The sequence below is a fragment of the Clavelina lepadiformis genome, chromosome 7, assembly GCF_947623445.1.
Source record: "Clavelina lepadiformis chromosome 7, kaClaLepa1.1, whole genome shotgun sequence".
Lineage (NCBI taxonomy): Eukaryota > Metazoa > Chordata > Ascidiacea > Aplousobranchia > Clavelinidae > Clavelina > Clavelina lepadiformis.
In genome coordinates, this window is record NC_135246.1 from 13,772,806 (window position 1) to 13,976,746 (window position 203,941).

A 203,941-nucleotide genomic window follows, 5' to 3' on the forward strand; every position below is an offset into this window, starting at 1 on the left:
GTTTGATTTTGACTGCCGACAGGGACGAAGAATGAAATACATTTTGTTGTTTTATACTGGAGTATGACATCCAAATAATTCAGCAGTGCGAGTCGTAACACATAGGAACCTAGCATGGAGCCTGCACGAGGTGCTTTGGGTTAATGTTTTAATTCGTATATAATGGATAAATATTGCTGGTCCCGACTTGGCCATTATATGTGTACTGTATTTTGCTTAAAATTGCCTTAATGAATCAGATCTCATTGCATAAGAAAAGAGAGGTTTTATATTTTATTTGAAAAACCTAGAGACCAACTTGGAGCAAAACCATGGCTCGAAACTACATAAAGATTCCTATAATTTGGTGCAGCTGCCATGCTTTCCACTGTGGTTCGTCGCCAGCTGATCTTGTGACTGCGAAACAGCACAACTTGTACATATTCCTTCAATTGTATGGTGCTGCCATAACATAAATTGTTGTCTTTACAATGAGTTACTTTGGTACATTCACTAAATTTAAATTGATGCTTTTCCCTTTCATATAATGATGCTTTATAAATTTGGTTTGAAGCTTAGTGACAAAAAGTGTTTGAGTCGTGCAAACAAGAATTTCTTCTGTTTGTCTTCAATTTAAATAAATTGCATGGAAAATAATTATTTGAAATAATTTTCATTATCTTATTTATTGCTCATTGTACAACAAGAGCTAATGATATTACAAATTGACCGCTATATACGAAGTTATTTAAAGGCATCGAACTAAAAGATAGTTTTATTTATAGCTGGCATAAGCAAACATGATGTTAACATGCTGGCAACAAATTTATTCTTGTGAAAAAAGAGATGAGTTTCATTGTGGAACATAATTATACTAGACATTGTATTTTTGACCACAGAGAATTTTCTACTAGTTTACTCGGCAAGTAAATTGTTAAACGATGGCATCTGAGAAAGACACATTAAACTTCTTGTAATGACCTGGACAAGTTGTGAACTTAAAGTTAGTTGTTAAGTTCTTCCATGTTTAAAGCAAGAAGGCAATGTATATGTTTTAGATTTAATGCTTTATCTCAAGCATCCTAATTCAACCAGCCCTGTGACCCGTTTTGAATGGTAGTCGAAGTGCTAGTTAGATGGTACCCTTATAACCAGCAGACTGAGATTAAGTGAACCTGGTTAGTCTTTATACAAATATTATCACCTAATAAACCATAGACCATTACAAGTTATCTGCAGGAAATGGTTAATTGTGTAGAATAGATATAGCCAAGTACCTACCGGTACAATGCCTTGTCTAAGCTGCCTGTATGGTGTTCCTAAAACAGAACCGCCAAGCCAATTTTCTTGGAACTACGTTGCTATACTTACAACTTAATTATATTCAGCAATAACTTAACAGTAGAGGTTATTTCTAATAACTGCGACGACCTAAACTAAGTACTGTGTACGATTTAATTATTTGATACGAACCTTCAATTAAGATACAGATACGGTACCTAAGCCTTAACCACAACTAATGAACTACCTATTGTGGTATTTGTCTTCGGTTAAACGTACATGTTGTTAATATTGAATTACTTACAAATGTCATACAAATAGATTATGGCCAACTATCGATATTTTTCAGTCTGCCAGAACAACAACGAGCTAAGCTAAAACTCCATTCAAGCAACAAACCGGTCACCAACTCAAGGCAGAAAATAAAGTAATAACGTTGCTTAGCAACCCCTGAAGTGATGCTTAAAGGAAAACGTCCAAAGTACTAAAATAAATTTAAAGAAAACATCATATCAAATCTTAAAATTTAGATCGTTGCAAATTAAAAGAAAGCAGAAAGTATCGTTAAAAAAAGAAAAACTATGATTTCGAATGAATAACAAATTAAGTTAAACAATCCTTAAAAGATTTTAAAATGACAATCTATTTGATGAATTTTCGTAAAGATGAAGAAAAATCAAACCTGTTCTTGACCTTACTTGACAGCAATAATCACTGACAAACTATCAAAACTTACGAACTTAGTACTTCATATTATAAATTTTATATCATTTTATAAAATGTAAAATTTTGCATTCTGTATAATCCCATATGTCACATGTCAAATTAGTCCTACCTTTGGCATCAAATGTTAGCCTGTATATACAATGTATTGATCATTGCTTCTACAAAAGTTATGCCAACTCTCTGACATATCTGTCGGTTCTGGTGCATGATACATTTGTTTACAAACGCGTGGCCAAAAAAAAGAAATTTTTTAAACTTACAAACGTTTCTTCTTAACAAAAACTCTATTTTTTCTGTGTAGCTTGACTTTAGATATGAATTGACTTGACTAAAGTCTTATTTGCCAAGTGATTCGACTTGACTTGCGTCTCGAATTTGATGGCTTAGTTACCATTCTGCTTACTAAGCGATTGTGGCAATTTGTGGAATATTGTTTAATATTATTTCCAAAACTAACCCTAACTTTTTCGTGAGGCAAGGGCCTAAAATATAAAAATTATTGACACATCTTGTTTCTTGCGACGTTTTTTTGTGTCTAGTGGTAAGATACAACCACAACCTCCTCTTTACGGCAAGCTATAATCTCTACCATCATCTGTAAAGTTTTTAAATAGAAATGGATAATGAACGATATGAAGATTTACTGGAGAAAATCGGCGGGTTAGGAAATTTTCAACAAACAGAGATATTTCTTTTGTGACTTGGTTGTGGGTTTTCTCGTACCTTCCGGTTTTCATTTACTTCACCCCCCAGCATCGTTGTATGATAACAGAAATTGACCAAGTGATGTGCACTTATAGCCTGTGACAAACTGATAAAATAACATTGTAATAACAGGAAAAAGTATAGTTGACGACTTGTAATAATTTATCACAAGTCATATTTTATTATAGAATCCAAGTCTTGACATCGAAAAAAAAATCAGTTTTGTTAAAAGACTATCTTCCGCTGGTAGAGACGAGCGGGGGCCATGAATGGGTGGAATGCAAAAGGCTTGGCCGAACATGAAAGGATTTTAAGACAACCAGATGTAACAATCACGGTTGGGGCGATTACGACTACCTTAGTATGAAGTAATCTGAGTATAGTCGAGTAATCGTTAATAGCGTTTTATTTGATCTTTCAGAACCATTGTTACCATCAAACCGAATAGTAACCTACCCCACATTTTCTTGCATTATTCCAAAAACTAATCGTCTTTACCAAGTTTGCCTTCAATTAATTTGAATAACTTGTGTTACAGATTAAATCAATACATCAATAGTAGTAAGCATTTAAATTTTTCAAAGGTTAGCAGGAGCTTTCCAAACCTCGAGAAAGAAGTTGTAAATTTCTTAGATTAACATAGCTATTTGAATGAAGTAATTTCTTTGGCCAGTTAGCAATGTTGTAGTCGTATGTAACATTGCCTATCATTTGTGTGTATTGAAGTCATCACGACTTTTACTAACTTATATGCACTGTGCAAAGTTGTTAACGATTAATTCTCTTTTATCTTAGGTAAAATTATTGATGGAAACGACAAAAAATCGACTTAAACCGACTAAATAGTAAATTTTTGACTATAAAATCGACTTTTAATACAGTCGAATCCGCTTAATTCGGACACCGGATAACCCGGACAACCGCTTTATTCGGCCAAAATGCTCGGGAACGGAACAAAAGTAAAAATTGAACGTAAAAAACTCCTGTTAATTCGGACAATTCTCCGCTTAATTCGGACACAGGTTCGCAATTCCATCGTTAGGTTATGACACAATAAACAGTACTTCGTTCGTTTTACCACAAAATGCAATTGCATTATGAGTGATTATGGTGAAACAATCACGATTCATGCTGTAACAATCGACAATGAACTCATATAACGCCGTGCCAGTTTTATAGTCGCTTTTACTTCGGTACAATTGCGTCCATCTTGTAGGACAAAATTGTACAGAAAAGTTTAGCACAAAAAGTGAAATTGCTCACTAAAGTAAACGAAGACGTTTTATGCGATCAGTGCCAGTTACTGCAGTATAGCGCAGCTGCAATTCATTTATTACGCAACAGTACAGTATTTTAAATGCGTTTTTTGCCTTTATGCATGACCATGAAACGAACAATTGATTTTCCGCTTAATTCGGACAAAGCCGTTTCTCCGCTTAATTCGGCCAAAAGTGAGCGGAACCAAAGTGTCCGAATTAAGCGGAGTCGACTGTAGTTGAAAAAAATAAAATATCCAGATCTGCTTTGTTATTGGTTTCATGTTTTTGCCTTTAGCTTGGTAAGGTTGCTGGCACAGTTTACTCGATGTTTGTATACGTGAATTTTCTTCTACCTGAAGTTATTGGTATTGAGGTATAATTGAACTATTTCTCAACATAGCAAGAAAGACAATAGTCTCTCAATTACCTTCGGTTGTTCTGACAGTTTTTAAATAAAGGATTGGTAATGGTTTATGGCGGCTGATGGGCGGAGCTACTTCTGTCTTTTTTCCGTACAAATGGTACGTTCCCATGCATTTGGTTTAATTAAAATTATAATTAATTATGGAACATATTATAGTAAACTAACCTGCAGTACACGTAACATTTGAAGTTTTACCTTTAGGTCCCGAATCACCTCGATGGTTGATAAAAGAAGAGAAGATTTTGCAGGCAGTAAAGCTTTTGCAAAACATAATTGAATGCAACAATGTTGAGACGTCAGTGACTCAGTGGTAATCGAAGGAAATGCAAACAGGCAATCCCCGCTTCGGACACAACTTCTTTTAAAACATTTAGAAAAGGAACCAGTGCTTTTGGAGAATGGGTCACAAAAGTAGGAGTTTGTACTTGGGTAATGGGTATAGTCTATAGTGCTAGCGAAAAATGAATTAAGAATGTTTATGTATAAGGAACTGGAGAAAACACTTTCCTGGAAAAAATGTGTTTTGGCTGGGTACAATGTTGAGACGATCGTACGTATATACTTGCAGTGGTACGTTCAGTGTTAAAGCTCTTGTTTGGTGTTAGCCAGTAGCGGCTCGTCTGTTTTATAAGTGCAAGGGTTGCAGCTTAGCGAGCCACTTTCAAACCTCATAGTATTTGTCCATTTTAGACAGTACTGGCTACAATAGACCCTTCCCGAGTTGATGTCTGACTGGCAAGACATTTTCGATCGCCTAAACCAGTGGTTCTCAAACTGTGGTACGCGAGACCTTTTTAAGTGGTACCGCGTACCGCTGAACATGATTTTCGATGTGCTGTGAGTAATGTGTTGCCCCGGATAGACAAGCTTGTGCAGAAGAAACAATTGCTTCTATCAAATTAAATTGTGTTTTCTTGCTATTCATTGGTGTTATGGTATAGTAATAACGGTAATAACTAATAAATACCGGTACATTTGAGTAAAATAAGTCATTCAGGAGCCAGGTGGTACGCAGTGTAGCAAAAAAAACGAATGAGTGGTACGCGATCGCAAATAGTTTGAGAAACACTGGCCTAAACTTAACAAAGGAAATTGTCCACCCACTTTGATGCTTTATTAAATTGCAAGCATTTTAGGTATCGGATTGTAAATGTTTCACTCAGGTAAATAGCATTTGAATTCTATTACACGGTAAAGGAAAAATATTGAAAATATGTTTCCTAGTTTTTATTTTGCAGCGGTTTCAATCCTACGCGCCGAACTTGTTCGATGTGACGTCTAGTTACGTGTTCAGCATACATCATCGACGTTTTTCACTACCGGAACAACTTCGATGATGTATTCAATGACTGGCGATTTCTACCGGACTCAGCTACGAGCTATAGGAGTGGGTTTAGCGTCGGCTGTAAGCAGGGTGCCGAGCACTATCGCACCGTTTCTATCTGTATTTTGTTCGGTTCTTTTATATTAACAGCTTACTTCGAATACTGAGTATTAGGTAGGTGACTGAACAGACGCTTTACCAGTTAAGACAGGTAGTCGGTACACTCCGTACTATGTAATGTGCGCATTGGCTATAATATCGGCTTGATTGTCCCTCCTTTTACCACAGACGCAATATGTCCGACTTCCTGACATTTTGGAGGAAGCTACGAAACTGAAACGGAATAAGATAAGAAGAATTTGTTGCCCGAAATTGCTTCATCCGCACAGAGAAAGCTTTGTCTGTTGGTGGCACGATAATCTCACACGCACCGCGCATGTCGTTATACGATAAATCATGGCCAAAATCAACCCATGTTGAAAATTGTAATGATTGTGTAGCGTACACAAAGTGGAGATTTTCATACATACAATGGATTTGTTTGCTTGCTTTGGAATGTCATTCAATCCTCTCCGGTCAGACTCCCGGACAACTACTGGGTACGGCGTCTAGCGGGTTCGTGTCTGATACTGTTCCACTCACTTTAACATTCGTCATAAATTCTTATTTTCGTTGAAACATATACGTAAACGGTTTTGTAAACGCGGTGATGTTGCTTCTTTAAACAGGCGTTACGTAAGATCCTGCTGTGGAAAATAATCTAAATAAACTAAATATTTCTTTTGGTTTATTTAGACTTTAGAGCTTTAGTACGAAAATTACGGTTTGCTAATATTTTTTTTGCATATACAAGCAGTCAAAATGAAATATAACCATGCAATTTCATTTCAGGAGCCTATGTACACAAATTTTGCAATCAAAAAAGAAAAAAAGAGTTCTAAACATTTCAAAATATGTTCATAAAATGATTAAAATAAATTAAATAAAGTTGGTAAAACAATTAATCTCAAAGTCGTTTGAATGAAGCGCAGATAATGATTTACTCAAATGCAACTTCTGTTTCCAATTTTGGTCGGGGTTACTTCAGTGCCAAGCTGATGACCGAGCACCATGTACTTGCTACGGACGTCTTCCACGTTAACGTAGGTGGACTAAATAAACAGAATACAATAATCGTTCGGTAATCGAATGTCTATTTTGAACTACGGTTAGTGAAGATAAAAAGCTTCTATGAGTTGCTTGATCTGAACACATTTTTTGTATTACTCTACGGCTTAAAGAAGGCACGTAACAAACGAATAGAAGCGTGCCTTTGCGTGAGAACGCAAGCATCTGTGGCCTGACGATCATTTTCCAGTAGGCTACTCTATGAGTTGGTGCATTGCCAAATTTAAAAGGTGTTTCAAAAAGCGGTGGTCTCATGCGACACCACTTTGCAACTTAAATCTTCCTACCTGCAAAAGCCTAATTCCACCATTTGGTACAAAAGCTTCCCTGCCATGGGCCACGCGCCGATTATTGAACACAAGCAAGTCACCTGGTCGCATGCGATGAGTGAACTAAAAAACATGTTTCAATAAATATTGAGAACGCAGCGTGTAACCTTGAGTTGGAAGATTCCGCATAACATTGGCTAAGGTATCAACCCTGTTTAACTTTATATTCTGTAGCAAAGATCGTTTCAAAACAAAGCAAGTGATACCCTCAGTTCCGGCCGGGTTATGATCTTCCACAGCTTTTTGTGAGCTCTGTAGTAATTTTCGATCAAGTCCTCACGAACTCTAACCGTGCTGTCCAAACCAGTGTTGAAGTGGACAGCAACAACCTAATAAAATCTCCACCATAAATAACCGCATTGAAGCGGATGTAACAATTCTAACGTAACCTTTCCTGTGGGAAAGCCATAACCGTAACATGACGTAATGAATTTTGCATGAATCGTTGTAATTGGTTGCAAAACGATTGCGAACAACTTAGCACAAATTAAAGCAAAAAAACTGTGAAGAACAAACCTGATCGTCACAATCTACTTCAATGACAGTTTTTCGTGTTTCGTAATAAGCAGGATTCTTACGGTTGTAATCGATGGTGGCAAACGTGCAGGGCACCTTGGTAAGCACCCTGAAGTCATTTGGCGATTCCTTACGTAGTATTTCAGCAGCCTGAAACATGTCAGCTATGATGGACTCCCCACCTTCGACTTCTTCGTCAAATCTTCACCAGAAAAAGAAAACATAATATCAACAATGACGGCTAGAGTGCGCAACTGTTTGTATACGGTACGTAGTGGCGATTACATCTTATCTGAGGTCGTTGTAAAGAAAAGCCACCATTAAAGCAATATCATATTTACTATACTATTGCACTTCTATATTATTAATAAAAATTGACTCAACATCGCTGTTATTTTTAGGATTATTACTAAATACTATAACTTTAAAGGTTTGAATGAATTCATACATTTCGAAGCATTCATGAAATCAATTCATACTGAAATTGTACTTTTGATACTAATAAGCAGGAGCCCATGTTGATTTCATCAAAAGAATAAGATTAATACAGGGGCAAAACAAAAAACTGGAATAAGACTGTCATCGGATAAAATAAGACTAAAATCATGTTTATTTAATTTAGTTATTTATTGGACCCAGGGCCGTATGCAGTTAGTTAGTTTATTTATTTAAAGAAAATGCTTTGAAGGAATTATTCAGGCCATTTTGAACTTTTTATTACTATTTTAATTTATTTTGTTACTGTATTACTATTTGAACTATTCTTGGTATAAACATTCATTGCCAATTAATCCTAGTGATTCTGAGTATACTTCATTTATGCATTCTATTACCACCAACCTAAGACAGTGAAAAAACTGTACACCTAGTTCAGATTCATAATGAGCCTGATCAGTGTGAAAAGTAAGAAATTCTCGGGTGTCAGTAATGCTATCTGTACTTCCAAGGTCTTGTATCTTGAAGTACTACAACATAATAACAACAACTTGTATTTATAACCAATAGAATACAACAAAAAAGACAGGAGGTGTTCAGCAACAACAATAATTATGGAGTATAGAAGTAGGTATGACCTTATACTTCTAACTAACATAATATGTCATGTAATTTCTTACTTTTCCATATGTCGAATCCACCAGTGGTCCTATGCTTTCAGCAAACTACAAAAGTAAAACCAAAGCATATCACACCTACCTTGATGCAAAATTGGGCTATTACTACATCACGGCATATTTACATCAAGCAAAAATTGTTCTTTCACTGGGACTCCTTTCACATAACAAATTCCATCTTCCATAACTCGTTGCAGTACCCTAGTAAATGTCATATGGATTGCAATAACCAATACTCGCCCAGTACAACAAAACTTACTGTACCTGAACAAGCCTTCTTTGCTATCCTTAATGCTATCATAATGAAGGGGTCGGAGTCCATCCTTAGATGGAAGTGCAAATTTCATTTGTCTCTCTTCTATCATGTTACTGAGACACCGATCACAATAACAGTGGTTACGGAGCCATTCAAGAGGCAAAATCGTTTCATGATCGGTGAATACTTCTCCTTTGTAGTTTAGATGTATTTCGGCTATAAATCAAGATGTACACGAATGGGATGTACTTACATAAAGAACTGAGAAATAAAATATGGAAACCAAAGGCAATTCATTACTAAAACTTAAGTACCTTTCTCTTCATCTTCATGAACATGCAAAATTGGAAACTCATCAGGAAAAAGGCTGCAGTTTATTCTTTGCTGGCCAACAATCACACGGAAGCACTTAGGGCAATGACAATTAAACCTCATCCAATGGTTATGATACCTGTGAGATTTACTAATCATGTGGTGCTCCAATTAAACATTCCTTATACGCTTTATATACAAAAAATAAATTAGTGTTCATATATTGCATTGTTTCCATGTAGACATACCCATACAGCATTAGCCTGCAAAATATTTAAGTTGGAAACTAGTGGAAGCTCACTAACTCGACTATGCTTATGATTTCGGATAGTACTAAGTAACCTCGTAGTCATGGTGACTAATTAACTAATTTAACCAACAGCGAATAACATAAAGAAACTAAATCGATCCCTTGCATTTCAAGTTAACAAACATCCACTGTATATGAGTAAAAACAAAAGTTTGCTATGAAAATACTACAAATTTAGTTAAGTTAGTCACTCAGTGCATAACTATTCTAAAACAGTGTTTTCCAAATGTAGAATCTCCAGTTCTATTCTGAAATACAGTGGAAGCACATTAAGTTCAATCCACCAATTTACTTATAATTTCCAAACTTGGATAAATTGAAGCAAAACATCTGTGCAAATGAAGTTAGTCACTGCGCTGACATTTTGTATAAAAGTATCATTGCACCAATCAAACTTTAAAATCTATTTGTATGCACAAAAAGATGGCTGTAGGTACTTTGTTATGACAAAAGTAATTTTTTTGGACTGATTTCGAGATAACAAGCATTGTTAATACCATCAAACACACTTTTAAAATAACCAAAATTTGAGTTAAATACATTTTGAGCTTTGAGTTAGCATAAGTTAATTACATTTATAATTTGAAGGAAATTTGTCAAGACCAGTTTAAAAGTTAATTTGAGTTATTCAAAATTTGAGTTAAGTAAATGTGAGTTAAAGAGCTTTCACTGAAGTTTCAAATTTAAAATAAAATTTCAGCTTTAAGTACAGAACTATGCCAATAAAACTACTATTTGCTGATATTGGTAACATGACAGTTTATGTAACCAAAATTCATAACTAATGCAAATCTAGCAATACTGCATTAATCTTGAGTTTAGCTGCATGTGAGGCTTAAAAAAATGGCTGTACCTAAATCATAATGCATTTCAAAAACCAAACTGCTAATTTTGTGTAGTATGTGAAGAATACCATGTTACTTTTTCCAGTATAATACAATGGATAGGCGTGCAATGTACATATTTTGTGTGCACTTTACACATTCAACAGTACATGTGTTAAGTTTCACAAAAACAACTGGTCTATGAATAGTAACAACACACATACATTAACTTTACCTATAAGCAATATGCAACAATACCTGCTCGAATGGTCATCTTTCCACTTTATTTCAATGAAATTTCTTGCAAAACTTGTTTCAATGTTTGATATCTTGAACATATTCTGTAATTGCAGGAACATAAAAAGGTTGATTGAAAAAAATGAACCTTTTCGATTGCCTAAATACGGTTAAAAGTGACAAGTTAATTGTATTCAGAAGTTAATCAACAATCAAGTCAACAGTCATCAGCCTGCGGATATAAGCAGCTAACTTTTCAGCCTGTAATTAGCACTGCGGTCAGCATCGTGGCACCATTTATCTTGTTTGATCTTGTTATGTAATGCAAACACCGGGTCTAGTGTACAAATGCAAACAGTCTTTGCCCAAACATAAAGTGTTAACAAACTCTTTGACATCATCTAGCGATTAGGTTATTTAGCACAAGAAGTTCGATTATCACACTTGTAGAAAACAATCTTTTGCTCAGATTAATATCGTGCGTGAGTCATCTCGCAAGATAATACTACAAAATCGGTAATAAAAGATTAAGGTCGGCGTCGACAATTACGATGTAAATCATTCAACCGCACCGAGCCCACCAAGCATTTTAAACAACCAATGACAACTTTGCCAAATCTTTAAACGTTCAAAACGATTTTCTCCATATTTACCATCAAACGCGCAGTCGACGGACCAAGATGCTTAATTTATTTCTATAGCCAACTCAAATGAATAATGCGCTAAAACAACAGCGAGAGAAAAACATGAATAAATAAAGCGAAAAAAAGATACATTTTAACAAGATATGAGTTGCACAAATATCAATGAAAAAATTTGCGGGCAAAACGGAAACAAAAAGCGCACACTTATGAATTAAATGCTCTTGAGTTTACAAATTACCAAATTGCTAAAAACGTATAGACCAGTTCTTTTAATAAAACTGATATTTGTGTTCGCCAGTGAAAATGTCAAAATTTGACACTAACTTTAGAAATTTCACACATTAACAAGTTAAATCCGTTTCAGCCTTATAGTCTTTCTTAACAGTATGAGGATTATTGTTAAACCCAAAAATGTTGACCTATATATAGCACTTCATGAGATAAACTGGCGTTCGACACACCAAACACAGCAAAAGTAAACTATGACACACCTTTTCTTGTCATCATTGACGTCACAGTGGAAGATGTTCGATTTTCTTTCGACAAGTCCGTATTAATTATGCAAGATGGACATAACATAAGCAGTGTAAACTATAAACATTCATTATTTGCAGGTTAAGCAAAAGAATAGTTTTTACAAGTAGGCTAACCTACTTCTTGCCTTCAGGCCCAGCGCACGACGACCAAAACTTGCTCTGTACAAATCTGCCCTCGATTTACACAGTGTTGAAGTTCGTGTATGTTCAGGCATTTTTTGGAACCTTGAAACTTGTAAATTGTGTAAATGACTGAATAAAAAACTAGCCAAGGAGGTCTATTTTGTGAGAGTGGCAACAGGAAGTATTCTTCATAGAATCTGGTACAAAGAAAGTAAAGGAAGTGCGCCAAAAAGTTCCGCTTTTGATTAAACTATTTTATAACGTTTAGTATTCTGTACAGGTCCAGAACAATTGCTGGAGCTATGGAACTTGTAAGTAACGACAGTATATAATTCTAAGATCAATTTATATACCTTAATAACAATGCGTTTGGTGCAGATAGATAACCTTTAAATGGGTTTTGTTATATTATCAGTCTTTTCACATTACTGTAACTAGCAAGACGTAAATGTCGGTGGCAAAGTGTTATGATCACTGACAAACTAATCCCTTTCAAAACTGACAGCATCGGTTAATATGACAACATAAAATATTTACACCTATATACAGTACATAGGCTCTGTCCAAAAGTAGCATTTTAAAAGATCAACAAGAGTGAGTTTTCAGGTTCGATTATGTCACTGATGAAAGCACGGGTTGAAATGTCAAAACGATTATAAGTAATCACGAGAAATAAAATCAAGTTTTGACATGCGACAGATGTTGTCTGAAAACTTTCATAATCACTTGCCTGTAGGAAAGGTTACGCTTAAAGGTCGCCTATCACATCACATCACAATATTTTCTAAGTTAGAAATTTGCAAAACACTCGTAAAATGCAGACCTACAAATGAATTTCATTGATAATGTTCCTACAATGATAGCAAGATAGCCAATGTTCCTATAGCGTTTAAAACCTAAACACAGTATGATTACAAGATAAAAACTTTCAATGTTAGACAAGTTCATGACCAAAAGCAGAGTATAAATGAGAGCGAGAGCGAAAGTAGGCCTATATTTTTTGCATTGTAGAGAAAATGTTCAGTCTGTTTGTTTTGGTGGTATAACAAGATTATGTTAACTAGACGAGGGTGGCGATAACCTTTGCAAGCAAATATATTCGTTGGTTGATTAACTTAAATTACACGGAGAGGCTTCATGGTATATATTGACACGAGCTGAGTAGTTCTTCTGGAAGGTGTTCATTAAACCGCATTAATATTTCATAAAAAGTTGGTGCAAGGTAGTAGTTTGCAAAGCTTTTTAAAACAAGACCGTCATTTTTGCTTTTATTTTAGTCTTTGCGTTGACAGCGGTCGATGAATAGATCTTATAAACAAAAATCACGCACTGCATCTTCCTGATTATATTTCTGTGGTAACCGTGTTAGAATTTTTTGACCCTTCAAATCGATACTGCATGATTACTTTATTATACTGCAAGTGGGATGACCAAATAACTGGTCCAGGCATTTGGAATTTGAAAGTGACAAGATCACTCTGAGTGCAAAGCAAAACATTCCTCATTAAATGGATATGGGTCTGCATAACAAATCTTTTTTCACCATTAGACGAATCTCTTTGCAAACGATGTGATACTTTTTTCGAAAAAGCATCGATTAAATTAAAAGGAAACCGATCGCAAAACCGGACAAAATAAACAAGCAACATAATCTCTAAGTTAATCACCGCTTCTGCAACCTAACGTTGCACCGAGAACTTCATAGTATAAAAACAATGTTTGACGATATCGTAAGTCTGATAAGCATCTCTTACAAAACAGTGCCGTAATCGTAACAGATACACAATGTAATTTTTTGTAATATCTCCTAGCTAGAGAATGTTGCGCAAAGTTTTGGTTAACATTTTCTGCGCACATTCGCCTCTGGCGCATTTGTTTTTCTCCTGCTTAAAAGAAATCTTGTTTTCCTGCGGTAAGACATCCGTACTAAGGATTAAGCAGCAGGTCCCAGACAAAAAGTTCTGTTATCACCACAAATTTCGAAGACGTCGTACTTTATGCTGAAGGTATTAATACCTGGCACCTTGTTAGCTTAACTATAAGATAATTATTAAAGCGGGTTTAACATATCAAGCGATTGTTGTTATTACTATAAAGTTGAACCGAAATCTCGTTGATCTTATGAAAGAAATTTCCCGCCAGAGTAAAAAACGGCACTTTGGAATGCATTAGCCAAGAGTTGCTTTAAATGATCTGTATTCTCTCCATTGGTCACTTCGTTCACGATCGGCAAACTATCAATCGGTAATATCGATTACTATCGATCGGCAAGATTTCAATTGAAAACTTTCAAACGATCTTTCTCTTGCTCTTAGTTACGTATGTAGTGGAGTATTTGTACACGGTTATCTAAACTTGTATATGCTCGTTAAAAAGCGCTTAGATCATGCACGTAACTTATGTATGCTAATAGCTGCATGGGTCATCAATTTAAAATATGTTTACATGCGTTTCCGGTCTAAAACATACCAGTGGGTTGTTTTCCTTTCAAGTTTTTCGCTTTTGCTCCAAGCCTAAAGCGTAGTAAAAGCCCCTGTGATGAATCATATTAATTTCAGGTTAATTCTGACTTTTCTATAAATAACCACTTCCATGTTAAACCACAAGCCCACTCTAAACGGGCCCTAAAACATAAATGTTGGCGTATTACGTTAAGCAGATTAAGTAAATTTTTTTAAATATTTACACGCGTGGTCCACGAAATTCTGATTACCTATTCGGAATGTCCAAATTGTACCCCGCCAACAAATGGCAGCAAATATATTGAGTAAATTCTCGAGCCAAGTCACATTCATTTCAGTTATGTTGTTCACAAATCCTGCACCGAACCTCATACTGACCATAACTTTTCACGTCACTCCACTAACATCATACCGGAAAACACATGCAAACCGTGACAAATTTAAAAAAGGAATTTTGTAGAAAACTGCGAAAATATTTATGCTGCTTTTAAGGAATGAAGTCATTCCAGTGAATGAGATAGTATTGATGATGATGATCGCTACAGGCCTAAAAAACTGTGGTTGAGCAAAACGTTTAAACCAAAAATTGCCTAAAATTTCTAAATTAAGTAATCGCCTGTTTCAAACCTCCTTTAAGGGAACGCCGACTCATATTTGTATATGTTTTCCTCCTTTGTATATGGAGAAAGGGATAGCGCGTAAAAGAGTGAGCAATTAATGCAGCCGATTAGCTTTTAAGATATCTCTATCCATCAATTAGAGGTGCCATTGGGCCAAGATACGTACTATAAATAGGTCGCGTTCGCCTTTTAATATGACGCTTGTATATATACAGTCGAATATTAATAATAAGAATCATGCCTATATGCGCCAAGCAACCAGGCCACGGGTTACTTGCACGACTAGAACAAGGAGACTCATCTCCATAATTCATCGAAGAAGTTAGCTGCTGGCTTAAAGGGTTATCTCATCTCATCTCAGGCCCAGTTTTATCATCATGTTATCAGGATCACTTGTGTAAACATATAAAAATAACACAAGCAACTGAGAGTTTCTCTACGACCGCTCATTCTATTTTTAGGAACTAAAATGCGTTGTAAACGGTGGCGCTCGTTACACCAGTATATTGCCAATGGTTCACATTTTGTAAATTGTTTTAAAGGGGCTTTCGGAAAACGTGAAACTGTTGCGTGAATGCGTCCCAGGAGTAAATTATCTTTTGTCTTTAAAATAAGGTCGAAAATAGATGAGATCATGACATAAAACTATATTTTCTGGCCGATTCACAGCATATTCTCTCCGTAACCAAGTATTTTGTTGTGTCACATTTGTTTAGTTGGCAATTGTGGTGTCTATAGGGGGCTCTTCAGATATAAATGCTCCTTATTTAGGCCCAAAATGTGGAGGATTTGTAAAAATTGACAATTTGTATAAATTTAGGACTTGAAACTTTGGAAACTCTGGAAAAGTTTCAAGATGCTCTAAAAACAGTATTTTCCTCAAACTATTAAAACGTGTTCATTTGAAAAACGGTTGAACTGAAAAAGTTTTATTACCATTAAAAACTTATTTAGCCTGTACAAAAAGTTTTCTTTTGATCAAAAATATGTTAAATATTTTGAGAAATTGTCGCCCTAGTTTCGGGAAACTAATTTACCAAAGAGGTCTTTTGCTCAAGTTTGGTAAATTTAGGCTTATTGCTTAAAATACCGAATATTTTGGGCTTTTAAACAGAGCTTTAAATGTTTCTAAGTTTAAATATTTCTTGGACTTTATTTCCCCAAATGATGTCTTCTATCGTAAATTGTAATGTGCAAAAGTATAAAATTCTGTATCTTTGTGCTAACTCAAAAATTCAAGAAATTTTATAACTTGAAGAAAAAAATGTAAAAATAAGAAAAAAGTCTTTGAAATAAATTTCTGGAAAATCATATTACAAAAAAGGTAACACTTCGCTCAATTTGAAATTTGCATTCAAATGATTTAATGAGAAAAAATTATTTATATTTTTAACTCTAGCGTTGCGCCCTTATATTGTGGTTTCCATCAAAGGCTTTTCGCGAAAAGTAGAAGCAACAATATCGGATTCGAGGCTTACGAGGTCAAAGTAGAAAATTATTTAGATATTATTAGATATAAACCTATGATTATGAAACTTCATTTTTTTTCCGAAAACAAATCAACAGGTTTTGAATCTCGCAAAAGTCAAACTAAAAATTTTCGGAAAACGCTAAATCCAACGCTAGCTACGGACCACAAGATTCCGGGATAAATAACGTCATCAAACTAAAACAAGGAAAGGTTTTCAAGATAATCGCTTATGACCTGCAAGCGACAGACGACGATAAGTAAACGTGTTTGGAGAATGTTCAAAATTAACTCCATATTTGTGATAATAACAATTTAATGGTATAAGATAAGTCAGACGTGATGGTTGTAGATGTCAGTTTGGGAAATTTTGTAAGCAAGGCGCCATTTTTTCGCTCATCTGTGCATCATCTCGTGATATGAATATGACTGTCATATCTTGGCTTATATGACAGACCGTTGAAAGCCTTTGATAGATTAATGTCTGCTAACCTTATCGGAATAATAACGATATGAAATGCTTGAGTGTGCCGCTTATTCTGTTTCATTGGATTTCTGATGAAGCCATCGACTGGAACAAGTATATCATGAAATTGGCTTGAAAACGTTTACCTGATCAGTTAGGCCTGTACGTATTTGGCGATCTTGCTTGCGAAAACAAATCATAATAGATCAAAACAAATTAACGCAACATGACTAAACGACATAACATTCGAAACATTCAGATTCTTTTGTACGTATTTGCGCATAAATGTCAGATTCCGATAAACCATGACTTGATCTTGCTTAGAATATGTATTTATAAGGATGCATATAAGATAGTCTGGCGTGGAAAAGAAAATTCAAGAGCTAAAGTAGAAATACCGATATCTTTAATATTCCAAAACTATTAAACCAACGCAACCTCAGAAATGATTATTAAACAACCTGCACTCGAACAACCCTTCGCCGATCATGTCAACGTACGATGGTATTTTCACGAGACTGTAATAAGAACCACATCACCGAAAAGGAATTTTATTATTATTATTAGGCGCCATTGCAACGGAAAGCATACGGGCTTTAGGCTTACTACTATGGCGCCTTGTGGAAACATGCTACCTGACCGCCTTTGAAAGAGCGTGTCTTTTATTAATGACGTAAAACTCGCATTGGTATCGGTACACAAGTCGATACACAATGTTGTCAACCTTATTTCAACATGGGACAACAATTATCCCAATAATGAGCTATATTAAAATAAACAGAAGCGGTTATTAAGACTTAACGCGCATCCTAAACGCGACAAGCTTCATTACGCAAAATGGACCCGCGAAAACCCCTGGGGTTAGCTTACAAAAGTCAATCGGACCTCCGACCAAATATGTCAATACCCCCGTGACATGACCACTCAAGCACAGTTGTAGTGTTTGTAATTATGAAGTGCTGATGTGTTTACAGAGAATGTATCCGAGATCTAAGATGCTACAAAGCTAGACATCTGTCTTCTTAGCATAATAGTTTAACAAGGTTTGGTGATACGGATATTTATTCAGAAGCCTATATAGCTGTTTGCTGTAATCACGCATTTATAGTATCTCTGAATGAGACAGCTTGAATACAAGACACATAAATGATGCAGAGCTGAAAGTCATCTAACATGAGTCAAGTTATTTGCCATAGCATACGTCAGTAGTAGAAGTTAACGCTATTTATAGCCTCTCTTAATTTGACCGCTATCAAGGCAAGGGAGAAGTGTATACGTGAGTGGGGTATGGTTTTTGTCAACAGCCGATAAAAACGACACTTTTGCGGGTGTAAGTGAGTGTGATGGAAAACGTTACAACGTGCACAAGTGTTTTACATATAGACGTTGTGAGGATAAGGGTAATAAGTTTCAAACCATTCTTGGCGTTTACCGAAGCGATGAGATAGTGATGGCATGTTTGTGACGACTAATGTGGTCACGTGATATTTTTCAGTAAGAAGGCAATGACGTTTTTCTCTGCCAGGCTAAAATGAATATGCGATTGCGGCGAAGTCTACTTCAAACCTAGGTAATCGCCCAAAGTGAGTCACTTATACCGCAATTGTGGAAAAGTTTTTTATCTTTAATAAAGCAATTGAAGCACTTGCATACCGAGGTATTTTATGATCCGCGTGTGTTTAACAGATTTCCGGTATAATCGGTTTTGGATCGATTACTATATTCTAAAGTAGAATGCATTATGCGTTAATCTAAATTGCCCTCTTTTCTGCACACGCTTCTTTTGACGGGACGATACGGAAGTTAAAAATTATTTTCCTTTCAAAACCTTCTACGTCAATCATGTACCGTAAACGAAAAATTCCTGAAATCTGCCCAGTAGGCCGCGTATTGCTATAGGTCTAAGTTGTTTTTGGGAATTGTTATTGTGCACGGTTGTTATTATTAAAACGAGTGATTCGGAAAATTATTGATTTCCTAAAGTCTTAATGCATTTCACTATAACAACAAATATATTTTGTCACTCGACCACACAGAGAGAAAACAAATCACATGTCCGATGTTATTTAAATCAGTGTGTTAGTTACAAGAAGTCATTGCAATGAAATTACCACTTTGGGAAAGTAGAAGCGAAAAGTTAAGGGCAGAAGAACTTTACAGTATACTGACTGTACTTAGACACGAACGCCGTTTAGATAAAAAGTTTTTGAAAAAAATATAGCTTGTACCAGTACCAAAGCCATAAGAAATAGCCACTAGCCTATGAAAGTGTTTGAATTATTTGCTTGAAAATTTCAAAGAAAATTACTAAGTTGATTTGAAAAAGTTTGAATTATATTATTTAAACTCAGCCGAGCAAATTATTTGGAGAATAAGGGTTAAAGCCATATCGACGGTATCTAAGAAATTAAAGTGAAAAATAAAAAATATTTCAAAGCTTGCCATGAAATTGATTTGTAATTGATTAACTATGAAACGCTATAAAATGCCTTCAAAGTGATTTAGAAAGGTACGGTTCGATTTGTTCATTAAAATTTCTTTTACAAAAATTAAGTACGACATACAGTATACAGCCGTACTATACATAGTATCATTATCGACCAATAAAGTAATCCAAATGTGGGAACACACACCAATGATTCAGCATGCAGAAGATTCAACGCAGAAATGAACTTTGTGTCGTCGTGATAGCCACGTACCCAGCAATAACAAACGGTCCAAACTTGTTTCGTGGAAAAGACCGACTGTTCCAAGGTAAAAGCCAGAATCACTTCCTAGGTAGATCATAGCGAGGATCGTGGGATAAGTTGTATAAGCAGATGCGCGTCGTGCACCATGGTTTGAGCGGTCAGAGATCGTGAGTGTTAAGTTCGAAGTATAGCGCCGCGGTTTACAAAAATACTTCCACTAATATAAACAATGATAAGGAAAAGTTGTTTTGCCGGAGTAAGTTACAAGAAAACGCCAAAGAAAGGACAAATTGTAGGATAAACGTTTATTGCTCATAAATGTTAAGAGAGCTATTAATGCCTGGCAAACCCTTTTTTAGAAGCGCAAAAGAATTTTTTTCTGTAAAAAGGTAGTGATTTTAAAATATAGTTTATTAATTTTCGAAGCAAAAGTTTAATCCAGAATTAAGCATGGCTGAACAAGCTAAAGACTAGAAGCGAAAAACATCCGCCTCGTTGGCATCATGTGATTTTGGAACATCAAATCCCGATGTGGTTGTTATGCTTAACGTCGTTGGTAAGCGGATAAATTTTAAAGAAATACAATGGAGAGGGCAGGCGATAAATACCGTCGGTGAAATTTCTCCTCAAAACGTGCTAAAGAACCGCCCAGTTAAGATTTACACTAGGCAAGTTACAAACAATCTTTTAACGAGAAGAACTTATTTGGTTGTCAGATTTGGAACGTAACTCCCTGCAATCGCATTGTGACACGTTTTATGAAAGCTTTCCGAAAAACAGGTGTTTTTCCAAGTGAACCGGGAGACAAATTTACAACTATCAAAATGCGACCACTACACCTAAACATCACCATTTTAGGACGGCGACGAATGCATAAAATCTTAACTTTTCAAACGTTAGCAAAATTTAGTGGCTTAATTGTTGCCTTCGCATTCTACAACAGGGCTTAACATCGTTCGAAGCCTGACAATTAAAGCCATCTCATCTGAAGTTGTTTACCGTGTAATAAAGACGGTAATAACATACAGTAATTTGTGTGCACAACAAATTATCCGGAGGACGCAATTTAGTCTCGTAAAATCCATTTTCTGAAACAGTTGTCTCTTTTTGTACTAGAGGATAAATACCAGCACACAACCGAAGTCCGATTACAAGGGTTCACAAAAGTCGTTTGCAGAGGTTTTGTTGATGGTTTTTGCGATTATGTTTTAAGCTTGTAGAAAAGAACCATTGTTTTTTCGGGAAAAGGATAACTTTCACTTTAAAATTGAAGAATTTCACGTATAAACGTTTATCAGTTAAAAACTGAACGTTGGGTATAAAAAGATAAGAAATGGTGGGTGGAAAATTGAAATGTCACGCAACATTAACTTATACCAAATCGGAAACTTGAATCGAGTGTGAAGGGTATTAAGGGTTTAGTCTCTTGATTTCATCAAAGTCAAAAGCTCACTGTTTCAATGGCTGAAAGTACTTCGATTCTAGCCAAACACAGAACACATACAATTAGTCGATTAAAGTTTTTCTTGAAAAAGAAATGCTGAGGAAATTTGAAGATTTCTTCCAACTTTTCGAACAAAAAACTATTCTTGAAAAGTTGCCCAACTGTGACTTTATAATAACGTAAATAATTGCACGTTGACATAGAAACAATTGGCTGGTTAATACGTTTTCAAAGAGCGTTACTATAGCTGACAAAGTTAAACCGCTTGGGAAAACTTATTTTCTGGAGAGTAAAATACTTTTATGTGATATTAAAATTGAACTGTACTATTAAATTCGCACTTGTTTCTTTACAAATACCAAAAATATACATAAAACCTTCATTGTTTCAGTCCACAAAAGGTCGACCATTCTACTCTAAAAATGTTTGTCTCGTTTCTCCCATGTAGAGGTAAAAATGGCCCACTTAACCATGGCGAAGTGATTTCTCCCAACGACTTTCCATATTTTACAGAAAAATAACATATTGCTTTACCGCTGAAATTTATAACGGGCGTATGAATTTGTATAAGTTACAACTTAAAAGCGCAATTCACTTAGATATATTTTGGCCCCATTTTTTTCTCGTTTAAGTCCGAGAAAAAAGCATCGAACAGACATATGGCAGCTTGAAAACCACAAGATTTAAAACCTTTGTGGTGTAAGGCGCATATCGTGACTGTATAAGGCTACTACGGCCAGTTAAGCCGTTTACATACATGCACTTTTAACCGCGTATTTGATGCAAGTGTTCGATAGTGTAGCCTTGAGCAGTTCTTTAGAATTCAAACCCAGCTTATGGAAGGCTTAATCAGATGTGTGATTAGGAAGAGCTAGTGGCTGTATACGACAGTGACAACGACAAAAATCGTTTTCTGCGGTTGGAAGTTTATACCTACTCAGTTTGGTTGTCTTTTTATAAGAATATAAAAAGCCGTAAACTATAAAAACTTTCTATCGCCCATACCATGTTGCCCTTCGTTATAGATGAGATACCGTGTAAATAATATGGAAACGAGAAGACATCCGACAAAAATTGTATCGCGTGACCAGTGTTCCCTCTAAGAAAATTTTACGCTGAGCAAATATTTGATTTAGTGAGCATGAGCATTTTAATGCTGAGCAGAATGAGCGATAAGCGCAGAAGCGTTCTGTTCAAAAATAATGTTGAAGATCATTTTACTTTTAAATTTGGAAATTGCAAGTGCGCAAGAATGAGATTTTACTGCGCAAATAGTCTGGTGGTACTGCGCATTTGCTCAGTTGCGCACCTTAGAGGGAACACTGCGCGTGACATTCAGTGGGTCGTTCAGGAAATAGCGAATTTTTAGGGATCGAATTCTGCGACTTGAGCGGTTTCAAGTTTCAAACTGGTTTGCTGGCACGACACTTTGTAATACCAAACTGTAAATGCCAAAAGCATTCAGGATTTAGAGAAATTATACGAGCTCGTGTTCTTAAAGTTACAACTTTCTTCTCAAACAGCGTTAAGTAATTCAAAAGGAAGTCGATTTTTTAATAGTCACAAGAGATCGATCGTCTTCCTAGGTCCCATCACATTGGTTACAACAGGAGATAGACAGATAGATAATTAATCGAGTAGCATGTAATGTGTAATAGCCAACGGCTCTACAGTCGAGTCGAAACAAGGCGTTAATTTTAGTGCAGACCCGAGGGATATGTTTTTTAACACAAGACGAGCGCCTTGCACAGTGTTTGCTGTCCACAAAATATCGAGCCTGCCTTTTTTTGATTCCAGACGTTTAGTCATGCATGGATGACCATGATCCGTGTTTAAAAGCCGGTTAGTCCCGTCAAAACCGAATATAATCGCTGCGCAAGGCTGGAAAGTCGAGACTGAAATGTCGTGAAGTATCTGTGAAAGTAAAACTGCTAACTCTGGTTTATTGTTCCGCAGGTTTTCGTTGCAAGTGTATTTGTACATGTCATAGGCGATTTCAATTTATTACGCTCAGTTGATTGTAGTGAGAACTAGATGGTATAAGCTAAGTTAGTTTTCCGGAGAATTTCTAACGAAAAGCCATAAAACTTACTCGAAATCAAGACACAGTGATATGTTCGACAACATTCTCTTCTTATGGACGACTGCTGCTTTGACAGCTCTGTCAGTGGCAAAACCAACAGATTCTTCTCCAACGACAACAGCAGATAATTCTTTCGAGGTGATTGAATGGTGAAAATAGGTTTATCGAAAAGCTTAACTACGTTAAAAGAAGTTGTAACGAGTTAAATGTACTTAAGATGGGTTGTTTAAGTGTAGCCAATTTGAGTTGTCGGCGATTTATTCAAACAATGTATGACACATTTGTACACGAGACCTACTTTTTAGAACTGGTGTGCTGTGGACAAAAGCGGCGAGATCTGCCCCCACTTGCACTCGAAATGTTGCTGCGAAAAAACGGCCATCAATAACGGTAAGTTGTTTATGAAAAGTCACTCGACCGACTCGACACTATATAGAATTTGGTGCGACAAAAAGTTCGTAATAAAAAGTTATGACATTTATTTTGGACCACTTCAAGCTATCTGATAGTAAAAATTTAATTGTAAAAAATTAATCTGGATCTTGGCGATTCCACGGCGAGATATTCTAAGAACCAAATTAATTTCCGGGGGCGTTTCACGCCAAATTAATCGACTTAGTTTATTACCTTAAAAGGTTAATGCAGCTTATACGCCGCGTCAAACGTTGTTGAGCTAAGAAGTCTTTGTTTTGATTTTAAACAGAGCTGGTCGTGAAATGCATGGATATTGAAAAAATTCCACCCTTTCCTGCAGGAACTCATCAATTGTAAGTGAAATTTGCGGTTATACGTCATATATTCATGTCTTCAGCAATCATGTTTTTTTATCACGTGGTTGTTAGAAATACGTTCATATTTTGTCATACAGTTATAGACTTCAATATGGCCAAATGCAGCGACTATAATAAATGGGGATTTTTGTAAACCTTTTCGCGTCTTTGATAACTGCACGGTACTGGATGGTAATAGCACTTGGTAAAACGGGCAAAAAATTCGTCAAGAACAGATTTCGAAAAAGCTGAAAACTTACGGGCACTAAATCAAACAGATCTAAGTTGAAATTAAAAGATTTCCATCAAAAATTGACATCAAAGTAGATCAACGCTTAGCAACCACAAACTTATAAATAACGGTGATTTGCCACTGACAATCAGCTATATGAAAGGCAAGATTATATATTGGGCGGCCTGACATTACCGTTTCTTTTACCTCAACTTAGGTCTAAAAATAGTTCCGCTCTACTTTGTCAACTATCAATTTCTATCTTATAACGTATTGTATTTTCAGAAAATTACATGATAACATGCCATCAATAAATTTATCATTTTCAAAAATGGTACATTTATTTTTAACACGATTTAAAACAAAATGCCCATTTATTATCCGACATGATACTTGATACTAATCGTGTCAATGTCGTTTTACGGCAAAAGTTGTGTATACACTGTTATAGCTTGTGAGTGCCAATGAAGTTATTTGTTTGCAAACTTAACTATCGACGCTTTATCATATAACTTCTCAAAGTCGGTCTTGTCACCAAAGATGATAGCGAGATCAAAGTAGCAATGCCACTAACATCTCACACTGCAGGTGTATCGATTTTTGGGGAACGATAAAGGGTGTTTGTCAATCAATTGACAATCATTGTTTAACAACGTTTGTCAAATTAAAAGATTTAAATGTTTACAATTAGCGTGTTTCAGTGGGCCAAAATTGGATTTAAGCATACACCGGAATACGTTGTTAAAACCCTTCAAGCATTCGGATGTTGCGTGTTGTCAATTAATGAAAAGCTATAGTAAGGAGCCCTGCTACCATGTGTACAAATTCATTTCGTGAGAAATGTTCAACGAACCAATGAATCTTTTGCAAAGGTTATCAAAGAATCGTTTTCAAACGTATTGATTTGAAACTTTATCTTAATCTTTGTCAGGTTAGGTGTTAACCTAGCTTACATGCACGATTTAAGCAAGCACCCAGGCGTATTCACCCAATTCAAACACAGCTTCAAAACAGCTTATCCTGCGATTTAGGCACGAAACATATAACCAAGTATACGCTGCGCGAGTGCGTCAGGAATGCACGGTTACTTGCACATGCGTAATCATAAGAGAATTCGTGGTCTTTCGGTCACCGAAAAGTGATCAGAACTTTCCGTGCCTCCTATAATCCTTGAAAGTGAAACAAACAACAAAAGTATCATTTTCCAATCCTGAACGAGCACTGCATTGCAACACGAACAAAGGCTGGAGTCTTGTGGAAGATCAATACTAACGATCGCCAATCGCAGCTAAACGTCTTTGAGTCAACAGCGACCCTTCATTACTTGAAAATTTATTATACCCTTTATGCCAAAACGATACCAAATCTAATGCTTTTTATGAACCAAATAAACAAGAGTTCGTCGGCGATCTTTATCCTACTAATCATACCGGTTTTGTCCGGTACACGTTGGTAATCATAAAGTAATTCGATTAAGGTATGGCAAAGCAACGGAGTATCTGATCCTTTCAATAAACCTATAATACCAGAATGATTCAAACTAACGTCATAATAGTAAGTTATTTACGTATTGTGTTGTACCGAACCGTGCCACACCATCCCTTCAACGTATAAATTATTATAAGTATTTGACGGGACACGGGCAAATCTGTTGTTTTTGACTGAGTCAACGGTTTTCGACAGAAAAAAAACAGAGTACAAGCTAATATAGACAAATTATGCAAAACATTTTCCTAAAATGTTACGTTTTTGTGTTTCACTAAAACGGACACCAACACAGTCACCTAGTATTGCGTGCAATTAACCGGTAAAAACCAATAACGCAGAGGTAATTTTGCTCCCATAATTGTTTCAGATGGCACGTATGCAATTTTAAAACACACTCTTTACATCAACGCGCAGAAGGAAAACATAACCAACAAGGGGCCAAAACGTTGTGGTTTCCACAGTCGTCTGCTGCACTTTCTCCGTCTTTATTAATGAGTTATATCAGGTTTTAATGAACTCTCATCAGGCTTACATTATTCTATAACACTGCAATTACAGCCCTACGAAGGAAATAGGAGTGCGCATATCGCAGTTGTACTCGTGCCACGAACGTGTTTTTTCGTGTTGTAAAGTTACCGCAGAACTTGAAAACAACTATTAACATTGGAAACACAATTAAACACTTTGCGGAGCCGATTATTAAACAACATAAATGCAAAAAATAATGGAAGAAAACCTTAAAGACCTTTTATTTTAATGCTATTTTTCACTTTAATTACAGGAGGGAAATTTCAGTCTTGAGTTTAATCTTAAAATATATATTAAAGAGAATGGTATAATGAACCATAGTTGCTTGGGATATCCGTGGATGAGCGGTGATTTAGTTTGATATTATTACTTTCACAAAGTTCAAAATCTAAACTTTAACACATTTTGATAATTGCTTTGCAGAGTATTAGAAAAAACAAAGCTTAAAACGCTACGTCAGACCTCATTCAACAAGACGATGTTGTCCACTTCCCTGAAAGCTTTGTAAGTATATTGCCATGTTTTTCTAAAAATCTAAATTACATCCTATGGAATTTTTTCCTTGCGTGTCCTAGAATAGAGGACAATCGGCAAAAAATCGATTCGGGATTTTTTTATAAAATTTTCCATGCATTGTGCGGCGTCTTTTTTAATTGCGAATTATGATTAACGAGATTGCGACAGTTATTTTGTACGACGCGAGAAATCAAACCGGTCAATGGCTATACTTATAGATCCTTACCTTAATCTCAAACGTGCATCTTAATTATGGAATCAAGAAACGCGGCTATTAACGATCAAGTGGATAAAGACTTTTATGGAGCCACGGTGCTTGGATCACGCGTGAATTTATTAATGCGATTTGAGGAGAATGTTGTGTGGTACTTTTTGCTCATCTCACGGTACAAAGATCAAAAAGTCGTTGGCAAAATTCTGTCGCGGTTATCACCTTTGAAAGCTTCAGAGTTAATTATACGAATATTCGGAAAGCAGCAAAGTGTATCGCAAAAGTCTTTATTGTTTAACGACTGAGATGCGAAGCAAGCAATTAACCACGAGATATGTTAAGCGAATGAAAAGCAACTCACATCTAATCCAACTTATTAAAGGCTGTAGCGAGTGAAACAACAAGTTATGAAATGTTAAATTATGCTCTTTTATGTCGCGTAAATCGCCCGCAGGTGCTCTGTAATACGGCCAAGTTTGGTTAGACTGAACATTCTGGCAAACGGCGAGCCAGAACGTGCTGGTTAGGAAAGATTCTATATGCGATAACAACACGGAATGCGATATGTGCTAAAGTATATTTCTCCTTACTATTGAGGTACTGATGTGAAGTTATCGTGGAATTTTTGTAAAGAAATCCTTCTCATTCCGGTATAAAGTCCTCAAGTATAAAGTGCGATGGTATACTTACAATTCATATTCATGAATTCATGAAGCTCGTTGAAATGCGATCACTCACCATCTTTATTGGCGTGTTTTGTTTTCTATTTCTGTTATTGTTTTTCTAAAATCAACAGGAATGAGATTAAAAAAAACAAACGATTTCAAAGAAAGCCCTCTTTATAGCACAAAGCGTTTTGCAAGAAGCGGCGAAGATATGCGGTTTTCGAAGAATTGCTAGCAAGGTTAATTGTTGCATTTGAACTCACAGAAATTAGGCACCTTTCATCGTGCTAACTGACACATTTCCAGCATAAGTGATCTATTTAATTAGCGGGTGCTCGCATTTTGACGAAAACGATGTAAGTAAATCAAAAACACTCCTAATAACAATAGCCAAACATTTCATTGAGATTCAGAAATTTCTGAAGATTGAAGGCGACTTACGTCGGCTTTTAACGATAATAATCGGATCTGGGTTGAAACGTGAATCAGTTAAAAAGTGCGAAAACAGATTAAAGCAATTCTATCATGTCAATTTCTTATATCGTTCATCGGATTTCTTTTTGTAAGTTTAAAATCAGCATCAACTTAGCGCCGCAGAAGCTCCAAAGCGGTCACGTTTCTGCTCCCTTTCTGCGATTTGTTTACGCACTGACATTGTAAGGTCGTAGTTAACAGGACTCGCGATTAGACATTTCTCGACGTATTATCGCAGAAAACAGTATGTATGATGAGAATATATCGTCTCTTTAAGGTGCTTGCATTACATCACTGGATGCTGCGGTTACATGACACCGTACCCGGCCTGGCTAATCTTTTTCGCTCCTGTTATATATTTGGTTCATTGCTACCCGCCCTTTTCATGGCGTAAACATAAATTCGTCTTTCCACGCGTTAAGCTTATTTTTGACGTAGGCCATACATGCAGTTACTTATAGGCTACAAGATGTTTCTAACTGTCACTATTTCTATTCAGGATAATAAGAGACAACAAAGACTTGGAAAACATAATGGCGAGAACGTTTTCCGGATTGCACAGGCTAAACCACATGTAAGTGATATTTTTCTTTATGTACTGTTGGGGTAACTGTGTGGGCAAAACGTGTGCGGCTATTTCTAAAAGAACACTTGCTGTATGGAGGACAATAGGCGAAGCATTTGAATTCTAACTTAAACACGTGCATGTTTGCTATATCGGTAGGCGCAGAGGATGGGCGTAAGTAAACTGCAGCAGATTTTTTGATAAGGGCTAAAAACAGAGAACTCGTGTTCCGGAACCACTGATATGCGATCTACTTGTATTAAAACGTGTTTATAGCTAAATAAACCGACGTTCAACGCCCTTGTATGAATGCACATCCCCAAACGCCACTCATGCTGTCTAGGATTAAGGTCCAGATTGCTTCGCTTACACACACCACGGCGCGCAGCCAAATAAATCTTAAATGGTTTTCTGATGTGGCTGTATTTAAAGCAGCGTGTTGGGTTACAACGTGGATTGATTAACGCGGTTTTCGACCAACTTTGGCAAATAAGATCCTTTCGGTTATTACCAAAAACAAAAGCGACGTGCGCCTTCGCAGGGTACCTGCGGAATAGTCGAAACTTCAGTCTGTGTGTGGTTTCCCACGTATTTATACCTCACCAATTCAAGCCCCACAAGCAATAAATCAAGTACGAAAAACAAAAACACTTTTTTGTTTGATAGGGTCTCCATTTCATTCCTGTTACAAGAGTCTATGCGTGTGTAAAAGTGTTTTTATCAAAAATTGTTGCTTTATGTATTTTTTTCTGTTTGAAACTTCAAAAAAGGTCTCACAAACAAGCTTGAGCGCCGATTTGTTTTCATACAAAGTATTTTTAGCGTAATTTAGCGTTCAATAATTTAGAAGCGCACGTGCGTCTTCGATGTTCAGGATTTAATTTTACTCAACTTTTCAAACGTACTCGCGTCAATATGCTCCTAATTTGTCCTGTGATGGATATTGGTTTCATGACCAACAACTTGGCAATGTGCAATTGTGCATCGCTTTAAACAGCAATTCCGGTAGCGGTTACCACTGCGTTTGTTCGATATTGTTTGTCAACGGAATTGGTTGAATAAATCCTTCTCATGGGATTACAATTTTATGAATTGATCCATGACTTAAAGTACATGGGCGTACTTGCTAATTAGGCACATTGCTACTTCGTATCTTTCAGCTTGTTCTAACATGAACAGCTGAGCAAGCTCGGTGGAGTATTGACATACGATCGCTCGGGACGGCCGCGGCCGTTTTGCCTTCCAAGGTACATCCAAACTCGGGCAATGGGAGGAAAATATCCGATTCGTGAATCGGGACATCTTTGCGGTTGTAAACTTCAGTATTCAGTGCCGATATATGGAACACTGATACCGCGATGCACATTTCCCTGTTTTTTTTAAAATAGCAGATTGGACTATTTTACGGTATGAAAGGCGTAGTAAAACTCTATTTTGCGCAATATTATTTTTTTCGTAGTGTTTCCAAAAACTTTTCAGGGATGGGTTATTTTTCGATTGTCGTACAATGCAGTTGACTTGATTTTGGGTTCCGATGCCGACTGTATAAACAAGCTTACCGTAATGACGTCAGAAGGAGAACAGTATATCAACAAAATTGTCGCTTTAAAAAACACCAAAAAGTCTTTAATTATACCAAAGCTTAATTCATGGACGTTTTATCCTCAGACCGCATGAATGGCAATCTGAGTTTCTGGAACATTTTTTATTCAAGTGCATGCAAAATCTTGCCTAAACATAAAAATCGGACGCTGTTAGGTCTCAAATATCAATGGAAACATCACGCTTGTTCAGTAACCTACACGTTTGACGTCAGGAAGTGAAATTAGAAGCTAAATTTGCCATTTAATATCTGTTAATTTCCGAATGAACGAAATCTGCGGAGTGATTCGTGGTTAAATTACCAAGATATTACCGAAGTGTCCGCGACAATAGCTAAAATGACTCCATCAGGTTGATATGTTGGGTAATTCCCGGATTCTGCAAACGTGAACAACGGACAATAGAAGATTAGTGAATTTTGGAAGAAATTTCGATAAGCTGGTGTTTTAATTTATTTACAGTGCATACTCGGCGACAACCACGCTTCGTAATATGAGTTCTCTTGTAACCTTTATGCTATGGCGCAAGTGAATTACAAGTTTACTTGTTGATCGGTTTTCAAACGGATCTGAGTACGATCTCTATTCAGAAAGATCACAATTGAAAGCTCAGGCGTTCAATTCTGTATAGTGAAAAAAATAAAAACTTAAAAAATATAATCTGTGCAACAGGTGTGAAAGCTCGCAATCGAAATTTTCTTGCAAAATCTTTCTCAAATCACTTTGCCATTATCTGATAGCGGCGTCGAGTTAAGTCAAGTGTGTCGTTGTGTATACAAACGGTAGCCTGGGTGTGAATTTTGTAAACCGGACACCTGCTGAATGTCACCAGCCTGAAATATCGCAGTACGACCTTATCAATACATGGGAAGAAACCTTGAATGGGTAAAACTAACTTTTTTTGTAAACTCTATTGCCAGTGGGATGGGATTGTCACATGAAACTACAAAAAAGTTGGCATTTTTACTAGCTGTGTTTAATATCTTATCCAATAAACGTCTAACTGGTGCAAAATCTATTCTCAGAACCATAGAAAGAAACGTGAATCTTGGATTTATCGACGTGACAGCTTTTTCCGATTTACCGAAGTTATCGCAGCTGTAAGTTTGTCAAATATCTTTGTATGTTGATTTATGATGTCCACACATCCAATTTCTAGTAACGACTCCACTCCACAAAACTTCAACAGACCGAAATATTTTTAAACAGAAAAATAAAGAATACCGCTTTGGTTGACGTAGAAGGTTTCACAAATCTTGAAACTTCGAGTGATCATACGCTTACCATGTAAGTTTGACGAATGGTAATATATAAGTGAGTATTTACTAGTTAGCTAGGAAGCTTTTTCACTCATTTCATTATCGGTTGTGCTTCATTTCTTTTAGACAAATGTCTGAAAACGATCAGCTTAGGACCATCCGATCACACGCTTTTGCAAATATGACCAGTAAAGTTCTTGAAGTGTAAGTTTTTTAATAAAATATTATTTTTCATGACATCCCATTTGAAAAAGGAAAAAGAATTTTTAAAAATTCTCACGGCACAATAACGACGTTTCCATTTTTTAGAAAAATTACATGGAATCCCAACTTAGAGTTAATAGAAGATTACGCATTCATGGGAAGCGGAGTAAAGAAATTGTGAGTGCAATAAAGTCCAACAAAGTGTTTGTTTCTTTCACGCCCGTATAGTAATAAATAAAACAAATTGACTTTGTTATGCCAGTTATCAGTAAACGATGAAATATCAAAACAAGTATGACCTGAGGCTTTGCTTTCATGGTTACTAATCAGTAAGACTATGTACTTAAACCGCGTCATATATATGGCAGATTAAAGATGTTTGATTTACTTTGCAGGATTCTGAATAACAATCCATCTCTAAGAGACATTTCTTCTGCGGCATTTTCAGGCATGCAAAGCCTGGAAGCTCTGTAAGTTTATCACTATATCTCACAAGGATATCATAAATATTAAGTAAGTTGATGTTATTTCTGAATTGCAGTACTTTATATGTGGCCCGTTTGGTTTCAACTTTATAGGTATCTCGACAACACACCATTAAAAAATCTGCCTGGAGCGGACTTGAAAAAGCTGAAGATTTTATCGGTCAAAAACACCCCTAACCTGGTTCGAATCCCAGAATCGTCACTATTACCCGAGCTCAGAGAAGCAAACTTGAACTATGCATTTCACTGTTGCGCGCTAATTGATTACGGCTTTCAAACGGTCTATGAAAACGTCGAAGATAATCGAGAAAAGCTCGATTGTGAAACCGGCCTGCCCTTACAAGAAGAAGGTTGGGGTGATGTGCCGATATCCGATGAAGTACACGACGAGAGCGATGACCAATACAACGCTGATGGATTGTTCTACCGTAGGTTACTAAAACTTAGCTTTGGGTCGAGCCAACGCACAATTAGCATTGCGCTTTTGAAAGCACTAACATCACCTTTAAATGCTCAATAGACTTGGAATTATGATTATGTCTTTTGGAAAACGTAATTCATGTTTTTTTAGCAATAGAATATACAGAAGGATTTTACGACTTTGATCCAACAGCAAATTCATCTTCAGGCGATTACTATCAGCAGGAGCCAGAATCGCTGTTAAATTTTCCGCAGTAAGTATGCGAAAATATTTCACCCATAAGCCCGACATCAATATTAGTTAGCCTTTATTTTTTTGGGCTAAGAGTTTGCAGAAACAACGAAAAATGTCTCACATTTCTTTATGGTTATACAGGGGCTGGTTTAGCGTTTTCCCAAAAACTAACTCAAATTCAAGCATTAACTACGGAGGCGTTTATGATTCTCCTGGGATTATATCAGAATCACAACCAAGCGAGATAGTGCAACAGCATATTTGCTACAGACACAGAAATGGCAGTTTGCTGCCATTCGTTCCAATCAGAATAGCCAAGTGTGATCAGAAGCCAGACAATTTTTCACCTTGCGAAAACTTACTCGGAACAACTGCGCTGGTCATCGCGTCGTGGGTAGTGTCCTGGCTTGCTGTATTTGGAAATCTTTTCATCGTTTTCATGCTGTTGGCTATCACAGTGGAACGGAGCCGGTCTCATCAGAGGCATCTTTCCGCGCCCAAATTTCTAATATTAAACTTGGCCATCGCCGACTTCTGTATGGGAATGTATATATTGGCTTTGACGGTGATGGATGGAAAAAGCGCGGGCCGATATTACGTGTTTGCTCCGGAGTGGCAAATGTTCGGAGGGTGCGACGTATTCGGCTTCTTTTCCATTTTTGCTTCTCAACTTTCTATATATACTCTGAGCGTCATATCGCTAGAAAGATGGTGAGTCGATAAAGTTGGATACTTTAAGTCTAGAACGAGAAAAGTTTTTAAAATGATGTTTGTATATTTCCGTGGCCAAATTGTCGGAACACTATGATGATATTATTTCAACGTTTTGCAGGTATGCGATTCGTTTTGCTATCCAGCTGGACAAGAGAATGACACCGAAGTGCGCGCGCATTGTAATGGCAGTCGGCTGGGTTGCTTGCCTCATACTAGCCACTTTACCGTTAGTCGGTGTTAACAGCTACAAGAAAAATGCCATGTGCTTGCCAATGGACGTTGAGAGTGCTTCAGGTATGACTACAAGCTTGTGGACTTAACATAAAAACTTAGTGATTTTGTCCAACCTTGTCAGTATAAAAGGTCGGCAATGCTTTTGGTGGCATTTATTACCCAAATACCTGATTTTTACGTCAGCAACCTGTATGTCACAGGAAAGGGTTACGCCGCCGCCATTCTTATTTTGGACGTGATGGCTTTCTTGGTTGTCGTCGGAAGTTATCTTTCGATGTACGCCACTGTGCGTTCGGCAAACGGACGCCAAAAAACATTGCCAGAAGTGTTTAGGCTGCATCAAAAAAGAAAAGGAGAAGAAAAGCGGGTGAAAGTGAAGAAAAGGTAAATAGAAGTTGCTCTCAATATACAAACAAATGCGATTACTTTAACATTGTATGATAATCGCATCGGATTTGTAGAGCAAATACGACTTCCTTTTTATACGGTAAGTCGGTATTTTATTTCGTTTTACTAAATTGCAGCGAACGTGGATTTGGTGTAATTGACAGCCGAACTGCTGATGCAAGGGTGGCTAAGAGAATGGCGGTCCTGGTTTTCATCGACTTTGCCTGCTTTTTCCCTATATCATTCTTTTCCCTGTTTGCTCTGGCTGGGTTACCGCTGCTTACCATTTCAACGGCAAAGATATTACTGGTTGTTTTTTATCCTCTTAACGCTTGCTGGAATCCTTTTTTGTACGCAATCCTGACGAAGTAAGTGTCCATGTGTTGAAAGTAGCCCTATACTATAGGATTGTTTAAAAAATTCAGCGGAATTAATGACACGGATGGTGACGTAACTAGTGTTTGTCTTTTACGTAGATCTTTCCGCCAAGACGTCAAAACTTTTATCAAGTCACAAAAGCATGCCTGCTTGTACGGGGATGACCGTCCGAAAGCGTCAAGCTGTAAAAACAGCGACCGTTTTCAAGTTGAAAAGCGTTCGGAGGGAGGCAGCATCAGACAAGAGGAGCGTCGAAAAACGATTCAGGTTTACGTTGAGGGCGATGCAGAAAAGTCTAATGCTGAAGGTGGTGCGTTACCGGCGGAAATCAAAACTACTCGTTTGGGAAAAAGGCCATTCAGCAAAACGAAACAAGGAATAAATCCAGCGTATAGCTTCTCAAACAGCAAGTCTGATTCGACGGTGAGAGCTAGTAACAAAGTCAAGTCTAACTATAACAATAACAACAACGCAAAGGGAGCAAATCCGAGGGGATCAATCAAGAGCAATTTTTCGAGCCGTACAGCGTCGGAGGAGACCTTGGCTGGCCGCTTTAGCCTCTTCAACGCTCTCGCTCAATTTGGAATTTCAATTTTTAAGCGAAAAAGAAATCCATCCGACACAGCAAACGTTCCAGCTGAATCGGGACGCCACAGCTTCGAAACGCAAGTAACAGGAAACGGGGCGACCTCAGTCTACGACAAACATGAAACCGACGGTGCCGATATAGATCTGATGGCCAACAAAATGGTTGATACTGTAATCGTTGGTATCGCGTCGCCAGATAGCGACCAGCACTGTGAAGCTTTCATTTAAAGGACGATGAGCTGTCTATTTATCTGCATTTATATCCAATATTTATTGTTATCGATATCTCTGTGCAGAAATCAGGTGTGCGCTGTCATAAAGTTCGTATTTATTATGGCACTGCCGCATGAAAAACTTTTATTGCTAACATTGTTATCATGATTTGTTTGTCGGTAGAAATGAAGTCGAGCTGATTTTTTATGTTGATATTTTTTTGTTTAGCGCTCTTAGGCGTTATTTCGTAAAGCTATATTAACCACTATGACTCTAAGAAAAACTTTAGCTATAATCTTACATGTGCGCTGTTAATCGATATTCGTGTTTGTTATTGTTTCGAAGCTTCTCGGAAAAGCTGTTACTCCTTGCCCTTTTTCCACGTCACCTCAATCAACCGAAAGTATACGAACCATTCCCGCGTTATCAAACAATTAACATAACTTAAAACGTAGCTAATGTTAAGATATGCGCTCAAAGTTGTTCACGGTTCTCAGAAATTAAGGTGTTGTCGTTTCTATGTTATTGAACAAATTGGTATTTTTCCATTTGGTTGAAATTTTTTATTGCTTTTATCCACACAAAACAATAAAAATGTTCATGATACAATAGGCCAAGTGCTGTGCTTTGTATTTACATTTACGAATGTATGAGGTTTCTCAAGTAGTCCTGAACCTGTATAGGCTATAAGCTATAAACACGGTTTAAAAAGTTTACGGTATAACGACTTGCAGAAATATACAGAATTAGAAAAACATATCGAAAATCTACCGATAATTCGAAAGTTCGCAGGTCGTTTTAAATAGTATAAAGACTTACATATACCGTCGAAAACTCACAAAGTTTTAAAAGTATGTATTTATTTACTTTAAATGCGTAAAAACTGTAGTTGTGTAAAACTTATACAATCAGAAGCCACTTTTTACGTCGAAAAGTATTCAAAGAGTCATGGCTGACTTTCCAGGAAGAAAATAAAATCAACAGGTGATAACGCTTTCAAACACGCAGCAACAACAATTTAAGTACCTAGTTAAGAACTCATGTACAAACCAAAGTTCATTCATAGCAGAACTAAGCTCTTAAAATGTGAGTGATAAAGGCATGTGGTTTAGTGATATGTCATGTATATGGCAAGTCTCACCACAATTGCCTTATTGTGTCAGTTTACAAAGCCGATAAGCTTAGCTGGAGAATACAAAACTGTTGCTCTGTAAAAAGATAATTAGGGGTGTATAATGAACAGTTGTTTATACACAGACGAAGATGTTCAGAAATCTGTTGCTGCCGCTTAGTCCCACGTATTCATTTTGACTTAGATACGCTTTAATATGAAAATCATTGCTAAGTAAACACTTTGCTAAACCTATAATGATATTTTCGTTACAATATCAACATTTGTTTATGATAACCATCAGGCTCGCAGTTAGTTGCACGGTGCGGTGTCACAATCTTTATACTCGGACTGAGGAAAGTTTTTATAAAACTTAAACTCAGCGATGATTGCTCATCACACGAGCCAGGTAATTAAGCTTGTCTTGTGCAGGTATTTTATTTTACGTTTACATGCCGAAAATGATCTACTCCATATACCTAACTAACTGATAACCTTCAAATGACAATTCCCCAAATTTAACCATTCAAATAATGTCTCGAAGAGAAACAAGTGCGGGTATAATTAGGATATGCCGACTGAACATAATCACGTCAAACATTTTTGCATGTAATAAAGAAATCCAAGAAAGGTCTTTGAACTAATCAAAAACGGAGTATCCGTGCAAACGATGCAGAATGAAGTAAAAAGAAAATAAAAGCTCCCTGGCGTCTTCTAGCGTAAGAAATGTTATCTTTTACACAGTTTCCAATGCCATTAAATGAGAAAATGGTTTTACATTTTACGTCAATGGCGTGAGGATTAATGCAAGGATCAATTATTCCTACTTGGAACTGATGAGAATATGCAGCAAAGCCCTTCGAAAATTAGAAATTTACAGGAGTGTTAGGCAACGACACATCGCTTGTTCTAATATCATGAACAATTCCTACAGTCAAACGTCCTCGAAACCCAAAACATACATTTTCGTAATAAAACGTTCTACGTAGAAGAATGGGCTTAAAAACACAAAAAGCAGGACATTCCAATACATAAATCAGCTTGGTCAAACCAGTTGTGGTGTAAAAATGGTGGCAAGTGGACACCTAAAATACTTCTGAACAAATTGTAATTGCTTACATAATTTGCTGTAATCGCATGGCCAATTACAAGCAACCGACATTACAGGTAAAAGATAAATATTGAACAAAACAACATCGCCAGGCAAACATGAATTATGCATTCGACTAATACTGGCAAGCAATATAAAGTAAACGCAATATTTAACTGCACGTCGAAGAGAACAATTTTCCAATCTCCTATCGGTTAAGAAAGCGTTCGTGCAAAAGAATCTGCACTCAACAGGTCCATCCCGCCATTTTACTAAAGGGTTACATATGTACTAAAGCATTATGTTTCATGACTGAGCATCATGACTTGGCACGTTTTAATTTAACCGTTATGTAACGTAAATCGACTGCATTCTTTAATACAACGTTCAATCTTGTGAAATCAAGGAAAATCGATGGTGTTACTTTGAACTTCTACCGCTATCTTACGAAACCAGCCTGACCAACAAGAATTAATTTTTTTTAAGTCCCTAGAGTGCCATTTATGGTGTTAATTATACGTAGCACAAGTTAATGAAGAGAAGTCAGTTAATGCGATAATATCTAAAATAAAACAGAGCGCAGTCAAAGCAGTCATTTTCGAAAACAAGTTCTATTGAATAAAAAAACAAGAACGAATATCGACTGATCATACAGAAGATTTTGTCATTTTAGCGACCTAACATCTTATTTGCCAAACTTAGCTCTTTAACCAGCGGACTGGTACAAAAGAGACGAAGCGAAAATGCTAGCAGCAACTCATAAAATACGCCTGCCTCCATGTAATTGTACCAGACTGTTCTTTATCTTGCGGAAAAGCAACACCATTCTCTTGGGATCAACCGCAGTTCTGTCAAAAAGCAGAACAGTTTTGTATCTTTCTTAAGCGAGGATGAAAATCTTAAAAACAGGACCCATTTAATAGGAGGTAATCGATTAGTTTTCCATTTAGCATTAAGAACTTTAATTAAGTGTTGATATAACTCAACGCGGATGTTTGAGGCTTCGTCTTCGCATCAGGCATCTTACGTAATTAGCGGTTCGACAGTGAAGAAATAAAATGAAAACGAGGTTACTCAAGTTCAACGGGCTAAAACAGATCATCAAATACATGCCATTTGTCAACAGGTTTATATGTGAAACGACCTTGTTAGTATAGCATGTACTTGGTATAAAAGCAGAGGTAAACTTGGAAACACTCAGATGAGGCTAGACTGGCAAGTGAACCAATTTATTTTGAACAGGTTCAAAGCGCAAAACTATTAGAACACTTTACATACTTCCTGATAAAGTATTGAACAGAAGTTGAATTGGCCACGCAGTCGCACTGATATCGTTGAAACATGTCTAAAGCCTTTTTAAATTTCCATACAGTGGTAAGTTACTGGGAGTTGAGCAGTGAAGGTGCGACAATAGTAATGGCTGTTAGTTGGACCGCAAGCGTACGATATCAGCTACTAACTGGCATGTTAAGTACATTGCTCATATGTTCAACAAAAAGAATGGACGCTACCAACGTTACAAACAACAAAGGTAGAGTAATTCTTAAATGTCGGAAATACTTGGCTGTATTTATAACTTCAGCGTACACTAAGACAAATCTTATCAAATGTTTTGTAATTCATGCGTAACGGAATTTTACAGTATATTGTAAAGCAATTTGTTGCGTGGTGTTTATAATATAGGAAAGTATATTTTCCTTGGCAAAGCGATCACAAGACTTTTGTCAATGAAATATTTATTAGCCTTCCAAGCAAAAAACTCTATAGCCAAAGGGTGATACTTTATGAGTCTATGTGCATGTTTATCACTCGTACCGCAAGCACTTTGATAAGATGATTAGGGGTGCTGCTTATATTTATACGTTATACAGAATATCAAACTTCTCTTACACAATCTATTTCGAATCCAGAATTTCGAATTCTATATTTTAGAATAATTGAAATGTCAAAAATTTAACCACTTCCATTGCACCGAATCTAATATAAAGTCATTAATGGACCTTCAATAGTTTACGTAAGATGAGAGTTGTCCATTTAACTTGATACTGTTTAATTTATGACGACAAAAATGTTCGCAGGGCATGGTTTTATGACGTAAAATTAATTTCGATAAAATTAGTAAAAAATGAAGAAAGACGGTTCCTACAGGATTGTATACGGCCTTTCAAAATTGTACGACAAAACGTGCCAGCCACCCCTATCTATAAAGATGACATTACGTTTGAGACGTTTTAAGCGGCTTGTGAGGTCTAAAAAAACAAAATTTGGAGCTCCGCCCGTTCTGGCTGGGGTAGCAGACGCGGAGATTTTTGACCCAACTGTCTAAAAACTTTGCCCCCCGATCCAATCCGAAGTGTGCCACTGTAACAAAGCAAGGGTATAGCCCGACTCACATATCTCATAAAGTCTGAGTTCATAGCTGACGAGAGGAGAATCCCTACCACAATGTGTGGTTTTCTTCTATCTCATTTAAAAAAATTTTTTACTTTAAGTTTTCGTAATCGTAATTTTATCAACAAAAAGCGTTGAACAAATTTTAACAATTGAGAAAAGTCTTTAGGTTAACAGTATTGTTTGATAGTATGTTGTCATAAATAAGCGCTATGTATCAAGGAGATAAATAAGCCATCGATAGTTCGCCAAAACAATGTGATTATTTCCACAGGATACGATGCAACAGTTTCCACACGCACATTTTGTGGATGGTCAGTGTCGGTTTTTTCGATTGTTTCCGCATTTCCGAAACACTGCGGGTCGAGTAGGACAATCTACGGATACGAAGTAACATGCGAAAAAGACATGAAGTCACTACCCACTACTTTACCTTGCCCAACGGTATCGCTTACGTACACGAATAGTTGGATAAAAGGAGACACTTTGAACAAGGGAGATGTTGCTGCATTTTTGAACGTAACTCAACTTATTTTAGACAATAATCGCATAAGATTCATTGCAAGGGATGTGTTTGAGATAATGCCATATCTCAAAAGACTGTCTTTAAATCACAATCCAATAGCCGTAAAAGAGAACATTGGAGTATTCAGCATGTTACCACAAAGACTGCTTGAACTCAACTTGGAAAACATCACCATGAAGCACGAGCAAACGGCAACGTTTTGGTTGTTATTTGAGGACATTCCACTTTTCATCGCCGCAGATGAAGTTTCAAACTTGCAAAATTCTTCCGCTTTCGAAACGCAACGTCCACAAATCACATTTGCTGCTTTAAATGAAATTCAGCTACGCAATAATCGCCTGGATTACATTGACATGCCGGTTTTAAAAAGGGCAGGACTGCTAAAGTCATTGAAAAGAATCGATTTATCCAATAACTGGTTAAAACATCAAGCATTGCAAAACTTGCTGGAGTCATTCATTGACGATCATAAAAGGAAAAGAGCCGCTACAACTGAACCAGAAAAATCTGTTCGCTACATTGAGCCAACAGCCGTCAAATTGCATATCGATTTGTCGAGTAATAGAATTCGTTTAATTAATGAGACAACCGTTAAGAAGTTTACAAAGCTTCTTCAAATAATAAACCAAAGCGCAACTGCTAAACTGAATGCAAGGACAAAGGAAAGAGATCAACTTCAATTGAGTTTATCCTTAAAAGGTAACCCCTTTGATTGCTACTGCGAGATCAAGCCGTTTGTTCGATTTCTTTTTGATGACCATGGGAAGACCTTGCTCAAAAATGAACAGGAATTAACTTGTTCGTATCCACCACTTCTCAAAGGTAAGAGTTTACTGAATGCAGTTGTTCTTAAAATCTTCATATCACGAATATTGCATGGATTAGTTCTTTGCGTTTACAGTATAAAACACTTCATGCATCAAGGCAAAATGACGACACGATCTAGGGCAACTCAAGACTATGCAGCATTAATTCCAAATTTTACATTGACAGGCGTATCGTTCAAAGAACTGCGTGATCAACAGTATTTAGTTTGCAAGGAAAAATTGAATGCTGATCTTTCAGTCATGCAACGTATTTTAACCGTCATTTTTAGTGTTGTTTTTTGTATTGTAAGCCTTGCTGTTTGTTACCTCAATCAACACAAAATCTTCCAGTATTGGAAGGTTGTACGAAACTGTGGTGAGGACGAAGACATGGATTCGGCGGTAAAGTAAGCAATTTATACCGTAGCCAAATAAATCGGCAAAATAATAACAAGAAAGTTTTCTAACGGGTACGATTATGAATTAAAATAAAGTTTACGTTGTTTTTTTGACAGATGGCGAAACAACTTGAATAAGTATGCAATTCCAAGCGATTACAAAGGAATAGGCCATCAAGGATATCATGCAGAAGACGAATTAATATTTGATAAGACTAATAACGAAAATAGTACATAGAACCATCATAGCGCGTCAGTCGGTTCAAACGTCAATTGTTGGTACAAATACATTCCTCCAATACGTACAAAAGCGCCTTAAAGAGCGCGACAACTCAAGTTTTGAAGGAAAACCGATAAATTGGCCCAAACAGTAAAATCTATTGAGAATTACAGTAGTCTTTTATTCAAGTAAGCCTACACCTACTGCAATTTATAAAATCTACGAAATTTCATTAAATTAATGGCTCCCTTCGGATGCACAGAAAAACTGAAACGTAAAGCCACTGAAACTTTGTTTCGTATTGCAAACGGGACACCTTCACATTCATTTATGTGCTTTCTCATTCTTGCATATGTGTTGACAACAAACTAAAGTTTCAAAAATTATTTTTAAATATATTAACTGGTTCGCTGTGTGCAATGTTCAAATTATTAACAGCTCAGTCACGTTACAAGGACTAAATGGAAGGAAGTAGGTCAAAGTAGAGAACTCTGATGGTCTGTTACCTACAAAAACGATCCTTACCTCAAATTAACTATAAATCAAAATGAAATATAAATGCTACAGAAGTACTTGCGTGATGTTTGTCTTTCGTGATACTTGTTAAACTGCACTACACCCCCACCCCAGTATCACAACCACTAAAACGCTGTACGGAATATCTTTTACAGAGTGACTATGTCACCGTAATTAGGTCACGCAATCCATAGTTAAAGATAGGCGGTTGCGTTAGGAGAATGGGTAAGCAAAAAGTCGATTTTGACTGCTTGTAATTCAAGTTAGATTTAGATTAGAAGGTAGATTTAGGTTACTATGTCATAAAATTTAAGTTAGAGTAACCAGAAATTATGAACAATACCTGTGAACGTTCCATTTTTTCAGGTGAAATAGTGGCATCCTATCTTTTATCGCAACAAACAACATTCTTTTTCACTAACGTCACCACTTCGGTATCCAAAACACGATCGCCATGTAGCTGGCACAAAACTATTAATTGAACGTTGCCTAACATGACCATTAGTCTATTACTGTATTTTGTAAAAATCCGCATAAGGTTAACATTGCGATTGCTAACTCACTAATTAATTGCAGCTACAATGTTAGCAGATAGGACTAGTAGCTATAGACTACCGGTTAACGCATGGAATGCACATGCTGTGAATGTATATACTCTATGAAAGGGCTTCTTCTATCTTTACGCAAAGGTCCAGTTTCAAAAGTCAAAATTTTTCGAGGTCCGGTCACTCTCATGAAAATATAACACGTCTTGGATTTTTCCAACAAAAAAATGAAATGAGAATATAATACAGATATATCACTAAACCAGGGGTCGGCAACCTACGGCCCGCGGGCCGGATCCGGCCCGCCATGCGAAATCGTCCGGCCCGAGACATATTAATTAGTTATCACAAGAATACGGCCCGCCGTGTCTTATTGAGTTTCAAACTGTAGTGTTAGCATTTAGCAATTATAGTATTAATGAAAATTCCGGCCCGCCAAAGAGTTGTACGCTCGACATTTGGCCCGTGACTAGCAAAAGGTTGCCGACCCCTGATTTAAGGGTAAGATATTCGCGTTTCAGAAAAGCTGTCCCGGCAGTTACGGCCCGCCAGTATATTTTATTTTATCAAATTGGCCCGCGGCTCAAAAAGGTTGCCGACCCCTGCACTAAACCAACTACTTTGAATTTCGCTGTTGTTACATAGCTTCATCGACATTACGTATAGCCTTGGTTCTGTTGTTTTACCAGGATACACATTGTAATGACAAGCGATTGTTAAACAATTATAACGAACAAGGTCGCTAGGGCAAGTCATGTGTGCGCTGCAATACAGCTGAACAACAGCTTGATGAATATTTATACAGTTGACTAGAAGTTAATGCTTCAGGGGTACCGAAAAAATCTCTAGATTTTGGGATGAAAACTTTTGTGTAGAATACTCCTGTGAGAGACTGACGAGATGCTGCCTTAACCACCCAAGCAGGACCGGATTAAGCTTTTTATGGGCCTGGGGCTCTATGATAGTCAGAGGCCTATTTTTTATTCTATTCGTTGTACTAAAAACTAACCACAATTAAAACGAAAAACAAATATTAATACATAAACAAAGTATATATTTACTTTGTATGCACACATTCAAATGACGCATTTTCTGGATTTAGACAATGCAAAGCTCTTAATAATGTCATCGGTGTCTATTTTTTGCAAAATGTCGTTTTCGATGCAGAGTATAGCTAAGGAATTCAACCTTTTCTGCCTCATAGACGAACGCAAATGATTTTTTACTCTTTTTAGTGCTGAAAATGAGCGCTCGCCAGAGCAATTAGAAATCATCAGACAAAGATAAAGCTTGAAAACAACCGATACATTAGGAAATGCATGCGCGAATTCATTTTCATTTATGAACTTAAACATCTGAATTTCTTTGCATTCACTGTTGAAATGGTGTTGTTTTATCAGTGTAGAAAAATGAATCATCTCCTCGGGCAATGACTCCTCCAGATCATCTGGATAATATTGAAGTAACGATTTCGCACTTGCTTCAATTTTGCAGTTAGACATGGTGTTCAATTCTATCAGAAACGAAAACTTTCTTTGGAGACCGTCGTAAGCTTCTAGTCGGGTTTTCATAGACGAAAGAATTTGGTCAATGATCGGCAGATATGAGTCTACTTTGAATCTGCTCGATGGATCAAGTGATGTGTCTTCAGATTCACCTTCGCTATCCAACCCTACTTTTCTTCTTTTCTTTCTTGAAATTTCTTCAGTGTAATGATGACAGCCACTTAATGCTTGACCTCTTCCTTCAAATGTTTGAAATTGGGGTCTGAGAAGTTGAATAAAGTTCTGTAGACCCTGAAGCAAATTTGTTGCCTTATTCAAAGTCATGTTGCTGTCCTGCAGAGCCTGACTCGTCTTATGGAACCGTTCCATTATGCACGACCATACCTCGACTAAAATACCAGTTTCAAGCTTTTTCATCGATGAAACAAAACCCCTGGCTGTTTCTTTAGTTTGATATGTTTCATCATTGTCATCAGATATTGCCGTCAAGACTTGAAGAACCGCTTGGTAACCTTTTCTTAGTGCATGTAGCGCATCATATCGCGCCTCCCAACGTGTATCAGACAAAGGCTTAATTGTTGGACATTTAAGTGGTTTCAGTGCATCAACAAGAAGATTCCACCTGTGTGTTGAAGCTGAAAAGAATACATAGAGTCCTTGAACAAACATGAAAAAACGAACCGCGGATTGGCAACACTCAGCAGCACATTTTCCCACAAGATTCAAGGAATGTGCTACGCAAGGAATATATTCTGCTTGGTGGTTGCGTTCTTTTATTATAGCTTGCATACCTTTATATTTTCCGCTCATGTTAGCAGCGTTGTCATAAGATTGTCCTCGGAGATCTTTCAAACTGATCCCATTGTATTCTATAAACTCCAAAAGTATATCAGCCAATTGGCGACCAGTGTGTCCACGGGTGGGCATAAATTTGACAAATCGTTCCACGGGACCATCAGGTAAAACATACCGAAAAATTATTGTTAACTGGTCAACATTTGCAATGTCAGGTGTTGAGTCCACGGACACTGAATAATACTTTGCTTGTTTTATTTCGGAAATAATAATATGTAATACTTTTGTTGCAATTGCGTCAATGAATTCCTCACATACAGTCGATGAGAAATACGAAACGTATCCCTTGCCTTTGTTCACTCTCTTTTGAATATGCTCAGCAAGGAAAGTATCGTATTCTGCCAACAACTCCAAAATTCCAAGGAAGTTACCGTTTTGTGGAGAACCAACCCTCTCACTACTTCCGCGGAAGGCCAGCCCTCTGGATGATAGGAATTTTATCACGCTTAAAACTCGAGCTAATACTTTGCACCAATATTTTCTGTCAGATTCTTTTTGCTCTTCCAAATCTTTGCAAATGCTTCCTTTTTTTGCTCTTCGAAAGAAATATGTTGAAAGATAACTTAAGTGTTTGTTAGAAGATTCGTGCCTGGCCAGGTCGCGTGGTGCATGTTTCCAGTCGCCATAACCAACTGATGCCAGCTGCAGCATGATTTTCTCAGAATCAGACGCAAAAAGTTTGCAAAAAAAGCAGTAAAGTTTCTTGGTTGAAGGCGAATAGCACAACCATTCGCGTTTCACTATTTCGCCGTTCAATTGTTCTCGCCAAAATAGCGATTTAGAACAACGCCGTTTAAAAATAATCGCCAGTAATACGTGTCTCTGAAGTTGAAAAATCTGCATCAAGATGTTGAAATTCTAAACTTCCTATTTGGCAGCAGTAATCTCTCAGCTGGTCAGAAATTCCTCCCCAGCATCCAACATCCATGTCGTGTTGAATAGTTTCTTTTACCCCATGTGTTTCATCCTCAGCAACATTAGATGACTTGGTTTTTAAATTTGGTTCCGATGAAACAATATTTATATGTGGCTCTGCAATACAGTCACTCGAAGTAGATGGTCGCAAAGCAGTTGCATTAGGCCTACAGGACGTCGTTTCTGCAATGTTGCTTTTCGGTTCGCTTACACAACATCAAAAAAATCAGTCACTTTTTTTGAACCTGCTACAACTTTTTTCAATTTAGCTTCTGTTTCTCTTCTAGATTTCTCCTTTTCCCAACCGCTTTTATACTTCTTCATTTTTATTTTTAAATTAATTTAGCCAAGCTAAAAACAAAACAACTAAAAACAATATGTTGCTATACTCTAGCCTAGACTATAGCAACAGCTACTCTAGCTACGCCTAGAGTCTCTAGGCGAGCTAGATTTAGATGACCCTATAGTGGTCTTTCGCTACTGCCTGCATGCGCAATATTGTTATGTGCGTTATTGCGAAATAAACTTGACTTGACTTGGCTACTAACAATCCTGCCTAACAGCCGAGAAAAAGCGATTGTTGCGTCATAGTGACCAGGTTGGGTTTTACAGTGCATGGACTGTGTTTTCAATAATAGCTGGGAGATTTGTATTAGCCTAGGCTACCTTAGTTGTTTCATTGACTTAGTGCAGTGGTGGGCCTATATTTGGGTGTGGACCTGGGGCTGCAGCCCCATCAGCCCCCGCCTTAATCCGGCCCTGCACCCAAGGTCCGGATTCAGATCGCGGTCCGCCATTTGAGTAGCCCTGCGCTACGATGTGACAACTTCTTACCTTTCCGCACTTCCAGTGTGGTAGGAAAAGGACAAAAACGATAAGGAAAATAACTTTCAATCAAGAAAAAAATCGTGCTTACAGGGCCAAGTTAAACGTTGACCGTTGCCTTGAAACAAGCGTTCATTAAAGACTCTCTTAGTCAACATAGTGGTACCGGTAAGTGATGATTAATCGCGGATAGCATTTATTACGTGTTACGCAACAACACGTTTCTCGAACTGAACGCTTATTAATTCCTGTAAACAGCAGCAGCATTGCAGTAATACGTGCTATCACTCAACTTAAGATCTTGTGTATAATTATGACGTCATTTTTGGTGTGAACCTCGCTAATGCTACTTATCCACTGTAACAACCTTTTTCAATGTGGCTCGTTATGACATACCGCTAACTAGCCTAGGGTCTAGTACAGGGCTTCCTAAACTGGGGGTCGCGACCCCGCAAGGGGTCGCGTAACGAACTTCAGGGGTCGCAGAGCGTATACCAATTTTACACGAAGTACAAAATACAATCAAAACAAAATATACTTCCAGCCTAATAAACATAGAAACCGCCTTGAGACCAGCATTAACAGATATTGAGCCACGGCTGGACTTGCTTTGTAGCAGAAAGCAGTCGGACCAATCACACTGAATAAATGTGTGTGCTTTTTTGTTTGCAGTAGCCTACATATGTGTAAAGTAGTAAGTAGGCTTTGAGTACTGGTGGCTTGAATTCAGTCTTTGCATTTCAATAAATGTCACTAATGACTAATGTATATTTCGCACTGCTTATCAATTTAAACGTGAAGGGTCGCGGAAAACTTCAGAAGTTTGAAAGGGGTCGCGAGCAAAAAAGTTTGGGAAGCCCTGGTCTAGTATACAAGTACGCAAAAATAGAATGCCGTTATATACCAGACCCAACTAGCCTACCCATGTCCTTACGTAAAAATGTTTTTTTTTGTACACTCCACTAGGTCTAAATCAAACTGAAAAAGTAACCGTATTAAAAAGCAGTAGACTATACCTTACTAACCTTTGCTTCAGAACAACCACGACCCACGTCCGTGCTTTCTGCATCCATTTCAAAGCAAAGCAAGCTAAAATCACATTTTACAGTTTTATGCACGACATCCACAGTTGCTTTCCCTACAGCCAACCGGGTCCGATTTTCATACCATTTTCAGGATTTATAATGGTGGATTGCCTGGTACACCAAAACAACTACCGCACGATTGCGGTAAATAGGCTAATAAATAGAGTAGGTCAGTCTCAAAACCCATCTCACCAACTTGTCAGTTTCTTTGCTGCTTGCAAGCAAACATTTTGTTGTCTACACCGTGATTTTTTATGACGTCGCAACTCAGAATATTGTAATTAGCGCCAAAATTTACGACATGAGTTTGGTGATCACTACTTACAGTTTACACAAAGAAATTCCTTGTTATTTTGCAATATTTTTAAAAATCAGCGTGAAATATTGTTAAAAAATATTTTTAAATTGCTTTTGTAACAAATAATCTGACAGTGATTAAAAACAAGGCTATAAAAACCTGGCTTGAATAAACAGAAATCATACCCTCCAAAACGTATTCAAAATCACATGAATGACGTGGTGACGTCATATGATTATACATCATACCATAATGAAACACAAACGTCACAAGTCAGCTGAGGTTTGGTCATGTTACTCCAACATAGCCTATCCTATGAACCTTGTTAAGTTAGTTAGACTGTTATATTTTTACGTTAGTCATTATTAAAACTGTTATGGTTACGAGATACGTTTGCTTTAAACAATCGGTCTAGTGTAGACCTACAACGAATGATTTGGTATGGTATGATAATGTTTATCTTCGGACCCAGACTGCAGGGTTCAGTACTCAGAAGTTTGCCATATATTAATTATTAGGCGCACTCAATACTGCTTTTCATGAACTTCAGTACCGTACTTAGGTGGGTTATTTTGGACTTGGTTACTTGGACAGAACTTCTGTGCACTCAGTTTACAATTGGGTACTTGACAAGGTTGCTTGGACAATGGGGTAACACTGACAGTAGATTGTGATATTTGAACGGCACCATTTGTACTGACGTTAGTAACGTAAAAACAGTGTATGTAAAACAGTTTAGTAAAAGTGTATGTTATTATACCACCTTTTGGATATAGCCTAATTGAAAACTATAGCTGCTAAGTTTTAGATTTTGTATTGATTTCGTTTTATGAATTAACGTTTTAATCACTTTTTTGAAGAAAAAAACGTTGATTAGTACATGATGTTTTTATCACATAAATCGTTAATATTATTGTTAAAGTATACTGTTAACTGATAAACATAAAAAAACTAAACAACATGTTGCCTTGAAAAAATTATGGATAACTAAATGTCTAGTTTTAGGGTAACTTTGACATTATGTCAAAAGAGAACATTTGCAAAATGTGTAACCGAGAAAGAAGTAAAGGATAGGCTTCAAGAGAACCAACAGAGTAGAAAACAAAAACTGAAAGAAAAGCAACGAATTAGCAAGCAAATTTCAAAACCTGAAACTGATGAAAACAAATCAGATGATCAGAAAACAGCACTAGTGATTTTTTAAGTGAAAACTTTGAGGGTCATGATTGGGGTCAGAAAGATAAACTTTTCAAAATATTTTTTTGCAAGTTTCGTTTTAGTCGATACAGAATGGGATTAGTCTATTTAACTTGAACTTTTTAAACATGACCTGAATATGAAGAACCCTAGTATCAGGTCATATAATAGTTTTAAAATAATTACAATTTTGCATTAGACCTGACATAAAAACACTCTACGTTTTCACAAGTAAAGCAATAGAGTTGTTTTATACTGCTAATTGTTTTTTTCTAACTTTTTCCAGAAAAAAAGCATGACCAGATTGTTACATTGTTGAAATGAAAAACAACAGTAAGCAAGATAGCATTTCAATATCATATCACAGTGATACAGCAGCTTGATGTTGTTTTATTTAGTTAAAAATTGTTGTATGCCTCCCTTGGATGCTATAAGCCTAGGGCCAAGCACGTTTCTGCTATCAATGTACAGATCGAATAGAATTGGGTTTATTGAATGATATAAAATTCGTTGAACATTTTTATTGTTAAAACAAGGTATGGTCAAACGCTACGCGGTATCATTCTAAACAATAACATAATTTTTAAACTTATATTTCCACTTGAAGAAGCAAGTTGCTAATGAAATATAAAGACTGATCTTACGTATCTGACTGTTTTGACCAAACTTTTTAACTTATGTAATATGGTGTACTCGCAATGTTGCAATAAGATAAGTCAGATTCGTGTTTATGGCATCACTTTGGCTTTGTTTCGTCTTAATGCTTTATGGTGTAACAATGCTGACCACCTCGTTATGCTTTGTTAGCAGTAGTTATTGTAAATATTCAATTTCTTCGCTTATTGCGGTAGATAAAAGAAAGGCGATTACACTGTTGGTGAGAGGGCTGTCTTGCCATGTTAGATTTATTTTAATTATCTGACTTGATTGGCAAAGCACAGCTACCTGTGACAGTTGATGATGTGGTTATTAGGTGTGAAAATCTAGGTATTTATCCTTGTATAAGTTTGGCAATGTTTATTGTAACACTTTGCTTCAACTTACAATATACCTCAAATAGAGTTTCCAATATGGATTTTTCAAACCCGAAAACAGTTTTTTGCTGGTTTTTCGCAACTCGAAACCCAGGTTTTTTGTTTAATGACAGATCAAGATTTTTTATGTCTAACAAGAAAAGGATTGGAGTAGCATGGTAGTCAAGTTAAATACGACAGTTGTAAAGAATGGCAGGATGATACACGGGAAAACTTTATTGCTTTGTTTGACTTTGTGCTGACCCTTTTCATTCTTCGCTTGCAGCCCTGCATTGTCTAGTTAAGATTTTTTTGTGTCAATCAGGGTCAATTAATCATCAGAAATTTTTTGGCATTTGTGATAAAACATTAGACTAGTTTTCTTACCATCAAGCCCACATTAGTTGAGCCAGAACCAGAGAATGCTTTTTAGCTATGGGTCTATATATCACGAAAATCAGAAACATATTGACTGATGAGAGTTTAATTTTCATGTGTCAATTCTATGAATCACTAAAAACTGTAATTTCGAAAATGTAAATGAGCACTTTGTTACTACTTTGTTTGTAATGGATAAATATATGTAGTGTAATGATTTTAGAATAATAGTGAGTTTATTATCACAAAAATCCATTTTTGTTAAACCCTGTAAAAACATGTGATGTCGCAAATTGTTTTTAAATACTTTTACATTTTCCAATACTTTGTTTTTGTTTGACTTGCCCAGACACAACATCTCACCCTACTTGGCGACTTTTAAACTTTGTGGCTATTTTCAGTAGACCTCCATTCGAAAATGTAAAACTATTTTGTTTTTTTATACTCATTTGATTTCTAAATTGCAATATAAGTTGTGATACAACTTTTGATCTTGACTGTTACTGTTTTCTGTAGTTATTAGGATATTAATTGCCAAGGAAAAAACTCTTTCGCTTTGCTGTTGCTAATATAAATAATAAATCGTTGTGCTTACACAATATTTATTTTTTCAATACTGGTCCAGTCAACTGAAAACTGTTCAAAATGCCGAATATGGAAAGTAAGTTTGCATAGTTAATTGTGGGCTTTAATTTACATCCTTGTTTTACTACTTATTGCTACTGATCTAAAATATTTTCTTCTATTTGAGGCTGCTTTACATCATAAATTATTTTATTGGAAGCTTAATGTACATATAATATAAATTAAAATTTAGTTAAAATGTTAGAGTATTTCATTTGTGCAATGTTGTTTTACAGCATGCTTGTTTGAATTGAAAATGGCAACTAAAAGCTTGCTACGTGAAAGCAAAAAGTGTGAGAAAGAAGAAAAATCACAAAAATCGAAGTTAAAATCTGCTATTAGTAAAAACAACATGGAGGTGCATTCAGTAACTTCTACTTTGCTATTAAAAAATTATTGCATGTTAGCATCTATCTTTATCATGTATTTATTATATTCTTTATCTTTAAAGTTAATGTTAGAGCTCACAAAAACTGTGAGTTGCTCACTGACCAGCTCTGGTTAATGTCTAGTGCTTGTATGTATTAGTTGTTTTGTATATATATACACATGGAAACATTTTACAGTGGCAAGTCAATAGCATAATTTACTTAAAGTCTGTTCGTCTATTGCTTTTATGTAGGGAGCAAAGATTCATGCAGAAAATGCTATTCGTCAGAAGAACCAAGCACTTAACTTTTTAAGGATGAGTGCGCGTATAGATGCCATTAGTTCAAGAGTTCAAACAGCAATTCAAATGAAAAATGTAAGTAATGTAGGAGCTAAATTTTTTTTAAAAAGAGTTGTCTTATTATGTCATTATTCCATTTAGTAATTTATATGACTTTCATGTTTTTTTCAGGTCACCAAGAACATGGGAAGCGTCACCAAGAATATGGAAGCTACAATGCGTTCAATGAATTTAGAAAAGGTGTTGTGGATGTCCCATTGTATTGATGGAGTTTTAGGATCCAAAAGTTGTGCTCATTCCTCCTGTTATATTGCAGATTTCACAACTCATGGACCGATTTGAAAAACAGTTCGAGAATCTTGACATCCAGTCACAGTACATGGAGAATGCTATGAGCGGAACTACTCAGCAATTTGCACCGGAAGATGAAGTTAAACAGCTCATGCAAAAGACAGCTGATGAAGCTGGGTATAACTCAGATTTAGCTGTTTACACTAATGACATTATTATTTGCTTTATTGATTATATTGGTGCCAACAACTAATTCCATACAAAAATTGATTTATATCGGTTCTTCAAATTTATCACCCAGCTGAATACCCAGTTGCCCTGCTAATGAGTTTTCATTTACTGTTTACCGATTTCATACTTCTAGTTGATTATTACTGTGATTTTGTTGCAGATTGGACATGAATCTAGAAATCCCAGGAGCATCTTCCCAGTCCCTTGCCACCAGCACTGCCTCCACCGAGCAAGATGAGTTATCGCAAAGGTTGGCAAGATTGCGGGAAACATGAGCATAAAAATTTAGTTTTGAGAAAATACTCATCATGTATTCTGCGTTTTGTGTTAGTGAATGCAGTGTGAACTGTTTTACTTGTCTATCTTTTAATGCTATTGCCGTGACATTATACACCAATGCTATTGCCACATACAGGTGATAATTGATTCTGTTGTACTTGTATTTTCGAATACGTTTATATTATAATAAAGCAATTTGATGTGGGAATATTTTTTTGCAATCCCAGTTAGATGCAATGCAGTTAAAGACCTGAACTTTCATTTTATCTCTTACCGGAAATTCAACCCATTCTCTTGTTGATTGCTTTTCAATTTTACAGAATTGTTCGACTGCGATTACTGATCGTTTGTAGAAATCTTGTATAAATATGTTTGTTGTTACAGTATAAACATTAAATGTATGCACTTACACAAGCTGGTTCATTGAACTTGTTCAAGTTCATATAAACTTGTCAGTGAAATCCTATAGAACAATTTGTTTTGTTTGCAATATTGTATAATTTCTTTTGGAAATTGGCCACTTACAGATGCAAGCCAAACTTGACTGAATTAATCATGTAAATTAAGACTTACAAACAAATAGCTTTATAGAAGAATATTAGCTTATATGTGACAGTGTTACTAAGACATGAATAATTAAAATGAGTCACTTTAAATAAAAATCTTTAGATAAGTAAGAAAATAATGCGTTATTCTAAAAAATTTGCACTTCTCTGAACGAAAGTAGTAAATAGATTAATTTTGAGACAACCATGATTTTATGTTAAGTTATCCCGTAGTATGCCATTAGCAATATTTTTGAAGTTAAAGGTATGAAACTATCTCTACGCACAGGTTAAATGTATTTCAGTACGAACTTAAATTGAGTCGAGTCAGAAAAAAACGCTACAACCTTGATCTGTGATGGTAAGATTTAGAACCTTTTCCAATGTATTGTGTAAAGTATATTTGACATTAAGTGCAAAGTGTTTAAGAAGAAATAAAGCTTTACACAAAAATTAACAGTGTTTAAAATATTTGTCTCACCATAAGTGTGTTGGTAAAAAATACACTGCCACTCTATCGCTATGGGGAGTTTCCCGGAAGATCAAACCTTCAAGTTTCTCTCCTGCGCTCGCGGGCTGTTTTGAAGTTTCTTGCTGCCTTGTAGATTGCAAATTTGCAACGTTCTAGCAGGAACACAAAGAAAAGAAGAAAAACATACCATTTTAGTGAAAAAATTGGTTTGATACATATTATGCAGTATTAATTAGGGTAATATTTAGCCTATAATAGTATTTTTCTGTATGGTATTTTTCGGGACTGGTGCAGAAGTACCAAACCGCAACATACATTGGTATACTAGACCCAAGCTAGGCCTACTCAAATTGTGACTTCACTTGGTTGTTCATTTCTGCATTAGACCCTATTATTTTGGTCTGTTTAATAAATTGCCTTTGCAACTTGTAAGTACAGTAAACTGCCGTAACATTGATACTTAGGGTAACCTTCAGTACATACAAACACCTTCTATGCCTCAATTTCGTCTTCTAAGTAGGCCTGAATTTTTTTCTTTGTCACTATTTCTTACAATATTCTGCTGACAAAGTTATCCCATCAACAACGAACAATGACGAATTTACACAGCATTCATATTATTGTTTTTATTGGTGTTAATTGTTTTCTGTCAGTGTTTGTTTTTTGCGTTTCGTTATTTTGCCACTATTTTGTATTGTTTATTTTTCGCCAGTAACTGTGCGGAGGGTAAGTTAAGATGCTAACAGTTGTTGTTGTAGTAATAGCAGAATAAAACGCATACTCATGAACAATTAGGCTAACAAGCAGGAAAAAGTGGCAAAGCCCAAAGGCTTAAAACATGCAAGATAGCAATAATAGAATTGTGCTATAAGATGGTAGGCCATCAAACCCACAATAGTTCCTTGCAAGTTTTAACGCATTTAAAACCAAGATATCACAAACGACAAAACTACTAGGCCTACACTATTGTAAGATGTAGAGGACAAAACACTGATATTAACAAACAGAATAAATATACAAAGTGACAATGGATATCTTAAGTGCACAACAAATGGGTGGTAATAGAAAACTGCACAAAGAAACTCCATCCCATGCACTGACCGTAATCTATTCCCAAGCTAATGTAATTTATTACAGTTGGAAACTTTGTTTACGTTATAAATTTCACTGAAAGTGCCATTTAAAAATTAATAATTTACAATAAAAAAGGGTGATAGCTGAGAATTTGTGTAGTCAGTTTGATTGTAAAATATCTCAAATAATCTCAAATCACACAGTATAGGCATATATTAAACATCACTATAGGTTTTGGATGTACAGACATAATGGCATACCTTTCGTGATATAGCATTTAGCAATTGGTATTACATGCAATTTTCAAATTTCCAACAGCTATCAAAGTTGTCCCAGGTTGTACTTTGATAGGTAAAATTAAAGCAGAAAACAACACTTGATGAATTGATGTTGTTATAGTGCAGCAATGATTTTTTACGTGCTCAAAGCTGCGCCAAATACTATCATGCTAGAAAATTATCATGAGTAAGGATTAAACTATAGCGACACCACAGATCAAAATTTTACAAAACCGATCAAAGTTGCCCCATTTTACGGTATGTGAAAAAGGCTAAATCTCTGGTTTTGCGTTTGTATATAGGCCTAGTCTAAAATCTTAAGTTTGTAAAACCGCAAATTTGGTCCTAAATCGAAGAACACGTCTGTAAAACAAAGCAACAGAACAAGGTGGAACTTTTTGTAGCTGTGAGGTATTATGAGGTCTACTAAAGTTGAGCAGGTATTTACTGTACAGCATGCTGTGTAAATTATTAAGTTGATTTTAGAAATCTAATTGTTAAGTGAAAAGTGTGTCATATGCTGACAGGCTTACAAAAGATAGATAGATGTTTATGTCGATTTATAGGTTTAATCATATAAAAGTATGTTTGGGTGTATAAATAGCGATTTATAGCAAGTAGCTTAAATAAAAAAGAAATTAAGAATCTAGTGCAGAAGGTGGTTGAGTACTGCACTAGACCCTACTTAAGAATGCTATGTTTGTTGTTATAAATGTTAAAAATTTTCTTCTTCTATCCGAAATTGATATTCTCAAAACTTACTTTTCAGTCTGCTGAAGGTTTTTCTTAACATTGTGTAGGTTCGTGGATTATTCTTACTAAAATCATACTATTGTTGTAACAAACTGTGTTATCATAGGAGCTGCAACGTTCTTTGTCGCAACTTTTTTTAAAGAGAGGTAAAGTTTGGGAGGACTGTCTACTTGCTGATTTACCTAAGAAGTGGGAAAAGCATGGTGATTTGATTTTGTTTTCACACACTTCATTTTCTAATCCAGCCTGGAAAAACTTAGGTATATATAGCATTAGATTACTGTCTAACTTTAAGCAGTTGCCTAAATGCCAGGTGCTTAAAAACAGTTGTATATATACATGTGTTTGTAGAAAGTGCTGTTATATCGAGCATTATATATTCACTTTGAAAGTTTCCCCAAAGTATACAGTATTGTTTACATGGAATGCCTGGTCATTGTCTGTGAGGCACATCATAGAATCAGTGTTTGAGAACTAAATTTTTACAAGAATGAAGAATGAAATTTTAATACTTTCATGTTTTCAGCACACATGATATTTATATTTGGTGTACACTATAGTTTATCTGAAAGAGACATTGCAAAACCAAGTGAATTGATGTATTTGCAGTCATTATAAATTTATCAAGTCCACCAGCAATCATGACTGTGACACAGTTGGTTTAAAAATAATCAGTTGAGGCCATTATTTACTTTGCAATTTAATTTATTTTTTAAACAAACATTTGCTGTTTTGACTGCTGTTTTTGTAGATCAAAATGAGTTTTGGACTTGTGTGGCTGAAGTGTTCAAGGTTAAAAGAATCGCAAAACAACATGTAATTTGCCCGGATGGTGTAAGAACACCGACCGTAGTTTTAGTTTTAGGCAAGGAAACATGGGTCACTCACATTGATAATAAAATCAGGTATTATATATGCAAATTGTTATATTATTACAACTGAAATATTTTTAGGCATTTGCTTTGACGGTAATAGAGTAATGGGCAATGACAACATTATGAATTTGCCAACTGGTTTATTTTAGTGTGGTCTTAGATATGATATATGTATTTTTCCTATTCCGCATCATCAGTTTCTGTTCTGAGTAAACACAGAAACAACAAATAATAGTAACCGAGTTAACTAAAAGCATGAAAGGTATATGTAATATATGTTAATGTAACATTTTAAGTATGTAAATGCAGCTTTATTCCATATAAATACACGTATATAACTTATCAAGAGATCTTCTACCGATAGGTATAGCTTTGATGTTACAAAGTGTATGTTTTCATCTGGAAATATTACTGAAAAAATAAGGATGTCGAAGCTCAAGTGCAAAGATGAAATTGTTGTAGATATGTTTGCAGGTATACTGTTCAGAAGCATTATGCGATAACATGTTTTTTTCAGTTTCTTGCAGATAACGTCTAAATATATTATTGGTTTGGCAGCATAAATCAGACTTACTTCAAACATATATCTATGCATTTTCAATATAAATTAAGTAATATTATGATATATGAATTCGTTTAATTATGTCTGTATATTACTCTTGTCAGTAGGCGGGTTAGATCAATTAATTTGGTACTTTTTTGTTCATTGCAAAAAATTTAGGTATTGGTTATTTTACAATACCCCTTTTGGTACATGGGAAAGCAAAATTTGTTCATGCCTGTGAATGGAACCCCAATGCAGTTCAAGCGCTAAGGTGTAACTTGCATGACAATAAAGTTGCGGATCGTTGCCAGATATATGAAGGAGACAACAGAGAAGTATATATATATATATGTATTTGATGATTTATATGTTTTGATATGATTTGTGAATTACTAGTATTACTTAGTATTCTTTGCCAGAAGTTGTGTTAAGACCGTCACTTTTAAACAATAGGTATGTCCAAAAGGAGTTGCTGATCGAGTTCTGCTTGGGCTGATTCCAACTGCAAAAGATAGTTACCATGCTGCATGCCAGGCTGTAAACTCAGAAACTGGTGGTATTTTACACATTCATTGCAATGTGACATCATCTGGCATCACCTGCAATGACATCAGTGAAGCTGATTTCAGTTTGTATAACTATTACAACGTCTCCAATATCTCCTGCAACAAACAACTAAGATCTGAGTGGCTTGTCTGGGCAAAAAAAACTGCTGATGATATTAGTGCTATTTTAGAAGAACAACAATGCAGAACATCAAACAAGTGGACTATTCAGTTATTACATATAGAAAGAGTGAAATCATATGCTCCTCACATCGATCATCTCGTGCTTGACCTCCAATTAAATCCTTTTTGCAGCTCTGAATAGTATATAAACAATATCTATTAATCTGAAACACAAACTTGTGGCAATGCGCTGCTCCTAATGCATTCATAAACCCATGTTTCACTAATGCAAAAAAGTTTTGGTCTTATGTCAGAAGAACTGACACCATTGGTGAAACCGCAATTTATTTATCATTGTATGTGATGGCAGCTTGGGAGTAAATGTAAGTTATGTTTTTTATTATAAAAATATCGATTGTGTCTGAATATTGGTTTCTTGAAAACGTTGTAAACTAAGATCAGATACCATAACAAAGTCCTAGAAAGATATACAAAAATTATGAAATTCTAATAGCTGATGAAGCTACTGTTCATGAGATATATTGATATTTGGTTGTGGAAATTAAGTAAGTTTGTAATTTAAACTTTCTCTGGCTTATATTGTTTGTCTAGAACAGTTTATATAGTTGAATTTTGTTACAAGTTTTTAAGGCAACATTACTTTGTCAGCGGGCTTTCAGGTGAAAACTCTCCAGATTATCCACATATGAATTCTTCAGTTGCGTCTGTATTTGGTAATAAAATTTGGTTCCAAATGCAAATTATCCTTTGCTAACTGACACAGTGTTGTATATAATTTTCACTTCAAACTTCACATAGGTACTTTTGTTTTTGTAGTTTTTTATTTGCAAAATAAGGCACAGGTACCAAAGACAACGCAAGCATTGGATACACATTTTATGTGCTCAGCGCGTATAATTTTTTTCACTTCAAACTTCACATAGGTACTTTTGTTTTTGTAGTTTTTTATTTGCAAAATAAGGCACAGGTACCAAAGACAACGCAAGCATTGGTTACACACTTTATGTGCTCAGCGCATTTCTCATCTTTGAACGCACAGTAGCTTTTATGAAATTAACGTTGATACTTAAAACATAATAAAGTGAAACTCATTGCATTTTAATCCCTTTTATTAATTATTACACATAAATTCATAAAGCTGCAAAGCTAAATTGGCAGTTTTCAGCTTATTAAACAGCAATACCGAACTGACAACAGATCTGACATCACAACAATTGTTTGCACATCACAGAAAGCAAGTTTTCTTTTAAATTTGCATTTATAATTACAAACAAATAAAACTGACAATTAAAATTACTGCGCTTTTTAGCATTCACTAAAATGAAAACAAGCAATGTAAATATGTACATATGTGATGAACTACGTAGAAGTTCACACACTCTTAACTCTCAACAGGCATTGAATTCCAAATGTTTGAAAGGTTTTAATACTGGTTATAGCGTTCTGCAATGCATTCCACTAATCAATAAACAGAGTGTTGGAAGGATTTTTGGAAAAGCATAATCGTAATCGCCATTATCAAAATTTTGCACTACAGACGAACAGACACCAAAACGGCTGAAATCGTTGCATTTTGCACTTAAATATTAAATGCATGATACTTAACAATTTACTTCTGCTACCTCACATAAGGACCAAAAATAATTAGCTTTGGTATTAAGAAGTAGTTCACCTGCATCGAGCACAGTAGGGATGCAACTTTCTAAAACTATGGTGTACAAAACATAATAATAGGAAGTCTTTACCCAATTAAGTTCATTTGTTGGAATTGCAAAATAGCAAAGCTCACTAGTGTTTTGGGTGGGGAGCTGTTGCTGTATGTACCATTAATCCATTATACTTGGCTGCAATCAACTCTCAACGTTTGAATATTGCTTAAGTACAGATCATACACTATCACAAAAACTGCACTCGCTTGAACACCTTATTGAAGCACACACTCAATTGGAGCAGTCGTTTCCAATTCAATGTGGCACTTCTGGATGGCTGGTAGCTACTGTTAACCTAAAAAAGTGGCATGTTGGATGAAAATAAATCATATTGTTTCTTGATTATAAGTGTGAATGTTCATATTGAGTTCTATTTTAGAGTAGGCCACACTGTGCTAGAATCAGATATGGCATAATAAAATCATTCATTCGTTAGACCCTACGTATACAGTACACCAAAACAATAACTTTGTACCTGATCCCTGAAATAAATTGCCTGTAATAGAACTATCTGAATCTGTGAAACTCGAAACAGACATTAATTTATTGGAAGCGTGGCCATTAGACATGGGGGACACTTGGTTAGAGTTTTCCATCTTTTAAAATATAACAAGATTAATTAACTTACTGCTTTCAACTTCATAAAACAGTGTCATGCTTTGGAAGTGCAAATATGCTTGGGTTCTACTCACGTATTGTTGTTGCTGCTGCTGTGTCATAAAGGACTGGTTCATGATGTTTTTTCCAGTATTTTGTGGCATACCAGCGTTCTGCACATGCAGTAACAAACTAGTAACATAATTTAACTATGGCAAGGAACATTGTGTGTTCATCAATCGGTTTATCACACCACCAAGTATGTTATACATATTACAGCAACAAGGGCTATGACTTTACCATAAACTGAGCTTGGTGTGAATTATTCGTGGGATGTTGTTGCTGTGGATACTGGCAACGCATCATATAGGCTGTAAAGAAGACACGTATTCGTTTTTATGTTGCTCTTAAACCTATCATATTAACTGGTTGTAGGGTACTAATGTATGCTAAGCTCATTGACTTCATCACCTTGAACTTTATCCGTAGACAGTTTTGGCATATTTTCTTGTGGCAGCACTCCAGATGCAATTGCCAGGGCTTCAGCTGGGTGATCTTTCAAATAATCTTCAACTTTAGACATTGGATCAGTTGTCTGTAAAAGTGGATTTAAGTAAGTTTTTTAACTGTGTACGAAATGTATAGCTTACATGTGCTTCGATGTTTAAATATTAACATACACAAATAAAAGAATGATACCTGGTAGTCGGTAGCAATTTTATTTAAGTCAAATTGTATGCTGTTGTCCTGGCAACCAACAAATTCCACTTTGTTCCAGTCACTATCAGGATGTTTGTTGATTGGGTAGTTCTGTACATTTGGGTTTCCACTGGTGACTGTAGGCTGTAAAAGGATGTGAAATATTTTTGAACATTCCTGTAAAACAGGAATACAGTAGGTTCTAACTAATTTGCACTTTTTCCTGACATACTTACTATAGTATTCATTGTCTTTTTGTCGGTAATCATTGATTTTATTGTCAATGACTGAATCACAGAAGGCTGTTGGTAATTTCTATTGTTACCATATTGCTGCATGGGTTCCATAAAACCGATGCTATCAACGTGTTGCTGATGTCTTAAAGCATCTGAAGCTTCTCTACTGGCTGCAGAAGCATTGGGATGCTGCTTTCCAAACTGCAGTGTTTGCACAGTTCTCTGATTTAAAGGAACACCTTGCGTCATTTGATAGTTGGGGTTGTACTCTGGAAAGACTTCCTGATTTTGGAACATGATGTTTTCAGATTTTGTTAGACCAGGATTAACCGTTGTCTGACCATGCACTGTATTTTTCATATGCGAAGAGTTACTCATGGGCATTTGCTTTCCTACAGATGGAGAAATTTTTGGCATATGCTTTCCCATTGATGGACTGACTGTCATGGGCTGTTGCTGTTTCCAGCTCGTTTGTCTTTGTGTCTGTTGGTTGGTTGGTTGGTTGGGAAAGGGATTACCATCTGCAGGGGGGTGATACAATCTTGGTGGTTCCTGCTTCATTTGGTTGCCTTCTCGATATCCTGTTGGGCTGTTATCCATACATGGTTGAGAAGCTTGTGCCATCGTAATGTTATTTACCTGGTACTGTTGTCCACTGTTCATATGTGCCATATCAAGTCCTGACATGTTTTGGAAAGCGCAAGCACCGTCATTGTCTTCAAAGTTTTGCCCCAAGTTAGCAGTTTGATTTACAGCATTATCTGTTCCCAGAGGATAGAAGTGTATGTCAGATTCGTTTGTAAGTGGACCAGTATCAGAAATGATTTGATCATTTCCTAATAGTTCATCAACAGCGGCTGCTGAAGCTGTAATACCACTGTTTGCATAAATATTAGTGGGATGGTTTGGCATACTTCCAATATAAATATCCAGTCTTTGCATGGATTGAGCACCATACAATGTACTTCTGTCAAGTTGCTCTTGGTGTACTGCTTCATTATTTGACATCCGAATTCTCTTACTTGCAGGTTCCGACTCATTAAGGGGGTTATTTTCAGGGCCACCTTTTGTTCCAATGGGGTTTACCTCACCATACAAAACAGCTTGTCCAGTGAAATCGAAACGAAAGGCATTGGCTCGTTTTTTCATGTGCTCCTCACCTTCTTGATCTCTATTTAAACAACATTGCATTTTGCTCACAGTATGTTACGATATTTTACCATAATCTCATCGACAAGCTAAGTACTTGTCCAATTTTTCAATTAAACCAATTTTCAAAACCTTTACTAACAGAATTGGTCTTTGTGTCGCAATGATATACTCTGGGCGTCCATTTCGAAGCACGATTCTTGCCGAAGCAGTCACCCATACCCAGTTGTTGTTCTTGTGCAGCAGTCGGAATACAGTAAGACCACTTTCACCTTTTCGCATTACTAACAAAGCATTTTGTTCATAAAATAAATGTATATGCTAAAAATGAAGGGTAACACCCATGAAGTTTTGAATTCACAAATATTGATCTTATCAGATTTTTCCAATTTTTCATAATTCTAAAATTAATGCATGATATTGTCTGAAAAAAAAATTGCGTTTTCTTACATTTTGTATGGGCATCAGCACAATGCATCATATCTGCAGAATGAATAAACTCATATCCTGATCTCTGTCTAAGCTGTTCCTCAGTGTACCCCAACACTGATCTCCCTCTGAGATTACGAAAAATAAAAACTGTCATTAAGAATTTCAACTATGTACCAAATAGTTGCTATGAATACAACTAAAGCAGAAAGGCTCATAATAGCAACTACCTGGTTTTTGTAAAAGTGAACTTCGTGTCTACCTAAACAATATGAAATTTTGTCTTGAATTTTTTTGCAAAAGATGTACGTACCTGGCATCAATGCCAAGTGGTGCGTAATCAAGTTTATGCTTGGTTCGGAAAATTAAATTCTTTGTCCTGATCTCCAAAATCGATGGAGATTGGAGAGGGGATGCAAGGAGAAACATTGCAGTCTCTGGAGGCAGTGGAACCTTTGCCTCGTTCTTTTTGTTTTGTCCCCGTACAATACGAAGGTGACCAGTAAAGTGAAGGGCCTACAATTGCAGTTTACAACAAATACTTTTCTGAATCAGTCCATTGAAATATGCACCAACTGTTTTATGCATTAGCCAAGTCCTATTTTCAGTACTGTATTCATCATGTGGTTTATAACCTAAGAACAAAACTGTTCAAAACTTTATGCTCAATTGGACTGCATTAAATGATAATTACCAAAAATCCGGAAGAGTTGTCCAATAAACATCTGAGGCGACAAATAAATGAACGATGAAGCAAGCCATCTTGAGCTAGCTCTGCCGAAATATTTAAGCACATATATAAGCGCAACTAGTTTTTAAGAAAAGCTTCCCGATTGGAAAATTCTTTTCTTAATTAATCACTTATTAAAATACTTCATAAATTCACAACCGTCAATGAAGTATGACTAAATTTAGCTCATTTAATTAACTTACGTCTGAACATGTCTTGATCCATTCCTATTTTGGCATATTCTGGCATTGTTGGAGGGTCGCCTTCTTGTGGTGCATCAGGTGGTGTGTATTGAGGATGGATTTGCATGTTTCGCCGAAATATCTCTCGATCTTCAGCATGAATCAAGTCCAGCATTGACAAGTTCATGATATCGCACTGTTAGCAAAATGTATGTATGCAGTGTGCAGTTACGACGTTCAGATCAAATCATGCTGACAGGCGACATCATACATTGGACGTGGACACCATCAATGGTTAACAGTCAATAACATTTCAAGGACATGAAAAATTTGAATCAAACTGTTAATTACCTGTGGAAACCCAAGATAATCCTGTATTGTTTCGGTTACGTAAAATATGTTGTAGTCTTGTGTAACTACTATGAGAAATCCATGCAGCGCCTGAGTAATTGCACAAAAAGCATTGTCATTATACAACAAAAACATGTTTATCTGGACATGTAATTAGTCGTAGACACATACGACTTTATATGGTAGACATACATACGGTAAAATATTACTTTATAGTTTACAGTACTATGTATATGTGTATTCGTGCAGTTTAAAAAAGATTACGTCGCTAGGTACGCTACTTCGGTGCGTAACTACTATTTACTTAATAATAACGATGCCGTTTAATTCATAACATTAACAATGGCAATCAGGTTTTTTGAAATTTATAGTTGTTTTTAGCAAGATTGCTCTCGAGTCGATTAGTTGAAGTTTACCTGCAAGACCAGCTTGCTTTCACTTTCCTTGAAACATGTCAGTTCCTTGTGTTGATTCTGCATAAGTTGCATATATTCGTTTTCTATCTCATTTCCTCCTCCGGTTTCCGCTGTAAATAGTGGTATATACAACTTGTACATACTGTATAAGTCTTTCAACACATGCCAATAGTTTGTAAAGCATGAAGTTATTAACACATATTTTTATTATGGAAGTTTAAATTTACTGCACAAAAGTGCAATTATTTAAAATTGTTATGTGCAAATCAAGTTACATATACCTGTTGTGAATATGCGTTTTACCTGCATAAACAAACACTGGATGGGAATAAATTTTTTAACGGGTTACCGTGTGTGCATTGGGGTAGAACATTCGTGCGTGCGAAAGGGGCATTTGCTTTGTCAATCCATCATGATTGGAGTATAGTGGGGTTGTTTCTTTTTCAGTGAAAAACTTTTCTTTTGTGTCTACTGTTAGCACAAACGCGATAGCTAAAAGAAAGTCAAGACTGAGAGGAAATGCGCGCCTATTTTCAGACATGGCTTTGCCAGGCTGGTTGTTAACGCACCTATCCGACTCTTTGTTTATGTCGCGTAGCTCGGTCGTTCCCGATTCTTGTTTGTTTTGTCTTATGCTTTTTCGCTGGTGACGTTTGTGATCTGCTGTTAAACCTGCTTTAAAAAGCGGTTCTCATTTCCGGGAATGATTTAATCGACTTTTTCAGCAAAAAACGGCTTAGTTCTATCAAACTTAGTATCAACAAAGACAACAATTATTCGTTTTGCGGGTGCTTGTGTGTATCCATTGCAATTCTAAGTTACAATTTTACATCATAATTAATGTGTTTAGAAGACATACTGTTTGTGCTATCCATGCATTTATGACAGTTGCAAATACACAAAAAGCAGCAAAAATTGTGCGCTTGGGTTGAAACCGTTTGACATTGTTTTCTTACCAGACCAAAGTCATGGTACTGCAAAGCAAATTCGCCTTCGGCCTTCAGCTTTCTTACTATAGCCATCAATACAATGTATGTAACTGGAGATTTTACCATGAGTGCCATTAAGGATTGCCTTTGTTTGTTCAAGGCAATTCTGGCTTGTCAGGAAGCGATTTGTGGGGTCAGCGTAAGTTCGCTAGCGTAATGAAAGTACAACTATTCCATTAATATTCGTTTTTTGTTGCATTGCGTGTCGTTTCTTCCGCAGTTTTTTTTATGTTTAGACTCTTGCTGACGTATGGACCATTCTTACTTCAACTTCATAGTTTCCTTTTTGCAATATATTGGAACGATATAAGTCTAGACGGTATGTTATGTTTGTTGTAGTTGTCACTGTTTCCTGCGAACGCCTTTTTGACGCCTTGGGTACTTTAAAACTATGCTGGCGAAAATAATATCAATACCGAACAGTAGCAGAATCCATAAAAGAATAATGTTTTCTTTTATGAACCTAGCTTGGAGGTCTCAGTGAAAGGCAATTCATGTTGATATTAGAAAATATTACATGATAAAGAAGTATGTCCATATCATACGCCTGTTTGTGTACCGAACTGTCTACTTCACCGTCGATAAAAAAACACGCAAGCTTTAAAAGAATTTCAGCCAATATAGTTAGCTTTAATAATGCTATGTTTTGTGTTTAGGTTTAAATTGAATTTCATGTAAACCTCTGCTTCTTCTGCAGCCTCATTGTTTGTGTTGAAAGTAAACATCCGGGCTGTAGATTTTTGAGGTACTCGTTGATCTGGCGTACATGTCACGTGTTAGATTATAAAGACTGTGACAACGCCCAACAATGGCAGCTTCTCGTTGCTTGACGTTTCCTTTATTAGAGTTTAGACACATGATTTCGGACAGTGGTCGCCACGAAATTGTTGACAGGAAAACGCCAGTTATATGCAAATATTATTCCATTTTTAGCAATTGTAAGTGGCGCAATTTTCACAAGTTTCCGCTCATGCATAATTTGTTATCACAGCTTTTCGTTATACGTTGACGTTTGTGAGCTGTAGCTTTATCAATTGTGCTTTTTAAGTTAGGAAACTTAACTTCTTTGCTAAACAAACGGCTTGCTTTAGTAACATAAGTCCTATTCAAATAACTGTCAATCGAATAAATCGTTTGGTGTTTAACCATCTTATCAGGTTTCAAAGAACTGTAGGCGAATTGGGGCTGCACAGTTCTATTCCTTACTAATTTTTTATCTAAGGTACATATATACGGTACATAACCAAGAGTGTTGTCAGATTCGTTAATATACATACTAAAATTGTATACCGATATATATACAAATTTGAATATAATACTTGGGTTACTAAACTTGTTAACCGCCACTCACACGCATGATAGTTTTTATTTCTTAAATACGCCACCGCCAGGCGTAGAGTTGAAAGTTTATCCAGTTTATTGAGGACCTCATCAGGAAATGGAATAAGTTTAGCCACATTATCCAGCTCTATATTGAGACGATCTCGATGTCTTTTGCTAGGATTTGATTGGGCATTCTCTTTTTCTGCATCTTTGTTTCTGAAATATAAGATGGAATAATTTTCAGTATGGTATATCCAATTACATGCCCATGTAATAATTGGAGTTACATTTTCTTTTTCAATTTCATGCACTTAATACGAACTTATCATTGTTTGAGTAACTAGGCTTAACAAAGCAAAAAACAGAAATTGCACCTCCAAGATACAAATTTTTAAATTAGAGTACTGTACAGGAATATGATTAATTTTTTTCCTTGACGGAATGCTTTGGTTTTTTTTTTTAGGTAGAGACATGACAACATTTAGAATGAAAGTTTGAGAACCTGCTACTCTAATATTGCACGTCCTGTTACTTTAATTCTATGTCATTGCATTGTGGATTGAAGCGAATATTGGTGTATTCAACTTTCGTAAATATGCTTATTAATTTGTCTACTTACAACCCAATGCATTAACTTTAAAAATCGGTTGCACTGATCCCCACTTACAGCACGTTAAAGAAAGGTAAATGATTTTGCATAAGTTTTTTTCAAAAAATAAAAGCGCCATCCTTATATGATAACAAAGACATGAATGAATATACTTTCCTATTAAGTTCAACTTTTGATGTGACTTATGGCAGATAAATTTTGTAATAGTTCAACATCATCATTTGCACTAACACAAGATGCCAGCTATTACTGTACAATGTACATAATTGGAAAATATAATGATACTAATTTATCTTTTTATGTATATTTACATAAAAGTGTGTCTGATATCTGTAGAGGCCAAATTTGGCATATTGTAGGTGATAAACGACGTGCAGTCACAAATACTGCAGCACACATGCAAATTGTATTGATTAGTTCCATAAATTGCTGCTTCCTGTGCATGCAAGTCACATATTCTGTCTTACTGCTAAATTGTATATTTTTTGGCTTGTGCTTTTCATTATTTTGTTATAAAAAGCAGGTTGGAAACAAAAATATTATTTCCTGCCGCTGGTAACAAACCCTGCAGCTCTACTTGTGACCCTCCATTATAGAATAACCTTATGTTGTGATTCTACTACTATTTGAACGGGAATGATAACTTCATTTTTAAGCAATATTGGTGGTGATACATCTTATAATGTAATTTACATACTGGAGACCACTGTATTTCCTATTTTCCACTTTGAAGATTAGAAAGGTTCTGCCTTCATATTGTGCTGTCAAGGCAGGCGGCATATTAAATCTGTTGTACACACTCCAGCGTTCATGTCGAAATGGTGATGTGCGCTTTAATTTAATTTGTTAAAATTAAATAAATGGAGAAAGCCTGGCGTGGAACATTCCTGTATTGATTTGTCTGATGCAATCTTGATGTCGCTTACGATACCATGGTTATCTTGTTGACATTGACATCGGGTTCACTGCATTATCTATCTCTGCTTTTGACCTTTATTGAAGCAATAAACTCACATCACGGCAAGATTTTTGGTCAGTGATAAGTTGATAACCCAACTGTACTTTATCTTAAGTTGATGTTTATGCATTGCATAATGCATATGTCATGCACTAGTTCAATTGAGTGAACAGACTAGGCATACTTCATTCTTTGATGCAAAAAAAAACAGGTTGGCAACACCGACGAATGCTTAATGTCATGAACTTTGCGATAATTTTCTCTATAAAAAGTACTGACATGAAGAAAGTGACACCAAGTTATGGAACATATTCGTGGCAGACACGCCACCGGGCAAAATAGCAATTAAATCAAGTAAATGTCCTGAATTCGTTAGGCAAGTTAATATAACCCGATATTGGCATGGTACAGGTCTTGTTCTATTCGTCATCCTTGCTTACAGACGAAAGCTCTAGTAGTCTAGTCTATTCATAATTCGATGTTTTGGCTGGCGACCCCCTTAGGTTTCTTCGTAATTATCGTTGATTATGCATTCCATAAACATGGCCCATGGTTAACTGCATTAGCTGCTCTACTGTTAATTAAGTACAAGTTAATTGTTTCCATACAGTTTTGGTGTATTGGCAGTGAGCAACTGTCCGCATGCCTATGTTCAAAAATCGATGACTCATTGTGGCAGGTAAAAGGATTTTAGGCCTTGTTGTTCTCGTCACGCTTGGTCAGATTTAGCCTGCTGAAAAGTACGGAAGTACGTATCGGAACACAAATAAAGTGGTAAAAGCGCGACTTGTTCGAAATCCACTAGTTTCTACTGACGCCTTTCTGTATCTGTTATTTTATCAGGCGTTCTTTTATGAACATATTCCAATATCAACGAGCCGAAATTTTGCACAAAATGTATAACAGCTTTGTTTAGTAGAACAATGTATTGAAGAATAGATGAGCTAATGGTGAAGTGTCAAACGGGTTTTAATAAGTGCATGAAAAAACATGGAAAATGTTGTGATCGTAAACGAGACAGACAACTTCCAACAACGGGCATTGTAGGCTATCTGCTTTTCTTCTGTAGCTTAAATTTACCCCACGCTGCTCTCACCAACTAATCCAAACAAATAAAGTTTGACTTATTGTTACTGGCGAAGATATATGCGATCATGGCTCATGCAAGTGCGTCCGTTCCGAGAATTACATCACAAGGTCAGCAAGACACTTATATGGTTTGACTCAGTTAAACTTTAACAAGGAAATTGTGGTACTAACCGTATATTTTATGCATGTTCGGTTTGAAGACGGTCTTATCGATAAAGATTATGTGCGTGGTATGTGTTTACTGAACGTATTGAAAGCAGTTAAAAATTCAAAAGAAATCCCGGTTTCTTCTGGTCGACAACGATTTAAATGACTTCCTTTCAGTGGTGAAACAAATGGTTGCATTTCGTTTTCTTTCCCATGTCACGGCTCTGTTAGTGACGTCACCAGTATTGAAACACACTCGTGGTCGTATTTTTGAAGTCGAGTTCATAACGAGGAAGCCACAATCGCAGTGACATTTAAATATTGTGTTACGTGTAGTTGCAAACAGAGTGCTTGGCAAATTTAAATGGGTGCTACGTACCTTGTACACGTCGCTCTATCAACTTTCAATAAATTGCAACACCAAACCATTTAACAAATTAAACCCTGTCTTTGTTTGCGCCCATTCTATGTATTAGTTAGTTTACTCACTTTCAAGTAGTTATCTATATCATTACATCGCTTCAAATTGTTGGTATTGTATGCAGATATACTGACTTGTTGTTCACTACGTTGTTAGAGGTGGCCACGAAAAAATTTTTGACGCTACGCTAAGGCAAATGAAGCACTTGCCCCCGTAAATTATACGGAAATCTGGCACAAAACATTTTGGTGCTGAGCTACATTTATCAACGTACTTGGAAGCTTTTATCTTTTTCTTAGGAAGTTCACAATAAGAAACATATATGTCTTATATGCACAGAGTACTGTAATTTAGCAATTATGCAACTCAGGTGTAAGGTCTACTGTACAGCCTTTTAAAAGTTGCCTACGTGACTGATGCAACTCTGTTTCATTTACATTAGCCATGGATCAATTGCAAAATCATGTCAGTATCACAAACCAACTTAGTCATAAAGTTACTGGTCCTATGCTTCATGTCATCCGCTTTAATGATATGAAGCATAAGGAGATTTAAACATGACATTGATGTGAACAAGTTAAATTCAGAACGCAATAAAAGCCAGGGAACATTCAAAATTTGTTTGCTGACAGTGGTCAGTTACACCTGTGGATATTCTGCTTCGAGGCGGTCCTAGCATTAGAAACGGTAGATTGTATATATCGTATTGTAACAACGATTCATTGTGTGTTAATGACGCTCACCGACGACTAATCGTTCTTCTGTTGGATAAGTTCCTCTTTTTCTGCAGTAGAAAAGCGCTTATATACAGATTTGTTGTTGATAAGTAATTCGCTATTGAATGTTCAAAGCTTAATTTCTATTTGGGAATCCTTGCAGCAACTTCCCCGGCAAAACTCCATGTTTCATTTCAAACCCCAATGATTTTTTTCTGAAATGGAATTCTACCCTGATTTCTTTTCATTATTTTAAAATTGTGGGAATAGCAACCAAATGAATGAAGTTTAGGTGAACTCTTGAGGTGACCAACCATATACCGTATATATATATGCTGCATAAGCAGCATACATATATAATAATGAATATTACACCGGGTTTTTGTATATATACATGTATACTTATATGTATGTGCATACATACATACATGCTATACACACCTGCTCATTTCATGAATAACAAAGTTACTTAGCCTATAGTAGATAAAACGAAGGATTCATCTTACATTTATCAACCCCAAGGATTTTGCAAGTAATTAATGAGGTAGATCGGAAAGACATGTTTTATATATACTTTGCAAACACTACTCACTACCGCGTGTTTCGCCAAGCTATGCTATTAATAGTTTTCCGTTTATTCCTTTCATTGTAAAAAAAACATAATGAAGCTATTACAATGTCGCGCCAAGCTATTTATGCGCGTTGATTATATACTACTCGAAGCTTCATGAAAACAAATTAATCGTCAGTCAAATGACTAGCAAAGTGATTGACAAATACACATACATTCTTCACAAACAGACAAGTGATAAGTGCAGGAAATATAGACAATCGACGATGGGAAAGCATATGATGCGGTGGTTTTGCGAATTCAGCCTTGCTGTAAAAACTCTGTACAGGCTCATCTTGTATATCCTTCTACCACTAGAACATCGCGTGACAAACTCCTTGTAAGCGGACGATATTTGTTTTTCGCTTTTGTTGATGTTTCACCTCGCCAGCACTTCTGGTCGCTTCGAAATCGCTTTTCCCCTTTTTGTTTGTTTAATCTCTATCTTATATGGTTGTCAGCAACTAATATGCAAAGGATCTCAAACTTAAGTGCGTATGTGATGGGTTTTTATGTATTTTAGCTATTACTGTTCTGGAACGAATAACATTCATTTACAAAATAAAAACTAATCAAATTGTTTCCACAGATACGACAAGGAATTAAAATCCCTTCCTTGTTTTGCGTAAGGCTACCACTATTTCACCAGAAAAATCAAGCGTTTGAAGCTATTTTTTGCAGTTTCTTGTTAACCTAGCTTAAATGTTATAACATAGTAATCCAAATCTACCTTATTATCTAAATCTAACCCCAAAGAAACCTTAAATAGCTAAAATCAACTTTTTACATACCCATTCTCCTAACCGTCTATCTTTAACAACAGGCTGCGTAACCTACGTACGTTGAAATTGTCACTTTTTTTCGCTTAATTTCATGTATGGCGTCGTGAGTGAATACTCATCCACAAACAAAGTGGTTGATTGATAACAGATAAACATTTAGCCTTATTTAAGTAGAGTGAGTAACTTACTTTTTTGCTTGAGGTCGTCTTCGCTTTCTGTTCGCATATTGGGCGCCCGCTCCTCCGACTTGCATTGTTGCGGACATTTTTAAACTTCGACAAAGGCTGGCTTTTGCTGTATCAGAACTTTCAAAACTTTATCAGATAAGTATAAATTTCCTGTCCTAGCCCCAACTTTGAACGGCTAGAACACCTACACTATGTATACATATACTGTATGTCTTCAAACTGTTTCGCACCGTGAGAGGCGAGCCTGTGTAAAACATACGCGTTCGGTAAATTATTAGCACATTTTTACTTGCAAGTCCAAAGTAAATCGGCCTTAAATTAAAAACATGTAGTTGTCAGAAAATAGTGGAAAAGTTTTTTTTATGTATATGCAGTGGCTAATCAGTTATTGCCAAAAATATGCACAAATTTGCTGCTAACTATGATGGTTGTGGTCACATGAGGAGGATAATGAGGTCACAATCTAAAAGCTGTGTTTGATAACGTAGGTTTAAATTAGAAGAATTGGCTAGCGAACGCGTTTTGCAAGAAATACGACTCCAGAGGTGGTAGGTAGGCGATTAATCGCAGGTTATGACGTTTATTTTGAACATAAAAATGTCAATGATGATACAACTTGGCAAAGTTATGCTTAGCAGCAATGTTCCCTCTAAGCTGCGCGCGTGCGCAAATGCGCACTGCTGACACGGTCTCCGCGCACAGAAAATCTGTGCTGCGCACAAGAAAAAAATCCAACCTGAATTAAAAATAAAATAAACGCATAATAATGGCCACAGTGCGCACGTGGCACGTCTGATGTTGCTCATAGTGGTCCAGGGGACCGCTCAGGGAGTTAGTGTGTTTGCTCAGACTCGTGAAAAATTAGAGGGACCATTGCTTAGCAGTCTGCAATTTTGAGACTCAAGTGAAGCTTGTATGCTTAACATAACTGTATGCTTAACCCACAACATGCTCTTGTTACCAAATTTGTAAAGATTGTATAAGCACACGTACAGTAACAAAAGTATCACCGAAAAGGATGTAAAAATAGTAAGCAGACAGATTTGGGTACTTGAACAAGTATGGATACCTATTAGTGAGTGTGCGGATAAACGTGACTGGCTATTATGCTTAGCACATGCTTATATTTTCACAAAAAAGTCAAGCTTGATTTGTTTATAAAGATAATGCTAATTAAAAAAGTTGGAGTGAAGCCTTATAATCTTTATTACGGCCATTTCCGGTACTGTACTAGCTGAGCTTTGCATTTACCTTCACCAGTCTGGCAGTACAAATACAACAACAGAAGATTTTTTAAGCTTTACTAATGCAAACATGTTTTTGTAACGCATGAAATTCCTTTAACCAAAACTGTTTCTTGTCGGCAAAAAACATTCTATTCATGCCTGATGCAAACACCTGCGTCATGCATTTTGTGACGTCACAATTACTAAAGTATCTCAGAATTTGGCTGAAATTCTTTTTTGGGACACATTTTTAGCAATGATTGCGTAACCTCCCAATATTATTAAAAAGTTCTTTCTCAGTCAGACGTTTACTGACAACTAATTTTTGAACAACTTGATCTTGGTTTTTTCGCTCACTTTAAAATGTAGAATTCTGCTTGATCGCTAAATTCCGGCTGTTTGTTTTCTTTCATAGCTTGAGTTACTTTCCCAGTCAAACTTCCCAACGTCGATGACAGAGAAACAAAGCCCACATAGCTCACGGCCAGCGTAAGCAAACGAATAGGATTTTGTCCTCGCTTTGTAACGGCTCAAAGACTCGCTGTGTGTTTACCGCGCTCATACATTGTCGCACGCACTATCGCGCAAAAACACGCGTAACTCACGAAGAGAATATTACGTAAATAGAGCGCTATGCACAGGCAAGTTACAGCAAAAAATTAGTTTACTCTTCGCTGTTATGTTTTCACTTGTTCGGCTCAGTCAGCCAATAAAGTTTTCATGCCCAGCGGCTGAAAATCGAACACTACATCAAAGCATAAGTGAAGACATCCATTTCTCTTTAAACCATCTAAGCGCTGTCGAGTAGAGCCCGTCACCATCCCTCTCCCACTCCATTGTTAGATTAAAAACTAAAAATTACTTCGAATCGGAAGCATTATTGGTTTAAGCTTAAAAAGCTGAACTTGCATAACCAAGCGTTTGGTGTGACTTACATCGCGAAGAGTGACTGAATAAATTGTTTTTGTTGATTTACGTTTCGACATCAAGTCAACACATTATCTCAACACTTCATTTTCGGTTTTCCCTTGATTTTAATCAACAGTTAGTAATGTCAATGTCAACACATTATCTCAACTACAGTTAACGATTATCTCTTAGCCTTTCAAAAAACTTGCTTGTTTGTCCGTTTGGATTGATGTGAGTGTGCCGCTGCTTGGTTGACTAATTGATGTTCCGGTGTATGGCGGGAATAGTATCGAATTTTTCGGTAACGACCTATCCTCTTTGACTTACATCTATTGTGCAATATTAACTTCATAGTATTTTGTGTCTAAATTTAACTTAGTCAAGTGGGACGCCCTAAAACCAAGGCTGGCAGGTGCCTGTAGTGAAATATATATGATTTGGCATCGAAATATGTATCAGTACCTCATCTATCTATACTCTGTTGAACGCAAAAAAAGCAAACACAGACCTTTGCATTTTGAATAATAATCTTTGCAAATATTGCAATTTACAGAAAAAATGAACACGATACATTTCTTAGAACGTTGTGAGTTGCTTTTCACTTTCCTGCAATGAATGAGTTCATATAAACTATATAGGTTACGTCGAATCGTTTTGCAACTTTCAAACTACGAATTGACTTTATTGCCGGATTTCTTTGGATGTTTTTTGCACCCTCACCTTGCCATTTTTGGTTACGTATTTGTCAAGCTGCTGGCTTTATCAATAAACATCGCCGTGAGATAAGGCGACCATTGCTACCATTAATGTCTCACGGGTATACTGCACTTATCATCTGTGATTTTTAGTTGGGTTTGTATTTCTACTTTTGCACTTTTCAGGAAATGAACAATCAGCAGCAATCTTTTTTACGGTAGGTCCATTAAAGCGTTGAAACCAAATTTGGAATAAGATAAAATTATCAATAGAATTTCCACTACACAATTTGTAATTTGTTTTCAAAAGTTACATGTCTAAACTGTAAAAAACATTTATCGCGATCAATCATGAGATGCCTTTATTAAAAAGAAAAACTATTCAGCTGCATGATGCTAATAATTTTTTTTTCAACCGCTGCTCCACAGCATTTCCCCAATTTCATCTTGTACTGTAGGTCTATATGCAACAAATTTAACCTGGAGTTAAGGTAAGCTGCTAAATTTGATTTCCCTTATTGAACTTAAGGAAGTTGCTGTCGGGAAGTATTTGATGTTTTATTTGCGTTGAATTTGATGGAAATGCACTGAACTTTGAACAAGTTGAACTTTGGTATGATTGGGTGTGTACGATTTCCACTTTTTAAGCAAATTACTCGCGGGGCGTCAGATGTGCGAAAGACTAATTTCTTTCACAAAAACGTGTATTATTTGACGTGTTTCATGTTTATGAATTTCTAGTTTGTAACAGAAAAATACTGTATTGCAAGGCATCCTGACTCACCTTTTTACAGCTGTGCCTGGAGGAAACGTATATGTGGCTGCACAATTTAATCATCTGCGTCAACGTTCACCTTTGCCGTATATAGCTACGTGACGTGCTTTATTAAATGTATTTTGGTATCAACAGGCTGCATAACGCAAACGATATTCAAAATCCGATTTTATCGAAAATATCAATGTGCAGCGTTGAGAGCGAGTTATAACTTTATCTGTGTTAAGTAACCGTCAGTTCCAACGTTCCTCACAGTTGGCTTTGGCTGCCGTTAATCTAAGATTGATTTTGTAGTCTCTTTATGAATATTTTAACTCAATACCAGTATTTAACTCAACATCATGTGTTTAGTAACTACTAAACAACCAAACGTTATACTTGAAACGTTATTCCTATTGTGCTCTGGTCGATTAATATCGTGTTTGGATTAACTTACAAGTTACTAATAGAAATTTATGTAAAACTACAACGCGAATACTTAAGGAAATGTGTCTCGGCCACACCTAACTTAAAATATTTAATTTAAACGAGCATTTTATTGTTCAAACTTCAAACTTTGTGTGGAATTTTGTAATTATTACACTAATATGGGAAAAGTATATGGTGAGTTAACGCACTAAGTTTAATTCTGTGTGTCGCATCTTGTCATTGTAACTGCCTTCTTTGACATGTCATATGTGAGTTTGCGGAATTTACAATCGAAACCAAAATTTTTACAAAAATCATTGAAAAGTTTCATCAGCATATAATGCAGATTCATAAAAACGTTCGTTACAGCTAAATTAGTTTTTATAAGAGTTTGAAACCGACTTCATTCTTTAAAACCAGTCTCAATGTATTTTGATTAAAATTGAATGTAATATTTTTGGAAATCACTTTAAGGACAACGAGCAGTCAGTAGAACGAGTACGTCAATCGGCGTTCCGGCTAACTACCACATTTCATTGTATAATTACAGCAAGGTGGTTTTATTCTTCAAAGTGAAAAAGTTTTGTCTTAATGTAGCCGTCGGCGTATCACGAAGTTAAAATTGGATTTAGCTGAGCTGGGAACCCAGTTGTTTTATTTTGATTTCGACTTGTTGTGTCTTATTTGCTGGTGCGTTAATTTTTGGCACACATCAAACGCAATATATGCTGAAGCGCAAATAATGTGGTTCACACCTAGGTTTTTTGTCAAGTGGATGACTTTCCAGATTATAAGGTTCGAATCGCGTCCAAATCAAATAGGAGAACAGCCACTTTTGTCATGCATTTTCACTTTAATTACTTTCTCATTAATTTTTGTGTTTTGTATTGAAGAATATGAAATGTTCTTAACGCACAACGAAGCTTAATTAATTTTTTTTGGCGCCGGAAGCTGTTGTTTTTAATCCTTCTGCTTCGTATGCCAAAATCTTTATTCGCCATTATGCTATTTTTCTTGTATTCAACGCGATGTCGTTTTCTCTAGAACTTTTATTGGTTTAGCAACAGCTTTGATGATCGGTTGATTGATGATGATCATATTTGTTCTGCGTAGATTTCTTTCAGTATTTTTACAGTGTAGACTCACGATGGTGTGTTTCAATTGCTTTTTTTATGAGTACTGGTATTTGTGTACAATTAAAAATCAATATCTGCTATGGCTTATTTTGTAATATCAAGATTAATTGCAGTGATATCATAGTTTTAAATAATTGTTTTAAATAATAATACTTTTTCCTTTAAAATGATTATATATAGTCCTACAACTAGATGAAACCGTTGGCGTTTAAGCAAAACGTGTGTGAAGTAAACGATTTTAGTATTTTTCTACTGTGGAGAATGGATAAAAATTACATAAATGTTGTCAGTTGTTTGTTATTAGATGTTTTGTTATCAATTGCAACAAAGTTTGCTTTTCGCTTTACGACATTGATTGATGTGTGATCACGTTGTATGTTTCGCATGACTTGCTCTGTTAACCACCAGTTCAAGACAATCAGCATACTTGGCATTGGGCTACGTCTTGGTTTGTGAAGTTTCGTTTAACTTGTTTTAATCGGAATAAGGCGATGTATGGTTGTTGTACCTAGTCTTGTAATCATGTTAATCGTTTCAGGTTTAACTTGCTGCTTCGTTGGCCCATGTAAAGCAACTGAACCGTAACGAGGTACGTCACACCTATCGCGAATTATACTCGCTTAAAATTTAGCAAATCTCCTGATTTTTCTTTTGTCTCTATGCGAATTCGTTAATGCAAATTTTCTTTTTCTTACGCTATCCAATGCCATTGTTATATAGTCTTTAAGACAACAGCGTTTCAAGTGTGATAACTGATAATTGTCAATTTTCCAGGAAAAGTTGCCATTTTAATATTTGCACACGTAGGTCTACCAACCAATGAATCAACACTATTCAATAACGAACCGAGTAATAACATATCAATTGAAGCCAACTAGGCACAGTGACGTGGAACAAAGAACCGCAAACATTTAAGCGGAAAACATCTTGTCCAAATTGTCTTGTCCTAATCCACAAAAGGAGTTAATACTTACGAAAATATTTTGTCGACGAATGAAGGTTTCGTTGCGCGCATAATGCGATAAAAAATTTGGTTACTAAAAAATTATTCACTGTAAATATAATTTGTCGCTGGGATTTTCAACCCGAAGAATTCGTTTTCGGCGCTGCCTTTGTTTGGTATCTTTCACTTGGAATATTTGAAACGCGCTATGTTTATTTTAACTGGTCGATCAGCTTGGCTGAATCTGCGCATCGATGCTCTTTCTTTTCCCTTGTTGAAAAGAGGGAAAAGAAATAAACCAAAGCAGGACCGAAATAGCTGGGGTGAACCACTGCGACTGCAAGCGTTTCGCACGCAATGCCTTGCTAAGGTTGTCGGACATGCCCATTGAGCAAGCTGCTGGGAAAAAGGTACCCCGTACATTTTGACAAACGATGTCTGACATTAACTCAAAGCACAGACTTGAGAGGCGGCTTATCAAATGTTTTTTATCCATTTGGGACTAGTTCTCCTGCGGAATACAGCACTCATTCTTTGACTGATGAACAAGCTTTGCTCGTTACTTGCTGGCATTTGGCCGACTACATGCAATTGATTTCAATCAATTAACTGCATGTTACAGAAGATGTATGGAATGTCTTTGATTTTGTCAAATGTCAGAATTGTGTTCAACAAAATATGTAAATGATATCGTCTTTGGGTGGCGTCATATGGCCACAGATAAGCTTTAATATCTATGTAGGTATAGGAAAGGCCGTAACGATATGCGGTAAATAATTGGTAGACACCTATGTTGGCCTCGAGGGACGTTTTATGTGCTCGATAAACCGATATAAGCAATGAACGGCCTTGTTTTTCAAAATTAAGCATCCAATCATGTAATTTTTCATGGCACGATCAGGATAAAAGACAGATAACCAGGGGATTTCCACACTACCTTGCCTATACCATGGCTTTTCATTTTTGTTCTTCAGTTTTTCGGTTTGAAATTGGCCGCATTTAAGTACGCTGTTACTATGGCTAAATACTTTCGTCAATTCCACTCGACGAAATGAGCGCTTTCGAATGAATGAATTAAAAGCGAAAGGCGATAAATTATTTATCGTTTGTGCAATGTTATTTAATTTTTGTCTGGGTTTCATCAGATTCCTAAATTGTTAATGAGGCTATGAATGTTATCCTTCACGGGTAAAGCAGAACGTTTTGAAAACAAATCGATGTTCATTACTTGCAGGAAAACGGGTTTTGTTGTTCTTTTTGTTCTGTATTTGGTTTGTACTATTTATGCATTTAAGCAACTGTTTTCTGTTTTTTGAGATGCCATAGTGTGGTCACCGCTTATTTTTTGACAAAATAATGTTTACACCAAAAAAGCGTGTGGTTACGGCTCGTTTTGTACTGAATGTAACTTTGATAATCTGGTGACATCTAGTGGCGGGAATGATAAAACAAAAGTCACAATCGGACTTTACTCATAATAACAATATTTTGTTTAATCTAAAGAGGTTATAGTTCTGGGTAATCTTTCATTTGTAACTATCTGTTTGCAACTGTTTATCGTATCTTTGTATCGAAAAGGGTGTACCCAAAGTCACTTAAAATGCTTTGTGCTTGAACACGTGTAACGTGAACATATTTAGTATTTAGGTTATTATCTGACAGATTCTTAATTTTTTTATCCTTTTATACTCAAGTAAGTCAATCAGCTTCTATTCCGGAATAAACATAATAAACTTGAAATTGATTTTAGATGTCAATGGAAAATAGTGTGCCATTTGGCAACCATACCTGCATTTCATTTCGCACATTTTTGGTATAACATATGACCGATTGGTGGCGCCTTAGTGCTATTCGACTGCTTTTATCCGAAATATTATTTTTATTGCCACTGGGAATAGAGGATAGCATGATCTTACGCTGTAAGTTAATTTGCATGATGAATCATACGATAATGTAGATTTTTACATTCTTATTTGCATATGTAATTACTTTACATCAGCATAAAATTAAGATATAAGAACTATACACAAAGTTTGAAAAACAAGAATATCGCAAATTAATAAATAGTACAGAAATAAAAAAATGACATGAGTAGATGGCTTACGAGGATCGTTCTTTGTCGTGAGAGTAACGCAACGTCAGACATTCCAAAACCATTACACTGCAACCGGACAAAACAATTCTTATTGGACAAGTTTAAATCTTCAAGGCTGCAAGCATTTTGCTGTTTTTTTTTCTGTTTCTTTGCTGCTAATTGCTTTGCCGCTCAGTCACCTTAACGTCTATTATTTCTGGCGTTAGAGAAATGCCTAAAAGAGCCTTAGGTAATACATTAGCATCCGGGCCGAAGCATTTAAAGTCAAAAGACCTCGCCAAGTTTGCAGCAAAAGTAAAAAGCACCATCTCTGAAAAGTTTTTCCCAGGGCAACCACGTCTGCCAGCACCATGTACGTTCACTTTCTGTGCCAGACGTCTATCGTACTCGTTGTTGTCGTCAAAATACCTATCTGGTCTGAAAAACAAAACCAATTTATTTAATTTAACTCTGCGTGTTAGTTACTTTTTCACTTCATTTACATGTCAGTCACCGAGCAACTTTTTTAAACATTTGTTACTCTTCAGATTACCTAAAAGTTTCAGGGTCACCCCAGAATTCTTGGTCTTTATTTAACGACCATAAGCTTATCATGATAACGGCACCGTGTGGTATGGAATATCCTCCGAGCGTGGTGTCATGCACAGGAGTATGTGGGATTGTGAATGGAAGTATGCTAGTGTGTCGCAGAGTTTCTTGAATGAACGCCAGCATTTGCGGCACTTGATGGCGTTCTTCAAATCTATTTTGAACATGTAGATAAGTCTGTTATTATCAGATAAATAGTCAAAAATGCGTGATGTGTAGTCGTTTATGAAAAACCTTCTTGAAAAGTTTACGCAAATACTGTAGAATGTTCGGCATTGCAGAAAAAATCTGGACACTGACGCATGCGCCACGTTCGCAAGCAGTTGACCAATGACATCAATACTGTGTGCACATTTGTGTGTGCTATTCCCTTAGTCTGCCCCAGCAAGGATAACATTAGCTTTGCAAAATTAGTTTGCTTACGACGGCAATCTTCCGTTTTTCCCATAAAAATCGTCGATCGCCGCTTGCACTTTGTAAAATTGAAAGGGAAATTTGGCGAAATACAAAATTATCCACATCAAAGCGACTGAGGTCGTATCGACACTTGCTCCAAACATGTCTCCGACCTGTATAAAAAATAGGAAGAGTATTATTTGGGGACCAACTAACATAATCTAACAGTCAATAGTGTCATACTTTGCATATTGCATGATATGCAAAACAATCGGTGACATATTTCCGTTCACGCTTTGATTTATCATGTCGTTCTTTAGATTTTGAATTTAAACTTCAGAATTGTAAAACTAATTTCTATTTCAGTGCTGCAATAAAGAATAGGCTTATACCACTGTGGTAGCATCTGCTTCGTTTTCTTCATCTGTTTTCGCTTTGTTTACCAGTACGTTGGAGATCATATTTGCTTCCAGACTGTGGGTGCTGTTGTTGGGGAGGTTGTGATTTTCTAGTTTTTTCTTCTGCATTTGGATGTGTTTTTCTACAATTCTGATCAACCAGATAACTCCATTATTTTATTTTGAAAGCATTATTTGTGTTTTACACAGTTCACAATCTAATCTGTAAGATTATTAACGTCAGTTTGTTACCTGGTATAGCTTTCACACAAAGCGATGTAGCTTTTCAAATGTTTTCTGCAGAAAACTCGCGCTATTGTACAGAAATTAATGAGGCCAACTTTTTGATCGATGGTTTTAAAATCGTTCATGCACTTCGCCAGTACTTTGAGCTGCGCGTCATTGTACTCATATCTAAAACAACATTTATTGTAACAGTTTCGATAGTGAACATATTTTATTCTTCGGTTGCACTAAGATTAAAAAAATTTATGAGAGAATTTTAAACTATAATCGTGCATACTGGTCTAGTGCGTATTGAAGGATTTGTCGGATGCAGTTTAATTATATGTTCAACTTGTCAAAGTTATTTGGCGAAATCGGGGAAAGGACATTGCCATTCAGTGAGTTACAGACATCTTCTAAAAATGATGATGATACTAAAATTATTTTGCCACGAAATAATTTTTTCAGCGGAGATATTTTGAAATTGTAAGTCGAAATCACTCACCTTTTAACAAGTATTGTCGATGCCATAGTTTTGACAGATACTGTCAAAATAGTTTCAAAGAATTTTTCGGTGTAACTCTTACACGACGGATGGAGAACTGTTCCATGCGTAGCTTCCCACTGTTCGTAAATATCTACAAGTTTATTTCCAAGTTCATTGGCATCTTCCGACAGCTGCTCTTCCAGGCTGTTGTTGTTGCTCATTTCTGCTGCAATGAAGGCTGTTTCTTCATTATTCCTCTCCCGCAGCTGGTGGCGTGCTGCGTTTTTCTCGCTACTGTTTAGCGAGTTTTTCATAGCCCACATGGCTAGTTTCCTGAGCTTTAAATGTCTAGCAACCGTTGTATTGCCAAAAGCAAAACTCCTACCTTTCAGAATATACTTTGTAGTAATGAAATCCGGTCTCATTGAAAACTCAATTGTTCGGGTATTGAGACATTCCTCCACTAATTTTCGTCCTGAAACAACTATGACTAGTTTCGGTCCGAAGTAAAGGCGAAATACCGGGCCGTATTTTTCACTGAGCTTGCTGATTTGCAAATGTACTTGTTTGTCAAGCATCGCTAAGTTACCTATCAAGGGCCATGCAAATGGGCCGGGTGGCAAGTTGGCACGACCCTTTCTGGTTAGTAGAAATATTATCAATCCAGTCAACACAGCGAGGCAAATAACGTCCAGCCTGACCAAGTAAAAGGCTTCCATTATGAAATAAATGTTTTTCGTCTTAGTTGCCGTAGCTTGGGTTCTTCTTTTCTTAGCCGCAGTTTGGGTTCTTTCCTTTGCCGCTTTCACGCGTGGCCCATCAGCGCAATTGTCATATCTACACGCCCGTAAACACACCTTCTCACGCAGGCGTTTGCTCCCAAGGTTTTGAAACCGTATGGTGAAGAATAACCCACAGTATCCTGCACTTGTTTTGTTTATCTACCAACAAATGACAGTGGATTGGTAGCTGGCAAAAGATTTTATGTGTACCTGAATGTAAGCAATAGCCCGAACTCGATTGTTTCCTAATCGTTAGGCAGCATTAATCAATTTACGATGGTTGCTCACCGTTGCTGTATTTCCGCAAACTATTTGAGCATGTAAGCGTACATACCTGCTCAGTGACTCAGTGTTTATCTACCATCAATACAAGAGACACTTGTTACTTGTGCAACGGTTTAGCTTCTGTAGATTATGACGCAAATTTATTTCATGAAATTTATGCTGAATTTTTACTATAAACAACATACCAAATTGATACCATAAACGGCCATCGGCAGACTACCGTTTATGAAGTACCAACATATGATCCCATTCGCTGCCCCCAACAGTGCGCTAGTTTACTCAAATAGTTAGCAAGTTATGCAGCGCTTGGCTGTAAAATCATTTTGCAACAATGGAGCTTTCGTTCAGCTTAATCTTTTGTATCGTAAATTCCCATAGCAGTCAATAATGCCCTCGCGGAACTCAGCAATTTACTTTTTTGACACTAAGGAGACAATCTGTAATGTCTCTTTTACAAACTAACCGTTTTGCCTAACTTTTCTGCAAAATTGGTTAACAGAATAACTTAACTCACACTGCACTAGGTTGGTGACCTCAGTGATCAAACGACTACAACACGACTTGTTTTATGATAGCGTGCGAGCGAAGACGTCACGCTCGAAATATTTTGTGAACTCATTTGAGGTCAAAGTATTTGAGAACGTTGTGCTATTGAATGTGTGGCATGTGCCCTAGCCCTATGTAACGAGTGTTTTATGTATTAAGCGTTGTGTTTTGCGATGTTCAGATCAGGAAAACGATAAATACAACAAAAATCTCCCATTATCTGCTACATTATTAAGTTAAGATACAACAAAACCATTTGCGTCCCAAATCTTTTACGATTTTTTGACCCACAAGTTGTTGTGGGCCACAACATTGTAAAGCGTAACATATTTGATATGCAGCAACCTCATGTACAGTAGTACTTTGTTATAATTTGCAAAAGTTTTATGAAAGTTTGTTGCAGTACATCTTATGAAATCGCCGAAGTCTTTACTGGTATGACTCGACACGGTGCACTCTTTGCAACTCGATAACTTGCTCTTGAAAATTTTTTGCTATGTTTTTATGAGATGTAGTTTATGTTGAAATAAAATGTTCAAGGTCCTGCGGTTACTCTCGATATTAAACGCCGCTACTATATTGCTCTGGGGCAATTTAACAATATTCAAATTGAAACAAAACATATACGGAAGCCTACTAGCGTTTAATCTCCATTGCAATATGCGTGTGGTGAGATTTATTGTCAGTTGACCGAGGCGTTGCTGTTTCATGCAGGCTGGCGTCATTCTCTTGATGAACTCACAGAGGTCAAAATCGTTGAAGCACAAGCGTTTAAAAGTACATACTATAAGTTTACGGAAACGTCTTGTCACGAATTACGAGGTTTTTTTTCGGACGCTACTGCTGAAAGCATGCTAGCTGGGAATCTTTAGACTTTTTGGTATGCCATGGTTCGACTGCAAACTCAAGTCGTATAAACACCTCGTTGTAAATTACTTCGCAGGATGTTTTCTCTATCTCATTTTTATCACTGTGGTATGAGACTCTAAAATGTCAAAAATTGGGAAGACTTTTTTGTTTAATTATTCAATGTTTTCAATGGCGTATTAACCCTTGCGGTGGTATTTGATGACGAATTTTGTTGTTAATCTAGAATTCTAGACTAAACAAACACAGTTAAAATACCTTAGGGCATAGGAATATTTGTCTTTGTATATTTCACCTGATATTTACAAAATAACAATATGTTTTGTTTTGTTGCTTTTGATAAAAACTTGAAAGAATGCTGAAATTCTTTTGACTCAATGGAAGTAATTTATTCAAGAGTTTATCAAAAATAATAACAAAAGAAAAAACTATATTTCAAAGGCGGCCCTGCGCCATAACTATAACTTAGTAATCAAAATTTTTATCGTTTTATGATGTAATTAAGAAAGGTTCCGAGTAACACAACTGTTAACAACAAAAACGAAACTAAATTTCAAAGCCCCATTCTTTCTTCATTGTTTCCATGGTTTTTGGTGCTTTGCTTTTTTCGTTTTGATTGTTGTACGCGTGGACACCGAATTTAGGCTTCACATTTGCAAAGCTTCCCATGAATCTGGGATCGGCCTTGTGGGCTTTTGGTTGCCATCTTGTGTCGCAACTGAGTCTAGCTTGGTTGGTTAGATTGGCTGTGGACATGTGAGCAAGTCTACACACAGCACATGTCAAGAAGGAGGTTACGCTTTGAAATACAATACGGGGTTCTATAAACGCTTTAGTTAACCTGATGTTGAAGATAATGACGTCTCCAACTTTAAAGTTTTCCGTTCTCCAAACGCCTCCCATTTTCGAAATGTCATCTGGGTCTTCCGTAAACCAACCCGTTCCGCTGACGTTTTCAGCTTCTATATCGCAATTGCCATACGTTGCTTGAAACTGCTTGAAACTAAACACGCAAAGGAATGAGTCAATTTATGGAATCCCAGTTACTTTCCTTTCATGCCTTCTTCCACCTACCCACTTTCAACGTGTGATCTTTCGCAAACAGCCAGCACCCCCATATCTGCTGTAATGTCGCCGAGAGGAGTCCACATAGTTAACAGACTCTGCGATCCCCTTGACATATACACCCTAACAAGTAGCAAGTACAACTCATAGAAGTTCGGTCGGCCACGTGTAGATGCAACTTAATCGCACTTCTGTTTACCTGTCTATATGAGCACCAGTGTACCCGCTTCTATGCATAGCTCTCAACCATTTGAAGTCAAATGTTATCGCCTCTCCGCCAAAGAGTTCTTCAAAAAAGCTGAACACTGAAAAGTGAACATTTTTTTAAACCATTAAATTGAATGGTTACAAGACAAAAGTTAAGGTTTTGAACTTTTTATTTATTTCCCGTCTGTAAGCAGTCGTTTATAAACTTTTTTCTATGACAGGGCAACGTGAAACGTAGTTAAGAGCTAAGCACAAGTTAAAGTTATTTGGCAAGCGACCGTGATTTCCTTCTATCACGCGCTTCATCGCATCGCAGTGCGTCACTGAGTTTCGTCCTTCCATGAAAGGGATGCATCCCAAACCGCATCTGGGATTTAGAAATCCCTCATCCAGGTCGTAGTGTAATGTGTCTAAAATCTGTTCCCCCTAACATGCAGATTCAGACATCCGTTAAGATGTGGTAAAAAAGTAAACAAAATTTTTAATAAAGTTAATCAAAATCACCTGCTCTTTAAGGTAGTGTAAAACTGCCTTCCTAGCGTTTAACACTGCATCTCTGTCGTGAAAATTGTTTAGGAATATATACCTGGAAAGAGAGCCAAGACGTGTTTCTACCTAGAATGCAGTCTCAACATGAACCTTACATACTTTTGCTGACATTTTACCACACTACATCATACCCTTTTTCGTCAAGCTCCTTTTGTAATGCCTGTTTATTGCCAAGCAAGTGGTTACATGGTTCAAGCTGCTTTAGTTCTGGTCCTGGAAAGACCATTGGTCTATTTCCAAGTTTCACTTCCATTTTGTCATTTGTAAACGCACTTATCGCAGCAGCAATTTTTACATCGCATGATCTTCAACGATAGTGTTTGGTGGCTAATTTTATGCACCATCACTTACACATCACGTGATAACACCACTATATTTGCACACCCAGAAATTATTAACAGGGTATCGGTCGCAAATAGCAACAATAAGTTTGTTCCTGGTTTCTATTAAACTTATTGCATGAAGTTGACCAATAGTTGAAAACAGTCTAATGTTTTTTGTTCTCTTTTTTACTACTTGGATTTATTTGCACTGTAATGAATATATTCTAAAACGCACTAAACACCTTGTTTAATTTTGGTAATTTATGGATCTATTCCGTCCATTTTGGCATATTACTTGTATCTGTACGTGATTTTTCAGTCGTTCTTTGTGACATCTTTGCACTTCTGTATAAAATATATTGCATGCTGAATGATGGCATTGGTATGAAACACTGATGTACAAGACTGTATACGTGGACAATATTTTTATTTAATGGCCTAGCTGCCGTTGAACTTTATTAATTTTGATATTTGAGATTATACTCATGTATCTTCCGATGAATATTACCCTAATTTGTTGTTGGCGGCGTTTTACTTGTGCGGGAAACATCAACAGTTAGAAACAAAACTTTTATATTTGTACATAAAATGTTTGAACTAAAGCTAAAATTACTAAAAAAATCTTGCTATTTATCCTGCTGAGTTAAGCTTTTGTTGAAAAGAAGATATTTTTTCCGAAGCTTCTTTGCACACAGCTGTAGGCTATAACTTATGACTTACCCTTTTCAACTTATTTATTTTACATCGTGCTAAGGAAAATATAAAACGAAGAAATAATTTTTCTAATATACATTTAATTAACAATTAAATGGGTAAATACGCAGAAATGAGAAACATACGTTTTATAACAGTTTTCAATAACACAGAATTGAATGAGAAATATTAAAAAAACTTTGAAAACATCAGTGTCTATCTTCATTGTCTAATTTTGATCTATATGCAGCGGATTTGAAACACTTTACAAGGAGTTGGAAAATTAAGCTCAGTAAAACATCAATGCTTAGAAATTTGATTTAGGAAAATATTCGTAACGAATGTAAGGTATTATTCAAAACGGTCAGCTGGTCACGCAGAGCTTTAATTTAATGGTTTTAGTCTGTTGTCTTTGATTGCTCCACTTCAATTATGTTTTTTTTATTGTGCGGAAGATTTCTTCAAAAGTTTTCATAAGTGCAGAACTATGTCGAAAATAACTTCAATCGGGCTCAGTAAAAAGTATCTAAAAAAATTGGTCAATTTGCATTAATGATTAGAAACTCTCTGAGTCTATAAAGAATAAAATACACTTCTGTGATCAACCTAATATTATGTGCTTTTGGGACGTCGCACAAAATTAGATGCTTGATACACGAACGGCTGAACGTGGTGAAATGTAAACAAAACGGAGTGAGTTCCAGCTCCAGCATAAACTTTGACCACAGAGTATTCATTTACTTTCGTCAAACTTCAGCCACGTAATGAAGAAAATGGATTGAGCACGCCACTGCGTTAACCATTACTAGAATGTATTACTTTACTATGAATAGTCCAACTTACTTGCATAACAGGTAATGACGCTTAGAAGAAGGAATAATGCTGCAGCCATACTTCTTGCTGCTCCTATTTTAAAAGAATTGTATTTAGCTATGCAATGTATGTGTAATGTGTGTACAGAATTTCAAGTGCAGATCCTGTGCCTAATGGGTTACGTGTAATAGTTTCATTAGACCAAACTGCAGCTACTACAAATATAGAGTAAAGCTGTGAAATATTGTATTCCAACCTTTCCCTGGTACTTACCACATGTTGCTTCAGAAGGCGGACTGGAGTAGGCGCAATGACATTTGTAGTCGGCAGTTGTGCCTGTCACATAACTTACCCCGTAGTATTCCTAAATACGTTATCACAGCGTTACAAGGCTGAGGCTGAATTACTTTGATTTTAAAAAAACCAAAATTAAAACCTGCTTACAATTTCGTATGGCATGCCGTCCTCGCTGTATGCCACTTCGTCGCTTGAAAGTACTGCGCATTGTTCGCATAAACTGCTTGCGTCGTAGACCGACATGTATTCCTGCATTGCACAAGTGTAAAAAATCACTTCCACATACTGTAGTTTTAGGACCAGTTTATTTTTATGGTTAAGTTATGTTAATGGTGCTATTTTATGATTATTATGAAGTTGCAACTTACATCGATTGCTTGATTGATATATGTCGTAATATTTTCCCTTCTACTTGACTGGGTTTGGTTCAATGGAATGGAAGAAGATGACATTAAGCTTTTAAAAATGTAAATTTTCTTAGTTGTGTAAACATTGCGAGGCTGTAGGGTTATTACGTGTTGAGACTGTACTTATCATAATAAGATGTTTTCATCCTAAACGCTTAGCCTATTCGCAGGTTATACTCACCTTGAAATTCTCTCAATTTTAAAGTCCCTCATGTTCAAAACCGGTCCTGTAATGATTGAAGCAATCCAGGCATCCCATGCAGTTTTCCTGAATAAATTTAAGTTTTATAAAAAAAAGTATGCAATTTTACAGCAGGGATTTTAAATCTAATGGCTTACCCAAGATTGAACTTAACATCGGATGCCGTTGCAATTGAACCACCAGAAACGTATTTTATTGTGTCTGTGAGTTCTTGTTCCAACGTTGTAGTTGTTCCTAAAAAACACACGTTTAAATATATTTCCAACGTATTGTGTGTCAGAAGCAATTTACCGCCTATTAAAGCATTTATTTGTTTCTACCATTTACCTGCGTCGTTTCTCTGGCAGTTTGACGGTAAAGTTGATGTTTGTTCAAGGTTGTAAAAAAAGAATTGTCTTGCACATTCGGCGACGTTTTGTCTCCAAGGTCTTGTGCTGTACGCTTCATACTCTACACTTTCCAGCCAGCATCTATTAAATTCATCAACATTTACAACCATATGGTTTAGAAAGTTTGCCAACAGTTGTGAAATACAGAGCATTGTGGTCCATTAACATTCGCTCAATGTGAGCTTACCTTGAGTACACTTGAGCATCTCTAAACGACCCTCCAAGTTTACCCAAGCTCACGTAATGTGTCCCAAAATCTTGGACTAAAGAGAGGTATTTGTTGGCACTGTACGTGTGGTATGGTAGTTTCATTATCCTTGATATGAACTCCGTGCTCAGCTGCAAACTGCTTGACTCTTTGAGTGTGATCTGAAATCACCACAATGCAGTCATGATGTGAAAATAGTGGTAGCATTAGAAGAACTTGAAAAAGATGTTTGAAATCATACGAAACCCACCTGTGCTGTGTTTACGTTTGTGTCCACGTTTATAAATGCGCGGGCACGGTCGTTGGTGATGCTGTCGGTAACCATGCTCTTAATCGCGCTATTTTGACTTAAACCTGTTCTTCCGTCAATATCCCGTATTTCTCCTCCAAAGTTTAGATTGTACTGTAGAGCTGCCTTGGTTGTATTAAGAATACCCACGCCGCTTTCGTACACCTATAAACAAAACAGCATGGTTGAAGACAGTATACTCTGTTATTTCAGTAAAGTTTTTTTTCTTTAAAGCTTATGCGGCATTTGGTTGAATTTTACCTTCGCATTTTCTACTACAACTTCGTAAATTTGCCGAAACGATGCTACGTTTACAGGAATCCTATAATAACTGTCCGTGGTGCCTGTGATCAGTTGTCTTCGACATGAGCCATGCGGTGCCATAGTCAAAACATTGCTTCTGAATTCTCCTAAAACCAATTTTTAGTTGGTCAGTAAAAGTCACTGCTCACAAGGATGTAGGCAATCTATGATTCCCATTAACAATCGAAGGAAGCTTCTTACCGGTGAGCAAATCAAATCCTTGAGCAAACTCATCAATTCCAGATATGCCAGTTAAGTATCTTTCGCCTACAGGTGGAGCACTGTTGGAAGTGTCCGGTATTGTGAAGCCACATACCGTCGTCTGTTCACGTAGGTTTTATGAAATTTGATTTGCTTCATACTGAATAACAAGAGTTAAGTAAAGCAAAATGTTCTTACATCTGTTGAAAGGCAACCTTTTTCATCACTGTAGTCGCCACAATCATCGTCTCCGTTACATTTCAACTCAACCGAAATGCATCGCCCGTTGAAAGTGCATTTAAACTCGGTTGTGTCGCAAGCTGCCAAAACGTACTTTTAAGCCAAAACGTACTTTTAAGCCTAAATTTTCCTAAAAACAAGAAAAACTGTGTGCTGTCCATACCTGTCGTACTTAGATCTTCTACTAGTGGTTCGGTAGCTTTGCAAGATTTTGTTTCGACATAGTTTGCTGAAAACTGTGCATCGCAAATCCCATCGTAATTTGCTTGAGACGGCGTCAAATAGTGCACCTTTTCCTGTAAAAGCAAGCCAGAGGCGGGTCACGAATTTATCATTTTGCAGAAGCAACTTTCACAATAAATGTTTACCACAGTAGGGTAATGGATTTTAATGCTCTCATGGTTGGGTATTGTCTTTTCAGCTTACCATCCAAGCATAGGGGTCAGAGGTCGACCCCGGAAAGCATTCGCTCCAAGTCGTTTCATTCGACTGACATTTAAACGTCGTTGGATCTGGCGTGGTTGGATCTGGCGTGGTTTCCGTAGCAATAGTCGTCGCTTCAGCTTTAATACGAACATATTATTTGTAATTATGGAACGATAACCGCTTATAGCAGGTTTACAATCATTCTGTTTTCATGATAAATACTCGAAGAGGACCTCGTATAAGCTTAAATCAGATGGTTTTTAATCGTTCTTAAAAAGTTTCTTAATTTACTTGGAAGAAAGGTATGAAAAGATAAGCAGCAAACTGAAAGTTATTTCTGTATACCTTGTGACGTACTTGAAGTCGCACAAAGGACAAGACCAATCTGAAAAACATACAAACGTGCTCATTCAACAAACTCAAACATAACAGCAATGCTTGTAAGTTAATTTTTTGTGCTTCGAAAATTTTTTAAAAGTTTGTTAAGCAACTTAGGTATTAAACCAGCCACGTAAGTTATTCTTGATTAATCACTACAGCTTTTCATTTCTTCGTATAGAAACATTACTTATTAACAGTTGGCATGTAAATGTTTGGCTTGTGTGTTTGTTTAGTACTTATCCTACGTGCTAACCTTTGTTCAAGATAAAATTGAAATTTCCATTTTTTCCAAGTTGGAACGTGAAGAAGCTTTACTTTTACTTGGTGATTTTTTGCATATACACTTATTTTATATGTTTCTTCCGAAAAAAATGGGTGTAAATGTGGTAGCTTATACCGGTTGTTCGATTCGATGACTATTTCAAGCAAGAGATATTTGTTCTTGTAACTACTGACACCTAACTTTCTAACCATGAAAGTAAAGCGCCACTTTATTAGTGCTATGATGCCAGAGATCAACGACAATGCAAACAGTATGTAAACCTTCAATTAACCTGCTGATGATAGAGAATTAAAATGGAAACCTCCGTTGCTTGCTCAAATCAAACATCATAAAACCTACGTGCACATACCGAACATAGTCACTGCCATATTTACCTGTGTCTGTTATCATCCTAGTGTTTAACCACGCCTAAAATCAAACTGCGTCTATTGTGTTAATCACCCGTAAGGCCTTGAAAGGTAATTAATTAAACAGCTCTACGAATGGTGGGTATAGCTTACATAATAACCGTAAACGTTTAGATTTGACGCTTAGATGTTCTGGTTTGTTTTTTGTTTTGTTATTCGCTGATTATATCAACTTTGTGATCAATCGTATTGTTTATATATTTCGCCTCAAACATAATAAATATGTCCAGTACGCAGCTTTACAAGCAGTCATATACGCCACACTTGTATTATATAGTCATCTCAAGTGTTTCGTCACCCAATCGCTGAAGTACAGTGGTCAGCGATTTTCTGGAGGTATGCCATTTGGTAAGAGTTCTGAAATAAGCTTGAAAAAGCTTTATTCACTTAATTTTATCCTGTTTATTCAAACAATAGGTGAATCAGTTTTTCAAATAAATCAAAGTAACACAAGCAATGGTTGATTTAAGGCAGTAACAGTTGAACCATAGAATTAGTTCTTATATCCTATTCGTACTCTATCTTTTGTATTGTAAAGAACAACTTACCAACACAAGGAACTTCATTCTTGAGTAATGTTTTCTTAGCCCTAAATCAGTTGATGCTGCTGTTATCAAATAATCCTAGGAAAAAAGAAATAGTACAAAATACACTCCTGCTGTATAACAGCCTGTATGGAAAATATTCTTTGTTAACTCTTATACTAATTACTGCCCTTTTGGCTTGAAGATCAGAAAAAGGCGTTTTCTTATTTTTGAAGTTAGTTGTTACTGCTCCTGAATAAGACATAACTTTATGTCTTCAACTAACCTACAACTGAAGCAACGCACAAAAAATTAACCAGAAATGAGAACAGCGTTGAAGATAACCAAAATTAATATTTAACAAATAGCTACGTCATCGACGCGGTGCAGAGTAAATATGTTTTGCGAAATTCATCACCGAAAGCTTATGACATTCAAGTGGCCTCCTCATTGTTAAGGCCGTACTTTCGTATAGTATTGTCTACATAAGTATTGAAATACATTTCTTCCATTATACGTAATTAAACTGAGAACTGTCGAACTTGGTTTTCTGTGCCATAAATCATAATAATAAAATGTTTCAAAACGTAACATGAGCTACTAAAGTTTTTTTTATGCTTGAAGTTGTGCAAAAAAGACGGTGTATCTTTGATATCATGAATATGTCGAATTATATTATACAGTGTTCACGATTCAAACTTAATGTACAGTACAATGAAGCAATATCAATCGTTTAGACTTTAGACAATGCTGTACAGTGTACACATGTTCCCATTTTCATAAGAAACTTTTGATCGGAGCTGCTAGTAACTCAGCGTTTTGTTTCTTAAGTTTTGGCCGAAATATTATACTACGCTAAAAGCTTCTAGTCAAGTTTTTGTTTTCAAAACTTGCAGGAGCTAACTTTACGTAGGCGAAAGTCACACATGATGAGACAGCCGAGACATTGCTCAAAATGGAACTTCGCAATAAAGTTTTTAAACCATAAGATAGCACAAAATTGACTCTTGTTATTCCACTACCTTGCCGCTTTTTTGTGAGATATTAAGGAAAGACTTATTAGTTTTTGTGTTAGACTATTATATTTAAATCATTAATGGTGAACGACCAAAGCAGTAAAATCAAAGAACAATACAAAAAATCTGGGAATCTTCAAGATACAAAAAAATTGGTAAGGAGTGTGGTTCGTCGAACATCGATTCGATGGTGGTACCAAAAAGGGGACAGAGAAATAACAAGCATGTCATTCTGTCTGTAATAGAAAATGGGCTACTAGATTCAGAAAACTGTTCATCTGCAAAACTTCAACATTTTATAATAAACTTAATATGAAAATCATTTTTATTGTAAGGCGAAAGAACAATAAACATAAGAAACCATGCGAAAGCAACAAAAATACACATTACCATCAGCATCCTCAAGCAAGCGCTTTCGATTTAAGCTACTCGCAAATTCAGTGGATAAACCATAAAAACAGGTTACAGTATAGGCCTAAGTTACTCAAAATGGAACCGTAGTTGTAACTTGGCATAATAGCATGTTAGTAAAACTTGCTTACCATGATTTGCCGAGAAAAAAAATTGCAGGAAGGAAATAGATCTGCAAATTTTTTGAAGATCATCTCAAAGTTTTGTTGTTTGCTCAGTCAGTCATCCTTTCGATTGACATTTATTTAAAGTAAACGTTGGAAAATTCAAGCTTTGTTTTAAATTAGACGATTTTATTTTAAGGACAAATATTTCCGGGCTTGTTGCTTACTATTTCAAATTTACAGTTACGGTTTCATACGTGCTGCCCTATTATGGTTTCCGAGATCGGACAGATTTTGTTTAAAGTGCCTATATTTAGCAAGTCGTCCAACCTAGTAACGCAAAAATTTATTAAAGCCCATGAGTTTTCTTTCAAGTAAGCCCAATGAAGCAATGCCATACCAAACATAACGTATAAATTAACCGAAGTAGGCTACATCATGCACTTTTTTGAGTGAGAGAGGTTTCCCAAAGTGTCGTGTCATAGGTGACTTTCTCCTAATTAGCCTACCCATACGTCAATTGACGTCTCACAAGCCGTGACCATTACAAAAATTATGACACCGTAATATAATAAGACATATGACCACAATAGCGTTTATAACACAAACGTTCTATAGCGTGAAGTAGCTCAATATGAAGTGTGATAAATAGGCGATACATTATTGTTGAAATGTTTCTTGGATTTGATTCGCTGTCTGGTTATTTTTTTGGAAAGTTTCTGAAGTTTTTATTGCAAAGGAGCGTGCAGGCTACTGTTATAACAAGAGCGTGATATGGCAACATGGTTAACATTGAATACAACCTTTTCATTCAATTGTTGTCTAATGCTTTTGTTGAATGATGGACAAAGAGATTTCGACGCGTGGACCTGGGATTAGGTCCGATTCGACATAATAAGCATGACGTGTAAGAGTTTTGAAAAGAGAGTTTCTGCAAACTTTTGGCGACACCAAACGAATACCCGGCCCAGCTGTTGTGGTTTATTAAACCGCAAGAACGGAGTGAAGCTTGCACTTTCGATCTCTTACTTCTTCTTTTATGGATACAACTTTTCTCTCTCTTATGCAGTACTCTATATGTCTGTTTAGACATTGGAGACTTTTTTGCCTTAGGTTTTAGAAATTATAGGTAATTTTCTTTTTACACATTTCATGTAAAATTATATATGTCAAAAAGTCAAACAAAAGTCACGTGGAATTTTAATGCTAGGTAGCTGTGAACGTTGAAACCAAAGTTTGCAGAAATGTTCAACTGCGATTAGGATCCGTCGCATGACATTACAAGTGCAAGCTCTCATTTATCATTATTCACAGCAGCATTACTTCTCCCACGTCATTGAAGTGTGAGAAACAAAGACGAATTTTCCATATCATATTACGCGCTTAGATCTGCCGTAGCAACATTCTACTCGCAACAGCTTACAATGTACAGCTTTTTGAGTGTTCTGCTTGCATATTTTATGTGTGATGCTGAAGAAGATTCCTATTATATGTGTACCAGTTACTGCCTATTATGTTCTTACTCATATAGCTTCAACGAAGAGGTAGCGTAATATGTTTGTATCCTGTCTTCAAAGCAGGGCTGTTTTGCACTGTACGTCTAACTCATTTATAAGGTCTGCAACAATGCAAGCACCTTTCAGTCTCAGTCAAAACCTATGAGATCGATAGCTTTTCGGGCTCCAAGTTTTCAAAATATGCTTGCTTTTAAACGTCTTTACAGATATACAGATTATATAGATATGTTTTGTGCAGTTGTAAAAGTCAGGTTAGTAGATACACACTAAATAGCTACTTTAAAGAGAAAATATTGTAAAATAAAACCTTTTTTTAGCAAAAATGTTGCTGTCATCTATAGGTTGTAAATTAAGAGTTACGTACAAATTGTTCATAGCAATTAACAATACCTGAAAGCATTGGTTTGTTATATACATATATTGGTCAGCATGGGCTTCAGCGAACAGATTTCATGGAGAGTTATGCTACGATTAAATTTCGTTTGTTGGTTTCTTTTCGTTATTTCACCGATTTATCCCGAACTTTTTATCGTGTATTTGTTTTTAGCTGAAACTTGAGTTGTTTTGTAGTGACGATAAATATGCAACTGAATGCACACAAGTAGCCGCTTTCAGGAGAAGAAAATCTTCTGGTGGAGGTCGATTAAAATCGGAGACTGAGATCATAAGTTGAAATTTAGTATGACAAATCATGGCTAGCAGTCAAACTGGAATCGTTCTCGTTTTGTTGGTGATTTTTGAAGGGTTTTGTGTCGAGAATGTCGAATCAATTTCATCGACTGATAGTGGTATGTGAAATATGCAGTTTTGTTGTGCTGTATTTTGGATCTTTAAATTCCAAAAAATTGTAAATTTGGCTTCCGTTGTGTGGGAAACATTTTATAATTTCATGAACTGATGAGTCCGTTTTAAAAATGCAGATTCAAAAATTCTGTAGCATTTTTGTTATATGCTTAGAAAAATCTTATATGATCATTTTAAGCGTTATAGAATGCCTCTGAATAAAACTGAATTTGGCTGGAGCAACTGGAAATGTTTGGTGTAAAATAACTAATTTTGCAAATCTAATTCGAAGATTAAATTCATTTGTAACCTATAACCGCAATAGCAGTAATGTGTAGCAGCGGCGTTAACGATATGACGAGTGCTTCGTCATACCTTAAGCCTTGTATCAAGAACACAATTAACGTAACACAAGTTCCGATACTTAGTTCGTTGCCCCATATGTTGTGACCTACTTACATACATATGATGTTAGATTTCAAACGCCTGCCGACTGTAATTATTAGGCACGGTTCAGCTGTGGCACATCGGGCCTAGTTCAGGAAGTAAAGCAATCAAATATTTCCTTAGCTTATTGCTGCTAAATAAAGGTGCGATCGGGCAACTGGTGTTTGGAACAATACACATTCATACCGATTACTCATTAGCGATTGTTAGGTAAGCCTTCCACAGCGGTAAACATGATGTAACACACCAATTTGCAATGAGTTAATTGTTTACACTTCTCTCTGCATGTTGAGTCTCTGCAATTATACGTCATGATAATGCAATTGCAATCCCTAGTCATGTGAGTGTTTGAAACTTTCTTGCCTTTTCTATTACTTTTGAAACGAAATGAAAAGGAAATTTTCCTGGAAACACAAAAGAAAAATTTCTGCAATTTGCAAAACTTTACATGATGTCGACAAGATCTACAGAAGAAGAAGTCTCAATTGTATTCAGACATATTTTTCTCTCTGGGGAAGTTACAAACAGCTTATTTAAATAAGGCTGCTGCTTTGGTAAATGGTTTGCGTTGCGTGTTACTGCTTTGATTCACCCAGTATCCTGTGGTTCAATTGTGCTGTTTTCAAATCTCACCATACTTGTGATCAATCGTACCCCGGTATCCTGAGACGCGTCGAACTCAGATTGATTATTATTATCGAACTCACAGATCTACAGAACTGCAAAGTTTTTCTTGGTTTCGAACTCACATAGGAAATGCTTTTTCCAACTGGTGCAAAGGGATGACAGCTGAATGGTGGGTAATTTGAAGAAGTTTTGTGGTTTGTTTTTCTCTCAAAAGGGTTTGTTTGCGGTTTTGGTGTCTCTCTTACCCACGTTTCTCTCCTACAACTCATTTCTGTTCATCAGTAGAATGTATTCTGGTTGGATGTCATTTTTAATTTATTGAGGCTGCCACAAGTGAATTTCTTTTCTAACAATGTAAATGCAATTGGAATAACACTTTCTAGGAAAATAGTTTGTTACATAACACACCAAACGTGGTCATTTTGCGTCGAGAACAGTTTCGACACAAGGTTTCAATGTGACATGAAAATCAATCGTTGCTTTGTAGGGTTCTGATTACAATAAAAATGTACTTCGATGCTTTACGTTTGTTATTGCCATGTACCCAATATGGAAATCTGCTTTTTGAAATTGCAATATTTGCCTGTTTCTCTTTACGTGAAACGTGAAATTTGAGGGCCTGGGAGCATTTCGGTTGTTGTAATATACGTCAAAATATGACAAAATTTATCGCCTTTACACTAATGACGATACCTACTTAGCATCCTGTTTACCCTTTAAACACATTTACACGGTTGGTTTAAAACCTTGATTAACGTCTGATTCTGCGCTAAACTTGCTGAAATTTAACGCTGTCGTTAACGCAATCTTACATTTCCTGAACGACCGACAGTTTTGACAACTTTAAGACGCTGTTTCACACTTTTAATTTCACAACATACCTTTGACTCATTTCGTTAAAACTCTATTGCAGGACCTTGGGAGAATCTACGTGAGCTACGGAGGCTAAGTATGCATCTAACTACTCTCCTGGGCGTCGTCTTTATGTGTGTTACTTACATGCAATTTGTTTGTAGATGTAAAATCGCTTTTTTTCCTGGGATTCCAATATGACGAAGGAGTTGGAGTCCGAGCAATTTTTTTTCTCAGCAATCGGACATACCCATCCAGAGTTGATTTAAAATATTGGAAAGAAACTTCACCAGATTCGGTGAGTGATTTGGTGCTACATGCAAATGGTCTTGAATTGACTCCCCAAATAATTAAGATGTTAGTAATTTATTTTACCATCAACTTGGATTTTGATGCAGTCACTTTGATTTTCAGACTTTCGATGCTAATTTTCTACCAAAGTCAGGAATCAATTTTGTCAAATTATCGCAAATTTCTCAATCAAATGATGAACTTGTGTGTGCAAAACTTCTGTTTGAGGAGTTCTGTTATTCAGTAGAAGAAGCGCTAGGTATGAATATTGTTTCCAACGGGTACTGATACTATATGCTTTGGACGTAAGTTAATTCTCTATATTCTATATAAGTAAAATGACGTGCCCCAACTTTTATTATATTATACAATATGATCGACATTATGTCTTTGCTTTGTCGTGTTTGTAACAAACAAAAACTTATAAATCTCTGCTGGTTGTCAATAAATATAGATTTGCCCGAAGCATATGGCGTCAAAGTGGTTTCAGTCAATGTACAACCGACGATTTCTTGGAAATATGATCCGGTGTATATCTCCAACGGTGTTGCGTTTGAAGTACAATACAAGTTAGTAAGGATGCAAACTTGTGCGTTTTGTCTCATTGCATCTTGAATAACCAAAAGCAGTAACCGTTCAGAGACATTTGGAGTAATTCATGGGAAGGAAAACTGAAAAACAAATTGATACGTGGCTTGAAATACAATTTCTTTCGGTTTATTCACCACCCCGAGTACGATGATAGCCTTTTTGACCCTTCCAACATCGGTGCCTATTACTTACGCGTGAGACCTTGCTTGACCGAAGTTCCCTCTAAATGTGGAGGTTGGGCGCAGTCGAAACTTTTTCAATTGCCGGAGGACGGTAACTAGCTTTTCCTCATCTTTATGTTTACGTTTTTATTTTATTACCGTATGTTACTATTATGTCAAAAGATGACATTACTGCAGATATATTAAGTTCTGTTTAACATTTTATATCGCAGACACTACTTCGCATCCTGACTTTGAAATCCTGGACGTCTTTGCGGGAAATTATTTGAGAATAAAAAACAATCCCCACATGGTAGAACAAACGAATAAATCTCTTGAATGCTACCACGATGGACTGAAATACTTGATTTCGTATTGGAGTGACAACGACAAAACACAACCGAAACATGTAAATTTCTTATGAGTTCCTTCTATTTTGTGAACGTTGTTTCGTATAAGGTAAAGATATTCAAGGGAGAATATGTAAACATTGCAGGAATACGAAATACGAAATTTCAGTCAGACTCTTTTCTCCTTGCCCTTACATACTCGTCCAACCCAAAACGTTACCATCTGTGTGAAGATGGCGATAGGCCGGACGATCCAATTAGGGTTAAACCCAAATATTTCTAAATGGGAGAAAAAGTGCAAAGTAGTTTCAGGTAAAATTGTCCAATTTTTCTAAAAGTTTTTTGTGCTCTGTTAAATGTTTTTGTTTAGATTGCTTTGGTTTAGCAACAGTAGCGCCATGGATTTGAAACACGTTGAAACATGGATCACGTTGCTTATACTTTATTTCATTCTTTTTCATTTTCATACTGTTCATGATTTTTTATCATTTTTCTGTACAACTTGATTGACAGGGCAGCCGCCAGATGAGAATGCCACGGTTTTTGTCATCATCCTCGTTTCTTTAGTCGCATTTGCTGTTGCTGCAATCGGGTTTATAATTTACAAGGTGAAGCGGTTTTACGTTTCTGTCTACAAAACTGAGTCAAAAATTCCAAAAGAGCTGGTAAGCTATAGTAAAAAAGTTTTGTTGTTTTCTGATTAATGTTTTTCTTCCCGTGGTTGTTGTTATGGAGGTTATTTTCCTATGAGTTTATCATGACAACTCAGAAATAAACAAACCTCAATACCTTTTATAAATCTGAGTCATAAAGGGTCAAGCAAGGATAGCCATGGATATGCGTATAAGTGGTTTGATTGCCATTCTATTTCATGTAATTCCGGTTGTGAAAGATGGTCATAATGAGTGATGCCCTTCTGCTGTCATTTTGTTTTCTTTTTTAACGCAATGCTATTGTTATTATTTTACTTATCAGCGTTTTAAATCAGCAAATGATTCTGCGAAATGAAATCACGGGATGAAATCAGTTGACTTTGTTTTGTAAACTTTGGTTTAAAAATAATACGTCAATTCATTGGCGAAGCGTTTAAAAGTTGTATGAGAATAACTCTATCTTTTACCCTTTAACTGGTGAAAATCTGTTCACTTGGACCCGTGAACAAGAGCAAGCGTCGTTGTAATGCTTTGCCTATGACAGGCATGTGCAACCTTTTTCACTGGAGGGCCAAATACAAAATTTTGAATGACAACGCGGGCCACATGATTTTTTCAGAAAAAATTAGTATCGTAAAACGACTTTCCTATGCAGTTTATGTAGTTAAGAAATAGATTTAATGCAGTCCACGACACACTTGTGCGACAATTTATTGAAAAACTGTGAATAATTGTCGATGGAAGATGAGGAAACTAAATTCAGTCAAGCGTATTTAATCACAGATTAATGTGATTTTTGCTGTTGCACATCTTTGCAAACTTTTTAAATCTAAATTTTAAAACTTTTTACATCTTTTCAAACAGCTTTTTCAAAGTGCTAATCTCGCATTGCGAAATTATGCAACGCAGCATTGTTGCATCACAAAGGGCAATATTTCTATACACAGCGTGCGAAAATTTCCATTGCTTTGATGTAAACTGCATGAAATAGTGATGCTAGTGGCTAGTATGAAGTTCTAACATTTTGCTGAGCACCACACGGGCCGCACGGAACAACCTGGTGGGCCGCAGTGCGGCCCGCGGGCCACTGGTTGCACATGTCTGGCCTATGGCCACCACAACGGTAGCGCAACTGGGTTTCCTACCGATTTGGCTCGTACGAGTGCTATCTCGTCCGCCATCAAGCCGACAATCACTGTCTTTGCCCCCTCCCCCCTTTCAATTTTCCATGATGTGAGACTCATGTGTATGCACTGTGTGTATGTTAATGTTTAATTGTACTTTTAAGGTTAAAACTCGCGCTTAACGATAGTCAAAATGTTCGGCATAACCATAGCAATGGCTTAATCCTTTTTTACCAGCTTGATGTCCTGAACGAGATGGAAAATCTTCAATCTTCCACTCTAAGAGAAAATATTCAATCTGATACACCAAATTCAGTGGAAATAATTGACCCACTTGTCCCCGAGCCACGCTCAATTTATTCATCATCAGAAAGTGTGTCGCATTCTTATAGAGGTATTTTTTCAGTTATGTATACAGTATACCTTAGTTACCTACTATACCTTCGGTTAAGCAGTCCCAAGTAGTATATGCTTATTGACACTGTATTTCTTTCATTAGATTCCATATATCCCTCCGAGGCAGGTGACACTGACAAAAGTTCTTTAAGTTCGGTTGCTTCGTCCACTGCGACTGGCTCTGCCACAACCAGTTTTGTCGTTTCCATTCCCGTATCTTCGCAGCTGGAAGATCTACCGTACATCCGACACGCAATATCCGCAGATACTACCACGGAAATAAGTTATCCAGGGACGCCCTATCCAGACGACGATCATTGCTCCACTGACGATTTATGGCAATGTCAAATTATAAGCGACTCAAACCATTTTGGCCCTAACACAGATATTTGGCAGATAAACAACATTGATCAAGAGTCAAACAAGGGTCACGGGTCTGAAACTTGTAAATTGCCTTTAAGATCGCAAACTGGTAGCTTCAAACAGCCGAAGACAAGCGTTGCTTTTCGTCTCAGTAAACGACGTTTAAGCGATAGTCAGATCAGCAGTGAGAGACGGCGCAACACATCACATTTCCGTAAAAGCAGTCTGGTGGTTGACAACTCGCATAATCCACCGCGTGGATGTTTGTGCCGTGACATGAAAGATAATCCAAGGGTTGACACAAGTTTCCAAGACAATGAACCTAAACCGCCAAACGATCGACTGGTTTTATTCCCGGTGGTCAGCATACGCAGCAAAAAGGCCAAGATCGAACAAAACGTTAGCACCGATAAACATGCTGAAGACCTCCTGAGTCGTTTCAGTGTCGTAAAAGCTGATACCGGTGTATTATTAAGCAACCCAACTTACACAGGCGCAAAAGATGCGAATATTAGCGACAGTGAAGATGAAAGTGACATAAAATGTAAATCTAATCAGTATATCTCATTGCATGGGAACTGTGGGATGCCTCCTAAAGCGCCAAAACACGCAGCGAAATCGAGGCGGCTGTCTCTAAGTCGCCGTTATAGCCGTTCGTTGTCTTGCGGAAGCTCACTTACCGGCTTCAACAAAAATCTTATCGATTCTGACACCACCGAATTTCCACGTCCTCGTCAAAGCCTGATCTTATCCGAAGACAGAGCATGTCAGAACGATGAGCTGTCGAGAAAGTGCATGTCAAAACATTCCCATCATCAACTTCATGAAATTCCGGGAAGCCGAACGAGAAGGTCACGAACAGATTCGGCGGACTCTGGATTTCCTATAGATTGCTCTTTCTTTTCCGACGGATCACTTTCCCCTCCGCCCACTCCAGCAGATTTTAACCCGCCACTTTCCAACTTCTTTAACTCCGCCATGTTGAACAGCCACATAGGGAAACCCGAAGGTGACTGTCGAAATGAGCACATCACTGAAATCTGTAGCGAGTCCACTAGCTCTGGGCTAACGAAGATTACCGAGAGGTCACTAAATGCCAGCAATGACGTAATCTCGAGCAACTGCGATGGATCTGTTTTTTTGACTTCGTCAGATGTCGCTGGTACGTCGCAGGGTTCGTGTCGAATTTTTAATCAAGCGTTCCCATCTTCAAATCTCGATTCGATTTCCGTTAAGTCCAGTAGAAACTTCTCTTTTGGAGAAGATACCGATGACGAATTAAATCATCAGGAAGACATTTCCTCCAGTTATTTAAAACTGACAGCACTCGGTAAACTGACCCAGATTTCTCATAATCTTTCTGATGGACTCTACTGATACAGAGCAGAAGAATAGTTCATATGTCTTGAGTTTTGCTCAGGGAAGATATACCTCACCGGCTTTAGTGATATTGTTTTTTCAACAATTAAACAAAAACTACGTTCACTTGTTTGAACAATAAGTTCTGCAGTTCCTTTTTCTTATTGTTTTTTCACTTTGTAAATATTGCGAGGTACAGTTTTTGTTCTTCCTATCCATTCAACATTCAACATAGTATCAAGTAAGCGGGTACTTTACTCACGCGTTTCACAAGATTAAATTCTATTCGAGTAATTGAAAGAATATATAATGAGCATGTCAACAACATAAACAAGGTTTATGTCGAAGGAACCCATAATGTTTCAGCTATGTTTGGCGGCTTTAGTTCAGATAGTTTTCTTCAAACCTTGGAGTAGAAAAGTTTCATATTTCAGGTTGTGACAAACTTTTTTTTGAAGTCCGTTGTTACATTTTTTGTTAAAGTGTAAATTATACCACATTTTACGTGCGTCGTGTTTACTAATAAATGATTTTTTTTCATTTTACGGTTAATATTTCGTTTGTTATTATTGAGTACCGTCCTATACTATATCTGTTTTGTATCGGACACCGGCTTGACGGGTGTGTTTCTGGTTTTGTAAATTATAAACTGACAATTCAAAATTGAGCTCAGTGTCCTGCTTCATTGCAAAAATTACACTGTCGCGTTTCTATAAGCTTCTCTTTGAATGGCACGAGAGTACACAAAGACAAACCAACACAAACACGACTAAAAAAGTCGTCGCCGAAGAAAGTAGGGGTTCTTTTTGTGCAAACACTTCAGTCTTAAGATTCGTTAAAGTATTGTACCAGGTAGTGTAACAAGTATTTACAACATGTAGCATAGAGAGGGGCGATTGTCGTTGACTCTTGGCTTCGACTAACCTGCTTCAGCGTTTATTATTATATAGGAGAATACTTAAAACAGTTTCTTTTGACACAGTCAGTTTTCAGTTTGTATGCATTAGGTGTGCTGCGTTTTAAAATGAGGTTAACTGTAAATCGACCTATTCAGTTTTAGACTTTAAGTTTAAATATCTCTTGTTTAGAGTAGGTGCATCATCTACGGTTGTCATATTAATCCAGGTTGCTTGTGCCAGTTCAAAAGGTAAAGCAAATAAATGTCGGGATATTCTGTTGTTGATCCTGACCATACTTCTCCCTCGCATATACATCGAGCTCTTCAACGAGCTGCAGCAAGTTTTTATTCAGAAAAAATAAATAAACCCAAACCTGAAAATCCCACCATCTCCAAGACTGCTGTTCAAGCTGACCATCGTTCCATCAAAGAAGTCGGAACTTCCCGTGCGTCATACCGAAGTTATACCAGTGCAAGCAGTCCTATTACTTTTCTTACCGCTAAGGAGATACAATCCTCGGTAAAGAGAAGTAGGCGGTGGTCGGGTGCGAGAAAGAGCTCCACAATCCAGTCCTTGAAAATTTCTCCTCATCATGCCGGTCGAAGTCCGACTTCTGGAGTTGCCAAGCAATCTACAGTAAACCAAAATGAAGAAACAGCGGCACCAGAAAGCGCGTACCACAGGACAATTTACGATATTTTGTCGGCGAAATCGCCCAGGAGCAGTTACGGTCATCTTACAAAGGCTTTGGAACGTTCGGACGAGAATCCAATTAAACGTCAAAACCCATCCCTAGAAAGAGAAACACTCGAAAAAATTCTACTTCGTGATGGCAGTGATGGCATCAGCTCTCAAGACAAAAATAATCCTTATTATCCAGCAAAATATGACTGGGCATTGCGATATTCTCTGAAACCAAATCAGGATATAAAACAAAACGTTACCACGTCATCTAATGTAGAATCGCTGCCAAGAATCCGGAATATTGACGGAAACAATTGTGCAATAAATCCTGTTAACCTTACAAATGTTTTGAATGACTTAGAGCGCCGCAAATCGCCCGAACTTGTACCGTCGGTCAAAAGACAAGCTGCTCATCGCGCTTTGCAAGCTTATTTAAAAAGAGAACAATCGGCTACAAAAGCACAACCAAAATACTTCATGACTATTCGCTTACCAAATCCAAGTGCATCGTACGCAGAGAACGAAATAGCAAAGAAAAGAAAAACCAGGCTAAGTATGAGGTAAGCAGAAATAGATTTCATAGTTGAATGTATAATTATTAAGTCTGCATATTGTGACAACATTCACATTTGTCTGAGAAAAACCTTTTTTATGGTTTAATTTGAGATGTCTTTTGTTTGATAGGCGAGGCAACCAAGCTTCCGTGTCTTCCTTTTTACCTTTTTTGGAAAGATGCGAAAGCCATAAAGGCAACAACTCCATTACATCTAATCTTCCAGCATCTCCTCCAAATTCCGGTCTTTTGTGTCGGACAAACGTCCAACCGTTTGTGTTTAGAAAACACTCCACCCCAAGAACTGCAGAAACGTAATAGTCGTGTTTTTTACGGTATTGTAAAGCATTTTTATGAAAACCAAGTCAAAAGTGAGAAAAATAACATGGTCATATTTGCACAAAGTTCATATTCAGACAATAGCCGTGTTTGCTTTTGTCGCCTTGTGTTTTCCATCTCAGCTTATTTGTTGTAAAGAGCAGAAAATCTTATAATACAAAAAGCCCTATATTGAATGAATCAAAAAGATCTGCTGTATAAACAAGGTGCTTTGAGACGGTTAATTCACGCAAAACCTCTCTTACTGTTAACTATTAGCATCCAATGATACAATGAATATTTAAGCATCTTGTGAATGAATAGCGTCATTTTATTATGAATACAACATCGGTCTTGGTTACAGCGTTACATATATTTGCTTTTATGGATGTCTTATAGGTAAGTTTATCTGCTTTTGTCGTGAAACACAATGTGACTATTCTTGGGAAAGTCATGGAATGTTTGGACTTTAAAATCAGTTTTGTTGAAATTAACTTACGTCATCAATCACTCACATATATATAAAAGATGACTTGACAACATTGCGTTGGTTGAAGTGGCCTCGAGTAGACCAGAATAAGAAATTTTAATCGGTTTTTTTACAACTTGTTTTTGTAGAATTCTGTGACTCAAGGGTAACCACCACAAATTTCACAATAACCGTGACGCGCTTAATTAAGCACCCTTTACAAGCTTGTTATAAGTGCTATCGCATTGTCTTCACGTGTTTACAATTAGAGACCTTAACCAGCCAAAAACCGAGTATTAGTCTCCTTCAGTTTCAGAACAATGGTACCATTGCTTGTGCTAAGACGTATGACGTATATCCTTCCTCGCTAATGAGGCTGAATGGGTAAATGCCCGACAAACCTTCGTCACTGACTAAGGTAGAAAGAATTTGAAAAACAGCTTTCTGTCAATACCTCAATTTTTAGAAACCCATCAAGGGGTAACGAATGTGTGACGTATTTTTCTGTACTTCACGATATGTTCAAATGCTTGTGTCAGTAACGTCGTCTAATCAGAGTGTGGTCTCTTGCGCCTAATAGCGGTGGAGGCATCAGTGATACATTTATTGTAACATATCAGCGTGTAATGATCGGAGGCGGTTCATTGTTTATTTTGTAAAGTGGCTTGACAAGATATTCTATTATTTAAAGCAACTCATTCTACGCCTTTTCTTTGTTTTTTCCCTCCTCGTATAATTTACAAGCGCCTAGACAATTCATATCTAAACTTGATACCGAACTGTAGTAATGTGATCACCTAAACATATTGTTGTGGGAAATGCCTCACAAAAGTGATTGCTTCAATGATACCTACACTGGCAGATCTTTAAGGCATATGAAGAGATAACAAAAAATATGTTGGTGTCAGTAAATGTATATAGATAAAGGGTAAAAATATTTAAAAGAACCCTGGATAAGTGTAGGCATTTTTGATAGAGGAAATTAATTCCATTAACTAAACCAACAGAAGTCAGAAGTTTTGTTACCGCTGGAAAAGCATGCCACCTGCCAAAAACAACGATGTCCCTACTAACCACGGAGCTCTAAAACTTGTCAAAGCTTCTACAGTCGTAATGTCTACGCTTTCGGTACTCCACACCGCGTGCTGGGCTTCATGCATAGTTTTAGGAGTAGTAGCTATTTGGATTAGGCTCCAATTTACTGAAGGATGGCAGTCAACATATTTTGGAAAGATCGGTTTTTCAATATGGGCATCTGTACCGGTGAGCAGTCTCTGATTTAGCAACGTGCATACTGAGACATTTGTACAGCATTAAAGACGAGAACAAAATTGACATGACCCAAATTTCCATGAATTTGATTTCTATGTTTTATTAGTTTATTATTTGTGGAGTACTGTCAGTTGCTGCAGCAAAAACGACAAGCCACAGGCTAATGACGTGGTATGCTGTCTCTTCTTTGGCTTCTCTCCTTCTTTCGCTGGCCATATTATCCTATTCAGTCGTGGGGGTTGCAAACGAAGCTACTGTTGAAGTTTATCCTAAACGGGTTAGTGTGCAAGGGCATGGTGTGCAAAATTATATTATCACAATAAATTTGACGTATGACGCTGTGTAACGTTTATTGCAGATTATCGTAGCCGGCATAACTGCTTTTGTTACTTTTATTGAAATTGTGACTTCAACGATTTCTTTGATTACTTGCTACCGAGCTATTGGATTATCACTGCAATTCACGTCAAAGGTACGAAAATTTTCAATAATTTATAGACATCGTTCGACTTTCGAATTTCACAGCCTTCCCTACATAAAAAGCTAAACGGTCGCTTGCCAAAATCTCGAGTTCATCCTTCCGACGATGTTGAACCTGGTCACGTGACGGTTATGGCGTTACCAGCCAAGCAAGCGGCGGAACTTTTTGTAGCTATGTACAGGTATACGTCAAAGCGAACGTGGTGTCTATAGAAGCATCTTATTTTTTTGTTTTATACAAAAAATCTTTTTGCAGACCTTTCCTACATGGTAGTCCTGTGTTTACCCCACCTGGAATGGAAAGTTTCCAAACAGAAGAAATTAATCATTTCCCGGAACCATCGTCGGACAGAAAACATTCTCTTCAAGGTTTAAAACGTTTTATATACGAAAATTATTTGTTAATTGAGTTGCGTTAGACAACAACGATTAATGTATACGAGAGAGATATAAAAATGTTTGAGTACAGAAGGTGCTGTCTTTTTATAGAAGAACGTCGTCGACACAGAAAACGCCATAATCGACGCCCTCCTAGTAGAAATAATTCTCCAGATGAATCTATTTCAGGTTGTGTTTAGTCTGTGTGGTTTTTCATGTGTTGAAATTTGTTAGCTTAATTTGCTGATATTTAAAAATATCTTAATGACTGATAAAAAATTTAAGTACGGTATTAGGTTACATTTCACATAAAAAAGTAACATTTTTTGTCATAATTACGTTTCAGGATTCCCAACTGAGCCCAATTTCCTTAGCTATAATGACGAGGTTGATAGCGAAGCAGAGACAACTCGTGTTAATCGTTCATCGAATGCAATGGATGGACCTCAGTCTCCTTTGCAAACTGACGAAAACACTTTGCAAATGCATACCCCAAGGTACAGAAAAGCAAATCATTGAATCACTTCAACGTTTATGTTCTAACTGCTTTTTGCCTATACTGTAGATCAATGTAAATGTAAAAGCCCTGCATTGTAAATAGGCTACGTAAATGTAAACTTTAAAACCGTGATTTTTATTAATACTTGGTTCGTGTATATTCTATTTTTGATAAATGGTTATTCAGGCCTTTCTCGCAACCACACCTCGCTACAGTTCTTGAAAATGAAGGTGATAGTTCTTTTCAAAAGAACCACGCTGACACTACAGCTGACAAACTTGAAACTGAGCAACGGAAGAACATATCGCAGAAAGTCAGTAAAACAGTTGTACCTGACAAAGAAATTGATGGAAAAGAAGTGTCTCCACCCCGGCCCAATGATATTGGGACTGAGAATTCGTAACCTTTGCTTGTATTCACATCTTTAGTTCAAGCAAGGTTTGCTTTATCAACTTATTCTACCTAATTGTTTGTATTGAACAGTGATTCATTTGAAAAATATACTCTGCATATTTTTTGCATACATGTGGTTGCATGGGATTTGATGAATTTTATTCATGTTCTGACACATTACAAAGGACTTGCAGTAATTGGAAAACACAAAACGATTTCGTGAAGTTACAGATCTGCAGTTATATATACTGACCAATTGAGAAATTAAACGTTTACTGCAAGCACACAATGAGGATACAAATAACATGATTGAAATTTACTCCATGAGAAGATTCATGAGCATCTTCTTGTAATCTCCGGAGCAGTCATCCGAAATATCCTGCCACAAACTCTTTCCAAACATTTCCTCATAGCGGTCTTTGATATTTCCCAAATCGATCTACACGATAAGTTCAACAAGCGATATGCAAAATGCAAACACACGTCATGCGAATCTTTCACCTTATCGAAACTTATTTCATTTCTCTTTTTCTTGGGTGTGGGTGATTTCTGTGATTACACTATAGGTTAACTTTCCTTACCTCAGACCTTCCAACTACATGACGTATCAGTGCGTCATCGTCAGTTCCACATCCTCGAAGAGCGTCGTTTAGTTTTTGCGCATAGTAGCCGAAATGATCCTTGGCGATGTAGACGATTGCTTTGTATGCATCATGGAGATTACCGGAGGTTTCGGCGTCGATGGCATCTTCAAAGCTGTTTCCAGCAATCTTTTAGAAAGTATACATACTACTATTAAAAAGATTTTAAAAACAGTGACTGTTAGTAAAATTATACTAAAAACATAATGTAGTTTTTCTTACCCCTTCGTATTTCTCGAATATGATTCTTAACTGCAGATAACTTCTCGTAGCAAGAACTTTGGTAAATTCGTCCTCGTCTGTTCCAAACCATCGGTTTTCACCGGCCTGTTCATGTTAAACATCGCTATTAATATAAACTGCAGAACAAAATAATCCACTAAAGTCAGTTTTCCATAAAGTTTGTTCATAAATTTATCTACGCAAAGAAGTAATCGAGGCTAAATGTATACATTATCTAAGACTTAAGACAACATAATAACTGACATCATATATTGCTTGGGCATCTGCTTCTGCCTGGTCTTCGTCAATGTCGAAGAGTTCATCTCTTTCTGCCAGAACCACAGCCAGAAGAAGATTCTTGAAATCTCCAGATGTCTCATCTCTTAAGTCGTCGGCAAGACTTCTTTCGAATAACTCAGCATACGCAGCCTACAAAGGAATCGCATCATGAGCGGTATTGTGATTCATGTCAAAAAAATTAACAAGTCACTTTGTTTTTCATTTAATGAACTAGTTGTCAAAGCTATACCCGAATCAAATTAATTTTTTCGTTTGATCTGGAGCATAAAATTTCGATGAGAACTTCATCATTCGTTCCTGGTCCACGCATTGCTTTTCTAAGCTGCTTGGCATCATACACGACTGGTGGCTGATAAAATATTTAATCCCGTATGAAAATGAGAAAGCAAAATGAAGCGCAGATCTACTACAGATATCAAAGCTAAACAAGTTTGAGTGGCTTACATCCATTACTGCCAAGATCGTGTCTTCAAAGTCGCCTTTTAGCTCCTCCTTGAGGCGTTCCACCAGCTCTTCCCCGTACGTTTCTTCATAACGTTGCTTTAAGATTTGACGTTGCAAGGTAGATCTAAGTGGAAAATTTTAAGATCTAAGTGGTTTCAACGTCAATGGCGCTTTGTACTGAATTATCAGTAAACAAATTTGTTTGACTTTCCAATACAAAGCCAGTAATTCCCAGGAATAGACCCAGCAATCTACATAACCACCGAAAATACCATTAACGCATGACAGTTTGTAAACTGATATGAAACCCTGTATGTCGTCCAATGTCAGCCGTGTGGCAGAGTATGGGTCGACGTGATTATCTTGTCAAATATTTGTCTGCTGATCGGACGTTTTATTGACACTACTGTCCAACGTGTTTCACGGTTTGCACTGCGCCAAAACGACGCTTTCGAAATCATGTATTTATAGTCTACGTATACCGGCTACACGTTGCTTAGTGCTTATCCTTATCTTTACATGTGGAGAAAAGTACCCGCTTACATTATATCAGCATTGCGACGGAAATTATATTATGTTACAATTTAGACTACTTTTTTTATCTCATGCCAAAGGATAATAAATGTGTCATTCCCCAACAACAATTAAATAAATAAAACTTGTAAAACATTGAAAAGTTTTGAATTAGCAAAATATTGGAAAGATTGAGTAATTCGAAACTAAAACACCAGAACCACAGTAGATACCAACACCTGAAACGTCTGCAGTTAAAATGTGTGCATCTCCTCTAACTCTAGTGTTTTTGTTTCGAATGATAAGTTTAAATTGCACATAAACGAGAAGTGTAACCTGCGAGTAAGAATTCTGATAATCGGCCGTTCGTTGGTACCAAGTCCATCCATTGCATCATGCAAACGTTCGCAATCCTGGTCTGGGTCAAAGTCGTCAGTAGCAGTAACGGTGGGCTGGAAAATAAGATGTTGTTACGTTATTGATGCTTTTACTATTACAATATATTTGATCTTTTCATTTACATGGTTAATACATGGTTGGAAACGATATGATAAAAGACCGAAGAACAAGAGAGAAAAAAATAAGCAAATGAGTGAATGCGCGCTGGGCACACTAATACCCCTTATGGGGCAATGGCTGTGCGGGTTTAAACGTTGAACACGCCTAATACTTCCAATCGGCCTATCACGTGATCGTAAAGTACAGGCACTCAAATTTATTTACTTTGTCGTAAATCAATCAAGAAACCATGACATTTACTGGCGGATGATCAGCATGTATGAAACACTTTCTTTTTCATTGCCTATACTTCATATGGTAAATTACTGAGCCAGACTATAGTCAACAGCATACCTCGCTTTCTGTTAATATTTAAACTCTTATCTGTCACGTACGCAACCGGTCTGACGTAATTTTTGTCGGAACTGGATTTCAAGTAATCAAATAGATATATGACTTGCTCTGCCTATCACTTTGATCAAGAACAGGCTTCATTTTTTTAACTGAAATTATTCTGCCGTTTCATTTTCTGCCGTTTCATTTATTCACATCTAATCTCTCGTTCTTAATATTGTTTCTTTAGATTGACTTATTCCCACGCAATGTGGAGCTATTTTACATTCTGCAACTATAAACTATACAGTTGATCTATTACTCGCTCGTGAAAACGATTTCTAAAGACCGTAATTTTGCAAAATTGTACAGGAAGTTTTCATAATAACCAAAGAAAGTTCACAGCTAAATTGAGTACAAAAACAATATCGGTAGAATAGCTTAAATTTAATTCCGATTTGATTTAAAATAGTAAAGAGTGAGAAACAAATGGTTGTACGTATAGGGTACATTATATCAAACTGTTTGTTTATAAAAATACAGCAGTATAGGCCTATAACATTTTTTACCGTTGCTTCTAAATTTCCCATTATCTTGTCTGAGGCGTAAGCTGATGAAGAATCAATATAAGTGTAAAATGTAACTCTCTATGCTGTTAGAAGATGCTCTCTCTAAGCGTTATACGAGCGCAATGAAGAAAAACGTTTTAGTTAGGGCGTGTGCGCTATACTTCGTTAATGATTAAATTGCTTCACTTTGTTTTTCCTAAATGTATTCGTTCGGAAATAGCGAACGATACGTGACGATTTAGTAAAAATTTGAGTATAAAACAAAAGTCCAAGAAATTACATCACACCTATTTTTTGTGACTATAAAACAAATGGGTCTTATTTCCAGTAATTTGTTTAGGTTGTAGTTTAATTACTAATTCCTGATACATGTGCAAAATGGTTTTTAATTCAAGTCATATAAATTTATTAATTTAAGCATATCTACGTCACTAGGCTGTCTTATTGGCTTATTTCATTAGTTAGTTAGCCTAAGTGCCAGATCTGCGACAGACATCGGCGATCATGGTCCTTCTCTTTGTGGTTGTTTCTGTTATTGCCAGTTCCCGGCTTATTTTGTAAGCAACCATTTTTTTAAAGGTGTGATTTTGCAATGATTTTGCGTAAATCGTTCCAAAAGCAGTAATACTATAGCCTCTAATTACCTAAATATATATCAAGACTATATAGGCTATAAAGACTACATATGAAAGCTCGATATAAAGACTATGGTAATACATTAGAATTTTAGCTCGCATAAAAAATTATAATGGTTTTATGCAGCTAAGAGGTTCTTATGAAACAATTATAGCTTAACCATAATATTTTTGTTTCCGTTTTGTGAAAACTTTTGCAGACATTAAAGTTCGCCTATAACGACATCGCCTACATCTATACATAACGTCGATTCGGGTAGCCTATATAACGTCATCCTCTTTTCGTCATCAGATGTATTTTGTTCGTTTATAACGGCCATCGACATCGGAAATATAAACACTGTTTATATTATACTTGTTTATTTATAAATTTAAGCAGTGTTTATAATTCCGATGTCTATGATAATGGCACTCTACCCCGTCACCTTTGTCACAAACCGTCATTATCTATTACGTAATAAGCAGTGCTGCACAAATTACATTTAACTGTTTCTTTAACAAGCAGTTCGTCAAAAGATTCTCGGAGAGCCTCATTACTCACCGGAGGGGGGGGGACCACAATTCTATAAATTCAATTCGTCATTTTTTATAAGCAAAGAGTATGAGGAAAAGTATCAAATTCAGCCGGCCCTGTAGCGTGTACATGTGCAGCAATGTCGATGTGCACAAATCGCACGCTCTTGCACATAGCACTCATTTTCTCACACACGCATGAAAATATCTGCAAAAACAAAAATATATTCCAAACATAGAGTAAAGATTACTGAAAACATTAACTCTTCACCAATTCGTTGGATGTTATGTTTTCATTTTAGGACTTTTTCGTATTTTTTTATTGTTTGCTCAGCGTTTGGTTTTAGCATTGTCTACGATCTGTACAATATTTATCTTTACAATTATAAATCTTTGCAATCAGATGCCCCAAAATCTTGCAATTTAAAAAAAAATCTAAGTGGGTCGATAATTCCCGTTGTCAAGTAGAAGAAAAATCTTGCCACTCAGAACCTAACTAAGAAAGGGCCTGTCTGTAGACTATCATCACAAAGTTTTAGTCTTGGAAATAAATCCCTAATTATTTCCATGCCATACCATACCAATGTGCAGTTAAGCTAGTTGATTATAAGACCGTATCTAATGTATTTCTATTACCATAAACTATTTGAAGAATAACAAATCTTGATTGACATTTAACAGGAAGTATAGTAGCCTATCAGAGTACATCGTGAAGTTTTTGTCAAAGATGGATGTTTCTTTTTTAGGAACTGGTTCAGGTTATCCAACACCATGCAGAGGTAAGGAGAGGTATTTCAAGATTAAACCTAGTTTTTCTAATTTTATTTCAGTTCCTGACAGTGTCACTCAATGCAGCCAGTCTGTTCACCACACACTTCGTTTATTACGTCCTAATCTGGCAAGTTCACTGCAGAAACCACTCCATCACAGAAAATTGCATGTGTCAGTCAAACACAACAGAAATTGCACATTCCACTAGTTTTGTTTTGCAAACATTACTCTCACCCTTACACTGGTTTGTATTTCGTTAGAGCTGCACACCAAGATAAATTTTAAATATACTTTTTGCACACATAGCTTTATAAAAGCTTTAATTTCTGGGCTTAATAAATAGTCGCTTAATAGTCTAAATTTACCCTATCATATAAGATATTATATCCAGGCAATTTCACCAGCTACTCCTGCGTAGTTCTCTATAGTAACAAAATGTTGATAAAATTGTTTAAAGAGTTATATTTCAAGTAATGGCAAGATTTTATTTAGTTTTAGTATGAATAAAATACACTCTCATCTCATCAGCTTTGGCTCTTGGTAAAAACTGGGACTAACGTCGGAATAATCCACTTTGTGGAGAGATACGTAAACCCACTTGCAGATTTATTTTTAAATCTCTCGTGAAAGTAAAATTGCTACGCTAAGTAATAACTGTACATTATCAAAAAGAATATGTAAAATGTGTTACATTAAAACTTTCCTGAAATTTATTTCTGGTACGATATTTATATTGTTGCTGTGATTTATTTCATTATATAACTGTATCAATTCAAGTATAGCTTATGCATACTCTATTGCTTTATTGTGTATGGTTAGGATGGCGAACACAGTAGATAGCCACCGTCAAGTGTCAAAAGTATTTTTTGTAAAAAAGTAGTTTTTGTTGTTTTGCGGTAGAGTAATGATTGGTTTTTGTTTTTAGGTGCGTCTGCAATTGCACTGCGATATGAAGGAAACGTTTGGTTAATTGATTGTGGAGAAGGAACACAAACACAAATTATGAAGTTAAAATGTATCAGGCCTGGCAACATGACCAAAATATTTATCACACATTTGCATGGCGATCATATGTTTGGTCTTCCTGGTAATAAGTAGCTTTTTGTAATAAAGAACAAATTCCAGATACCAAGAAAAAACCTGTAAATTACAAACTAGGCATTATGTTGATTGATTAAAGCAGTGGCAATGTTGAATAAATTTAATTAAGTTGCTCATCAGTATTTTTCATGTGAATCTTCAACAATTTATTGGAAACACTACGAACAGTCATTTGTAGAGAACAACACAAGATGTTTTGATAGGGTTACTGTGCACTATCTCCATGGCACATAAACCACCAGATGGAATTACTCTGAGTGATGATCTGGGAAGTGATGGTCAAGCAACAAATAACTCAAAGACAATTGAAATATTTGGACCTGTTGGGTTACGGCGGTAAAATATTTCTGTTCAGGGAATCACACTGCACTAGAAAGCACAATGACTTATGTAACGACCAACAGTTGACTTGTTACTCTTGGAGCTTTGAGATTTGATTTTCTGCTGTTGTAGATTTATAAGAGAAGCACTAAACTTGTCTCGTTCAGCTTTGTCATTCCAATATGTGGTGCATGAACTTGTGCCAGAAAAGGATCAGTATAATGCAGCAAAATCAGGCGATCCCAGCTGGGATAAATGGAATCCTGACCATCTTGCAACAGGTATACATTTGATTTTGTCAAGATAGTAATAATATGGTTGGTTATGCTACCTACTCAGGAGTAGACAAAAGTTTATAGTCAAAATATGAGCAAATTGTATTGCTACGCCAATGTAGCTGATAATGCTGGGTACTTTTTTCCATTGCTACAAGGAAAATATTAACTTAAGCTCTGGATATGTCCTTTTTACTCTATATAAATACTTTGAATTTACTTCAATGTTTTTCTTGTCTCCATAGTTCACAATATGCAAAATTGCCAATTTGCGCATAGCCAAAGATGATCTATCTTTTACAACTTTAGTGAGGCAATGTGCACTTTATGTTGTCCATTTACATCAGGTCCTCTGCATCCAAGTGAATTGGGATCTGGTCGCAACATATTCTTGGACAAAGCCCAGCAGCAATGGCATGTTTGCATGACAGATAAAATCACCGTAATAGCTGGACAGTTAAAACATCGAATTCCCAGCTTTGGTTATGTTTTTATTGAAGGTTCAAAGCCTGGTAAATTAAATAGTGAGAAATTAATAGAAGCTGGAGTACCAAAAGGTATGTAAATAGATTGACACAACCTCATTATTATATTCTTAGATTAAATCTGCAATGCTTGTTGTCATAATGATTTAAAAAGTTGTGTTAAAATATAACTTGCTGTATTTAATGATGTCGAAGTTACTTTGAATTAAAACACATCTAGTGTTAAAAAGAGCAAGCTGCATAAGTTTTGTTTAAGACAAGTATAATGTATATATGTAAGAATTAAGTCATGGCAAAATAATTTTCTAAAAAAGGTCCTTTATTTGGAAGAATTAAAAATGGAGAGACTGTTACCCTTGATGATGGAAGAGTTTTAAATCCTGCTCATTTTATTGGGCGTCCTCAACCAGGAAGGAAGGTATGTATTTTATATAGTGTTACATTTTTTGTTTGAAATCATGAGGGGAGCCGATGCTACATAGACTGGTTCGTCCCCATTTCTGCGATTTTATGTTCATAGAAAATCAGTTCTTGAAATACTAGCTGTTGAACAACTTTGTTATTTTGATGGCTGCTGTTGTTATTAAGAGAACATCAAGGTTTTGATATAATCAACATTTTTTAATCTACCACTATCATATAAGAATTACCTTTGTCATTGATTTTGCAGGTTGCAGTTCTTCAAGATAGCTGTAATTCATGGTTTATGAAAAACATGTGTTACAAATGTGACATGTTGATACATGAAGCTACAAATGAGAACAGTCATCAAGAGCAGTGTGTTAAAAATGGGCACTCAACACCTGGGATGGCAGCATCTTTTGCCAGTGCAACAGAATCACGAATGCTGGTTTTAACACATGTCAGTCAAAGGTAACATAAAAATTTATTATAAAATGTAATTGCAGTGAAACCTTTTTCATTTGATTTGAACGAGATTTTTCTGCTGAAAAAATCAGTTTAGAAAGAAAAATTAAATGCTTACTTAAGCTTAATTACAAAGCTTAGAGCCATGTTGATTGTAGGAGTTGGTTACTGAAACTCTGCATTTACTATTTTATAAAATAATAATAAGGTAAATATTTTACTGCGCTTGCCCTTTAGTTGATTGAAATTTTTATTTAATTTTTTTTCAATGTTGTTGCAGATATAAACATCATATAACTCACGAAGTCGGAGATAATGATGTGACAACGGACGTTTTAGAAAAAGAAGCAAAAGACATATTTACTGGGCCAGTTGCAATTGCATATGATGGACTAGTGGTTAATGTAATGCGGAAAGCTGATCCTTGATGTGAACTTATCGGTGGTAATAATCACAAATGTAATGACAGGATCGGCATAAATATGATGCTCCTGCGCTTTCTGTGACGTTAAAACACAGCACAGCGTCCTCATGAAAGTAAACGCAATAGTAAAATTGGATGTAGTTTGTATTGCTCAGAGAGTAAACAGCATCAAATCAGCAACAGTCAAAAGAATAGCAGGCTGGTTTTTCATATACATTCTATATACTTTTTGTAACTAATAATCTCAGTTTTCAAGTGCTTCATTCACCAACATATATTATTGCACAACAAATGTACTGCAAACAAAATTTTTAAAATATTAATATAGTACTCAAAGCAAAATGATCCAAGTAAATGGTCAAGTGTTTTAATGTTTCATGTCTGTAAATATTTCTACCCAGTTTCTTGTGAGATCAAGATAGAGATCTGGATTTTTGCCATAACTCTCATATTGAAAGGTACCAGATTTTGGTTTTCCTAAAATGTGGTCAACAAAGACGCTCTTTTCTGACATAGCTGGTTCAATTTGTGTTCCTTCATGCCATTCGTTAAAAGAGGTAATTGATATAAAGCTTGGTATATCTCCTTCCACAGCCTTTTTCCAACTGGTTTCGTAGTAATTTCCATTATCTCTGTGCTTGGTATTCTTGTCATTCCAAGGCCTTAAAATGATTTAAATATTTCTACAGGTAGTGACAAACATTTTGTGTTTGGTGACACTGGGTCTGAGGTGTGATGCTAATAATGATGGACATACAGTATGCATATAAACATATACTAAATGTTTCTTGTTCCAAGCGGCTTAACATAATGGTTGTGAAATATGTACTACCTGACATTGGTGTCAATGTAACCAGGCCCGATACTTGGAATAAAAATTAAATTTTCGTCACGTGCATAAAGCTTAAGACTCATCCAATTTGCTTGTTTACTGCCATAAGTGAATCCAGATGAAGCAAAGTATGTGTAAAAACCATCAAATCCGGCCATTCTAATTGTCTCCCTGTAATATACAAGAGCCATGACTTTAGCTGAAGTAGTTGCAAGTACTTTGGATGGACCAATCAGGACCAAAACCCGAATAGATTCGCTGATGTGAAGGATTCCGGAGAACATTGATACTAACAATGGTGAAACTGAAAACAATAATGCTTACAAATTTATCGACTTTGGTAAGAAATTATGAACCAGTTTCCTGGCTCAGCTATAGTAGGGTCAACATTCCTTTCAATGAATTATTTACCTACCAATTTTTCTTTCTTGATTGCCATTTATACATTAATTTTTTAAACATCGCAATTTGTTTAAAGATTGTGTGATGTAACAAGCAAGATTTAGCACCATAAATGGTGTGAATGAGCAATAATTTTGTTACTAATGAACCATTAGCTGCATTGGATGCTGCAACAATTTAATGTCTCTTAGTCCTTACTTGTGGGCTCTTTCAACAAATAATCCTATAACAAGAGCATCATATTCGGTGCCCCTTATGCTGTTTTTTGACTCTTTGTGAGTGAGTATTTTATTCCAATCCTCTGCTGGAGTAAGATAAGAATCATAGACATATACCAGTGGTAGATCACGAGCATTTACTGCTAATTGTCTTGGGTCTTTAGTTCTGTAGAAAGCCGGATGGCTTCCATACCTGTGACAATAGCAATCATGTTGAGTGACAGGCTTATGATGTTGAATAATAATATGGAAACTATAAATCTTAACTAAATTTCTGTGAAATTTTATGATTTATTGCTGAAAACTAGAATATTTAGTATGGTAAGGCAAACTTCATCCTCAGACTCAGGACAGTCTTTGCCCGAAGTAAACTTAGCAATGATTCCTCATCGCTCGATTTGTCTTTCTGCAAATTCCAATGGACGCACACATTTATTCCTTGGTATACATTGTATCGCCCAAATGTGAAACTGTTCATCAGGGCCATTGAACATGAGCAAGCATTGCTCATACCTTGCCCAAAGGTGTTGTAGTGATCAAGGTCAGAAGGATGCCGAATTTATGTAAAACAAATTTATTGATTTTCGTTGGAACTTTTTACTTCACATTTTCGTTTATCCTTGCGACCTTGTTTAGTTTTCTTTGATCAGGTCTTTAAAATATTTTTATGTCATTCAGCCGACACCAAATGTTTGAAATAGTTTTGTTGTTTGTTGGCCTTCACATATTGAAATTCTTGCTGGGAAGAACACTCAGCCTTCTCGAGGAGTCAGAGCATTCAGAACTTTCAGTTACCATAGTTTTTTCGAAAAGAAGCCACTGCTGCCACAATATTACAGTGGTAGCGCAATCGAACCTGGGTCACAGCTATAAGAGTCAGGCACTCTAACCGCACTGCCACTGAGCCAACTTTTTCTAACGAAAGCACCCAATATGCCAAGGATATGTTAAAGTTAACACAGAACAAATAATTACTGTTCAATAATATGTTTAAGGTCTTCTTTAACTGACGATGCATTTCTTCCAGCATAAGGTTCAATATGAAAGCAAACCTAAAATTTTGAATGCAAATTTTACCAAGTGGCAAATACTTTACAAAAAATTATAACACACTACAATTTCGTTATGTTAGAAAATAAAATACCTTTAAATTATATGCATTTGCAAGTTTTAGAAAAGAGTGTATAAACTGTTCAGATGCTGGAGAACCTTCTTCATCTGCCTTTTCAGGTGGGTACCAAGATAACACCAGAACACCTAAAAATAATTTATGTTAAACACCACTACAACTTATTTTGTTCTGATACAATGACAGTCAACTGTACATAAAAAAATTGAAAACATCTTTATTCATTTCCTGCATTATCAAATGCTTAAATACCAATCTTTGCAAGAACAAATTGCTCCATATGCTTTCTTAAAAGCACTGGATCCCTGGAACTGTATGCGCCAAGCAAAGGATAGAAATTGGCACCTGTGTTACATAAGATTTACATATATACATAAATGAAAGTAACTACAAGTAAGCCAATGTTATTTAATCTAATAGACTAATATAAACAAAGTTTTCCAATGTATAACAAACACTTTTTTCAGTTGTAGTCAGTTATTGTTAACAACTAAATAAGCAGAACTGCTTTTTTATATCTGGCTCTTGCATATTAAATTTAACCAATTGGCTATTGTTCTAGACAGATTAGACAATGATAACAAGCAAGTGAAGAAACATGTCTACCTCGTAAGTCATAACACATACAATAGTTATGTTAAAACCTATTGTAAAAACCTATATCATCAGGAGGTTTATGTGTCTTTCCTGTTGCGTATAATTCAGATATACGTTTTTCCCAGTGAGGTAGAAATGGATGATTCCAATGTGAATATTTTCCATCAGTTGCTTCATTTCCATACCAAGCATAATAAAACGCATGAACATTGTGGTTTACTTCCAGTTTTGGTTGCAGTTCATCATTGACCTGTGAGAACATATTCATCAATTTTTACCTAACCTTCAGTTACCCATATACCTACCTTCATATTTATTTGTCAACAATTTATTAAAAATAAATAACAAAAGACTGTATTGGCACTCATAAACAATAGAAGATTTAAACAAGATTGCAATGCACAAATATAATTATATATATATCCCTTGTATAAAGTACACCTTGTTTCCAATCAAAATATTTTGCTGTTGCTTGGCTTCATTGGTATCAGCAGGAACAATTTCTGGTGGGGGAAACAACTTGTTGCTCATTTTTTCTGGGTGAATCCTCCCAGAAAGGTGATTAGGTTTTTTAGCGTCTGAGCTTTTGACATTTGAAGCTATAAACACTAGAACCCCAAAGAAAATGAACAAGATAACGACAACAAGCACTGTATATTTTCTGGCATAAATTCTAACCATAGTTCCATCTTAGCTTATTCAAATAAATGACAAAAAGATATATTCAGAGTAGTAGACCGAAATGTTGGATTTATAAAAATACCCATAAACTTTACCTGAAGGCATAACCTACACGTTTAGCAAATTGTAAGAAAACGTGGATAGGCTATCTATATGAAATATAACCACATGGGAGGTCCCATGTCATAGCCTACAAACCGCTTATACCTCGGAAATTCGTATTACAATAATCACATTCTATTAGTATTTTTTTGCCATTAACTAAGGGGACAAAAAAGAAGTGCAAACTTTTAGATTACTCGGTAACTGACTGTCACCAAACCCAGAAATTGTATCAACAAAATAGCTACAAGTTGACTCCATAAGAAAAGTGCAACTTGCGGGTAGGCCAATTGGTAAAATAAGCTCGACCAAATCTGATTATCCAGATCATCCTTAATTTCTCGCAACTCCAAACCTATCATTTCAACAGCAATTCAAAATGAGAATGACTATTTACCATAAGTTTTTCACGCATCCTGTTCTTAAAAATTGGATAATAGGTTAGGAGAATTGGCGTGTAAAAAGTTGATTTTATAGTTATTCAATATTTCAAGGTTGTATTGGAGACTTGGAGTTAGATTTAGATTAGAAGGAAGATGTAGGCTACTATGTTCACCATTTAAGTTAGGTTAACAAGAAACTGTGCAAAATAACTTCGAACATACGATTTTTTCTGATGAAATAGGGCGATCATTCAAGAAAAACTCACCTTTAAGCATACACCTAGGCCTACACTGTAAAAAATATTTTCTAATTATAAGTCAGTGAGACAATTTAGACTAACTATAAGCCATACTTTTCGTTGGAAGACTAATTATTAGTCTCAATTGTCTCACTGACTTATAATTAGAAAAGATTTTTTACAGTGTAATCTTCAGATCTTTGTCGACTTTGCTTTAAAATTGTTTTTCTAGTATGGGAAATCCCCATTTTTGTATGAATTTTTAAAGATCTAACCATAGATATCCTATAAAACACTAGATCGCTCATCTTATAGTTTTCGACCAACCAAAAATGAAGCCAATTGAACAGATTTGGCGGGAACAGTAAGGGACCCAAGCTGGGCTTTGAACACGATTTTATAAGGCTTTTAAGCTGTTAGGTCCAACGTTAAATTGTGAGATTTCTTCGTCAATTTGTAATCTATATAAAACATGGATAAAAGGGGAACTCAATGCTGTGCTTACGGTTGTGGAAAAAGGAAAAAGAGAGTTAATTGCGCTACAGTAAGCGATAAGTTAATGGACAGAAGTGCCAGTGAAGGGAGTTCGGATGATGAGACAAGAAAGAAAATTTGTCATCCAAGAACCTTCCATGCGTAAGCATTTTTTGTGCATAATAATAATTACCTACAACTAATGTTTTTCTTGGTTTAACGTTAATACCGGTACTGTATGTAAACTGTAGCGTAGCCTAGCCTACTGGCACTGACATAAAGTCATGTAACTGAAAGCTCTTTTCTCATTGCTTAAGGTGTTAAATATGCTACTTATGTCTATATGTATACGGTCTATAGTCTAACTGTATCTCTTATTCAACTTCATGCTTCTTAGAGGCATATTGGCTGTATTGTGCCTTTTCAAGCTGACTAACTCCATTCTTCACCATAACCATCACCAATAATGCACGCCAAAAGTAACTACTCTCTTACTACTAACATAGAAGTTGATAAGTGATCAATTTTTTTCCAAAGTCGTCTATTTATTAAATATCTCAGTGCCCCATTGACAGGAAATTCCTCGAAAAGAGTGGTGCTAATGTTGTTATACCTTGCTAAAACAAGACCACAAGCAGCAAAATGGCCCCCATATGAAACTTTAACACCTGCAGATGTTAAACAACTACAGCGGTGCGGTAACCACAGCCTTTATATGCCAGGTATATAGGCTACAGGTTAGTTGCAAAGAGCAATAGTGTAGTAGTACCGGCAGGTGTTTGTGTGCAACAGGAATTATTAATTAATCGTGTCTTTGCACCAGTCGTTCAATTTAATGAGCTGTAAGTTCTGACCATCTCATTAACATTGCAGCTGTTGTGTATTGGCATGGCGTTCAACCAATAACTTACCTCAGCTAAAAGTGCACCCGAACAGTCACAGCTACATTCGATAACATATTTTTATTAAAACATATATTTATAGTACCAAGTATATGTACAATAGATTTCCATCAGACTCAGACCGAAAGAAATAATGGCTTGTGGCAATGCGTAGAGATTGTTGGATTCCCAGCAAACACTCAAAAATTTGCTCAGACCATTTTCTTGAGAAATATTTTGATAGAACAGGGCAACGAAACAGGCTTAAAGATGGTGCTGTACCAACTCGTTTTAAGAAATTTCCACAGCATCTCAAAAAAGTAAGGTTATAAATTCCAGTAATTATTGGCAGTTAATAAGTTATTTTATTATTATTAAGACAGTTATTTTAATAATTATTGGAAATTATTGGCTATAATATACTGGCAAGTATACAGGCACTGATATAATATACTAATATATATATACTGGCAGTATAACTTTGAATTGATTCACTGCAGGCTGGTCATGAAAGGAAGAAACCATATAAACGAAATATGAAAACTGGTTTGCAGTCACAATGCAGTTCCGGTAGTAAAGATAAAACAAGTGATTGCCTTGTTGAAAGAAGCTTCTGGGATAAAGTAAAGTCTGACCATACATACAGCATAAGCAATTCACCCACTAAATTGAATACGAAAATCCAGTCACGAAGAAAACAAATTGCAGCAATTCGAAAAAATTTAAAACTCAGTCAGCAAAAGTCACGCAGATTTAAACAGAAAATAGTTTCAATGAAAACTTTAATTCAATGTTTGTATAAAAATCAACTCCTATCTTCAAATTGTGAAGAAGTGTTGAAGGCATCATTTACAGGTGTGCCATTGCATGTCATGAAAAAAGCAGCAAAACAACTGCATTGCTCTAAAGGTTGCAAGTATTCCACGGAATTGAAGGCATTTGCACTAACCCTTCAGTTTTACTCTTCCAAGGCATATGAGTATGTCAGAAAAACCTTCAACTTAGCTTTGCCAGCACAATCAACCATTAGAAAATGGTACACCAAAGTGTCGGCTGAACCTGGTTTTACAGAACCTGCATTCAGAGTACTTTCAGCCAGAGTTGAAGAAGAAAAGAAGAAAAACAAGCAGGTAATTTGTGCTTTAATGCTGGATGAAATGGCCATTAAGAAGCATGTTTCTTGGGATGGCCATCGTTTCCGAGGTTTTGTTGATATTGGTGTGGAAATGCCAGCAGATGATTCCTCACCTGTTGCAAAAGATGCTTTAGTGCTAATGGTTGTTTCGTTAAACAATTCATGGAAAATTCCTTGTGGCTATTTTTTTACTGACAGTCTGACTGGTAAAGAGAAAGCTAACCTTGTAAATGTTTGTATTGGGCGGCTCCATGATATAGGAGTAGTAGTTTCTTCTGTGACATGTGATGGTCCTTCCAGTCATCTTGCTATGATGAATGAACTTGGTTTGTCTTTAGACATAGATAACTTCCAAACTTATTTTAACCATCCTGCAGATGAAAATTCCAAAATATATATGTTGTTAGATGTGTGCCATATGCTTAAACTTATACGCAATACCTTTGGTGAAGGTGGCATACTTGTAGATTTTGAAGGAAAGAAAGTGAAATGGGAACACTTGGTTCAGCTGCAGAAACTTCAAAAAGAAGAAGGGTTACGCCTTGCAAACAAACTTAAGTTGGCCCATATAAACTGGAAACAACAAAAAATGAAGGTTAACTTGGCAGCTCAAGCAATAAGTGCAAGTGTAGCTGATGCCATTGAGTACTGCAGCAACACATTGAAACTACAACAGTTTCAAAGTTCGGCGGCAACTGTTAGGTTTTTACGTATTTTTGATCGCTTATTTGATATATGCAATTCCAGAAATCCATGTGCTAAAGGATTCAAATCACCTTTGAAAAGAAGCAATGAGTCCAGCTGGAGGCCATTTCTTGATTTTTCTTTTGATTACATTATGAAGTTGAAGGACACTGCTGGGGTACAAATGCTTAAAACAAGACGGAAAACAGGCTTTCTGGGATTCTTGATGGCAATAAGAAGTATAAAAGGGTTGTTTGAAGATTTAGTTGGGCAAAATCAATCTCCACTAAGATATATCTTAACTTACAAGCTTAGCCAAGACCACCTTGAGTTGTTTTTTGGAGCCATAAGGTCAGCAGGAGGTTTCAACAACAACCCGATAACCCAGCAGTTTACAGCAGCTTATAAGCGCTTACTTCTAAGAAGTGATATCAAAGGTGGAGTGGGTAACTGTGAACAAAAGTTACCAATTGAAATTTTGCATATATTCAATGGTGCTTCAACTAGTAACCCTCAGCTGACAGAATCAGGTGCTCATATTATAAGAAAATATGACCTACTTGGACGGGATCTAGAAGTCGACGAAGATCATAGCCTCAGTGAAATTCCAAACATTCTTGGTTTGTCTGAATACAAAAAAGCTGCCATTTCATATATAGCTGGCTATGTTAGCAAAATGGTTGATAAGCAAATTTTGTGCAGTCACTGTAGTCAAGCTCTTGGTTCAACAACCAATTTTCCAGTGTCTGACTTCCTGCAAATGAAAGATAAAGGCAAATTATTTAAACCTTCCGAAAGTGTAGTAGTAGTTTGCGAGGAAACTGAAAAACAGTTTCAACGTCTTCTTAAAACTACAAGAGGAAAACTTCCCCAAGGTAAAATGTAGCAAAATAATTTATATTTATCTGATGATTATTATATTTATCTGATATATATGTAAACACAGCTTAGTTGCATAATTACAAAAAATATAGAAGATTATATACAGTATCAAATATACCTTGAATTTGTTATGTCGGTTTAGAAAAAGGAGTATCAGAAGGTATTGCAACATCTGTTCTGGCTAATATCAACCTATCCTTAGCATTCTGCAATCTTCAATATCATATGTTAGACACAAGTGTCACCAACAACCATATCTTTGACCTTATAAAGTTAGTTTCAAAAGCATACTGCAAAATTCGACTTTACCACCTTGGAAAAGAGTACAATGAAGAAATTACCTGCAAAAAGATACGAAAAAAGTTTAACAAACTTGTACTATTCAGCAATCAGTAATGACAAGTGGATGACTCGTTACTGTTTAATTTCAAATGTCAGTCATTGACATAGTAATGTATGTAGTAGTGATTAGTGAATGGTTTTGTTTTATCTCTTTTGTTTTGTAAAATTGTACATGTAAATAAATTTGGCTAAATGTTTATGTCCTCTTTTACCAAATTTTACACGTTTTACAATAGGGTCCAACAAATCAGATTCTTATTTGTAGTTAAAGTGTGGCACAATAGAAAACTAGGCCTATAGACTACAGTTAACTGAACATATTTCCAGATGTGGGCAGTCAATACTTTGACTTTGAAAGTACTGGCATAGCACCAAAACTAGCCTAGGCATAAATCTCTCAAAATCTTGAAACTATCACTATAAAAGTACCGATGGCGACTAGCCTAGCTGTTGAGACGACTAAAAGAAAAAATTAATCCGGTATTGACGGCATAGCTTACAATGTAACACATTCCTGTCTGGGATTCGGAACATGGTATTACAAAGTAATGTACGAAGGTACTGTATCAATGCCTATCTCCGATTATTCCAGTAGCCTATCTCTAAAATAATATCGTGCTAAAGCTATGAATTTTCAAAATATACGGTAGTCCAGGCTACATACGGCATCGGCGTATCCTACGATATATAAAGAGTCCTAGCCCGTATAAGTTCTGTATAACGTTAGAACTAGGCTATTTTTACAAATATACCGTACTGGAGACAAGACAATTGTCGATACAACTCCATCACAATTCAGCACCAGTGCACCACTGTTGGGACTGACTGACTGGGTCCCTTAATGGCGGATTCGCAAAGTTTCAATTTGGCTTCAATTCCAGAGGCGAGTTGAGCGATCTAGTGTTTTATAGGATATCTATGGATCTAACAAAGTGGTTCTTAAACTGTGGGTAATTACCCCAAAAAAGTAATTTGACATTTTTAGGGGTAATTTAGATTATCGTTTTTTTGGTTATGTTGCACTAAAATATTTTGTACTCTGTAGATTAGATAGATTTTCGTGTGCGTTTATATTTTGTTTTGTTTCACTTAACACCACGCCTTCTGTGATATCATACTATCTTAGTCTCTAGAGGCAGACACCATAGTTTAGTACAGTAGCAAGTGATATTCACAAGCATTGCCTTCTGCTGTGGGCTAGTCTGGTCAGTGTAAGCTAACAACTGTTAAGATGCCTCCAAAGAAACGGGCATTTCAATGCAAATTATGACTTCATTTTTGTGTTGTTTTATTATTAATTGATTCAAGTGGTAATTTGTTATTTTTTTGAAAGAGGTAATTGAAATCGGTCAGTTTCTTCTCAGCAATAACTATATTAAAAAGGTTTAAGAACCACTGATCTAACACTTTAATTACAGTACCTGAATACAGTATATCATGAATGAATGCAATTTTGTTATTATACGCCCAAGATAGTTTAATATATCAAATAAAGTTATAATTGTATTGTTATACTTACAAAGTTGTTAAAATTATAAAACTGTACCCGTAAATATCTGGAAAAACTCTCACAACTCTTATCCCTTGGGTCTAGGTATACTATACCGGTAAGTGATGACTAATAACAAGATTTCTGGAAGGCAATGTGCCAAGCCGCCAACTAAACTAAGGCTACGTTTACATGAAAAAAGAAAATTTACAAATGTTGCTGAAAATCACTGCCAGAATCAGAACCTATATACTGCAAAGAAGAAAAAGGAGGTGTGTTGGCAAAACGTATTATGTATTATGACAGTTCAGCACCAAGGTTTATCATCTGCCTCCTCAGTCTCAGTCCGCACACAATAGCTGGGTTAGCGGCTGGGTTCAAATTGTGCAAAGATTTTGTCATATCATGCATGGTCATAAAATATACAATATTTTGCAATTAGGAATTGAAGGCTATGCTATGCACATGTCATGAATGTATTTACCCAAACTAAAATGATACCAAAGGCTTTATACACAGTTAATTAAGTTATGTGAGCTGCCGAGAAGGAGTCGGTCATTACTTTGTACATATTTCATCAATGTCTTCAAAACTATGTACAAACATTTTCTTTTCATTGTAGTGCACAGTGACCCCACCATTCCATGTTTTACATTTCATTCATTCAGTTGTTACAATTCAAGTTAGCAAATAAAAGTTACATTGCTGACTTGTCGCTAATTTATGAAAACTACTCAAAATCAAGTAAGTGAATGAAAATTACCGAGGTTACCAACTTGGAGGCAACTATAAAAACTACACACATTCATGTCAGCAAACAAATTACTTCATGTAAACAAAAAGAACATATTACACAGTTTAGCGGAAGTTTAAAAAATAAGTTACATTGTGTGAACATTGTAAACTTTTGAAAGTGACAGTATTAATCACACACCACCTGCTCGTCTGCATAATTTCGTTTTTTTCCACTTATGTTTTGTGGAGTTAGCTAATTACCGGTTTAGTGGCCATGCTAGTTTTTACCAGCAATTATTATCTTGATTATTTTTGAGAACGTTTTAAGCCTTTTTGGCTTTGCCACTTTTCCTGTTCATTATTGTGTGCTTGTAACAACTGGCTTAATTTTTCGTCCCCACCACACTTTTGACAAAAAAATAAAACGATTAATTGATTGATTGAATCGAGCATGCAGGGTTTAGCGGCCTTCCTTTATTTCACGGGCATATGATTATATTTAAACAGAAATCTGTTTAGGTAGGTTTATTGTTACATTTTTAATGTTCATATTCTTTGGTGACTAGGCTTGTTTTTTGAAAATCTTGGAATTACCAAGTTTGCGGCATAGCTCTATAGGCTAGCATCTGCAACGTTATGCTGTTAAAAAGTTTATTTGGGACATTCTTCAAACACAGGTACGAACGATTATACTTCAACAACATGGCCAAGCAGGTTGGCATCCATAAAGAGCTTTCAAGACCAAGTTCTGATATGGCTGCGTTGCGCAATGAAGTCAAAAAGGCTCGTCACGTTCTTATTTTGTCTGGAGCTGGGATAAGTGCTGAAAGTGGAGTGCCAACTTTTCGAGGTGCTGGGGGTTACTGGCGACAGTACCAAGCTCAGGATCTAGCTACTCCTGATGCTTTTGCAAAAAATCCATCTTTGGTTTGGGAATTTTATCATCACCGGAGAGAAGTCATGAATAGCAAGACTCCTAATCCTGCACACTTTGCCATTGCTGAGTATGAAAAGCGTCTTGAAAACGTTGGCGGCAAAGTGGTAGTTGTCACTCAAAATATTGATGAACTTCACAAGGTTGCAGGAACAAATAATCTGTTTGAACTACATGGAAGTTTATTTAAAACAAAGTGTACGTCATGTGGTGAAATTAAAGAAAACCGAGATAGTCCCATTTGTGAAGCCTTGAGAAATAAAGGCGCTCCAGATGCGGGTAATCCAGATGCAAGAATTCCGATAAAAGACCTACCAAAGTGTACATCTTGTGGTGGGTTGTTACGTCCACATGTTATTTGGTTTGGGGAAAATTTGGATGAAAATGTACTTTCTGCTGCATTTGCAGAAGTTGAAAGCTGTGATATGTGCTTTGTTATTGGAACGTCTTCTGTTGTTTATCCTGCTGCCATGTTTGCCCCACAGGTTGCTCTACGAGGTATAACTGTTGCAGAATTTAATCTAGAAGATACCCCAGGTACACGTCACTTCAAGTATCACTTTTGCGGACCTGCAGGAGTGTTTGTTCCCCAGGCACTTGCAGAGGATGATTCCAACTAAAATTATTTGTATATATATGATATAGGTATAATACAGTGTTATGAGTGTTATTGATTAAGATTACAATAAATGATCACCTGCCGCTCAATGACTTGAAAGACAGTTTAAGAAATACATTGCAGGGTTTGTTAAAACAATAATTGTGTGTCTGGTATTCTGGTTACGTTTTTTGTAAATAATATATGTATTGAATTGGTTACATTTATGCTTGTTTGTTACAGAGGCAGTGGATCTGCCAAGCAAACACCATTTCCTTTTTAATTAAGTTTATTTTAGTTAGGAACTTTGTTCAATTTTTTGCAAATTAAAAAAGATGTCTAGAAAAGTACACTTATCAACTGACTAAGTGGGCCCAAAATTTATGTGTGTTGTTGCAATGGAATTTTAAACGCATAGTTTGTATGTTACATACAACCAACCAGGTTTTCAAAGCATTGTGCTATAGGTGGAAATTTTCTTTTTTATCTAAAGAACTGTATAGTTTTTAAAGTTTATTGCCCTCAAAAATTTCATCACAAGTAAAACAGTTTATAAAAGAGTAATAATAATTACACTGCACTTATTTAACAATTAATATTTTATATGGTTTTTATTAGGTATTTCAGTGAACTTGCCAGTGGTCTTCTCCAATAGTTGTGTACAAAATCGTCATTATATCTGGATATTTACGAACTTTTTATAATATTCAAGGTTGTACTATCATTGTACAGTTTAGTAATGTTTCTCTTTACAGACTTTTAATCTATGAACATCATTAGAATTTCTTCAGTATTTAACTATCTGTTCAAATTTTTTACAAAGAAAATGATCTGCTGATAACTGGGACACTAAATAAATGCAGTGAATCAATTTTTATTACAGTTTTTGACTATATAACTGCAACAGACTTAAAATGACAACAATTATGATAAAAATCAGTGAAGAGAGGATGTTTTATCAAAAATTACAGTGGAATGCAAATTTATCCTAAAGAGCAGCATGAAAGAGAAGTTCTGTATGGAAAAACAATGTAATACTGCAAAAAAATAATAAATATGTATAAAAATCTATGCTGCATAAATAAAGACCACGGTAAAACAACTAATTGGAACGCTGGAACTGATATGCTGAATTTGACTCAACGTTGATAAGTTAAAGACAGTGAAAATTACAAAAGCATCATTGAAAGAAATCAAAATGCTTCTTTGTTAAATATAAATTTTGTGCTGGTATTTGAGGATGGATGCAAGCACTGAGCTTTTACTGCTTCCAGAAGCTTTCGTGGACCACAAGAGAAAACACCGACAGTTGACCTGCAAGGGTAAACCACAGAGAAAAGTTACTAACAGTTGATTAGTCAAATTTAGCACCAACAGATGGTCTTAAGATCCTGTACTACCTGGGGTGGCATTTACTGACAGTTTCCACAATGTCAGCTATATTTGGGCGAGAATAACTGATCCTGCAACGCTTTAGTTTTGTTAGTGTTGGGCATTGGGATTCCACATGGTTTTGTTGTGTTTGTGTCAGAAACAAGTGTACACTCAATAAATCTGGCGAACTCTGATTCCACAGCTGAGAAATCGCAGGTAAGCATTTGTTATAGTTTTTGTAATGCTTTTTAAAAACAATTTAGCACACAAGATGTTTATTGTCTTTAAAAACAAATGCTTACTTTTACTTGCACATCCTCAATCAAATTTGCAAACCACTCAAATGATTCTGTATTGCGACAAGCCCATATGAAATACATGCGTTGTAGTTTCATGTTTTTGAACACACTTTGGTCTTTCCTGATGAAATATGCTTACCCATTGATATAGTGTCAAATAACTAGGCACCAATTATAGTGATAATACTGTACAGTACAAGAAATATAAAGAGCATAGTAATGTACATGTATGAAGGAGCATTTTGTAAATAGCCCATTATTTATCAGCATTATTGTAATGTTGGCTAGCTGTACTTTAGACAATCTTTTACTTCCAGGTAAAGATTGATGTTGAATGCTTGTTGACAATACTTACAGGAGAGCATTTAGTACAGATGCAAATGGCGTGACTCCAATTCCACCAGCCACACACAATGAGACTTTGTATTTGTAAACATCCTCCATAGCACTCCCAGTTGGCCCTTCAATAAATATTGATCTTAGGATAGGAAATTGATTTTCTGCAGTGTCATCAAATTCCTTCTTTTTTCTGACAATTTTTTCGCTTTCTCTCTTGGTATGGTCTGCTAGGGCAGTGACCTTGTTTTGGTATTCACAACTAGCATAAATGTTTTGTTGATTATTGCATGTTTCTACATGCAACTCAATTGGTGATGCGGTGTCTTGTCTATTACTCATCAATTCCACGTTTTGATGACCAGAAGTAGTGTCTTGCTTGCTTGGTTGACTTTTGTCAATTTCTGCTAATGCTTCATACAGTTTACCTAAATTAAATGTGCTTATTAACGTTAAAATAATAACATTCAACTATTTATGAATTTGTAGATTGTTTATTCTGTGTTAGGCAGAGTTCACACAGAGATTTTACCGTTTTATGTTTCGTTAACTTAGCAGAGTGTGAACACAGGTGATCTAACAGAAACAAACAAATTCGAAATCTGCTTGTCGAAAATCTTAAATGTAGATCATGCCTTATTGCAAATAATGTACAATTTTAGTGCAGTGTATACAGCTCTTACTTGTCCAGTCTCCCTTTACTTGAATGTGTACGCTAAATGTCGGATCGTTCTCACACGGGACTGAAGTTAAACTAAAGGGATGCAATTCAACATGAGATATGAATGGACATCTCAACCAGACATTCTGCAAGGCACATCACAATTCAGATATTTAAAAACCGCACTCCAATGTAATGCCAGCTATTGCCTTTACGATTTACCTGGCCAGGCTTTGCTTTGAAGCCTTTTTGTGAGAGTTTTAACTCCATTACTTCGTTCTGGTGAAGTTTGAAATGGACAATTTCGGCCGGAACGTTCGTTACACGGAAGAGTCTGATTAAGCGCTCCACGAGATAAAGTGCTAATGGAAGACAAAGCCATATCCACACCTACAACATTGAACACTGTCATCGGCTGATTAAACCCTTTGTGAACAATTCTTAAACCCAAGTTGTATTGTCAGTTTACCTCTTTTGGACAGGAAGCGAATTTCGGACGTGGTTGGTTGCATGGTTTCGCACTCATCCAAGTGCCGTTGTAAAACACTTTTTCCATTTCGAGGGTTCCGTTTGACTGCACATCACCACCGTGCGGCATGGGTTCGGGCTCTGGCATAACCATTCGGTAGAATTTTGTGTCATCAAACATTTGAGGTACTTTTTGCGTAGGTGGTTTCTTCGGTATTGTACGGTTTGTTTTTCTGTCCCTTTTTCTCATTTTTGATTGCTTATGCGTCTTTCTCTTTGACATCTCCTGTTCGGCCTCTCGTTTTACCATGGCTTTCTTCATGTGAGGCATCGGTTCGGGATGTGGTTCGGGTTCGGGGAAAACGATTGGTTCCATCGATGCAGTGTCGTTATTTTCTTGGTTTATGATCATCAAACATCCGGGTGTGTGTTCGTCTAGGTTCGTCTGATACTTAATCACCCCGCTGAAGGACAATCATAAGATTAACATTGGCATTTCTAAATTTGTACGAAAAGTGGCGCAAGCTACAATTTGCAAGTATGATTCATACACATGAACTAACTCAACATAAGTTTTTATTACTGTATTAATTTTGCTTACACGAGATTTCAAAGTTAATTAAATATTCCTAAGAAACTGTTCAGAGTGATTTCTCTGTTCCCGCTTTTGGATTTTAATTAAATGTTCTTAATGCTGTATATAGCCTACTTACTCCATGGCGTGGACAAGAAGAAGACCGTAGTATATTATAAACATGTGGTGCGTGGCCCAAAATCGATTATGTTTCTTTCTGAAAAAAAAAACATATAGCTACATACTTGATTTGACAGATTCATTGTTTTAGCTTACTCTTCCTATACGCAAGTATTTCAACACTCATGTGCGGCATTTATCATGTTGATTGTTTGTCATAAGTTCTAAATCATTGAAAACTGTGACTAATGATAATTATAATCAACTGGTTATTTCCTTCAGCTATCCTACCTCATTGGTTTTGAAGCGAAAACCGCAATGACCACAAGCGTAAAAACGAGAAAGAGACCGGTCAGACCCGCTAATGTTGTAACGAGCATAATTAAAGGATTCTGTAAAAATAGATTTACGATTAATAAGCGAAATATGACAACAAAACTAATCTTAGATGAACATGTTGTTGAATATGACTCATTAGCGGTAATAATCGTACACGTATTTGCGTCCGTAATGAAATTGTGCGACAGAAGGATAAATTACAACTGGTTTTGCACAATCTCAAGGAGCGTAATTGTGTGGGGAAGATTCTGCGGGAAAGGTCACATACCTCATTTGTATATTTTGCCACGTTTAACTCGCTATACTTGGGATTGTAGTACTTGGAAAAGTAGACCACGTTGTATCCATGGGCGCCGCAATGTATCACTTTAAAAACAGAAAAAAACATTTTTAAATGTACAAAGGCCTACAGTACACGCCCTCATACCCGGCATGTTTAGTAAAAAATAGGGTACAGTAATTTTAAAACGATGATTTCAATTCTGCGTCACGGATTTTCCAGTTGTGGCTGTTTTTACTTCAGTTAATCCCAGGTCCATCGACTAATCTCTTTTGATATATTTTTGTAAAATAGCTTTAGTCAAACGTACGCTTTTCGTCACCAATCATGACTACAACCTGGAAAAATGAATTTCAAATGTTTTCCAAAATATTACGTAATCCCCCCCAAGTATTTCATAAAATGGTGGTCAGCGATTTGTTTGTGCCAGTATCAAATGACATCACATTGTTACATTACTTTGTAAATCAATCAACGTCCTCGCTTCAACTATGCTTCTGGCGGAGAGTTGTTTTTCATCAAATCCGGGGTTAACAAACTTTTCATTTGCGATTTTTACCCCTGAACGCAAGAGCGCAAGCCTTGTGCTACAACCACAACATAAACTGTCTTAATGAAGTGGTACGAGATAAAAAACGTTCCTGGATGAGGAACTACTTTGCTGGTCATGATTAGTTAATGCCCTTTGATAACAAATGCCATGCGCACATCGCCCTTACAAAGAAAACAAAATCATAACACAAAAGGTACAAAGCCATGTATGGGATGTGCGTTGCAGTCACTTTGTGTACGTGACACGATGAAAAATGTTTTCATTGCAACAGATCGTTGCCAAATATGATTGTTCTATGGTTAAGAATATTTTCCACCCGATTATCTCGCTCACAATAGGTACCGAGGTTCAAAGTGAAATTTTCGATCTAAATAAGGGCTTCAAGACAATTGACCAAAACCATCTGCACGTACAACGTCCGCTAAGCACAAGCGCCGGATACCCTAATTGGATTGGGGCTGGCTGTTGGGAAGTTCTTTTACAATTTGAGTCGCAAACAAAACAAATAGTCACTTTGTAGACATTGCAAATCCATCCTAGAGTGTCCGGAAGACAAATAGGACGGATTAGGAAATGAATGACCCCAAATTAGAACAGACAGGATCACTAGAGCTCGGCCCTATGCCATATTTATAAGCGTGTGGGTGTTCTCGCAAAATAGGAATCTTTGCCTAGGATAAACAAATTGCTTCAAAATGAAACTTTTTGATTTAAGTGTCGCCATTAGGCGTGCTATTTAAACAACTCCTGATTTGGCCACTTTCATTTTTATTTTGATGGCATAATTGTAAAAAAACAAATTTACCCGTCATGGAAGCTTACCACGATTGTAGCGAAGATAACACGGAGACGATTTTGAATCTTGCATATTTTTTATGGCAAATCACTATACGGTGAAATCACTGAGAATGTAGTAAACACTCACAGCAGATAAAATAAAAATATGACGATTTTTTTCAGCGACGTCTTCAACTGTAGATGACACCATTTTCATGTGATGTAGCCACTTGAAAACTCTAGTGAGCTATTTTCACTTGGGTTTTAGTAAGCAATTTAAAGGTAATTATGGAGTTAATTTTCGACCAGACGTGCTTGAAGATATTTAGACGACCTGGCTAGATTTTGCCGCGTAAAGCGGAACCACGTTAATAACGGGTTTACTCAAAAAACGATGATACAATCATTTGTAAGCAACTCTTCAGAGTACTTTTAAGTATAACGGTGAATGGTACTAAGATATTTTTTAAGGTCAGTACCATGCACGTTGTAGTTAGTGCCACGATAGTACAGGGTGCACTAAGCCATATTATATTACGAGCCAAGTTCCGTCGCTTGTACAATCTCGAGTTAACTTACACAGCACCTTATTTTTACGTTTGTAACATATCTCGTTTTTCCAATTTTTGTTACGATCATAAAGCTGCAAAATTACTGTTAATGAGTTTAATGGCCAAGCATGGACACCAAAGCGTGAATTTACCGAGTTTGTAACTGGTAGCATGTACAATGCTTTTTGCTTTTGCGAGTAGTATTGGAGTTTATTAGCACCTATGCTGATTGGCTTCTAATACTTTGAAGTACCGGTAGTTACGATAATTAATCATTGGTTTAAAATATAAATATGGAAGCTTCCTGTGCGGTAGGGGTTGTAAATTTTGAACGCTTGATCAAGATAATTAAACCTTTACTACCTATTGAAGCTCCGTTTATTTAAACCTAAAGCTTTTCACTAATAAGTAGGTATTTTGATTGTAACAAATGTTATCATACTACGCGAGCATGGAAGGTCAGTAGGATAGGTTTAATCGGTTTGTTTGAGATGCGGGTTCACTGCGTAAAGGTTTGGACTATACCGACATTTTTTTGAACTCACTTTACTTTGTCACCCTCCCCCAACAACCAGACAGGAAAGATCCCTTGTCACGGGTGATGTCATTATTATTGAATTTAAATTGCATCACCGGTTTGTGAAAAGAATTATTCTGTGTACACAACAATACGCGAACCATATCCTTTGAACTGATGACGCATCGCTTACTTTTCAAGGGCGAAATTAACGGTTTAATGCTATTTCGGGAAGTTTACGTAAACCTGTATGTGAACCAGACCAAACAATGCTATTTTGCGACCAAACATAAACCAACGACATGTAAGCAAACAGAATAAAATTACAGACGCCGACGTCGCAGATGTCGCATTAACAACAATAGATGCTTTAATGTTAAGGACGGAAGGACACAATGGCAAAACGACCGCCGGTTTACAATTACGTAATCTAAACCGTTCGTTTGAGCTCTGGATGAGACACATTGGGATAATTTATGATTTTTAAGCGCCGCAGAAAAAGTATCTTTCGGAGGCAACAACAGAAGCTTCCGGACCTGTCTGAGCCCCTTCAAGACGCCAGGAGGGGATTTTCACTTTTAACAAAGGAAAATTATTTTCCTACTGGTCGCGTTTGTGCTCCAGTGGCTGCACTATAAACATATATGGAAAACTTCGCCTCAAATTACGTCACACCGGCCAGTCTGTTTGTCAAATGCAAAATATAATGATCAATTTGAAGTGGAGCTGACACATCTGAAGTTCCCCTGCTGCACGCTTACGAGCAAGAACATCAGTCGTTTGAGAGCGTATTACGTAATCCCTGCTCCAAGTTAAACCCTTCTAGCGAAGTGGTGCAACGTTATAGTCAGTGAGCGAACCCGTTATGCTTCTACTGTAGAAAAAACGCTTAACAAAGATTTTGCTCGTGTCATCACCCATTATCGAAACGCACTTGTCTTGGGTGAATTTTGATACACAAACGTAGTGATACCTCTGGTGAACATGTATAATATACAACATACTCGTATTTCAAGAGGATTTGCGGTCAAATGAGCCGGTGCGACCTGAGACCTGTTGGACTCAGATTTGCTGCGCAGCCGTCGGCCTGCGAGCGAAGAATGGGAGAGGAAATTGCAGTTGCCAACAAATTTCAAGTGTGCACGCCGTTTTTGGGCGCAGTTTTGTGTTCTAGCGATGATAATCAGCTGATCTTTCTGATGATCGATTTGCCGACGTATACTCCTTTAGGTATTAAGCTACATTTATATATAGCTGCTTTTTAAAATAATCCGTCATTGCTCAGCGATGATAGTGACAATACTTCGACCATTCAATGGCACGTGCTGTGCTGTCAAATTAATTAATAAAATTCGTTTTGTTTCTTCTGCTACAGTTCGTTGATTGTCTACAGTGCAATAATTCGACCAATAACACAAAGGTCAAAAACGTTGCAATTGGCTTTGTGAAATTGCACCCAGTTTCTCTTTGATTGTATAATTCTTTAATTTCGTGTCATAAATCTTCAATGCACTTGGATAAAAGGATGCACGATTTCGTTCACCAGATTATCCAAATGTTTAAAAATGTGCGCAAGTCGATGTTTTCATTTGGACTTCAACATTCTTTTTTTTGGAGACAACTGTGTCGTATACTTTGAAAATTTAATTCTAATTTTCGTTTGAAGAGTTATTTTCTTGGCAAACCACGTAATCTGACGCATTTTGCTTAACTGACCTGCTCGAATTGCAAGTATATTTCTCTAGGAGCCATTGAACTGCATAGAGTTTTAAACGCTGTTTGTGGTAAGCTATTAGTGCTCTCATCGTCATCTGATATTAAACAAAATTACAAATTATGGCTAGTAACTGCTGCGGGAGGTGGAATTGCGATGTCAAAGCTGACACAACAAGATTAATCGTTTAGAGAGATGTGTCAAGGACCTAGTTTGAAGGCGCCAACGTTTAACGTGTCCGCTGTTAAACACGGTTAACAGCAAGCAACACAGACACACGTTTGTGTATATAACAAACACTTGTATATATCGCAAACATATTATGGCCATGACTTTCGACATCAGGTATCGCGTTCACGTTTGTGCAAGATTTGCTGCATTTCGGAAGACCGAAAAGTAGATGCTGTGAGCGCGTTATTGCAACATTTTGCCAATTAGAATGCGAAATTTGTCCCGTTCAACGACTTCTCGACCGTCTGATTAACGAGACATTTGGGTCATGGTCATTCGAGCCGTCGCCAAATGTTTGGAAAAATTAGTCTTGAATATGTTTTCTTTGTTTAAACCATTTTTTTAAAACTTGGCCATGAAGCAAAACAACAAATTCTTATCAGTCCGAAACAAACATGCTAAATGCCAACAGAGTTTTTAACAGACATTTGACCAAGCACACCGATTTTGTTGAGCAATAGATTCTAAGTTTGCTTACCGGCTAGAAAGCACAGTAGGTGACCGCAGTAAATATGAAAAGATTTTCCATGGTCCAGCATTCTGCGAGCTTGTCTTCCCATGAGCTGCGAAGCAAAGAAAAGAAGTTTGAAGTAAACAGAATAACATTTCAACTTGGGATCGAAAAGCACATTCATATACGATTTAATAAAAGTTGCTTTTCTCAATGTAATTTCCTTGCATTACTACGCAAGCAATCGGATGCCTGAAAAGAACTTGGATGATTAGCGCTTATTATTAAGATTAATTATTATTGAGTTCACTGAGTTTGTAGTTGCGAAAATTTCGGTCAGCGTCATTTCCGCTTTCGTCATCGGCAATCTCTCATCAATATTCAACTTTTATGGCCAATGTTTTCCGCTGTTATTATTGACAGACCTAATCATCGCTCTTTGAACGCAAATTGTTGATTGTGTCAAATTAAACTTAATCTTTTCCCAACGCCATTGCCAGCCTTGACAGTGACAAATTACAAACTATTATGTATTTGGGGAGTTCGTTTCGAACAGGCACAACGCTTGTAAAATGAAGGGAAACCGATGCGACAAGAAGTAAATGGATTTACGACAGCGACGCTTCTTTTTGCAACCTGGTAAAATCCCTTTTACATTGTTTATTTACCCGGAGCAAAAGTTACAAACAGCGGGTGATATCTATCTCAACCTGCCGCATGTTTTTTCAGTTTGGACCGATGTCAGATTGAAGATGGCGGGCCCTTGTTCAAACAAATGCCGTGTATGAAGGTGGTGATTGACAAGTTTGAACTAACCCTTAGTGTTGTTGTGATAACCGACACTGTGCACTTGCAAATCCAGTTAAAGACTACGGCATCATTGCATATTGACTATTGCAAGGAATATTATTCACTTAAGTGGAGAACACACGGTCGTTAATCTTACAACAGATAACCCAATGAGAAAATCGAGCGAAAGACCTTTGACAGTCGGTGGGCAGCATAACATGAGCGCTGATTGACGTGTCTGAGTTTGTTTAGTTTTTCTGCTTGAGCAACATGACTAAATTTACAAATCAGCTGATTCGATCAGTCTTAAAATATCGTTAAAATAAACAGTTTCAGATTTCTCTGAATTTGAACCCTATTTTGGGCAGCTTATAAAATGCTGCGAACGGTTCTCTTATCCTTGCGGTTACCCCAAATTTAAGGGTTAAGTGGTTTGTTTTTTTGGTGAAAATATCTTTAGCATCAACTCTTTGGTCTTAAGTTTGACGAAATTAAATGTTGTAAATATTCGTTGCTGTGTTGGCACTTTTAACTACAATGGAAAACTATATAACAGGCTCAAGTCTTGACAGCTGTGTATTCACAAATGAGTTAAACAAAACTAATGGAAAACCGCTAAATCTCCGCTGTAGTTCAGCGACCGGCTTCGTGGTGGTAGTGCTATTTAGAGCGAACAGGTGGTGTCACAATATGTACTCCATACTGAACGATCATTGCCATGAAGAACTTAAATTGAGAAATTCTTGAATCATGATTCATTCAATAGCCATGCCTAAGGCGCTTTATGACACTCGCGATACTATTTAGATAAAGCTGATTATACACATATAGCAAATAGAGCTTTGTGGGTAAATGCATTGATTGATGGGTTAACTTAAGATTATACCAAAAAAACGCCTGAAAATAACATGTCATCAGAAAAAGAAATCCTGCAAAACACATAAGTGTTTAAAGCAGAAATCGCAGTAGCCTATTTGGGTTCACGTTGTAATTACGCGTCCATCAGAGCTGTGGAGGGAGTCAATGACCTTAATTCAATCGGCTGAACAGTTAAGACAAAATCAATAAACTTACGTAGTTGCTACTTCTCATGCAGGTGATCAGTCGCTTGCACATTGGAATCAGCAGCAAAGTGCTGTTGAGGTTGATGCATCTAGCGCTTGCTCGGCTAATGCATAGTCCCAACTAGCACAAAAATACTTTGTTTTGGATTGAAATTTTGAATTGACGAATATGCCATTGTTGTTAGAGAACGTTTACATCTTACAACTCATAATGCATTATACTTACTCCAAGCATTTTGTGAAGGTAGTAAAACTGCGGACCAGTGTAGTAGTACATGAAAGTGTAATAGAAAAGCACAACATTAATCGCCAGCCAAGCGACCTACGGGAAAAAAGAGTTATTTACATATTTGCTTTTCCGCCGAGACAATAGCTGCTAACGTAATTTGACTTAGCAAACATTAGAAAAATGCGACAGTCATTTGAATTTCTTCGACATTTTAATACGAAATATCAGAACGCTCCTCATAATATTGTGCCCGGTGTCTGCATTTTTAATGTCAATGTTCATATATGGAAAGAACGGTAATAATTGTTACGTCCTGTTATCGCAATAACCCCGTAATTGGCCCTTCAGAGTTTTATAGTGTTGTACAATTTTGTTGTCTTTTCGTCTGGAAAGGTAGAACGAATAGCTTGAGATATGCGAAATATGCCTGAAATATTTGCGTGTTTTGTCCTCGTTTTGTGACTTGTGCCAATCATAAAATTTCACTTTTATGAAACAAAGAAATTAAAAAGGCTGCTTCAAAAAATACGTAAAGTGATATTCTTTACAGTTTCCCACGCTTTACCTCTAATATTCTCAAATTTCTTTGCCTATATTCGCTGTACGACTAACCGACATGACACCGCTGTGAAAATCGCGTTAAAATGCATTTAATGCAGAAATCTTATATCGGCCAAACATGACCTTCGCAGATTGTACGCGTTTTACTGATGGGATTACAACAGGGAGCGCTTTTGAGAGTGAAATTAGGTCTTAGTTACCTGAGTCCGCATACTTGGGTTTTCGAGTGGCAGTTGGGGTCTGTGCGGTCTTGGGTTACTCGGCCGGGTAACCTTAACTCACTTTCTCTTCTCAACGGCCCGCCAAGGGCCGCACGTGCTGGAGATGCTCAATTGCTGACGCGTGTGACGTTTGTCGACCCAAGATACATTGATCAATTACCATTTGTTTAAAGTTGGGTACATTTTGACCTCGGTTTGGCTGGGGCATTAACGGTTATAACCCGATACCCGGTTAGGTTTGTAGGGGTCATTGAGCTGTCTGTTTGCTTCGATAGGCAGCTACTAGGAGTGTTTGCGAAAGCGATTTTCTTCTCATAATCGCGGCTTAACTGGTGACCCCGATACATTTTTGCATCAAGTTTTGTGATTCGAAACTTTGTTTGCAGTCCATCATAAGCACGTTGTTACTGCCTTTATCGGAATGTTCGTCTCACGGAGATATAGTTGTCAACCGTTTTGCCATTTGATAAGATACGATCAGTCTCTTACTGTTGGCGTCGTGTTATCTCCCCTTATTCACGCTAAATAACTTCTGCATGTCACATACGACATTTATTCATTCAGACTCGTACACGTGGTATAATAATAGGATATGAAAGCGAACGACAAGGTGCAATATGTTAGCCTAATAATTAGGCAGTGTTTTTCCCGGGATACGAAGCTATATACGATTACAAATGAAAGTAGATTGATTTGACATTAACGTTATTACTTATTTAACCAGTCTGAGTGGTACATCCACCCCACCAAATTTTGTACAAAAGCGTGTTTTAACAGATCTTATGGAGTTTGTTTAGTTTCACCATGCTTCGGTTACTCATGCCGCTCTTTTCCACTTAAGGGTACACTAACAACTTTATAACGGTGCTCTGAAATAGGTCAATTAAACAAAAACGAAGAACTTACACAGTTTGTCGCCGAAAAAGGCTATTTGTCAGGTTAGCTTTTTTATCTCAATAAAGAACAAAAATCTGTTATCAGAATCTCGCTGCCTATAGTTCTTGTGTTGTAAGTAATTTCAACTCAACTTACCGCGATGAAGTGCTTCAAGCTTTGATTGATGAGATAGCTTTTTACCGACGGCAGCATCTTAATCTTCCTTGTAATTCTGATCGAAGTGAAGAATAGAATGCAAACTTTCTTAACACGCCGTTAATATGAAATAAAATTCTTTGCGAATCGTTCGGGTTTTATATATTGCTTCTTAACTTCTGCTTACAACAGCAAAATCTTTCAACTCGCACAATGTAACAACTAACAACCCACGCTATAAGGCAACTTAAGATTATTCCATTTTAAACTTTCAATAGCTGTTTACTGGCAAAACGTATGATCCTAAACCCTGAAAAATTAGTTGCAAGCTTGTAATATACGTCATACGTTTGGGCAACCTTTTTCTCCCATTTCAAAATGAAAACATAATCACGGTATCTGATATCTTGCTGGCACCGTCTATTCCGTAAACAAGCATTTGTGTAGTTATTTTTATTTATAAAAAGTCGCCTGCCCCTTCACGATGCTGACTAAGTCAACTGCGGAGGAATGTTGACATCGCCGAGTCTTTGTTTCGACTGCACTGAAGTCTTGTTTACAAACATCAGGCTTTGGTTGTAAAGCCAGCCCGCTGATAGATGAATTTGATTGGTTGGTTAGTGGCACGCTTTAGTTTGGGAGAATTTCACACGGGCCGACCTTTTGTGGTGCTGGCAGTTGACGAAGCTCCACATAACCTCTATGCATCTTGTTCTGTCGCAAATTCATTCTGGATTAGTCGATTTTGAATTACTTTAAAACCGTCTCATATATGTTCTTCCCTGTTTCCTGGCTTTTAATGCTAAGTTTTTTTCTGCCCCTAGGTACAATGTTTGTTGCCATATCACGTGTATGTTGAAAACCAGCTTTATCTTTCCTTGCCTGCTTACAACTTCAACCTTAACCGCACGCTTGCGCATTTTGTACCATGCGGTATTGACTTGCGTCTTAGCGGTTTTGTATGAGTAAGCCCCAGCCATCGTAGACCCTGTTTAGAATTAAGCAGACGCCACGAAACGAGATCTTGAAACAGCGTTTTATGAAAAAAAACATCAACTGGCGGTATTGGGTGCTTGAATCAGCAATTTTTATCGTCATCGATGAAAACAAAGACTCACACATCACGCTTTGGGCGTGATGGTGGTTTCTATATTCGCTACAAAAAACATGCTTTTTCTATAGACTTACACGTTAGGCACGCTATATGTCGGTAACCGATTGTTTTCTTAAACTGACAAAATACAGACCCCGACCTATATAGATGATACTCGCTTAAATTCAAAGGGGCTGTTGGGAAAAATGATTATAGTTTTACCGCAGGGATGTTCCAGACAAAAGTAGTTGTCTACTTTCTAGCCTTTCGTTCCAATGGCTATAGCTCAGCGAATATGTTAATTTGATGGTTATAAAATCGTTCTCCTCTGACCCCTTCTAAGCTTATATCAGGGCATATCAAATAACGTTAGAATTTGAATCGGGAAAAAGAAACATTTCATTAAAATGTGGTTGATAAACCAGCGTAGTTATCGCGTCTAAAACGTTTCCCGAATTTAAACCTTGGTGCAAATTTTTGATGACCATTCCATTTATTAAACGTTGCAGACGATTTTGCAATTCTCGAACTTCCGAAGACAATCCAACATATCTAATTTTTCAACTCAACCGATAGATAAAATTACGGCATATCCTGCGCCAAAATCTTTGATATTTGTTTGGTCTCGTCATCACGGAGGCTTTCCTCGTGTCACCGCCGAAAGGTCACGTAGAACTATATTGGGGAGTCTTCATTCCGTTTATCCGCAACGGAAGGGGTGTTGTTTGAGATCGTGCGGTTTCTCTTGCAAACACGCGCCCACTCCATATCTGAAAGATAACTTGCGTCTTCCACCTTTTCCTGCTTAAAAAACGCTGCTGCTCTTTTTACTTGCAGCAAAACATTAACAAAACTTTTGCCGTTTGATAAAGTCTCAGTTCGTACACTCTTGGAGACCACGCCGGCCAGCCGCGAATAATTCAAAATCAGGTAGGACCTTGGTTTATATACCGGCACACCGTCACGCATCGTTAAAGAAAGTCCGTACTGAAGAGGGGAAACCATCTGAGTTATCAAAAGAAGCTATTCGGTAAATAAGGCGAACTTCTGGCAGCGCAAATACAGAAACGGTTCTTTGGCGAATATGACGTCTCGTTTCCTTCTTATAAACGTTCCCCTAAGGCAAGACTTTCTGACAGCTAAACCGCGACAAATCATACAAAGCATTGGCCGAGGTCTCGTGGCAATTAGACCGACGAAGTTATATAAATTTTCAATGGTACGCTTCTGTGTTCAAGGAACTTAATGGCGTGGCGGTTATTAGGCTATATTCTTAAATTGTTCCACTTCGTAAAGAAGCAGCTATTTTCGTTTTAGTCACCATATTCAGCGGAAGCTAATCCAGTTAAAATGACGAATTACCGCGCTATTGGAATTTAAGAGTTTTGAAGTTTGAAGATTTTAAAACCTTCGCGAAGCAATAATGTTGAGTATTTCCTGAATGTTAATGCTGGATACTTTTTCTGCGGTCTTACCCGTAATCGCAATCACTCGCAACTCAGCGTGGAATTAGGGACCTATTTTACGAGTCGTTTAACACAGTAAGTGCTTTCAATTGATACATTTTTTCTGCTCTAAATGAATATTTGTTTAATTTATCAGCTGGGTCGGACTTTGCTATTCGTCATTCCCCGCCTACGTCCAACTAACATGTCTTAGTAATATAGTTGTAAATGAGACAACAGTTAAATTTACGCTGATATATGTTCAAGGAAATTACGATTAAAAAGGCCTTATAGTTAGATTAATGCATCAAAATTCAAGAGTAAGCAACTTTTAACCACTTAAAATTCTTCACACCCTGTCATGATTGCGTCTCGTTTTTCAACGCCAAGTTATGGGTTGTATGAAAGGAATATTTATAATAGCGCACGCTGCGCATTCCAGGCTTTCTAAATCTGTGCGCAACCACGCTTGGCCTGTCACGGAGGACAAAGAACGGGTCGTTTAAACCATGCCCTCTACAATTATCCATCAAGTGAGACAGATTGCGGTATAAAGTGGCATGCGCATGAGGTAAACAAGCCAAACTAATGCGTCGCCGATACCTATCCATTTTAACGACTCACATAGGCGGAATGTGGACTTTGCAGTATTGCCGAACGCGCAGCAAACGCTGTAGAGCCGTCGATAATCATTTGTCTCGGGAACGGGAGCGGCCCATGTCGCCTCATGTGCGGATTTATGCTTTTTGGCCTGTGTGGCTGTGGTCAGCTCTCACTCCTATTTCGACAAGCATTTCGCTGTTTTGAGTGAAAAGCCTTGTAGCGCGTTGTTAAATATACACCATTACTCATAGTCTTGTCATTGGACTTAATACTATATATAAAGCAATCCTTGTCAAGCCATCCGCTCATCGAATTTGATCTCTGTTCATTCCATTACATCATCGTTTGATCGCGGATGCGGATGTGGATGCACTCAAAAGAGCGGCAGTAGAACTGTGTTCGAGTCTTTTATGTTGGTTACCTCTAAAAAATTCAAGTTCTTCCAATTGTCGTTCCACTTTCAGGTTGTCAATTAACGGCAGGTGAAGAAAGGTCTCGAGTTAAGTGTACCACTTGAAGGCTTGCCACGTACACAATCCAATGAATTGGCACCGCCACATGCGTCCTTCGACATGCAAATGTTACTTGTGTTCAGAACTACCAAGCCCAAGCTTGTTAAAACGGAATTTATTATTCTGCATGATTGCAAGCCGATACTGTGATGTAATACCTCAGATTTGTTACTGCTTGCGCAGTCAAAATAAACACCTTTGTGGGGCAGTATTGTCACTGAAGTGCTAGTTCTAATGAATACATTTTAACATTGGTTTATGAGATAAAATGCAGGAAGCAATAGCTTATAGTGCAACAATCTTAAAATGGTTGACCGGAAAGATCGGAATGCAATTACGTAAATTTCTTGAAATGTTTTAATCGAGGAGGGTGTGAGATGTTGTTTTTTTGCTCGTCAGATCCAGCTGGACACCATTACCGTAATGTCAAGTAACTTCCGAAATCCGCATTTTTGACTTGGTTCAATTTGAAATTATTAGCAGAAACTTGTTTGTTTCTGCTGACTGTAACAGAGATATGCTATCTGTTGGATTTTTTTGCGGTTTGCTTAATTCTTTGATTAAACGTTTAAAGCGTGTGCACTAAACCGGAAACACGATTTTCATTGGATAGAGAGATGTCGTCAAAGTAACTTATTTCTCACCAATATAATCCATAAATCACCAGATGTTCAATCGGTGACGAAAAGCTGTCTTTTGCCTGTAGCCGTATTGCTTGACATTGCATGACATTTTTCCACAAATGCAACTTATAGCTGTGTTGAAATTCGAGATCATGCGACCAAACCGGAGCGCCGGTGGTCGTCGCATGTGAAATCCACATTTTCTTGTCTGCTTTGTTGGAAAGTCGAGTCAAGTTACATTGCTGTAGGTATGCGATATTTCGCCGAAGCAAAAGACAAAGGCTTCATTGAACAGTTAGTTCATGTATCTTGGAAGCAGAAATCGTTCACCACATCCTGCAAGCTAGCCTTTTGTGTTCAGAAGTGCTCGATTCCTGATTTGAAAGGCTGCCGGCAGTTGACTTATACAATGCACTTCCGTACTGGGGAGAAACGCAATTCTGCTGTCAAAACTAAGCAGTCGAGTTTGAACAAGAAATGTAAACTTCACTGCGCGCACAAAGTACACCTGACCAAGCGCGGTTGGTCTATTGTAGGTTTCGTTCACAACGAGCTATTCAAACTTCAAAATACAAGGGAAGTAGCTCCATTGTTAGAGGCTGGCGAGTCCTATTCCATTCGCAGGCTCAGGATTGTTTTTCTGCAAATTACCGGATATTTTCTGCAATATAATCAGCAGAATCTACCCAACAACTTGTCCAGGTGTTGACACCGGTTAACCGTCGCAATACGTCTATGTGCAACTCCTCAAAGTATTTTGGTTTGCTGTTTGGTTCAGACAATATCGGCCTGGCCACAAAACAAATAAATATTTAAGAATTTTTTTTTCTTTTCACAGTAAAATTCTACGCAGTATATACAAAATTTAGCGCAAAATAAAAACATTTTAAAAACTCCAGAGCGCTGTAATTTCAGTTTGATAAGGTATTTAACAAACAATTAAAAATCCATGTGAATCTTTTAAACTAAAGCCTATTTATAAACCAAGAAAAACAAGCTTTTTTGTTTTATTTTCTATTTTGACGTTTGACAAAGTGTTGAAGATGAGTGAATTGAAGTTCAGATTTTCTATTTCCACGTTTTAAGCGACTCTAAACCATTCCTGGTTTCGCGTACATAGGCAAATGATAGTAGTTGTAACTGAGGAAGCTAAGAAGTCTGGCTTCCACTGCTTTTCGCTGTCCTGTTGCTGCGTAGCGTTCGCGCAATGTTGCCCTCTGTTGGTTGTTAACGTTGAAGTCCTCTTCCACGAGCTGGCGCACGTCAGCTTCCAGTGAAGACAAACTTGAGGCACCAGATGGGGGACATGAAAGCAAATCACGAACCTGACGATGGATCAACAATATCAACATCGTTCCTTACACAGCTGATAACTCAATTTTTAAATTGGGTAGTACAATGTTCTTTTGTGTGTACGCCTACAACAGATACATTGTATCATATATCAATATGAGTAAGGTCACCTCCTGTCTGAAGTCTTGGAAACGATCATGGAAAAGCGCCAGCGCCCACGGCTCCCGGAAGAAAGCGTAGAGATCACTGATGAGTCCTTCATTGACTCTAGATAGAAGGTTGTTGAGGTAACGCTCATGGACCCCAAACAAACGCACGATATTGGTCATGGGCAGCTGCACTGCATCTTGGCGTACAAGACACGTGACCGTCTCAACGCGTCGGTATTGGCTGATGTGAAGGCGAAAGTAATTCCCGCGCTCCGACGAACCAGTTACGATCTCATCCCCGTGTTCCGGGCTCTCCAACTGCGCGGTATATGCCGGTCGTTCGCCTGGTTTCCGAACGTGTAAATACTTGTAGCCCCCTGGCAGCTGACCGTAAGTTACCTAACGCAAAATACATGAGATTTGCCAGGTTGGTATCTTTCTATTCCAGCAATTAGGTTTGTTTTCAGAATCATGAAATGCAAACGGGGAGTTAAAGATAAGTATCTTAACTCGCCTACCTTTGCGTCAGTGTACACCGGCACTAATTTGTCGTGTGGGTTCTCTGTGAGCATCGTGCCAGGAGTGCCTGGTTTCACGGTCGTCGCTGGTGTCGGAGGTGGGGGTTCATTTTGCTCGTTAGTGCCATCCAGTGTTGGATCAAACAGAGGCAACACAGTCATTGCGAGTCGAAAGCCAATTTCTCTTGAACTGCGTAGAAAATTTGGTTAAAACGATGGTGAAGGTCACGAAATTATAGCGCCAGTTTTTTGAAGCACTTAGGCCTTTGGAAAATAGTCACGCATTATCTATGTATGCATGTAGAATTACAGATTACGGGCTTACTCAGTGTTTTCTACAACTACACGGTGCGCAGAGTTGGTAAGTGCTGCTGCATGTTTACGGAATATATTGCGTTAAGCTCTCAGCTGAACTAAAATAATACAAACTTGAAGTTTTCATGCTTTGAACCGTATCCATCTGCATGGTAACGTCGTGCGTATTTGGTCATAGATCCAGCGGCACGGATGGCCGGGTCATTGGTCTTAAAGTTAGAGTCTATCGCTAGACGGCCGTCAAAGACCAGGCATGCGTCGTTACACGCGAGGAAGGTGCGATGGTCGATTCGACGAGGATGAAGGGAAACCAAACCAAGACATGAAAGGGAAAGAAGGGGTTTGGTTGGAGTGGTGAACGCCACAGCGGTTATCTTGGTACCTGAAAACGGCACAGCTTGCAGGTAACTATTGTACTGGTCACTTTACTCTCCATTTACCAGTCTCTCACACTGACAACTGTCTTAGTGTCTCATGAGTTGGTAATGTAGAGCAGGGCACACGCAAGCCATCCGGTACGTTTTCCGAGTTAGTGATCACCTGTGTTAGTTGGTTCTACATCCCAGCGAGCAAGAACGTGGTCGTCCAAAACTCGAACTCCTGCGGCTGTGAGTCCTGCAGCTACTGCGTCACTAATAATTGGTTCGTTGAAGGGGTCGCCGTTGCAGCCATCATCGCAGAGCGCTCCATTGGAATTGTGCGTTGGCGGCCGCGCCAACACTATTCTCGAGCCTTGCACACCGCTTGATAGCAAGTCTTGCACTGTCACGTAAGCGTCGAAAGTACGGCCATAAACAACGACCGCAGAGGCCTGCGAAATTCATCTCATAAGGAAAGTGTTGGCCGTACTATACACTCAGTTCCTCTTTCAAATAGCTTTTAAATAATCTCTCACCGTATCCTGGTTATTCTCTTTGTCCATTTTTGCAGACATTTTCGTACCCCACTGACGTAGCCTGACAAGGTTCCAATCGTCATTAAGCGCCATAACGTTCTCTGGAGCTGGAAGGTTTATATCTAGTGGTCGGTTGACTGCACTCTTTGAAAGATCATGATTAGTCGCAGAGTTTTCCACATCTGCGCCTGTTGGAGCTGGAATCTAAGGAAGGAGATGCATAGCAGCATATCAAGATTACAACAAAGTGGAGGCACTTGATACCCGAGATGTATCTTACCTGATATTGTTGTCCAGTGCAGAGGATAAGATGGTCATAAGATACTCTGGCACCATCCGACATGACCACTTGCTTCTTGGAACGATCGATTGCTGTCATTATTCCTATAATGGAAGAATGCAGAATGAATAGCACAAATTGTCCACTTGTTGTTGCCTTAAATTCAACTTCAACCTTTTATAGCAAACATAGCACAAAATCACTGTGGCACAAGCGCAGCAAAGATAAGACCTACAAACCTTGCACGACATTGACCCATGAGCGTAGAGAGAGGTATGCAAGGTCATCAGAAGTGTAAGATAATGCACTGGAATGTAGGGAGTCGGGCAACCCTCGTTTAGAGATGAGTGTGAGATTGTTAAAACGTAAATGAGGACAGAAACAAATACTTTCTAAAAACGCAATGCCCACATCTGAAGCTCCAATCACCACAACTCTAGCATTGATGGTGACCTGTGTATCAGGAAGCATTTGTAATCTAACAATTGTATTTCTGAAGTGTATAGTACTGTGGGTGTGCATGCCTTAGGTTCTAAAGTTAACTTGCGATTGATGTGGTTCAAAGCATATAGAGGGAACTTTGCAGTGACTCGCTTTGACGGTGCATTGATTCCCAGCTCTTCCAGAGGATAATCAATCTGACGTCTGGCACGCACGGGCACCATGAAGTTAAGACCTACGAATATGAATAAAAAGTTAAAAGCTTCTTAAAATCTCATATTTTTTGCAACTACCACAGCATATTTCACCAATTTGAATGAAAGTTTCATGTACGACCCTATCAGTGACTGATCGTATGTACGATCTTTTGGCTAATCTTATAATTTACACATTCAGTTTACCTGTGGCAAGAGAATGTTTGTTCACACAATCTTGTTCTGTATAATTTGGGTAGAGAGGATAGTAAAGACAAGATTTGTGTCCTTGTCTTAAAACCTCTTTCAAGAAATGCTTAGAGTAATGCTGTAAAAGACACAAAATATCATAAAAACTTTGAAAACTATTATGTATTAATACTTAAATCTGCTCAAAGTCATTGTACTACCTGAAAGATGGGATTAAGAACGAAGTGATGAAGATGTCCATGTTCATCCCTACGATGGTGATTGAAGTATATGAAGTCTTCAATGTTGTAATGAGATCGAATGTGTTCTATGTATTCTTCTCTTCGAATAATGCAGATTCCTACAATCTGCAAAATAACACTTAGCAGTGTTCAATGATATACATTCCTTGTCAAATTTAGACCATACACTCTTTTGCAGATTTTTATATTCTATCTCTATAATGTCTAATGACTATTTCTACAAGTTTAAGAAGACTAGGCATATATTTTAGCAACTACAATACAAAGTTATTACCTGTCCAAGGCAGTCTGCAACATACGCTTGAATTTCTGTGCCATCTGCATCCCGACGAGCACTGTTATATCGTCGTAGATCCTCAAGCAAATGCTCATTCATGTCAATATTAGCTACAAGCTTTTCAACCTATTGCACATATTATGATGAATTCAAGTAGATTTGTTTAACAAAAAGCAACGTTTTTTCAATATGTTTGACAATTTTTCTTTAACGAGAAAGTTATGTGAGCACTAATACCAAAATAAAAAACGGGGAACTACCCATAGTGAAAATGTAAATTCTTAACTAATAGCCAACTAAGACTATTATAACATATGGTTAACTGGGTTAAGCATGATATATTCAGCATTATACTTGCTCATAATCCACAGTGCATGCAAGGCGGACTCTGAAGTGGGAATTTATGAGCCCATGGCGATGAAAGACGTAGAGTTCATGTGGAACGTTTGCGATCGGTTTGGGTGTGACTCGAACAAACTGTTGGATCAAAGGAAATTCTGGCACCAGGTGCGGAACAGTAATAACAGCAATGTCCTTATTTGGAAAAAACCTAATGGAAAATAAAATGGTTATAAAATACCTTGATAGGTTGCAATGAAATACTAAACAGTGGAAGTCTTAACTATGACGGTTTATGTTAATATGTATAAATTTTGACTCAAATCAAACTATGTATCTTCATTCTCACTTGAATATTTCAGGAAGAAAATCTGAAGATCTCATTTCAAATTGCTCACTAATGCAGAATAACTGAATTGAGAAGACATTTGACTCCCCAGCATATGTTGGCTACAAATTAAAAGAAAAGATTAAAAGATTTATAAAAGAAGATATTAACGCAAAAAAACAAGAGATGCTAATGGATTGTATTCTTAGTCATGCTTGATTAGTTTGATACAAAAGCAATCAGTTCTTAGTAGTTTGATGTGTCACCATTGTTACATTAATAAACATATCAACCAACATTAAATCCCTGTCCTGTTTGACTAGTTTCAAAAATATTTACTTCAAATGGATGTTGTTTTTCTGTATCGCTGTCAAGTTTATCATTAAGGAAAACATCTTCTTCCTCTTCTGTTTCACTATTCCCCGTTTCTTCCAGAGTCTCCTCCAAGACAAGGGAAGCAGAACTTGTGCCCATGTGAGCTTCGCTAAGCTTTGGTTTGCAACTTGTCAGGACTGCTCCATTCAGAGATGCTTGGGAAGGTGCAGGAGTCACTCCGTGATCGGATGGTGTTGGTGCCAATATTGATCCACGCTCTTCATGAGATGCTTAATCAGAATAGACATAAAAATTACTTGTTTTTTCCCGAAATGTTAGAAACACAATAAGGGGATTTATTTAGTGATTGAAATTAAAACTGTTTAAAATGTCCTCAGCAAAGAATAACATTAATTACTAAGAGAAATTAATTGAAATAGTAATTGAGCAGAATTCGTTCTACTTTCCATAATGAGAAACTTGCATAGATCGCTTACCAGTGCCAGGTTTGTCAGCAACGTCAGACACAGAATGTATTGAAACGTTACTGGGTTGATCTCGTATTTCAGAGACAGAAGTAGTGGATGGAACAGTTTGCACGGGAGCAGAATCAGAACTTGAAGGTTCTTCTGTTTCTGAAGTTTCTGGATATTCCTCCTTGAGTATGTCATTCTCATGTGGCTTGCACAGTCCATGAAATGGGTTCAATTCAAAGCAATCCTTGTGCACCAAAGTACAATTATGTCTTCGACTGTATCACTTATGTTGAGAAACACTGTGCCTAAATTTTATTGCTGTAACTGTATCAGTGAATGTGTCATACCTGTAAGAATTTGACATTGACATGGGAACAGATGCTCATAAAACCAACAGCTTTTCCACCAACTTCAGCCACTAAAGCATGGTTATCTTCATCTTGTGCTTCAATCATTTCAGCAAGGAAATAGTTTCCATATGTCTGTAAAAATATTTAATGTTATCTTTCGTAGATTGGTTAATGATCTTTTGACAATTTAATTTAAACAAATTGGTAAATTTTTACTTCAGTGAGATTATTGTTTAATCGCTTAAACAAAGGAGTTAGGTCATCGTGGTCTTCAACAACAGCTTGCCGTATGTGCAGAAGTGGCACATGGTTGTGTCGTTGACAAACGTACAATGAATTATGGCCTAAAATTAAATATGAGTTAAAAATGCAAAACTTACATATGATGAAAATACAACTACCGCTATAACTGAAACAAAAGTATACCTCATCTTTAGAGTTATGATACCTACAACAAGCATAGGAAATACCTTCTGCTTTCAATGGATGAAAAATTTCTCCAAGAGCTGGCTCTGGTTGAGTACCAAGTGGTAAAACAAGAAAAATAAATCTCAATTCAGGCACAGCATTAAATACTGTCCTTACAATTTCACTTGCACAACCGATTGTGTAGTCATCCTTGGCCACAAAGTAATGCAAAAATAGGCTGAAAGACACCAGATTTTGGAAATGACTTTTAATTTTACGGTTTAACAGTGACACACCAATTTACAGTATATCCAATAGTAGTAATCTCTGGATTTTCATGGTTCACCTGTTCAGTGGAGTGGATTTATCGGCTAAATCATATTTTGCTTCTTTCATCCATGATGGCCAATCCGCCGGATCACAAACTTCAATTTGAGGATGGTCCAAAAATCCAGCAAATCCAAGGACCTGTTGGGGTAATTACACTTTGTATAAACAAGTAACAGACTTTCAGAAAACATACAACAAAGTGCAGTAGAATTTTTATGACCACTGAATTAATAAGGTGTTACATAATTTACATTTAACTCCGGTATGCTTAATATGGTGTGTGGTATGCATAAATAGTGGTTTAATCAACAGATGCTCAAGATTTCTCATTCCGATAGCATCACAAACGCAGAGGTTTTATAGTACATGAATCAAGACAGCTCAAAGCAACAATTAAACAACGTCAACTCAGATTTATCAGACATTACATTATGAAAGGAAAACTGGAAGACTTGTGACTTGGAAAAAGAGTTGAAGGAAAGAAGGCAGTAGATCAGGGGTTTCAAACCCGTGGCCCTCGGGCTACATTTGGCCCGCGGGAAGGTTCTGAGGGGCCCGCGTGGTATTTGTTGAAATGACATATTATCAACTGAATCGCCTACGTAATTTATGGCGAACTTACATTCCGAGAAATTGACATTTATTGTTTGTTTACTAATTTCTGACAGCCAATTTCTGACATGGAAAACTCGCTTCACATTGCTCCATTGTCCATCTCACCGAATATTGCCAAACTTGTGAAAGATAAACAGTGCCAAACTTCACATTGAAATGTCGACGTGTAGTAAAAACTTTGTTGAATTTACTATATCTTCGTTTGTTTGTTGTTCTTATAATTGTAAAAGAGGATAATACGTATTTCTCAGATTAGAATTTCGGGGTGAGGGTTTTAATTAGAAATTAGCAGTAAACACTCAAGTGGCCCGCGCAATCATTCGTAAATCGCATGTGACGCTTTGGCCAAAAAGGTTGGACACCCCTGCAGTAGATGGTCAAATGAAGACCGTACTGGAGAGTTTGTATGATGTGCCAGATGTCTCCACAACATAAAGTTGGTTTCTACATCACATTAAAGTAAAATAAGAAACAGGATATAGTTTGGCACTCTTAAGGTTAACTTTTATATTTTTCGACACGAGCTTTCTCAAGCATAAGCTTGCTTCTTCAGGTGTACTGTGAAAAAAACTGTGCGTACACAATGTGTAAACAGGTGTACTGTGAAAAAATTTTCACATTACACCTGAAGGAGCAAGCTTATGCTTGCAAACGCTAGTGTCGAAAAATATAAAGTTAACCTTAAGAGCGTCAAGCTTATCCTGTTTCTTATTTTACTTTAAAATTTGGTTGACCCGGTTCAGACAACATTAAATTTATTAGCGCTCTGAAAGCATACTTTCCAGTAGGGAATGAAGATCTACTTCAACAATTTTTAACCCAAACTTAAGAGTAGAATTGTGTTTTGGAACGCCACTAAAGATCAAAAAACATGTTGCCACTCCATTCAATCATGGTTTTCCTCAAGCCCATAATAGATTAGGCATAGAAAATGATACCTAATAAGGATACTTAAATACCTAATACTGTTAAAAACCCCTCAAATGATCAAACCTCATTCTCCTCATTGCTAAGCGTTACAGAAAGATTTGACTTCTCAATCAAATGTACAATATTGACTCTTCCAAACTGTGCATGTGTACGTTGTGCGATCAACTGAAGAATTGCTGGAGCATCCACAGATTCTGTTCTCCTTGCATTTATCACCTAGTATGAAAAAATCTTGATTACCAAAAGTAGTCCAGTAATTAATATGCTATGTAGAACTAAAATGAGTTTTTATGGTACAGTACAATGGACATCGTGTTTTCACAACCACACATTCTACTATAGCTGCTAGTGAGCAAAAGTAACCAGCAACGCTTTCACAGACACATTCAGTTGCCAGTTGAGGCTTTTAAGCTGAGAATGCTTATACCGTTCAAGATAAACTTCTAGGTCCAACCAAAGGCTTGTACTGGTATTGTAAGATAATGTGAGCTGAACATGTTATTATTTCACGTCATACTCATAGCCTGGCATGCATAGGCTAGTGCTCACTCATATTTAAAACATACCGTAATGATTTGAAAACATGGCTTAAGTTATGCAAGAGTGCAAAACTCATCAAAAAACATAGGCCTATACGGAGGGAACGTAGGCGATTTTATTGTACTGAACGTATAAAATTTCACAATACAGACATTAGGCCTAACTGTTTAATTAGCAAGGCATTTTACATAACTTTGATGCATAACAAATACGCAGCTTTCTGTCTTATGTCTACAGGTGTCTGCACCAGGGGTGTTTCATCATAATCCTAACTTGCCATGAATTAGCAAATAGTAAAATAAAAAGCAAGATATCGGATAGCACTCTAGGTTTAACTTTTATTTTTAATTACTCTATGTAAAAATTGCCTCAAATTCTAAACAAGTTCCAATTGAAGAAAACTAACCTCCGTAGGCCCGTGAGAAGAAGCAACCGTCGTCATCCCTTGCGAATTAATCGGAAGTATTAACCATGAAAACAATTTAGAAAATAATAACGCATTAACTTATAATAACATTTAAGTTGCAATGAAATCAGCACTTGGCATATAGCCTTCACAGTCATTCTATGTTCCAAAGATGTGGTTTCTGGTATCCCATGACAACAAACAGTTCGACATTGAAATCAAATTTATTTCACTGATTTTTCAGTGGCAAGTTCGCTTGTCGACATCTTGGTATTTGAAACATTTTTTATTTGTATTGATAAGACAATCTGTAGCATTATATTTATCTAATCATTCTCTGGTTGAAATTATTTGAAGTAGGTTAACTTCTAATATAAGCTCATCCACGGTTTCACAAACTGTCTATGGTGAAATGGATTAGTTAGGCTACTAAGTGTGCCCATAGATACTACATTCACGTGTTAATGTAGCATTTATGGTGTGTTGCAAAATTTTTAACTAGAGCAAGGCCGTCAATCAGGAATCTTACGCCAACAATAAATTTATCTATGACTTATTTTTATGGTTATTCATTATCTTGTTTCCGACTGGCGTTGATGTGGCTGTCAATCTCTGATCTGCGTTTGTGAAGTAAAATGTATAGATTAATCAATGGCAAAACCGGCTATTTTTAGGCTAGTTAAAAGGGTTGCTTTGCCAGTCAGAGATGAAAAAATTCGAGTCAATGACTCGACTCGAGTAAGGTTTTTCGGAAAGACTTAACTTGGTTTGTGTTTTGGTGCCTAAATGATTCGGCTTTACTTGTGTCAACGTGGAAAATTCGGTTAACTTGACTCGAGTCACAAAACAAATTATTTCAAGTCGTTATGGAATCGGTTTTTATATTTGTGAAAAAGTTTGTTCAAAAATCACCATAATGAATATGTTCAATATTTTCTACTGAATGTGCCAAAGATTCAGAAATGGATAATATCATATTTTATGCTCATAATTACGTTGCGAGTGTTCAGAAAATTGTTTATTGTCGTCCTAAAACGAAAAATAAACCATAAATAGTGATTTGTTTTTGACTTAGCAGTGTGAAGATTTGGACTTGACTTGATAAACTTTACTGGCTAAACTTAACTTGACATGAGAATGCAAATAAAATTAAAATTAAGAAAATTAAGTTGACTTGATTTGGAGTTAAGCTAAGATTATAGAGACTTACTTGAATTGTGCCACGACCATTAAGACTTGTTTCTGTCACTGAATTACAAATAGGCTACATGACTGTTATTATTGTCAAAGAGAGAATGCATTATTTTGTTAGCTGTTTCGTGTACCCAGTTTCTTTGCCTCTTGAAGCAGTTATTATTCTACGCCTTTGCCGTCTCCAAATACAAAACCAATTTCCTGAAACGTTTTTAAAAAATTTTGATCTATAAAAATGTAATGAGCATTAATAAAAACGAACAAGTAAGCTACACTAATTAGGCTATACCACAAACTACAACGGTATATTGAACCCCTATTTGCGTTTTTGGGTCTGCAGTCTACACTATACTCGGGTGGGCAAAACCTTTGACAAAAGCAAACGCTTTGGCTTTGCATGCTGGGTTTTGGCCACCCACCTGAGCTTTTAAGCCAACATATTTAATTGCTACTTTGTATTGACATTTTTCCCAACGCTGGTTTTCAAACCTGCAAAAAGTTATAATCAGAGAATTTAACTTTCGCAAAACAACTTTTTGATGGGTGTGTTCGTTTTAAGTTGAAGAATTAAATACGTAATGTTTTAGTTTTAAACGGTAGGCTATATCGGTATGTAGCAAATAATATGTTGTATTAACAGTAGAATGTTGAAGGTTTTTATTTACGCTGCATTTCTGCCTTTTGTGGAAAGCTGGGGAATCATTTCTAAATCTTCTTTGTTCATCAATTTGAACTATTGTTAATTTGATCGATTTTTTTATCCCCGGACTAAAAATTGTCTATAATAGAGATCTAATCATAGCAAAGACTTTTTACCATTTGAGCGGTGCCAAATTTCTATGGTAGCAAAAGTCGCATATGGGCATATACTGTATGCACAGGCTCCGCTCTGAAGATGTCTTCTTGTAAATCAGCCCATTCGTAAAGGATTAGCCCATAGGAAAGGGAAAAAGGAATGCACGGATTTAGCCATTCGTATGGGCTGAAAGGAATAATTCCATCTTTTAAAGTAATTGTTGTAAGGCTAATCGTGTTGGAATGAGTAATCCATTTTGTCGCATACGGCTATTCTAATGCCTACAAGCCTTATATAGATAGCCTGTAAGAAGTCTATGACGCAGTATCCGTTAATACTTTGTGCAAGGCCATTCCAACGGTTGTAACTGCAGTACCAATGCCATTTGCACAGATAAACCTATGCTATATGCTAAACTAACCAGTAATCACACTGTACTATGCTGTAGTTCGTATCAACACAACAGCCTATAGATCTCAATAATGTACAGCAGTTATAGCCTTCACCGTACAATGACCAGCCATAGCTGTTGAAAATGGATTACTCCTTTCACATAAAATAGATTACTCATTCGAACACGATTAGCCTTTCAACAATTACTTTAAAAGATGGAATTATTCCTTTCAGTCCATACGAATGGCTAATCCGTGCATTCCTTTTTTCCTTTCCTATGGGCTAATCCTTTACGAATGGGTTGTAAATAGAAAAAAACAAAACATTAAACGAAATAGGCTTTAAGCGAGGAAAGTATGGTAGCATTCACTGTAGAAGTGAATAAGAATAGAGCAGTAGCTCCTAACCTGAGGTTTGCTATAAGGCCAAAATGCCGTTTCACATCGTATAACTTATTCTTAACAAATCAGATATTTCACTTTATTGGTAGTCTATTCTATTATAGGTAAGGAGAACGGGTAGGTTATGCGAAAAGTTAATTTAGGCTATGCTGGCTTGTTGAAGTAAAATTTAGTTTACTTTTTTAGATTTAAAATTTAAATTAAGGTAAATTTAGTTTAATGGTTCTTCGTCCTTTTTGATCAAGTTTAGCACTAATTCACAGAAATTTGCACTCATGTATATATTTGCGCAGTTTCATTTCATGTAACTTATAGTAACTTGCTAAACAAGTATGATTTCTGAAGTAGAGTTTTGTAAAGATCAAATATGGAGAGGTTAATGTTTAAATCAATACTCATCATTTTTTGCACCGAATAGCCAGCAAAGATCTTGTTTAAGGGTGGTAGTCATTTTGAAGGAAACATCGATGAATTGGATATTGTCCAAGGGAGTCATATTTTAATGTTTAACGGCATTTTGACATTTAATTGTGACGCTCACCAGGATCAAAAGTGTTGACCCAGTATATAATAACATAAAAAGCAGAATAAATGGTGGTGTTATATAGGAGTTAACTTTTATTTACTCGGCACAAACTTTCAAGTGTATTTTGACATATGAGATGGCAAAAACATTTTTGATTGTCATTTTTTCTTATCAAGATGTATGACAAGTATGACGTCAGATTTTCTAAATTTTACATAAAAGCAATGACTTACAAGACCGTTTTTCGATCATCCAACAAAATAAATGTGATACTAGCTTTTGATCTATAACATTACAGACGCAATCTGCTCCCTTCTCTCCTTTACAAGCCTCTAGCAAAGCAACTGAGATCAGAACAAAGCCATCGTCTAGTCTAAAACGATGAAAACGACGAACAACGTACAAACATGAGGCGGTCTATATATGACTGCAGGATTATGGAATGTTGTAGATAGTTTCGTTTAGTCGTTTTCATTTTGGGGAAAAATGGAGGCTGAACCTATAATTTACTGGGTTATTGAAGAGCTCAGCAAAGGGGCTATGCAGGCTATCTATAGTCATAAATGAATACACTGCAACGCATAAATTTCCGAAAATGCAGTACTTTTCTTGATAATAAAGTCTTCAATAACAAAATCCTGACTTAATTGATTCACCTTGGTTTTATAAGAAAAAAGTTTCGTAGAAAAACATATAGGAAGTTAGTTTAGCCATTATAGGCGCCGAAGGAAGTCCGCTCAATACATCTTCCACTTGACGGGAGGAAGTTCTGCATTGATATTGCTAAAACTAAATTAATTGTGGGAGCTCCTGCTGACGTCAATGAAGACAATCATCGATTTATGAACCCGCTACAGAATACTATGTTTGTGAAAAAGGAAACCTTTTAATGAAGTTTTAACAGGATAATATTTTAGGTAACTTATAACATTAAACACATTTGACTCTGTATGACAAAATACTTCTCGAAAATGTCAAGATATCGTGTTCCGGCGAGCAGACACAGGAATACGTAACGTTGCCGCTTTGTAGTTTAGGCTATATACTGCTTTACACCGCAGGCGGTGATAGGACCCTTCGCTCAACATCACTTTGTGACAATTTGAGATTTCGTTCTGTGTGAAAGCTTACGAGTGGGCTTAGGGAAAAAGTTTGACACAGTAATAATTTTTGTAAGTAACCTCGAAATCAGTTTTGAAGAAAATCTCATTGGATTATGGATTAAATCCATGAAGTGACATACTTGAAATAAATTATTTATATCCTGTTGCGCGTAACACAACCAACAGCAGACAGGATGACTTAAGTTAACGTGATAAGAAGTAAAAATTTTTGCATGAATATGGAATGTAATGACAATTCACGTTGTTGGCTGTGTTATTTACATGTAAACCGTCAAACAAAATATTTTGAATTTAGATACGTTTTACGTTATGTATGACTATAAATAGTTCCGAGTAATTTTTATAAATTAGGCATTTTATATCAACTTTCCTAACTCTATTAATAAAAACATTTTTTATAAAACTGGGTATAAACGAAACACGAATATCGTACCATCAACAAACTTCATAGGTAAAAAGCATATAACATTCCGTATACATTCAATTTGTATATCGCATTTAAAATTTCAAACAGATTTTTGAAAATTATAAAACATCGTCAAATTTAAAAAGCTTGTGTGCAGAATGGAACTTACAACCTTGATCTGTGCTGAGTTAAATTTACTCAAAACGACGAAAGATCTCATGTGCTACCTTTCAACGTTATTCGAATGAGCTTTGCTTTAGCAATTGTAGATATAGGACATGGTTACATAACCACATGCAGTGAATCGGTACAGTAGCACCATAAGCTTTTTGCTATTATCACAGTTGACAACAAAGCATAGGGGCTCAACCATGCGATATTTTTACCGGCGTACGCACAATATTTATGTTTTCACAAGTGGTTAACTATGCGAATTTGTCTCTAGTCAAGCGAAAATTGCAGGTAACTCGTTAGTTATACCTTCGAGATATTCAAAAAAAAGGTTTTAGATGTAGCTGAAGTATATAGTTCCAAACAAGGCAGTAGCTAATAGGTTTAATTTAGATTTTTTATCTCATGATTATCACGAATGTCATCGACCAAGTTATAGAGATAAAATATCACTGAAGATCCAATGTTATTTAGTGTCATTGTTTTAAGTCTTTATTTGGTTATTATATAAACAGAGCATATACCCGTCGGTTACTAATACTAAAGCGGTGCAAAAATAGATGTGTTGCTTATTTGTCATTTATCAACACTGCGTCGATCGGAAAAGTGCTCACCAAACGTGATGTCCCGGCTACTATTATCGTTTTGAACTGACTCACATAATAAGGAAGCGTTACTGTTACGTACATCTCGATTTTCGAACTTCTTCTCCGATCGAAGCCCCGCGTCATATTAAAATTAATCGCTCGTTTCTTGCTCGCAGTTTGATGAACGACACGAAGTCGGACGGAGTAACTTCTCTCTTGCACAAGGAGGCAAGCGCATAGGATATGACGCAGCTTAGTGCAAGTCACTTGTTCGTAGCAATACTAAATAGAAGGAAATATTATTTAGCATTTAAGAGGTGCAAAAGGTGAGCTACACGGCTTAATCCGGATGCTTAGTTAGTTATGTGCAACGGCACGTCGTTTTTAATTTCTGCATTTGAAAAATGTTTCACATTCGTGTAACAACATGTGTAACTTTGAACTTGATGAATAAATGTAGAAATGAGCGTTAAATGTTCATATATAGGTAGGTAAATAATATCACACCTTTTTAGTGTTTTTTATTTGTCTTTGATTATGAGTTTTTTTTACGTTAGAATAAGATTACTAACAAACGATTTTTAATTTTAACAAGCTCTTGTTTAAGCTTTTTGGCAGATATAAATTTTCATGTCAAGGTTGTTTACTGAAATCTTCTTAACCGCTGAAATGGAGCTTACAGTAAATCCGACCATAGATGGTATTATCGCCGCAACCGATAGCTTGGAAAGTAATCTTGTCACCAACGCCACGCCAGTGAATGGTCCAAACCCTGAGATCGTTTCTTTTCGGTGGGTTTAAAATCCATGTACATGTTCAACTTATTTATTTATTTTTACTGTTTTAAACTTATTCAAATGATTTTATACTATAGACTGGCAGAATTTTGCTTTGTTAACGTTTATAACATGAATTTAGGACAAATTCGTGTCGTGGTTCGTAAATGTTGGTTATGATGGTGCTCTTACACGATGATATATAGTTTCACGTATATTTGAAATCAACACACAGCACCATTACGCACGTCACCTTGACTATCATCATGATGCTATCTTTTTAACGACTTGCTCAGAATTTTGTTTTGAAATTCGGTCTCAATGACTACCGACATTGATGGATATGTACATATGGTTATTTAAAAAGACACTTTATGTGCCGCACAACACACAGAACACAAGCGCGTTCACGGTAACTTGATCCAATCAAAGATAGGGAACATTTTCTTCAATTGGTAATTACACTCATAAGTAGACTGCTTGCGTTCGTCTCCTAAAAAAGCGATAAACAACATTTTTAAGCACAAACTCCTTGTGACGTAAACCTTAATCGTGTTGTTGTCAAGGGTCGATCACCTTTAGATTTTTGTTAAAGTCTCTTTATACATGGCAAATAATTTGTTTTATTATTTCAGCTATTTTGGAATCGTTGTGGCCGTTTATGCTATTGTTGTTGGCAGTATCGGAAACTTGTTGACAATTCTTGCTTTTTTTTCCAATCGTAAACTGAGAACCACATTCAACGTTTTCGTCGTCAATCTCAGTGTGGTTGATTTCTTGACCGCATCTGCTATGCTTCCATTCAATTTGGCTGGTTACGTACAAATGCAGTGGTAAGTGTAATAGAGCAACCTTGAATACCTTATAGCTGTATACCTGTATAGCTATATGAAACTGAGGGGAAATCAGTAAATAAAAACTCTTTCCTGCTGCCATAGAAACCCAGCGGTTAAAAACTAGTAGGTAAAACCGGCTTACGGTGCCAGTGCGACACAATGGGTTTAATATAGAATGTGCTATGCGTATCAGTAGCTAGTAGCTACACTAAATACGCAAGGTTTGCATTACGAATAATGCAGACGGACTTTCATGTATCTCTATGTATCACCGAACAACAATCGCTCTTAAGCTTTCCATTCGAACTACTGTATATAGCCGGAAGTTTTGATGCAATATCTCCCTCCATAATACCTCGTCGCTATACCTTCTTCGGGATTTCAATATACCTAGTGTATAGCCGATCGCTATTTTTGGTCCGCAATAACATTTTGCTTAACATTATAGAAGTTTCCTCATACCTATATTGTAATCACCGCCTACACATGACATGAGCTTTAAATCAATTAGTTAGATTGTTCGTTGTTTCTAAGCACGGAAACTGTTTTATGCTTCGTTTTCAATTTTGGTGTTTTGTTTTATTTCCAAGAACACGCTTTACGAGTTTACGTTCTTTATCAAGACATATCATACGAAACTTAAATATCATTTCCGTTTTCTTTTTCGTTTTTTTTATCAACATACACTTCAGAAGAGGTTATCTAAATTCTGAAGTGTAAGAAAGCAACACCATAACTGTTAAGCATATTTAAAGTTTATATTGAATCCAAAAAACATCTTAAAACTTGATTCTGTACTTAAATAATTAAGGATTTATGATCGATTTGGCAATTTAAGATTTAGACCTTCTTGCCCTTTTGACAAAACTTATTGATTTTCAATGAGGCCTTTGTCTTCGCTTCTTACTTCATTTCTCATTTTCCCGAGGGAATATAGTTCATGGGGTATATAAGTCACTAATTTTATCATCATCGACTGGTTAGCTGAATTAGTAATGTAATGGCGCCACCACGAAATTAAAATGGAAAGTTGTTGTAATTGTCCTGTCATTTTCGTTATACAGTATGTACGACAACGTACGGATGTATACTGTGTTCATAAGATCCCCTTTAATGATCTATGAGTATATACCATGCTATTATATCGGGTATTGACGTATTAAATTTAAACCCGCAAAGAAGTAGGTAATATATATGTTTTAATTAGACTCCTGGTTGCGTTGCGCATTAATATTTCAATTGTTCGATAAATATTTATGTTTTCAGGCCGTTTGGAAACAGCTCGTTCACAACCAGACTGCAGGCTTTTTTCTATTTCTGCTGTGGTTACACTTCTGTCGTTTTCTTGGTGGCAATTACAATAAACAGATTCATTGGCGTTTTCCAACCAACACGCTACGAGGAACTGTTTAAGCAGGAAAGGTAACCTTTTTGAAACTGCTTTGCAGTCAAATATTATCAGCAACACACTTTTAAGATGGACATTTCGACTTTGCTGTTTGTTCTACTTCTTACTTCTTCCCATTTCTCTAATTGTTATATCAAAAGGAGTTTGCTATTCGCTTGAATGTTTCTGTTAACCTATAGCCCAAGCCTAATATTAAGTATAGGATTTCACATGGTATTGAACAAGCAGGGCATTCTCTGTGTAGATTGGTGCTTACGATGGTGGTTTGTTGGACTTTTGCTCCAATCTGCCTCTTACCGTTTCTTGTTGGGACTGATTCCTCATGCTCGAGCCCAGGTCAAGCGCTGACAGGGTATCACGCCGGCCAATTTCTTTGCACCTTTGTTTGCTTGCCTAAAATAGGCTGGTACCCTTACATGCAGGTGAGGGGATTTGGGCTTATTTTGTTGAAAATAAGTTATCATTTAGTTAACAAACTTTGTTTAAACACAACAAATTTTGTGTTACAGTTTACCCGGGTTGTATTTCAATTTCTACCGCTTGGTGTCATGATACTCGCGTATGGATCGATTTTCTACAAGCTGCGCAATAAAGCCGAGCAGCTAATTAGGACCCGTACGATGAGCCTACAATCCACTCAAAGCACTTCACTATCTGTCAACGGTGAACTTAACCCAGCCCTGATAAAGGTGAGTAAAGCACAATACCGTACGTTGCAGGTTGCGGGCTTTGTTTATATGTGAATGCGGATCAGTAGCCATGTTGTTCAAAAATATTCAGAAAAATATTTTAGCCCCAACTAAACGAAGCAACAAAGCTCCATAAAAATATCAGTAAAACAGGGAAAATAATAATACCGTTGGTAACGTTGTTGCAGAAAGACAAACCTGGAAGTGTCAAGATGCGTGCCATGATGCAAAGAAGAGCGAGCAACACAGACATGAAGTAAGAAATGCAATTGCTTTGTCATAGCAGGTCTTATTGTTTTGGCATTTAGAGTAGAAATAGTCAACAATGTCTCGTAATCTACGGCTAAACATATAAGGAAAGTTGCGTGCATTAAGCTGTAAACATGTGTGTTGAGTATTCTTAGAATAACCTCTCACTACACAAATAATTAATTGCATAAGATTTTGCTTGAGGTCACGATTTAAGCTCATGTTAGCAGGTGTAAGTAATTTTAATAGCAAAAAAAAAAAAAACACAAAGCAAGATCACACTTTGAAAAGTGTATGTAGGGCCACGTCTGTATATTATGTTTTTCTATAGTGTAATATAGACCTACGTTTCTTGTTATTTGGTTGTGGCACCCGAACCCTTGCTGTATTTGTTGATACGGTAACGCCTTTATACGGGGCGGGAAGAGTTTTGACTTAGTTTTTGCTGACATGATTCTATACAAATTTTTTCCGGACATTGTAAAAACGGTATTTCCTGATTAATGACTCACGGTTATAGTGAGTTGAACAATAATCGGAAGTGACTGGTGTGCCCCAGAATCATGCAATGCCTTAATTGATCCTTTGCTATGAAAAATTATGTCACAGTACTTGTTTCCGTCAGCATCAAGCTTTAATTTTTACGTGAAATATACTCTTTACAAGTCTTTGTGCAAAGTATGTTCATAAATTTACCAATTTACTGGTTTTTGCAGGAGAAACAAAGAAAACAAAAGAATGCTACTGATTAGCGTAGCCATTTGTGTGGGATTTATGGTCACCTTCTTGCCGAGTGTCATCATTAACTTAATCCCCGGAAGGTAAGTTAATTATTGTGAGGGAAAAGGGAAACAGTGCAGTTTATCTTCTTCATATAACATGACGCTAGAACATTACCGTTTACGACTTGACATGTAGCCTTTTGGCGGAAGCTGTAATCGTTATTTGAGTCCCCTCACATTGCAAAACTTCCCCAAAAGCAAGTTTTTGCAAGTAACCAAGATTTTTTCCTGAAAAAGGCGTTGTTTACGATGCATCACTAAATGACTTTTTCTTTTGCGTTAGCGGTAAATTCGATCCCCGTTTGCATATGATGGCTTCCAATCTTTCATGGTTCAACAGCTCGATAAACCCGGTTATCTATGTCATCTTAAACCGTCGCTTCCGAAAAGAGTATATCCGTCTGATTAAGATGGGTTTTGGCAGAGTTAAAGGATCGTTTGTACACGAAAGTACTTCAGCAGTTCATCAACGCCAAGTCAGCAACGGGAAGAGTCCAAAGAAAGAAAAATCCTGCAGCAACTACAGTTCTTCCGTTGCTGTGAATGAAAACCTGATGATCCAGGACAAAGAGCCCACTTGTGTTTAAGTTTCTGTCTTGTAAATAATCATATCATCCCATTCAATGCCCTTATCTTACTGACCAGTGACATTTACCGTTGTTATATGTGGAAGCATCTGCTGTATTTATGAGGCACATATCACTTTCTTCGACGCCATGTTCTAATTAGCATGTTTTTGTTGTGAAACTCTAAGCCATGAAGAAAACGTATTATCGGTAAATGTCTTGTATTTTTTAGATTTTTTTCTCTTTAAGATCGATTTTGTCTACAGACTGTATTGAAAAAATAACAGTGTTTTTGTTTATTTTTATTTTGTCAATTTAAGCTGTTTGAATGAAATGTTCCTTTTTTGTTTGTATAGAAGCCTAACAACTTTTCTTCTACCGTATCTGCTCTGAAACGCCGTGGGTGTCTGCATTGTAGGCACACAAGCAAAGTTTCATGTTTTCAATTTTATTGTTTGCATATAGAAGCCAGTAGTTCTGAATTATGTGCAAAAAGATGGCAATGAATTTTGTCCAATTGAAATTGTCATTAAAATTGAAATTTGAATGTGCTATTGCTATCTCAGTCTCACATGTAGAGTCCAGTCGTTTATGTAGAGCCGCCCACTGCTTCCATACACATTACACTTCGCACTGAACCGAAGGTGCTCTGTTTATGGAGCGGAGAGTCGACTTACCAAGGTTTGTCAACAACTTGCATCAGTTTGTAGCGAGTAAATAGGTCGGACAACCAATTTAAGCAGGTTATTGCAATCTTGCTTTTCCTGCAGTATCTATAAAGAAACAACGTTATTTTTTATCACATTTTTGTTTGAAATATTTTAAATAGATAATTTAACAAGCGGCGTTTAAGAATTTAACGTGGTTTAATTTTGAAATTAAATTGATTGATGGTTAACTGATATTGTGTTACAGCAGCTACAATGTACAAGTATTACTGCCTAATCTTTGATCAAAACTTGTATCTTTCACTAAATAGGACAATGCAATATCATATTATTGACCCGTATAAATTAAATACATAAATAAATAAAATAAAAAAATAAGCGCAGACTGTATATGTTTTAACTGAAGGTCCACTTACTACTGACATCACTCACATGTAACTTTTTACGCAAAACAAATGATAGAAAAATATCTTAGGGCATCATTTTGAGGTACATTGTACTGATTTTACCTTTGCGGAAAACTCGAAACGCTGCAGTTTTCTTTAACTTTTGGGGTTTGGGCGACTTCCCTTTGCACTTTCCATCTTCTTTATCGTTCCTTTATTGAAACAGTACTTACTCTGCGATACACCATGAACAGCGACCGATCCGAGTTTAAAACAACGACATTCGATTACGACTTTTATAAGCTGCTTTCGGGTCTCTACACGTGTCCCGATTCAGAACGAGGCACAAGTGTTACTTTTTCCACAAGAACTGATATAATGATGCAAGTCAACAAGGGCTCCATGTAAGGTTATTAAAATGAGAGGTTGCGATTAAGAATAGGGACGAATATTGACATATGCTTACCTTAACGCCCATTTTGTTGATCTTTGGCAAACGCTTTTGGCGAAATAAGTAGAAAAGCGTAGTCATGGGAGAGGTATTGTGTTGGTATATGCCGCCTTGCCCTCATCTGTCGGGCTCACAAGGTTAGGTCAAAATGTTTGTTTAGTGATAGAGTTAATAATCAAGCTGAAGCAGCCCTATCCTTTTATCAGCACTGCGTTCATTATGAACATTTGCCGAGGCGACCACGATTCCCCAAGCAACGTCTTGAAATATGACATAGACGGAAAGCTCGTGAAACCATCAACGCTTAATAGCCAATTTGCTGGGTCGATGTTTGAAGTTAATATTCTGCCCGTTTTGTAACCTTAACATTAACTTGATGTTAATACGGGTCATGACATCCGTCGTAAGTTGCTCGTGATAGATGGCACAGAGCAATTGTCATTAATTCTAATCATAATTTGACGAGAGATCTACGATGCCTCAGGGTAAACGTATTCGCTGGCGTCACAATGCAAAGATGACAAATTGATTACAGATACCGTATAATGAAGAAGTGCGGGAGATGACGATTATCCTGTCTGGCGATGGACTCGTGACGTTATGACAACAGAGTAAACATTAAGGAAGAAATTTTCACTCGACACTTTGATGGATTTCCTCAGGAAAATCCGTATTTTGACTGACGTGCCACCTTCCGCGTTAGTCAGGTTTAAACACAAGGACTTTCTCATTCTTAAATTGACATGCTTTTCCAAAAACATAACCGTTCGGATAATCAGGCACGCTGTCAATTAAACGGCATATGTTCAAAAAATTGCGGAACACCTGTGACATCATGCTAATTTCACACATTACAGCACACATGGCACTCTAATATTAGCCTGCCTATCAAATGCACACACTTTATACAGAGAGCTTTATTATCAAGGAGTCAAAAATAGAAGACTCTACATGCACCAGAAGCATAGATACACAGGACGGCACGAGTTAGTCTATGTACACAGTGACAGGCGCAGAAGTGCAATAATTAACTCATGTCAAAATAAGAATGAAGAAATATCGATACGGTTGCTATCAAGAACACGAATTTAACACAAAAGAGCGCGAAAAAGTTTTCGAAAATCAAATTCATTGTTCAACCTTAACAGTTGTAACCACATTTGCCTGTGAAGAGCTCGCGTCCAAAGCCGCCTTGATCATTGGCGTCTGTACAGGCCATCGCGGTCTTGTAACAGTGATGTCGGGCTTGGTGCCATCCACTATCTGCTGTCTGGCGTCCATCGGGTGTACCTGTTTCTTCTCCCCATGCACACAGAGAAGTTTAATTTCCAATGGACCGAGGTGAAGGAATTCCTGCAAATATCGATAAGTACAAATCACTGCTTTTTTAAACAAGGATACGGAAATTGCATTGGCCAAATCATGAGAACGTGGTGATCGTAATCTGGAGTCAAAGTTTTAAGGCATTCAGACGGTTCCATGCTCGGGTTGGCAATTGGCAGGATAGAAATCGTTAAATTTTATGCTGGCAATATAAATTAGTGGAAACTTTGGCTGTGAATGATTTTGCTATGATCATGGACTAAGTCGATATCGTCTTGTATAACTAACAGTTTGCTTTAAGTCAATATAGACACTTTTTGAATAACGATATTGCGCAAACAACGAGCGCCGTTAAACCTTACAAAAAGGAGTCCAAATGCCATTTCAAGAAGACCCTTAATACCAGCGTGCAATTGGTTTTATGGTAGTGGTATTTTTTTAATGTGAGTAACTTACACGTTATTCATATGATGGTTATAATTACGCAATTGCAGCAGTTCAAATTTAGCATTGTTATATTGCCCAATCGATCAGGCACTTTATCAACGGTAACGCAAGTAAACGCGGAAGTATGCATACCTGGGCAAAAATAAAATGTATGCATAGTAACACACCTTGTCTTCATACACGTTGATGTATTCATCCTGATGAGCAATCATATCAGCTTCCAAATTGTGTTCTTCTTCCTCCTCCTCTTCCTCTTCTTGGATGCTCATTATTGAGAACACCTTGTCCTCCACTGCCTTTTGCATTGCGCTTCTCGGTCGATCTTCTATGGCTGAATAGGAACAGTATAGACAGTTAAGACAAGTTTAGCTTAATGACGAAATTCAAAAGTTTTGCTATTAATACTTCCTTTGTCTTCCAAAGTAAAGGGTTATGCATTTTGTGACAAGTGAAGAACGAAGTATGTTGGCTTACCTTTTTGCTGAGGTGTGGAGCAGGAAGGGCTGTCATAACCTTTTTGATAAACTGACATTTGCTTCATGTCCATGTCCAGCATGTTGCTATCATCAAGAATTTCATTTTCAGTAAATTGTGTCAGGTAAAAATTTCTAAAAAATATAAACGGGTTATTTACAGCTGATAAACAAAACCAAGTTAATGAATATCAGAGAGTAGATCTTATAGGACGCATTCTAAAAATTAGACAATGTTTGGCACAAAACCATGACACATTGTGCAGACAGGAAGAGTTTAGTCCAAGTACAGTGAGAATAACTCATGTCACCTGGATATTTTCAAGTCTTCTTGACGACAGTCCAACAAGTTACTAATAATTTCTAAATTTTCACGTTCCAGCACTTCCAATGCAGCTCGCAGGTTTTTCTCTTCTGCCCTGCATAGTGAATTCGTACAACATTATGTACCAGCTTGTGTTTTCAAAAGAATGATTTCCGTACAAAAACTGTAACTATGGTAGTCAATCAACTATAACTATGAAAATACTCTAAATCAGTTATACTTGTACTTTCGTAGGAGTGTGTCGAGTTCAAAATAAGCACAGACCTATGAACTTCGGCTTCGTTTTTGAGCCAATCATTTTCATGTACTTCTTGTACACTAGATGCGTCAAGATGCTCCATTGCCTTTTCAGAAGCGAGATGTTTCTGTTCAGCCATACATTGATCCATATGCGCTTTAACTTCTGATTTTGCTGCATCCAACTGCCGCTTCAAATGCGCTAAAATGATAAGTATTTATTTGTTTTAGGATCATTCGACCTCAACAATCCTAGACTGGAGGAGCGTCCACATTAATTTCATTAAACGAACAAGATTATCACAAAAAAAAATCAAAAACATAAAAATAAAATCATTATTGAATGGAATACGACCAGTAATGAAGTAAGTTAAAATAAGTATGGAAAAGAAAGGCGGACCTATTGTTTTGATGGAATTATTCAAGCCATTTTGAACTTATTCTGGTGATAATTTTATTAAAGAACAGTGGTATAAAAACGCATCCTCCTCTTGAAAACTAACTTCTTTGAAAGTTTTTTATATTTTACTGAATTTTTACATCAGTGAGACAAGTAAATATGTTTAAAATTGAGATAATGAAATAGGTGGCTTTCAAAATAATAATTGCCAAAGTTATCAAACACTTGGAGTCTAGATGCTGTCCTCTGGCATGTTGGGCTCACAAAACATCTCTATTTTTTTGCTGAGTCAAAAAGATCATTTTTAGTGAAACAATTGTCATGAAACTTGCCACAACATTTTTTTACAGATATACATCATGAGAAGATATTATTAGAAGTGAGAAAACTAGTCATCTTTTGGTGACGCCATAGCAACACCAATCACACTCTCTCCGAATTCTGACATTAATTAAAAAAGGTGAATTTGTTCGAAAAATTCTCTTATTCTCATCTTCTTGGAACTTCGCAGGGAGAAAGAAGAAGTAACAATTTTTCAATAAAATTTTGGATTACAAACCTCCTACTTTGATATCGCAAAAAGTTTTTCAAAGATTTAACGGAGGTTGATAAATTAAATCATTGTCTAAGATCATGTGTATTTTTGATGCATATGGAATTTTGCAAGTGAAGCTTTGTCGGCAGAGAATTATTTTATTTATTTAATTGAATTATACGAATTATTTTGATATGAATTTTTAGTATCTAGCATGCCGGAATGCCATGTTTGAACTCCACATCTTTAAGAACTTTGGCAACTTTTGTCTTGGAAAGTATTTCAAGAATCATCCAAAATTTTTAAATATTTATTTTTCTTATTCATGTCAACATTGTGTTAATAAAAAATCAGGTGTCATGAAGGCAAACTAATACTAATATCGATACCAGAACAACTTTTACCATCTACATTATGAGGATGAGTGAAGCTAGAAAAAGAAAGGCTTACCGCACATTTCATCAAAATTATGCTGCAAGTCATCAAGTTCATCATTTAGTAGACGAATCTTTAAAATAAGAAAAAAGCAAATTGATGTAAAACCATATTGAATTTTTCACCTTCTTCACTTTAAAGAAAGTAAGACAAATAACGTTTAAATAAATGACTGTTATATATCATGAAAGACAACCTGTGTTTTATGTTCATCAGAACCATGATCTCGATAGCTGGACCAATACTCCACTTCAGCACTGACTTCTGTGTATTCTTTATCTGTCTCCTCAATTTTCAGACGCAACTCTGTAATTACATTTTATTTAAAGCAGGAGTGTGCAACTTCTTGTGGCAAGTAGTCTCAGCATATAAATATATGGCTTAGTAGGCTACTATTAGCATTAAATGTATGGTGGTTTGAATCAAAGTAATGAACGAAAGATTAACTAGCATCAAGAATCTTTACAGTTTGGTAGGCAATGTACCGTGCATCATTTTGAGAATTGAAAGTAATCACAAATTATATTTACAGACTTATTAGTTCTTAAAAGTACTTCTGTTGTTGACAAATATAACGAGCTTTTGTCATCGTGGAAAAAAATTTATTGGTGTCCAAAACACAAACTGAAGGTTTTTTTTTCAACAAAGTCAGGAGGTTCCAAATGCATAAATTTATTTTGTTGATAACCTATCTTTGAATTAATTAATAAAAATAGAATACTAAAATCAAAATATCCTACTCACACATTACACAACTTTATCAACTATAACGAATCGATGTCAAATTTGACTGGAATTGGAAAATGTTGTAAAACATCCTATCACAAATTGTAAGACTAAACTTAAATAATAACAAAATTCTGGGAATGCAAAGTGCTTGTAACTTTCCGTTATCTGTTTTCATCTAGCAAGTCGACATCTCTCATGTCCCTCATTTCATCTCTCATGTCACAGCACAGTAGTAGTGCTGTAGTCAGGTGTATATTGCTTTACAATTTTTCAAAAAGCTTCAAAATCAATTAAACGATACATACAGGAATAACAATTAGTGTTCCAAAATGTTTTTTTTGCAACCAAATGCAAATTGGGAATTATAAAAAACGTCCTAAAGCCGGCGGACAAAATTTATTGCTGAAGTCACGTTGTTTTTGCCATGCAGACACAACCAATTTATGGATAATAAAATAGCAATTTCATGCTTTCTTATCATTAGAATGCAGAAATAGGAGTCTGATGTTACACTACAAAATGAAAAACTAGAAACATCAGTAAAATTATAGACCTATGATATGAAAAATACAGCCATAACTATAGAACCTTTAACCTGATGATGAATATATAAACATCAATAGTTGTAGGAGCTTTTTAGGATAAACCACATCACCAAGTTTCGAGTAATCGGTGTGCTACAATTTTCTTTTATCCAAACAATAATTATTGTTTTATAATTATATATATATTTATAATAATTATAATTAGAGACAGGGTGGCCTATAACCCCCTTTTAAAAATAGGGTTCAGTAAGATATTTCGACAAGTCAAATGTGATGCAATTGATATTTCCACACAAAACTTCTTACCATCAAGCTGTCCCTCTGCAACACGAGCTGCCTCCCATTTCTCTTTTAATGCTTGTTCTACATGCTCGCTGTTGTACACCTCCCTTTGTTCGAGCTCATGTTCTTGTTCCTTTGCTTGCCTTAGCAGTGTCTTGATGTGAATCAGTTGCTCCTCCTTCAGTCTAGCATTCTACATTACAGTAGATGTTTTATAACGCTTGGTCATATGTTTAGAGTTTTGGAATTTTCATGCATGGATAAAATATTAATTGTAAATAAATGTGAGTGTGTACCCTTTCTTGGTAACGCTTGTTCTTTTCTTTTAAACCTCTGATTTCAAATTGCAGCTCTTCAGATGCCTTTTCTTTCACTTGAATTCTGAATGAGATAATCTGTTAGACATTATGTGAAATATATACATATATATATATATATATATATACAGTATATATAAATATACCATATATATACTATACATATAATATACGCTTATATATACATTATAAATTGACTGTGATAACCATGTTAAGATAAAAAAACTATCAGTAGAAAATAGATCACAATTCTTCACCATTAATACGAGATACCACAGACTTACTGAAATGCCAACATAGCTTCTTTTAGCGTCATTTCATCTTCACGTTTTTCTCCTTTCTTCTTTCTGTTTCCCTTTCCCCCTTTTTTCTTACCACCCTTTTTAGCCATGCAGTGTTTTAAAAAACTTAACTAGAAAATAGCCTTAAAAAGAACAAATACACAAAAATTTAAATAGTCCAGTCGATGGCTGTTTTCATTGAACAAACTATTGATGCCAAATTATGATAAAAAGTAAGAGTATGAGAAAACATTTGAATAAACAAACAAACAAAGTATCAAATTTTCTGCAACTATATTTCTATTTTATTACAATGATTTATATTAATTCGTTGCAGCTTAAGATGATGTTGTTCGTGGGCATTTTTCAAGAACAAATGAACCTAACAGTGGAATATTTCCATCGGCATCAGTTTCAAGTTTATTTATTTGTTCTATCTGCTTCAGTTCAATGTGCCTCGGTAGAAATGAAGGAGTTTCAACTGGAGGCAACTTTCTCTTCCTTGAGTTTGCTATGGTAGATGAGCAGGTACTTCCATTTTTTATCTCTGTATTTGTCGTCTGAGGTACACTCAAGGCATGCATAACTTTTTGATAAAAGTATCCACTTTTTGCCTTCAATTTTGGTTTAGAATTTAATGCAGTGCTTTGTTTTGCAGCACTTCGTAAGGGCACAGCAAGTGAATCACTTCTATTTGTTGAACATTTGTGTTTAATTGCACCATGCACATTATGTATTTTATTCTTGAACCTTGGCTGATGCAGTGTTTGTGGTGTACGGTAAAAGTACAATTGAGGTGGTGGAGGCGGGGGTAAAAATAATGGTACACCAAGGGCGTTAGTTGGAATTGAGCCAATGTTACAGGAATGTGTAGGAGGATAATGTGAATTTATTGAACGAGAATTGTTGTTTAGTGTGTTTTTAGTCTGTATTTCAGATGCAGGTTTGCTTGTTGTAATCTTTGCCCTGTCATGGGCTGTTATATTATTTTTTGTTTTTGTGCTGGCTGACTGACGTTTGCCTGATTGTTTTGAATTTTTTTCAGCTACCTGCCGCTTAAGAAATTTAACTCTAGAAATAACTGATTGTCTTCGGTGGAGAATTTTCTCACGAGTGTCGTCAACTGTCTCATATTCAGGAGCATAAAAGACGTGGAGCATGGCACCAAAAAAATAACGTTCATCAATTTTCTTTTTAGCACATTTTGCTGCTTGTATTTCTTTGAACTGTAGCAAATAAACTTGAGTGAATTCTTCTTTAGGGTAGTCTTTTATTTCACTGCACTGCACCACTGTACCAAATGTATTAAAGAGATTGATCAATTCTTTCTGAAGACCAGTAGCAGGAAGTCCATTCACCACTAAGTATTTGGATTCAAGGTTTACTGTGAACACTCTTACTGAAGTCTTCTTTTTCCCTCTACGATACCTGGGTCTTGTTTCGCAATAATCATATTTGATGTGATGAAGGGGTAGGTCTACAACATTATCGGTCTCCTCATCCATCATCTATACTGCATCATACTAGAATTAAAACAATATTAGACACCAAAAAAGATATCAAGTATTATCAAAACAGATATCAAGTGCTAGTACTGCATTAGGTTATACTGCATTAGGTTATACTGTATTAGGTTATACTGTATTAGGTTATACTGTATTAGGTTATGCTGTACAGCATATTTACACCAAAATTAACATGCATGAGACATAAAGTAGTATAACACTAATATGATATTGCCAGATTGCAGATTATAGCCATTTTCAGCAAGATCCTGCATGCACCAACCAACCAAAAATAACCAGTGTAAGTTCATACTTAGGTGCGCAGTTACACAGCAATGAACGCAGTTTGAATAATTCAATCTCTAAATCCATTAAAAATTGAAAGCGCAGAAGATATGTCATAAAGTGCAAAACTACGCCCCTAATATGCGCCGCTGAAGCTCATAGAACACATTTATTGAGTGCACCTATGCCAAACTCTGCAGTCTGGTAATCGGTCAGATTGGAAAGTTTTTTGGAGAGAAATCTCCCGTGCAACAAGATGAGAAACAATAGCCAACATACAAGCAATAAATGGGTCTAGTGCACAAGTGATCAACCACAGAATAAATCTGTGGGTTCTAGTATACAAATGCACAACCAGATGACATCACAATTCGAGTAGCTGGGGTCTACTATACAAAGGCATTCTGTGGTTGTGCACTTGTATATTAGACCCCCAAATTGCAGACTCTGGCCTTCTTCAGCAAGATCTTGGGTGTGCCAAACAACCATGACAGGTCCGGTGCGAAAAATGCTCAGACTCAATGAAAGTGCGTGCTTATAGGTGCGCAATTCCACAATAATGTGCACAGTTTGATTTATTCAATATTTAAATCAATTGAAAATTGTGTGCACAGAATTTCTTGAAAAGCAATATTGAGTGTGCCTATGCCAAACTCTGCAGTCTGGCTATAGGGCCCATTTGTGTATACTAGACCCTAGTTACTCAAATTGTGACGTCATATATAGTTATGTACTTCACAAGACTCCAAGAAATTTTAATTTCCTGCACACTTATAGCAAACTTTTCAATCTGGACTGTACATAAATAGCAAGTAGCAACCTTGTTCTATTTTATTAGGCTCGTTATTGCCTACAGACTAGACCGCAGAGTATGGCAAGAGCACAACCGAGATTTTTTTTCTAAAATTCCAATGCATACCAGGGCAAACCGGTGTCTCCAAAAAAGGAGACATTAACTTTTTCTCCGATTTATACTGCAAAATTACTGTTTAAAATCGATATCTCTGAAGAAAAAAAGGGAAACACCGGTTTTACCCCGATTTCTACCGTATAGTGCCGTACCTTGCCTGCACCAACACCAGGCAGCCTTGGGCCACAAGTCGCAGTGCAGACCAGAATTTTGGTTCTGCCCATCCGAGATTTCGGCGAAAACTGCCATAGCTTACTCTTAGTCTTGCCTACAAGTTCTGAGGTATCAAGTAATGTTAATGAAAAGAACTTACATTTACCCGACACTACCAAGTCCGCAAAACTAGCCGCATATCAAATTTTGCAAAGAAAATTTAAGCTAAAGACAGCAGCTATCGCTATCAGGGCCCTGGCTAACAAATGTGCAGGTTGCACGCTTTTTAAGGACAAAATCATGAAGAACGTTTGGCCGTGCTCCAAACTGTAGGTGTGGTGCAGCCGAAATCAGGCATTGCAAACTTTCCGTTATTTCATACACTTATTGCAAACACTACTGTTAAATAATTGGCTATCTTAAACACTACCAAATCCTTGAATAAAATAAAGATTGTCTATACTCTATATCAGGCGTCACCAAACGACGGCCCGCGGGTCAGATCCAGCCTGCAAGATTAATTTGTCCAGCCCATCTCACTGAATCACAAATGAACTTGTTGTATGGTAGCCTATTGATCAAAGTGGGAATTCGGCCCGCGATCGTCAGTATTCATGATTATTTGGCCATTTGCGAAAAAAAATTGGTAACGCCTGCTCTACATAACTGTATGAAAACTTACTGCAATAATTTCAGCTGTTACTATGACAAGGGGAAAACACCAAACTTGGACAAGAAAGTTAGTGGAATAGATATCTAAGAAATGCAATGTTACAAGGTAGTCGTAGATGGCATAGTCGTAGACTTGTACGCGTAATTAATTGAAAACGTAGGCTACGCTTTTTGTACTAATGAATAAATAATAATTGAACTGAAATTAATAAACTCGTTTATAAAACCAAAAATATATTAAAAGTGATGCACGTGTTACTTAAAATAGACCTTTTTACATATTGCTAACTTTTTGCACTTTTTCTAATTTCAGCAAAAGTTACCGGACAGATTTTCGTTCCTTTGCAACTATTATAACTCTGCAAAATGAAATTTATAGTCGGAGTTGAAATAGAAGCAGTGTATCGAATTTCATTAAAAACTATATATATTTACAAAAGTAATCCAAAGTCTCAGAAGTATTTAATTACATACCGCTGATATCGACAACTTCTAATTTTTGGATTGCTATCTCCAGCGAAGTGGCATATTCCGATATATGAACATAGTCCACTAACTGATAAAAGTAGCATAAGATGGAACTGCACTCAAGAAAAACAGTGTAATATTTTTATTTGGAAATAGGTGTCGCGAAAGCAATTTTTTGTTGAAAGCATGTGGTCATCTCCTACTTACCGGCATTGCGTCAAGTCACAGTGTCGTGTGCTAGTGTGAATTATTTTAAGCTAAACGATTTTTGCCACTTAGCGCTGATTTTTGAATTTAAACCTTAATCTAAAAAGTCATGCTTCAATGAACTTGCTTCAACTTTTGATTTGAAATATTTGAACAAATATCAAACTTCCAGATTGAAAAAAAGTTTAAGCCTAACTTTCAATCTGCTGAGTAATATTTATGAAACTATAGCAGGCGGTTGTCCATGATGCGACCTATATACCTACAGTATAGTTAGTTAGTTACCTTATATACCTATATAATTTAATTTTGTGCGCTTATGCTTGTCCAGTAAAAATGTACGCTTTATGCAAAGTACGGTAGATGTTTGTATCTAGTTTATTACAATTATTATATTTCTACATATATGCTTAAAGTTTAGAAATTTGAGTTTCTTTACTACATGAAATTGTGCCAATTTTCGCTATAGCCTACTCTGTGGGTGCAAACCGAAAATTTTACAGTCTTCGACAGAATGAAACTTGAGGGAAGCTGTAAATCGTGTCCGCTAAGTAACGAGAGTACATAAAGTGTACATTTTGAAAGAAGTATTTTAATCTGCTATGATTTAAAAACTTAATTTTAAATTATTGTGTTTTTATTAATGATCTACCCAAGACATTTTAAACACTTGCATGATACTGTAGCCTTCTAATAAAAATGGAAACATTTTAACGTAAAATGGAAATTATATATGCACGAAAACAAGTTACAAGACCCATAACAACAGTAACATTGCTGCCTACTCAACAAAAGGAACTTTTTACAGGCAAATCAAAGTATGTCTGCATTGGTTTTGAAACGGTCACCTTCCTGCTGCATTTTTAGGAGACAAATTTATTACTTTACTTTCCTTTGTATCTTGTGGTGGGCTCGAACTTTTAGCGGAAAAATCTGAAGGCAAGAGCTCATGTGGCCAATTTGCGGCACCGAACATAAAATTTAGTGGAAGGCCAGCGAAGGGCTGCATTTGAAAAGATTCCATGTGATTTTGATAGTTGTTATATGACGTCGAACTGGCCGGATTTTTCAGATCGCTGGACGACGAATTCAACGCAGACTCTGCGTGAACAGAACTGGGACCGGGAAGCAGAGATTCTTGCGCGTTGGAGAGAATGCCAGAGAAAAACGGCAGCGCAAATGTACCAGCTTGATTCACTGAAGGTTTGGTTGGTTGGTACTGAAGAACAGAAGAATTCACGTGACTACGTCCGTTGCAGGACGTTTTGTCAACGTCATGGAAAATTTGCTGTCGCGTGAAGCCACTTCGTCCATCACTTGCCGATTTGAAGCAAATGTTTGGCCCTGTTATAAATTACTTAATTTATTAACAAATAGTTGTTGGCAGAAGTTTGCCCAAAAAGCGCTTTGTTTAAAAATGCAACTTGCGTAAATTTGTTGACGGGATGAGAGGATGAAAATGTTCTTCGTTGTCGGATGCTTTAGATTTTTCTTCGCGTCTGTACTTAGCTCGGCGATTTTGAAACCATACCTATCAAAGCAACGTTCACGTTTGTTAAATTTACAACGAATTACCCTCTTTTGACGATTAACAATACGAATGAAGAGGTGTCAGGTGCAGCGACTTTACGGTAATAAATTTTATAGCAGGATCTTAATTCTATAGTTTTGACTTCGGTCAGAAAAGCGTGTCCTTCCCAGGTAGCATTGCTTGTAGATATCTCGACTTTACTGATGAGAAAACAGTAATTGATATAATGCAATGCGATTTGAGACTTCACTTAATTCCTTTGAACGGGAAAAATAACCATCGCACGTGACAATGTAAAAGCTAGAATGTGAATTTTAGGTTCGGTGGTCAGTGACTTTTAGCTGGATTTCTTTGAAGGTGGCTAAGTACAATATGCAAAAAATGACGTAACAATTGCAATAAAAATTGTAGTTACGCTTTATAATTCTGTTTTTGGTGGGGCGTAGCGCCAACTAACGCCACAGAGTGATTATTCAATTAACGACGGAAAGTAAATATGAATTAATTATAAGGTGATAAAATAGCCTTCCGGCTTAGGAACTGAAAAAACGCCTCTGGATTGAAACGGTAAAATTTAATTACGTACTTTCGATTCAAGATGTTTAGACAGGTCATGTATTATGCATATGGGTGTATATGCAACCTTGGGTATGAGAGTTAGAAAACAATAAAAGCGTAACAAAAAGGAAATTATGACAATTTGTTCCTCTGCAGCTGATAAGAGATTTAATAAAAGGCGACTTGCCTTTGTGTTTATCTTAATAGCTTATTCTAATGCGAAGAAAGCGTTAATTATGTATTGTTTATGATGCCGGAACAGCAGGAGCAGACCTTAATTGCATAGATTTGTTTTTCATACGGGAGATACAGTGATAATTTTAAACACAGTATTTAAAATAGAGTGAGCGTCATTGTCAGAGTGGTTTAATCTTTAAACAATACCAATGTTGAAAACGTTTTCTGATTGCAACAATAGAAGACGTCACGCTGGCTACACCAAGCTTTCTGAAAAACGTCGAATAAATGCAGGAAAACATAGAAACTTAATTTCCACCTGTACGCGAACTTCCTGTAAATTGATTTTTACGGCCAATTCCTCTCTGCTAAAGACATCTGGGTAATGTGAGCGTGCAAAGGCTTGCTCCAGCTCGTGAAGTTGAAGTGTGGTAAAGGTCGTTCGATTTCGACGATGGCGCTTGTTTGGATCGGTGTCTCCACCTGTTGGCAAGTACGTTGCGTACATATAGCTCATAGTTATACACATGGAAGCATATCAAAGTAATTAAACATATATTGAACTTTTGCATCACCATTACTTTGCACAACTTGCATTTTAACTTTTTTTACCCGAATCATGTGCGGATTCGTGTAGACTATCACGTCTCTCCTGCTTTTGATAGTCAGACTTATTGCACCAGCGCGACTTGACTGAACATACAAAAAATAACAACATTTTTAAAAAATTAATGTAAAATAACAAGCTTTTTCGTGGATTAATTTAGGGACGAAAGCATTACCTCTCTTATTTTTTGTATGTTGCTTTGGCAACACCTCCATTGTGTTGGCTGTTTGTGAATGGAAGCGGTAGGCCTGAAGAATTCTCTCTGTTTTCTTTTGAATCTTTGAAGTTTCTTGTTCCTTCTTTTTTGTTTCTTCCCAATTGGAAGTAGCTTGCCTGTATTTTTCAAGTTCTCTGTATATGTTGGCCTCCTTGTTTAAGTTGCTTTCACACCTGGGTTGTTGTTGGTCATCTCCGTTTTCCCTCGTTTCATTTTGATTATCGTTTTGTGCTTTTTTGAAGTTACTTTTGCCGCTTACATCCACACGTTGTCCGATCGATGCTTTCTTTTCCGAATGCAAATGCGTTAACTCTTTTCCCTGGAGTTCCTCCAGTTCACCAACATCAGATATCACGTCACTTGCATCGCTTTTGCTGCTGTCAAGGTAACGTTCTTCTGGAGTTTGAGGTCTTTCTGCGAGACGACGTTGCTGCAACATCAACATGGCGGAGGGGAGCATCCAACTGTTTTCAGGTATTTGTTGTGTAGAACACCCTGCGGATGCATACATCTGATGCATGAGCAAAAGAGTTGCGGGATCACATCCGGACTGAGCTGAGAGTAAACGCTCTTTCTGCTCCAACAGTATTCTTAGTAAATATTCTTCAGAAGGATCACTGGAGCATGATTTTTCACTCATGCCAGTTGCTTTTCTTGGATACTGCTGACAATTGTCTTCGGACAAAGGTTTCGGGGTGCGTGCGTTCTCAGAATGTTGTTCTGTGTCTTTAGAGCCAAGTTCAAAAAAATTTGACTCCAAGGCGGAGACGTTGTTTGGATGAGATAACGGTTGATTGACTTTGCCATCATCAACTTTGCTGCTTGAGATTTTTTTGCTTTTCTCATCACTATCAGTATAAGTATTAACACCGAAAGACAAAATACTTTCAGCTTTGCTGAAGTCGACATTACTTGCGGCTAAAGTAAAAGGGGAAACCTCGTAAGACTGGTGTGCGAAAAGTTTTCGGTTTGCTTTATCTGGGTCACAAAATCTGGAATAATCCGGCAGAACTGGAGCAGGAAACCGATTGCGGATGGACAGATCTTGTTTGTTAGATGGCGATCCTTGGCTTACATCATGATGTAATTTCTTTTTAGGAGATGGCTCAGTGCACTCATGTGTAGTATTTGCAGGTACGAATGTTTTGCGGTCAATTACTGCCTGGTCGCTGTAATGTTCCATCAATTCGAAAACTTTTTTATTTTGATTTTCCCCAGAGCCCTCTCGTTTAATTTTTATCTGTTTTCTATCGATGACATTTTTCTTTTCCTCAGTTAAACTGGAAGCCACTGGAACTTGCCTGAGAGTGTTCTCAACCATCTCAGAACTAGTGGTCGACAAATCGTCGAAATGTTTCAAATGAAGAGATGATTTTTGACCTGGTGGTAACATCCACTCCTGGCGAAAGAGAAGTTTTTCTTTTTCCGAATTGGCGTTATTTTCTTCCTTTTGCGGCATGTTCGTAGCGTTTTTCGGATCATTAACATAGGGCTGCATCTTCTCAATGTAATTATTCAGCCACCCCTGTAACAATCCTGGTCTAGAATAGGGATTCAGGAAACTGTAACCGGGGTCCCATGAAACATTCTGCATTGTGGCATCCTGACACGACTTCAAAACTCCTGGTTGGTGGTCAAATTCCTGCTTCCCGCTTCCCGCTTCCACTTCCTGCTTGCGGTTCTCTGTGTGGCTAGGATGAATTGGATTCTCGCAAACTTTCTTCGGAACTGGTTGTAGAAGTGCTGCTCTTTCGCAATGGGTCGTGTTATTGCTGCGATTGGGTGATTCATCACCTTCAACGCGATGTGAAATTTTTTGCGGTTCACAATTGATCGACCGTTTAACAAGGTCCATATTGCTTGTAACAGTGGTCGATTAAGTTCTGTAATGCAACAATATTTTTTAAAAGTTTTATTTAAATTCTAACTTAGGAGATGAAAACCTATATAAACTTGATATATATATAACTTGATATTGATATATATGTTGAACTTGATATAGATGTTGTACCAAGAACCTTCCATAAAACTTCGAAAACAAAAGTTTCAAATCTATCACCAGATCATAAATTTGGTTCTCAAAACTGGCTTCATAACCGAGATTTACAGTAATATTTTTAAAATGCTCTTTATTGTAAAACGCATTCAAGACTTCCCTGTGATACGCTTTTCATGATCTCAGCGTATTTTCCGTCAAAAACCTTTCTTTCTTGTATAGTTAATAAACTATAAATTTTTAATTTTCGTCATGTCATGAGCGAAAAAAGTCGGTTTGTTTTGAATTCTGCGAATTTTGGAGATGCACTGAGTTTGACTTCTATAATTTGATCTATGTTTTACAGCATTTAAATAAAAATATTAGCGCGCATTTTTTATATTTTACTCACCGTTAAATTCACAAAGTTATAACTCTAATGTCGAGCAATTCAAAACAATTCAAATTCTAATTCAAACAATTCGCAAAATACATAACGCCTCAATGAATCTTTGCGGTTTCCAAATCAACTGTAACTGTAACTGTACAGTTCAGCGCCTTTTCTGTTGTATAATGGTTCCTTAATCGCCTTGTCACTGTCATGATTCGCAAACCAAATCAATAAACAAATTGGTCAATGCTGTTTGAAAAGTCCATTGCAAAGTATATACAAGACGGCGGCATTATGCAACGTCCATTTTTTAATTTCTTAATGCAGATTTCTGCTTTACTATTCAGCGATACGGAAAATTTTCTTTAAGCTGACCTGGTCCGACACTCAGTTGTTTTAATTCTGCAAATTACCAAATTAGTGCATTCAAGCTTGGCGCAATTACACGGAATGAGCGTATGGATATAATATTCAAGCATGCTAATGATGTGAGGGAAAGAAAAACGGCCTTTCAACGCCATATGCACGTTCGACGTAGAGCTCTAGCTGCACAGTGACAGCTACCTTATTGACCCATATATGCAATTTAATTGATAAAAAATAATTACTTATTATATCGATTAAACATTTTGATTGATCTGCTGCATCATATGAGCTTGTTTTTAGTATGCGGAAATGCGGTCTATGTAAAACCATAGAAAAATTTTAAAAAGCAATTTCAACAAACCGTTACTGGCTTACTTCTCACATGTTATGATAATTACTGGTCTAAGAAACCGAAGTTAAATATTTTATGGCAAGCAATGTTTTTAAGCCAAAAGGCAACAGGAGATCACAACTTAATTGGCGATTACAGGTTGTTTATTTTAAGCCAAATAAAATAAAGTTATTTAACCAAAGAGAATGAAGAGATCAGAAAATATAACACGCAGAACTAAGAAACAGAAAATGAACATATAATCGTATTAACTACTGCTTTCATATGGGCAAATGTTATTCCCTAAATTTCGATCGATAAAAGACATAATTAGTCGCTTACAAATTGAGTAATTTAATTGAGCGCTATTACTTTTTGCAACTTCCTTGATTATAGAATTGATTAATTTTTGTTAGGAGCGATTGTTAGAACCCATAAGCTTCTACTCAACATTTGTATGTTGCTAATGCAGCAACAACTGCATGCTTAATCATAAATTTTGCATGGAAACTTTCTTGGACTATTACATTTGCTTTATCATTGGATCCTACCGATCATCAGCTAAAGGGATATCGTGTAGCAGACATAAGTGTCAGAAAGTTTAGTTTCCGTCGTATATCCAAAGATTTTAGATGAGTTTTCTGTTTTTATCGACGTCACGTTTTGCACTTTAGTGTTTGCCTTTAACTGACGAACTTTAAACACTAAAAACATATTGTTGGTGTTTTCTTACGGCTAGCATACTAACCCTACCTGTTTTTGACTATAAGCAAACTAAATCAAGTGATCACAAACAAACCTACACATGTCATATTGTTTCATAATACCTTTAAAAACGGCAACCAGAGTGGTGGCAATGTAGACAGTTTTATGATTTCTCTTAAAGTCTACTCCACATAACGCAAGTAGCCTAGTGGCAATTCACACCAAACATCTTTACGTATATACAGATAACAGACCTAATTGTAATAAAAAATTGGAAAAGGGAAGAAAGAAAGCGCATTATTTTTTCAAGTTTAAGTAAATTTCCCAACGGCTTAATCCGTTGCATTACATTTTAATGCTACAAGGCGAATCCAATGACACATACGAGAGAGTGCATTTTAGCCGAAATTAACAAATTACATTTTCATCAACGATTATGAAAGATCAATTTTTATGTTGTAAACGCAAGCAGATGATGCCGCTTTTAGATAAATTAACAAATGGGCCGGGCGATCATTGCATTATAAAAAAGCGGCAAAACGCTTTATATTTTTAACTCATAACAATAAACGACATATTTGTGAGAGGACGCGTCACCTTAAAGCGTAATCCTTCGGTCATATCTGAAATTAAATGACGGTTGTGTCAAGTCGAATTAAGAATTAATGCCATGAAATCGCATTACCAAAATTAATTTCAAGGACATTCAAGACTTCTCATCACACTTCACTTGCTTTCTACGTGCCGCCACCTGCCAAATTATCACTGGACCGTGGACTTTACTTTCTCAAGGTTGACTTTTTAACTCTCACGTTTACCAACACTATCCTGTTTGGTTGCACTCAACTTCTACAGAAATAACTTGAAACGATACAAGTTTAAAACCCCACAAACGCTTCAGGGTTGCGAATACTACTTATATACAGAATCCTAAACTAAAACCCGAGAGAATCAATTGCTTCTCGAACGCTACTTAAAACGAAAAAATTAATTTTAATTTGGAGCCAAGTTATTCTTTCTTTGATCAATTCTAGTCGGTGTGTGGCAAATCTCTTTAATCTCATGAAACATGAACAGCAAGGGGGTCCTGGCATACGACGAAGTCATCATGCTTTTGCCACCAGCACTACTGGCGTCTGCCTATAATCTATTTCAACCCACCTTCACGTAATTACGCGAGCGCTGTCCCCGACCAGGTATTGTATCACGCTTAACTCAATGGATTCGAACAATTTCGCTCTGTGGGGACATTTCGACGGCTTAAGCCCATACACATCAAAGTCGTTGATAGTAAGGAAACATGAATTGAAATTCAATAAAGTTTCACCTCGAAGTCATAAGATTTTTTGTAGTCTGGCGACATTTCAACGTCATATCTTTTGGGGTTTAAAGGCGACCGTTTGTCATTCGGAAAAAACGTCGTTTCATTGTAAGCCGGACCTCGATTCTATTTACTTTCGACGTACAAAAAGGATCTTCCATCGATTCACTTCTTTTACATTTTACTTCTTTACACTTTCAATTTATTTCAATTTCAAGCACCAAGTCTATTAACCTACTGACTGGGCAACATTTTTGTTAAAAAGTAAAACATGGCATTAGATATGCAGTTGGTTTAATGCAAAATCAAATATTAGTTTGGATGAGATGAAGCAACCATATACCAAATGCTGGTCAAAAGATGGCGGATTTTAAACAGACAATACAAAAATTGAATATAATTTTTAAGAGAACGCATGCGTGCCTTCTTCGTTATGCCAAACGATTTGACGTGACATGATTTAATTCCCAACGTTACCGATAAAGTCGTATCTCTTGCAGAATAAATGTTTCTACACAGTGCATGGAACCGAACAGCTGAACAACTACCTTCATGCCATTTCCGTAAGCTACTCCACTAATACCGAAGGGGGCACAGAACAAGACTAAAAGAATTTCGCTGTCGAAATTGGTATATATGGTTATGTATTATTTGGTTTTTGAAGTCATTCCTTCCTGGATGTGTTTGATGACATCATCGTTCCGTAACGTTTGCTTGAGTTTATTCAGCCTCGACTTGGAAGAGAAATTTGAGTCTTGAGTCTTAATTGAGCGACCTGAAATAGTTTATTAAAGGCAGGTAAGCAGTGATTTGACAGAGAAGAATCAATCTCTTTTTTCTGGGGAAAAGACTAGTTATCCTTTACTACAAGACAACATACTCTCTTGATGAAAGTGTAAATGTTGTCTATAGAAAGCGGCAGTAAAATTGAACTGTGAACCCGTTACAAAGCAGCAGCCTAGAGTAATAATATTAAGACGCTTTGTACAACTCCTAGTTGTCAAATTCAGAAGCATCTTGGAGGACTGAATATGTCAGTCTTTCTCGGCGCAAGCTCTTCCGATGTTCAAGTATACAACACATCCGACAAGTCATGGTCCGATCAATAAAGAAGTAATGATCACACTTGATTATCACTAGTGAAACAATTTTACAAGGAAAGTTAACTCACATGCGTCTTGCATAATGGAGTTGGCCAAACCATGGCAGTAGAAAGCAACTGTGTCTTTTGGCAATGTGTACAAGGCCCAAGTAATGCAACAGAATGAGACTTCCTCTGCCCATTTTTCCAACGCCCAACCTGTATTACTGAGTTTTTCCTCAGAGCCATCTATGCATGCTTAGAGTTTAATAATAAATATTTCAAGGACGCAGATGGTGCTGTGTAAATGTAATCATGTAACCGACCATTGATTGACTCACTGATATTTATTTCACATTCACTGTGGTAATAACCATCGTTTTGCTTTTTTTTTAGCATTGCCAACAATTGTATGTTTTGGATTTCTTCTGCTCCGAACGACATGTTTGTAAATTCGTTGTACAAAGAAAGATCAATTTTCTTCAGCTGAATAAAAAAGCATCCCAATCTGCAAATGCCACTAGCAAACATATGTTTTCACAGAAATACCTTTAGACGGCGTAAGTTGTGCATCTTTGAAAGTTTCATAATGGTAGCATGTGGTTTAAATGTTTTTTGGCCTGAGCCAATGAACTCAGCAAGTTTTGAATCCAATTGTTCTGTAACAAATAGCATAATATCTATTACTTTTAATGTTACAAGAAACTACGTCAACATCATTGCACTGTTTTTTATGCATGTTAAGTTTTACAGAAACTTTAGTTTAAGGCTATTAATTTGTTAAATTGCGAGACACTTTTCATAGTAAAAATTTTATTACAAAGTTCATTAAAGAGTTAATTGCTTTAAAACAAAGGTCAATGAAAAATCTTAGTCGATTCAATTTCTTTTAGTGTAGAGTTCTTTCTGAGAAAAAGACTACAGTTTTTTTATTTTTCATAAAAGGTTTGCTATAAAAGTGTGTATGATATATTCCAATGAATTGTTAAGAGCTTCTCACCTGCAATGAGTGAAATTTGACTTAATGCTTCCCCCGGCAAAATATTTGCAAACAGAACCTCTTTACGAAAATTACCTATTCCTTCTAGGGTTATAGAAAAATTTTTGCCATTGACAATATCAACAATCTTTGGAATACATTCCTTCATTAAGGCTTCTGCTCTAATGAAATAAGGTACAAATTTGTTAATATCAAGGTAATAGTATTTGTATTATTGTAAAATACATAAATCTTCAAGACAAAAGTCACTGTGTAACATACAAAGGAAGACAAGACAACTATTATATTAGGTATTCAGATGCCGGTGTGACTAATGCAAAACAATATATGCTGCAAAACTCATTCAAGCAAGTAGGTACAACTATGGTATTGACATAATATATACACTATATAAAAAAATTTAGCCTACGCATATTTTTGGCAAAAATATAATTCTTTGTTGGCTCAGTGGTGGAGCTATCAAAGTTTCGGGCACGCAATAAGTCGACCCTGGTTTAATAACCAACGACATCATTATTGTAATACCCTTGAGCAAGGCATTAATGGAGCTTGTTCCTGTTCATTGATGCTGGTGAACAGCTCCAGTTTCGGCCAATAAACTATAAAAAATAAAAATACCATATAAAAGAGTGCGTTTTTCGAAACTTAGACAACAAAAGCTCAGTAACGGGCATTCACATGATGAAGAATCATCGCCGAGTTATGTAAAGATTTTCATAAGTCCAAGGATAAAGATCTGCTACCATCTTCAAAGAGGTATCCCCTTACCTTACTACATCAGCTTCATCTTTAAGGTAAAAGACAGCCAATGTTATGTGTGAAGTGCATGTTGGAACAACTGCTTTGGTAAGACGCTTGTCCTGATGTTTTATCTGCTCCTGAACAGCCCTGAATTTCCCTACCAGTACAATTACTAGTGTGAACAGTAAACTAAACTCTCAGCAAAACAAAGATAGATTTAATATTTTTTTTTTAATTCCGAACATTTGAAAGGTTTTTATGTTTTGTGGCAACAACACAAGATCTACAGCCACAACCAAAATGCTAATTAATCTTTTCTAGAAAACGTTTTAGAAGGCTTAAAAAGCACCTAAAATAATTGGATTGGCAATGCGTATCCCCAAAAAGTAATTTGGACGAGGTTTTGGTCTACTTGATTCATTATCTGATTGCTTCCTTTTCTTTTCCTTTTGATTTTTACTTTTGTGTTGTTTTCTTTTTCCTGTATTTTGTGATTCTGCAAACAAACAAACATGGCCTCCGTGTTTGAAACATGTATATAAAGCAGACAAATAATTTTGTACAAACAATTTTTATCTGAGGCCAGTCATAGTTTTAAATTTGACATTTATACTGAAAATAGTTTGTAGCAATCACTGCTTATACATTGGGATACGAGCTCATGCCAGAGTGTATGAAAATTTGAACAAATGCAATGAAAGAGCAAGGAAGTTACAAATCGTTGTCTATGTTCTATTGAGAAGAAATAAATGATACTAAACTTGATGCAGCATTAAGTTCCTGTTCTTCAGTTGACATAATGTTTAGTAATCCTATGCTTTTGGCTTGCAAGGCCTAACTGCTTAACTGAAGTTATGACCATAAGCTTTTATAGAAAAGAGATATTTATACATCCAAAACACTTCCTATAAATTAAATCTTATGTTATTTTTCTAGTTATTTTTCTGAAAAAGAATGTTGATTGCTAAATATTCTTACCCACACCACCTTGCACTATCATATATATAGTGAAGTAAGATTGTATCTCTCACAACTTGAGAGTTACACCATGTACAGTTACACCCACATGCAATTGCTCTATTCGTGAGTGCGTTCACCATCATTGCACTTGCATGCTTTCTGTTAGTTTTGCTTAGCCATTGTTTGTTAAAACCTGGCTTATATAGTTTTATAATAAAAATTATTTACAGGTCTTACTGTAACGACATAACTCACTTTAATCATACGAAGGTTCTCTGCATTACAAGAATAAATATTGTGATACAATTACAAGTATGATTTATCATATGGTAGTTTTCAACAAGAAATTACAGGGCATGCTGAGAAACGTTTAGTGTTATGGTGTGCACTGGAAACTCAATTCTTTGTTTTTAGTAAATTCGGGGCAATGAATGGAATAATGTCGGGTCTAGTGCAGAAGCGCACAACCAAATGGCGTCACAATTTCAGGAGCTGGTCCCTAGTATACATATGCATCTTCTGGTTGTGCACTTCTACACTACATCCAAAATTTCTGAGAACTAGGAGCATTTATGAAGCAACCACCAAGCTGTCTATCTCAAGCAAAATCCTGAAATTCGCCTAATCTCCTACTGGCCACTGCCAGTTAAATGGCCGCTTGCTTTAATCACTATTTTGTAGTTTTGCTTAACTCGTAGGGGAATTACCAATTTGCAACGAGTTTAAATCATAGAAATCGAACAACAATAATCTAACTTCTTGTTACAGTATTAGTATTTCATGGTCAAATAAAAATAAAAAATAAAAAACTTTTCTTTGTTATATAACTGGGTTAATTGTATAAACTTTAGATAACTATGCTCTCGGCGAACTAATTAACTCAAAAATATAACGTGACTAAAAGAAACATTGCCCTGATGAAACTAAGCCGAATGGACAAACGAAATGTTGACATAAATAAATTTCTGTATTTCACAAATTGTGCCTTGTATTTAATGTTAATATGCTTGGTAGTGGCCGCAGTATTTCTAAAAGAAATATAGTTGTATATTTTTAAAAGCAAGCCAGAAAAATGCAATAAAGACGAAAGTAAAACTATAGAAACATTTCGGTTTCTGGAGTTTAGATTCGGAAATTTATCAACAGGACTTTTACAGTGTCACAGTTTGCAATTCATTATGAAATATGTATTTTATTTTGGAGTAAAAAGACTGCTTAGTTCCAATTTGGGACAAATTACCGATTTTAGCAAAACGTATAGCCATTCATATGTCTAATAAACAGATTATAAATCTTTTTATCTCAGGAACTTTTCCAAAGAGAAGCTTTATCAGTAATCTTTAAACATACAAAACCACATTATTTATCTTAATGTTTTACAAACGAAAGAGGAATTTAAGCTTACAAGATATACTTTCACTCCTCTTTCAAAACATAAAATAATTCAAAACCACATCGTCTAATCCAGCTCGAACAACAGAAACCTTAAAGATTTGTATTGAGGATACGTGACTTTATGCTCGACGCTTGTATTAGGTGTTTGGTAGTCTATTGACAGGTGTATGTTTGACTAAGTCTAAGAGTTTTTACACTTTTTAGGCTATGCTGAAGTCAGCTGAACGAACATAAACAGTTTTGGTATTAGTTGGTTTGTTTTTTATTTACAAAACCATAAGCTTGAAATGCGCTAAGTATGCCACCAATAAATAAAAGTGGGGAAAACTAAAAATGAATTCAGCGCACTTTCATAAAGTTTCTTCATTAACGTAAGAATGCGGTTTTATAAAGTTGATTTAAATTATGATACATGATGATGTAACAAAGGGTAAGCCAGAGCAACTCGATGTTTTTGGTGTTATGAACATTCCAAATGTAGCCCTTATATGTCATTAAGAAATGTGGTAAGTGACACAGTAGAATAACAACGTGCACGCGGTACATGTTATTTTTAACAGCTTTCGCAATTCGTCACGTTTCCCGCTTTAATTTGTCGACCCTGTTTTCTAAAAAATGTCTTCTTCCTTGACCAATGAACTTTTATTAGACGATCTGTTCTTCGAAACCAAGCAGCCAATTTTAACAATTAAACGACTTTTAATTATTATCGAACCAAATTATAGCAAATGTTTGAGAGTTGCGTGTGATAACGCAACGAAAAAAGACTTGAAGCCCGATCGTCGCTGCAAGCTTCAAATTTTTAATGCTCAAAATATTTTGCTCTTCTTTTGCTTAGATAAACTTTGAGAGTGGACATGAATGCGCCTGTCACATATGACAGATCTGATGATTTTGGTTTTATTATCTGCCAATTTCAAGGAAAGTATTAAACTGTTTTCCGTATGACGCAACGGATTTCATAGCTGATTTGACACGTGTTGTTCTTCCTTCTACGAAAAGCTTCATTTGTCAAAAAACGGTTTGTTAAAGATTTTAGAATTGCCAAAGAAAGTTTTATCACCTTTGGCAATTATTAGTTAATTATAAGGTGAGGTAATGTTTCAGCAAAACACATTTTTTGTAAAATAAAAAGGATAAAACACAAAACTGTCAAGCGTTGTGGATGATTCGTCTAAATATGGGATGGATAGAAGCAGCAAGAAATCTATTAATTATCGATAATTTTATTTTGTAAAACATCTTTAAAAAGTGAACAAAGCGAGGAAATAAACCCAAATAATAAATGTAAACGTAAAAATAAATAAAAACAGAATAGAAAAATACATGCAAACAAAAGCCACTGTTAGAAAAGCATCAAATATCTGCAAACGGAAGCAAGAGTTGATGTTTTGGTTTCCGCGATTGTATATACCAAGAAAAATGCATTTAGCACTGGGAGCAGATTGCCTCGCGGGCCAAGGAAAACGATCTATCACAACGGGAGGAATTTAGAAGTAACAAAATTTAGTTTTTACTGCAAACAAAGCAACGTTGTGCTGCATTCGCGGAACTAATCAGGAGTGATGGAACGTTATATATCAACGACCATTAAAATGTAAGTGATGAGCCTAGCAAAACATAAAAGAGGCCATCACAGCGTTATAAGCAATGTAACCGATCCCACACGCAACTGCACAAAGGGACATAGTTATTTCACGCTTAATTTGTCTGGCGCCTGGCTTCTCATCCGGCAAACTGTTTTTGAGGATTTCACCTTTCTTGTTTTTGTGAGGAAATGGCTCTTCCGGAATTTGACAACCCAGGAACTCACATAGAGAAGGCCAACCTTGTGAGCATTTATACACCAGCAATTGGTTCTTTGGCGCAACCTGCAAGAATAATAATAGTTTTGTTTACAAAAACTCAACTTAGCCAAGTTCAAATTTCTGCGGCATGTCTCAAGTAGAAATGGATATTACAGAAACCGCGAGTCTATTCAGCTAAGTTAATCCGACTTTTTTGGTAAGCACAAGGTCATGTCTATGTGAAACGATAAAATCTCCTACACTCAACTAGAGTAAAACTACGTTCTAATTTACGGTTTTAAATGGTGAGTCACTCTGTATTTAGAAGATTAAGTGCTCGTTTGTGCAACGTTATATTTTGTCAACACAGACGCTGCAAACTCTTGCCTTCATTTAAGCATTTTTGTCGGAGTTCGCTGGAAAATGATTTCTAAGAAACGCCGCGAAAACCTCACAAGTTTTTAAAGTTTTATGAGATAAACTTTTACTTGTTTGTATATCCAGCGATAATCGCTGCGGTGACGTAACGTGGAGCGAAAGAGGTTTGGTATAGAGCAGCAATCTGTGTAATTATCAAACAAAGAGTAATCTTGCTGGCATCATACCTGAAGCACTCTGGCGTTGTGGTTTCTGTAAGCGATCTTCAGCGATTGTTCATTCGGGACGTAAGTATGCCAGGGCGAAATTGGGACCGAACCAAAGGCGATGCGAACTGTCAAAATATTTACCTTATATAACCAACTTGATCATAAGAGCGTTGTCATTATTTTTGGTAACAAGATAACTTATCAGGTCCGGTTGTGATTTAGATTACCAAGATGTTACTACGACAAGATCAGATGAAAAAACATGCAATAATTAATTGGTTACACGATCGAGGACTTACTTCCGTTATTTAAAAAGTTTTGCAGTCTGGTGCAATGTGGTGACAACCTGCTTATGGTGCTGTAAAGACCGCAGTTGGCCAACATCTGCAGTTGCCTATGCATGCTTGTACACCATTCTTCCTCAGTATCACGAACCATGAGCAAAATCTGCGAACAAGAAAGCTGGTGTTTAATTTGTTTCGATGATTCTATCACAAACTTTTCTCGCCTTCAATTGGTTCCTTAAACCTTAAGGGTATATTACTGCACGATAAAATATCGGTTAATATTATACCTTGGCGTTCGGAAAAGCTTTCAGCATTTCTTCCCAATAGTAGCAGGCCGGAACGTCACATGTTGCGTCTACATTCTCATACATCTTCTTGAAGTCTTCCGGCGTTCCTCCGACCGTCATTATCTTCATCCATTCGTCGTAGCAAAAATCAAAATTTTCCTCCGCATCATAAACGCTGTAGCCAAGGGTTCTGAGAGCAGCAGTGATGCTTTTGGTGCCTGTCTTGGGCATTCCGGCCACAATTATCTTCATCGTTCCAAGTTATGTAAAGTTTAGATGTTACAAGTTGAACGCTTAAGAGCTGAATACAAAAGAACGGTTTTCAGTTGACTATATAAAGCATCCAGCGGGGAGAAAAAATCCCGCCCAGTTTTACGTTTTTCTTCTAGGAAACTACGTCATACGTGTTGTCGTTCTCAATTAAATCGAATAGATTAGCGCGTGAAACTCGAACAGGATGCGCTTAATCACAATAGCATTCCCAAAACCACGCAACTGATATTAAATCCGACTAAACTTGTAATTTTTCTAAAACTTTTTCGAAAGTATATTGTTTTAATTTGTGCCAGAAACCGACCATTCACTCACACGTCAAAACATAAATTTTCTCTGCTAATAAGAATGATGGCCAGCACGTGCGCTGGTGTCGTCAGCATGATTGTTCTTTAAATAAAGTTCCAGTGAAGTGAATCAAAATTTGTGCCTTTTGTGTGTGCTTCCTTCTAAATGTCAAAACTTTAGATCTCGAGATTAGATCGAATCGTTTTTGTGCAGGTCTCGCTGAGGTTTTCAGGTCAAAGTTTATGACCATAATCCCACGGCTGTAGTTTCTCGAAAATCGGGCTTGTGATAGATAAGTTTACGTCCTATTATGGTAAAGTTTTATCAGGTTGACTACCAAAACCGCACAAGTCATGTACATGGCTAGTCACTGATAGTGTAAATATATTTACTGGCCTCGAATCTTGTAACTTACGTAAAGTGTGTTGCATAAGCCATACGCGCATTACGCAAGCGCAGCTAGTTGCGAAACGGGCGTAACTATACCAATCAAAATCGCAGAAAAATTTCCATTGTGTTTTGAAGTTCTTTATTTAGAGCACTATGATGGCTTCGAGCAGAAAAGTTTTCCTCGGTGTCATGTACAGTACATGCTTAAGTGGATTCGTATTTAATTAATCGCTCTTAATATTTCGTTCTATCTACGACCTTTTGTTCCATAGCCCTTGGTTGGGCTTTACGTTGTTTCTTACTCGTATGCTTTTCTTTTTATTGTTGATATCGCGAAATGGGCTAAGAGAAATGGTGTTTCCTTGGAGAAGTCTTCCAGGAAAGAATATTTTGAAATATTCAGGTTATAATCTATTCTAAGTTAATGCTTACACGTACACTTGACGCGCGGTTTAATGGAACGTTCTATAAATACATTTCTCTAGGAACTAAGCCAGAGGGCGAATGGTTATTTTGCGCAGAAGTTTGTTAAGATTAAATCGCGACACCTCGCGTACCTAACAGTCTTTACGGCAATGCGATGATCTTGCCAAGAGAGAGAAAACGTAGGCTATAATAAAGGAATACTTTTGTTTAACTTCTGGTTCATTTAAGTTCATGCACTGCCAATGCTGCGACCGCATATACTGTATCGGTACTAAGATTCCTGAAATATCTCCGGTGGGCCAACTGTGAACTCGTTTGTACCAGTGATAAGAAGATTCCTTTCTTCGCTGAAAGACCGCAAAGACCTCGAAACAAGAAAACTCTAAGAAGAGCAGTTGAAAAAGTTTTCGAAAAATTCAGGCGCCGTCATCCTATCTAGAGATCTTGGAATTGATGATTTTATGCTTTCCGGTAAGCGGGTTCTGTGGTTGTTCTGACTTTTAGATGGAGAGAATGTCGCACACAAAAAAACAAACACGAAATACGAAAAACTAGTTTATCAAAACTTCGAGAAAATTTCTTCCAGACACCAACTTTAAGTTACAATTATGACGTCATTATTTCATTACCAAATATACATTACATAACCAAGGCGCTTTACCTCAATCGCAAACACTTGTTCCCCTTGTACCGTGCGCGTCGTATCAATCGAAACACGTCATGTAATGAGCGCAAAGCCAATATTGACGACAAAATTATGTTTTGCGCCTTCCGAGAAATGTTTGGCAGCTGTATGTATCTTCTTAATTATCACTGCTTTCAATACAGTTCAAGGCGGTGCGTTCGTGTTCCTAGACCACTCACCATTTGTTTTGACAACAACAGCGCAGTGTAAAGTAATGCCAGCTTTATATAACTTTATTAAAAACGTTTAAGCGGTCTTTTTCTCGATCTAATAATTTTCAAAAACAAAAAAATCACGATCAGCGTTTATGAGCTTGTCAAGTTTCCCCGCCATTTTTGACTTCAGCTCGCATACCGATGAAGTGTTTGTGGCGCTTTCCGCTGCTGAAGCTGTAAAGCGTGCAACTTGAATGAGATTACCTGCTGCTGTACCACATTGCTTTGCATTAACTTACCGCAAGTACGTTTGCTGTTGGGTGTATTATGTATGTTCGTTAGAGGCTTTAGTTATACGCTTTAGGGAATATCGATCACTGCCGTCAAATCCTAAAACAAAAGTATTTTACGATATATCTTGGCAGTAATGACGACCCCAAATATTATTTCAATTTTATATTATGGTTGGAAATTTTGACGACTTTCTTTAGCCGTTACCTATTTGACATTAACCGTTAGTACCGACTATAACACTATAGCTGCCTTATTAATTGTAAATTAATTATTAACTCAGGCAAAACCACTTCTTATTTTTAAGAATCGGGGTGAAAATTGTTGTGTTAGTAAAATACGTGATGCTATAGCATGCTGCGCAGACTCCAACGTTTGTCGTAGAAATAAAATATTCGAGTATTAATATGATATAATAAGAGCAGCGCATTTCCATTTGTCGTTGGGTGATGATTAAAATATTTAGTTCCAATCTTTTTATTACATGTACGGTTTTGGCTAATGGTTAACAATATTTTATTTGCTTAGTGCATTTGCCGGTAAGTGTCTAATATAGCTGGATAAACTTTCCCTGCCCTATATAGCCAATGAATAGCATAGTATTACGCAATCGTACTCGCAATAAGTGGCAATGGTCGATGAGTACAAAAATGAAGCCTAATTTAAAGTATATGACATGCATGGAAAATCGTGTTCGACCGAAATAGACCACGGCTGTGAAAGAAAGTACCTATATGAACTCACTTAACCGCACTACACTTGTATAATGATCGCAAGACTATGAAATTACTTTAATGAAGCACTACAACCTAAACAAGCATTTAATTTACGGGATGAAAAGCAGGAACACTTCATGAAAAGATGCAGCAGAAAGCCGTCGTGAGATAATAATGTTATTCGTAACTTGTAAATTTAAGGATCTTAAACATGACTTGTTATTTATTAAAAACTTTGTAGCATTTTAGCTCATCACCAAATATACTACATTTCATTTTCTACATGCCAAATATGCCGGGTGTCTTGTCATGCCTCCACATAACGCATGTGTCATACATAATGACGTAACGTGATGAATATGCTCCGCTTATGATGAACCTTCGGGCGCAAACCGGAATTAAGTTAGAAATTTTGTCATAAAATGCTGAAAAGAAATGCGGACAAACAAACAAAATGGGATCACGTATTTCAAGGTTTATCTAAGGTCATTATGATGCTGTTCCTACTGCGTCATCTTTACAATATCACGTCAGTATCGCGTGCTTTGTTTGGGCATTTTGAGTATATCGGTAAATATGCACCAACCACAAAAGTACCGTCTGCGTCAGTTTGATAAATTGCTGGTCAAATCACGATTTACTGATTTGCTGTATAGGTTTGGGTGTCAATTTTCTCTCAAGGAAAAGACGATACCTGTTTAAAGCTTTATATCTCTTAAGAACGTGCGTAGATGCTAACGAAATCCACCAAGTGCATCGTGCTGCTGTTTCGACGCAAACAGCGAGAATGTTTGAGTAAATTCTTGTGACATAACATAAAAGAATCATCCGAAAAGAATCATCCTATACAGTCAAGGTATAGGATGATGCAAATTAATACCAGCATGAAGAATTTAAATGCTTCAGTATGAAACAACAACGTTTGAAATTGGTTGTAGCCCATATATGCCGTAAAAATGGGTTCGGTATTTTCCACTACTTTGATGCATAAGCGTAGCTGCGTTGTTACAATATAATTTGACACTAAGCTGAATTTAAGCAGCGTAATTTTCTTGTACAAGCTTAAGATTAATATCTACCAAGGTTCAAAAAAAATTAAAAAACGCCAGATGAAAAGATCTGCTTTGAGGAAAAGCCGTAAATATTCAGTTTATTTCTGAAAGATTTTACTCGTATAAAGATACCACAAAGATCTGGCTTAACGATACCTAACGTACACTAAAAGAAATGTAAATACTATATTCTTTGAAAGATTTTGAAGCGTAATTGAATAATTACCTTATCTTCTACAACACGATAGGCATAAAATATTTGTAACACGTTACGTTTGGAGTGAAATACGTGTCTGCAAGTACTACCACGTAAAATGACCGTCTCTGAACCGACCTGATCGTGATAATACTGCCCACAGTACTGTCCTTTTCCGTTTTGCTTTGTTCTAATGCTGGCGAAATATTTGCTCACATGCCTTTTACTTTTATCAAAGTCGTTCAATCCTTACAGATCTTTTGGTTGCTATGCTCGTTATGATTAAAAACAAATATACTTAAAATGTCCTTACCCTTAACAAAATTCCAGCTAGTTAAATGTTAACCTTTGTTGAAATCGAAGAGCTGCAATTTACACAACTATATAGTATAGGCGACATTAAAGTCAACTAGGTTCATACTGAAAATATACTGCGTTATTTGCTGCTATTTCCGTTCTTTCGTGACGTGCTGTGTATAGCATTTTATTTTCACTGACACTATGTCGACCATCAAAAAAATAAGAGGAGAAAATTTGAAAAACATATTTACATTTTCT

The 203,941-nt window shown here is 36.6% G+C and overlaps 24 protein-coding genes and 1 long non-coding RNA gene across 50 annotated transcripts; 10 read left to right on the plus strand and 15 right to left on the minus strand.

Annotated features, from left to right (window-relative positions):
• Window positions 1-6,468: 6,468 nt before the first annotated feature.
• On the minus strand, window positions 6,469-48,255 carry LOC143465541 (gamma-butyrobetaine dioxygenase-like). Of its 4 annotated transcripts, XM_076963892.1 has the most exons (12): window positions 12,060-12,255; window positions 11,897-11,996; window positions 10,783-10,865; window positions 9,393-9,529; window positions 9,087-9,294; window positions 8,948-9,023; window positions 8,826-8,870; window positions 8,551-8,675; window positions 7,711-7,912; window positions 7,401-7,523; window positions 7,153-7,257; window positions 6,469-6,849 (listed from the first exon to the last, which is right to left on the minus strand). In XM_076963892.1, the coding sequence occupies exons 3-12, from the start codon at window positions 10,860-10,862 to the stop codon at window positions 6,742-6,744; spliced, it is 1,209 nt and encodes a 402-aa protein (XP_076820007.1). In that variant the 5' UTR covers window positions 10,863-10,865; window positions 11,897-11,996; window positions 12,060-12,255; the 3' UTR covers window positions 6,469-6,741. The 4 variants fall into 4 exon arrangements, with proteins under 4 accessions (XP_076820007.1, XP_076820005.1, XP_076820004.1 ...); XM_076963890.1 differs by lacking the exons at window positions 11,897-11,996; window positions 12,060-12,255 and adding an exon at window positions 48,193-48,255; XM_076963889.1 differs by lacking the exons at window positions 11,897-11,996; window positions 12,060-12,255 and adding an exon at window positions 48,184-48,255.
• On the plus strand, window positions 23,300-36,073 carry LOC143465065 (lutropin-choriogonadotropic hormone receptor-like). The gene is made up of 17 exons (XM_076963204.1): window positions 23,300-23,435; window positions 23,603-23,687; window positions 24,001-24,064; window positions 26,739-26,819; window positions 28,681-28,755; window positions 31,373-31,447; window positions 31,557-31,634; window positions 31,733-31,810; window positions 31,916-31,987; window positions 32,206-32,280; window positions 32,389-32,723; window positions 32,867-32,969; window positions 33,092-33,661; window positions 33,783-33,958; window positions 34,099-34,282; window positions 34,423-34,653; window positions 34,762-36,073. The coding sequence occupies exons 1-17, from the start codon at window positions 23,328-23,330 to the stop codon at window positions 35,477-35,479; spliced, it is 3,108 nt and encodes a 1,035-aa protein (XP_076819319.1). The 5' UTR covers window positions 23,300-23,327; the 3' UTR covers window positions 35,480-36,073.
• LOC143466170 (uncharacterized) lies at window positions 39,017-42,421 on the plus strand. Of its 2 annotated transcripts, none has more exons than XM_076964802.1 (4): window positions 39,017-39,196; window positions 40,331-41,404; window positions 41,576-41,795; window positions 41,904-42,421. In XM_076964802.1, the coding sequence occupies exons 1-4, from the start codon at window positions 39,082-39,084 to the stop codon at window positions 42,022-42,024; spliced, it is 1,530 nt and encodes a 509-aa protein (XP_076820917.1). In that variant the 5' UTR covers window positions 39,017-39,081; the 3' UTR covers window positions 42,025-42,421. The 2 variants fall into 2 exon arrangements, with proteins under 2 accessions (XP_076820917.1, XP_076820918.1); XM_076964803.1 differs by having other exon boundaries at window positions 41,700-41,795.
• A 3,385-nt stretch (window positions 48,256-51,640) lies between the features above and the next one.
• Window positions 51,641-53,647, plus strand: LOC143465811 (charged multivesicular body protein 1b-like). Its single transcript, XM_076964294.1, has 6 exons — window positions 51,641-51,799; window positions 51,999-52,120; window positions 52,385-52,507; window positions 52,604-52,672; window positions 52,749-52,900; window positions 53,115-53,647. Exons 1-6 carry the CDS (start codon window positions 51,784-51,786, stop codon window positions 53,227-53,229), a joined length of 597 nt encoding a protein of 198 aa, XP_076820409.1. The 5' UTR covers window positions 51,641-51,783; the 3' UTR covers window positions 53,230-53,647.
• A 2,023-nt stretch (window positions 53,648-55,670) lies between these two features.
• LOC143464521 (tRNA wybutosine-synthesizing protein 2 homolog) lies at window positions 55,671-68,767 on the plus strand. 2 transcript variants are annotated; one of them, XM_076962326.1, is made up of 8 exons: window positions 55,671-56,042; window positions 56,462-56,558; window positions 57,107-57,260; window positions 57,595-57,704; window positions 57,952-58,109; window positions 58,228-58,825; window positions 61,205-61,382; window positions 67,737-68,767. In XM_076962326.1, exons 1-6 carry the CDS (start codon window positions 56,019-56,021, stop codon window positions 58,642-58,644), a joined length of 960 nt encoding a protein of 319 aa, XP_076818441.1. In that variant the 5' UTR covers window positions 55,671-56,018; the 3' UTR covers window positions 58,645-58,825; window positions 61,205-61,382; window positions 67,737-68,767. The 2 variants fall into 2 exon arrangements, with proteins under 2 accessions (XP_076818441.1, XP_076818440.1); XM_076962325.1 differs by having other exon boundaries at window positions 55,679-56,042; window positions 56,462-56,615.
• On the minus strand, window positions 59,391-74,508 carry LOC143464520 (uncharacterized). Its single transcript, XM_076962324.1, has 17 exons — window positions 74,378-74,508; window positions 72,795-73,038; window positions 67,302-67,489; window positions 64,962-65,071; window positions 64,546-64,635; window positions 64,216-64,390; window positions 63,977-64,056; window positions 63,596-63,798; window positions 63,304-63,410; window positions 62,996-63,137; window positions 61,705-62,875; window positions 61,469-61,612; window positions 61,241-61,364; window positions 61,070-61,140; window positions 60,865-60,942; window positions 60,648-60,768; window positions 59,391-60,467 (listed from the first exon to the last, which is right to left on the minus strand). The coding sequence occupies exons 2-17, from the start codon at window positions 72,869-72,871 to the stop codon at window positions 60,463-60,465; spliced, it is 2,886 nt and encodes a 961-aa protein (XP_076818439.1). The 5' UTR covers window positions 72,872-73,038; window positions 74,378-74,508; the 3' UTR covers window positions 59,391-60,462.
• Window positions 74,509-80,765: 6,257 nt separating this feature from the next.
• Window positions 80,766-84,258, minus strand: LOC143465114 (cytochrome P450 1A1-like). The gene is made up of 6 exons (XM_076963278.1): window positions 83,094-84,258; window positions 82,616-82,777; window positions 82,358-82,514; window positions 81,993-82,138; window positions 81,514-81,723; window positions 80,766-81,398 (listed from the first exon to the last, which is right to left on the minus strand). The coding sequence occupies exons 1-6, from the start codon at window positions 83,792-83,794 to the stop codon at window positions 81,137-81,139; spliced, it is 1,638 nt and encodes a 545-aa protein (XP_076819393.1). The 5' UTR covers window positions 83,795-84,258; the 3' UTR covers window positions 80,766-81,136.
• A 1,651-nt stretch (window positions 84,259-85,909) lies between these two features.
• Window positions 85,910-87,709, minus strand: LOC143465115 (1-deoxypentalenic acid 11-beta-hydroxylase-like). The gene is made up of 7 exons (XM_076963279.1): window positions 87,508-87,709; window positions 87,332-87,413; window positions 87,106-87,253; window positions 86,820-86,925; window positions 86,630-86,743; window positions 86,397-86,558; window positions 85,910-86,321 (listed from the first exon to the last, which is right to left on the minus strand). Exons 1-7 carry the CDS (start codon window positions 87,627-87,629, stop codon window positions 86,102-86,104), a joined length of 954 nt encoding a protein of 317 aa, XP_076819394.1. The 5' UTR covers window positions 87,630-87,709; the 3' UTR covers window positions 85,910-86,101.
• Window positions 87,710-88,414: 705 nt separating this feature from the next.
• Window positions 88,415-93,944, minus strand: LOC143465112 (complement component C9-like). Its single transcript, XM_076963277.1, has 17 exons — window positions 93,787-93,944; window positions 92,513-92,552; window positions 92,168-92,304; window positions 91,905-92,037; window positions 91,700-91,821; window positions 91,502-91,622; window positions 91,259-91,407; window positions 90,959-91,162; window positions 90,688-90,869; window positions 90,439-90,581; window positions 90,249-90,345; window positions 90,091-90,177; window positions 89,871-89,958; window positions 89,650-89,751; window positions 89,479-89,569; window positions 89,236-89,298; window positions 88,415-88,918 (listed from the first exon to the last, which is right to left on the minus strand). The coding sequence occupies exons 1-17, from the start codon at window positions 93,802-93,804 to the stop codon at window positions 88,905-88,907; spliced, it is 1,791 nt and encodes a 596-aa protein (XP_076819392.1). The 5' UTR covers window positions 93,805-93,944; the 3' UTR covers window positions 88,415-88,904.
• Window positions 93,945-97,025: 3,081 nt separating this feature from the next.
• LOC143465759 (uncharacterized) lies at window positions 97,026-105,359 on the plus strand. Its single transcript, XM_076964226.1, has 10 exons — window positions 97,026-97,598; window positions 99,684-99,817; window positions 99,934-100,069; window positions 100,265-100,379; window positions 100,451-100,674; window positions 100,796-100,971; window positions 101,059-101,224; window positions 101,426-101,577; window positions 102,927-103,083; window positions 103,189-105,359. Exons 1-10 carry the CDS (start codon window positions 97,502-97,504, stop codon window positions 104,823-104,825), a joined length of 2,994 nt encoding a protein of 997 aa, XP_076820341.1. The 5' UTR covers window positions 97,026-97,501; the 3' UTR covers window positions 104,826-105,359.
• Window positions 105,360-105,759: 400 nt separating this feature from the next.
• Window positions 105,760-107,998, plus strand: LOC143465307 (uncharacterized). The gene is made up of 2 exons (XM_076963531.1): window positions 105,760-106,950; window positions 107,075-107,998. Exons 1-2 carry the CDS (start codon window positions 105,968-105,970, stop codon window positions 107,259-107,261), a joined length of 1,170 nt encoding a protein of 389 aa, XP_076819646.1. The 5' UTR covers window positions 105,760-105,967; the 3' UTR covers window positions 107,262-107,998.
• A 593-nt stretch (window positions 107,999-108,591) lies between these two features.
• LOC143465965 (uncharacterized) lies at window positions 108,592-110,842 on the plus strand. Of its 3 annotated transcripts, none has more exons than XM_076964517.1 (8): window positions 108,592-108,993; window positions 109,109-109,279; window positions 109,361-109,474; window positions 109,528-109,664; window positions 109,739-109,851; window positions 109,972-110,049; window positions 110,207-110,357; window positions 110,546-110,842. In XM_076964517.1, the coding sequence occupies exons 1-8, from the start codon at window positions 108,769-108,771 to the stop codon at window positions 110,760-110,762; spliced, it is 1,206 nt and encodes a 401-aa protein (XP_076820632.1). In that variant the 5' UTR covers window positions 108,592-108,768; the 3' UTR covers window positions 110,763-110,842. The 3 variants fall into 3 exon arrangements, with proteins under 3 accessions (XP_076820632.1, XP_076820633.1, XP_076820634.1); XM_076964518.1 differs by having other exon boundaries at window positions 109,975-110,049; XM_076964519.1 differs by having other exon boundaries at window positions 109,546-109,664.
• A 47-nt stretch (window positions 110,843-110,889) lies between these two features.
• LOC143465966 (annexin A13-like) lies at window positions 110,890-114,430 on the minus strand. Its single transcript, XM_076964520.1, has 8 exons — window positions 114,273-114,430; window positions 113,209-113,324; window positions 112,360-112,483; window positions 112,145-112,264; window positions 111,880-112,044; window positions 111,616-111,720; window positions 111,334-111,522; window positions 110,890-111,191 (listed from the first exon to the last, which is right to left on the minus strand). Exons 1-8 carry the CDS (start codon window positions 114,291-114,293, stop codon window positions 111,069-111,071), a joined length of 963 nt encoding a protein of 320 aa, XP_076820635.1. The 5' UTR covers window positions 114,294-114,430; the 3' UTR covers window positions 110,890-111,068.
• Window positions 114,431-115,776: 1,346 nt separating this feature from the next.
• On the plus strand, window positions 115,777-120,583 carry LOC143464958 (zinc phosphodiesterase ELAC protein 1-like). 3 transcript variants are annotated; one of them, XR_013118553.1, is made up of 10 exons: window positions 115,777-116,199; window positions 117,117-117,278; window positions 117,496-117,628; window positions 117,746-117,894; window positions 118,236-118,445; window positions 118,688-118,791; window positions 119,044-119,246; window positions 119,521-119,777; window positions 120,066-120,221; window positions 120,354-120,583. XR_013118553.1 is itself a non-coding variant. In XM_076963042.1 (9 exons), exons 3-9 carry the CDS (start codon window positions 117,194-117,196, stop codon window positions 119,666-119,668), a joined length of 1,032 nt encoding a protein of 343 aa, XP_076819157.1. In that variant the 5' UTR covers window positions 115,777-116,199; window positions 116,684-116,769; window positions 117,116-117,193; the 3' UTR covers window positions 119,669-119,800. The 3 variants fall into 3 exon arrangements, 2 of the variants coding, with proteins under 2 accessions (XP_076819157.1, XP_076819156.1); XM_076963042.1 differs by lacking the exons at window positions 120,066-120,221; window positions 120,354-120,583 and adding an exon at window positions 116,684-116,769 and having other exon boundaries at window positions 117,116-117,278; window positions 119,521-119,800; XM_076963041.1 differs by lacking the exons at window positions 120,066-120,221; window positions 120,354-120,583 and having other exon boundaries at window positions 119,521-119,800.
• LOC143464957 (glycoprotein endo-alpha-1,2-mannosidase-like) lies at window positions 119,796-124,291 on the minus strand. Its single transcript, XM_076963040.1, has 8 exons — window positions 123,284-124,291; window positions 122,903-123,092; window positions 122,498-122,590; window positions 122,261-122,373; window positions 122,092-122,168; window positions 121,097-121,309; window positions 120,497-120,667; window positions 119,796-120,326 (listed from the first exon to the last, which is right to left on the minus strand). The coding sequence occupies exons 1-8, from the start codon at window positions 123,521-123,523 to the stop codon at window positions 120,032-120,034; spliced, it is 1,392 nt and encodes a 463-aa protein (XP_076819155.1). The 5' UTR covers window positions 123,524-124,291; the 3' UTR covers window positions 119,796-120,031.
• Window positions 124,292-126,023: 1,732 nt separating this feature from the next.
• On the minus strand, window positions 126,024-128,666 carry LOC143464961 (uncharacterized). 8 transcript variants are annotated; one of them, XR_013118558.1, is made up of 7 exons: window positions 128,422-128,666; window positions 127,982-128,175; window positions 127,729-127,871; window positions 127,514-127,608; window positions 127,179-127,254; window positions 126,961-127,108; window positions 126,024-126,850 (listed from the first exon to the last, which is right to left on the minus strand). It is a non-coding gene; the product is annotated as an uncharacterized LOC143464961 (long non-coding RNA). The 8 variants fall into 8 exon arrangements; XR_013118557.1 differs by having other exon boundaries at window positions 127,179-127,310; XR_013118556.1 differs by having other exon boundaries at window positions 127,179-127,310; window positions 127,514-127,643.
• A 1,560-nt stretch (window positions 128,667-130,226) lies between these two features.
• Window positions 130,227-155,450, plus strand: LOC143464960 (NAD-dependent protein deacylase-like). Of its 5 annotated transcripts, none has more exons than XM_076963046.1 (6): window positions 130,227-130,406; window positions 131,547-133,113; window positions 133,285-133,991; window positions 152,272-152,497; window positions 152,562-155,139; window positions 155,334-155,450. In XM_076963046.1, exons 1-2 carry the CDS (start codon window positions 130,327-130,329, stop codon window positions 132,421-132,423), a joined length of 957 nt encoding a protein of 318 aa, XP_076819161.1. In that variant the 5' UTR covers window positions 130,227-130,326; the 3' UTR covers window positions 132,424-133,113; window positions 133,285-133,991; window positions 152,272-152,497; window positions 152,562-155,139; window positions 155,334-155,450. The 5 variants fall into 5 exon arrangements, with proteins under 5 accessions (XP_076819161.1, XP_076819158.1, XP_076819159.1 ...); XM_076963043.1 differs by having other exon boundaries at window positions 152,585-155,139; XM_076963044.1 differs by having other exon boundaries at window positions 152,590-155,139.
• On the minus strand, window positions 133,260-145,867 carry LOC143464956 (NADPH oxidase 4-like). The gene is made up of 14 exons (XM_076963039.1): window positions 145,543-145,867; window positions 143,726-143,821; window positions 143,510-143,620; window positions 141,674-141,758; window positions 136,841-136,938; window positions 136,525-136,625; window positions 136,253-136,330; window positions 135,541-136,003; window positions 135,294-135,461; window positions 135,094-135,217; window positions 134,430-134,838; window positions 134,078-134,195; window positions 133,802-133,977; window positions 133,260-133,715 (listed from the first exon to the last, which is right to left on the minus strand). The coding sequence occupies exons 1-14, from the start codon at window positions 145,597-145,599 to the stop codon at window positions 133,595-133,597; spliced, it is 2,205 nt and encodes a 734-aa protein (XP_076819154.1). The 5' UTR covers window positions 145,600-145,867; the 3' UTR covers window positions 133,260-133,594.
• LOC143464955 (cilia- and flagella-associated protein 61-like) lies at window positions 150,630-159,820 on the minus strand. Of its 2 annotated transcripts, none has more exons than XM_076963038.1 (22): window positions 159,670-159,820; window positions 158,787-158,939; window positions 157,195-157,316; window positions 156,911-157,086; window positions 156,657-156,784; window positions 156,438-156,572; window positions 156,118-156,334; window positions 155,639-155,904; window positions 155,321-155,421; window positions 154,987-155,182; window positions 154,630-154,758; window positions 154,314-154,460; window positions 154,111-154,231; window positions 153,793-153,944; window positions 153,508-153,721; window positions 153,269-153,372; window positions 152,989-153,192; window positions 152,634-152,904; window positions 152,208-152,475; window positions 151,779-151,968; window positions 151,282-151,659; window positions 150,630-151,143 (listed from the first exon to the last, which is right to left on the minus strand). In XM_076963038.1, exons 1-22 carry the CDS (start codon window positions 159,703-159,705, stop codon window positions 150,910-150,912), a joined length of 3,942 nt encoding a protein of 1,313 aa, XP_076819153.1. In that variant the 5' UTR covers window positions 159,706-159,820; the 3' UTR covers window positions 150,630-150,909. The 2 variants fall into 2 exon arrangements, with proteins under 2 accessions (XP_076819153.1, XP_076819152.1); XM_076963037.1 differs by having other exon boundaries at window positions 156,112-156,334.
• Window positions 159,821-165,465: 5,645 nt separating this feature from the next.
• Window positions 165,466-171,120, plus strand: LOC143465938 (G-protein coupled receptor 84-like). 3 transcript variants are annotated; one of them, XM_076964475.1, is made up of 9 exons: window positions 165,466-165,593; window positions 165,906-166,058; window positions 166,679-166,876; window positions 168,146-168,301; window positions 168,532-168,709; window positions 168,797-168,976; window positions 169,165-169,232; window positions 169,942-170,046; window positions 170,432-171,120. In XM_076964475.1, the coding sequence occupies exons 1-9, from the start codon at window positions 165,511-165,513 to the stop codon at window positions 170,592-170,594; spliced, it is 1,284 nt and encodes a 427-aa protein (XP_076820590.1). In that variant the 5' UTR covers window positions 165,466-165,510; the 3' UTR covers window positions 170,595-171,120. The 3 variants fall into 3 exon arrangements, with proteins under 3 accessions (XP_076820590.1, XP_076820588.1, XP_076820589.1); XM_076964473.1 differs by having other exon boundaries at window positions 165,474-165,593; window positions 170,291-171,120; XM_076964474.1 differs by lacking the exon at window positions 165,466-165,593 and adding an exon at window positions 165,620-165,754 and having other exon boundaries at window positions 170,291-171,120.
• A 1,860-nt stretch (window positions 171,121-172,980) lies between these two features.
• On the minus strand, window positions 172,981-178,548 carry LOC143465333 (coiled-coil domain-containing protein 83-like). Its single transcript, XM_076963564.1, has 10 exons — window positions 178,411-178,548; window positions 178,106-178,190; window positions 177,834-178,002; window positions 176,450-176,559; window positions 176,269-176,326; window positions 174,911-175,085; window positions 174,633-174,740; window positions 174,323-174,456; window positions 174,016-174,179; window positions 172,981-173,431 (listed from the first exon to the last, which is right to left on the minus strand). The coding sequence occupies exons 1-10, from the start codon at window positions 178,515-178,517 to the stop codon at window positions 173,207-173,209; spliced, it is 1,335 nt and encodes a 444-aa protein (XP_076819679.1). The 5' UTR covers window positions 178,518-178,548; the 3' UTR covers window positions 172,981-173,206.
• Window positions 178,549-178,550: 2 nt separating this feature from the next.
• Window positions 178,551-181,936, minus strand: LOC143465334 (uncharacterized). 2 transcript variants are annotated; one of them, XM_076963566.1, is made up of 2 exons: window positions 181,260-181,936; window positions 178,551-179,930 (listed from the first exon to the last, which is right to left on the minus strand). In XM_076963566.1, the coding sequence occupies exon 2, from the start codon at window positions 179,913-179,915 to the stop codon at window positions 178,746-178,748; it is 1,170 nt and encodes a 389-aa protein (XP_076819681.1). In that variant the 5' UTR covers window positions 179,916-179,930; window positions 181,260-181,936; the 3' UTR covers window positions 178,551-178,745. The 2 variants fall into 2 exon arrangements, with proteins under 2 accessions (XP_076819681.1, XP_076819680.1); XM_076963565.1 differs by having other exon boundaries at window positions 178,551-180,010; window positions 180,056-181,936.
• Window positions 181,937-183,267: 1,331 nt separating this feature from the next.
• On the minus strand, window positions 183,268-187,573 carry LOC143465395 (uncharacterized). The gene is made up of 5 exons (XM_076963641.1): window positions 185,656-187,573; window positions 185,486-185,566; window positions 185,193-185,356; window positions 184,036-184,138; window positions 183,268-183,951 (listed from the first exon to the last, which is right to left on the minus strand). The coding sequence occupies exons 1-5, from the start codon at window positions 187,550-187,552 to the stop codon at window positions 183,452-183,454; spliced, it is 2,745 nt and encodes a 914-aa protein (XP_076819756.1). The 5' UTR covers window positions 187,553-187,573; the 3' UTR covers window positions 183,268-183,451.
• A 3,490-nt stretch (window positions 187,574-191,063) lies between these two features.
• LOC143465873 (A-kinase anchor protein 7-like) lies at window positions 191,064-194,520 on the minus strand. Of its 2 annotated transcripts, none has more exons than XM_076964389.1 (8): window positions 194,370-194,520; window positions 194,021-194,104; window positions 193,636-193,765; window positions 192,868-193,028; window positions 192,417-192,526; window positions 192,209-192,353; window positions 191,958-192,116; window positions 191,064-191,561 (listed from the first exon to the last, which is right to left on the minus strand). In XM_076964389.1, the coding sequence occupies exons 1-8, from the start codon at window positions 194,404-194,406 to the stop codon at window positions 191,434-191,436; spliced, it is 954 nt and encodes a 317-aa protein (XP_076820504.1). In that variant the 5' UTR covers window positions 194,407-194,520; the 3' UTR covers window positions 191,064-191,433. The 2 variants fall into 2 exon arrangements, with proteins under 2 accessions (XP_076820504.1, XP_076820503.1); XM_076964388.1 differs by having other exon boundaries at window positions 193,958-194,104; window positions 194,370-194,519.
• Window positions 194,521-197,169: 2,649 nt separating this feature from the next.
• LOC143465858 (uncharacterized) lies at window positions 197,170-199,225 on the minus strand. Its single transcript, XM_076964368.1, has 4 exons — window positions 198,912-199,225; window positions 198,637-198,784; window positions 198,356-198,462; window positions 197,170-197,834 (listed from the first exon to the last, which is right to left on the minus strand). Exons 1-4 carry the CDS (start codon window positions 199,161-199,163, stop codon window positions 197,574-197,576), a joined length of 768 nt encoding a protein of 255 aa, XP_076820483.1. The 5' UTR covers window positions 199,164-199,225; the 3' UTR covers window positions 197,170-197,573.
• Between the last annotated feature and the right edge of the window lie 4,716 nt (window positions 199,226-203,941).

What these genes read in the sequence shown, in the direction of transcription:
- LOC143465333 (XM_076963564.1), bottom strand. Translation starts at nt 178,517, where the DNA reads ATGGCTAAAAAGGGTGGTAAGAAAAAAGGGGGAAAGGGAAACAGAAAG. An exon ending in TAATTTTGATGAAATGTGCG is followed by an intron (nt 175,086 to 176,268) that starts GTAAGCCTTTCT and finishes TTATCATTTTAG; the next exon opens with CGCATTTGAAGCGGCAGTTG. An exon ending in AACGAAGCCGAAGTTCATAG is followed by an intron (nt 174,741 to 174,910) that starts GTCTGTGCTTAT and finishes TTCACTATGCAG; the next exon opens with GGCAGAAGAGAAAAACCTGC.
- LOC143466170 (XM_076964802.1), top strand. Translation starts at nt 39,082, where the DNA reads ATGGCTGTTAGTTGGACCGCAAGCGTACGATATCAGCTACTAACTGGC. An exon ending in GTATCCACCACTTCTCAAAG is followed by an intron (nt 41,405 to 41,575) that starts GTAAGAGTTTAC and finishes TTACATTGACAG; the next exon opens with GCGTATCGTTCAAAGAACTG. An exon ending in GACATGGATTCGGCGGTAAA is followed by an intron (nt 41,796 to 41,903) that starts GTAAGCAATTTA and finishes TTTTTTTGACAG; the next exon opens with ATGGCGAAACAACTTGAATA.
- LOC143465114 (XM_076963278.1), bottom strand. Translation starts at nt 83,794, where the DNA reads ATGGAAGCCTTTTACTTGGTCAGGCTGGACGTTATTTGCCTCGCTGTG. An exon ending in TCGACAATACTTGTTAAAAG is followed by an intron (nt 82,778 to 83,093) that starts GTGAGTGATTTC and finishes ATGTTGTTTTAG; the next exon opens with ATATGAGTACAATGACGCGC. An exon ending in AAGCAGATGCTACCACAGTG is followed by an intron (nt 82,139 to 82,357) that starts GTATAAGCCTAT and finishes TTTTTTATACAG; the next exon opens with GTCGGAGACATGTTTGGAGC.
- LOC143465965 (XM_076964517.1), top strand. Translation starts at nt 108,769, where the DNA reads ATGCCACCTGCCAAAAACAACGATGTCCCTACTAACCACGGAGCTCTA. An exon ending in CTTTTTGTAGCTATGTACAG is followed by an intron (nt 109,665 to 109,738) that starts GTATACGTCAAA and finishes ATCTTTTTGCAG; the next exon opens with ACCTTTCCTACATGGTAGTC. An exon ending in CAGAAAACATTCTCTTCAAG is followed by an intron (nt 109,852 to 109,971) that starts GTTTAAAACGTT and finishes GTCTTTTTATAG; the next exon opens with AAGAACGTCGTCGACACAGA.
- LOC143464520 (XM_076962324.1), bottom strand. Translation starts at nt 72,871, where the DNA reads ATGTCCGCAACAATGCAAGTCGGAGGAGCGGGCGCCCAATATGCGAAC. An exon ending in AGACGACCTCAAGCAAAAAA is followed by an intron (nt 67,490 to 72,794) that starts GTAAGTTACTCA and finishes CTTATATTTCAG; the next exon opens with AAACAAAGATGCAGAAAAAG. An exon ending in GGATCAAGACATGTTCAGAC is followed by an intron (nt 64,057 to 64,215) that starts GTAAGTTAATTA and finishes ATATTTCGGCAG; the next exon opens with AGCTAGCTCAAGATGGCTTG.
- LOC143465873 (XM_076964388.1), bottom strand. Translation starts at nt 194,406, where the DNA reads ATGTCAACTGAAGAACAGGAACTTAATGCTGCATCAA. An exon ending in GGAACTTAATGCTGCATCAA is followed by an intron (nt 194,105 to 194,369) that starts GTTTAGTATCAT and finishes GTTTGTTTGCAG; the next exon opens with AATCACAAAATACAGGAAAA. An exon ending in ACAACTTACGCCGTCTAAAG is followed by an intron (nt 192,354 to 192,416) that starts GTATTTCTGTGA and finishes TTTTTTATTCAG; the next exon opens with CTGAAGAAAATTGATCTTTC.
- LOC143465307 (XM_076963531.1), top strand. Translation starts at nt 105,968, where the DNA reads ATGTCGGGATATTCTGTTGTTGATCCTGACCATACTTCTCCCTCGCAT. An exon ending in AAAACCAGGCTAAGTATGAG is followed by an intron (nt 106,951 to 107,074) that starts GTAAGCAGAAAT and finishes TTTGTTTGATAG; the next exon opens with GCGAGGCAACCAAGCTTCCG.
- LOC143465065 (XM_076963204.1), top strand. Translation starts at nt 23,328, where the DNA reads ATGTTCGACAACATTCTCTTCTTATGGACGACTGCTGCTTTGACAGCT. An exon ending in CAGCAGATAATTCTTTCGAG is followed by an intron (nt 23,436 to 23,602) that starts GTGATTGAATGG and finishes CCTACTTTTTAG; the next exon opens with AACTGGTGTGCTGTGGACAA. An exon ending in CGCTGATGGATTGTTCTACC is followed by an intron (nt 32,724 to 32,866) that starts GTAGGTTACTAA and finishes ATGTTTTTTTAG; the next exon opens with CAATAGAATATACAGAAGGA.
- LOC143464958 (XM_076963041.1), top strand. Translation starts at nt 116,148, where the DNA reads ATGGATGTTTCTTTTTTAGGAACTGGTTCAGGTTATCCAACACCATGC. An exon ending in GGACCTGTTGGGTTACGGCG is followed by an intron (nt 117,629 to 117,745) that starts GTAAAATATTTC and finishes CTGCTGTTGTAG; the next exon opens with ATTTATAAGAGAAGCACTAA. An exon ending in AGAAGCTGGAGTACCAAAAG is followed by an intron (nt 118,446 to 118,687) that starts GTATGTAAATAG and finishes TTTCTAAAAAAG; the next exon opens with GTCCTTTATTTGGAAGAATT.
- LOC143465112 (XM_076963277.1), bottom strand. An exon ending in AGGATTTGATTTGCTCACCG is followed by an intron (nt 91,408 to 91,501) that starts GTAAGAAGCTTC and finishes AATTGGTTTTAG; the next exon opens with GAGAATTCAGAAGCAATGTT. An exon ending in TTGTAGTAGAAAATGCGAAG is followed by an intron (nt 91,163 to 91,258) that starts GTAAAATTCAAC and finishes TTTTGTTTATAG; the next exon opens with GTGTACGAAAGCGGCGTGGG.
- LOC143464956 (XM_076963039.1), bottom strand. Translation starts at nt 145,599, where the DNA reads ATGCTGCCGTCGGTAAAAAGCTATCTCATCAATCAAAGCTTGAAGCAC. An exon ending in GCATGAGAAGTAGCAACTAC is followed by an intron (nt 141,759 to 143,509) that starts GTAAGTTTATTG and finishes TTTGCTTCGCAG; the next exon opens with CTCATGGGAAGACAAGCTCG. An exon ending in TTCGCTTCAAAACCAATGAG is followed by an intron (nt 136,331 to 136,524) that starts GTAGGATAGCTG and finishes TTTTTTTTTCAG; the next exon opens with AAAGAAACATAATCGATTTT.
- LOC143465395 (XM_076963641.1), bottom strand. Translation starts at nt 187,552, where the DNA reads ATGGACCTTGTTAAACGGTCGATCAATTGTGAACCGCAAAAAATTTCA. An exon ending in CGAATCCGCACATGATTCGG is followed by an intron (nt 185,357 to 185,485) that starts GTAAAAAAAGTT and finishes ACTTGCCAACAG; the next exon opens with GTGGAGACACCGATCCAAAC. An exon ending in CATCCCGTCAACAAATTTAC is followed by an intron (nt 183,952 to 184,035) that starts GCAAGTTGCATT and finishes AATTTATAACAG; the next exon opens with GGCCAAACATTTGCTTCAAA.
- LOC143465938 (XM_076964473.1), top strand. Translation starts at nt 165,511, where the DNA reads ATGACGCAGCTTAGTGCAAGTCACTTGTTCGTAGCAATACTAAATAGA. An exon ending in GCATTTAAGAGGTGCAAAAG is followed by an intron (nt 165,594 to 165,905) that starts GTGAGCTACACG and finishes TTTCATGTCAAG; the next exon opens with GTTGTTTACTGAAATCTTCT. An exon ending in GAACTGTTTAAGCAGGAAAG is followed by an intron (nt 168,302 to 168,531) that starts GTAACCTTTTTG and finishes TTCTCTGTGTAG; the next exon opens with ATTGGTGCTTACGATGGTGG.
- LOC143465115 (XM_076963279.1), bottom strand. Translation starts at nt 87,629, where the DNA reads ATGGAAGTGAAACTTGGAAATAGACCAATGGTCTTTCCAGGACCAGAA. An exon ending in AAGGAGCTTGACGAAAAAGG is followed by an intron (nt 87,414 to 87,507) that starts GTATGATGTAGT and finishes CTCTCTTTCCAG; the next exon opens with GTATATATTCCTAAACAATT. An exon ending in TACACTACCTTAAAGAGCAG is followed by an intron (nt 87,254 to 87,331) that starts GTGATTTTGATT and finishes TCTGCATGTTAG; the next exon opens with GGGGAACAGATTTTAGACAC.
- LOC143465759 (XM_076964226.1), top strand. Translation starts at nt 97,502, where the DNA reads ATGGCTAGCAGTCAAACTGGAATCGTTCTCGTTTTGTTGGTGATTTTT. An exon ending in AAGAAACTTCACCAGATTCG is followed by an intron (nt 99,818 to 99,933) that starts GTGAGTGATTTG and finishes TTTGATTTTCAG; the next exon opens with ACTTTCGATGCTAATTTTCT. An exon ending in CAAAAATTCCAAAAGAGCTG is followed by an intron (nt 101,578 to 102,926) that starts GTAAGCTATAGT and finishes CTTTTTTACCAG; the next exon opens with CTTGATGTCCTGAACGAGAT.
- LOC143464521 (XM_076962325.1), top strand. Translation starts at nt 56,019, where the DNA reads ATGAGGTCTACTAAAGTTGAGCAG. An exon ending in TCCAGCCTGGAAAAACTTAG is followed by an intron (nt 56,616 to 57,106) that starts GTATATATAGCA and finishes CTGTTTTTGTAG; the next exon opens with ATCAAAATGAGTTTTGGACT. An exon ending in TGTTGTAGATATGTTTGCAG is followed by an intron (nt 57,705 to 57,951) that starts GTATACTGTTCA and finishes CAAAAAATTTAG; the next exon opens with GTATTGGTTATTTTACAATA.
- LOC143465541 (XM_076963889.1), bottom strand. Translation starts at nt 48,240, where the DNA reads ATGGATGCAGAAAGCACGGACGTGGGTCGTGGTTGTTCTGAAGCAAAG. An exon ending in CAGTTTTTTCACTGTCTTAG is followed by an intron (nt 7,913 to 8,550) that starts GTTGGTGGTAAT and finishes TTTCTGGTGAAG; the next exon opens with ATTTGACGAAGAAGTCGAAG. An exon ending in GTGGAATTAGGCTTTTGCAG is followed by an intron (nt 6,850 to 7,152) that starts GTAGGAAGATTT and finishes CTGTTTATTTAG; the next exon opens with TCCACCTACGTTAACGTGGA.
- LOC143464957 (XM_076963040.1), bottom strand. Translation starts at nt 123,523, where the DNA reads ATGGTTAGAATTTATGCCAGAAAATATACAGTGCTTGTTGTCGTTATC. An exon ending in ATATTTTGATTGGAAACAAG is followed by an intron (nt 123,093 to 123,283) that starts GTGTACTTTATA and finishes ATGTTCTCACAG; the next exon opens with GTCAATGATGAACTGCAACC. An exon ending in TTTGTTGAAAGAGCCCACAA is followed by an intron (nt 120,668 to 121,096) that starts GTAAGGACTAAG and finishes TGTATATTACAG; the next exon opens with GGAGACAATTAGAATGGCCG.
- LOC143465966 (XM_076964520.1), bottom strand. Translation starts at nt 114,293, where the DNA reads ATGGGAAATTTAGAAGCAACG. An exon ending in TGGGAAATTTAGAAGCAACG is followed by an intron (nt 113,325 to 114,272) that starts GTAAAAAATGTT and finishes CTTATTTTCCAG; the next exon opens with CCCACCGTTACTGCTACTGA. An exon ending in CGATCTTGGCAGTAATGGAT is followed by an intron (nt 112,265 to 112,359) that starts GTAAGCCACTCA and finishes ATATTTTATCAG; the next exon opens with CCACCAGTCGTGTATGATGC.
- LOC143465334 (XM_076963566.1), bottom strand. Translation starts at nt 179,915, where the DNA reads ATGATGGATGAGGAGACCGATAATGTTGTAGACCTACCCCTTCATCAC.
- LOC143464960 (XM_076963046.1), top strand. Translation starts at nt 130,327, where the DNA reads ATGAAAAAAGAAAATTTACAAATGTTGCTGAAAATCACTGCCAGAATC. An exon ending in CTGCAAAGAAGAAAAAGGAG is followed by an intron (nt 130,407 to 131,546) that starts GTGTGTTGGCAA and finishes CTTCAAACACAG; the next exon opens with GTACGAACGATTATACTTCA.
- LOC143465858 (XM_076964368.1), bottom strand. Translation starts at nt 199,163, where the DNA reads ATGAAGATAATTGTGGCCGGAATGCCCAAGACAGGCACCAAAAGCATC. An exon ending in AAGCTTTTCCGAACGCCAAG is followed by an intron (nt 198,785 to 198,911) that starts GTATAATATTAA and finishes TCTTGTTCGCAG; the next exon opens with ATTTTGCTCATGGTTCGTGA. An exon ending in ACAACGCCAGAGTGCTTCAG is followed by an intron (nt 197,835 to 198,355) that starts GTATGATGCCAG and finishes TTATTCTTGCAG; the next exon opens with GTTGCGCCAAAGAACCAATT.
- LOC143464955 (XM_076963037.1), bottom strand. Translation starts at nt 159,705, where the DNA reads ATGACGACGGTTGCTTCTTCTCACGGGCCTACGGAG. An exon ending in TGCTGACAAACCTGGCACTG is followed by an intron (nt 155,905 to 156,111) that starts GTAAGCGATCTA and finishes ATTCTGATTAAG; the next exon opens with CATCTCATGAAGAGCGTGGA. An exon ending in TCCAAGACTTCAGACAGGAG is followed by an intron (nt 151,144 to 151,281) that starts GTGACCTTACTC and finishes ATCCATCGTCAG; the next exon opens with GTTCGTGATTTGCTTTCATG.
- LOC143465811 (XM_076964294.1), top strand. An exon ending in GTTCAATGAATTTAGAAAAG is followed by an intron (nt 52,673 to 52,748) that starts GTGTTGTGGATG and finishes GTTATATTGCAG; the next exon opens with ATTTCACAACTCATGGACCG. An exon ending in AAGACAGCTGATGAAGCTGG is followed by an intron (nt 52,901 to 53,114) that starts GTATAACTCAGA and finishes ATTTTGTTGCAG; the next exon opens with ATTGGACATGAATCTAGAAA.